Source organism: Natator depressus, chromosome 22 (genome assembly GCF_965152275.1).
Source record: "Natator depressus isolate rNatDep1 chromosome 22, rNatDep2.hap1, whole genome shotgun sequence".
NCBI lineage: Eukaryota > Metazoa > Chordata > Testudines > Cheloniidae > Natator > Natator depressus.
In genome coordinates, this window is record NC_134255.1 from 5,834,482 (window position 1) to 6,122,839 (window position 288,358).

The following is a 288,358-nucleotide window of genomic DNA, read 5'->3' on the forward strand; positions in this document are numbered from 1 at the left end:
CGGCTGGGAAAACTTCAGAACAGCAAAAACAATCAAAGATTGTCTGTGGAGCATGCTCTAAAAATGGCTCTTTGGATTAGCACCAGGTTCATCCCTGGGGCCTTCGTCAGAAGAGCTCAGCTTGGAACGTATGACGGAGAATGATCTAATCTTGCTTCCTATCTGTAACAGGGATTAAATTTTTCCCAACCTTCATGACCTTTCACAGCCCAGTGGCAGAGTCTCCGTTGTTCAGTGCCAAACCAAGTCCCACGGAGCTGTGGGTCCTAAGGGCCAAGTCCTAAGGAGTCTTAGTCTAAGTGAAAGTCAATGAGACTGCGGCTGCTCAACACCTAATAATGGGATTTTCAAAAGCTCTTAACTCCACAGGAGTAATAAATAATAATAGATGCCCAGGTCCATAGGTGTTAGGCGCCTAGTAGCTTTTGACATTCCTACTACAAGTGCCTAATGCCAAGATTTTCTAAGATCTGGGCCTAAGTGACTTTTGAAAATAGAACATAAGCTCCCAAATCCCTTAGGCATTTTTGAAAATGTTTCCCCAGAACAGTAGTCCCACCCCTAAATAGTCAACCCAGAAGTGTCATCAAGCTCTTTTTGGCCGAACAAACTCTGGGAGTTTAATGCAGGGTGGAAATGAAAGTGTTGCTAACTTTCAGAATTTCATCGTGATTTGTGATATTTGGTCTTTTTTTGTAAAGCACCAGCTCCCAGAGTCAGGTGATTATGTGAGACTCTCAGCTTTTGTTGTTGTTTTAAGTATGTGTCTAACCATTATGGTTGCAGAGAAAAGCTTGAAAATGTGACTTGAGTGAGCTCTGATAGCTCAGAAACCAGAAGGGAAAAAAGAAGGACCCAACATTTATTCTTCTTTATAAAATCTTATGTTTAATCCAGTCTTATTATTTTTGAGGGCCTGACTCATGATTTTTGAACACAGGTGTTGGCAATACTAGAATTGGCAGAGCCAGATCAAGACATACACACTAGGGGCCCATGTCTCGGGCACTAGCTCCTAGAGCCTCATGATGATATCAGAATTGCAGCTTTTATTTATAATAAAAGGAAGCTTCTAGTCCTTGTGGTTATGAACAAAAGCTTGAAAATGTGACCTGACCACAACTGGCATGGTGACATCTGCCTGAGTCTACAGATGCCAGCCATCGGCGCTGCTCCATGAATCTCAATGGGGTGTCAACTCCACGATCCACTGGCCCAGCAGAGGACTCTGTGTATAGCAGAAGGAGAAAAGTACAGTGGGTCTGGCCAGCCTACCCACCCACACAGGTACAGCCCAGTGTAGGGGTAAGTACTGCAGAATCCCACCTACTGTCTCTGCCCCTTTGAGGGGGAGAGGGGCATTTGTTTTCCTCTGGTAGGAAGAAGGGGGCCCTCGATGCTACTGCCCCTACCTCTTTGGGAGGAGTGAGACGCCTCTCCCCAATGCTGGCATTCCAAATAGAGGATGAGGCCACAGCATGGGAGGGGCCACAACACAAAGAGGCTATGGGGATGAGGCCATGGGGTTCCCCATGGCATGGTGTATCTTGGGCCCTGATTTGCCTCATTGGACTTTTCTCGAGTTCTCATCCCTGTGTGACACAGAGGCACTTCTCCGGCCCCATCAGCAGCAAGGGGATAATGATTGCCTACTCTCTAGGGGCAGATTGTGAGGCTCACTGAGTTGATCCCAGTCCAGTGCTTTGAGATCCTTGGCTTGAAGCCGCTCTAGAAGGGCGTGGAACCTGGGCTGACATGGTCACTGGGAGCCTCACGACCCCCACAGCCCCTCCCTGGGGACCGTGCTGCACTCAGCCATGTCGTGCAGCAGAGATTAATCCACTGCCCCTTTGCCCTCTCTGAAAGGGGAAAATTCAACCAGCCCTACCTCCTCAGTGGGAGTTTGACAGGACAAAGAAGAGCAGAACGAAAGCCAGGAGGGCGGAAGTGGCAGGCGTGGGGCTGTATCGAATCAGCCTGATCCATGGCAAAGAGGCGATAATTAAAACAAGCTTTGAGCACGTGCCAGGGGAAGGGATGAGCCTGGGGAGAGCCAGCTCCCAGCCTCCCCACCCCACCCCACTTTGAACAGGAGGGATTAATCAGCTGCCCATCTCCCTTGAGCTTGTGTGTTCAACTGCTGGGTCGGGGAACAAAGAGAGAAGCAGAAGGAGAATCAGAGGGGTGGAGGGGGTCTGGAGAGAGAAGAGGCGACATAGGGGTCCCAGGAAGGGGTCAGTGCAGCTTCTACTTATTATTTAGTATTTGTATTGCTGGAGCATCCAGAAGCAGGACCCCACTGTTCTAGGCACTGTACAAACCCAGAACAAGACCCAAAGAGCTCACAATCTAAGTGAGGACCAGATGAGTCCTCACCCGCACAACGTAACATCCCACCAGGACCCCCTGGGAGGAAGTGTGCACTGTCCTTTTAAACCAGCAGCTGGAAGCCGGCCAAGAGGCACCCGGGGAAGGTTCGAGGCAGAATCTCTCCAGTGAGGCAGAGAGAGATGGGTCCTGGTTCCCTGTTCCCCTGCGGAGCAGAGTGGGTGTAAACCACGACCGTTCTGACTCTCTAGCATCATGTCCCCTCTTTGTGTTTGCTTCGGAAGTGGCCAGAGAGGTGCAGGGCAGCAGGCCCGCAGAGACACTTACTGGGGGGCAGTTCCTGGAGTGGGGTGGAACGGGGTTGTGTTGGAAAATGGGGGTTTTGACAACATGAAATTTGGGGGGGGGGGCGGGAGTGTCTGCTTTCTTTGCAGCTTGGGAGTTTTCATCAGAAAAATAAACCCCAGAAACCAAAGAGTTATGGATTTTGGTCGAAAACCCACGTTTTTAGGCTGAAAACCAATAACTTCTGCCCCTCATCCAAAAAATATCTGATTTTTCAATTAAAAGTCGATTTTTTTCCATGGCAGGGTGGGGGGGAGGGCATTTTCCAACTAGCTCTAGTCAGAACAATGGTCCCTTATTCGAACATAGCTCCTTCTTCGGTGTTAGAAGAAAACAAGGCTCTCTGGAATTCGTCCCCTTTGTCACACACAAGAGAAAGAAGGGGTGAGGCGGGGGAGAAATAGAAGGAGAGAGGGAGATGGAGGAAGGAAAGATAACAAGAGCGAGAGCAAGGTGAGGCAGGAGGAAACAGAGGGGCTGGGATTTGACACAGCTGATTAACGACCCCACGTCTCTCACTCCCAGTCACGACTCTCTTGACGAAACAGAAAGCTTGACTTAAACTAGGTTTGGTTTTGATTCTTCCTTGCAGTGATTTCTCTTCCCCCTGGCCTGCCCTGCTCACCCCATGCCCCCAATCTCGGAGACTTTTATCTCCTCACCCGTCTCCCTCATGGGGTTGCAGCGACGTGCGGGAGAATGCACTAGAATCATAGAAGATTAGGGTTGGAAGAGACCTCAGGAGTTCATCTAGTCCAATCCCCTGCTCAAAGCAGGACCAACACCCACTAAATCATCCTAGCCAGGGCTTTGTCAAGCCGGGCCTTAAAAACCTCTGAGGATGGAGATTCCACCACCTCCCTAGGTAACCCATTCCAATGCTTCACCACCCTCCTAGTGAAATAGTGTTTCCTAATATCCAACCTAGACTTCCCCCACTGCAACTTGAGACCATTGCACCTTGTTCTGTCATCTGCCACCACTGAGAACAGCCCGGCTCCATCCTCTTCGGAACCCCCTTCAGGTAGTTGAAGGCTGCTATCAAATCTCCCCTAACTCTTTTCTTCTGCAGACTAGATAACCCCAGTTCCCTCAGCCTCTCCTCATAAGTCTTGTGCCCCAGCCCCCTAATCATTTTCGTTGCCCTCCTCTGAACTCTCTCCAATTTGTCCACATCCCTTCTGTAGTGGGGGGACCAAAACAATACTCCAGGTGTGGCCTCACCAGTGCCGAATCACTTCCCTCAATCTGCTGGCAATGCTCCTACTAATACAGCCCAATATCCCATTGGTCTTCTTGACAACAAAGGCACACTGTTGACTCATATCCAGCTTCTTGTCCACTGTAATCCCCAAGTCCTTTACTGCAGAACTGCTGCTCAACCAGTCAGTCCTCAGCCTGTAGCGGTGCATGGGATTCTTCCTTCCTAAGGAGGAAGTTACAGCTAGGAGTGAGAACTTTGTCCCCCTCCCCTCCTTCACTCTTTCTGCTCCTAAGGTCCTGCTCATTCACTCCTGCAAGCACACAGCCAACATGGCAACCGTTATGTTCACAGCATCCACCCAGAGAAGTTTGATGAAAACATCCAGACGGTGGCTGGAAGGCTGCAATGTAACACTGCTTATTTCGTAGAATTCAGAACAACAACACACAGAGAGAGACAAAGCAGGCTGCACCCTAAGAGAGGGAGGTACAACTCACCCTACTGTACTCTAATTGGTCTCTTTACAGATTGACGCTTGAAGTCCCAGATTGCACACTTCCCTACAGAGCCCCCTTGCCTGCAAGCAGGGCCTTTTCCCCTCGCCTTTTCCCCCCACACATACACTTTTAAAGTTATAGCTTGCAAATCCAACACATTCCTCAATACGCCCTGGGAACCTTCTGGGCCACTGTCCTCCCCAACGGGAGCCAGGAAAGAAATAGCCCCAGAGACAGAGCTTTAAGGGCTGCTCTAACCACAGCCCCTGCTTCCTTGTAAGCAGTTTAAGTACTGTGCACCCTTTGGACTGATCCTCTGAGACCAGGGTGGGGGGACAAACTACCCCTCAGCAAATGCCCTGTCTGCACCCACTTCTTAATAAACCAGAGGAGATCCAGCGGGGTACTGCCTCAGTGCCACATGGAGAGAGAAGGGCAGGTCTCAGAGTCAATGCCCAAGCATTAAGAGTCAATTCCTATACCCCAATTCAGCAACTCACTTCCCCCTTGGGACTGACGAGCCACGAGACATGCTGCAAGGCCCCTCTCTGGCTACGCAGGGAGTGGGTGGGATCCAAAGTGGTCAGCTGAGGGGTCACATAGGTGGTAAGTGTTTTCGGATAGGGACTGTCTTTTTATTCTGTGTTTGTACAGTCCCTAGCACAACGGGGGCCTGGTCCATAACTTGGACTCCTAGGCTCTACCCAATCAAATAATGAATAATAATTATATGGTGAGTCTTTAAGTGTCCAAGTGTCCTTTAGAGATAGGAACAGGCTATATCAGGAGGCGTCCTAGTGTGGTGAAGTCTTTTGTCTGTCAGGGAATGTATTCTTGTGTGTGTGTGTGTTTGAGATCTGTGCAGGTGCCTGGGGCTTACAGAGGGGAAAGGCAGTAACAAACATGTACATTGTTTTTGAGAAGAATGAATAAAGAATGATCGAGGAACAACAATTCCGCTTGGTGTGTTTTCCCAAGGCTGCTCTGCAGGTGTGATGGCTACCGTCTCGGCCAACCGTGGGGATTGAACTAGGACCCTCTAGAACATAAATTTGAATTGCAACAACTTGAGCTAAAAAACCAGCTTCTGTAGGGATGCACTGTAAAAAATTCACATCATTTGTGGCTTGGCCCCAGAAGGGGATGTATAACATGTGGCTCAGTGGGTCCAATTGTGCATGCATGCGTGTGTGCATGAGCATGTATGCTACCTGTACACAAGTATGCATGCTGGCTTGGTGTGTGTGTGGGGGGGGGAGTGCACATTTGTAAGCATATACGTGTGTGTTGTCATTTCCCTCCCCTCTGTGGTTCATCATTTACTGCAGACTAGGTGGGGTCAGTGACTCTGCATAGCTCAAAGGGAGCAGATCCTGCCAGACCCACAATTATCCGGGGCCAGATTCTAATATGTACACAACCACAAAACCGGTCATGCCTGCACCATGGGTATTTGCACATACACAACAGGGAATCAAATGAACAAGGAAGAATTTATACAGCAGAGTTATCTGCAATGGCAGAGGATGGACTCGACCCACAAGGCCCTTTCTAGTCCTATATGCCTATGATTTGTGCTTGCACAATTATGTATTTGCAAGGGTATCATTTGCAGGCAAAAGTTTAATGCCTGAAAATTTGGAAAATTATATCCAGGCTCCCTCTCTCATGTTTTCATTCATGCTTCCTCTCTCTTCTCCCTAGTGCATTTCTTGCTCACACACTCATTCATGCTCGCTCTCATTCTCATTTTCCTGGCTGTATTTTTAGCTCCCTTGCTGTTCTGAGGATGTGAACATTATCCCTGAGTCATGACTTTGTGAGGAAACAGGCAGACAGAGCTCTCATTACAACTAGTAAGGGTTCTTATCAGCTGCAAGGCAGGCCTGCTGGTGGGGTGGGGTGGGGGCAGCTTTATCTCCAAGTTCCTCTTCTCTTCCTTTTTCTCCAGCTGCTGTGTCCACAGAACCTTCGCTGGGGCCATCATTTTTCTGCCTCTCCTTGCAGCACCCGATGAGTTATTTTGAAATCAATGGCAGGGGGTGGAAGCCAAGGCCTGGGGCGTGGGAGAACCATGCTGAGTAGAACCCCAGTATTGGGGTAATTATTGTGAGTCGCTAGCCTGACAGAGAATAAAAAGGGAATTATGTGGTGTTCAACGCTGAATTTTACTGAGGTCATTCACAACCCACACCAAGCAAATGTGATGGAATGGGATCTGGGGGCTTAGTCTCAGACCTTGCTCCAGATTCTGATGGCCCAAAGCCTACAAGCATTTGGATCTGGGATTTCAGTTCAGCACTATGTCTGCTGGGAGAAAGGGCTTATCACCACAGTGGATCTGTTCCTACAAATGGACGAACTGGTGCCTCTAAAATAAGAACCATCCCAAACTGGTAGAGCTGATCTGATTTTTTGTTTTTTTAATTTGGGTTAAATTTTGAACTTTTGGGGGAGGAGGGATCAGCAAAATGTCCGCTTTGATGTCAACCAATTATAAAACTGGTCTCATTTTTTTCAAAATTATTATTAATAATGGGGAGAAATGACATAATTTTTCCCCTTGTTTTTTTCTGACCAGATCTAGCATCAATTTTTGACCTGCTGTCTCCAAATACTTTACAGGATTATATGATCTAGATCTAGTGTTTAAAGCAAAAGGGAGAAAGAAAGGGACCAGCCTGGCCAAGGAGAAAAGATGTTTTGAAAAGACTTGGAGAGTTTCAGGGAAGCTATTCCAGGTGTCAGAAGCTGCAGAGGAGAAGGCTCTCTCGCTAGCAGGGTCAGACTGAGGGGAAGGAACAGAAAGTAGCCAAGTGTTAGATGAACAGAGTCAGCACAGAGGAGGGACAAGAGAGGCAAAGTTTGGGAGATTATGTAATGCCAACAGCATGCTAGGTGACAGCGTGAAGAACTGCAAAATGTCTGTGGAGGGATTTAGATTCAATTTTTGACCTGGCTCCTAAAATGAAAGGACAGCCACTGTGATAACTGCCCAACAGATTGCTTTAGGCCCAGGGCCGGATTTCCAATTAGGCACAGTAGGCATGTGCCTAGGGGCACCAGTGTTCTGGGCCTGGGCACTAAAAGTTAAAAGTGGGTTAAAAGTTTCATTTTTTATGGAAAGCATGAAGGTCAGCTGTAGGCGAGAAAGCGGGGGAGGGGGAGCGACTGAAGATGCTGTGCCTAAGAGGACGTAAGGTGTAAATCTGGTCCTGTTTGGGGCAAGGGTGTCTACTACAAAATGTTTGTGAGCTACTTCCAGTAGGCTCCTGGTAAGTCTAAATGGTACAAGCAAAAGCCCTGACACTACAGCGGATTTTAAAAACGGATCCTGAGAAATAAGTTTGAAATCGGCAACAAATCCATGTTTCAAATATGTTTGAATTTGAGGACAAAACCACTCTCTGGATTGGATGGTCAGTCTAACTAGGCACTTTATATGATCCTCATCACCAAGGTACAGTGTGTGAACATCACTTTCTGCCTTCCTAGTTGCTAATGGGTCCCATATATATTTATTTTGCCCATGTGTCCTGTATTAATGTTGAGGTTCAGATCACAGTAGATTCACCTTTTCATGACATTCAAGCTGCTTTCGGCTCATTTCCTGAGATTTTCCTCTCTAACCTTTATGTTATCTGTTTAATATTCTTTCCCTTTTCCACCCAACTGCTTATTTTAGCTTCTTCCTGCCTCTTTCATGGCTTCTGTATACGTCTCCCCTCCCCCCACCCACCCCATACATCCATCCCCTCTTCTACCCACTAATTACACTCCTCTCTCCTCATCAGTAGGTAATCTTGCAGTCAGCCCTTCAGTGCCCTTTCAGTTCAGATAGCACCTATTCTGCTTAAACCTAAGTATTCTGGCTCCACCACACTTCCTAAAATTCACAGTTTTTGTTTTCTAGCAAGTCCTCTCTTTATTTCCGGCATGGTGGAGATACTGCTGTGCCGTGATTGAAAGACACAAACATTATGCCATCCCAGCATTGAGACAGGGTTATTTATTGTATCCTGCAGAACAAGCAGAAATAGCTGCTCTTACAAACTGCCCTACAAGTCCTGATTTACAACCTGACAGACACACTTTATGCACCTCACTGCAAGCACTAACTTTGTTGGCTTTCATGGGAGGCTAATCTCTCTCCCCCTGGTCCCACTGACCTTGCATTAGAGAGTTGATGTGACTCAAAGGTTCATTTGACAGTCCCTTGGTAACTTCTTCATCTTAATATGGCATTTTCATTTGTTAACGTGAGTCTCTGCTTGTGTTAGTAGGGTTGGGAGGGTGCGGAAGTTGAGAGACACCAGTAACAGTCACTCATCACTGATATGCAGAGAACTGGACAGCTCAGGACATTGGTAACAGGACTCAGGACAGAAACAACATCTGTATGGTGGCACCATTTGAAATGGGTCTGTGGCCATTCTCTTGTGTCTGGCTCATTGTAAACATTATACCCATTGGCACTAATTAGCAAACAGATCCCAGTATGATAGATACCAGAGATACATAACCAGCCAGCTTATTGGCCATCTCAGCAGAGAGACCAAGGACTGAGTAGCTGATCTAGTGTCTTCCCATGGGGAACATCTCCTTAGCCGGGGACAGTGTATGGGGGAAAACTTGCTCTGCTCCTGGTTGATGTGTGCCTATTACATGGGGCAAGAGAGGCCCCTGGTTCCCAAGGCTGCCACGCCAGCTTCTCTCACCAGCATTAGATTTGCTATCAAATAAAATTAGCCTGGTCCATTTGGGGGGAGAAGGGTGGGGGAAACACAGGCTCCTAATTATTGTGTTTGTCCAAGAAATCAGTCAGTTTACAATTCCAGAGTCAAAATACTCGAGGAGTGGAAGCCAGGGTTTCCTGGGCTGAACCCAGTTGCTAAATAAAAGACAAAGGAAAGAGTAATTAGATGTCATTAATTGTTGTTAAGAGCATTTTTGTTGGCTGCCAATGCTTCTCTCCAGGGGATGCAGCACCGGGCATGGCTGCAATAACACTCATGTGTGGATTGTGTTTATTTTAAGCAGAGCCCCCCTCATTCTCACAGCCCAGCTCCTGCCAACCCTCCGGGCTCCTTTGTCTTCCCTGATTGCCTTAGCTCTCCTATTCATGATGAGGCCACTCAGCACTCTAGTTTGCCCTGGTAGAGCAGGGCCAGCATTTAGGGTGGGTGGGGGATGGAATCTCAGCTCACCCTAACTGGCCTGATACCCAAACCTTGTGAGTTCTGTGGGCACTTCTCAAACATTCACAGCTGAATCTTGTATTGTCACCACATGCCATCGGGGTGCCCACGCCAGCGGGCCCAGAAGAGCCCTGCGGCCATCCCTACAGGGTGGCAACTGTTGCGGCTCTGGCTCTGTGAAACTACAGGCAAGAGCAGACCATAAATCGGAATCCGAATTTCTCCTGCTGCTCCCAGCCTGGATGCAGAGTCTTCGCTTTGTAACGCGAGTGAGATCCAGCAGCAGCCTTGAGACATTTCCAAACCAGAAACAAGCACAAGAACAACCTGGGGGGACTGGAAGGTGCAGGTGTGTGGGAATGGGAGGTGAAGCCATTCATCTCTCAGACAGCACTTTGAATCCAGCCCAGCACGGCAGCTATGGGTGGCTGTTTGGTGACCAGTGTGAAATGAGCTGGTGATCTAGATCCAGGCCCCACTGGACAGAAATCTTAAACCCACAACCACACATGACTCTACTGGCCTCTTTGAGTCTCATTGCTGAAGCCAAGGACTGACTAAGACGCTAGATCACCTGGGGCAGTGCCACTGGTGTGCATGTCAAGATTTCGCCCCAGAGTACTTGGACAATGTATACCTTCAAATCAGCGGCACTGCTATGGGTACCCACGTGGCCCCACAGTATGCCAACATTTTTATGGCTGACTTGGAACAACACTTCCTCAGCTCTCGTCCCCTAACGCCCCTACTCTACTTGCGCTATATTGATGACATCTTCATCATCAAGACCCATGGAAAAGAAGCCCTTGAGGAATTCCACCATGATTTCAACAATTTCCATCCCACCATCAACCTCAGCCTGGACCAGTCCACACAAGAGATCCACTTCCTGGACACTACAGTGCTAATAAACAATGGTCACATAAACACCACCCTATACCGGAAACCTACTGACCGCTATTCCTACCTACATGCCTCCAGCTTTCACCCTGACCACACCACACGATCCATTGTCTACAGCCAAGCTCTGCGGTACAACCGCATTTGCTCCAACCCCTCAGACAGAGACAAACACCTACAAGATCTCTATCAAGCATTCCTACAACTACAATACCCACCTGCGGAAGTGAAGAAACAGATTGATAGAGCCAGAAGAGTTCCCAGAAATCACCTACTACAGGACAGGCCTAACAAAGAAAATAACAGTACGCCACTAGCCGTCACCTTCAGCCCCCAACTAAAACCCCTCCAACGCATTATCAAGGATCTACAACCTATCCTGAAGGATGACCCAACACTCTCACAAATCTTGGGAGACAGGCCAGTCCTTGCCTACAGACAGCCCCCCAACCTGAAGCGAATACTCACCAGCAACCACATACCACACAACAGAACCACTAACCCAGGAACCTATCCTTGCAACAAAGCCCTTTGCCAACTGTGCCCACATATCTATTCAGGGGACACCATCACAGGGCCTAATAACATCAGCCACACGATCAGAGGCTCGTTCACCTGCACATCCACCAATGTGATATATGCCATCATGTGCCAGCAATGCCCCTCTGCCATGTACATTGGTCAAACTGGACAGTCTCTACATAAAAGAATAAATGGACACAAATCAGATGTCAAGAATTATAACATTCATAAACCAGTCAGAGAACACTTCAATCTCTCTGGTCACGCAATTACAGACATGAAAGTTGCGATATTACAACAGAAAAACTTCAAATCCAAACTCCAGCGAGAGACTGCTGAATTGGAATTCATTTGCAAATTGGATACAATTAACTTAGGCTTGAATAGAGACTGGGAGTGGCTAAGTCATTATGCAAGGTAACCTATTTCCCCTTGTTTTTTCCTACCCTCCCCCCCCCTCAGAAGTTCTTGTTAAACCCTGGATTTGTGCTGGAAATGGCCCACCTTGATTATCATACACATTGTAAGGAGAGTCATCACTTTAGATAAGCTATTACCAACAGGAGAGTGGGTTTGTGTGTGTGTTTGGGGGGTGGGGGGGGAACCTGGATTTGTGCTGGAATTGGCCCACCTTGATTATCATACACATTGTAAGGAGAGTAATCTCTTTACATAAGCTATTACAAGCAGGAAAGTGGGGTGGGGGGAGAGAAAACCTTTTGTAGTGATAATCACCCATTTTTTCATGGTTTGTGTATATAAAAACGTCTTCTGTACTTTCCACAGTATGCATCCGATGAAGTGAGCTGTAGCTCACGAAAGCTCATGCTCAAATAAATTGGTTAGTCTCTAAGGTGCCACAAGTACTCCTTTTCTTTTTGCAAATACAGACTAACACGGCTGTTACTCTGAAACCTGTCAAAGGTTACCATAGTGATTTCAGGGGGCCTGACCAGAGACTCTTTTAAGAGTATGTCTACACTGCAGTGGGGAGCGACCTCCCAGCCTGGGCAGACAGACTCACCCCAGCTGGCCTTGACCGAGCAGGCTGAAAGTAGCTGTGTAGATGTTGCAGCCGTCCCTTAGCTTCAAAGCCCAAGCCCCAGCCCCAGCCGCGAGGTCTACACCTCTAGTTTTTAGTGCTGTATCAGGAGCCCCACCAGCCTGCCAAGCCAGACTCGTGGGCTGCCGCTCACTGTGTAGACTCACCTTCTACAGTGTCCCAAATTAGGCACCCAAAAATCACAAGCCACATTTGAAAATTCCAGCCCCCATATTTGCTACTCACCCTTTCCAGCACTCGTAAATTAGGCAAAACTTCCATACCCTCTCCATGCAGGATAGGGCCCCAAATGACTATACACGAGACAAAGAGAAATAGATTCTTGAAGGGAAAGAGCAAAGTGTGTAGATGACTGGAAAAATCGGTTCAGACACAACGATCAATGGGATGTCTGTGAAACACATGTGGGTTATTTTGTCTTTTAAAATAACTGAAAGATGCTCTAGCTTCTTCACTCACTGTACCGAGGCTCTGAGTTCCTATTTCCCCATTAGAGGTGAATTGTTATAGCTATTGTTTTATTGTATGGTAATTAATATAGCACTTTCCACCAACTTTGCAGCACACTCTAGAAATTATAACCAATTTAATAACCAGGTGCCAAACACTTGAGTCCTTAATTTCATTTTTACTCAGTCTTTGCTGGCTCAAAACTCCATTAGCTTAAGTCAAGAGTATCGCCAAGGAAGCAGTGAGTTAAAGCAGAGTAAGAGAGCTCAGGATTTATCCCTTATTATTGTGGCTATCAACCAGACTTAGAAATGTTGAACAAGAGAGCTGGGCAACAATTTTCTGCCAAAACTTTGACTTTTTGATTCAAAATTTTCAGTTTTGGTGACCCCAAATGATTTCTTTTTTACTTTTCAACATTGCCAATGAACCAAACAAAAATCCACTGTTCGCCCAGCTCTAACAGTCTTGTGAAGGAAGGAAGTATTATTATACCCATTTTATAGCTGGGGAACGCGGACGCACAAAGGGAAAGTGACTTGACAAGCTCCCGACAGAGGCTGTATCAGATCCAGATTTAGAACTCAGGAATTCCTAGTTCCCAGTCCCTCAGTTCAGTTTACCATGATTCACTCCCTGCAGTGGTCACGGTACCCATTAAGAAAATGCAGCCATCTCTGGAGTAGAATGTAGCAGCAGGGTTTAACAATGCCCAGCCCTACAGTTTGCGAGAGAAAATGAGGAAGACTGCTGTGTCCATTGGAAACTGAAGGAGAGATTTATGTAGGTGGTCAGCTCAAACAGCGCAGAGAAAGTTCCTCTTTTGCGGTTTGTAATGTCATGAGTTCTGGCAGGTGAAGCAAATTCTGGAGCTTTGGCCTGGACTCTGGAGCACATACCTAATCCGAGGCCTCAACCAAAACCAGACCCCCACTGTGCCGAGCCCTGTACAGATGCCTAGTGAGAGACAGTGTCTGTCCAGAAGAGTTTATAATCTAAACAGACAAAACCAACAAATGCCTGATCTACACTTAAACTCTTTACTGGCATAGCAATGGCAGTTAGGAGCGTAGAGAAAGAGTCACACCCCTAACCAACAATGCTGCGCCAGCAAAAGCCCTAGTGTACATACAGTTAAACTAGCACCAAAAAAAAAAAAAAAAAAAAGTCCATTTGCTGGTATAGCTTATTGTGTTCAGGGAATTGACGTACGCTATACCGGCACAAACACTCTTTTGCTGGCATAAGCTGCGTCTCCGTGAGGAGGGTTTGCCGATATAGCGGTATAGCTACTCTGACAAACCTCTGTGGGGTAGATAATGCGGGAAGTAGGGAGGTGAAATAGAGGCCCCCGGAGGGAAACTGGCTTGCCCACAGTCATATAGCAAGACACTGGCAGATCCAACAGTAGAATCCAATTCTACTTGAACTTTTACTGCCTTTTAGTGTGGAAATTCCCCTGCTTAATGTTAAGCGCGAGCTTAAGTACCTTACTGAATCAAGGCCACTGTGCATCAATCCACTTTAGCCTGGCTGCAGATCAGACCTCTGCACTGAGGAAAGAATAGAGCCGTTGGGTAATTCTTTGTTCTGTTTAAGTCAACAGCTATAGTCTGCTCCTGACCTGGGAGTCTAGAAGTTGTTTTTGTGTTTTCAAAAATGCCAAACCTTTGTAGTTCACCTTTAAAGCATTTTTTTTCACACTTGTGGCAAGCAGCGATTTCCCAGAAAGCTCCATCTCCTGCAGCGAAGCCTCTGTGTTTTCAAGAGACGTTTTGCTACAAACAGGAGGGATTTCTTCTCTAGTTTGAATTTCATTGTTAGAGGCTGGCAGTGGTTTCTTTTCACATCTCGTTCCTTCTAGGGACGCTGGCTGCTAATAAAGCTCAACGGTGCCCCCTAAAGGTGGGTTTATGCCACAATGCCCTGTCAGATCAAGTGGCATGGCATGCTGCAGCTGAGGTGAAGGGTTCAATGGCCAGGCTGGGAGCCAGCAGAAGAGGTTTAATCAGCCCGTGCTGTGATAACAAAAACTGCAGCAGGGGCAATGGGCCTTGTCCTCTGTTCACAAGAAGCCCGGGCCATGAATCCAGATCTGGCAGAGAAAAGCTGGCCTGTTTCCCAGATTAGCTTGGGAGGCTTTTCTTTCTGTTACCCCTTTCCAGCGTGGGCTGCTCCAGGAACACTGCAGACCCCGGAGTGTTGGCAATGTGGCTCCAGCTGAGCAATTGCCTATGGACCGGAGTCACGTCAGCCAGTCGGAATCTACTTCCAAGGTGTGTTAAGTGAGGAGCAAGTGGTGACTCAGGGCAGTTGGGGGAATCCCTATTTTCACTGCTGGAAGCAAAAAAAATCACAGTGCTACGGATTAGTGGAAAAGGAAACCACTTGAGCCCTTAAGAACGTGACTGGAGGCTCCCACAGATAGGTTTCAGAGTAACAGCCGTGTTAGTCTGTATTCGTAAAAAGAAAAGGAGTACTTGTGGCACCTTAGAGACTAACCAGTTTATTTGAGCATGAGCTTTCGTGAGCTACAGCTCACTTCATCGGATGCATAGCATATCGTGGAAACTGCAGAAGACATTATATACACACAGAGACCATGAAACAAAACTTCCTCCCACCCCACTGTCCTGCTGCTAACAGCTTATCTAAAGTGATCATCAAGGAATCCTTGATGATCACTTTAGATAAGCTGTTAGCAGCAGGACAGTGGGGTGGGAGGAAGTTTTGTTTCATGGTCTCTGTGTGTATATAATGTCTTCTGCAGTTTCCACGATATGCTATGCATCCGATGAAGTGAGCTGTAGCTCACGAAAGCTCATGCTCAAATAAACTGGTTAGTCTCTAAGGTGCCACAAGTACTCCTTTTCTTCCCACAGATAGGGAAACAGTCACTTAACAATGGGGAAAGAAGGCCCATTTTTCCCTGAAAGTGAAGGGCGGCCATTCTCTAACCCAGCACATTGTTTCATTGGTCAGTGAGTCTACTCTGCAAAAGATCAGATCACTCCTTTCTTGATCCAAACTAGCTCACTCCTCTCCAGCTGTTCAGATAGGCAGGTGCTTGCTGGGAAAGTGCCTCTCAGGATTCTGCCTGTTATTGATGCAAACTGGAATTCTTGTTCTTTATTATTTATAGTGCAGCAGTGCCTAGAGAGCTAGGCCTCACCCTGGCGCAGGTCCTCAAAGGCATTCAGGTGCTCAACTCCCATTGATCCCAATGACAGTTAGGTGCCTAACTACCTTTGGAGGATCTGGGCCTATACAAACATGTAGTAAATGACAGCCCCTGCTGCAAAGAGCTTAAAATCAAAAAGACCAAGGGTAGAGAGATGTTCTAAAAGGAAAGAGGATTTTTACTTTAGCATTGCTATGGAGGAGGGAGGAAAGCCACCCCCCACCTATCTATTTAAGGTATTGGCACAGCCCCCAATCACCGTGGGATCTGAGCACCTCCCAATGTTAAAGTGTTTATCCTCCCAGCACACTTGTGAGGTAAGGAAGTATTAGGATCCCATTTTTTTAAAAAAAAGATGGGAAACTGTGGCCCAGAGAGAGGCTCAGTAACTTGCCTAGACAGCCTCTGGTGGAGCAAGAATTTGAAGCTAGGTCTCCCAGAACCCAGGCTAACACCCTGGCCACTGACCCATGACATCCCCACTGATATAACAGCTGAACACACCTCCAGTATGTCTACGTTAAACCTCAGCCCACTCCTGAGAGACAAGAAATTAGTATTATCCCTATTGCACAGAGAGATTCAGTGACTTGACAAAGATTGCATGGGACATTCATGACAGAGCTGGGAACTCAACCCTGATCTCCTGTGTTCCAGGGGGCAGTGCCCTACCCACAACAGTGATACAGGTTTTCATGGGTTGATCACAAAGCACTTTATAAAGGAGGCAAATTCCATTATTCCCATTTCACAGATGGGGAAACCAAGGTACAGAAAGATGAAGTGACTTGTCCTAGGTCACCCAGCAGGTTAATGGCAGAATTGAGAACAACACCCAGGTCTCCTGAGTCACAGTCATTATCCACTAGGCCACAAGAGCAAACTTCCTCCTCCAACCAGGTTAATACACTTCTAGCATATTCCAGTCAACCAAGAAATGCACTTTTTCCCCCATGTGGATTTTTTTTTATTTACTTTCTTATTTTAACTGAGTTAAAAGTACAATGTCAAATTCAAAGTACTAAATTAAAAATCCTCACCTGTGTTACAAATAATACCTTAGATCAGGGGTGGCCAACCTGAGCCTGAGAAGGAGCCAGAATTTACCAATGTACATTGCCAGAGCCACATTAATACGTCAGCAGCCCCCCATCAGCTCCCACTCCCAGCACCTCCCACCCACCAGCAGCACTACCAGTCAGTGCCTCTCCCTTCCTCCCCGCACCTCCCGATCAGCTGTTTCGTGGCGTGCAGGAGGCTCTGGGGCGGGGGGAGGCAGAGGAGTGAGGGCAGGCTCAGAGGAGGGGGTGGGAAGGGATGGAGTGGGGGCAGGGCTTGTTGCAGAAGCCAGGGGTTGAGCAGTGAGCACCCCCTGGCACATTGGAAAGTTGGCACCTGTAGCTCCAGCCCCAGAGTCGGTGCCTAGACAAGAAGCCGCGTATTAACTTCTGAAGAGCCGCATGTGGCTCCGGAGCCCCAGGTTGGCCACCCCTGCCTTAGATGATTAGAACTGAAAGAATTCTTAAAAGCTAATTTACTTTGTTTATGTTAGATTATTTTTTTTTTTAATTTTCTCTCCGCTTGGTCAATGAAAGAAAATATTCTAATCAGTTTCACTTCCCTTTAGAGTCAGTTTCGAATCCATTTCACTCTCAGGTTCTCATGCATTAGCACAAGGCTGCAGGGTTTGGACTGCAAACATTGTGGGAGAATGTTAGGGGTTTGGGGGGGGGTTTAATATTTCTACTGGAATTAAAAATGAATGCAAATCATAGAAACATGTCTATAGGTGTTAGGTTTCCAGAAGCTTTTTTTTTTTTAACCATATATATATATTCACAAAACTGAAATTTTGAGCCAGATTTGACTAACCAGATTCCTTTTAAGAGCATTTCTAAACCCTCAACTGGACCATTCTATCGGAAGATGCAGCTCAGTACTGGATAAATTTATAAAGCAATGTCTGAGTGGGTTGATAAAAAAACACAGCATTAGCATTTTGCATTGAAGGGCGAGCAGCTGTCACAGCTGAGCACCTGCATGCACTCAGAGTTACTCCCATTGTGTTTCTGTGTCTGTAGCACGAAGCATATATGCACGCACGCACGCACACACACGAAATTTTGCTTTTCTATTAACTGATCTGGTTGATTTACGAGTTTCTTCTGCAAGGAGGCGGTTTGCTTCAATTCCCTGTGCGCTGTGCTGCATCATAGGGAGACCCCTGCTGTCCAGACTCTGCAACTGCAACCCCTTGGCTGTGGGGAAAAGAGCTAAATTAGAGCTCAAGAGAGCTCAGCTAAAGTTGAGCGATTCTCAGCGAAGTGTAGTAAAAATATTCCCTCCTCTTCGTTACAGATCACGAGATCTGACAGGTGCAGACAGACTTCTAGCTGAAGAAAGGGTCTCCTATTATCTTCACCCCTTTCTTTTCAGTATCCTCCCCTTGAGTGATTTGACGGTAGTTTCATTTTAAAGATTCAGAGGGGTCGCCGGGTTAGTCTGGATCTGTAAAAGCGGCAAAGAGTCCTGTGGCACCTTACAGACTAACAGGCGGATTGGAGCATGAGCTTTCGTGGGTGAATCTCCACTTCATAGAAGGTGCCACCGGACTTTTTGCCTCATTTTAAAGAGGGGCTTTCACATTGGAGCAAGTCATGTATATATATGTATTCGCGACAGTGTTTTAGCTACACTGCACTGCCCTGCCCTGCATCTCTTGACATTATTTGATCTAGAAGCCAGACACTTCACTGGCTTTTTTAACAGAGGGTTGACTCGGAGAATTCTTTTCATTGTGAGGTTTTGTCCCCGTCTGAGGGACCTGATTTTCTGGCCTGTTTTCTACAGCCGTCTCCCCAGGACAGGAAAGAGGAGCGGGGAATGCAATGTCTCAAATTCACCGACTTTGGCAAGACGGCTCACGGGGCTAGGAAATCGGCACTGCCCTGTCCTGCATCTAGAATGATCTGGGGGCAGGGGAGGGGAGTTAGACTTGAGCCAGTGAACCTTTCTAGCGAGATGACTGCAGACACCTGGGCACCTGAGGCAGGTGGCTTAGAAGGTGAATAATGAGACGTGGCCCCTTTCACCTCTCGGCCACTGCCTTGAATCTGCCTCCAAGCAAACGACACGACCCTCTGTGGGCCTGGTGAGATGAATGTGGTGAGTTCTCAGTCCGTTTCCTAGCAGGCATCTCATGCTGCACCCCCAGGCCGGCCGCCTTAGCAAAGGTCTGACAGGGCCATAGAGACTGAACTCCCCTCTTACCACAGAGATAATCTCTCCAGTTCAGCAGGGCGAGGGAGCATGCACTTCTGCCTCTGCCACTCAGCCTTCAAGGGGCCCGGAGAGAGGAATGAGGCAGGAAAAGCAGCTAACAGAGAGACATAGGGATGTGTGAGGCAAACCAGGCCACCCCCTTCCTATAACTTACAGGTGTGAAAGTGACACCAGCTTATGGTCCCTTGCCCACCTGTAGGTGGGCCTGTAGGAGTCTAGCTTACACTAGCTCAATCCTGAACTTCGAACCTGTGTGTCAAGCCTGGCTCTTTGACTGGTGAGGCCTTCGTTTACTATATTCCTATAGTCTCCCATTTCTCCTCAGAGGGAGAAAATAACACCCCAGATGGGGGTGGGGCGGCGAGACACAGAGCGCAAGAGAAGTCAAGTCTGACGTGCGTCGGTGCTCATGTCTTAGACACACAAGGCTTTCCTGTCTCCCCCTCCAAAGATTATTTACCTCTGAAGGCAGCAAATCTGAACACTTCTCAAAAAGGGACAGCTAACCTTAACTCTCTAGAGCAACTGTGCCCAAGTTACTGACTGCTCCTTATTTGCTGAGTACCAGCACACAGACAAATTCAAGCCAGCCCTGACAGTGAAGGGAGTTGCACTCGCTTGTGCCAGGGCTGAACTCAGTTCTTAGCGCTCATGCTAAATATTCTGTACGTAGCACCTTTCCTCCCAATGCATCCCAAGGCTCATCACTTTGACAACTGATGCTATATTGGGTATATAGCATAGTCATTTTGTCCGTCACTGAAAGGCAGCCACTTCTGAAATAAACCAGACACCTCGTTCTCCTTTGTCCTTCTGACTCACAATGCCAGCACTGGTATAAATGTTTGCCCCAGGTGAGCCAGGCCCCAGCTGTTCAATGCTGCAGAGGACTTTACACAACAGCTTACTGCAGGAGTGAGTATTATTATATCCCTATTTGAAACCACAGGTGGAGTTTAGAGGCAGAATGTACTTACCCGAGTTGGAATTTGGACACAACATGCAGTTAATACCTGGCAGGCCTCTGCAGAAAACACCATGGAATCTTCAATGACCACAAAAGATCAAGGCCCTGGTTCTCTGTTCATCTAAAAGACAAGCCCTCCAGCAGACCCTAACTCGACAGGTAAGAGCACAACATGCTGGATCACCAGCATTGCTTCCTGCAGTATGCACCAAGTTTCCCCTAGAGATCTCCTGTTGATCCCTTCTTCACGGACCAGTTCTAGCGGAGAATGGGTTCAGCTGGAAATGTCATAGTTCCGGGTACCGAAGAAAACACCCACAAACCAGCATCATTGCAATCTCTCTCAATGCCTGATTCACACCCCAGGGGGACTTTGTTTTAAGATGGGCAAACACAAAATACATGAGATGCATCTCACACATAGTTCAAACCGAGCTGTGGAACCATTCATAGAAATAAAGATTTTAAGGCCGGAAGGAATGGTTTAAATCATCTAGTCTCGCCTCCTGCACATCACAGATCGTAGCATTTCATCCATTTACTCCTGTATTGAGCTCAACAGCCTGTGTTTTACTAAAGTATGTCTTCCAGAAAGGCCAGACTTTTCTGACTGGATCTGAAGCCATCAAGAGATGGAGAATCCACCACACCCCTGGAAATCTGTTCTAATGGTTAATCACTCTCACTGTTAAAATACTGAGCCCTATTTCTAAAATGGAGGATATTGAGAGCCAGGATTACAGGTCAGGACCATTTCTATGTAAAGAAACACTCAGAGTGTCTCTCCAACTAGAGGAAAAACGAAAAAAAAGCTACAGGGAAAGTGTAAACAGCACAACAAGCCAACACATTCCTTATCAACTGCTTGTACTTCCATAAGCAACTCAGGATATTTCACAAGACACTCCCTGTAAGCAGCTTGCCCCAAGATTGTTAGCAGTCACTGGTTGATCCCAACCAGCTCCTTTGCCTCTGACTTTGCTACCAGAGTCAGTTTACTCATCATGCTGGGGAAGATGAGGGGGAATCAAATCAAAGGCATGTCAGGGAGGTGGGGGAATAACAAACCAATGTATTTTGGGTTCTCACCTCTTGTTTCTATTGGCTCTGGAAAGGTGAGAGTCCAAGGCAGGCAGAGGTGGAAAGGACAATGTGAAACTCAAGGAGGGGGATGATCACTTGACAAGAGATAAGAACTTTAGCTTTTGGGACTATGGCTGCACATTGAGCGAACAGAATGTTAGGAACCATTAGGAAAGGGATAAATAATAATAATAAATATCATAATGCCACTACATAAATCCATGCTACTCCCACACCTTGAATACTGCATACAGTTCTGGTCACCCCATCTCAAAAAAGATATTAGAATTGGACAAGGTACAGAAAAGGGCAAAAAAAATGACTAGGGGTATAGAACAGCTCCCATCTGAGGAGAGATGAAAAAGACTGACTTGTGCAGCTTGGAAAAGAGACAACTAAGGGGGGGAATAGAATAGAGATCCATAAAATCATGAATGGTGTAGAGAAAGTGAATAGGAAACTATTATTTACCCCTTCACATTACACAAGAACCAGGGGGTCACCCAATGAAATTAATAGGCAGCGGGCTTCATGCAACATAAGGATGTACTGGTTCACACAACACACAGTCAATCGTGGAACTCATTGCCAGGGGATGTTAGGAAAGGCCAAAAGTATAACTGGGTTCAAAAAAATAATTAGATAAGTTCATGCAGGATAGGTCCATCAAGGGCTATTGCCAAGATGGTCAGGAACACAACCCCATGCTCTGGGTGTCCCTTAGCCTCTGACTACCAAATGCTGGGACTGGACCAAGGGGACAGATAGCTCAATAACTGCCCTGTTCTGTTCATTCCCTCTAAAGTATGTGGCACTGGCCACAGTCAGAAGACAGGGTACTGGGCTAGATGAACCATTGGTTTGCCCCAGTCTGGCTGCTCTTATGTTCTTAAGTCTGCGTCTCTTCTGCTTACTCCAAGGCTCTTTGCTTTCCCAGCGTCTGGCTGAGATAGGGTCCTGGCTGAATGCCAGCTGGCTGACGCTCAACCCAGACAGGACACAGTCAATGTTGGTAGGCAGAAGGAAGCATTTGGAGGAGCTGATGACAAGTCTGACTCCTGAATAGATTGGGGGCATATGCCCACCCATGCCACTAGCCTTGGAGTCGTCCCCGCTCCTGGATTGCCCAGGGACAGCAAAGGCTTTGGGGGGAGGGGGCGGAATGGGGGACAGGAAGAGGTGGGGCCAGGGTGGGGCCTCAGGGAAGGGGCAGAGTGGGGGTGCGGCCTTGGGGCAGAGCAGGGGTGGAGCACCCATCTGGAAAAATAAAAGGCAGCCCCTGTGGCTCACACCACAGTTGAAAGGCAGGAAGTAGTGCCGCCACTTGCGGCAGCCTAGAACCAACCAAACAAGACTCAGCCCAAAAAGCACCTACAAATCCCCGACTGGACACCTTCCCTGTGAGCCTGGAAGCTCTCCTGGGCAGAGAGCTGCAGGTGGTGGGGTGGAGCAGCAGTCCCTGACAGTTGGAGCATAGGGATCTACTTTCAGCTTTCTGACACACCCCCTTTGGGCCACGCTTTCCTCTGAAGATCCCCAGGAGCGAGTAGCTGAGGGTGGAAGAGGAAGCCCTTTTTGGAACCACAGTTCTCAGAGTCCCTTCTCGTCCTACACAGAGATTGGATGTCTTGACAGCATCGTTCTCCTAACACTACAGCAGCGTGTAGAACTGTGTGAAACCAGATGTCCCTTGTAGCCAACTTTTACTGAGTTATTTATATCCATATAATATTTGACATTTTCTATTAAAGGGCTCCAGGTCCCTGACACATTTTAAAAGGATTCAGATACTACAGGATGGGGTCCATATAAGCACCTGGGTAGAGAGGACAGTGCCTGTGTTTTATGCGTCAACTTTGCCTCCTGGGAACATGGATGTCAAAGCATCAGAGTGGGGAAGGGAGTCAGTCTGGTAAATGGATGCACTGAGAAGACAATATTTTGCATTTCTATAGCACTCTTCATGCAAGACTATCAAACTAGTACTGAATACCCAGGGACCCTGGTGAAGGGGTGTGGATTCATCTTTGTGCTTATTTGCACCAACCCTTAACTCTGCACCTTTGGCTTAAGGAACCCAAAGTCCACTAGATCACAATTCACAGTGTTGTGATTGGGTTCAGCAGGCTCCATTTTGGGCATTAATAAAATGGATGGAAGTAGGTCTAAGGCAGGCTAGTTTGCGTTTGTATCTATACTCCCCGCGCAGCACTGCTGGCTATTGGAGATGGAACCCCAGCCAAGCCCTGAATCTGAACACTCCCAAACTTCAGGGATCCAAACTTAAATATGCCTCCGAATTTCTGAGTTGCTCCCTGTTTCTATAAGTGGTTGAACCAAAATCCCAGCTCAGATACCACAGTGATAGGCTACGTAGCAAAACTTTAAGGGGCAAGATGTGATGGAGTGGGAGATTGTTCGAAATCCAGAATGGAACTTTGTAACTAGAGATGGCACACATTTCCCAATGGCGTTTGCAGGACAGACATTAAGAGTTAAGACTGACGACACTTATTATTCAGAACATGGTATCCCCTCTACTTTCCTACAATCTAATGCCCAGAAATGAGAAAATATGCCTGATCGATCTCTGTTTAGCAAAATTTCTTCCACTTTGGAGCATATTGCAAATAATAATTTTAAAAAAGAGAAGTTGACTGGAATTGTCTTAAATTAAACAATGTTATGTTTCTGAACTGCCACAAGGTGGAAGTATTTCAGAACATTACTGTTCCACTTAACCAGCAACTGGTAGATCTAAACTTGGGTGGAGGATCTGCAATGTTTGTGAACCCGTCTTTCTTTTTCCCCCATTCCAGTTAGCTCCAGTCCACCCTGAAACCCTGGAGGTGCCACTGAACACCTCCACCTCACTATAGAGTAGTCTTGTTTACTGGTGTAGTGAGGAGGGGAGAAGGAAGTGTAATTGGAGGCTACAGTTTGTTGAGCTAAGAACACGCAGAGACCGATTTGCTTAGGGTCTACATGAGCCACATTGCAGAATTCGGTTAATCGTGAACCCACTTGTGAACCAAACCCCCTAGAGTTAAACAGCAGATTTTTGACTCCACCTGGAACAGAGAAAGGGATGTGGTTCGGCAAAAAGAGGTGTGGCTAAGGAGCATTGCCAACTCCTACAATTTTATCATGTGTTTCATAGTATCTGGGATTTTTTGTGTGAAGTTCGAGCAGCTGGAGTCAAGCGATTACAAGAGCATCTCAGTTTTTATTTAAAAATAAAGTAAATTTTTAGCCCTCCTGGTTGCAGAGCAAAGTTTGAAAACATGATCCCTAATGGCTTACCAGAGGGCTATTAATTTATTATATATTTTAATTCATTCACAATTTGCTTAAATCCATGAGGTAATTTAATTCAGCATTCATTGTCTATTTTAAAACCTCATGATATTAAGCTACTCTTGTGGTTTTTGGGGGGCCTGTCTCAAGATTTTTGTTTGGGGTTGGGCATGTGGCTTGGTAAGAGGGGCTAGGAGCTGCTGTTTGTGCATGTTCGAGAAGTGCCTGGCCTGCCTCCACTTCTGGCTGCATCCAGAGGTCTAACACCAGAGACAAAGTTTATACACATTCAAAGCCTGGATCGCCTGAAATTGGACCTCGGGACATCAGTGCCACCATGCATTGCAGAGATTGCCCATTGTCTCTGACTGAAGAGGACTGCGGGGGAGGGGGAGGTGCTGGGTTCAATTTCTTATGAGCATCACCTGGCTTAATTGAAACATACCATTTGTAACCGAACCCACTCACCGCAAGGCACCTCCTCATAGCCTGCCATGCATAGCGGCTCCCTCACTGGGCTAGCGCCCCCTGCCGCTGATTGCTCTTCCCATGACTCAGCACGGGGCTGGCCTTAGGGAAAATGGCGCCCTGGGCCGCTGCTGCCTTCCTGCACTCCCCCCTTCACCCTCAGGCCCTGCTGCCTCCCTCTGCCCATTTCCTCAAGCTCCCTTCTGCGGCCTCACAGCCCACGCCCACCCCACTCTTGGCTTCTTGACCTCGTCACCCACCTGTAAGGCCGGCCCTGACTCACCCCTCCAGCCGGGTCACCGTCTTAACTCCACCCCTTCCGGGGTCACAATTATCCAAACTAAAAGTCCCAAAGCCACAAACAAAATCTTTCCTCCTCTGGGGGGCTTCTTCTCAGCCTGTAAACCCCCCTCCTCTCCCAAGGCTTGGTAACCCTTGGTGGGGGGCTTGGGGTCAGTAGGGAAACCCAGTCCCCCCCTATACTCTGGGTTCCGCCCCAGCTAGGTACCTGTGCTACAGTTTTGCCTAGGCCACTTCCTATCCAGCCTCTTAAGCTCTCCTTTGGGTCTCTGTCGCACTGCTGCTTAATCGGGGTCTCCCCCGGCCTCCCTGTCTGAAGAACTTTCCTTACTCTCAGAGCTTTCTGTGTGGCTCTCTCCCTAGCCTTGTCCCCAGCTAGGCTTTATCTTAAGCCTGGCTCTTATTCCCAGTACTGCAGCCTCCTTCTGCTCTTGATGGGGAATGTGCCTGATTCCCCTCAGGTGCGGCTTGTTCTGTTATCAGGGGGCTTAGCCCCAGACTCTCCAACACCCCCGCCACCACCACCCTCGGCAAGCCACCCTGTTACATTAACAGACAGCATGGTTGGATGCTCACACATCCCTGGCTCTGCCATGGACCCGCTGTGTGATTGGGTACACCACGTCCCCTCTTTTTACCTCAGTTTCCCCTGTGGGAAATCAGTGACCTACCTCGCAGAATGGTTGTGAGGATTGACTTTGTTCATGTTTATGGATCCTCGACTGCAAGGTGCTATGATAGGGCTTAATTTGAAGGATCAGAGAAGCAGTTCAGATAAAATGAGAACCTACCTGAATCATCTCTGAAATCCCAAATGGAACCAAATGTGCTGTTTTATTGCCGTCCAAAGAAGCTTGGTTAACGTGTGTCTGTGCACCTCTGGATTGGATCAGACCTAGGAATGGAAATACCACAAGAAAGGTGAGTGGTCAAGCATTTGTGACCCAGCTGAAACAAAAAGGGCTAGAGACCTTCTGAAATGGATTCATTCTTCTCATGACCTTTCCAGTGTGGCTCCCAGCTCAGAGTGCTTCAGAGAAACCTTCAAAGGGCAGTTGTTGACTTTCTTCCAACTAGTTAATTCTCTTCCTCTCCTGAAGGAAGGTACAAGAGTACAATTACCCTATCAGGCTGATATCCATCTGACCCCCTGCTGGCTCTTTGCCTGCCCCACTTAGGAAGAACAAGCCCTTCATAATTCCTCTAAGTGTTGTTACATCCCTGATCTTCAGATAGGGACTAAAAGAGCCCATCCACTCCGCAAGGAGCTGAGTCAGTGGGAGTGCCACCTGGGGCATGGCAATTTGCAACTGCAGCTTAAACACTTGATCATTCCAGATCTCCCCCTTAACCCTTTAAAGGCTTAGCCACAGTAGCAGGTGAGTTCCAAGGTATCTTGTTAACTGAGTCCCAGCTGGGAGCAAGACAGCTTGTGATCAGTGCAGCATGGCTGTTGTAATGCTACCTTGCATTCAGAAGCTTCTTTCTCTCTGTGGATCTCAACTTGCTTACGAACTCTCTATCCCCATTTTATGGATGAGGAAACTGAGGCAGAGAGGGGTCAAATGACATTCCTGCCGGTTCTAGAATAAGACCCAGGAGTCATGACTCTCCACCCCTTTCTGTAATCACTTGACTAGCCTACCTCCCCTGCCGCCATAGAGATGTGATGTTCATCCCTTGATGAGTGGACATGCCTGACTCAAATCTGCAGGGGATTTGCTGAGATAGGTATAGAACCCAAGTTTCCCCATTCTCGTACCGGTGCCTGACCCTCCTCTCTTTGTGACTTAGTGCAGATAAATGGTGAATCCTACTGGGTCAGAGTTAGGTGCACCCATACTAAGACTATGGAGATGTAGTATATTGTGAAATCCTGTGGATAACTAGCTGAGTGATCTGATTATCTGGAGATGTCTGTTGCAATGGAACTTCAATCCAATGGACCGTTCCATTCTCAGTGCTGGAGGTAGGTTTTCAGCTCAGTAACATCATTTCAATAGAATGGCATCTGTTTCCTTCACGGTCCTTCTGGTCTCACCCAAACAGGTTGGATTCGCATATGAAGAAAGATACCGTTTGAACCAGATTGATCTTCATGTTCCTGGAAATATTTCTGACCACAGGTAAGATGGAGTTTGCCAGTTTGGACTGACAGAGGTACGGTCAAGTTGCCATTATAGACTGCATTTACTATCATTTACTCTCTCATACAATAAGAGAGTATAATTTATCCTAGGCTCTCGAGCCCTTTGCAAATATCGAGCCAGATGCTGAGCTCGTGTATATTGGCACACCAGCTGAGGATCAAGTCAATTATTTCCATATTTCTGAATATTATTTTCTACATCACACAGTTTTTCAGTTAGTCTGCTTTTGCACAATGCCCCAGTAAGGTAGGGGATATATTATTCCCACTTGACAAGTGGGGGAAACTGAGGCACAGACTCGCCCATGGTCACACAGTGAGTCAGCAGTGGGCCTGGGAATAAAACTTTGTTGCCCTGTCTCCTAGCCCCTGGTCTAGGCAACATTGCTTCCTCACTAAAAGAAGAGTTGTGAAGATTGTCCTGGGGAGTCTTTCCACTCCTGGCTCACCACCGGCCTTGCAGCTCAGTAGAATGTCTGGGGATCTGACAAAGTGCTGAAGGTTTCTTTTCAAGCAGATTGGTGATGCTCACATATACAGCTGGGGAATAATGGAGTATCCAAACTAAAATCCAAAACTTTTTGGTCAAAAACTGCCAACAATTGGAAGGAAAAAAAATGTTGACAAAAAGCTCCCAGACCCTCAACATATTGGGATTTGGGGACTCTGGGTTTCTGGTGCAATACTGAAAGGTTTTGAGGAAAGCAGGCACTTTGTGTGAAGTTGTCCATTTAGTCAAAACCCCAGTTTTCCATCAAAACTCTTTTTCAGCAGAAAATTTTCAACCAGCGCTACTCCCATCTGTACCTCGCACTAAGATGGAGCAGCACTTTCCATCCGAGGATCTCAAAGTGCTTTGTAATGACAGGCAGGTATTTAACAGAGAGAGAAACTGACTCGCCCAGGGTTGCAAATGAGAGTAGGGTCAAAGCCAAACCTGTGCCACAATCTACTGTCCTATGTATTGGACCACACTGCCGTACTTTGGGGGTTGCCTAGGTTTACCAACATGGGACGAAAGCCAGCGGGTTTGTACTCTGCTGTTAGCTGCCAACAAGCTGCAGGGTGGCATTCGGCACTAGCTGACTAACAGAAAAGACCCTGGAACATATGGATACTGTGGTAAAAGATGCAACTCCACTGCCATGCTGCTAACACAACACAGAAGAGCTTAAAAAACAAACATGCCGTCACCAGATGTGTATAACATCTGGTGAGACCAGTAAAACGAAAACAACCAAAAAAAAAAAAAACTGTTAAAAAAAAGAAAAGAGAGCCTGCAGGTTAAATCTTTTAGCTGAGAGGGAACGTTCCACCAAAGCACGACAACATCTGCATGACCAGTGTGCAACCAACATACCTGCTCCCAGAGGCAAGTTACCTTTAACTTACTAATATACCAGGCTCATGAATTTCAATGGACACCTGATGTCCTTAAGTCTGTAGTGCTATTGTTGCATGGGTATCTACCTGAGGTACTTATATGCGCCCCTATCCACACACACCTCACAATCTTTAACATATTCACCCCTGCGGGGTAGGGAAATACTGTCGTCATCATTGTACAGGCATGGACTTGAGAGAATAAGTGAGTAGCATAAGGTCATACAGCAAGTCTGTGGCGGAGCAGGGAATTAAACCCACATCTCCAGCTAGCACTCTAACCACTGGACCGTCCTGCCTCCAGACATCATTGCTATGTGAACTAAATGTAAGCCAACGCAGTGATGTCTCCTTGAGTCGGCAGACCGCCTGAAACCAAAGCTGAGCGAGAGAGAACAACGCTCCCCTTCAGTGAACTCAGGATTGTGCTCAGTGAAATGGCAGCATAGGGAACTATAGTGAGGCTGCTCAAAGCGTGCAAGGAAGAAGAGGGACCATCAGTATTGCCATCCTTAAGAGATCAGAAACTATGAGTCAGACCCCCAAAACCATGAGATGGGCCCCAAAAATCATGACGTTCTTTTTAAAATAATAATAATGATATTGTAGTTTTGGTGTGTCACTTGATTGTTGACTCCCCCAGCCCATCCCCAGTGCGTGGGTGATGGGCAGGGTTGTCCACTCTCCCAAATGTATTGGGTAAGAGGATTTTGGCTCCAGCTGCAGAAGCTTGTCTCACCCCCACATCTGCCTGTCCCCAGCTCAGCAATATTAATACTGCCTCCACCCCAACCTCCAAATCAATCCTGTCCCTGCATCAGTTCTTCCAACCCCACCTGTGCATCTGCCCAGCCCTCACCCTCCCATCATTACAGCCCCTTCCCCCAGTCTCTCCTCTGCTCCTCCTGGGGTTCTGCACCCCCCTCTCAGACTTGAGGGGCTCACCTCTGCTCTTTCAAGGGATCCTCCCACCCCACTTCCCAGGCCAGGTGCTGCTGGGAGAGAGGAGGAGGAGGAAGGATCTGTCTGGACCCCTTGTTCATGGGAAGGGATGGGGAGTAGAGCTGCCCTGAGGCTCTGGGTCCTTTAGTTTCTTCTTCCCACATCCCCTCTTGCCAGCAGGGCTTAGGGTTGCTGAGAGCGAGAGCACACGCTCTCCTGCAGCAGCTTTGAGCAGCTGCTCAACCCCAGGAGATGGGCTGGTGGGGCAGACAATCCATCAGAAGGGGACTTCCGCCTGGCAGGACTCCAACTCGCAACAGGGCTGAGACAGGCTCCAGCTGTGGCTGAAATTCTGCCCCTGCAAGAACACTGTGAGCATTAGCAACTCCAGGCCATGGGCTTGAGAATGGCATCTCATTCTGTAGTGGGTGGAGTTTGGATTGTGGGTGGAGCTTGGCAGAGAACCCCAGGATGACCTCTTCTCCTGTAAATGGGTGGCCTGGGCCCAGCTAGTCCTAGTTACTAAGCAGCCACAGCTGAGCGGGGATCAGCCGATTCCCATATAAAGGGCAGCAGGAACGTGCAGAGAGGGAGTCCCCAGGCAGGCCAGCAAGGGGATGGAGAGAGATGTCACAAGCTGCAGGCAGTGAGTAGGCTCCAGCACAGGAACCTGGGACTTGAGGAGTGAGACGACAGGCAGGAAAGGCCTGGCAGCCACCTGATAGGAGGTACAAATGGATGGATTTGAGAACTTCATCTTGAATATTTGTTAGTGTACTAAATCAGACCCCAAGAAGGGATCTGAATGGGCATAAGGATTTGTCAGTTCCTGAAGAAGTCCCTTGCAGGGGGAAACTGAGGCAGGGAGGGTGCACGGGAGGCAGCCACCCAATGACATATACACACAAACTTTCACAGAGTTAGTTAAACCAACTTTGTTAAAATGTCCTTCCCCCCTCCCCGTCCCCCCCCCCCGCCAGTGGACATTCCTATTTCACTTGAAGAGCAGCTTCTTTTGGGTTACCTTAGATCTGTTTTGATCGAGGTAAGCTAAAATAAACAAGCCTGGTTTAAAATGAAATACAGGGGTCCACCCTGCCTGTTGCACCAATTTAACACTTCGGGGTAAAATCACACCTTCAGGTAAATAGGCATAACTCCGGGTGTAGACAACCCTTACTTTTTTTCCCAGCCTGCATCAAGCTGACCCCACAAATCACTGACTGGCTAAATGGAAACAAGAGTCCCACGCTTTGCAATGCTCAGGGCTGCACCGGTAACTTGCTGGGAATGTGCCTCTGTGCTTTTCACGTACGTTTGCATAATTGCTTTAAAAAGCCCAGTGCTCCCTTATTTGCTTGTGCTTGGATCGCTCTGGGTGGATGAGTGCCAGTTGTTCAAATCTGCTCATCCTTGTGCTCATGGTGCTGTTACGGGAGAGGGCAGCTGCTGCTGGATGTTGTGATTTGGAAGGCTACGTTTGGCCCTGCTGATGAGCACAGGACAGTGCTCTGAGAGTTTCTGGGTCAGCGTGGCTGTAATAATACCTGGCACTTGCATCCTGCTGAGCAGCTCAAAGAATTTTAGAAAGCTGAGCAAAATTGTATGGAAGGGCAAACTAAGGCAGAGGGAGGTTTTGGGCCTTAGCATCTGTAGTTCAAGAGGAGGTGCCAGAGCTCTGGTCCTCTGAAAAATCAGGTCCTTACTGACCTGTCCAACCCTTGCTTCAAAATAACAACAGAAGTGGGACTAAAACCCAGGTCTCCTGACGCCTGTGCCCCCGCTCAAACCACCAGACCATGCTACCTCCCACCAAGCACATGCTCCCTGCCAGTTTCTCCTGGCCAGAGTGGGAGGCTTGATTGGGAGCCCGGCCAGGGAACATTTTGCCACAAGAGGGCACTTTTGCCTCCCAGACGCCGCTGCGGTAGGTTATTTTTAATTGAAAGGCTGAGGCCAGGATGAATCAATCATCTGGGCAGAGCCGGGGTCTCGTCTGGTGACATGCGCTGGCTTGTGAGCAGGTCTCCCGGTGAGACTGGGAACGGACGGCCCAAATAAAAGCAACCGTTAACGGGGGTGTATGGAGAGGATCAAACATGAGGCGGCTCAGGTGGTGCATTCCAGCAGCCGGGGAGCCAAGAGTATGACGGCCCTTCGGCAGGCCTGCAGGAATGACCTCAGTCGGCAACAGAAAGGCTTTACCAGTGCTGCTTTCCAAGTTAAATAAAGACAGATATTCCACTTGATGCTTTCCACCGCCTCTTCTCGCGCCTGTATAAACTCATTCCTCTTCAGCCATTTAAAGAGGAAGCAGAGCAGAAATGCGAGAGTTTTCTCCCTGCCAGCCACCCTAGCTCACCAGCTCTACCAACCACAACCCAACATGGCATTTAGTACCCTAGGAGCATGGGGGGAAGGTGTGTATAGATAGATAGATAGATAGATAGATATGGAAAAGAAAAGCTGTGAATCCCAGGGAGTGGAAACTGGCAGCATCTTGACTGGTTTCTTCCTATAAAAATGATTTTTGTCTCCTGGTTTCTCTGGGCAGTGCTGTTCTCTTTCCAGCCAGCAAGACTGCTCTGGCATGACAAATTTGTCTCTCTGAGCCCCCGGGTGGTCAAGCCATGTGTGCATCGGACCTGGCACATCCTGCGGAGCCATGTCGCCACTGGGTCAAATGGAAAAACATGATTCACATCTTTCCTTGGCAATTTTGAGACACGTCTGCCAGAGAGTAGCCTGCGGCCTAGGATGCTGGGACAAGCAGGAATCTGACTGCATACAGCGAAACGAGGAGAAAGGCTAAAAAGAGGATTCTTCATAAAAATTAATTAATATCAGGATTTGGTTTTTTAATGAAGACACTTGCCCAGATTTGGATCCCATCCATGTGCTGTTGAGTTCATGGACTTGCCTGGCTGTCTGTGGGTGTGGAGGAAAATGTGAGTAACGTTAAAGTATGACTAACTGATTGTATTTCCAATGGTTGGGCTGAAGACCTTCCAAGAGCTGACAATATCATCAGGACCAATTCCCAAGACTTTGGGGACGACAGCTGATTGCAAAGAAGAGGGAGGGAGAATTTGCAAAGGCTTTTGTGAAATGTTTTGACCCCAATTATATTTGGAAATTCAAAACAATTCAAGGGATTGTAGAGTTGGTCAAAAACAGGGAGAGGTTGGGGTGTTTTTTTTTCAAATTTTGAAATGGAGAACATTTCAGCCATCTCTATTGGACCTCAGTGGAACCATTTGTATTCTGAAGAGGGAGTTCAAGGCACCAAGAAGGAAGATGAGTTGCTATAGGGCTGTGTAATAATAGCCCAGTTGATGCTGTGTGAATCAGCCAATAATGGTACATTTGGGCTAAAATTCGCTCTCTCATTTAATAAGTACTTTTACAACACCCAGCACAACTGGTTGAGTCCTCTAGGTGCTACTTAACATAAATATTGTTAATAATAACAACAATAATTAATAAATTCACTCGGGGTGGGGGACAAATCTTATGCATCATTTAAGTGGTGCATTGGCTTTCTGCTGATACTCTGACAAGGACAAGTCTCACCCTCGATGAGCAGATGTTTTAGACCTGGTGCTCTACAGAGCAGGATCCATGTTTCCCCAGTGTTTGGAAAACTCCCAGCACAAAGCAGGCACTGTTAGTTAAGAAATAGATAAATCATCATCTTTGATTCCATTCAGGGCAACACTGTATCATTTTCACCTGGAGGCACGGCTTTTGAGGGAGAATGAACCCAGGTCCACCCATCAGAGGCAAAGTCATCACTGCATCACTCCCTTTTTTGAGGTTAATCAGCAGTTTTCCATTGGCAAAAATGGTTCAAAATAAGAGTCAAGAAGTTAGTTCCCCTCCACCCCCACAAACCCACATAAAAACAGAGTGGGGGGGAGGAAGGTTGCATTGTTTTAAAATCTGATGGTATGAACTTCATGCTGGTGAATGGAATACTTCATCCCAAGTGACATCATGGTCCTTTCTTTAATTATGGATCAGATATAGCACGGCCAACAACGGTATAAAGTGACTCACATTATTCTAACAGTCTCATGTTAACAGCCAGCCTCACAATAGCTCAATCTCCAGGTGGAGTCAGTCTTTGGCCTGTGAATGCCAGCAAGGGCAACCATTATGCCAAATGGAATGGTATGTTTGGTGATACCTCCACTAGGAACAGGACTATCACTGGTAGCATGGGTGACTGGTCCAAGGTGCTCAAATGGATGAAGGCTCCAGTCCCTCAAGATCTGCTCTACTTCAAACAGGAATTAATTCCGGGAAGTCTTATGGCTTGTGTTATGCAGGAGGTTGGACTAGATAACTGCACTGGTCCCTTCTGGCCTTTATATCTATAAATCTGTGACTAAAACCTGCAAAACCACATCATTTATGGCACCGAAGAGCCATCAACAGCTTCCAGTCCCTGCAGGATGAAAGGATTCATATTGCCAAATCCCTGAAATATCTAGTCCTTGGGCCAAATCCTTGTCCCACTGAAGCCAATAGCAACACTCCTGCTTTCAGTAGGACAGGGAATTGATCCAGTAACAGCCAGAGGTAAGGGAGAAATTTCTCCCATGGACCTAATTCTCCATGATAGAGTTTCTTGAGCCTTCCTCTGAAGTATGAGTGCTGGCCGTGGTCACAGACAGGATGCTGGTCTGGGTGGGGCATTGATGTGGGCAGGTCTGGTAGTTCTCCTGCTCCACCTCTGGCAGTGCTCTTTGTTCCTCTCACACGGCGGGGTACTCCTCTCTCTACCCTGTGCCGGCTTACTAGCCTTCTGCTTCTGTTTATTTGTCTTCTGTTGCGCCTTTTCCTTAAGCAGAGACATGAAAAGCAAGCCCTCTTGTGTTGCTTCACCATCTGGCAGATGGCTAATTATTGCAGTAGCAAACAAAACCCAAACATTGAAAATAGCGCCAATGAAGTTCCTTTCTATGAAAAGGCTTGGGGGGAATGGGGGTGGAAAAACATGCCCAAATCCCTTTTTTCTCTCTAGCTGCTGAAGAACTTTAGTCACCTGATGCCTTTCAGCTGAGGAGCTCAAAGGGCTTTGAAAACAGTGAGGCATCATCAACATGCTTTGCAGGTGGGGAAACTGAGGCATGAGGACACACGGCAAGTTAGTGACAGAGCCAGGAATAGCCCCCAGGTCTCCTGATTCCAAGTTCCTTTGCTCTAACCGCTAGATGCCACCACCAGGTAGTCATATGAAGACTGAAGTTCCTCCAGCTGCTGAACTTATTTCCTTTTTGGTGACCGAAGAAGGATTTTTCTCCTTTTGTTTTCTTCATGGAAAATCTCATTCTGTGCAGATGGAGCTTGAATAGATGGTTGGAAGAGATACGCCTTTCCAGTGCTGGGAGAAATGTTCTGTTGTCTTGAGATTGTCATAATAAAGGCAACTCCAGGAAAAGCAGGTCACTGGAAACAAGAGATTACTGTGTTCCCTCTAATATTTAATTGTATTTAATTGGGTGTATTACAATAACACCCAGAGGGCCCACTCAAGATCAGGACCCACATTGTGCCAGGCACTGTATGGCCACATAGTAAGGAACAGTCCCTCTCCAAAAGTTCTTACAATCCCAATAGAGAAGGCAGACAAAAGAAGGATTAACATCCCCACTTCAAAGAGGGGGCACTCAGGGACAGAAAGTTTAAGTAACTTGCACAGGGTCATATGGGAAGCTCTCAGCGGAGCTAACAACTGACCCTACCTTTTCTGCGTTCTAAGCTAGTCCCTTTGCCATAAGACTGGCTTTTCTTGCTTGTGCCTGGTCTCAGCCCCATGGCCCGTGTTTGCTTGTCAGCCGGAGCTACATGCATTAAAATGATCCGTGACTCTTTCTGTTCTGTTTTTGCTGGGAGTTGGATACAAGGCAGATACAGATACAGCCAGTAAAGGCCACAATGTAATTTAAGTAATTTCCAGGACTATGATCATTACAAGAAGAACCAATAAAGAGGATAATCAGAGGTAAACTCAACAGTCCATAGGAAATCTATTTGCTACAGTGAATAATACACCAGCTGGTTTCGCTGTTTGTGTTCAGCCTTTTTAAAATTAGGCAGCCAAATAGCAACATGTAACTTTATTCCTACATGCAACGTCTTGGATTTCTTGATGGTGGGGAAATATGTGGCACTTGCTTGCCTGCAGTTTATCACCCTGTTTCCCTCTGGTGCACAGACCCTCCAGAGCTCATCTTGCATCTGCGAAAAGGGATGAATAATTGATTTCTTTGGATCAAGGGCTGAACCCAAAAAGCCAAAAAAAAAGTATTTCTTTTCAAACGGAAACAGATTTTTTTGTTTTTTTCACACTGAAATGAAAAACTGGGGGAAAACGGTTCAGGCGGAAGAACACCTGAAATTAAGAAAACAAAACAAACTAATTTTTATTTTCAGTTTTTCCTTCCCAAAATGAAAACTGGGCAAAATTAGTTTTGAATAGAAAAACACCTGCAGCAAAACAAAACAAAATGAAATGTAACTAATTGTTTCAGTTTTTTGGTTTTTGTTCAGTTTGTTTCTGGGTGTTTCTCACCTTTTGGGTTTTTTTTTTAATAAATATAGCTACATTTCAAAACCAAATGGTTTTTCAAAATAAAAAGCCAAATTCTTCTCTTTTGGAACGGTCAAAAACAGTTTCAACTTTTCCAGGGGGAAAAAAATCCATTCTCTCCCCCCCGGCCCGCCCCAGCTGAAATGATTTGCCTAATTCAACCCAAATTCACAAATAGTTTTGATGTCCCCCAAAATGCATTTTTCTGCAAATTTATTATTCACTGGAAACCTGTTGCCGGCACTAATCAAAAGCCAGATTTCAGTGGGCACGCAATGCAGCTCCCTTGCACTTATGCTGCAGACAATGCAAATGTAAAGCAGAGGGAATCAAAATCATTGCATATCACTTATTGAGCAAATCCCCCCTCCCTGCACCAGCAAGGGGAGGAGAGGGAATTTGCACTGGCAGTCAGTATTTCAACTCCCTCAGGGGTTCATCTATGGGCTTGGGGGCAGCTTTCCTTTCCACTTGGTGATCAGTAGGTGAATTTTATGGAAATACACTGGATTAGATCCACTACAGTCTCTTCACCCTCTGTATGAACGAAGGGTGAATTTAACCCATTGTGTCACAAAGCTCTGCCTTCTGGCAAAGCCACACGGACTCCTGTTGATATCCTACATCTTCTTAAAAGGGAATCATGTTTTCCTCTTGGGCCAGAGCAGTCCCAAAATTAGGTTAAATCAGACAGCGACGAGTGACTAGCCAAAGCTTCTGCAAACCCACATACCATAGGTTAACTAGTAGTCTCTGGAGTGAGAAAGAGGAGGCCATGGTAATGATGAGGAAGCTTGATCCTTAATCCTGCACTGATTTTTGCACTAAGATTGGGATACTGACCACCCTCAAAGTCAATGGCCATTTTGCCCTTTACTCCAGTGGGCTCAGCAGAGTGAGAGTTGATCAGAAAGGACCGCAGTGAAAAATGGACCTTGGCTTAAATGAAGTGATCTTATCTTTGGCCTTCTTTCCTCCCCCTGAGGGGAGAGTGAATGAGTGTGGGTGCTTGCTTGGCCTCTATTTCCCTGGGTGGTCACGGGTGGCTGGGTCCTTCAAATCAAAGTGGGGTTGCAAGAGGCAGGAAATGGGGCTGGGGGGGGGGGGCTGAAATCACTCCACCATGGGGGCTGCAGAATAGGGGGCTTTCCAGAGCCTCACCTGGGCAGCTGGATGTGATGCTCCGGCAACTGAACCCTTCCATTTACTGCTCATTTCTCCAAGAGAAAGCTTCCAGAATGAGAAAACAAGGGCCTACACTTTCCCAAGTGACTAGTGTTTTTAGGTGCCTCCATTTTTGGAACTCTAACTAGAGACACCTTAAAGGGGCCTGATTGTTGGCGGGGGGGTGGAGGGGGGGTTGCTCAGCACGTTCAGAACATCACTAATTGCTCTTGACATCATAAGGACTCTTGGGGATTTTACCTAAAGAGTCACCAGCTCCGATTCTCTGCTGCCTTGTCCTTACGTCACCTTTCTGAATCTGTGGCATTGTACAGATGTAAATGATGACAGAAAGGAGGAGAACTAGGCTCTAGGTCTTTATTTGGACTCCAGCTGAGGGAAGCCCTGTGATATTTGTGTTTGGTCCTTAAAGGGGTACAATATTCTTTGTGTATATTCCCCTATTTTATAATAAAGCCCCTTCCACAAAGGGACAGATTTATAAAGTTAGTGAAGCGCCTAAAGAAGGGGAATTGAACCTAGCTCTGGGGAGTGCTTGGTTAGCAGCCCAACCATAAGTCCATCCTTCCTCTAACTTGTCGGCTAGAACCAGAGGTTTTTTTGATGTTGATGTATGAGGCAACACCTCCCAGAACAAGGCACTGCTTGCACATTATGATAAGAGAGGTGTTCCCCATGCTCAAGCTCCTCATACCCACATATATGCATGCTGTTTCTCCTCCCACAGCTCTCCACCCCAATGACTCTTTTCTTCCTGGCTTCTGCCTCTAAATTTCTCCCCATCTGTTATTTTTGATTGATTCACTCTCTAAAAGCACTGCTTGCAGCTTGCATGAAAGATGCTGTACAAAATACGGACATTTCTGTACATTCCCATTAAAGCCAGTTGGAGTTTTGAGGGTATATGGAAAGAAGGATTTGACCCTAAAGTCTGACCACGTTACGTGGTTCCAACCTCCACCAAGGGACATGCTCCAGACATTGCATTTCTGTAATATCAACTTGATTGCACAAACTGGGGACTAGCTCTTTTTCACAAGGGGGTCAATAGCAAAAGTTCTGTTGACTTCAATAGCATCAGGAGGTTAATTGATAAAAATGCACAGTACTTTTCATCCACAGATCTCCAATTGCTTTAGACCACAGTTGCCTCAGGCCCCGGGTTGTTATCAGATCCATGGTAGTCTGTATATCTCCAAAATATCTTGGTTCATTAAAGATCAAAGGAAATTTGCAAGGTCCAGAGAGAAGCATTCTGGGGGTTGTTCTTGTATGTCTTTGCTTTGGGTGTGATCCTACTCCTGTGGAAATCAATGGGAACTTTGCCATTGACTTCAGTGAGAGCAGAATTGTGGCCTTAGAGTTAGACTTTGTCTACATTAAAATTTTTTGCTGCTTTACATGTACCACTATAGTTAAAGTGGCAACAACCTCCCACCCCCTCCTATCCCCAGTGTGGACACAATTATACTGGTATAAAAGGTGTAGATCCTCAAATGCATTTAGGTGCCTAACTCCCAGATCCACCAGGGTAGCTTATTCTTGTTCAGGAAGTGAAATCAGCTTTATACTGGTATAACTGCCTCCACTCTAAGGCTTATGCCAGTATAACTATATCAGTAAAAAAAAAATCACACCCACTGACTGGCATAGCGTACTAGTAAAACTTTTCTAGTGTACACCAGGCCTGAGATCCTGCCTTGACTTACACCTCCTTGACTTCAGTGGGGTGCTATGGACTGTAATTCAGGGCAGAACTTGTCTCCTAATTTCTTAGAAAGATGTTCACACTGGGGTTCAGCTATGAAAACGCCACCTCCTCTTTGAAACTGATCAACCGTGTAGGGACCTAACAGGATAACAGAAGCACATAGTTTACAAGGGCTTGTTGAAGAGGGACCTTCATCAAACTTCCTCCATCAATCTCCATTAATTCTTTTTTTCATATATCCCAGTTTGGTCTCTGAAACAACCTTCTTCCTCTTTTCTCCTCCCCTCTCCAGATCCCCCCCAACACACGTTTCCTTTTCCTTGCGCAAACAATTTCAGATTGAAAAGTGAATTCTCAGGACAGGCTGAAAAAAGACAATGTGCCTCCTACTCCTTATCTCCTGCTATATGCTGCAGCCTGCATTCACAGCAAGCTGCCAGCCTAGATTGGGCTTACAGGAGATTTCAAGTGTTTATGGGTTGCAGGAGAGAGAGAGGATGGGAAATCTGCTAAGCAAGATAAGTCCAGGAAATAGAGCTAGTGACTGGAGCAGAGTCAACAAGTTGAGTTAGCACCCGGACCCCCCCTTGATACCCAAGGATGTGTGACTCAGTGTCACGACTCCAGTTCCCACAACACACAGGAGCACTTAATGGGGATTAATTTGTAATTCTGCAACAAGGTTTTGTGCATGTGGCGGGGAAGGGAGCTTGTCAGTTTACGTATTTCTATCTGTACAATTTAGGGCCAAGATTTTCAAAATTAGGAGCCCCGACTTAGTTGCCTAAATCCATATTTAGGCTCTTAAATGAGCAGCCTGATTTTCAAAAAGTGCTGAGCACTCACTGACTTCAGCGCAGGCTGCCGGGTCTGTCTACCGTCTGCGCTAGCATGTTATATTGCGTTGATTAAGCTTGTAAGCACGTTTGGGCCGGGGCAGTCTTCTACTCTTTCTATGTGCAGCCCCAGGCCTGGTTAGGGCATCTAGGTGGTCCCAGGATGATGATAAAAAAATGTGTTTACTAACACACTAAAAAGCCCACCTTTTATTCTGGTCTAAAGAAAGCCCCTCGTTCTAACTAGTAAGACCAGTACAACCCCGAGGGTGGGTGCAGTTATAACAGTCTAAAGATTTATGCTATAAATATAGCTTTTTCTCCTTCTCACGTGGGAATAGCTATCCCAGCATAAATCATCTTTATACTGATGTAACTGCAGCCACATTAGAGGGATTTGTACCAGTTAAAGCCATTCAGCATTTGTGCATAGAGAAGGCCTGGGTTATAATAACTCTTAGAGGAAAAGCCCTACATCGGACTCTTTTACAATATTGCTCTGAATTTCCTTTTATTTCATGGCTCATTTAATTTGAAAAGAAACCTTTCCCATGGAGATGCAGGATGGGAAAGAAACGTCCATGTCAAACGTCTTGGAGGCAAAGCAGACTCCTGCCTTCTCCAGGTGTTCGGGTTGTTTGTTGTTGTTTTTTAATTCACCTCGTTTCTCATTTTTCATCTATTTATGCTGCTCTTCAGTGGAGCTCGCTTAGTTCTATCCATTTTAGGATTTTATACTGCCACGCATCACTGTAGTACCCTGAGCGCCTGCCATGCAAAATCAATAAACAAAAAGCAATAGCCAGTGTTCCTAGTGGGCTTCATGGAGTCTCTGGCACTTCTCCCATCTCAGAGTAAAAACTCTGCTTGCAGGAGGGGTTTGATTTTTAGATTTTATTAATTGCCTCTTTCTTCATTGGCTGTGGCTGGTTGGTGTTTATTGGGTAGAATGGGTGTCATTCTAATGATAGAAAGGCTTTTTTTTTTTTTTGAAGGTTTTGCAGCATTTCCTGAAGATGCTCACACTCTAGTTTCACCTTACGACTTCTAGAGGTTTGTTCCCCTGGACCGAGGATGCTTTACCCCAGCTCTGACACCCTTTGTCCTCGGCTTAGTGATCTGCCTTGTCCCAGAGGAGGACAGCTGTGATGGGGGTTCATAGATCCAAACTAGATCATTCATGGAGCTGGGGCTCAAACCATGAATTGCTTTGAAAATTAAGACGCAAGCCTTAAACTGGCATTGGAAGCTGACCTAGAGCCTGTGAAGGGATTTGAACACAAACATGATGTGCTCACAGAGGCCCAAACCATAGAGAAGGTGGTTCACTGCATTCTGTGCCAGCTGGAACCTGTGCATCAGCTTCACATTGAACTTCAGACACCAGGAATTACAATAATCTAGCCTGGAGGTGATGAATGCATGGATCACATCCTCGTCCGAAAAGAAGGGATAAGCAAGCTGGAAGTGAAAGAAGGTATTTTTGGATAGTGCTGCTACCTGGGCATCCAATAGAAATATTTATGTGTATTGATCTGTAATAAGTAGTAATTATGTTGGGCTTATTTCATTATTCTTGAGGTCCTATTCGGGTGCACCAGGACAACCACTGTGTATTTGTGAAGATGATCATGAATCCCGAAAGTTTCCTAAATTTATCTACAAGTGATTATGGATCTGAAAAATAAATACCAGAAACTGTATTATCAGCTGTTTCTTAATTTTTCTACTCTAATTTTAAAAGATTCAGCCATTCAATTGTTGGGGCTCATCCAAAAATAATTGTAAGTGTCTTAAGTATTAGGAAGCACTTATGGCTGGGGAACTGGGCAGTGAGCCATAAGATCTGGGTTTTGCTCCTGCTTTTGCTGCTGACCTAGTGTCTGAGCTTGGTTAAGTCTGAGCAGTGTGACTCAGTTTCCCCATCTACAAATCAGGGGTGTTGACATTAACCTTCCATTGTAAAATGTTTCAAGGCCCGTTGATTAAAATCATTATAAATTAGCAAGCTCTGAAAATCAGAGGTAGTGTTGGTCAGCAGACCGGGCAATGGACTGGAAGTCAAGTAACGTGGATTCTGTTCCCATCTCTGCCACTGACCTGCTACGTGACCTTGGGGAAAATCACTTGACCTTACTGTGCTTATGTTTTCCTTTCATCCACTTGTCTATTTAGATGATAAACTATTCAGGGCATTTATATGATGCCTAGCCCTCATCTTGACTGCGACCTCTAGGAGGTATCGTTATATACATAATTAATAATAATACAAAAGAACTAAATAGTATTATTTATTATTTATTTCTAAGTGACAAGTCCCACGCCAGGCTTGATGACTGGCCTTCATGAACAGAAAGACAATATTCTATCACCTGCAAATCATTCCCGCAAACTATTCTGCAAATAATGAAGACAAAGGAAGGAAATCAGGATGGTTTTATGAATGATTCATTAATAGATAAAAGAGACACTAGCTGCACAACAAATATTATTAATGAAGAATAATTTGAGAAGCTCTGCTCTTCAGTTAAATACCTTAAACCCAAGAAACAGGCAAGGATTCCTGTTTGCCTCCTTCTGTCCCCTCTCCTCCCCCCCCAACCCCCAACAGATCCATTCTGCATCTGGAGGATGTATGAAATTCCAACTGCATAACTAATTCTTTTTTCTTAATAATAATATAAAATAAAAATAATGAATACTATGAGAGAAATATTTTTTCAGCCACCTATCTTGGGAGACCAGTTGAAACAAAAAAAACTGAAATTTTCCACAGAATGGAAATTGTGAGTTTTGACCAGTTCTGCTTCTTGTTACTGTCATTGTATTATTTATTGCAGGTAGCACTTAGGAGCCGTAATTATGGACCAAGACTCCATTGTGCTAAGTGCTGTGCAAATCCAGAACAAAAAGACAGTCTTTCCCCCAAAATCTCCCCATTATAGTCTCCAAGAATCTTCTAGAAGTGCACTGAGGAACCAGTCCAACATCTCTTCCCATGAGGTTCATTCTTTCTCCCTTGCTCCCCCTAGGGGAAAATTGTGTGAGAATTTTTTTAATATAGCAGTGATAGTTACATTGTGCCCTGCTTCTAGTAGCAAAAGAAGGTCGTAGGAGTATACTTTGCAGTGGAAGGTGGAATTGTGCTTCGTTCCTGGGGGAGTTCACTTTAGTCTTGGACTGGCCCCCAAGAAAACTCTCTCTCCTGCTCAGACAAACTTTACCCTTGTTTGGTGGACAATTCTATTTTGCCACAAAGGAGTTGGCAATTACCGTCCTCATTCTGGAGCTTTTGGATGATCTTTTAGGTACCCTGACCCTAGGCTGTTCGTTAAGTGCCTTGAAGATTAGGACTCAGACCTTGAAAATAATGAGAACTGGTTTTCTTCTTAGGTGTAGAAAGGATGATGTCCTGTTAAAAGTGACCATGCTTTCCTCTTAGGGAAAAAACCCCGAAGAACTGAAGTGGGAGGGGGTTATTTGGCCAGTACTGAGCTCCTTTTCACTTTCCATATTCCTTTTATTTTTAATTAACATGTTGGGGAATTTTAAAACACAGTAAACGGTGACTTCTAAAATCCAGGACGCAGGGCTTGCTTATTTCAGGTTTGATGTAGCCTTTTATAGCACCAGCTCCATCCTTAAACAGTTAATCTTATAGTGACCTATTAAAATAAAATGAATTGTGTTATAATTCATCCTAAAGCAACCCCAGGGTTGGTGTATCAGGTAACTCCTGCCTTTGCAGCCCTCGTGACGTTTTTAATCAAGTTCAGCTGTAATTGCTGGACTATACACATGCCTCTTTTAATACTCTTCCTACGTTTGGGACTAGCGAGTCTGTTTTCTCTTAACGTAGCTAATAAATAGAAAACATGAAAAGAGCCCATTTTGCAGGACTCTGAGCTTTTCCACCGTTCCGTTCGGTCTAGCAATTGTCTAGCAGGCGTATGAGACTCAAGCATTGGTCTGGAGGTGGTTTTTTGTTTTGTGGGTTTTTTTTAATACACATTGTGTGTGGATTTTTGCTGCTTGTGTTGCTAGTGCCTTGTTTAATCCGTTGGACACAGTCAGCAGCAAGCTCCACAAAGGCGGTCTGTGTGTGTGATAGAGATGGAGATTTCATAGGCATCTTTAAGGGCTCACTGGCTGTGATGAATGTTGAAATGTTGTTTACGTACAAGTCACCAACAGTTGGCGGGTGAGAACTTGAAATGGCATGCCCGTGTTGAGCTATTTGTGTAAACAAAACTTCTGTAACTTTCTCTGCTTAGGGGTGAGTTTTCTTTTTGTTTCTGAGGAGCGGCCGTGTTAGGCTGTATCCGCAAAAAGAACAGGAGGACTTGTGGCACCTTAGACTCCCACAAATTTGTTCGTCTCCAAGGTGCCACAAGTCCTCCTTTTCTTTTTGTTTCTGAGGCTGCAGCTGTTTCCCATTTCCCAGCAATTTTCATCTGGACTAGTAAAGCTCCCAAGACGACTTCAGCTAGCCACATGGGTATCTGGACTCACCGCGGGGTTTGATTACAAGGACGAAAGAACAGCTCTCTGTATTAGGGAATCTCTCCCCAACCAACCCCCCCCCCCAATCCCTTTGCAGCCTGACCCTTTGTTAGCTCTAGCCATTAAAATGATTTCACTGCTCCTTATTGGGTGTATGTTAGACAGGTTCGAGTCTGCATTCGGGTAGGGCTGAGGAGTTGGACACATTTGCTGAAAAGAAAAACATGGGAAAAGAAAATCGAAGCTTCAGCTATATTTAGATAATTTCTTAGCCAAATAATAATAATCATCATCATAGGAAGAGAAATATTAGCCCCGTGGGTTTTCTCTTCAGTGTGTGTGTTTTGTGTCAAACGTGTTGAAAACGCAGGAACAACAGTTGTGTAAAAAAATGGCTTTGAAATGGGGTCTGAGTTAATCACTGCTTTTCTTGTTTCTGTAATTATTTGTGTGTGTGTGTGTGAGAGAGAGAGAGAGAGAGATGTCTGCACACACAATCATCAGGACACTGACTAACATCCTCCCCTTAAATTCTGCTCCTTTGCATGGTTCTATAAATCCGTGTAACATAACTGAAATACCGGTGCCTTTCTTTTTAAACCCGACCGAAAGAGTCGCTTTTCTCCTGAACAGTTTGGGAAGTAGCTTCTGTCACCTCTTTCGTATTCCTCCCAGCACCGTTATCTTTTGAGAGCTTCCTCTTGAAATCCATGGCGTTTACCTTGCATAGGAAACTGGCTCTTAATAACAAATCCAAAGAATTGCTATATTAAAAAGTGACTCTTGGTAGGTGCCTTGGTACAAGTCTGGAGGGTTGTTTTCCTTAGGAATTGTCAGGAATGCTAAACGCCTCGTCTGCCAGAGTAAATTGTACTCGGAGCTACGGGCACAGCTCCTTGGGCTGCCCTTTCACCCCTTTCACTTTATATGTTCCTCTTATTAAGGAGAAAAATGTTTCAATATGTTGGAATTTGGGGTAAAGCTGGGAAAGGGAGAAACGGAGCCGAGTGGGGAAGGAAATTTTCCAAATACTTTTGGTAACCCCTAGAAGGGTTACATTAAAATGCGTGTCTGTCTCACTGAACTTCATATGTGTTCCTACCTCAGATCAGAGCAAATGATCTACTGCTGCAACTCCACGGATTTCAGACCATTCCACCAGCAGATACATTTGGCTCTGTAGAGTTCCTAGAAGATATGTTTTCCCTCCCTCTTTTGTTTTTGTTTTGCTGCTTGATAGACTGTTTGCAGTAAATAGCTAAGAAAATCGTGGAGGTTTTGATTGGCAAAGAGAATCAAAGTGTTCAAATTCTTGATCCTGTGCGTGGAACAGCTCGTTCAATTCCCCTGTGTGTGTGTGTGTGTGTGTGAGTGTGCGTGCGCGTGTGTGTGTGTGAATTTGGTTTGTCGTATTTTCAGATCCGTTTCAGTGGGAAATAGGGGACCTGTTTTGCAAGGTAGGCTCGGTTTGTTTATTTATTTATTTAAAACCAAGGCACGATGATTTAAAAACGGAGATTTGAAACTTCCTTGCTTAAAAAGGGGGCTTAAGGTAGTCCTTGAGCTCCACTCAGCGTTCCTTTCTGGCTTGACTCCTCAGCAATATTTTCCTTTTAAACTCGTGCAATTTTTTTTTTTAAGTTCCTTAAAGTTGCTGGCAGGACAAGGGAGGGTCTTTTGCGGGGGGCCGGAGGGGGGGCTGTGACAGAGGCGAGGATGTCACATTCGGACGATTAACCAGAGACAGAGGCTGAAATATTGATAAGGGGAAAACGGAAATCAAATTTAAAGTCGCGGCGGGGAGGGGGCTGGGATAGGAGAGAAGAAGAAGAAAAGCTCTGGCTGGAGCTGAGCGCATTACAGAAGCCCCCTGAGGATATGCAGACTGTCTGGATGTACTAGGGAAATTTAACTTCAGTGCTGCTTTGGATCCAGCAGGTTTAATCTCTCTTTTGCCACACTGCTGCCGCAGGGTTACAGTACAGAGCTGGTGGGGATTTTATTTTTGGTCTCAACCTGGATCTTTACAAACTGCTCTTCCACTGGTTGAGAGGAAAGGGTTTAAAAGGTGAGTCCTTTGGAAACAATTAAACAAGAGCAGTTAACACAAAAGACCCTTTTAGGCTGTGGATGATGCTGGCAGGGCGAAGCTATTGGGAAATAATCCAGAGTTGCCTTTTAAGGTTGAATCTGAATATGCAGATGTGTTTATTGATTTGAAACATGCCTAATTATGCACGGGGAGCAAATGAGGGGGCTGATTCAGAGGGAGGGATAAAACGGGGGAGGGAAATTGAGTATGATGAATCCCTGACTCCAGCAAATTTAATGCCCAAGGAACATTCCCTTGTCCCCTCACCTCATGAGAGACTTGGAGGTTTTTTCCCCCCTCCTTGTTGCAAGTTCAGAAGCAAAAGAAACTGGAGTGTATTAGGGAGGAAGGAGAGACAAATAAATTGTGCTTATCAGAAACACATTGTCGATTCTGTAATCAGTTGCCCTTCTCTGCCAGCTGGCCACGTAACAAATGCTTTAAAAATCAATAAAAAGGGGGTCACGTGCAGATACAGAACAATTTATTTGCCAGAGTGGGATTTTTTTTTTAATCAACAGATGTTTCCGAGCAGTGCAACCGCGAAGGCTGGGGGGGTTATAGAGGTGTTCTCCTGGCATTGCAAACGCGGACCGGTGAATGAGACGCTGGATGCTGCGTGACTAGCTCATTACCGTGGGGTGCTCACTGGGGGCTGGAGGTGCATGCAGAGGGGCCTTCCTTGGCGGATAGCATTGCAGCTCAGCAGATCGTGGAGCAAAAACCCGGTTACGTGTCAGTTGGGTGGCATCATTTATTGTATGCGTCCTGTGTAAATACACCAGGGATCTCTCCACCGCAGTTGGGCGTTCTATCCGCCGTTGTGCGTGTAAACACACCCACAATGAACGACAGAGTTCTAGCCCGCCAGCCTTTCCTCAACAGCCCCACCAAGGGATTTATTAGCCATTTCTAGCAAAACTACTCCTGCATACGTTGAATGTTGCCGTGTAACCTTGGTCTTGATGGGTTTTTTAATCCAAATTCTGAGCAAAAATCTGCCTCTGATAAATGTTCCCTCAAGAAAACGCGAGCGTCGTAATTAGCAACAGTGCGAGTGGGAAGTAAAGGGGGGCTTTTGCTTCTTTTAACGGTGGATTTATTACAGTTTCGTGGACATTTTATAGCACTGCTTGGAGGGAATAAAGAGTTTCCTCTAATCTAGGGAACGGGTGTTATGGATGTGCAGAGAGAGATTTTAATTTGATTGCAAATTTCATCTGATCACTGAAGTTTGTTGTTGTTGTCCTGAATGGAAACTCGACTTTCTCCAGCCCTCACATTTCACGATCCTTCCATTGTGAGTCTCTGAATTGTGCAGTCCTGACCTTAGAAAACCTGTTCGTGATGCGATCATTATGTCACAAACCTGAGACTTCAGAGAGAGACATATTCTGCTTTGGTGCAAGCTCTGAAGCTCAGCTACATTTGACAATGTTACAGCACCGTCCCAAATGGGAGAATTGCAACTGACAACCCCGTACAATTTTTGTTGCCAAAATATAGTTTATTTTCGTTCTCTATTTTTAAAATTATCATTATTGTTTTGCAATACAACTTCTGGCAAACTATGATTCGTGGGAAAGGTTTCTTTCCATTGGCGCGTTAATGACCCACAGTGGTTCTAATGAGTATAGAAATACAACTGCATTTCATTCATTTAACCAAGAGAAATCCCTAGGTTCAAGTCAATAGGGTTAACTAGTCTCAACATGAAAACATGGATATTTCTGCTAGCTTTTAATTGCTGATTAAGAAATTCACTTAATCAAACGTCAAACTCTCCCTCCCCCCAGTCAAAACTGGAGAGGGTTCTTTTCTGTAAAGCCTGTAGTTAAAAGATAGATATTGAGTCTTGGTTATTAGTTTACACTTCCTTGTTCTGGTAGAAGTTGTCCCATGCCCCTTCTTTTAAAAAAGGAAACATTCAAATGCTTGATCACAACATTTTAAATGTTTATTACTGGTTTTAATTTTCAAAACAAAGGTATTGTTTGTTTGCTGGTCTTCATTTTTACTTTTTTTTTTTCTTATTTTCAGGTCAATTTTAGGACCTTTTAAAATAGCTATTAAACATATAAGGATGTTTCAGACAGTACCAGACACTTCGTCTTACGTCAAGGTAAGACATGACAGCATCTTTAAACAGGTAATGTCAAAAATTACAATCCTCGAAAATTCAAGATAATTTATATCTGTTTAAGAGCCTGGTCCAGCGCTAATTGAAGTTAATGGAGAAACTACCATTGACTTCAGTGGGAGTTGGTTTACTCCTAAATGATCACACTTACACTTAGATTCATCTTTTGAGCTCTGTATATCTATCAGTGACCAATAACATATTATGGTGGTCTCTTCTTTTATATTCTAATCAATATTATCCTGAGGTGTCCTGAATTACAGTGTAGATGCTAGATGTTAACCAATATGATAGTGATGATGTTCGAGCAATATTTTACCATAATGGTTTCTTATATTGATTTCCAATTTTCTGCTTTCCTGGCTACTATCTAATCTTGAACCAAAACTAAATTTCATTTCAAAAAATGCCTTTACCTCTCTGCTGTGCAAACAACTGAACTCAATGTACAAAAAATGATTGTCTAGATATGGAAAGTGCTACATTTCATCAAAATGCGTTTAAAGACAAAGCAAAATGGAATTAACTGAATAATAAGCGTCTCTTTCAATTGTTGAGGTAAATAGATTGCTGGATCAGATAGTGGTGTATAATATTGGAACTTGAGTCACATTGTTCCTGATGGTTTTCCTATACAACCTACCCAGCTTATTTAGCGGGTACATAGATTCACCTGGTAACATCAGACAATGGGTAATACCACATATTGCAAATTCTTGCCCTCCAAATATGTGTCTGATTGTTAAATTGGAGAAAGCAAAGTGTGGGTCTTAGCTTGTATTGCGATGGGTTGTTATTGCCTTTTATTTCTTTTTCTACCAATTCCAAAGCAATTTCCAAGGAAAGGGTGGCAGATTCTTGTCCCTTTATAGTGCCATTGAGCGCTATATTATATTTGACATCATATAGGTTTTTTTTTTTTTCCACAACAGTTCCCAAGAATGTAAATAAACCGAGCCCAGGACATCTGGGTTACACGTTTAAGGCAAACCCTGCATGCCACAGCACTTAAGGAAAATCTAAAACACAAGACTCTTGTCTCCCAGACTCAAGGAATACAAGGTGATGTTAACTAGAGCTGGGTGAATTGTTTGTAATGAAAAATTTTATTTTATTAATTCTGCCTCTTTTTCTCTTTGTTAAGGTCCATGAGCAGGTTGTGATTTTCATGTGCATAAGCCATTATTTTAAACGATTCTCTGAATAATTTCTGCATGTAATCCCTAGCTTGTAGTTTGTTTAGCAAACACTTTGTTGGGAGTATTCAAAATGCCCATTTTGTGATGTGACATGTGGCATTGTTTCTGTTTCCTGGTGGGATGAGTGTAAATCGCAGGGTCAGGTTTTTAAGCAAAAACTTGCACTGGAAATATTCAGAATTCCATGTTCAGTGAATATTCTACAAAGCTCATTTAAAACTCAGTGTTTCCATGAGCACTGCTACCGGTAAATGTTGTTCATTATGTTCTGTGGGGTCTGGATCAGACCCTAGAATGCTAGAAACTTAGTTGGAAGTGACCTTAAAAGAGATGCAAATACCATCAGAGCAAAAACTCAAATGACTACTCCTGGAAATGTGTGTGCCGTCTATACCCAGCAGTAGAGTCAACTAACTTAATCTTTAGAGTGCCAGTAGGCAGGAAATAATCAGGCACATGCTCTGGTATCAGTGAAGAGGTGAACCCACTTTGTTATCCCATAGAAAGGTATCCCAGCAGGTTTGCCTTTCATTGTAAGACGTGATCCTGCTGCCACTGAAATCAGCCTATGGAATAGCTAAAGCCTACTGAATTAGGTTTGAGGCCTAAATTGTTAACATTCGTATGGAAAGGAATTGGTCGACACAGAACTGCATCAAATTAGCTGTGATGGTGGGTATGCTTTACTCAGGCAATGCTCCCATTGACCTCAGAGGGTGCTTTTCCTGGGGGAGAGCTTTCCAACCGGGCCTATGTTCCTAGTTTCAATTGAACAGAGATAAATGATTCGTAGGATGTTGAATTCACGCCGCAACATTTCATCATCATCTGCCATTTATTTTGGGGCAGGGACCCTGTCTCCTGGTATTTGTCTCCAAAGCATCGTGCGCACTGATGTCATTGGGGAAATAACTTGTTTCCATACTCAAAAAATCAACAGGGTTTTGAGTGATGTTTCTTAAGAGCCTGATCCGAAGTCAGTGGGAAGATTTCTGATTGCTTTGGATCAGGCAATTAGACGTCAACGTTGCAATCACGTAAGCAGATGTTTAATTTTATTCACGAGTAGTTGCACTGAGGTCAATGGGGCTGTTCACGTGATTAAAGTTAAGAACATGCTTAAGTGTTTGCAAGCTCAGGGACTTAATCATTAAATGTAAAACAGAGGGTGAAATCCTGGCCCTGCTGAAGTCAATGGCAAAACTCCCATCGACTTCAATGGGGCCAGGATGACACCCATAGAATAGGTGCCTTGTAGAAAACATTCACCTGCAGTGCAGGCAGCATGACCTAGTGGCTAGAGCACTGGCCTGGGCTTTAGGAGACTTGGGCTTTGTTTCTGGCTCACTCACTGATCTCCTGGGTAGGTTTGAGCAAGTCACGTCACCTCTCTTTGCTTTGTTGTTCTTGGCTGTAAAATGGGCATAATGGCATGGGGCACTTTGAGATCTACTGATGAAAAGTGCCATATAAGACCCAGATATTATTATTAGATAGTGATCTATTGTGTCCTGCTCCCTCAAACAGCCTTTTGAGGGTTGGTCTGCGGGTATGAGGAGGTTCTGAGTTTTAATTCCTTCTTCTGGGAAGCCACGGGGCATTTTTTGCCTCTCGTTTCATCTCTCTGGAAAATGGAGATTATATTAATTTGCCTACCTCTCAGAAGAGGTTGGGAGATTTATTTTAAGAAATGGGCCAAACCCCAATTGCCCATTGGTCGCTGGGGCTACTTGCGCGGAGGAGAAACGCAGGACTGGATTTTTTATAAAGCTCCTTGACTAACAGTGTCATATCTATAAGCATTATGTCAAGACTTTATCCCTTAACTCATGAAGATAAATATCCTGACTTTAACTGTCACAGCTGGAGCTCCACTGGTATGAATGAGAAGGGGCTGCTGGCAGGGTATTCTCTGAAAGGGTCCCATGGTGATGGAATTTGCTTTCCCCACCCAAATTAGCCTAAATATGATGAGCTTTCTTCAGGCTACATTGCAAAGCTCATCTTTTCCCTCAAATATTTGAAACGGGGATGGGGGAGTATTGTAAGGGTGGGGAATTGTTGGAGGGGGAAAGGCATCTGAGTTTTTAAATTGCCTGGTTCACCGATGGTGGGTTATATTGAATCATACTGCTGAATTTCGGATATTTCTGTGGTGTATTTTTAAGTTGCACCTAGAGCACATGGATAGGTGCCTTTTTTCTACATTTGCATAAATCTAGTACATAATTATAACAATTTTAGATAGTTATTTATGACTAACTATTTATATCTGAGCTCTGAACAAACCATCCTGATGTGCCTTTATATGATAAAGTGGTAGGCAAACATAATTATTATAAACTAATTATAGGTCCCTATTGTTGTCTTCAACGTAATTATATGAATGTATATATATCCCGTATGCCATTACTGTACTTGCTGATCTACAAGGGCTGAATAATCTGCAGAGTACATCAGTGTGTGCTAATCTCATCTAAACATAAGTACTTGACTTTAGAGAATGAAACGTGTAACGTAAATTGGAAAATTAAATTTAAAAAGAGAGCACTGGAATGAGAACTGAGACTTAACTGTCTGGGTATGGAAAGTATTAAGGCCATAAGCAAAGCAATATGACATCTGAATACTGATTTTTCCCAGTTCTTACCATTGCACTCTGGCTTCGCTGAATCCTAGTAGCATTTACTCCCCTTCTGCACTGTCTGTGCTCGAGGCAGTGCACGAATGGTTTTTGATTGCCATATTCTGTCATACCTCTCCTCCTCCCTCTCAATAAGGATCCAAGCCACAATTTCCCCTCTCTCTAAGGCAAGGCCTAAAGTTGGTCAGGCCATGCAGAATCACACAGGTGGCCAACAGACCGTGCAAAATTGGAGATAAGTGAGGTTGGGAGGAACAGTGACAGGGGCCTTGTTGGAAGTTCCCACTCACAGGTGCTGCCTAGATGGGCCTGATGCAGGAATCACGAGGTGAAGTGCTATGTTAGGAGGTCAGACCAGATGATCACAATGGTCCCTTCTGGGGACCACTAATGTATAAGGCATTATGGGGGGGGGGGCGATAGGTACAGTTTTCCCCTTCTCCTCATCCTTCAAATTCTGATGTTTCAGAATGGCAGAAGAAATGCTGCATCTCCACGCTAGATCTCCTTCCAATATTTTGTAGGGGTTGTGTTCCCACATTTAAATGGTGAGCTCCACATTTTAGGATATTTTCTTGCTCTTTTCGGGACACAGAGGAGAAATCCACATTCCCAGGATTAATAAAAATGCCTATTTCACATCTAGCACTTTTCCTCAGTAGATCTCAAAGCACTTCACAATCTTTTAATGTATTTATCCTCACAGAATCCATGGAAGGAAGGAAGCATTGTTATCCCCATTTTACAGATAGGAAACTGAGGCACAGAGAGAATAAGTGACTTGCCCAAGGTCACATAGGAAGTCTGTGGCAGAGCAGGGCCTGAACCTAGGTCTCCCACAGCCTAAGTCAGTGCTCTAACCACATGCATTTCAAAGGTTGTTGTAAGCAAAACTCTTTGATCTTCTGATATTTGAACTCCTGGACGTGGTAATACTCTTGTGTTTCAGCTGGGCACAGCAAACTCTGCTCTGTTGCCCACCACTAATAGCACCGGATGCAGTCACACAGCACAGTCAAATTTCAGACCAGTCCACATCTGGCTGCCCAAGAAGTAGCTTCCACAATGTATTTGAAGGCTTTTTGTCACAAAACAATCAAGTTCCATTCTCAAGCAATGATAGCTCTGGTGCTTCCTTGGAGAGCACTTTAAACCTTCTCCAGCTTTGGACTGTGCAGCCACACACTGATGAAAGTTGAACAAAGCCACCATGCATATTCCACTGTAGTCATTTGCACACAAAAAGGGTCTCGGATTTTAAGCAAGCCAGAAAAGGGAATTCACTCCAGTCTGAATGAGATGGGGAGGAAAGAACCATAGTGCAGGAGTTTGTGGGTTGTTTTTTTTTTTTTTTTGAATGATTTTCATACAGCCATAATGTTTGTGGTGTTATACAAAGAAGCATATTCATAGAAGCAAAATAGCCTGGGTGGATGGAAACAATATTTGGTTTGTTCTTGGTTTCACCCTGCCTGGAGGGTTTACAAGAAACCCAAAGAGAGAATTTTTGATGGCCAAAACACTGACATTTTAATTGGAGAGGAAAATATTAAGAGTATTGACAAACACTGACATTGACATGTTATCATTTCCTGCTCCACAGTAGAAGCCAAAGACTATTGCTGGAACAGGCTGCGAGACAAATAATCATTTAAAAACTTTTGCGAAAGGAAACTTTCTGGGGAAATCATGCCAAACTAACCTAGTGAGGGGACATATTGTAGTTAGTGAATTCATTGTTAAAAAATAGAAAAGAAAAGAAAGGAAAAGAAAAGAAAAATCTGGGAGGCTTGACTGACAATGGAATGTTTCCTACAGGTGTTCAGTGAGAAGAATGCTGGAACTATAATTGTGTAGAGCAAGGAGAAATTGTAGCATCTTAGGAACTGAGATAGAACCATAGTAGCAGGGAGAGGAGAAATGCAAAGACTTCGGAGACTGAAGTATTTCAATCCATGCAGCACTGTTCCCACTCAGTCCACTTTCTAGTCCTGAATCCATTGCTGCAGCGTTGTTGTTTTTTTTAAACTCCTGGTTTCCAACAGAAGTTGTCAATTTCCCCCAACTACACTCAGGAGGACTGGAGCAGGTATCCTCTAGGAAAGCTGGGAATTGCAAAAGATTTGTAGCCATGAATATGTTTGAACTTTGTTTAAAACATTCCAGTCGGGTGCATGAACATGGGAGCTGGAAAGGAACTCCTATGTCATCCACATACTTACTATTGATTAATACAAGAGCATACCAAATCTTTTTCTTTTTTTTTTCTTATGCTCATATCTTGAGCCAGCAACACGGCTAAGTGTTATACTCCAGCGGGGTCTTGATAAATGTGTTATGACAACTTAGTGCTGCAGGATTTAATTCTTGTTTGCACCTTTTATTTTATTTTAGAACATTTCGACTTTAAAAATAATCACCCCCTACCCCAGTCGTGTGAATCTTGACTTGTTCTTCAACCCTATAAAATGCAAACGATGGGTGAAAAAGATTTTACATTGTTTCTTTCGTGCTTTACCTTAAAGGTATCCTTTGAATTTAAACAGGGGAGGGGAGAAACACTGTTTATCCTGGAAGCGTAGCATACTAAGCCCCTTTTTAAAATAAAACAGGCTTTAGGGCACAGGGGACAAGCTTTTATATTCAAAGACTCCTGCTTTTCCAGACACCAGAATCCAAGTAACCAACCCCCCCGCTGTAAGTCACTACCTCTTCTGACCTTCTAAAGACTATATAAAAAAAACCCCAACCAAAAAACACCCCTCTCTCTTTCTCTGAATATGTATTTGGTATTCTAGCTCCCTCCGCATCCTCCCAACCACTGTGTCCAAAAGAAAAAAAAGTGGATGCTAAAAGGGGGGAAAATGCTTTAAATCTTTTCTTCAAATCTCCAAATATCTGAAGTCGGAGGAACAAATTCAAAGCAGGCACGGACGCCCGAAGAGAAGTTAGAAATATTCTGTTCCATTCAAGCGCATCAAGGGTCTAGCTGAAGTCTTGTTTGGCTAAGGTCAGACGAGACTGGGTTCTCCAATAAAAATAAATCTCAAATTAATTATGGCCTCAAGCGAGGGGCCAGACTCTTGGAGCTGGTGCGCTGCAGTCTGTGTTTTTGGCCTTCAGTATTTTTGTTTTTTTCGTGCTTAACTTTTCAATAATTGTGAGGTGGTTTGGTTGGCGGGGAGAGGAGGCAGGGAATGGGGACTGGATTATTGGGACATGGGGATCTCAAATAAAACCATCCAGGACAGTTTAACCCCCTTTCTGCACAATTGTGTGGTAGCTTCAAAGCTACCCTGTATCTTCTCCACTCAATTGTCAAGACATTAGATTTTATTTAGAGGTTTATTAGCATCACACACCTTTTTTTTTTTAGGACTTGGTTTCCAAAAAATCGTTCGTATTCAGCAAGAGCTATGGGTCCTGGGCCCCGATCCTGCACTCCACTGCTCTGTAAAGTCGGTGGAAATCTGGAGGGATTCCAAAGTAGTCAAGTTTTACCCTCGTAGCTGAGAGCAGAATTTGGCCCCTGGATTCGAATGGGAGTCTTGCCTGGGGATCGGGCCCTAGGCTTGGCTTGCCTTCTTTGCTTTGTAAGAAAGTGGATTTTAAAACCACTTCGCCTTTTAATTCTGCAGCGAAGTTAGTGCCATATCGCAACCCAACCCTGAAACACCCATTGAAGTCGGTGGGACCTTTTTCTCTTGTTAGGACAAGCCCCACTCCCCCTTCTCCCTCCCGCCCCCTTCTGCTAATGCAGATCTATGACTTAATTTTAAGAGGAACTTTTAACACAATTTGTGGGAAATGGCCACTTTCTAGGTATAGAGTCAAAGAGAGTTGGCTGACCAGTTGCTGACCGATCCTTCATTTGCTACAAAATGACGAAGGAGCTCAAAATATTGCATTCCTAACCAGAACACGAGGTGATACTGGCTGATTACGACAGGCAGCAAGATAGATTCATGCAAGCGAATGCACTACACGCTTTTAAACCCGCCGCTCAGGCCCAAATATGCTGCAATCGTTACTTCACCTTTGAAGAAAAAGTAGATGTAAAAGAAATATACAAAGTTTGAAGTTTGCGGCCAAAATATTTCTGCATGAATCAAAGACAAAAACACACGTTTGCGGGTATCTCCCCATGCGAAAGACTGGCATTGGACTACAACGTGCCGTTAGCTCCTTTGATGCTGGATATTTTAGGCTAAATATCATGGGCCAAATTCCAGCCTAGTGTACACCCCATTAATTTCAGTAGGGTTACACCCAGGGATGAGTATCCATCTTCTATGTGTGTGAGGCCGAACTCTGTCTGATTCAATGAAAGAATAAAGAAAAAAATGCCAGGAGATTATAAGCAACATTTAGCTCAATATTTTAGACTAGAATTTCGTTTCCTTCGTAAGTGTATTGAGAGAGAGAGAGAGAGAGAGAGAGAGAGAGAGAGAGAGAGAGAGTCGTTTAACCTACCTGAATGCAAACATTTGAAATCTGTTAAGGTAAAAGCTATGGTAGGTGCCAAGATCAGATAATTTCCAAGTTGTCAGTAACTTAATTAAATAAATCAGAATTGTTTTCTCTATATAATTATGCACCAAAAAGTCGATTAAAAGTTACACACATTGACCAGAATTGTACACAAGCATTTCATTTTAAAATAACGTTTGCCTTTTTCTGGGCATTTAAAATATTAAACGTTAAGGATCTCACATCCTGTATTATGATTTTACTCATTATTTGGGATTTCTTTCCCCTTGCACCGATTCTATCAAACTGTTAAATCTGAGTCGGTGCACATCCATTGGGATGATCCAGAATTTGGCAAACCACATTTATGAATATTCCAGCCTTTTTCAAAAGTTTGAGATAACTTCGGGGGGGGGGGGTTAGAGAAAGTCAGGAAGCAAAACTTCTTTTGTTGCATTATTATGGGAAAATAATAGTGTGTTCAACTTGTCTTGTTTAATGTTTTACAAGTTCACTTATTTTGTCTCTTGGGACTCTTCACCAAACTTTTTTTTAAGACCAAACAGAAGGGTAATGGGTGGGGGGGGGGTGGATGACAAAACACTGTGTATAAATTATAGACCCACTCTATCAGGCAGCCCTAATATGCTTCAATTTGACTCATTTTCTTTAAGTCACTTCTAAGGAAATAGCTGTGGTATCATATTTCAGGGTTTTTGTTTTTTTTTTTGCAGTTAAATGCTGAGGTATTGAGAACCAAAAAACATCTCCTAAGTGTGTGTGTGTGTGTGTGTGTGTGTGAGAGAGAGAGAGAGAGAGAGAGAGAGAGCGATTACTGTCTATATTCTTACATTTGTGGAGAAATTGGGATCCAAAATGATTTTTAAAGTGTGCGTGCGTTTATTTGCTGCATCTTGGCATCTTGGAGATGGCGCTATGACCAGAAATCGGTGTTTATAAATTTCCGATTGTTTTTAATATATTTTGTACATTTCAGATGATTTTTTCACTGCAGTTCTTCAGAATCATCCTCTCTCTCCAGCCTTTAGCCCATCCAAGAGAGGAGTCCGTATTTCAGTTTAAAGACCAAAGCGCCCTTTTCTTGGTCTTTGGGTGACATAGACGCTTTTTATCGCCCTTTAGGGGGCATAAACCCTCTGTATGACCTTACCCGGACCGTTACTGTTCGAAGCTTGGCATTAATGTTGTCCAGAAAGGAAATAATTTGGGCTTTGGGAGGATGCGTTTCATTCTTCTCCTTAACCTCTTGCTTTTCTGAGGCTAGCGGCTCCCATGTGGTGATACTGAAAGGGAAGTGGAGGAAAGAGGTTTTGGTGTTTTATTTGAGGGCCTGTTGGGGGGGGGAGGGCGGGAGAGAAAAGAATGAAATGGGGGATGAGGGAAGCAAAGGGTTAACAGTGATTTCTTTTAATTGAACTCCAGTTCTTGTGGCCCTAGGCACAGGGGGACCTGACCTCGCTAGCTGTATCCAGATGTGCTGCTCTCAAGGGACACCACTGCAGACCCCTGGATTGTAAAGCAGACAGGAGTGGGGGTAGGAGGGGAGAGGGAAGGCGGTCGGTCGGTCCTCTCTCCAACCTCCCCCCCCCCCCTTTCCCCTCCTGGCTGGAGACGGCCACAGTCGCTGGCAAACAGCAAGCCAAAAAGCTCCAGGTCTGAGCACGTTCAGTCCCCCCTGCCTCTGCACTGAAAATTGTAGCTGAATTGATGAGGCTAATTTCGTGGGGGGTTGGAGGGAGGGGCAAGAGGGATCTGCTGTGCTGCCCGCTTTGCTCTTGGAGAAATAAAGGATCAATAAGGAGCCTGGGCTGCAGCTGACTAGAAACACGAGGGTCGTTTTGTTATTTTGGGAGGTGCACATTGATTTGGATAGAGGTGTGACTCCCCCCCCCCCCGGTGGTTGGATTAAAAATCAGGGGGGAAGCAAGACTGGACGCAACGGCACTGGATAAGGTAACCAACTCCATAAAGGGACGATGATGCTGAAAGGACTCACAGAAGTGTCCTATCTTGAAATGGATTTCTCGGCTCCATCTCCCTGGATTACTGTCTGTCTTTTGGCTTCTCCTTGGGCTGCAGCAGCTTGCGTTGCAGAAGCGGGGCATAAAAAGATGCCCATCATGTTGCATGATGTGCCCTGTTGCTAGATAATTTTGTTTGAGGGTTTTTTTTTTTTTTGGTGGGGAGAGAGGGGAGAAAGGAGCGTTTGTCTCTTTTACCTTGATTGTTTTGAGAGCTTTTCAAAAGCTTGTTTTGTTGTGGTGTTGTTTGTTTGGATGGACAATTTAGAAGAGGAAATAAATGGCCTTTTCTTTGGGATCAATGTTCTAGTTGGATGAAATGCTCCCTCTGTTATCATCTACATTTTAGTCCCAGAAGAAGGACTGAGGAGAGTGTCCCCCCGCCCCCCTTTCTATGAGAGTAACACCAAATTTGCCCCAGCCGGGAGGTAGAGGGGGATTTGGGGTAGCTTGGACTTTTATTTGCTATTATTATTTTTGTCACTTTCCAGTTCGTAAACTAGTGATCCGTGGCTTTTTCGCCGGAGATAGCTGGGCAAATTGACTGGGGCCCTGATCCAAAGCCTATGGCAATCAAACGAGCACTCTCCCTTTGACTCCAGGAGGCTTTGGACCAGACCCTGAGGTTCAATAAACATTTCAAATGCTAAATATTGATGGGAAACAATGAAATGGTTTTAAATAGAGACATAGTCGAATAATGCAACCCAGCTTACTGTAATGCACTATTTAAAATCTGTTTCCCCCCCCCCTTTTTTTTTAAAAAGCACAGTATACTTCGACGTAGTGGAAGCTTTCACAGGGCTTTTTCTTTTAAAGGGGTGAGAAAGCAACGCAAAAAAAAAAAGTTTTCTAAAAATAATGTTCCTTTCAAAACTTCTGCGAACTTCTAGTTCCCTTGCTTGGAAAGGCATCAAATATGGTATGTGAGTGAAAAAAGGCACTTGACATGCTTGCACTGAATGGGGTTGCCTGCCCTGAATTATACTCCCAGATATTTTCTGGTAATAGCTAGCGACTCATCTAGCCTTTCTGACTCAGGCCAAAGTCACTGGGATCCTTGCCTGAGTAAGGACTGCAGCAGGGGGGCAGGAGCGTGTTCTGAATAGACCATTTAAATCGGTAATCTTTTCCTGTGTGCTCCAGACTTTTGAATTATATTTACGGTTCCCCCCCCCCTCCCCCGCGCCTTAATTTTGCGTTCGACTGGAAAAAGCATTAATAAAAAAATCTGTGGGAAGAGATGGAAATTCAGACTCAGGCTACTTGGCTTCAGCCAAAAACAAAAAAACAAAAAACAAACAAAAAAAAACCCATGTTAAACTAAACTTTATGAGGACACGCAGTGCGTGGTAAGGCAGCTTGAGCTGCGAAGCGGAGTGCCACTGGGCTCGCAAACAAGAGCTACCCCAAAAGACACCGCTATTGTTCTGCCCCGCTCTTATCTGAAGGGAGCAAATATCCTGGATGTAAACTACAGATCTGGTTTAATCGAGAGGGCAGGGACCAGTGGGGAGACAGAATGTTTCCTCCTCAAGTGACTTCACTTCCCAAAATTAGCAGAAAAAAAATTGTCATCCGGTTAACTGTCTCTTTTTCGCTCCGCTGCACCAACCAAAAGTAAAAAAGAGCGAGCGAGCCGAGGAAAGGAAAGTAAAAAATCATTGGAAGGGGGGGGGGGGAAGAAAAGCCAGCGCGAGAGAAAGGAAGATAAGAACTTCAGGGGGCTTCGGTTCCAGGCTCAACCGGGTCAATGTGTGGAATATTGGTGGGATCGGCTGGAGATTATTCTCGATGGACGGAACTATTAAAGTAAGAGGAATATCTGGGGGTGGGGGGGATCAGAGGGGGCGGTTGTGGGGAGGAGACAGCCCCCACTCCAGGAGGGTGTGGGGGAGGGCTGCGTTTTGGAGCCGTGCGCGTTTAGGGGGAGGGACGGGGGAGTTGGAGCTTGCTCGAGCATTGATCCCGGGAAGAGTGGCCCGTTTCTCCTCCTTCAGCCAGCCTCCCCCTTTCACGCTTTCCTTGTCTTCCCCTTCCTGGGGCTGCGGAAGGTCGCGGTGGGGAGGGTATTGGCCGGCCAGCGCGCAGCGAGTGTCCCCCGGCCACATTGCGCACGGCTGGGGCGCGGCACGGAGGCGGCGGGGTGTGTGTACGTGGGTGGCTGGGGGTGCATCTGACACGCGATCCGTCTATTTCGGGGCGTTTGCCCCAGCTGGGGAACGCGACTCCCCCCCGGGGAGCGGAGGGGGGTGTCAGATGGCTGCAGGGAACAGCCCACGCACGCAGGAAGGGGCTGGGAGTGCGTGGACCCGGTCTAGCTGGCGATGTGGCTGGGCGCTGCGGAGCCAGCCCCGCGCTCTCGGGAGGAGGTCTCAGTCCCAGCTCGGCCTGCCCGCTGGTTGGAGAAGCCAGCCGCCCTTGCGCCGCCAGAAGCAACATGACAGTTTCTCCCCGGCTCCGCTTGCGCACGAATTGAGAAGACGCGCCCGGTCTTTGCGCGCGGTTGGATTCAGAAGCGGGGGCAGAAAAGCGCGTCTTATTTTCAGCGCAAACTAAAAGCGCCGGGGGCTGGCGCAGGGGACCGGCTCCCAGGCTCGCCCCAGATGTTTGCCCGCCCCCCGCCATGGTTAGATCTCAGCAGGCTCCGATTTCCCCACTTTTCGCCCGGTCTGGTTGAAACGCCGCGCCGCGAAGGTGGCCGCCTGTCTATTTCCCCAGCCGGTCTACGCGAGGCTGGGTGGAACAGAAACTGTTCCCTCTCGGGGCAAAAAAGCCCACCCCAAAAATCCTCGTGGGCTTTTCTAAGCCGTGGCCATTGCGGTCTGCCGTGGAAGGTCCCCGGAGCGGGCCCACACAGAGCAGCTACTCTTGCGAGCAGACTTGCATCAGCAGACTTGCATCCCCCTCAGCTCTGTTGCAAAGGGACGTGTGCGCATTTGTGATCCTCTCTCGGAGAGGGTTTTGTTGTTGTTGTTTTTTTTTTAACTTCGCTCCGCAGCGCAGAGGCTGTTGCAGCAGACCCTACTTGAAGCGAGAGACGCTGTGGGTGTGTTTGGGTTGGAGGATTTCGAAAGATGCCTATCGCATGGGTGGGGCGTTGGTCTCTGAGGTCTGAATTTTTTGCTGACCTGGGGGGAAAAGAAGCTGCGAACTGGCAGGAACTGAAACTTCTCCATTAGGGCGCAGATTGGAACAAGTGCAAAGTTTGGAAGAGTCCCCCCCGCGGCCGGGGCTCTCTGTCTTTTTCTTTCTCAGCCCCTCTCTTACCACATGCTATAAAAACTCCACCCCCGGCCTGTGCCAACAACTGTTTCCCTGCATATAGAAGCCAGGGCGGGCCTTAGGGGGTAGCAAGCAGGGCAAGTGCCCCGGCCCCATGCCATAGGGGGCCCCAGAAAGCTAAGTTGCTCAGGCTTCGGCATCAGCCCCTGGGGGCAGGGGGCAGGGCCAGGGCTAATGCCAAAGCCGGAGCAACTAGTCAGTCGCTCTCTCTGGAAGATATATATGTGGTTCCCATCGCCTCACTACCTGAGCATCTCGTGGCATCCCTGTGGGGCGGAGAGGGTTATTTTTATTCCCAGTTTACTGCTGTGGTAGGACACACACTGGCTTGCTCAAGTCACACTGGGAATCTGCATCAGAACAGGCACTTGGACGTAGGTCTCCAAAGTCCTCGGCTCTGTTCTAACCACTGGACTGGCCTCAGGGCCTTCTATTATAACCAATGGCCTATTTCCTTCCAACCTGAAACCAGCCATGCCCTGTTTAAAGAATCCCTATTGTTTGAACTAAGATACCAGGATTGAAGAGTTCTGCCCCCAGTCATTGTCTGGCCTGCCTTCCTGTGCCTCACTTACCCAGTCTGTAAAGTGGGGATAACACTTATCCGCTTCAGTAAAGTGCTGTGAGATTTATGGTTTAAAGTTGCTCCCTTAGCACCCTGGGGATACAGGTGAAGGGCAGTGGGAGAGGATGTGGCTTGCTTAGGCTACTCTAGCATATTGTGCCCACAATGTCATGCACAGAGCAACCCCAGGATCAGCTGAGTGCAAGAAGAGCTTTAAACACCACCTACTGCCCTGCCTTGAGTATTATTGCTGTATCCCAGCATCTGGCCCGATGGCTTTAATAATGTGTGTATGGGGTGGGGGTGGGTCTTTATAAATGTTTGTCTCTTCAAAAACCCAATCCATTATTAGGGGGACAAACCCAAACATATACCACATTCTCCAGGGAATCATATTAGTGTCTAACTCTGGAAAGGATTTTGGAGAGGCTGGTATGAAAGATGATATCCAGAATAACACTATGTCTTGTACTGAGTGGGCAGTCAAACATGCCAGAGGATGAAGCTGAAGTTGTGTAAATCTTTTATCTTAATTGACTTCAGTTGTGTTCGTGTTCTGTAAATGGCAATGGCAAAAGATGGCTGGGAGAAAATGAATCAGGTGTACTCTCTCCAACTTGTTCCAAATAAGTAAACCAGTTTTAAGGCACACCGTTAGTTGTTTCCACACAAATTTACATGCGCACAGTCTTATTTTGGATTAAGAGTGTCCTATTTTGATTTAACTGATGTTGATTTTTTTTATCACCTTACATTAAATGAAAATAGGAACATTTTTCTTCTGAAATGTGTCCCACACAAACTTCCAACAAAATAACTAAAGATGTGAATTAAAACCAAATGAGCTGTTTTACTTCTAGTTAGTGTGCAGACAAGACAAGAGTGTGTTCTTCTGTCGTGCACAAGGGTATACATGCACCTGGCAAAGGCCTGTTGTTACTAAAAAGCACGTTTGGGTGATTGTCTCTCCCCTGCTGCAAAAAACTCAGTTTACCACAATGTAGCAGACATAGGAAAGGCTTAGACCATTTAAAGGGCATACAGTGAAAAGCCCACATCACTCAAATGGGCAACGACAACCATCTGCCTCTTTCTCTCGTGTGTTGGTGCCGCTGCAGCCAAGGGCGTGGTGGGGTTTCTATTGCAATCACTGTTTCTTGCCACTTGTAAACCGGAGGCGTTCATACTCTCTCTGAAACCTGGCCCACAGGGCCTCAGACCAGGAATGTGTTTCTTTTTGAGAAACTTGGTTTAAAAATTTGTCTGGCCATTTTAAAACTCCCTGGCTCTAAGCTTTTCTGGCAAGAAGACTTTTGACTCCAAGTGCAAAAGCGCTAATTCGCAGGTGGAGAAAATAGCTGACACACACACCCACATTCATCACTCAGGGTGTCTTTCTGTGTGATCATTAAAAAACAGCTTGGACTTCAAACACATGACATTTGCAAGACATATGTTCTTAGACCCCTGATCCTGCAGTCCTTATTCAGGTGAAACATCTGCTTGAACTGCATTGTAGACTTTTAATGGATGATCAAAAAAATCCCTGTTAAAAGTTATTACAGAATATTCTTAGTAGCCCCTTCCTACACAGGGATATTTTAACACTGTGACTTATTTTACTGAGTCATTTTCCCAGAGAGACCTGAACCCAGGTGGATGACTTGATCAATGGGATTTCTGCCTGACTAAGGACTGCAGGATCATGCCTCAAACCGGTGCGCTCTCCACTCCAGGTATTTAAACAAAGGGTTCGATTCTGCTTCCATGGAAGCCAAAGGAAATTTTTGTCAATGACTTCAGTGGGTTGGGTGCAAGAGCAGATAATCAGCACCTAAAATATTCAGATTAGAAAAGTTGAGCATGTCCATTAATAAACCCTTGGGAGGGATGGTGAAGGCTACTGCAGTAAGGGTGATATTCCCCTTGGCACGCTGGCCACTCTGCACCCCCTGGGCACCAGGGAGGTGGGTCTCCATGATAACCACACTGCTCTGAAGAGGGGGCAGCGAGGAGGCTGGCAGGGGAAGGGTAGAATCAGGGTTGACAGGAAGCCGGAGACTCAGGCCCCCTGCACTAGCAGCTCTAGAAGTGTGCCCATGGCTGCAGCCTGTAAGCTGGCTTGCCGGGAGCGGGAGGCTGTACTGTGGCACATTTCCCTTCCTCATTCCCAGCTTTTCACCAGTATGCAACCCAACCGCTTAGGCTTTGGGCTGGCGGGGTTTCACCCTGAGGTGCTGCACTGCTGTGGCATTCACGCTAAGAGGAAGTGGCTACTTTGCTTGGTAACTGGCACTTTTTGAGGGTTTCATACTTTTATTTATTTATTTAAAATGTTCTGACACTCTTGCTAGGAAGAGGGAAGAGAGAGACAAGGGCTCCGAACCCTCCTGTGCAACATGCACGTTTAAGGAGCAACCCCAAAGGCGAGTCAGCAAATCAGAGTAGAACTGATTCATTATAATGTTAAGGAGACCAAAAGCAAGAAGAGAAGAGCAAGGGGGAAGACTACTTTTCCTGGAGAGATTTGAAATGGCATGGCAAGCTGATGAGATACTGACCCTTGTGGCAATTAGACAGAAGCCATAATTTAATCCATTATCGTCTCCTCTTGCGATCCTTATGCAGGGCCTCCCCTGGATTTGAATTCACGTCTTCTCTGCAGGATCAGGCCCTGAGTGTGTACAATACAACTTTACGTCATGGAGCATCTTGATACAAATCTTCACTTATAATGTTAGTGGGTAAAGTACTTCTATAGCTCCGCAAGGTTGACTCGCAGTTGTAAAATAAATGTATGTCATTTTGCTCAGGCTTATGTGACCAGTTAATGAAAGACCCTATGTCCCATCTCATGTGTGCGTGAGCTGGAGAGTTAAAGGACTCACAGGAGACTTATCCTTAGATTTCCAGACGTTTGTGGTTTTGTTTGACACCTAACGTTGCAGTAGCATAGTGCTAGTATTTGTGTGTGTGAGCTTGTGAATGTGAGTCTGTGCCTGCCTCTGTGAGATGGGCCTGATTTATAAATTTAGTTCCACAACCTAGATCTGAACCCAAATGTCCCACAAATGTGGAGGGCTGTTGTGATCCATAATTCTGGCTATACCTTGTGTCTGTGTGTGTATGTCTGTATATGGTGGGTAAGGATAGGGATATATAACATTGGCATGAACAAAGACCTAATTCTGGGTGTGCATATTGAGTCATGATGTGCGTGCATGGGTGCTGTCTGAGGGAATTGGGTGGCAGGGGTTTCCTAGTGTGCAAATAGTGACTGACCCAAAACTGCGGGTGCAAATGTACAGGCTGCTTTTTGAAAACGTGGCTTAGAATAGCAACATGCAAATGAACCATTTCCAGAACCAGCAGAAAGTGACATTAGATTGCGGGCATGGTTCTCTGCTACCCTGCACCTTGTGTCATTATTGGCACCGGTGCAATGGGAGTGCAAAGTCCGTGTAAATTTTTACCATTCTGATTGAAGAGTGTTTCACGCTCACTCGTGCACTAGTGTAAAGGACAACACGAGGTAGACGGCAATGCAGAGTCTGGCATGCAATGTTCAAAATATCAGTGCTTTTAAAATGGTGATGCAACGACAGTCTATTTTCTCTCTTCCCCTCTTTACCCGCGGCCACATAATTACTGATGTGCATCTGCCCAGCCAGTAACAGCAGTTGAAAAACCTGCCTTTTGCATGGAAGCAGCAAGGACTTAACCCCAAGAGGATTTTCCTTTAGCTCGGGCACAAGGGCTTAAACAGACAAGATATCCCTGGCGTAGGTTATTGGAGAGGCTTCCTGATTCTCTTCTTGTTCGTTAAGTGGCCACAAGCATTGTAATCAGTGGGGATGTTGATACAGTCATGAGATCAGGCCCATAAAATATCCAGTTAAATGAAACACAGTATTTGAATATACAGAGTTCAACTAGGCCAAAATGTTTAAATGCAAGGGTCTAAAGTTAGGCACCTAAGTGCACTTAAGTAAGCAGCCTGGTTTGCAAAGGTGCTGACTGAATGTCTACAGCTCCCACTGATCTCAGTGAATGCCCAGCTCCTCTGAAAATCAGGACCTTACTTAGGTGCCTGAATATGGTTTTACATGCCTAACTTCAGGCCCCCACATAGGAACAGTTTGGCTGGGATTTGCAAAGCCAGTTAGGAGACTTAGCTGCACAACTCCCAGTGAAATGAATAAGAGTGACATGGCTAAATCCACCTCATCCTCGTTTAAAATCGCAGCCTTGGCCTTTCTCTCAGTAATGGTATCGAAAACACTTCAAATCACATGTCACATGGGAAGAGGGAAGGAGTTTTATTTACAGTGCAGTAAGGAAATAGCGTTTTGCCCCCCCATGGATACCAAGTTTTCTGTCCTTTCCTGCTTCATTCTTCCTAAATTTCAGTTCAGTAATCCAGCAGAACACACCGTTCTGTGGAAAACGTAATGCACAACATTAGGCCGACTGATTTACATACACAGGCCTTGATCATGCACTGAGATCTCCTGTGTGGGGAAGGGGGGCAAATTAGAGGGGGCTAAGAGGGAGGGTGTTCTTTGACCTTTGAGCAAGGTTTTCACACTTGCTCAAAGCTCAGTAGGCCATGGAGCCAGGGAGGAAGCGGGGCATGGCCCAAGCATTTTAAGTAGTAGTCCTGGGCTGCCAGAGCCATGTGGAGTATCACTCTGGCTGTGTGATCACGTTGCCTCTGAAATTTGACTTGGCTGTCCCCCCGTCCAGATGGAGGGGCAGCTGAGCCAAAATGCAGTTGTGACATGGCACACGGGAAGTCTGTTCCTGTACAACAGAGCACAGAGGAGTGCATCAAAAACATGACTCTTGAAGGCACCGCTCATGCACTGAGTGGGTAAGAGAGAGGGGAGACCCCTCCTGGCTGAGGGATACCTGGGGTCCCTGTGGGGGAGGGAGGACACAAGATGAGCAGGGCTGGAACGGGGTCTCTGCCACAGGAGCAGGACTGGAATTAGCCCCCCAAGAAATATCCGACTTGGTGCCAAGGATGTGGAGTCCAACTGACATCATGCTCAGGGCCGTAAAGAAGGGCTAGATCCCCGGTCAAATTTGAAGCTGCATCTCCAGGAATCCGATCTAAATACAACCTGTCAATCGTGCAGTAAGAATAATGGAACAGGCAGGAGATCCTTTCGTTAGTCATTTGCTGATTTCTCATGCAGCAAAAACTGTCCTTCTTCGCCAACGCTGGTTTTGATTTGCAAAGGGAAGGAGGGAAATTAGCAAAAGTACAGTATTCTAAGCTAACTGATGAGCAAAAATAAGATACCCAAGTGGGGTATGTGGGTCTCAGTGTAAGGCGTGGTGAGAAGTGGAAACTGATTTCAGTTGCATTGAAAAGAGGATTGATTCTTATGGAAGCCAGTTTGTAGTGGATTTTTTTATATATGTATAAAAAGAAGCAAAGCAAGGGGTTAACAAAAAGTGAAATGGTCAGCTTTTACAGCAAGAAACACAGTTTGGCTCTCTGGTTTCTTCTGAATAGCTCTTCTTGTTGTTCCAAGCTTGATTGACTTATAACTGCATCTGAACCTACTTCACATCAGTTCCTTTTATCAGCCCAAGTGAGACTTCCTGTGCTCCACAGTCTGGTTTCCTGATGTATTTCCTTTTTCCTTCTAACAGAACAAAGGAAACTATAACTCCTCAGCTGCTCCTGTTCCAAATCTCCTCGGGATTTCACATAACGTTAACACTGAACATTCATCTTTCTCTCTGCCTGCACTCTGAGACATCTTGACCAGTGTGCTAGAGCCCCCTTCATATTTAATAGTGTTTTGCATCACTGACAAGAATCATTTTGCTATTGAAATGCAGCCACCTCTGGGGCGGTGGGCAGCAGCGAGGCAGACAAACCACTATAACATCAGGATGGGGAAGGGATATTTTGGCCAACGACTCCTTATTCTATCAAATAGAGAGATGGGGTCTGTCCAGGAAAACCAGGCAGGCAATCAGTAGTGAAGGTGTCATAAAGAAACACGCACAAAGTAGATGATATGTAACTCAGTTTATCAACCTTGGAAGCATGAAGATATCTGTTGGTATTTTAACCTGTAGCTAGATATTTTAGCCATGGTACCAGTTTCCAGCTGTTGGCAGAAAAGGCCCCTGAATGGCCATACACATGCTGTGTAAAGCAGCATTACTGTGTGCACATGTTCTGACTGGCAACGCCTCTATTCCTAGCAGGAATAAGCTGATGTTAAAAAGTACTTTGCAAACTTAGATTTTCTCCCTTGCCTCTTATTTTGCATTCTCCTAACTTGCTGCTATTTAACTCTGTAATAATATTCCAATCCTGCAAAGCACTTAAGGATACAGTGTGTGTGTGACAGGTGCTATGCAAAGGCAAAGACATTTTGTACTGCATGTGGCCTGCCCCTCTGTCATCTATGGGTAAGAACTACTTTTCCCAAGATGCTGCAACCCCTGACTGCAATACGTATTGTTCTGCTGAGCTACGCTGGATATTTTGTGTTTGTGAACCTCACAAATGGGCTCTGGCATGCGAGTCCTTATAATAATCCTATCGTTCATGGCGATTTGAGCCGAACATGCCATTATAAAGAGACATAACATGAGGCACTGCTCATCTGCAATTCTCACTGAGGTCAATATGATTTTGTGTATGCTCTGAGTCCAGTCGGATCAGGCCCTTTAGCATTCAGACACTTAGAAGAGACGTGAGAGGAAACCGTGCTGGAATGACAGCTTTCTGTTGCAGTATCAGAAAGCTCTGTGTGTGTAAGAAAGAGAAATAGAAGTAGTCAAGCAGAGACAGGCCTTTTCAAAAGCAAGCATAGTTGTGGTCCAGGCTCCATTTATTCCAACCCACTAAAGTTCAGCAGGGCTTAGAAGAAAGGTCCCGCTTTCATCCTATCTCTGTCATAGAGCAAACTAGGGTGGTTTTGCTTTGGGTCTTGCGAAAGCAACCAAGCCTTCAAAAAGGGGTGGTTTAGATCCAGGGGTCATGTTATCCAAACCACCAACATTCAGAGGCCAGGAGAATGTGGAACTGGATAAAAAGGTCCTTGGTCTTGCCTTGTTTGTAATGTGCGGGTTTGTAATGTATGTGGTGCGTGTTTTTACATAGGAGCAATCGTAAAAATAGACTGAAACAGAAGGGAGTACTCTTACCACACCAGCTAAGGAGGAAGGAGCAGTGAGGGATAGGGTGATCAGACATCCCATATTAGGGGCTTTGTCTTATATAGGCAACATCCCCCTCCCAAAAAAAGCAAGTGTCCTGATTTTTCTCACTTGCTATCTGGTGACCCTAGTGAGGGACCATTGCTCCCCCAGTCAGAGAGAGGAGGGGGAGCTGTGCTACTTTAACCCCTGGGGAGGGGTGAATAACGTTACCTCCCCTCACCCTGAACCCCAGATCAAACCTACTCAGCCCCTGCTCATTGCTAGAACCAAATATGAACCAAACCTGTTGCAGGTTCCAGAGTGTTTGGTTGAGTTTTTCTCCCATTATGTGTTATTTCATAGAAAATGATCATTTTCTGTCTTTTTTAAAAAAAAATGTGGACCATCCAAGATCATTTCATAAAGGTAGGTTAGCATTTCTATTACATCCTGCATATTTTTAATATAATCTCTGTAGAGCCGTATTCGCTTCTGTGAAACCCTATTGGTCGCGTTGCAGTTTGGCTTCTTGGATCTGCTTAGAACTGAAACCCAAAGTTATTAGTCTTATTAATTATTTGTATGACTATTATCGCCCCTAGAGGCCTCCACCAAGATCAGGGCCCCATTGTGCTACTCATTGTACACACAGCAAAAAAAGCGTCTTGGAAACTTAACAATTTAAATCGACAAGGAGGACAAAGGGTGGGAGAGAAAACAGTCAGGAGGCGATTTGTCCCAGGTCACTGTCAAAGCTGGGAATAGAACTCAGGTGTCCTGAAACCCACACCAGTACCCAACTCATTAGAATATCACAGTAAGGTATTATCCTGTAGATTTTGAGCCAATCGTCCATTGTAGGATTAATGGTTGAAGGGCCCATGGGGGCTCCCCCAGTCCTGCAGCACCCCGTAGCACAGTTGTGAAAGGATGGCTTACCACTAGCCCACTGAAAAATCATTCGGTCAGAAAGTAGAGTGAAATATGCACAGCACCGGAAAGCACCTTGATTTCTGTCTGTAAATTAGTCCTGAAAGACTGAGACTCCTCGTGAGTAGTAAAACTTTACACGGGTGCATGTGCCTTTGAGGCATGCTAAGAATCTAGCGTGAGCTTTGTGTATCGTTGTGAGTCATGGTGCTACAGATTCAGAGCGCTGCAGTGAGAAGTGCTCAGATAAGTTGGGACGACATTGGGGGCAGGATCTTCTGCTCCCACTGAAGTCACTGTCAAAATTCATGCATGTGACCCTATCCTCACTGGGCTCCCTCAGGCTTAAAGTTAAGCAGGGGTTTAAGTGCTTTGCTGGATCAGGGCCAGAGTGCTCAGCATTTCATAGCAACGTGGCTCAAGTACCACGGGGCAGGATCCACGAAGGTGTTAAGGCACCTAAGTCCTGTTTTTAGGAACCACTCTGAGTCACAAAATTCTCGCCGCTGAACCCTGTAGGGGCCTTAGCTCACTTGGCACATAAGTTTTTTCCTCACTGTATGTGCCCGGGTGCCTGTCTCCTGTCTGAGCCCATGTACTACCGCCTCATGATCAGTGTCTGGGCATCTGTCTCCCACCTAAGCCCCTGAGCGATTCACAAACAGGGAAAGACAGGTGTTTGGCTGCCTAGGTCGTGTACAGGGGCCCGATCCGGTAGGTGACCTCTGAACATGCTTACTAGATTGGGCCCCTCAGGCGAGTTCACACAAAACAGCCAGGGAGAATTTTCGTTATACTATTTAGCCTTGTGGATAGGGTACTCACCCAGCATGTGGGAGACCCTTCTGCTTTAAGTCTCCCCTCTGCCAGAGAGAGTAAAGGGATTAGAACAGGATCTGCAGCTCTGTGAGTGCTCAAACCACTAGGCTATAAAGCAGTGGTTCTCAAACTATGGGTCGGGACCCCAAAGTGGGTCGCAACCCCATTTTAATGGGGTCACCGGGGCTTGCATTAGACTTGCTCCGGCCCAGGGCTGAAGCCAAAGCCTGAGTCCCACTGCCTGAGACTGAAGCCAAAGCCTGAAGGCTTCAACCCTGGGTGGTGGGACTCAGGTTACAGTCCCCCCATTTGAGGACAAAGCCCTCAGACTTTAGTTTCAGCCTTCCACCCCTCATCCACCCCTGCTAGGTTGGCAGGACTTGGACTTGGGCTCAAGCTTTGGTCCCCCTTCTTGGGGTGGTGTAGTAATTTTTGTTGTCAGAAGGGGGTCGCGATGTAATGACATTTGAGAACCCCTGCTACAGAATTCACATTTAAGTATCCCATTTTTTAACAGCAGAGATTAAGGGAGCCCCAGGTTAGAACACCCCATAGCCTAACGGTTTAGCATGCAACGTGGACAGCCCAGCACTCATCTTCCCATCGTTCATGGATCACTAGCAGTGCTAGGCGCCTCCCTGCAGCCTGGATTTAGGCACCTATTTCAGAGGAAGGGACAGGGCTTAGCACACCCCTCTCTGGTCAGCATCTCCCATTGGCTGTCTTAGGTAGTTCCCTGCCTAACATGCTGGCCTTGTGGATCACAGCATAAGATGCATATCTCTCCCCATCCATCATGTCGGGGGCCTTACTCAGGCTTTGTGGATCGAAGTGGTATTCCTGGGATTTTTCTAGGCACCGTGGGTGCCCAGCATTGTAAGGCCTACGTCCCTTTCTGGATCCCAGCCCATATATCTGAGTGCCAGGCACATGACTGAATTTACCCTCATAACACCCCTCTGAGGAGAAGAACCATCATCCCTCTTTTACAGATGGGGAGCTGAGGCACGGAAAAATTTAGTACCTTGTGATATCACACAAGAAATCTGTGTCAGAGCCAGAAATTGAACCCATGTCTCCTGAATCCTAATATAAATCTCCCCACTGTATTTTCCACTGAATGCATCCGATGAAGTGAGCTGTAGCTCATGAAAGCTTATGCTCAAATAAATTTGTTAGTCTCTAAGGTGCCACAAGTCCTCCTGTTCTTTTAACTACCAGACAATCACGTGTGTGAATTTGTTCCCTATGTTTTAGCTCAGTGATTGTTAAACCCTCATGGTACCAAGATCATAGCTGAACTCTGAGACATCTATTGCAAATTACCTGCATTGGTATATGGCCCAAGCTTCAGCTCCCAACAGTCTAGCAGGAGATCAAGTCTGTGTGTTTGTTCTGAATTTCTATATTATATACACTATTTCGCCTGTGCCTTTGTGCTTCCCTGATCATTACATAGAGATAAATGAACATAGGGCAATATGGACAGAAATAAACTGGATGTTCTGAAGATCGGACTGATCTAACGGTTGCATCATAATCAAAACATTTTCCACTGAGTGCAGATTCCTAGAAATGCTACATGGCTAATTACCCACACTTGTTCTTTTCATTCCTTTGATACTTTTTAGTTCTGCTAAACGACATGGTATAATTTAAAAACCAACACTGTAGCACATTGAAATCACAATAGCTCGTGGCTCGTCTTAAGTATCAAATATGGGATGAATGGGAGTCTTTCGGTTGACTTCAGTTGGCTTTGAAACAGGCCATAAATGTGGCAGTTGGAACTGAGGTCTGCATGCAGTGATGCTGCATGTTAGTTTCACAATAAGAACAGAATACCATGGGCTAATTTTATTAAAAACATGTGGCTACATCACAAGGTTTCCTTCAGAAACAATATAATTTCTAGATCATAAAATGGCCAAAATGAAGATGGTATAATAATGAAAATGAAATATTGAAAATGGATTTTTTTTAAACCAGATTTGTGTGTGTGTGTGTGCCTGTGACCTTCACCTGGTTCTGTTTGTGACTCAAAGTTGTGGTTGTCTAAGGTCTAGTTGGTGTCTGTGTTATATTTTATTTATTCTGTATTATTAATTATTATTATTATTTGTGATTATTTATTTATATATTACTGATCAGGGCCTCATTGTGCTAGACACTTAGCAAAGGAGCAATAAAGAATTGGTGATCTTGGTTCCTAGGAGCCAGGTAATCTACCTTATAAACCCACCACCTCAGTTGTTACTAGATGCTGTCTCAGCCAAGGACTGACCATCTGATCTTGCATGACTGAACTCAATGGGAACTTTTCCATTGGGTCCAATGAGCGCAAGGTCTGACTCTGAAAGTGCCATGGGGACTGGACTCTCCTCCCCAGAGATGAACCCCTTAAGACTGTACAGGGTTTCTCTGTTTAGGGTTTCTCTCTCTTGGGATAAAAAACATAACACCAACATAAAAATGGCAGCTCCAGGACTTTACTCCTCTGCTGGGAAGGAGCTAGCGAGTCCTCTGGATTCATTCTCGGGGGACAGGTAGTTTCTCTATGCTGAGCATCAGTATTAAAGATGACGCTGGTCTCAGCCTGCTTTTTCAGAGCTCTGCAGGACACACTCAGTCCAGCCTAGATGTAATGGGAAATCTGTGTGTACATCCCTAGCATTTGTATAGGAATGGGGCAATATCATTAGTCACTGGGTGGAATTCTACCCTCTTATGGATACAGAGTAAATCCAGTGAAGTCCATAAGCCTAGTCTTGCTCCCACTGAAGCCAATGGAGTTGCTCTGGATTTATGCTAGGTTATCTGAGAGAAGAATTTACCTCTCTTTAATGAAGTGATGAGAGGTTACAAAACTGCTCTTCCGAGTGCTTGTGTGTGATCTTTACTTCAGGAAGGAGTTCTTGTGGTCATTTATTATTATTGTTCTGTATTATTTGTGTTACTCTGGTATCTTGAGGCCTCAACCTAAACCAGGGCCTGCCTGTGCTAGGCAATGTACATGCACATAGTAAAAGACAGTCCCTGCCCCAAATTGCTTACAGTCTAAATAGACAAGTTAAGGCACTAGACTGGGACTCAGGAGATCTGGCTCAATTTGTTGCTCTGTCCCATGTGGCAAATCAATTAATTTCTCTGTGCTGCAGTTCCTGTCTGAAAATTAGGATAACACTCCCTTTGTTCATCTTTTGTCTTGCCTATTGCAATTGGATGTTCAGTGGGGCAGGGACTGTCTCTTGTTATGTGTATATACAGCACCTAGCACAATGGGGCCCTGCTCTCTACAAGCGTAGCTAGATTTTTCAGATTCATTGTCTTCAGCACCTTGTGCTGCCCTGCGCGTGAGTCCTGCTGAGTGAGTGTATGTGTCAGCGCCACTGCTCAACAGATGCATGTGCAGAGTGCACCCACAGCTACAATTTCAGCTAAACCTGAATATCAGATGGGTTATTTTACACATTTTTTATACATGTAGTGGCTGCTGTTAGTTTAAAACAGTCTCTTTTCTTCAGTCAGACCCCTGCACCAATCCTCCTCTCTCTCTCCCACTGATTTCTTTACCTCTCCTCTCTTGCTTAGTTGTGAGTTATAGCTCTGTTCTTTCTTTCTTTCTTTCTTTCTTTCTTTCTTTCTTTCTTTCTTTCTTTCTTTCTTTCTTTCTTTCTTTCTTTCGTTTGTTTGTTTAATGAGCTGCTCCAGGGCTGGTAGTTTCAGAACTAGCAGCTGCAGACATACAAAAAAAGTAAAATAAACCCAAACCACAGAAACCCTGTCTTGTGCAACACACTTTGCTCCCCGAGCCCTGCTCTGTGCCAGTCTAAGAGTAACGGGCAGGGGAAAGAGGCTGGCTGACATGCCAAGCAAACATGCCCAGAGATTTGCGACTGAGGCTGGCTGTTTATGGTGGCAAAGCATTGTAACGCGTGTGTCAGAGGGATCACTGCAGGGAGACACAGAGGGAGTGGGAGGAGAGCAGGCGGGAAACCCCTCCACCTCCTACAGGGACAGGGTGGGTCCTGTGGGGAGCAGTTCATTGCACCAGCTGAGCTCTCTCCCAGCACCTCACATGCTGTCCAGACCATTCTCTACGAGCTTACTACCATGTGCTCTATCCAGGAACAGGTTAGATTTATCTTCTGCTTTCAAGCTCTGAGGCTAGCCCCCATCCTGCCTGCAACTCTCCCAGCACCTCATTTGTGATTTCACTCTCCCTTCTCCCTCATTCACGCTCTGTCTCACGGGCTTATATGACTCCCATCCCCACAGCAGCTAAGCACCGCCTAGTCTTTAAAGTATTTGTCCTCACAGCCCCCTGTGAGGCAGGGCAGCGCTATTATCCCCATTTTATAGATCGGCAGCTGAACAGGGAGGCAAAGTGGCTTACTCAGAGGCACGTGAGAAGTCTGCGGCCGAGCAGGAAATTCAGTTTGGGGTTCCCAGGCCCTGTGAGTGCCCTAACCAGGGCTCTTCACTCTAGCTCCCTCCTTCTCCCGTCCATCTTCCCCTTAACACCCTCCTCTATACCGCAGGCCAGAAATTCAGCGGGTGGAAATCAGCACCGCTTCATTCAAGGGCCACACCCTCAGCGACACCACTTTACACCAGCCGAGGCTCTGGCCCTATCAGCTAATCCAAGAGACATGCACTCTGTAATGAAAGACCCACTCATACTCACACCCTGCTCCCCTTTGCCCCCGTGGGTCCCCAGAGTACCACAACCCATTCCAATGCACACCTTGCGCCCCCCCATAAACACACACGTTCCTACTTCTAAACATGGACATTTCCAAACACTGTACCATCCACATCAAAGCACTACAGCACAGCCAGCCGCATGCCCTTCTTCGCCTGTCTAGGAGCCAGTGCAGCACAGATGAACCTAACTGGTTCAGGTACACTCAGGGGTCTCAGGTGGGTTGTTTCCCCCTCACTGCTTCCGCATGCAGATCATCCCTGAACAGCAGGATGACCCAGCAGGGAGAGACAGCTGATTGGACCTATGATGCCCTTTCTGACAATAGATTACTTGTTTGAGGTGTCCCTCATGGAATGACATTGCTGGGAGGGGATACGCCCTGACTTAGTGAAGCACTTAACCACCTGCTTAAGCCCCATTGACTTGTGATGGGATTTATACACATGCATTGACACCTTGCTGAACTGGGATGGACTTAAGCAAGTGGTTACATTTGTGCACCTGCTTAAGTGCTTTGCTGAATCAAGGCCATTCAGAGTACCCAAGGCTGCATGGAGTACTTGAGACAACATACAACATGGGGGGGCAGGGTATATAAAATACCTGAGGATTTATGTTCTAGCATGTGGTTACAGGCAGCATCTGAGTGTTAGGGAGATCTTTGACTGTGTTATGTACCCAAGGTAATACTGGACAAAGTACCTGGGAGTACATACCACACTTATCTATATAAAGATCAATGGATATATAACTTATGAGTAGATACAAAGTGTCTGTGAATGGACAAAGCTACTGGGGATTCCAGGAGCATGGTTCTTCTCTCCTTTATTCCAGTGTAAATCAAGGGTTAAATCAATGGGGTCACACAGATGAAGGTGACAGGTAGATCAGTCCCAAGCGGTATTTGTAGGTAAAATGCCTTGTCTGACTTACACTTTTATTACGCCTCCTCTGTCACTCCATTGACTTCATCAGAGTTACTCCTGAGTCACACGTGTGTCAGAGCAGAATCAGCTCATGGCACGGCTAGACTGACGATTGCTGTTGATTTCTATAGTGCCACAGGTGTGGGTAGTGATTCAAAAGCCATTTTAGAAGCTGGGTCTTTGTTCCAAGTCACTTACGTCCGAGTCCGCCTCCCTTAACAATAGCATTGCTATCCCAATGTGCAATATTCTGTGATTATAGGTACAGCATGTGGCTATGCAGATGATGCGTTTTAGGGTGGTTGCTTGCTGGCCAGCTCACTCCTAGAATAGGGTCACTGTTCCAGAATAGGAATCCTGAGCCAGAGCTGCCATAAAGAAGGTGTCAGGGAGTTAGAGCCAACTGTTGGATCTACTTTGGAGAAGACAACTGGTCTTGTGGTGAAGGCACTAAACTGGTACTTAGGAGATTCATAGAGTTTAAAGCTAGAAGGGACCATTAGATCATCTAGTCTGACCTCCTGTATAACACAGGCCCTTACATTTCACTCGGTTACTCCTGTACTGAGCCCTGTAAGTTGTGTTTGACTAAAGTGTGCCAGTTTAGAAGAAGATTGAGAGATCTGGCTTCGATTCTTGACTCGCTTCCTGCGTGACCTGGGTCAACACCCTTAATCTCTCTGTATCTCCGTTCCCCATCTGTCAAATAGGGGTAATAATTCTTCCTTTGCCTTGTCTATTTAGATTGTAAGCTCTCTGGGAGTAGGGACTGTCTTTTACAGTGTGTTTTTACAGCGCCTAGCACAATGGGGACTCTAGGCATCAGGGTAATATGAAAAGTAAAAGTAATAACTTTAGTAATAACAATGGGAGTTTTGCCTTTGACTTCAAGGGGTCCAGGAATTTGGCCCTGAATTCTGACGTCTTGGCTGCTATTTTTGTGATTTGGCCAATTGTTTGGGGCTATCACAAGTAGAGCTGGTGTGTGTGTGTTTATGTGTGTGTGTGTGTGTGTGTGAGAGAGAGAGAGAGAGAGAGAGAATTTCAGGATTTTAACATGAAACAGGATAAAATGTTCTGCCACATTTTCAGCAGAAAATATTTCCCATGCTTTTGAGCAGCTCAAATCATCAAATGGTATCATATAAATAAAGTGAAGATATAAAAGGGTGGGTAGTTTAGAAGATATCGAACCTGAAATTGATACTGAATCAAGCTCACGTGTCCCTGCGTTTTGATTGGTGGAATTCACAGCCACTGACTGTAGATTTGAAGGGAAGGGAATGTGGGCTAGTGGCCAAAACAGGACCCTGGGAGTTGCATCTACTGGGCTCTATTCCTGGCTCTGTCACTGACTTGCTGTGTGACCTTGGGCAAATCACTTCATCGCTCTAACCTACCACACAGGGAGTGTTGTGAGAACTGACAAATGTTTGCAAATAGCTTGGATAAATATGCTATCCATGTTTAAAGTGTCAATATAGGAAAATCCCTCTGAATCTAAGATCAAACCAGATGGATGTAAGTGGAGGAGAATGTGGAAGGAAGTGTGAAAAGGAAGGAAATGCATTTATTCTAACACCCAAAATTTGCCCGATGCTTTCAAATTACAGAGAACATGTTTCCTGCTGTGAAGAGTACATAATCTAAAATAATAGAACAAACAAAAAATCCCATGAAGCATTGTCTTAAGTTAGTGTCGTTCTTATTTGTTTAGCACCAAAAAATGTGCTCTGTGGCATGTAGCTGGGTACTGTTATGATTTCTAGAGCACTGCTGGAGGGAAGTTGCCATTGTGTGTTCAGTGCTGTAGCCGTATGTTCCAGAAGAGACACACACTGCATGCTCTCTCATGGAGGTTTGACTTTTGTTCTTTCTTTCTTTCTTTCTTTCTTTCTTTCTTTCTTTCTTTCTTTCTTTCTTTCTTTCTTGTTCTCTTAATGCACCATTGAGAAGTCATGCCAGCCAAGGGCTGCTGTATGGAAAAGAATAGCACTGTACAATGGTTTGTAAGGCACAACCAAGCCCCTGCTCTGATGATCTCATTAAAAGAACCTGATGTGTTTTCAATGCAGGATATGTGCAGTGCTTTGGTGGAGAGGTACCAAAGGCACATGCACCCATTCTGCCTGACTCTCACTGCTTGCTAACTGACTTGCCCTCTGAACACCATCATTGTATTATCCCAGTCTGCTGAGACAGGTGCAGATCTGCTCACGGATCACATTTATGTACGTGGCAAGTGAATTTTCATTACAGGCTGGAAAGGCTCTTGTCTCTCAGCCCTCTATAGAACTGGGAGCCTCTTTGGCATGCACCTGACAGGCTCTGTAAGCAGGGGCAGAGAGCCCATTTTGCCAACAACAAGTGGTTTCCGGTGAGGGGGGTTGCATCACCTGTTTGTCTCACTAGACTGTCATTTAGCCAGTGCCGTTTGCTGCAAACTCATTGTTAGTGCACATTTTGACTGGGTTTTCTCCCGCTCTTTGTTTTCTGTTTCCTGAGCAACCCTGGGGCCTTGCCCTGATTCACTGAACTCCAAGCAGGTCGTGTCACTCACTGAAGCATGGACGCTGGAGGACCTGATCCGGCTAGGAAATGCAGGGCCCTGTCACTAGCACTAATGCTTTGCACTTCTACGGTTCCTTTCGCCCAAAGATGTCAGAGCTTTCCTGATGTTAATTCAGACGCACAGCACCCCTGGGAGGTAGGTGGGATGGGTAGATGGAGGCACTGAGAGGGAAAGCCCTGATCTTCAGACAGGTTGAGTACTCACAGCTCTTAACAAAGTCAATGGGGCATGGGTGCTCAGCACTTCTGTAAAACGGGCCTTTAAGTGACTTGGCCAAGGTCACACAGTAAGTTCGTGCTGGAGCTGAGAAATGAACCCAGGAGTCCTGAGTCCCATTTTCCTGCTCTCACCACATGGCAGGAAAGAGAAAGGTTCGAGCAGCGTGGGGGTGATTTGGAATGGGTTTTCAGAAGCGCTAAAAAATCCAAGGATTGCCATAGTGAGAGACTGAAAATAAGAGCTAGAACCTGAGCTGGTGTCATCTAACTTCAGTGCAGCGGGGCCAGTGGACCAACCCGGATTTACCCCAACAAAGGATCTGGCCCAAGGATTCTTCCTTGGGATCTTAGCTGGATAGTTCTTTGTGCAGGCTGGCTGAGCAGCTGAGAGCGATGGCCCAGTGTCAATAAGGAGGTGTTGGAGCCAGCGGAAGTGCATAAAAGGCTGGGACTTGAGGAAGACTGAGCAGCAAACTGGATATTTCCAAGGAAGATAGAAGAGGAGGAAGAGGGAGGCTGAGGGCCCAGAAGGGTTATGTGCACCAAGTACAAGCTTGTGTCTTTTCTATAGGAAAAGGCACAATGGACATGAGTGGGGAAAAACCAAGCAGGTGAAATCTGCAAAAAGTGCTGGCGCAGTTTTGATCTACATCTGCATTTATGCTCTCAGGCCAGAGGGCAGGGCTCATAACAATCCCTCTACGTGGCTCTGATGTGAGGGCACATGGCAGATTACATTCAGTTCCAGATACCACATGGTTCAGAGAAGAGCAGCGAACAGGACGAGGAGGGTTGGATAAATTGACTTCTGTGGAACGATTGAAAGTGGAAGAAGTGCTGAAGTGTTGCAATATTTGGTGTTTTTCTGAACCCCCTGGATTTAATTCTAACCACTAAAGAGTCTCAGGTTTCATTTTTAAAAAAGGAAGTTTCTAGTCCTCATGCTTGCTGAGGGAAGCTGGAAAACGTGCCCCCTAAAGGCTAAAAAGCCAGAAGTTAAATAAAATGAAATTTTAAATTAAAAGCACGTAAAGTACAAAGACTCCGAGATTATTATTATAAAAATCTCATGATTATTAAACCGTTCTCCTGCCATCTGGGGGTCTGATTTGTCATCTTTCAATGCTTTAGGCAGTCAGGACTGAATTAGTGACTACGGGGGCATATAAACATAGAAATATGTTATAAGGGTATAAACACCAAGGATGGAGAGAAAGTGTTTCCAGTGGTAGAACTAGACCTGAGAGGCTAAAAGGAAATGAAGGGTATCCTGACATTTAGGAAGTGCAATAGTCTCCTAAAGGTAGTGGAGGGTGTCCCATCACTTAAAAACTAAACCTGACAAAACCCAAGAAAGATTCTTGTAGAGGACAATCCTGCATTGCTTGGGGAGATGCAGTCAAATTGGTCTTTCTTCTATCTCTAAATTTCTATTCTTACTTCCCCCACACAAATGATAATTAGTGGAGGTTGGACTGCTTTATTAATTCATGCTTCAGAACGACAATAGGACACCTGGACTAGCACCTGTCAGAATATGATGCAAATAAGCCCCGCAAATCTAGGCTTGATCAATGCTACCATAATGAAGCCCTAATAGAACTGCTAAGGATTTGAATGGCATTCATACAAATGGGCCATGCTCGGATATTGACTCAATTGCATTAATTAATGCAGCACACACAAGAAAGAAAGAAAGAAAGAAAGAAAGAAAGAAAGAAAGAAAGAAAGAAAGAAAGAAAGAAAGAAAGAAAGAAAGAAGTTGCTCACATTCACAAAGATTTCCTAATGCTTTGTTGTTGCTGTTTTGTTTTTTAAATGGACAAAAAGGGAACTTATTATATTTGCAAACAAATAAATGATGGGATGCTCTGATTTATAGATAGAAGGGGAATTCAGGACCATTGTTGGAAGCTTAAGTTACAGCAGGATTTCCTTCTGTGTGTTCAGAGAAAAGGTTAAAATTTGTTAATAACAGTCACAAGCTGTAAGCAGCTCCAGCATCATGTGATTGATTTTCTGACTGCTTTTAAATTAGGTTTACAGAAACTGCATAGCGTACATAATGATACGAACTGTTGAACAGCTTTGTAAAGACAAGGCAGAGAGGACTGAAGATAACATAAACTGGTCTGACAATGAAGTAATATCTGCTTCTTTGCTTCCCAAGTCACAATTCTTTTTAAAAAATTATTTTATCTTTACTTCTGTATCACTGGCTGAAATTGAACTTGCCTGTGTAGGTGAGGTTTATCTGCCAGCGAGTTTGGGTTTTTATGCTGCCTGGATATTAACTTGTTATATTATCTACTTCATCTCTCCATGTTGTTTCTGTAATACTTTTATGCCAAGTTGGGAGATGTGCGTGGATGAGCAAAAGTCTATTTCACTTTCCCATTCAACGTAGGGATGGCAAGGATAAGTCAGCAGTAGGCAGGCAGTTTGTATTAAACACCTCACCTTGTTAACGGATTCTGGTCTTGGTGAGAAAGGGTGTAAGTGTATTCTGCTGACTCACCAAAGCAGCTGATTCATTATCTCACCCAGATATAAGAGAGATGAGAGTGGCTCTGTGAGCAGAGAGGATCCAAGATGTGGGCTGAGCAGTCCAGAGGGAGGAACTCTAGAATTTGCTATACCTAGACACATGGCTTGAGTTGAGCTTGATTATCTTACTGATTTCTTTGTTGGCAGTGCCAAAATCTAGGAAGTGGGTGAGTTTTTGACTATGTGCAATGTGTGGATTTTAGAGCAGGCAGGGAATGACATAGAGACCCATTTGATTTTTTTTTTTTGAGTGACCATTTGTAACAGATATGGGGCAGACTCTCCTTTCTCACTCAGTTCCACACCCGTAAATCTGGTGTTACTTCAGACTTACACTGGTAGGGCTGAAGGAAGAAATGGCTCATCACATCTGTCTTTGGAAATCATAAGATAAATCCTTCTAAAAGGGGGAGGGGGAAGATGGACAGGAATGTACAAGCCAGCCGGGAGTACCAGGGATAAAACACATGCAAATCTCCAGCTGACACAAGCTATGTCCTCTCCCATGAAAAAGTTCATAATAATCTGTGCAGAACATCACTTCAGGATAAACACAATAATGCTATAAATACTTGTACCCATTTCCTGTTGTTTGTATTGCAGCTTGCGCAGGGCTTTGAGTCTGGGTGAGGGTGTGACCGTGAGCCACATAATGACACACATACTAACCATCCACTCTACTCCTCTTGCTATTTGCAGCATGGGCTGGAATAATGGCATTTTTAAAAAAAAGTGGATTCTTTGCCATTTGGATTGAGGTTCATTTGAAAAAACAGGAAATAAATCTTTAATGAACGGAGAGGTATTTATTTACTTATTTCTAATGTAACGGGTTTAGGGCAGCAATCCTGCCGGAGCTTACACAGGTGAGTAGTTCCATTGACTTCAGTGGGATGACTCATGTGAGTAAAGTCACTCCTCATAAAAAGAAAAGGAGTACTTGTGGCACCTTAGAGACTAACCAATTTATTTGAGCATAAGCTTTCGTGAGCTAGAGCTCACTTCATCGGATGCATCCGATGAAGTGAGCTCTAGCTCACGAAAGCTTATGCTCAAATAAATTGGTTAGTCTCTAAGGTGCCACAAGTACTCCTTTTCTTTTTGCGAATACAGACTAACACGGCTATTACTCTGAAACCTGTCACTCCTCATAGGTTATTTAGCCTCCAAATTTAGTTTTACTTTGGACTCTAATATATAATGAAGATTGAACAAAACTTAATAGTGGGAGGTTGATTAGTTTGTTTGTTCCATTTTTTAAAAATACTGCTCTGGGAGAAAAAAGGGACCCATTTTCCTGAGCTGTTTGCAACTGAAACTCAATAACATCGGACATTTTTGTTGAGTGGATTTCCTTCCTTTGAGCCAGAAGTGAAAGTGACCAGAAATAATAGTGATATTGAGCAATCTAGTTTTTATCATCCAAGTTCCAGTGGAATGCAAAGAAAACAGATAACTCTATTGCCAGAATCACAAGATCTTAATAATCTCATGATTTTTAACACAGTCAGTTGGGGGTTATGGTTTTTTAAAATTTAGGGTGTACTTAGATCATGTCTTCAAGCTTTTTTTCCACAACCATGAGGTCTGGAAATTTACCTTTATTATTATTTTTAAATGAAATCTACACTCACATTATCACATGATTCCAGGAACTGAGGCTTCATGAGAAACACCAAATACCACAAAATTAATGATAAAATCATGAGAGTTAGCAGCACTCAGGTTAATCTCAAACTCTTTGATGTTAAAGATCTAAGATGTTGTTAGTAACAAAGGTCGCTTTGCAAACATGTAAGATAGCACGGTCACAGTTTGCAATTTAAGACTTGATCCTGCAAAGACTTACACTTTGACTTCAGTGCAGCTACTTGCATGCCTGAAGTTAAACACATGCATTAAGTATCTGCAGGATTGACCAAAAAAAGTGTTTTGTGCTAAACATGAGAAAATTTAAGGCTGGATAATGAATATTTGCCTACTTGAAGAAAGGCAGAGATATGTAGGTCCCAGTTCAGCAAAGCATTGAAGGTTACTTTCAGTTTTAAATGTGGAACCAATCCCGTCTCTATTCAGCAAAACAATTAAGTATATGTTTACATGCTTTGCTGAATCAGGGCCGTGAAAAACAGCTACTTCACTCTATGGGGAAAACTCTTAAATAACAGAACATTGCCAAGATAGCATGAAGCAGCTGTGTTCTGTAATCTAATTCCTATCCTATCAGTAATTATTATTGCTTCCAAATTGTGTGTGAATAGAAACTGTTCCTTCTATGAAATTAACCAACTCCTTTTAGCCGATCCATTCAGTGATATAATCTGACTATGTGTAACAGGAGTGGGTTTGGTATGTTAGTTTTGTGTGAAACTAACAAGGAGGGAGATGAGAATCAAGGAGGGAGATGAGAATAACAGGCACAGACAGAAAAAACCCTGATGGATGAAAAGGAAAAGCTTCAGCTAGGGATCTGTGTTTCTGTTCCTAAGCATTCAATGTTCAATAGCATGCGATATTTATACTAAACAAGTTAATCCAGAGAGGGATTTTCAAAGGCAGTTCAGGCAGGAGTGCCTAATTCCCATTTATGCCTCCTCCAAATGCAATGCATTTGCTACAGTGTGGTCCAGTAGTTAAGACCCAGTTAAGACCCTCAATTGGGATTGGAGAGACATGGGCTCTAACCCCTGCCTTGCTGAATGATATTAGGCAAGCCATGAGAATGCTGTGCACTTTACTTTCCTTATCTGTAAAAACTGGGATAATGAGACTGACCTCCTTTGTAAAGGGCTTTGAAAGCTATGAGTAGAGAGCCTTATATAAATGCTAAGTATTAATATATGAAATCAAGGAAGTGAAGACTTTTACGTACCTAGTCCACAGCAACAGTCACAATTCCTTTAACTGCATCAGAATTGCTTTCTTGGCTATGAATTCTGATGTCCCAGGTAATACATGATGGCAGCTGTGAATGACTCACATGGAATGAGGGGGTGGGTATTGAGGGCAAAGAGTCTGATATCATGAAGATATCATGATATGCAACCATGATGGGAGTGGGTACTGCACAAATGCATAGGGGCTGATCCTGCTTCCATGGAAGCTAATAAGAGATCTGCCCCTTCTGTGGAGAGAGAGAGAGATTTAAAGGTTGCTGGCATGTGGCAGAGGAGCGAAGGGCTTAAAGGATATATTTATGGGCTCATTGCATTAGGACTGTGAGAATCTGTGGATCTTGTAGATTCCGATTTGGGCTTATTACTGTTTGTTTGTGTTGCAGCAGCTCCTAAACACTCCGGTCAAGGACTGGGGGCCCCTTGTGTTAGGTGCTGTACAAACACAGCACAAAAAGAGAGCCCCTGCCCTGAAGAGCTTACAATCTAAGCCCGAGAGTAGAGACAAGAGGTGAATACTACAAACGCATACGAGTGGGGTTGGGCACAAGAAAACAGCGCGACGAGTATCTGAGGAATGCGATGAGCAGTGCACACATATTAAACAGCTCTCGAGTTCTACTCTCTTTATGAGTATTTCATAACATTTATGTAGAGAGAATAATCTAAGGCCCAGCTCATTTGTATAAAGTGTGTTGGGGCAGAGCGGAAGGAGGGAGGGTAAAACAGTAAATAGTGCACAATAACCTGTGACCATCCGATCATGTTACTGCCTTGATTTCAGCTTCAAGGAATGAAAACTTCGCATCTTTACATGAGCAAGAGCCATTGGGCTCTGGGATAATTTTTTATCCTGAATCTTTTATGTTTTGAAAACTCCCAGAGTTATGAGGTATGTAATTTAGCACTTCCTTCCTCCACCCTTTGACTGTCTTGTCTAGGTAGGTTGGGGCAGGGACTGTCTCTTAGGCCATGTCTACACTACAAAATTGTCAACCTAACTTACACCAGCATACACCCACCACAGTAATTACGTCGCTGTGCGTGTCTATACCTTCCTTGTGTCGGTAGTGCGTGTCCTCACCAGGAGCACTTGTATTGATTGTACTGTCAGTTTGGGGCATTATGGGATGGCTTCTGAAAGCCAGGAACAGTCAACATAAGCAACGCAATGTCTACACTGATATTGCATCAACCTAACTACATCGACCTTCACTCTACACTGTTCGTGGAGAAGGTGTTATTAAGTCGGCAGAGCAGGGCAGGTAGGGTCGGTGGGAATGAAATTTAAGTGTAGACACTTCCACAGTTAGGTTGAAGTAAGCTGCCTTGCATCGACCTAACTCTGTAGTGTAGACAGGCCTTACTATGTGTTTGCACAGGGCTTAACACAATGGGGCCCTGAACTCAGTAGAACCTCCAGGTGCTGCAGTAATATAGAATTAGCCTTCCCTGTCTTCTTGGGTGGATCGACAGTAGAGTTCATTTTCCAGTATCTTCTCTGACTCAGGGCTGTATTCTGGGAACTGCAGCGGCTGCTGCTATAACACCTGCTGTGAGTTCTTTGCGTCCTGTGCTGTCTTGAATAATAATAATCCCTAGCTCTTACCGAGCACTTTTCATGCATAGGTCTCAAAGCACTTTACAAAGGAGATCAGTACCATTATCCCCATTTTACAGATGGGGAAACTGAGGCACTGGGTGGTGCACATTGAAAAACATAATCCCAACTATACATATAAAATGATGGGGTCTAAATTAGCTGTTACTGCTCAAGAAAGTGATTTTGGAGTCTTTGTGGAGAGTTCTCTGACAACAGCCGCTCAGTGTGCAGTGGCAGACAAAAAAGCAAACAGAATGTTGGGAACTATTAGGAAAGGCATAGATAATAAGACGGAAAATATTATAATGCCACTGTATGAATCCATGGTACGCCCACACCTTGAGTAATGCATGGAGTTCTGGTTATCCATCTTAAAAAAGATATACTAGAACTGGAAAAGATACAGAGAAGGGCAACAAAAAATAATTAAGTGTATGGAACAGCTTCCGTATAAGAAGAGATTAAAAAGACAGGGACTTTTCAGCTTGGAAAAGAGATGACTAAGAGGGGATATAATAGAGGTCTGTAAAATTGTGACTGGTGGGGAGAAAGTGAATAAGGATGTATTGTTTATTCTTTCTCATAACACAAGAACTCAGGGTCACCCAATGAAATGAATAGGCAGCAGGCTTAAAACAAATAAAAGGAAGTATTTCTTCACACAGCTCATGGTCAACCTGTGGAACTCCTTGCCAGGGGATGTTGTGAAGGCCAAAACTATGACAGGGTTCAAAAAAGAACTAGATAAGTCCATGGAGGATAGGTCCATCAATGGCTATTAGCCAGGATGGGCAGGGGTGCAAAACCATGCTATGGATGTCCCTAGCCTCTCTTTGCCAGAAGCTGGGAATGGCCGACAGGGGATGGATCACTTAATAATTGCCCTGTTCTGTTCATTCCCTCTGAAGACCTGGCACTTGCCACTGTCAGCATACAGGATACTGGGCTAGATGGACCATTGGTGTGACCATTCTTATGTGCTTAGGAAGTGACTGACCCAAGATCACCCAGCAGCAGACTGGGATTAGAACCCAGATCTCCTGAGTCCCAGCCCAGTGGTCTAGCCAGCCTCGATAGTAACAATAATAATTATAATACTCACATTCCTTACTCAGTCTCAGCAGCATTCTTGATGCCTTGCAAACCCACAAGAAACGTTCAGATGCAGACAAAACACTTGAGACACCCGGAGGCTGTTTTGAGCCGGTTCCAAAATACTGTGGGGTTGGCCACGGAAAGGTCCATTTCATGGGGATTTGGAGGACAAGGGTGGAGTGTAGGGGCTGCTGTTATTCAGGTTGGCAGGCACATTGATGCTAGGCTGTATTGGTGGCCAGCTGGCTAGACACTGATCAGCGGAATCATTTTCCTCTAATTCAGGCCAGTCTGTGACTGGTACCCAATGGAGCAGACTGCAGCCAGCTTTCTCCTCCAGGGGGTTCTCTTTGTTCTCTTGTGGGACCTGGGCAAATGCTTTGAGCAGCCCCTGAACTGCTGCTGTGTTTAAGAGCCGGTCTGCTGACTCTTCCCACTAATCAAGCAACCGAGCTCGCTCAGGCAACCTACTACAGACCAGCTGTGATCGCTAGGTTGCCCAGAGACTGGCTCTGCTGTCGGCCTCGATTCCTGACAGTCCGGTCTCTATCTGGGATTATAGCACTCTCCTACTACCCTGCGGTGTTGAAAGCATAAATCCATTAAAGCTGGTGAGGCACTGCAACGTTAGGCAATGGGGGGCCCTATAAATACATAAAACAGGGAGATTATTACTAAGGAACTAATGCAGAGCACATGGCAGCCAAAAGAAAGCATCCCCTTGACTTTGATGGGCCTGGAATCAGCCTTAATTGCAACTAGTGCAAAACCGCAATTGGCCACCATGATAATGTTCACACGCAAAACCAGATATTTTGGCAAAGAATTGGAACATGGGTAAAATGTCACCCTTTCCAGGAGCAACATGCATAGTTATGCAGTGAAATTCCATCTGGTGGGAGAAAAGGGGGGAGGAGTTCAGCCATTTTAAAAAAATGTGTATAATCTGGAAAGGAATCCAAGCATTTCCCCAGAAAAACACTTCCTGGTGGCACAATTCTAGTTTTCTGATGATGACCAAACTGCCTTTCGTTATGCCCCGAAACTCTTGACAAGACGCTGTTGCTAGTTTGCGACCGTGAAAATGGTGACACTGTGTTTCCTAGAGGTGAAAGATGCTCCTAATCTCACTGGCAAATTAGAGCCCAATACTTGTAGTCCTTGCATGGGTGACGCTCCCACTTTTCTTCAAGGTCCAGCTGAAACAAAAGTTCTGAGCTTAATGCAAAAATTATTGGGTGATGTTCTATGCCGGGGGTCAGACTAGATGATCACAATGGTCCCTTCTGGCCTTGGAATCTACGAATGGGAGTTGGGCAGGCGCAAGGAATGCTGGATCAGAGCCATCTTCCTCTCTTATGGCCCGACCCTGCTACTGTTAAAGTCAATAGGTATTGACTGCTTAGGGAGTGGGATTGAGGCTATTTTCAAAGGTGCCTAAGAGAGTTAGGCACCATATCAATGGGATTTAGGCACCTGATTCTTTTCTGCTGCTTTAAAATCCCAGTGAAACCAATACACATTTTCTCCAGCCTCATATGTGACTTAATAGTTACTTACAAGGAATTCCCACTTTAGCAGAGGCATGGTGAATATAGCTGCCTCTCTTTAAGGGTGGCTTGGTTCAGTCAGAATTAGGAGGGGGCCTGTTTTATTGGCCGGTAAAGCTGATTGATTTATTAGAGCAGAAATCTCTTGCTAGCTCCCAACACAGGTTATTCTCCAAGTGCAAACTCTATTTCACTGCACACACACACAACACGGCCACAGTGCCCATGTTATGAATAGGCCCCTTTGTTAGCCTGCGAATCGACAAGACAGACTGTTTAGTTCATGTCTGTGCATTAGTGAAGGAGGACGGGGGTCTGCGAGACAGATGTGCCTTTAATTGCATGGAAATATTAGAAGATCGTTAAGCCATTTTTGACAGGTTTCCCTCTTGCTGAGGGAGCAGAGCGCTGTTCCAGAAGAGGTGTGGGGAGCAGTCCTGTCCTGCCTGCCCCGTAAAAAGGACCCCATACTAGACTATCACCCTGCTATGGAATAAAACAAAGGGTTTAGCTAACAGCCTCCCTTTCCTACCAGAGCTGCAGCGCTGATGCTGCATCTGAGAAAGAAACCTCCTCAAATTGCATCTGAGAAAGGGCTTTTCAACACTGCTTGGGGGACTAGCCATGTCACAGATAAGATGGAGCATAGCAGCTCTGCTGAGAACATGGAGCTGCACCGACTGGCCTGCTTCTTATTTGTATTAGCATGGTCTGAGTCCATGAACCTCCTCAGCAAATACTTGAGGAGAGGAAAACTGAGCTGCAATCACCCTCAGAAAACTTCACAAGCCATTGCTGTCAGAGACAGCCCTCCTTTCTAGAGGCAGAGCAGACATTGGTCTGAGCAGGATTCTTGGGTTCTATTTTCAGTTTTGCTACAGACCTACTGGGTGACCTTTGGGAAGACACTTTGCCAATGTGCCTCAATCCCTTCCCTCTCCCCCACCCGTGAAATAGGGATAACAATGCTTAGCCACATTTGTAAGGTGCTTTGAGATCCTCAGATGAAAGACACTATAAAAGAGCAAAGTATTGCTGACATATTTTCTTTGTTCCTCTGGATCTTAGAGACATCCTCATGAAAACAAGGATCCCGGCTGCTTACACCTTAGCAGTTATCAAGCAACAGTTACCGATCCTCACCACATCCCTGGAGTTAAGTACTACACATGGGATCTTCAGCAGCTCTCAGTGTTGGCCACCTGAGTCAACAGGAGCTTTACTACTGACTTCACTGAGAGCATCTAGGTCAACATTGAGCCCACCATCATCATCCTCATTTCATAGTTTTGTAGAGTTCAAGGGCACAAGGAACCATCTAGTCTGACCTCCTCTATATCACAATCCATTAAACATTACCCAGATACCCCTGTATTGAGCCCAAAGGCTTTAGTTAGACCAAAGCATTTCACTCCTCCTCCTCTTCTTCTCCAGATGCCTATCCTGAGACATGGAGGTTAAGTGCCTTACTGTAGGTCTTGAAGGAGAAAAGAAAAAAAAGGAAATAAAAATAAAAAAAATAAGGAAAAAGAGAGAGATACGCGCTATCTCAGAGTACATTTCACCACATCCTAGCAACCCAAGTATCTACCCAGGATCCCTGGTAGACTTGTCCTCTGGTTGCTTGCCCAAGTACAAGCCTTTACGGCTGGGTTTTCACTACTGTCATTAGCTAGATTCAAGCTAGCACAGGTGTGCCCATCTATCCTACGTTCACACCATCGTCTCACAGTCAAGACATACGTTAAAGCCATAAATATGAGTCAGTATTAGCAGGGGGATTTGAGCCCAAATGCTCCTGGCTCCTTGCCCTTGCCTGTGCTCGACTCTCTCATGCTTTGCCCGGAGTGAAAGGTTTGGAAGTGCTTGCTATGAGCTCATGTAAGATCCCTGATACTCAGGACTGCATCACTGTGGATTGGAGAGCAGGGGCTGGGTTGGAAAAATCTATTGGCTATTGCTTGTGTGGAAAACAAGCCGTGAGAAAGGATTTTTTTTTTTAAATTTTTTTTTGAGATGTGCAATGCAGCAATGAGATGCCATCTATCTGAGCCTCGAATTGGGGCTTTTCTCGGTACAGGGCCGATAAAGCCAACAGGCTCACACATATCACTGTCAACGGTAGCTGATAAGAGGGTTTTTGCAAGTCCGTTGCCCAGCACTCAACCAGAATCAAGTTTGGTTTTATCAAGCAGCCATGCTTTGAGGATAACGCTTTGCATTTCTGTGACTGGTTTCTGCCAAGGATCTCAGAGTTCCTCACAATTGTTAAGGATCAGCACACCCTTGGGAGGAGTGCATAGCACGTACAGGGAAACTGACTCATGGAGACATTAAATGACTTGGCTAGGGTGATGCAGTTCGAAATAGAACCCAGGTCTGCTGATTCCCAACCCCCCTGCTCCAACAATTGGACAGAGGGTGATAGTGGATAGCGGGGAAGAAGCAGACGTGCTATATCTTGATTTTAGTGAGGCATTTAACAGTCCCACAAAACATTCTCATAGTTAAAGTAGGGAAATGTGGTCTAGATGTAATTACTAGCCGGCGGATGCAAAACTGGTTGAAGGATCATATTCAAACAGTAGTTATCAATGGTTTGTTTTCAGACTGGGAGGGCATATCTAGTGGTGTCCCATAGGGGTCAAGCTTTGGTCCAGTGCTATTCAACATTTTCCTTTATGCCTTGGCTAATGGAGTGGAGAGTACACTTAGAAAATTTGCAGATGACGCCAAGCTAGGAGGGGTTACAACCTGTTTGGAGAACAGGATTAGAATTCAAAACTACCTTGACAAATTGGAGAGTTGGTCTGAAATCAAGAAGATGAAAGTCAATAAAGACAAGTGCAAAGTGCTTCACTTAGGAAGGAAAAATCAAATGCACAGCTACAAAATGGGGAATAACTGGCTAGGTGGTTGTACTGCTGAAAAGGACCTGGAGGTTATGGTGGATCACAAACTGAATATGAGTCAACAGTGTGATGCAGCTGAGAAAAATGCTAATATTATTCTGGCGTGTATTAACGGCACTGTGGCATGTAAGACATAACAGGCAATTGTCCTGTTCTACTTGCCCTAGTGAGGCCTCAGCTGGAGTACTGTGTCCAGTTCTGGGTGCCACACTTTAAGGAAGATGTGGACAAATTGGAGAAAGTGCAGAGGAGAGCAAAAAAATGATAAATGGTTTAGCAAATCTGATCTATGAGGAAAGGTTAAAAAACTGGGCAAGTTTAGTCTTGAGAAAATTAGACTGAGGATGGACCTAATAGCAGTCTTTAAATATGTTAAGGGATGTTAGAAAGAAGATGGTCGTCAATTGTTCTCCATGTCCACTGAAGGTAGGACAAGAAGTAAGGGGCTTAATCTGCAGCGAGGAAGATTTAGGTTAGATATAAGGAAAAACTTTCAAACTAGAAGGGTAGTTAAGCTCTGGAATAGGCTTCCAAGGGAGGTTGTGGAATCCCCATCACTGGAGGTTTTTAAGAATAGTCTGAACAGACTTTTGTCAGGGATGGTCTAGGTTGACTTGATCTTGCCTCAGTGCAGGAGTCTGGACTAGATGACTTCTCGTGGTCCCTTCCAGCTCTACATTTCTAGCATATTCTTCAACTGACCTCAGAAGATTTACAGCAGAGGTGGATTTGGCCCTATATTCCCAGTCAGAGAGGTCTTGCCTCTATGACAAATGTTTTGCCAGTATAACCTCCACTAGTCTATAGATAGTGCTTATGCCGACAGAAGGAGTTTTTCTGTCATCCCATTAACATCACCTCCCTGCATGACGCTAAGGGCTAAGGGCTAAGTGTAACTTAAGTCATGCCGGGAGATGGAAAAGCCACGCCCTGAGCAATGTAAGTTACACTGGTCTAAAAGCCAGTGTGGACAGCGCTCTGTCAGTGAGAGATGGTCTCCCGCCAACACAGCTACTGCTGCTGGGGGAGGAAGGAGAGCTCTCTCTCGTCGGCCTAGAGCATCTGCACTAGCCGTACTACAGCTGACATGCCTCTACTCTAGCACAGAGCGGCCCTAGTTCTGGCAACAGGAGCACTCTTCTGTCAGCATAGCTGCAGCTACACGGGAAGTTTTGACGCACAGCTAGAGCGTGTGTGTGTGTTTTCTTTTCACGCCGCTGGCTGACATAGCTTCGTAGTGTAAACCTGGCCACAGTTAAGGGCTCTAACAACACTTATGTATTTAGCAGGTGCTCATAGATAGCGCTGGATGTTAGAAGCTGTTTTATTGACACAGTGTTTGTCAGGATATGAGGTTCTGTCCTTCCTCGAGGTGCCATGGGAATCTCTGGGCACTCACTAGGAAGTAAGTTAGTCACTTCTGTCAATCCCCTTTTGTATTGCAGTGTTGGCTTTGGGTCATAGCCCAAGACCTAGGGTGGGATTTGAACCCCTAACCTTCTGTCCTACAGAAACCATGCAGCACACTGAGCCATGCTAGTACCTGCCTGTTGCTTGCAGATTAGAACAGTAATGGCTCTTTGTAGAGAAATTAGATCCATCAAAAATCCCTGGGAATGTTCAGTGGTTTAAGCCAGGTTTTCCTGTTCAAATCTCTCAGTTGAGATTGACAAAGAAAATATCTTGGTATAATCCTGCCGAGCTGTTTTTCTTGGAATGCCCTGAGCAGGCTTGCTCACAAAATCGCTGCTTTTCCTATAGGCGTATGCGGAGACAAGCTCATCAGTGGAGCCACCAGGACTGGGGCAGGCGTGCAAGGAAAACACAGATGAATGCCATCCCAGTTGGGCAGCCACTTTCAATTGCACTGCCAAGCTGGGGAGACCAGTTGAGAACTAGACAAGGAGCCAGCAGAGGCCGGGCATGCTGCAGAGGGCATCAATGCAAGGCTTTCATAAACTCCCCTGATGGGCAGCGCTGACATCAGCCCTTGCCTTCCCTCCTGGAGGAAGGAACGTCCAGCTTTGGCTGCCACGATCATTGGGTGAGGGCTAGAAAGGGAGAGACTGGTGAAAATGCAGAGGATCCTGAAGTGTGGAAAACAGGCTCATAGGTTTTATTGTTTGTGTCACTGTCGCACCTAGAAAATGTTCAATTATCAACTGCACTGCTGGTGGAAGCGACCATTTTGGATCCTCTGTTGACTTCATGAATGGAGAGCACTGGTTCAAATCAGAAAGGATCATTTGCCGATTGTTAAAGGCCATTAGAATTAGACACAGCAATGGAACCCTACAGCTGCTGAATAAGAGACAGCCCCGGCGCTGTGGAACTCACAGTCTAAACAGACAAGACCAACAAAGGGTGGAGGGGAGGAAGGAAAGATTGTTATCCCCATTTTACAGATGGGCAAGTGTGTCACAAAGAGATTGAGTAACTCACCCAAGGTCATACAGGAAGTCAGTGGCAGTGCTGGGAAGGGAATACAGAGCCCGGCCCAGTGCCATCAGCACAAGACCATTGTTTCTCTGAGTCTATGCAGGAAGCCCACATTCACATTTGCAGATGGGCTATAGGGGGTGTGAAAACTAGTAATGGTGCATCTAAGTGCCCATTGGCACATCCAGTTTTAGTCATCCACCTATTTATCTGAGATACCTTAGGTACTTACCTGACCTCACCATCGTGGTATCTGAGCACTTCACAGTACTTAACAGATTTATCCACACAACACCCCTGCAAAGCAGGGCCGTGCTATTGTCCCATTTTACAGACTGGGAACTGAGGCACAGAGAGGCTAAGTGACATGCTCAAGGTCACACAGGACGTCTGTGGAAGAGCAGGGACTTTTGTCAATTATGGTCCATGTGTAAATATACATAGAGGAGCAAAAATGATAATGAACCAGAGACTACGCATGAAAGAGAAATGAGAGAAAAGAATGAAAGCAAGAATAAGAGCCAAAAAATGAGGGAGAATGAAGAAGAGCAGAGAAAAGGGCAACAAATAAAGAAGGGAGCAAGATCGTAATGAAAGCAGGGAATGCAGAATGATGGAGTGATTGAGGAAGAGCAAGTGGGAGACAGAGAAAGCAGGAGCAAAATGTTACACAATCCAAAAAGCAGTGTTTATCTAGGGGATCAATGTGACAGGCCATGGGGCTCAGGTGATGTTATCTGGGTCATGGATGAGTGAGCTCACCATTCACATGCTAGCATATACATTTGATATGTTGCTTTTGTGAGCCCTTTCCTGGCTGATCCAGTATCTTAGCTCTTTTCTACACACACACTTGCACCTAGTTTAGTTAAACCGGATTAGTTTATCTGGTGCAAACCCCGGTGTGGACATCCCTAAATGGGTTTAGAAATGACTTACAGTGATTTAGCTCAAGTTGGGAAGGAGTTGTCCCACGCAGGTTTGTGTGTGGATAAACCCTTGCACAGGGTGCACGTGTGTGCTAACAGATATGGTGGTTGCTGCTCAGCCCTTCCCAGGCACTTCAGTTCGGCACGTCTCCAGCAGGAATAGGAAAGTAGGGCTGCGGAAGTCAGCAGATTGTGTTGCTAACTGAGCCCGTTGGCTGGCTGGCCCCTTTACCAGCCGAGATACTTTGTCAAGGTTAAGGCTGGAACTTCAAAGTGATCCAAGAGAGTGAGGCACCCAATTCCCATCAAACATGAATGGGCACCTAACTCCCTTAAGCTCTGTTGAAAATCCCAGCCTTCGGTGTTTTCTATCCCATTGAGGAAGGGTTCCTGGACTGGTTAGAAGGCAGGTGAGGTCTGGGCAGCAGACATCATTTGAACACACACTTGCATGCATTAAGACTGCATTTCAGCTTACTGCAGCTAATGAATATATCAAGATGGATAATGTGCAGCATGGAACTAGGGGACAGCACATTCCCACAAGCCCTGAACCATCCCCACTTTCCCCTATTTCCATACTTTGCATTGCGAAGCTTGAGAATAAGCACCAGCTACCATTGTTCCAGCTTCGAGTGGTTCTTCCATTGCAGAGTCTAATGCTAACAACCGTTAACGATGGGCAACTGATCCTTTCTGACTTAAACCACCGCTCTCCATGCGTGGAGTCAACAGATGATCCAAAATGACAGCTGTTACCAGCAATGCAGTAGATAATGGAACACTGGCAGGTGTAGCCTTTGCTGTTTGGTGCCCCTTCACTTCCCATCTCATCCAAAGAGAGACACTGGCTAGGGATGGGTCTGGATTGAAAGGTTGGATCCAAACACATGCTGAACATCACAGGTACTCAAAATCTGAACATTGATCTGCATCCAAATGTCACACATGGGCCATGCCATAACTTTAAAGGCAAAAAGCCCAAACCCTTGGATGTGTGAAATCCCAAACCAGTTCAGGCCTTGGAGCCATCTGTTGAACCTACCTTGACCTGAACAGGTCCTGGGTCTAATAGCTGTCTTCTCTAAGGCACCCTCTGCTTGCCATAAAGGGATAGGATCTGAAAATCTGATTAGTAACCTGTGCTGTATATGGCTGATTGCCATGCCTTTTCTTTCCTTTACATTTCTAAGCACTCCTCACGTAGGTAGAGGTCAGCAGTTCTCAGAGTTGCTGCCACCTGTTTCTGGAGGAGACACACACTGTGCTCTCTCCTGGAGACTTTACTTTGATTCTTTCATGCCGTTGTTTTCCCTTAGTCTGGAATAAGTCATCTGGGGCTGAACGTGCACATTTTGGTTTTTGTGGATGGAAACATAACAGCAGCCGGAGAACATTTCCTGATGGGCTTCCTGCAATTGTGATGGGAACGGTGTCAGAGAACAAAACAGGATACAATCACAGTGTTTGTGAATGTAACTGGGACAATGGTATCACAGCGAAATGATGAATGGATGTGATGGGTCAGAGCTTCAGTTTGGAGAAGCCCCCTCATTTTAATGCTTCTCTGAACTACACAAACTTCTTGGGTCTGAAAATCCACAAGCTTGAAATCTTCTGAGAACAGGCGTATTTGCCAGATCTCTGAAACTTTGGCTCTTAGCAACCAAGGTGAGAGTTGTGATGTTCAGAGCTATCCAATGGCTATGATTTTGGTTTTTAACTATTGTGCCTTTAAACTTCTGCTAAACTGGTCTGCTACAATCAGGTCTTTCGTGTCCTTTTCTGATGCAGCATGTTATAGAGGGGACACACACACACACACACTGCCACTGTGCTCTCTCATGACAACTTTCCTTTCCCTCTGCTACCGTCTAAAAACACCAATTCAAACTGGAAGTATCACAGAAAACAAAATGAAAGCATGCTAGGGAATAATACAGATCGATCGATAGCCTCAGTTTCTAGTCTGGCTGAAAATATCACCAGAGATGCTTTATACTTCCAGTCCAGATAAAAATGTGGAAGCTGCCACAAAAGAATAAAATGATTAACTTGAAAGTTAACTGAATTTATATGAGCCAAAGTTTCAGTTTGCATTGAGAGGGGTAGTTTGAGGTGCTTCTTAGCTTCTCCAGATGAAGTTTTCCTTTCCTAGTCACTGGACAATCAGAAGTCTTAGGACTGGGAATTGATGATTATTCTGTGCTGAACGTTGGTTCATGCTGCAGACCGCTGATCCGAATTTTGGAATGGAAAGCAAGCTCTGCTTCTAAAGAGGGCATACGGGTAGACAGGGGGTGTTTCAGGACAAAGCAGAGGTCACTTCAAGGTTTGTGTGGAGGAACATCTTACTTCAGGAGAGACCTTTAGGTTTTCTAGGAAACCATCTGGCAATCCTCTAAGAGTCTTCAGCAGAACAGCCCATAAAAATGCTAAAATAATATTTACCAAAGTGTGTGTGCGCATATTCATATCCATGAGCCTCTGTTGACTAATACAGATGCTTAAAGGAAATCATACAATTATTTCACAAGGGTAAGGAAAAAATAACCCAAAAGGAAGGTGAATGTACACCTCTAGGGTAGTGTGTGCGTGAGTTCCCAGGGACAGAGGGCCAATTCAGTGGTGATATAAGTAATGTAAATGAAATGTGTGTGTAGGTAGAGTAACTTGCAATAATTTGGCAGCATAGGTGAATCTGTCAGCACATGACAGTTCCATTTGGATTAGCCTTCAAGGGTGAATCCTGGCCCTGTTCCAGTCGATGGCAAAACTACTAATGACTTCAGTGGGGCTAGGGTTTCACCCCAAATATTCAGCATACAGTGTTTATCCCCACAACATTTTGCAGATGAATTTTACACCAGAGCAACCCTGGATCATGGATTTAAACGAGCCCAGGAGTATAGTAACAGCACAGCACAGACATATAGCCCACTAGATGAGGTTTATGTGGGGATAGATGGAGTCTATGTAGCAACTGATAATGGTTATTCAATGGTTAATAGCATATCTCAACAGCTCAGAAGTTTAAGTTCTCTTAGAAGTTAGCACAGCTGTTGCTAAAGAGGCCAGTTTCCAAGTTATCAGTGTGCAGTATGGAGCCCCAATTTGAGAATTCAGAATAGTATTTAAGCATGTGCCTAACTTAAGTCCCCTAAGCATGTGTTTAAATTAAACATGTGCATAAGAGGTGTTCTGAACTGGGAGGAGCTAAGTGCATCTATGAGGGTTTGTTTGAATCAGGACCTTAGTGGATGTGGAGCTATGATGAATCCAGACCTCCCTTCCAACATGTCTCATCTTCGAGCTGGGGCAGGGTGGGGTGTGAAACGGTGAATTTCAAACACTGTCCGATCTAAAAAAGGAACACTTTTTTTTTTCCAAAACTGATTGTGAAAAAATGTCCCCATTATCTTACCAGCTCTAGTGTGAGCCCTAATATCAGGATATTCTTGTTGTTAAGAATCCTCTGGACTTTGTATCAATCTTCTGTCCTCTTTGCTTTTCCTCCTTACACAAGTTACCAGGTTCACCTTTCTTTGAGCTGTAAAGAAATGAGTCTTATTTTGGGATTATCGCAGGGTAAGCACTGTCATTTCAAGAGTACCTCTCATAATGGAAATGAAAACTAAAGGCAGTGTGATCTAGTGGCTTGAGCATGAGCCTGGGTGCTGGGAATTCCTGAGCTGTATTCCTGGCTGTGTCATTGCCTAGCTATGTGACTTTGAGCAAGTCACTGAATCTCCCTGGGCCTGGTTTTCTCCATCTCTATAGTGAAGAATAATGGACCTGATCTTCAGAGGGGCTCAACACCTACAAGTCTCATCTACAAGAAATCAGTGGCAGGTGGGAGCTTCAGGTGTCCTGCGCCTTTGAAAGTTGGGCCAAAAAATATTTGCCTACCTCCCGAGCATTTTAAAAAAATCTTATATTTTGGATGCCGTTTAATTTAAAATGACGATTGAGCTAATCTAATCTCAGTGGGCCAGGAAATCAGTTACTGCTTATATATTGTATAAGCATCTTAAACAGATCCCTCTACAAAGCCAAAGCGAATGAGCCAAGGGAAATGTCCATAAAAATAGAAACATTCAGTTGTAGATCCCAAAGTGTTGTACAAAGGGGAGAAAGCATTATTAGCCCCCATGTGTAGATGGAGAAACTGATGCACAGAGCGCCTGAGACACTTGAGCCAGATTGCAAACTCCTCACTCTACCAGTGAGCAGTTCCTCACTGGAGAAGTGCCAGGCTTCATTGTGACTGCTCTAGTGAGTAACTTCTCCCCAGGGCAAGTATGGGGCTCGCAGTCAGGCATTTGGTAAATAGACAGTGGGCAGCAAGTCAATGGTAGAGCCAAGAATAAACCCTGTGTGCCTGATTCTCCATTGCCCTGCACTTTGTGTAATGTGAGTGCAAAATGGGGCCAGATGGTGGCCTAGATACTATAGGGTAGGGCCTGAGCTCCTGAAGTTATGTAATAATAGCACAATGTCAGCTTTCATTTAAAAACAATGTTCCTAGCTGTCATGCATGCAACGGAAAACTTGGAAGCATTAACCAAGCTGCCTGAGTCTGCAGAGAGCCTGAAACAATAGCTCCAAGAGGTGTGAACTGCCCCATTTGTCTCGCTTCTGAAACCTGCTGCTGTCCCCAAGGAGGCGTGGGGCCAGACAATGCAGGGACAGAGCTTATGGCCTGTGGGGTAGGGACTCAAAAGTATCAAAAGATGTTCTTAGGGCTGTGGATTGCCTTAATTCTGCCCTGGTGTAAAGTGCTACCAAGCCAGACTGGCTTCACACCCACTTTACACGCACGGTGCAAAGCAATGGAGAATCAAACCTCCAACAACTCCCAGCTTGGGGCTCTCATTCCTGCGTCACTATGGCTGCTTTCTTCTAACTGCAGTCAAGCAAAGTCTCAGCTAAATAGGCATGCCTTAAAGGGGGCTCTGAAGGCCAAAAAGTTAGGACTGTGGTTGTACCAATAAAACACCCATGATTGCCATTTTCCAGGAGGGGTTATGTGGGTTCCCTGCATAGCACACTCAGAGGTGGAGTAGTGTTGACAAAAGCTCAAGAAAGCCCAGTTCCAATAAGCTTCCAGCCCTTCAGTGAATCATCCAAACCTCCTGTTTCTGCCAACCTGGGCAGGAAATACTTTGTAACCTTAGGTTTGGTTTTAAAAATAGGTAAGGAGTTTTGGGGGCAGGGGAGGGGGAGGCTGGTATGATTTTGGACCCCACTAAGGCTCAGGTATTTGGGTTTTGGTTTGATGCATTATAAAGATTGGGGCATTTGGGATCTGAAACTAAGCTTTGATCTGAGACACTGCCAATGTTTAGAGGTGTCCAGATCCTAGAGACTGTGATTTGTATTGAAGAGATCCCGTTGTGCTAGGTACATACATACACTGTGAGCGACAGCCTCTGCCCCAAAGATCTCATCATCTGAATAGACCAGACAGACAAACAGTGGGAAGGAAGACAGGGCATGGAGAGGAGGAGTGAGTGGCCAAAGGTCACACAGCAGGTCAATGGCAGAGTTGAGAATAGTATCCAGCTTTCCTGACTCCCAGCTCAGTGTCCTGTCCACCAGACCCCACTTACTCAAGTTTGACTATGGGCTCATCTCTACTGCATTTTAAACTGACCTTGGTCTCCATCCCTCATAAGCCTGATGCTATTTCACTTTCACTCGCATAAGTTATTGGCAGCAGAAATGCTGATTCATAGAACTGCAATTCCAGAAACTGTTGTTTATATTTAAGGAATAGATTTTTTTTATGTTAATTACAAGTCCTGTGCAAGGTCATTTGCTGTGGGCACCTCATTTTTGGCTCCTTTGCATCCCACATTTGGGCCCTGGCAGGTGGAGGGGAATGGATCTGTAATATGCCCTTTGCAAAGAAGTTCAGGAGTGATCCCTAATACCGCAGAGGAAAAGAAAGCAAAACATTTGATTGCAATTTCCCTGCTCTGGAGAGCAAAGAAATCTTTCTGTGCATTGCACGGTGGTTTGTGTTCAGCATTTTTCTCTCTGATGAAGTCAGCCTTTGTGGCAGGAGGATGAACCTTTGATCATTCGCAACGCCTTTTAAATGTGGTTATGGTCAGAAAAGTGACTGTACAGAGCACAGAGTCAATATTCAGTGCAGGTGCATCACTGAGGCCTAGAGAGAGCCCTCATTGTAGACATATACAGGGGGTGAGACCACTGATTACTTTCACATCACAGTCTCTGGTTCTCATGGCAGTTGGAGCTCAGCCAAAGCCAGGAAACCCTGACCATCTTGTGAAATTTCCTTGTCATCGAGCTTTGGGTCACATTGGAAGACAAAGCTTCAGAATTTGGGGGCTTTGTCCAAGCCGAACCTCTTAAGGTTTGAGCTGATTCTGCCAAGAGCCTGTCTCAAGGTGAGCTCTTTCAGTGCAAATGGCTCATTGCAAGCCAGGCACCATCACTGCTTTGGGGGCCTCAAATACAAGGATGTGTAGTTGGATGGGTCGATCTTAGAACTTTCAGATGAGCGCCCAGTTGGGGCCTGTCTTCACTAAGAACTTAACTCACATCCTGCTTTTAGCCCCCCTCTTGTCTACACACACACAACTCTCTCTCTGAATCTGGTTTGCTTCAAACCAGGCTAGCTGGCCTGGCTGAGGGCTGACTTCAGGTGTCTCTTTCTGCTTTCACTCAGGCTGGAACCTGGCCACTTTGCAGTGAAGACACAGGCTAAATCATTCGAGTGCTGATAGCCCTCCAATGCCTTCCCCCAGTTCTCCCCATGTACCCCAAAGAACAGACAAGTTCTCCCACAATTCACTGGGAAAGAATAATACTAATTCTTGTAGCACAAAGAACTATGGGTGGTGCCCACCGAACAAAACATGTCTCCCTTTCAATGGGAGAAGCTCTCCTTTACTTCCTCTCTTACTTAGTGTCATGGGTGCACAATGTCTGCTGTGGTTCACCCCAGAAGCAGCTGCATTTCATCAACTGAAGAATGGTTACTATTCACAACAATGCTCTGTATGAATCAGCCACCCACGACACCAACATACATTTCTTGTCAAGGAGAGGTGGGTTGTCAAGGAGAGGTAAATTCAAGGTGGATAATATAGTATGGGTGAATTTGGGGGTATTTGAAAGAGATGGCTTAAAACAGATTGCTGCTTATTGGAGCCATCCTGTTCTCTCTGTAATCTATAAACCAGACATAGGCATGCAGCCAGATTTTCAAAACTGGCCATTCCAAATTTTGGAAGCCCAACCGGAGACGATTTTCAGAGATGCTGAATACCAGCAGCTCCACGGACTGCAGCTGAAGTTCTGTGTGCGCCGCAATTTGTAAAATCAAGCCCAGCGTGTCTCCCACTGGAGACCCCAAAATGGAAGCATCTATGTTTTTGGAAACCTTGGCCTTCATCCATAATGAACTGTTGGAGCCACAGGATCAAAGTCACAATAGGATCAAATCCTGATATTTTCACTCAGTCTCAAGCAAAACTCTCATATAAAGTCACTAGACGTTTTGTCTGAGAAAGGACTGTGGATTTTGCCTCCTAGGAACACAAGATAATAATCATCTGACATTTCTGCAACTCCATTCATTCTTCAGGATCCAATGGTGTTTTGCCAACTCCACACAGGACCACTTCAGGAGAAGGAGTAGCAATAGACTTTCCTCTGGGGCAGGCAGCTGTATGGCTCATGGGATGCCTTGAGAAGGCAGAGACTGGTTTTTGCAGGGAACTGATGTCTGTGATGTACTCTGAGCTGCTGTAGACGGGACTGGCCGCATGATGCCGGGAATGTGATTTAAAAACTGGAAAAGCTGAAGCCAGCGTATTCTCAGAGGCACTATAATGTAATGTATATGCCCAAGTAATAAACACAAGACCCCTGCCTCGGACTCAGTCTGGCCAGTCAAGGACAAAGCTCAGGAGGCGAGAGCTTGGGGCAGAACTCTAATCCGCTGCGGCTTGATTAGTTAGTTATGTTAGCACCCTTAACACTCAGCAGGGGTTTCCCAATTGCCCAGCTACCCCAGACTCCATGTAACTCTAGATTCCAATAGGATGCAGCATTTACTTGCTGGTGTCCATCTGAGCTGTGGATCTCTTCATTAACCAGAGCTGAAGCCAGACTCTTCTCAATCAGGTTAGGCCCCTAGGAATTGAATGTAGCCACATGTTTATAGCTAGGGAAGTCATTTAGGGACTGATCCAGAGGGAATGAGCTAAGCATCAGCCTTCCTTGACCTTGGACTATAGGTTTAGATCCAGCTGGGCCAGCTGTATTCTTCCAAGGAAGTGGAATTGAGTTACAGGTATTGGGTCTGTCAGATGAGACTTTTAAAAGATGAGTGACTGTAGTCTGTCCATGGAAGTTAAAGATCCCCTGGCACTGGTCACCCCTCTGTATTTATGCTGAGTCTTAGATGCATGGAGATGCCACAGCAAGGCCTGGGGGGAGGAGGGAGACATGCCTCTTAGCTCTCCTCCTACACATCTAGCCATATTTGTTTGGTGTTTGCATGTGTAACCCAGTAGAAAACTTGTGTTACAAGTCCCCAGCTGTGTCTGAGCTACAGAGGATGGGTTTTACAGCTGCATCAAGGGAGGCTTGCATTAGCAGTTTGTGATTTTTGCTTTGGAGGTCCCTGGTTCAGTGCCCAGTCTGGCAGCCAAAATGGCAGCTGTCACATAAACCTTTGTTCTCCTCTGTGCCTTGCAACTGAGAGGAAAGTAGGGTCCTTAGGCTCCATGCATTTAATCAGTAAAGTGTCTAACATCTGGAGGAAGCTACTGTATGCATGCAAGAACATCGTTATGGATATCTGTGGTAATGAACTCTGGTTCATTACCAGCTCCCTGTACAGGAGAGTCATTTCTTCATTCACAGAACGTGCTGCACTTAGGAAATAAATCTCCCCAGCTGGTGTTATCTACGACGGCAGGAAATGTGGACTTGCCCCATTATTTAGTCCTATCCAAACCAACGTATCAGTCCATGCCTGAGCTGAGCTCAGCTGGACCTTTCCTTAGCCTGATAAATAGGCCTGGGCACAAATTTTCCATCAAAATGGTTTTTTCAACAGAAAATTGAGTTTCCGACCAAATGAAAATTTTCATGGGAAGTGTCTGCTTTCCTCGAATTTTCAATTTTTTTTTTGCCAGAAAACTGAACCCCTCCTCCCAAACTGAACATTTTGGGGGTTTTGGCCAAAAAAAGAGCCAGGTGTTTTGATGAAAAATCAAAATTTTCTGCTGAAAATTGCCCAAAAAAATTTCCCCGTTTGTGTCCAAGAGGGGAAAATAATTCATTTTCCAACCAGCTCCATTGCCAAGTGTATTTGCTAACAGGGCACAGAATCCCGCCAACCGAGATCCCCTTGGACTTTAGCAGCTCACATTATGGGGCTAAGCAGCTACAACCAGCTTTACACTGGGCCTTGGCACGCACAACTCTTGCCTGCAACTGAGCACTGGGTGTTCTCTTTAAGGTTCACCTCGGCCCTCCTGCTATAAAGGGAAACCCCCAGAGTTTTGTGTTGAGATGCGCCTAGGAGGCCAATGAAGGCTACTTCCTGCCTTTGTCATTTCAGAATCCCTGTCTGACACACCCTGGCTTCAGCAAAGCAGATACTAGACCAGTAACCACATCCTCGCTGCCGATGAAAAGGCCTACTCTTTGCTTTAAGAAAAAGACACTGACAGTGTCACTGGTTTTATTAAGGCCTTGCAAGGTCTCGAGGGGACGGGAATGGGGATTTCCAGCATACGTAATGGACTAACAATGTCCACAGATGCATCTGCTTGAATCCCTAACACAAACCAGGGTTTGGGGTTGGCCAGGGCTGAATTCCCAAATCTTGCTGGGGAGATTTCTGGCAAAAATCTGACCCGTCCTTGTGAAAGTATTTTCGAGGGGTATCTTCAATCCCCCAAGTGTTCTGAAATTAGTACAATCAATGAGCGAAGGGGCACCGTATGAAGATACAAACCTACCTGGTAAAGGCAGCTAGAAAATTAAGTGTGTATTTAATTTTACACAGGTTCCTTTTAATTTCAGCTCAGAGAAAGCTGTCCAGTGATCATAGGTGTTGGTGCTGGGGGTGCTGCAACACCCCCTGGTTTAAAGTGGTTTCCATCATCTATAGGGTTTACAGTTTGGTTCAATGACTCTCAGCACCCCCACTATACAAATTGTTCCAGCACCCCTGTCAGTGATGGCTGATCATCCTGGCGGTATTATCTCATTGTTTACTTGCACTCCCCCATTTATATATATAACCCTCTGTTGTCTCTTGTCTTATGCTTAGATGGTAAGCCACTTGGGCCGGGGACTGTCTCTTTGTTCTGTGTTTGTACAGTGTCTGGCCTAATGGATTTCTTGTCCAGGCTGGGGCTCTTAGGTGCTACAGAAACACAAATAATAAATAGTAATAATGACAACAGTAGAAGCCACTTGCAAAACTATTAGGGCAAATACTTCTTGATTTCAAGGGGACTTTAAGCACATGCTTAAAGTAAAGCATGTGCTTAAGGGCCAAAAAGGCTTATCCATCTTTGCTAAGTGCTTTGAGATCTGCAGCTGGAAAAGCATCGGCTTTTAGCTTGTGCTGTATAGCAGCTTATGCTTTTAGCTCTGAAGGTCCCCAGTTCAGCTGTCAGCCCAGCAAGCAGCCTTGGCACATGCACGGCTAACTTAGCTACATGAAGAGCATGCAGACTTTGTCAGATGTGCTTTGGGTGAGGCAGGAATTTGCCACAGTCTCTCTTAGCTTTGCAGGCACTATTTATAAGGCAAGTAAATGCAAGGAAATTGATGGTCAGAATCTTTTGGTCAAATTTTTGAATTTCAGCAGGGAAAAAAAGGAAAATAATTTCCTGGTTTTCCAGTGGCTCTAGAAGTGAATAGCTAGGTACATCATGAGTCCTATCTCTCCCACATAACAAACACATCATTCTCTTTGAATGTGAAGTAACTTATGTTTCATCACACCACAATCACCTCCACTCTGACTCTTAATGAAAGCTACTCCTTCACCAGTGACCTCAAAATACAAACACTGCACAAAACTTTTTTAAAAGATACATGAAAATTTATACAGACTTTCAAATGACACATTAGAGATGATCTATATTGTATGTGCTGTTGGTTATTTCGGGAGTGAGAGCAGCTGGAGGCAGGCAGGCAGATAATTGGGGATCTGATTGAAAATGGGGTGATAAAAGGTTCTCAAGGACAGTTTGCAGCAGGCAGTGAAGAGAGTACTGTACCCAGCTCCCTAAGTTAACTGTACCCAATTAACCTCAGCTCCTGCCCTGCTCAGACACAGAGTAACCAGAAAAAGAACCCACTGGTTTTGCATAAGGGTTCATGGACCCCAAAGAATTGGATTCAATCTGCGATGCTGGCAGATGTCATTTTCAGGCAAGGCTTGGCAGCTGTGGGGCACTCGCAGCTGCCAGCCAACTCAAAGGGAGAATGTGATCGGAGTTGCTGGTTTAGTCATGACACCGGGCTCTTGTTTCTTCTCTTCAGGAGGCCCTTTCGGTGGTGAGTGACGACCAGTCCCTCTTCGATTCCACGTACGGTGCTGCCGCTCACCTCCCCAAGGCGGACATGACGGCCTCAGGGAACCCCGACTACGGCCAGCCACACAAAATCAACCCTTTACCTCCCCAGCAGGAGTGGATCAATCAGCCAGTCCGGGTCAATGTCAAGCGGGAATATGATCATATGAACGGATCCAGGTAAGGAAAGGCGTGCGTCTGCCCATCTGGTATGTTCCTATATCAGGGAAACCTTGCTCACAAAAGTGATCTACTGTACATTACCTATATGCCTGTGTACATACAAACCCATCCCTTCACTTAGGGGCAGATCCGGTTCCCACTGGAATCAAGGGGAGTTTTGTCATGGCCTTAAATGGGGACAGGATTGGAACCTTGCAGTTTTGCAACTTGCATCTCCAGAGCTATTGTTAGGGCTGGGATTAGAGGCCTCCAAGGACCGACCCGGTGTTGCAGGCACTGATGTAGACGGCACACTCCAGTGCCCTCCCAGTAGGTCAGTACTGAATCCAGCACTGCTAGGGGATGCTGTACTGCCGGAGAGAGTGTTGGCAATACAGTAGGTGGCGCTCTCCCCTCTGTCTACACTCAATGTCTCAAGGGGCCATGCTGCGGCTGGAGGTGCCTCTTTCAGATAAGATTTAATACTGAGGCTCTGGTCATATGTGACTTTCCCCCAGGTACAGTGATCAAAAGCCATAAATCCACTGTCTTGCGGAATATCACAACATTTAAGTCCCACCAATGAAAAAGAGAGAGCCTGGGCAATAGTTGTGCCCCGTGATGATAATGATCAAGAAGTCGCAGGAATGAAGTGCTGGCCGGGATGGCTATAGAACTGCATGGGCTAGCAACTGTAGGTGCCCCTCCACCCTGCATACACTCCAGCCAGTCCAGTCAGAGGTGGGTGGGAAGTGGTTGTCCCATCCCAGGAGAATTTTAAAGATATTTTGAAAAATTTTCCTGTCCCAAATTGGGATAAAACGTTGAAATCTCGCAAAATGTTTACAAACTGAAAATCAGGGAGAACAATCAAATTGTGTCAATCAAAATGTTTCCTTTTGCTCATTTCGATTTAAAACCTTGGTTTCTAAGAAGAGCCTTACAATGAACTACATTTGAAACAGGAAGCCCTGCTGCCTACCACTTTTAAATCTCTGGGGACAGGCAACTGTAGCTAAAGATCTGGTACTGCAGTATATGTGGGGTTTGCCCTGTAAGTGCAGAGTAGAGATATGTTTGCAGTGTTGTTGTAGCCATGTTGGTCCCAGGATATGAGAGAGACAAGGTAGGTGAAATAATACCTTGTGTTGGACCAACTTCTGTTGGTGGAAAGGACAAGGTTTCAAGATTCAGAGAGTTTTTCTCCAGACCTGAGGAAGAGCTCTGTGAAGCTCAAAAGCTTGTCCCTTCCTGCCGATGGCAGGGTGGGGTGGGGAGAGGGTCGTCGGACCAGTTTTGCACCAATGTTTATGAATACAGAATGGGAGTCCCAAGTGCAGAGTAAAAATAGAATAGCAGGTGTGTTCTGGGGACTCTCATCCTTCCAGAGGAATGGAAGCAATAGAATGGATCCGGCAAATGCAAGCAGGTTAGCATAATCTTACCACTGTAGCCTAAAATATAATTTATAATATACTGTTCCTCCTTTTGACCCAAGTGATTGGCCAAAAAATTTGAGGTCTAGTAGGTTGTTCCAGTTAGGAGGAGGAATTGGTAATAGTCAGGTATTTCTTTGATGCAATTTTGTTTATTTACAAAGAATGTACAAAGTCCTGTTTCTCTGACCGCAGAAGGAATCATATAGCAGGAAAGAGCTTCTTTAACTTACAGCACCAAGAACATTCTTGTCAGCTTGCATACCCAACCCAAACACCTCTCCTCAGGTTTCTTCCAGGGTCAGAAACCATGCTTTCAGCACTCTTTCAGGCTGTCTCTCTCGCTCAGTCTGTCCCAGGTTTTTGTCTGTTCTGCCTTTCCTTACACATACACCCTTGCCCAAACCAATACTCAGCAAAAGCTCCTGGGTGGGTTCACGTGCTTCTTTTGTCTTAGGTAGGGGGTCATCATTACAGTTATGTTAATTGAAGCGTGAGTGTACACCCTCGATCTCAATGAGGTTTTATCTCAACCCGAAACAAGGTTCACATAACCCATAACAAAACAGTGGCAGTATGGAGCATGCAGCTGGCATAAAAACATGTCTTCATGTGGAATGAAGATTTGTGCACTATGCTGGACAGAAGGTTTGACTGTTTTGTCTTATGATTAGTTCACTGATAAGTTCTGAGATGGCTGAGTTGGCTTAGATGGTGACTTGGACTACATGACCCACAGGGGCATAAGGAGGGGTAGAAACCCCTTTATACCTCTCCATGGGGTACCCAAATCTTGGGCAGGGTGTGTTAAGCTGAGAGCTCACAACCACTGAGGAGATTGGAGGCCCAGTCCACTACTAGACAGAAGACCCACCTACCGCCTACTCACGACTGAGAGATTTGCCCTGTCCCCCAGTCTCCATCACAGCTCATTGTCATGGCTTGGGCCATTCCAGTCACCCCGCTGCTCCGCCCATCAGCTGCCTGCCAAAACTGACACACCATCTGAGCAGCGAACGCCAGCCTCAATACAGATGAACTCGAACTGTGGACTGAATAATAAAACCTTCCTCCCACCCCTCTGTCACTGCCTTTTTCTCTCTTGTTTTTCAAGTGCGCCCTCTTACCAGGCTCCAGCTGCCTTGTTAGAGAGAGCAGCCTTTATTCTGCACTTCACCTGTGCTTGACGCAATAGCATTTGCTGCTTGACGGGAGAATGGCTTGTATTCTCTAGGGAGTTATTAAGCTATATGATTCCTGACAGTGGAGGGAGCTGGATGGGGGTAAGTGACCATGTCCAGCTTTCCCTTTTATTTCTTTTCTTAGCAACTAGAGATAGGCCCGACTGGTGCGGTTTAAGGAGATGAGTTGCAGGTGGGATGGGAGCAGGGGTCTCGGAAGATCAGGGATCTATGGGAAGGATCTCTGCATGTCCGTCCTCCCGATCTGTCCTCCCATCAGATAGAATACAACCTCAGCGGTCCTTTTAGCCTGCAAAGACCATTGCAAGGTGAACAAGCTTTTCAGTGCAAGTCATATCTGCCCAGTTCATTCCGAAACAGGGGCTGGAAATGCTTCCCATACATTTGGCATCTATGTAATCGCATATATTGCACTTTCAATCAGTGGCAGCTCAAGACCTATATTCTTGGCGAGACACCGGGCTCAAAATACCACTGCAGGATTTGGGAAATGGATCCTTTGGGAAAGTTTCAAGCTAAATTTTCAAATCTGGGTGCAATTTATGCAGCCACAAAATATGTGCTTGCCGTCACACATAGCTGGCAAGTCTCCGCTGGCATAGTCATATTCTGCAGTGGTTAATATGTCTGAATGTGGAGCAGTTAAAGGCCAATGTGGAAAATGTAACATTCTTCAGCCTCTTAGACCACCTTACACATCAGGGAGGGAGGATGGACTTGTGGTTAAAGCATTGACTTGTCACTCAAGAAATGTGGGTTCCATCTCTAGTTCTTCCACAGATTTAATGCGTAAATCATTTAATTAGAACGGGTCAAAATTTTTTTAGTGAAACTGAAATGTTTCTCAGGTCCAGGACAGAATCTCGTGGCAGCGGAGAGGAAGACAGAGACCCAACCCCAAACAGTCATTAGCTCAGTGTTTAGGGTACTGGCATGGGAGAGCCATTTCAAGTGGCTTCTCTGCCTGCTTCAGAGCTTGGATTTCAATGTGGGTCTCCCACATTACATGCAAGTGCCATAGCCCTGGCTAGTCTGGAAAAAAATGTCTAAAGGTCTCTGTTTCATTCTGCTGCAGAATGAAAACATGTCTGAAACCTTGATATTATTTTGCAAAACAGAATTCTTGTTTTCCAGCCAGCCCTCCATTAAACCGCTCTGTGCATTGTTCTAACATGCCTTGTTCTAGCATCAGTTCCCCCCACCTGTAACTAGGGGAGACAATCTTTCTTTTCTCCTCCTCTTTGTCTCTTTGGTCTGTTTTGATTGTAAGCAAGTTGGGAAAGAGGTGATCTCTTCCTATGTATTTGTACAGCACAAAGGACCCCAATTTCAGCTGGGGCCTGTGGGCACTGCCAGAATACAAATTCAGCTGGTTAATTTTTTCCAAAATTTGGGTGTTTTTTTTTAACAAAACTGTTCATTGAAATGTTGAGTTTCAATGAAGGAAAACCAGGATGAGTGTTTTGCAGAAATTTTGCATGAAACGTGCATCCTGCTTTTCAATCAGCTGCTCCAAATTTCAATGGAAAAGTTTGAAGTTCAGTGAGGGGGAAAAATGGAAGGATTTGGTCACCAAAATCATCACCAAAAAAGCCCAGTTTTTTAAACTAGCTCTAAATACAAATAATAACCCATAACACAAAAATCCCAAACCTCTTGCTGTCTTTAGTGATTTATCATGAATTACATCACTGTAACCGAGAGCAGAGGATGGTCTTTCCGACATGCGAGTTCTGAATTTCATGACAATAGTATCAATTTAATCACATAAATAAAGTGGGGTAAAATGTCCAAGTGTTTGGTATGTGCATGTGTGTGGAGGAATTTAGCTGTGTAATTCCCACTGATGTTAATGAGTTTTGCTTGGCTAACGATCAAATCAATGCTTTGAAAACATTCCCTGAAATATTAAAATATCACTAAAGTTCAGGCAGCTCATTTTATGGCATAATAAATGTTGCCACAAAATTGTCTCTAAGTAAAACAAAAGGACTCCCTGAACTTATTACACTTTTCCTGTTTTCTCTTCGCTGAAGTGTATATGAATAGCAGTTTCCCTTTAACTAGTATGTGAGCCCTCTAGGGGCGCTCACTGTGTTCTGTTTTAGAAGCCTTGCAGAGCAGCTGGGTGTATATGTAACTAGTCCTTGAATGTTGGGTAGGGTCAGTAAACACTGTTATCGGGACCCCGCTGTGCCCATGTGGTTTCTTCATACTACTTTGTTGTTGTTGTGTTAAAGAGCAAAAGACTTTTATATATTTTTATCAGGTCCCTCCCCTTCCTCATCTGCTTTCTAAGTTAAACAATCCCAGTCTTTTCCATCTCTCTTCATATGGGCGCTTTTCCAGGCCCTTGATCATTATGGTCATGCTTTTTTGAACCCCCTTTAGTTCTGCAAATATTGCTTAAGTAGCACACCACAAGGGAACAGTCTTAGGTTCTGAGCCTGCACTACTGAAGTCAATGGGTGTTTTGTCATTGACTTTGATGCACCATTTCTTTTCTATCGCCCATTTTCCATCTATCCTGATGCACCTTTTCCTCTGTCCCTCACACAATGTAGGCCATTTTCCAAAAGTGAGTCTCTTCTTAGGGTGTTTCAGTCCATCATATAAACCAGAGATTGGCCTGAATTCTACCACTAGATCCAAATCACAAGGAACTTTGGATCTGAACTTCATAGGTTTGACCCATCAACCATCTGATCTTGTGATATTGCTGGTATCTGCTCCCACTTCCCTTCTTCAACTATAGGGAAATTCAAATCTAATTCTAGCTGTAAACTTTAGAGCTCAGACCAGCTCTAGTTCAAATGAGGATTTAAACACACAAGCTGCCTGTTTACATAGTGTGTTTAGGGTTCTGGGGCTTTAGAGATTTGGGTTTGGTTCTCACCTGTGCCACAGACTCATTGTGTGACTTTGGCCAAGTCACTTAATCGCGGTGTGACTCAGTTTCTGATCCTAGAATGAGGATAATTCTTCTGTCCTGCACAGGAGTGTTATGAGATCAAATATTCTTGAGGCTCTTGGATTCGGAGATGATATAACGAGATGTGCTCATTTGACTCACTACGTTCAGGATTAGTACAATCTAAGTGAGGGACCTGTGTTTGAGAATTGGTTTGTGCTTTTCCTATCATTCTGTTTCTCTGTAAGAATGGGGGGTTTGTCAACATTCATGCACTTGTGTCTAACATCACTCTTCTTTCATCTCTGCACTCTCCCTCTCTCTCTGGTCCCTTCTTGTTCATCCTTTGCCCTTTTTCTATACACCTTCGTATTCTGATTATTTTATTTGCATTATCGCAGTGGCCAGATACACCAATTATGATCCAGGCTCTGCTGTACAAACATAAAGAGGGTATACAAGTCCAAGAGAGAATGAGAAGGGGGCAAGGAGAGTGTAATGTAGCGGGAAGATCCCCTTCAGAGTCCAGACAGAACTTTTGAATGTTGGGGAAGAGACCATAATCCCAAACATTCCCTCCAGGAGGGGAAGGAGAAGGAAAGATGAGTAACAGGGAGGAGAGGGGAGAAGAGACAAAAGGACATAATGTGGGGAGAGGAATAAAAAAACAGATGAAAGAAGTAGGAACAGGAGAGAAGGGAGAAGAGATAAGAGGGGAGAGGAAAGGGAGAGAAAAAAGTGGAAATCTCCTGCTGAGTGAGTTTCCGAAATCACTGGAATCCCTTATGTTGCTAATTCAAACTCAAGCTCAGGGTGATTCCTAGACAGAGGCCCTGGTACAGTGGTTGCTTTGTTTCCACATATCTGGAGCTCTGGGTGAGGTTGCACAGAGTAGCTCTTTGTCAATGCCAGGGTAGCTGCTTGTCTGCTTTGGCGAGGCCAGCCTAACACTTCCCCAAACACTGAGCTCCCGATGTCCTCTTGGAAGGAGCAGAAATCGAACGTTGCTGTCGGGACAAAGGGTGTTGGGATCCGCATAGCCCCGTGCTCTTTGGGCTCCCTCCTTCCATAGTGAGTGCCCACAAAAGGACTCCTACAAATGGGCCTAGCTCCACTGAACTCAGCAGACCGATGCTGATCTACACCTGCTCAGGGCGTAGCCCAGCCCATTCATTCTGGATTGTATAGCCACTGGAAAGCTTGAACCCCAGACTCCGGGTACAACCAAGGAGCAACCCAATGCCTGAAATAGAATCACATAAACAATTCTGAATTACGAACAAATTGATAAAAAATCTAAGTCTGCTCATGGGTAGTTAATGAACGATGGATGGGGCTGTGATCAGTGAATAAACTATTAACTGGGAATGGCTCTCCCACTTCTCTACTGCATTCCTCTTTGTGTAGCTTCCAGCTACACCACCTTCTGCTGGGATCATGTCAAATTCCCTGTCCTAGAAAAGGCCAGGCTGGGACAATACTTGGAGGGAGACCTTCACGGGAAATCCAGGTGTTGCAAATGCGATTTGGTTGGGGAACACTGGGTTGGTCACTGAGCTAATGTCCAGCATGGTGTTCAGGGGTGCTGTGCAGCGAGTGGTGATTAAAGTAAGGTCCTGCCCACTTATAATCATTAATGAATTCATGGCATTTTTCTCAAAAGATGGGTTGTTTATGTTCTCCTGCCAAATACCAGCTTGGGTAAATGCATAGCTTCTACCAACAATGCCCCCCCAGTGCTGGACTTTTGGCTGGGGAAGAGGTCTGTGCTTGCCAGGTGCAAAATCATAATGAAAATGCTTTGGAGCCATCTTACAACATTGTCATCATTATTAATGATACGCCAGTATACAGCACCATTGCCATGCATGGCATGTTGCAAAGAGAATAAAGAAACCCTCCCTTCTCTATGGAGCTGATAGCATAAGTAGGAGTGTTGGTTTACTCTATTAAAAAGCACCTGGATGTGTTTATATCTAATGCAGATTAGATTCTAAGAGAGATATTCACAGGCGCAAATCTGGGAGAGAGAGAGAGATGAACACACACACGTATATATTATTGCTCTATTATCTGCAAGAGAAAAGCTCAAGTCAGAGCTCTCCTTTGTGGGGAGGGATAGCTCAGTGGTTTGAGCATTGGCCTGCTAAACCCAGGGTTGTGAGTTCAATCCTTGAGGGGGTCATTTAGGGATCTGGGGCAAAAATTGGGGATTGGTCCTGCTTTAAGCAGGGGGTTGGACTAGATGACCTCCTGAGGTCCATTCCAACCCTGATATTCTATGATTTTCTATGAGAGGAGTGTTTTCCAAGGGAAATGCAGTACAGAACAGTGGGGTTTGGGTCAGTCCATTATAGGGATACTGGCCAACCAGACAGCACTGTGACAGAGGCTGTGTAAGAAGTATGGTAGATCCCAGGGGTGAAATCCTGACTCCGCTGAGATCAGCGAGAGCGAGGATTTCACCTGAAATTGAAATTTCCTCAAATCTGGGAGTGTGAGGATCTGGGGGTTTGGATGAGGCCCATCAAATGGGCCATTAAAGTCTGAGCTGAAAGGTCCAGTTGCTGAAAGATGTGGAACCCCCTCAACAACCATTGAAGCCGATGAGAGTGGAGGATGCCAGGCACCTCCTAGAGCCCGTCAGTGCTGTACTGGATTGGGTCCTAAAGCTCAAGCCTGGATGCTCCTCTAGTCTCCTCCAAACAGGACCATTCTTGCTCCCAGTACGTGCAACATTTAACACCCGACACCGAGTATTTCTGCAGCGAGTGGGAAGTGCTCAGACTCTCTGAAAAGCCTGATGTCCCAGCAGTTGCTCAGATCTTGCTCTGGCTGCCATGGGACATTAAACCTTCAGCAGTTTGCCTCTCCGAAGGTGGATTTTGGTTCTCTGCCTGGAAAAACAGTAGGCGAAATAGTAAAACCTTAAACTCAAACATGTGTAAGTTATACATCTTATTTCCATTTTCAAGCCACATTCCCCGAGCAAGACATGAGGAAAAAATTACCATCTGCCTTAGAATCTCTCAGTGGAGTATTTATCTCCCAGTCATGATCACTGAACTTCAGTAATTCCCCCACCCTCCGTTAGATTCAGAAACAAACTCATTTACTGTTCTATATTGGAAAACCCTTCCAACTGGCTCCCTGGACGGGATGAATGCACTGGCATGTTCTTTACCCTGCAGTAAGTAGCTTCCTCCCAAAGCACTTCTTTACGTGTTTCTTTGCACTATTGGTAAAGAGGAAGGATGGTCATGTGGATAAGTCACTGGACGGGGATCCGGGTTCAACCCTTGCTTCAGCCACACACTTAAGCCCTGATTTCTAAAGGTATTTAAGCATTTTTGTGCTCAGCATTTCAAAGCCTGATTTAGGAGCCTCTGTCTTATTTTCAATAGTGATTTTGGCACTTCCAACCCTAAAAGTCATTGATTGTTAATGAGATTTTGGCTCCGAAGTGCCTAAATCCTTTTTGAAAATGAGACTTAGGTTCATAAATCAGTTAGGCACTGCAACCGTGAGAACCACAGGGCCTAAATACCTTTAAAAATCTGGGCCTTAATCTCACTGTGCCTCAGTTCCCATCTGTAAACTGATGGCAACTCCCTCTTCTCTATTTACCTTGTGAATTGTCGGCCAGGGACTGCCTCTGACTGCAGATATGTGGTGGCTGCCATCCCTGACACACCAAGAATTAAACGGGGGAATCTCTACAGCATGAGCTGCTGCAGTGCAGGCTTCTTAGCTAGCGGCTGTAATGGACAGATATCCTCTGCAGATCAGCACAGGAGGGGACCTGCAGCACACATTTGCCAGTGGGTTACATGGACAGCACCTAGCGCGATGAGACCCAAATCTCTAGGCACTGCAATAATATAAATGATCATTAGCACGTTTTTATTATCTTCCTGGGAGCATTCTGTAGCTCCGTGTTTCCAGTGTGGACATTCTGTGGCCTTTAATAACAAAATGGGGAGGGAGTGCTGTATTTCTTATTATTTAGCGCTTACAGGTACTAGTCAAAGATTAAAGCCTTGTGCTAGGTGCTGGAGCGACACACAGTAAAAAAACCAGCCCCCAACAACCAAACCAACAACAGACAGTTCTTGTCTCCCACGAGCTGACCATCAAGGTTATGACACCACACAACTGGTGGGTGAGACAAACCAACTGGGGGCTTCTAACACCAAGTTGTATCTGCTTTACTGCAGACATTAACGTGATATCAAGCAATGCAGGACGTTTCCAGTAAGGGTAACGCAATATGGCATTGGCTGGAGCTCACTGCTTCACGTGAAGGGAGGAGGGGAAGACTTTCATAGGGAGGTAGCATGGCCAGTGGCTAGAGGACTGGGAGACTGGGCTATTGGGATCCCAGCTTTGCCACTGACTTACTATGCGATCTCGAGCAAGGCACTTGGAGCTTGATTTTTCAGATGTGCTAAGCACCTGCAGCTGCCATTGATGCCAGCTGGAATTTGGGGTGCTCAGCACATCTGAATACCAGGATGCTACATGCCTGAGTTTATCCTTCTGTTGAATAGATTAATAATTAACACGCTCCTGCTGTGAGGTTTCTGGTGTGTAGATTACCTGGGATTGTCACGTGACAGGTGATACAGAAGTGCAAGGTACCCTCTAGACGCTCCCCCTGTTTCTGACCTACAACTTGCTCCCCCTCCACTTCCATTTCTGTGGCACCCCCGCACACACCCCCTGTCGTTTTGCTTCAGCAGGGAGGAAGGGTCAGCAATGACAATGTTGACGAGATGTCTGCTTCCTTTCCCATTTCAGGGAGTCGCCGGTAGACTGCAGCATTAACAAATGCAGCAAACTGGTGGGCGCGGGGACGGAGTCCAACCCGATGAGTTACAGCACCTACATGGATGAAAAGAATGGCCCTCCCCCAAACATGACCACCAATGAGAGGAGAGTCATCGTCCCAGCAGGTACCGTCGGCATCACAATATTCGTGTTCTAATCTCTTTCCGCCACTGTCCATCTTTGATTTAACAGGGAGGGTGGGGAAGAGTTATCGGTTCTCTGCTGAGTTCTCTGTATTAATAGCCATATAAAGCTAAGCAAAAACTGGGCTTTCCATCCTGTGGGGAACTCCAGTATTTTGTTTCAGTGTCTTGAACCAATGTGATTCTCATGATGCACCACGCAGCTTGGTCAGAGGGGAAATTGTGGTGCACCATGGGTGATGTAGTCTGGCCAGGATGCCCAGCTCATAGAATTGAATGGGAACCTGAAATACTGATCTACATCTCCCATGAGGCTCAAAGCACCTTAGGCAGATGCACTTTATTGTAGAACTGACTAAAAATGAAATAGTTTGCTTTGATATTTCCAATGAAAAATCAGAAAGTTTCAAAATATTTTCTATCAAAAAACAATTCTGTTGGAAAATTCCCAAGCAGCGGTGTGGCCTTATACAATATCTAACTGTACCTATCCAAATGTAACAGGGCATATGAAATCTATTCAGATGATCAGGGGTTTGGGAATCACTGCTGTGGGGAACCTGCAGAATTTATGCTTGGAAGGGGAGGGCGTCTTTCCCCTGCATAGTTTGGAAACTCTCTGTGTATAAGCACTTTAGCATAGGAACTTCCCTATGAAGGAAACTGTATGAGTGAAGTTCTCACCCCATTAACGTCACTGGAAAAACTTCCATTGATTTCAGTGGGACCAGGATTCCCCCTGTGTTCTGAAGGATGCAGCTAATGAACTGTTCATAGATTCATAGATTCCAAGGCCAAAAAGGACCATTGTGATCGTCTAGTCTGACCTCCTGTGTAACACAGGCCATAGGACTTTTCTGAGTTATTTCCTGTTTGAACCAGAGAAAATCCAATCTTAATTTTAAAATGGCCCGTGATGGAGAATCCACCACAATCTTTAGTCAATTGTTCCAAAGGTTAATTGTCCTCAGTGTTAAAAAAATTGCATCTTGTTTCTAATCTGAATGGGTCTCGCTTCAATTTCCAGCCTCTGGATTTGTTAGACCTTTTTCTGCCAGTCTGTTCCCCATGCACGTACTGATAAACTATGATCAAGTCACCCCTTAACCTTCTCTTTGTTAAGCTAAACAGATTGAGCTACTGGAGTCTATCATTGTAAGGCATGTTCCCCAATCCTTTAAGCATTCTCGTGGCTCTTCTCTGAATTCTTTCCAATTTATCGGCAGAAAGAGGTGTATTTGTCAAATTTAGCTCTGGTTTCGGTTCATGAACTGACTGTGAACAGATGACAATTCCAGTGCATTTGTTTACCATTTGGAATAAGGACAAGATGCTTGAACTGAATGCAGTAAGAGAGGGAAAGCCAATAAAAGATTGACCCCTGTGCTCAAAGTCCCATTTAAGCCCAGTTAAGCCTCTGCATGGGGTGAATTTTACCCTCAGAAAGGCAAATGACCGAAGCAGAATGACGGGAAAGGACATGTTTTCAGCATCAACAAAGACAAACGACCCAAAGGAACTCTCTAGAATCTTCTCCCGACATTGTTAATGAACATGCCTGAGATTTAGAAAAATGTTTCCGGAATTCTGTCAGGTCACCCTGGGCACTAAATTTAGGGATCTTACAAAACTAACTAAATAAACATTTTCCTTCAATATTTACAACCGAAAGGCCAACTTTCTCCAGAACTTGAAAGTGAAATGGCAAGAAAGTGGATGGCAACAGAAGTGCAGCTGATCAGGGTATTTTCATTGCCTAAACTCAGAGGAAATGCAGAAAGTAAATTAACAGTGAAGGATAGTAACTTACATGGTTAATATTCAGTTTTACAGAGCTCAGGTGCTATTAAGAAGTAGGTAAGTAAATCTTACTATTTATTTTTAGTATTTTCTGGAGTGATTTTCCATTGCCATTTCACTCTGGTACGAAGCAGCCCTGAAACCCAGCAGATGCAGCCGCTAGATGATGCCCTCTGTATAAGGGGATGCTTTGGTGGCATGGGATGCCAGCCAATCCCATCCCCCAAACTGTGCTAAACACCCAGCCATGATTTGTGCCCCACATCTCTGGATATTCTAGGGCTGGAGGGACCAGAAATTGAAGTGGCAGGAAACTGATGCTGGATACTTCCAGTCTCATCAAAAGCAGGAATTGCCAGGCGAGGCGTGGTCATGCAATCAAGTTCTAGTCCGTAGCCAAACTCCGCCGAAGTTCTTGAGCGTTTGAATAGAGTCCCTCATAGAGAGAGGTGCCAGATGTAAAGGACAGGCCCAGATCCAAAATTCCAGGGTGATAGGACCCAGAGTCTGGGCACAGACCACTCCCTAAATTCAAGTAATTTTGCAAGAGAACCTAATTTGTGGCTCAAATTTCCAGATGAGGGAACATGAGAAAAATAGTACAGGAAGAATCTGACAGTGGAGATAGTCTCTGAAAATGATTCTGTATAAACGGTATCAAGGCTCGGCATGTTTAATTCTCTCTGGGACTTTTTGATCCAACCCATCATCTTAAAACTCAAAGGATGATTTCCTTTTGTAACTGCTGGTGCAGCGAACTCTCAACATGGGTGCTGACACCTCCAGCTGAATTCCATCCACCTCTTCCATCTTTGCCACTAATAACAATTCCGCAACTGGACCTTAATTGACAATTGACAGCGATGCATGAGACAGTATAGAATCCAGCTCACCCTCCAATAGATATGTTGGTTTTGCAAGGCTAATGGGGTTGAAAGCTTGTGTTTGTCAGCTGAGTCAGCAAACGTGACTCAGATACATGGTTAACAGAGCTGTTTAGGCAAGAATTTTTCAGCCTCCCTTTGCTGACCATAATAACCACCCTTCTCAAAGTTTAAAAGGCCATCTGTTAGGAATTTGTAATGCACTCAGGACAGGCTGAGTGACTTCCATATCCCATCTATAGCTGTGCAGCTTAAAAGGACCTGATGGTGTGACAAGTGCATCTCTTCAAAGGGATGAGCTTTTTATTCAAAGAGGTGAGTCATAAATCAGCTACTACAAAGATGGCCCAGGAGATAGTGCATCTGAGTGCAAACCTAGTGAGTTGGATGCTACTCCTGGCTCCGCTATTAATTCATTATCTCACTAGGGATGAGTCCCTTGCTGCTCTGTGCCTCAGTTTCCCCATGTGTAAACCAGAGTTAATTATACTTTCCCACCTTTGAGATGTGTAGATGAAATCTGCTCTACTGCTAACATTATTAATGGGCTAACTGACTGATAGCATGACACTCCTATGACAGGCTGTCCCTTTGGGCATGATATTTACCAGCTGTCTCTTCTTCTGCCAGATCCCACCTTGTGGACCCAGGAACACGTGCGCCAGTGGCTGGAGTGGGCTATAAAGGAGTATGGATTAATGGAGATTGACACATCCCTCTTCCAGAACATGGACGGCAAGGAACTGTGCAAAATGAACAAAGACGGTTTCCTCCGAGCCACCTCCCTTTACAACACAGAAGTTCTGTTGTCTCACCTCAGTTACCTCAGGGAAAGTAAGTTACCCTCTGATTCTGGTGCAATGTTTTCTTGCGGGATGGGGGGAGGAGGGAAACAGGCGGTGGTGAGTTTTGAACATCTCACGATGCACTTGGATGATAAATGGAGGGGAAGAGGAAGAGAGAGGAAAAAGGGAAAGAGTGGAGAAAAGAGAGAGAGAGGAAGAGGAGGAACAAAAGGGAGTGAAAGATAAATCAAAACTAAACTCATTAAATATTGTTTTACACCAACCAAAATTAGCCAGTGGAACCCTCTGCCTCAAGATATCACTTAGGGGAAGAACTTAGCAGCAGTCAACAAAGATCTGTGTATTTATATAGATAATAGGAACATCCATGGCTATATGATTAAAAAGAAATACAGACTCTCTTCAGTAACTAAGCCAACTACTAGGTGATGGGGTTATGGGGAGATTATTCCATAATTTTCCATTTTAGAGTACTTGCACCTTCCTCCAAAGAACTGGTGTGCACCACCATCAGAGACAGGATATTGACCTGGCTGTGAGCCAGGCTGGCAAGTCCTGTGTTCTTCTGGATCCGGCTGGGAATTTTGTTGAAGGAGGAGAAAGTACGAAAGAGACATTCACTGACTATGGCTGCTCAAAAGCTGGCATGGTGTGAATAACCCTGTGTTCAAAGGTAGCAGGATTTTGTTAAACCTCTTTGGTCCTGTCCCCCGCAGCACGGCCCTACCCCAGCAGGACCTGGGAGGGCCTGCTCTTCTTTTAATAGCCCATTTTGCTTTAGTAAGGTCCTGCAGTGGGCTACCAAACAGGGATGGGCTACTCTTTTAAAAGAGCTATAGCATTACCCAGAGAGGAAGGGTGATCCAGTGGTTAGCCCAGTAGTCTGGGACTTGGGAGACCTTGGTTCAAGTCCTTCCTCTGCCACAGATTTCCTATAGGACCCTAGGCAAATCCCTTAGCACTCTCTGCTTATAAAACAGGGATATTAACACCTCCGTATGTAAGGCTGATAGACCCCAGTTGTTGGCAGGCAGGGTCAAACCTGGGACCTCTGAAGCTAAATGCATGAGCTAAAAGCCATGTGGCTGTTAGCTAAGGCTATAGAGCAGACTCATTAATCTCTTTCTAAGTGGCTTTAGGGCCACTTGATGGGACAGAGCACCACACCCAGGAGATGTGTGGGTTACACACATCCTGGAAGTGTTCTGAGGATAAATACATTATGAGGAGCTCAGATGTGATGATGAGAGGCCGTATAAGTAGATAGATCCTACATGACCCCAGCTCATCAATTTTCTTTTCTATCCACTGCATTTGCATTCCTTTCTTCCTCCCCTGATTTCAACCTTCCAGAGCTCAGAGGGTTATGACTTTGATTGGAACAGGTTTCATGGGGATGTAAAAGCTGAGAAATGAAAGGTAGAAAACTGATCAGGAACAATGTGCTGCACAGCAAGGTGTGGGAGACCGACAAATGTGTATTTTCTTACAAACTGACAGTGCATAACTCTTATAATCTCCAGAGAGCTGGAGATGTCTCCTGTCTGGCCAGTGCAGCAACACAGTTAGGCAATGCAGTCAGATATTTAGGATGGAATTTTCAAAAGCATTCAGCATTAGTATAACTCTGCTCCCACTGAAAACAATGGGAATTTTACCACTGACGGGAGAGGGAGCACAGTTAGATCAGTGCAAACCCCACCCATATTTTGTAAGATGAGCTAAGACGAGCTGAATGAACTGATGGATTTGAACTCCCACCACCACCCCCACCACCACCTCCCCATAGCTGGATGATCACAAAATAATCAGATTTATCCAAAGTAATTTGCAATTTTCTTCAGCAAATGGTTGTTGGTCCACATAACATTCCAAGGGTGAATGTCACAAATGAATATACAAATCACTCTGACACTTACATAAAAAATGTGCACCTATTTAACTAAAGGAAGTGATTTTTCCATATGCTCCCCCATCTGTCTGTATCCATCTGTTGTTTCATGTTTTATACTTAGATTGTAATCTCCTGGGGGCAGGGACTGTCTTTTTGTTCTGTGTTTGTACAGCACCTAGCACAATGGTCCATGGTTAGGCCACTAGGAAAATAGAAAAATGATTATTTAAAACCAATTTACTGAAATTGGCACCATTTCTGTGTATAGACAAGGTCTGACTCAAGGGAGCAGTGTGAATTTTGCAAGCAGATAAATTATTTTCAATTCTGGTAGGGTGAATATTTGCATGAAACATTCACTTTTCTTGAGCATTGGGAAAGGTTGAGCATTCACAGAAAGTGACTGTGAAAAGACTGTGAAAGAGTCATGCATGCTTCTAAATCACCATTTGTTGCTGAGTTTGAGCAGATAAATAGCAAAATTTATTTCCTTTATTGCCCCAGCTCCAATCAGGAACCTTCTCCTACCTCTATCCATAGGTAAAGAGCACACATAGTAGATGGGCGAATGGAAAGCTGTAGGAATCTTTTCCATGCTCTTTTCCTGTTTACAGGCTATGCTGGGCCAAGTTAAGCCCTGTGTAAATAGGTGCAACTCTCAATTATTTTAGCAGGAGTTGCAGTCTTTTTACACCCAAGCTATATTGTAAAACAATAGTTGTGTGTATAGGGGTGCAGTACCATAAGTGTGTGCATCTAACCGCAATCCAGGTAGACTTTGCTTAGTCTGGGGTTTAAACCCGAAATTTGGGCCAGATTCTAAGAGGTTTCCAAGCTTTCTGAAGAGACTGGCTGAATCAGGGCTTGTGGGTTGAAAGCAGATGTCTCATGACTGCCACCTGCTCTGTGGATAAATAGAAGGTTCCATTCCCCAGAGATAGCAGCCTGGCACCTTGCAAGGGCATGAAATTAACTTTATAATAAATATAGTTGTCCCATCCTTGGTACATAGCGGGTCTTTGGGTCTAAGAAGATTGCAGGTGATAGATAGATTAGATTAGATAGAAGGTGTGCGTGCCCTATAATATATATATGTATGTATATGCAGTCTCCTCAGACACAAAGAGTCACTATGCAGAAAGGATGGGACAGGTATTAGACTGCAGAACAGTGTCTTTGACATTCTGTCAAAGTGTCTTGCTGTCTCATTACAACCCAAAGAGAAAACACTTTTATCAAGAAGAGAAGATGCTTCAATCAGTACTAAGAAGCAGCTGCCTTTAATGATTTTGAAAATAAAATAAAAATAATAGGGTATTCTAACTATTCTGTTATGACATGACAGCAGTAGTGATTATAGAACCATAGAATATCAGGGTTGGAAGAGACCTCAGGAGGTATCTAGTCCAACCCCCTGCTCAAAGCAGGACCAATCCCCAATGAAATCATCCCAGCCAGGGCTTTGTCAAGCTGGGACTTAAAAACCTCTAAAAATGGAGATTCCACCACCTCCCTAGGTAACCCATTCCAGGGCTTCACCACCCTCCTAGTGAAATAGTGTTTCCTAATATCCAACCTAGACCTCCCCCACTGCAACTTGAGACCATTGCTCCTTGTTCTGTCATCTGCCACCACTGAGAACAGCCGAGCTCCATCCTCTTTGGAACCCCCCTTCAGGTAGTTGAAGGCTGCTATCAAATCCCCCCTCACTCTTCTCTTCTGTGATGTGTATTACAAAACCCCCAGATATCTAACCCCAGACCCGAACACCCCAAACTAGGGAAGAGTTGGATCCATCTCTAAGCTGCACAATTAGCACCCATTTCTGTAATGGACTGAGCCATGTGATGCCCTCCTATTACAGGCATGCTATGCAAGAGTGTGAAAATAATATAAAAGTGAAAAAAAACACCCACATAAACTAAAATTCCAGACAACATTTCGGAATTCTAAACCAAACATTTTCTGAGACTGACATTTTTAGGAAATCCTGCTTCAAAGGCCATTTAAAAAATATTTGTTTTCATTCCAGTTCGGGACAAAATCAAATGTTCAATTCATACCTCTACCACTAAATTTCCCATTTAGCACTGGGCAAATCAATTCATCGCTCTCGGCCTCAGTTTCCCCAACTGTAAAATGAAGATAAGATCTTTCTGCCTCCTTTGGTCTGTCTTGTCTATTTCAATTGCAGTCACTTTGGGCTGACTGTCTCTCATTAGGTGTTTTTACAGTGCCTACCACAATGGGGCTATGACCTCAGCTGCAGCCTTTAAGGTGCTAACATAGTACAAATGGATAACAATCATAAAAGATAATGTCCCAGCAGAAGAATAGACTAGATGAGCTCATCCCAATTAAGCCAGTGCAAACCTGAGTGACTCTGTTGGATTCAGAGTAGTCAGTAACTCCAGATTTATACTGGTGTAACTGAGAGCAGACTCTAGCCCCAAGACTCCAGTCCATCTCTGGCTTTTGCACTCATACATTTTACCCAGTTCAGACCCATTGGCTTCTTTAGCCTTAGTTGGGCAGCTCTGCCAAAGCCATGCAAGCATTGACCTTAAAGCAAGCTCCTGTGTGAGCATAGGTCAGGCAGCCTTCTGAAGAGAATTCCTTTCCATGCAGCTGTTCCCATGTCCGCCTAATGACAGTCTGGTTTCTGGATTGCTGGGTAACTCCCTGGTGGAATAACGCCTTCGAAGGGAGTTTATTGTTTTTCCAGACTGATTTCCAGCGGATGTTTAGTGCCGAGCCTCTGAGCTCAGTGCCATGGGGAGATGGTCTTTTATTTTCCTTTTGTGGCCTTGTTTGTTTCGGAGACATCCGGTTGCATTACTGCGGGGGAGGGGTGGAGGACACATGGTGGCAACAAAGTACAGAAGGAGTTGGAAGGAGGAGGAGTTGGAAGTCTATAGGCTAAAATATATCCCCCATTTATGGGTGAAGGGGGTTATCTATCTATCACATTTATGTGGCTCCCATCACCATAGTATCTGACCCCTCACAATCTTTACTGTATTTATCCTCAAAACACGTTTGTGAGGCAGAGCAGTTCTATTATCCCCATTTTACAGATAGGACACTGAGGCATAGAGAAACTAAGTGACTTGCCCAAGGTCACACAGGAAGTCTGTGGTGAAGCAGGAAATTGAACCCAGGCCTAGGTTGTGCCCTAACCACTGGACCATCCTGCCTCTCTACAGTGTTTCAGAGTTTCTCCCCACCCCACAGTGACCCCGGCAGAAACGAGCCACTGCTAAGCCAAGTCCAATGGGCAAGTTCTGTCCAATCTGTCTCATCTATGGTGTCCCTCCTCGGAGGGTCCTGAAGTTGGTTTGTAGTGATGGGGGACTCCAATGTTTAGGTGTTCTGTTCAGAGAGGCAGTCAAAGCTAATCCGAAATCTTTAAACCTCTTTGGCAGAAATGGGCTGAGAGCCCTTTCTCATAAGCTTCCTGGCAAGGTTTCCTTTGGTTCCTGTTCCCCTCTGGCTTGATGTGTAATGAGAGCAGCCCATGAAGCGTGGTATGTTGGCACTGCTGCTCCTAGTCCTGGACCAAACCAGAAAGCACCAAGGGGAGCAAAAAATGGAAGGAAAAATCAATTGGTAACATTCATCAGACTTCAATGAAGGCTCCATTTGGGCCAAGCATGAAGATTCAAATCAACTCTTAAGACAAGCTGGTCTGAACTAACCCAGATCCCAACACCTGCAAAGTAGGGGAGAGTTTGGATCCTAAAATGGATGGAATCAAACCCTTGGATCTGAACACCCCCAGATCTCTAGGAACTAACAGACCCAGATCCCAGCTTTGCAGCGTAGGCCCATCTCCAGTTATTATAGTGGAACTGGCTCATCTATCCCTGTTTGTCTGAGCCTACCCAAACCTTCACTGCTTTTCCCAGTACATACGCCATTCGTTCCCCTGTAGAAATACTCTTTCCTTAAGCTTGTCTTGCAGCCTCTTGACTGGAAAGATAAAGATTAGGCCAAACCTATCACCATCCCCAACCCTTTTCCACTCCCCATTCTCCCCCCTTCAGTCTCCAGCCTGGACTGACCACTGTGCTGGTATCTTTCTCAAACACAGTCTGCCTGGTGAAGCCTCGGTACTCAGCCAGCCAGCTGTGGGAAGCAAGATTTGGATGTCTTTGTGCTATGTTTGGGATGAACTTCAAATGAACGGTCGCCTCCCATCCTTTCCTTCTGCAGTCACTGGGGGCAGGTTGTGTGGTGTGTGCAAAAGAAAAGAGGCTGGAAAAAACAACAACAATCAGACTGTATTTAGGGGTAGTAGCAGAGGAGAAGTTTGTGGTTTTGACCCCATATTGAAGCCAAACAAAACTCCGGCTCCAAAGACAGTAGAACCTTGATCCTCCCAAGTGATCTGGAGACACCCAGAACCTTTGTAAAATCAGGGGGTTGCATCGTTGGGGAAATGGGTACAACCCCTCTTGAATGGAGGGATGCAAAGGCATTTCAGGTTCAATTGTGTCTGAGCCAGGCTCAAGGGATGGATTTGTGGATAAAAATCTCTCTGTGTCACATTCTCTCCATCTCCCCTTATTAAAAGAATACAGCTGTAAACCCACCCCTCCCACACACACCAAACACTATGCAGTTCCTCCTGCATGATGGAGCATTTGAGGACAACCACTGTAATATCCTATGCCTTCATTGCTAAGGCTCTGTCTTGGGGGCAAACCCTGATGTCTTTACCCAGTAGCGATTCTGCCCAAACTCCCGTTGACTTGGGTAGGTGTTGACAAGGGCGAAAACGGAGCTCTCGGTCACAGTGTGAGTTTTGCTCCAGGATGAATGAACCCAGGTCTGCGGGGGCTGGCCCTTTCTCTTGCCATCTGCCTCTCTCTGTCCAGATTTCTGTGTCGCTGGCTCTCTCTCTCTTTCTTCCTCCTTTATTTAAACCCCTAATAGGAACCACATTTCCTTTTCTGTGGCGTTCCCACCAGAAACCTCAGACCGTTGGGCAAAGGTGAGAACTTTCAGCAATTAAACTGAGGGAGGCTCCTTCCCTTCCAGCAGTTCAGCCTGCATTTTTGAGCATCAAGTAACTGTAGGTTGCTCTTACAAGCTCACTCAGTTCTATTCCCTCCCCGCCCACCTCCTTTGCTCCGCCAGTCTGCTCGACCAGGCATTTGCAGCCTGTTTAGTCATAGGAAGCTGTGTTTCTGAATCAGCCAACACTTCCCTGTCTGGCTGAGGCAAGCTGTGTGGTGCTTTGCAGTCAGGATCCAGTTCAAATAAGCCTGCAAATGAAAGGGGTGGAGATGTCAGGCCAGTCCCTCCTGAGCGTTATGAAACAAATACTTGGACCACAAACCCACTCATATGAATATGAACAAAGTGGCCAAAGCAATTGCATGCCTTCAACAGCAGCAAGAGGACATCGGTCTAATTTCTCTTGGTATATATACTACTCCCTTCATTATGGCATCTGGGCACACATCGGAGGCATATTGGCATTGTTCCAAGTTGTTTCCTTCCCCTTTCCCCCACTCGTCCCAACTTGCCAAATTGTCCATCCACCGCTCTTTAAAAGTTCCACTGTACTATGCTTCATCCGGCAGCACCAAGCATCAGCTCAGGATGGAGGGGACTACGTTTTACAGCTACCCCAAGGCTGCCTTTCAACACCTCCAAACTGTTTTCAGATGCTGGCTTGCACGAGGCTATAGTTTGGTTTGTGTCTGAGGTGCTGGGAATGCAGTGCTCATCTGGGCCAGCATCGCTAGTGCTGCTGGTGTTTGGAGCCTACATCCTACCTAGCAGGAAGGCAAGACTCACGACAAATGCCAGAGGAGTAACGCTGGCAAGGGTCTGGCCGGTGTGGGTAGGAGGGAGGTAGACGCTGCTTGTGCAGAGCTTAGTATTTAGACCCTGCTCAGTCAGTGCGAGAGAGGTGCACACCAATCCCAGACCCCTGCCAGAGCGTTTGCCACACTCCAGGTACAGTCACGTTCTAAATACATAGGACCAGGTCTCCAGAGTAAGGGGGTTCAAATCATTCATGAGCAGTGGAGAGCTGGTCCACCCACAGCAGGGCAGGATTGCTCCCTGCACTAGGTCACATCATCAGCCCTCAGTGAGAGAGGTCCCACTCCCATTAAAAATGTCGCCCACACACAGACATGCATACCCTCCTGAGCAGAGGCTCCTTCAGAGAGTTGGATTGAAAAGTGACCCCAGAAGCACATGCAGGGTAAATATAATGAGATGACCGTGAAATGCACATTACACGCCTGCCTCAAACACTCCCACTGCGTCCATAGGAGTTCATGGGGGATGGGATCAGTGCTTAATTTGTGCCAGGACTAGCCAGGGCTGAGCCCTGGCACCTTTGGGCTTGGCAGTTCACAGCCCTGCCACCCCCGGGCTTGCCGCATCACTTATGAAAGTAAAAAAATTCCTTGAGCCTCGGCACCTCTTTCATTACAAATTAAGTACTGGATGGGAAAGAGGGACGTTCCCTCTGGAGAGCCCACACATGTAGCCAACTTGAAGCATAAATCCTTCCCTCTGTGACTTGTTCTTTACCGTGGTACTTAATGCACTTCTGTCTCAAATACATTTGCTTAGAGAAGGGACTGAGCAAAAGACCTGGGATCTGCACCAAAAACCCAGCCGCCTTGGAACACTGGGACTCAGACCTGATGGTTGTAACTGCCAATCCAAAAACCGGGATGTGAATCCTGGAAACGTTCAGATCCCACCTTCACAGTTCATGCCCATCTCCAATCTCTATGTGTGAAACCGGAAATGTTTCACAGCCAGAGACGGGGACAATCTGGTTTGGATAAAATAAGAGCTCCCTCCTTCTCCTTTATGACTATTCGTGTTACAGTAGCTTCTAGAAGCGCTGTTGGCCTAGGTGCTGTACAACCACATCTATAATAATATCTAACTCTTAGATGGCACTTTTTAATCGGTGGATGGGGAAACGGAGGCATAGAGCAATGAAGCGAAGTGATTTAGCCAAGCTCATCCTGCATGCCCCTGGCAGAGCTGGGGCTAGAACCCCAGTATTTTGAGTCCCAGTTCAGTGTTCTAGCTACTAAGCAACACCACGTCTCGCACTGTAAGCCAATGTGACATTTGCAGGGGCATCAGTTTCAGGGCTGTGTTTCTCCTGGAGGGAAGTGGGAGTCAAGAGCAGGGCATGGAACAGGCATTCAGGACACCACTTGACACTGACTTGCTTTGTGACCTTGAGCAGATCACTTAGACTCTCCATGCCTTCGTTTTGCCATCCACAGAATGCCTAGAATACCGTTGCCGTGCACAGCAGCACTGAGAGGGTTAACTGACTGATGCATGCAAAATACTTAGCCATCCCAGTACCGCAGGTGCTGTACAGGTGCTGTAGGAAGTGAGAAGCAGGGATGGGTGGAACAGTCTGGAGAAAATAAAGAAGTGGCTGAACCCTCAGCTGAGACTGAGGGGACTGAAATCCTGACCCATTAGTGAGGTTACCAAACTGGCCATTCACTTTTCCACCCGTTACTCTTGCCTACCAGCTCCAGCCAGGTCCGGTAACAGCAACACCAGAGAGATGCTGCTACTGAGCCATCCCTAGACACTATCTCTAGTTTACAGAGTGGGGCGACTTACCCCAGGTCACACATTAAGGCCTGGTCTACACTTCAGGTTAGGTTGACATAGCCACGTTGGTCAGGACTGTAAAAAAAAACCACCTCCAGGAGAGCCAGAGCTACGTGGAGGGAAGAATGCGTCTGCCTGCGTAGCTCCCGTCGCTCGGGGAGGTGGGATTCTTACACCCATGGAACCTACCCCCTCTGTCTACACGAAGGGGTCATGCCAACACTACTACAGCAAAGTCCAAGGTGGAGACATACCCTGAGTCAGTAGCACTGGCAGGAAGCCCGGCCTAGCAGCCTACCATTCCACCCACTAGATACAAGTCCCAAACCAGAGCTGATAAGGGACCAGACTGTTCACTGTGGACGGTGATTCAGGCTCTTTCTTAGGAATAGATTTTGTACAAGCATTCAGGGCCAGATTTTCAAGGCTCAGTGCCCGCAGCCCGGGCCAGATTTCCCAGAGAACTCACCTCCCATTGAGACACCTCACTCACGGGTCAGATCCTCAGCCTAGCTCAGCATGCAGCAGCCCCTACTGGGATGTTTATGGCCAGGTGTTCAAGAGAGCTCAATGCCCCACGTGCAACCAACATACTGAGCTCTTTGAAAATGGCCCCTAGTTCCGGGGGATGACATCTTCCCATCCCTCCCACCCCCTGGCTCTCCTCTGCGCTCCCTAAAATACACTGAATTCACATCACTGTAACCCCCTTTGTTTGCCTTCCAGGTAGCTCATTGCTGGTCTACAACACTCCAACCCACACAGAACCCTCCTCACGACTTGCGGCCAAAGAAGGTCAGTCTGCTTTTTTCTCTCCCACCCCCTTTCTTTTCTCTCTCTCCCACACTCTCCCCCTTCCTCTTTCTCCATCTCACCATCTCTTCCCTCCTCTCCCTCTTTTAAATCCAAAAGGGGATTCAGCTCAGAGCAGAGAGAATCTAAACAAACTGGTTGCTTATGTGCATTTCCCTGCATGGGGACTGAAATGCTCCGGGAATTGATTCCCCTAAGAATCCTTCCAGGGCACCGAGGTTTCCCTCCTTGCAGTTAGACAGTTCAGGCTTTCAGCCTTCATGACTCACAGATGTCCCAAGATGCACCCTCAGGAGATATATTGCCACACAGTCTCCCACAGTGGCTGCATGTTAACCCTGTATGGAGGCATGCAGCCACCCGGGGGATATTGCTGCTGGTTGAATAACTGTCTAGACCTATGGGAAGCCTGGAGCAGAGGGCAGCTGCGTTTGCAGTTCTGATCCCAGATCCTGTGTTGGGTTCGCTATAGCTGGAGGGGAAACTTACCAGCTGCTTTTCCCACAGCATGGCTTAGTGGGACTTTGCGTTATTCTACTCTCTATACTGCAGTGGTTCAGTGTAAGATTCACATTCTGCTGTAAATCCACTCCACAGAGGTGTGACACCCTCCCCACAACTCACAATCCCACATACAGATACCCCATCCTACATTACGCCATTCTATTTCCCCTAGAAAACACTCAATCTAAATCCCAGCTTCACCCAGCGTTTACAGGCCTAACCTCCTCCACCTACGCAAAAACAAGCACAACGTGTTTCAGAACCCTGGAGCGTACACCAAGAACGGCGAGTTTGGCTTCAGAAGAATCCCGTGGTTTGAGCTAATAAATAATCTGTCTTCCTCTGTTCCTGGAATATTTCTGATTGTGTTAAAAACAGAGTCTACTTTTTTATGCCCCTTGCATGAAAAGATGAGTTTCCATGCACACAGATTACTGGCAACACCTCCATTTGCAGACACACCCATGCTGAAATGCAAACCACCGTTTCGCCAGCCAGCCCCATTGCATAAAACTGTGCGATGGTTATTTTCACGTGTGTTTGTTAGTGAGTCAGTGAATTGATTACACTGTTGCTGTTCTTTACATGAGCAGGTTTTAAACCTTACTTTTTGCATGTTGCAGGCACTAGGTCAGTAGCTCTCACTCCGCCCACTGGTGAGCTGAACTCTGGTCCCAGTGTGATGCCCAAGGTCCTGTGTTGCAATAAGCCCTAGAACCAGGATCCTAACCACCTATGATCACAGTGTTTTTCACATGAACCCTGATCAAACGTCAATTCTGGGGTCATAAGAAACTTGTTTGCACCTTTCTCTGAAGCAGCCGATCTTGGCTACTAGCAGGATACTGGGCTAGATAGGCCTCGAGTCTGATACATGAATTCCCTATGCAGTATTTCAGTTACATACTGTAGCTGGGACTTAGCCAGCCTAGTATCACACCCATCCTTTGCCTCAGTTTCTCCTTCTTGGGTTCCCTATTAACTTCACATAGGTTTTCACATGTCAAGTGATGCCTTCTTGGGGCCTGGTTTATTAACCTAAATTTCGATAGAATACACAAAATCTTCCACACAGCCTTTCTAGCTGGCTCACAACCCCAGGTGCCGTGTTCTAAGTCCTGTCCCAGCTCAGGCTTTTGTCCAGCAACCTTGCTCCCCACACAGCCTTCCTGACTGCCCATTTGCACTTCTCTGCCTGAAGCTAAAGAGAATGTCTTACCAACTGATCTCAGATTGCTCTTATATTCCCCAGTCAGCCTGGGTCTCAGTCACATGCTCCCATCATATGACTCCTGGACTCCTTCTCTTCACATGAAGAAACAGGAAAGTTTGAAATCCAACCCTCTTTGGGCTCTCATTTAAATGCCTAAATGGGAGTTGAGCTTTTCTGAAAATCTGGCCCCAACTGTGGGTGCTGAGACCTTCTGAAAATTCAGGTCTGACTGTATATCTTCCATGCAAGTGACCAGGTATTAGTTAAATCTTGGTATTTAACCAAAGGATTGGAATCTGCTTATCATTTCTTTCCGTAACAGTCTTATTTCTCTGCATTGTATGTAGGGCCCTCTTTGAAACATGCAAGTAATGTTTGTCCCTTAAAGATTTCGGCCTGTTCTCACACACACAGGTGCACAGTTTTCAGCAAAGCCAAAGGAATATTTTGTTTAACAGTGTTGTACCTCCCATCCTATCAGAAGTCATTTGTATTTGTAGACATGAGCCTGGCATGCAGGTTAGCCAATGAACCAGAAAGGGGTGCTCACAGCATGGGACTCTGTTACTTACAAGCCCTCTTCTGTGGATGCATTGATGCAGAAAAGAAAAAGAGGGGGGAAAAATCCACCTCACTAGTTAGAAACTGGAGAATCCAGGTGATTAGAGTTCGGAGAGGATTTACATTTCAGGCCCGGAAATGTCCACATTGCATCTCGAGAAGTAACATTTTCAAAGACTGAAAAATGTTTGCAGTGTGTAAATAGACATGTTTGGATAAAAGAGCATCTGGGGGAGACTGGAGGACTCAGGGTAGTAGCGTTATTAATTATTTGTGCTATGGTAGCTCATAGAGGCCCCAGCCAGGTTTGGGGCCTCGTTGTGCTAGGTGCTGTACAGACATATCGTCCCTGCCTCAAGGAGCTTACAATTAAAATAGACAGGAGAAAGGGGGAAAGTCCAAGCTCACACAGCAGGGACAGGATTAGAATCCAGGGCAACTAAGTGTCCTTCTATGTAAGGTACTTATCTGTCCCCTATTACTGGGGTATCCACACACCTCTCTGTCTTCAATGTATTTATAGCCTCATGCCCCTGTGAGCTAGGGCAGGAAGTGAAGCTCAGGCTAATTGATTTGCTCCTGAGCATAGTAGGAGACAGGACCAAGCACAGAACTGAACCAGGGTTTCCTCTCTCCCAATCAAATGGCCTGATTACTGGTCCATCCTACTTCTCTAGCTAGTACCCCAGCTGCTAGACCATGCTGCAGACTATTGTTGTATTGCCAAGCCTAAGCATGCAAAAATCTTGAGATGGGGCTTAAAAACCATGAGAGTTAACAAATAATATATTTGGCGGTCTTTTTATTTGCCGTCTGGTTTTTGAGCCTTTAGGATACAACCCAATCATGTTTTCAAGCTGTTCTCTGGAACTCTAAGGGCTAGAAATGTAGGGTTTTTTAAAAAATGAAAGCAGAGTCTCATTGTGTCACTTGACTCCAAGAGCTGGGGCTTGAATAAAAATAAACAAATATTGGACAACTCAAAAAAGTTGACAACACTGGTATTGGCAATCCATATTTAATGATGTATATTACCCGTATCCACATGGGGGAACTGAGGCACAGAGAGGTCAAGTGACTTTCTCAAGGTCTCACAATGAGCTACTGTCTGAACTGGAAGCAGAACCCAGGAATCCTAGCTCCCTGTCCCATACTTGGTAACCATGTGACACTTCTTCCCAGGGCCCAAAAATAGAACCCAGGAGTCCTGTCTCCTTTCCTCCTACTGTAAGCGTTAGTAAGGGTGTCCTGTCTCCCAGTTCTCTGCCCTGACCACTAGGGATGTGCTGCTGCCCTGGCTGCATGGCTATTTACAGTTGCACGAACTCGCTGAGAGCTAGCACATGTGTACGCAAGCAGGGGAATCACACCCCTAGCTCGTCAGGCAGACGTAGCCCGAGATCACAAATTTAAAGAGCGGCAGCATGCGATGTCTGAAGATGCTCCATTTGACTGGATACGCTCTCTGAGCCAGCACTTTAGCACAGGCCTCTTTCCATGTGCACCACCATGCTGGTTTAACCTCAAACATCTGCCCTGGTCCTTAGTTTTAGAGAGAGATGGATTAATGTTGCTGGTTACAGGTGCTGCTTTTGTCCCATATATAGCCGTCCACTTGAGCTGCCTATTCCCTGGTGCCCCCTCCTCTTTGCTGTCTCTGTATGAGCCAGTCATCAGTTAATAAAACATGGCACATTACAGAGACAAAGCCAACCAGGCCTTTCTCCCACTCTCTTTCTACTCTAAGAGTCATCTATTTAAAAATAATAAAAGCTTGGCTAGGTCCTGTTTGAATAAGAAAACACATAAGCACCCACTTGCCCACTATCCCCCCATAAACACAAACAGACACACACACATCCAGGGTGGTGCTCTTTCTGTCTGAGGCCAGGTGGTGTTGCTAAAAATAAAAGTAAGAGAGCTTGGATTTGGTCATGTTTGTTAAAGGGAGACCCTCCATGCAAAAATCACACTTCTTTCTGACTTCTTTTTTTGCCTACTATCACTGCAAGTCACACTTAAGATCACAGAAAAGGAAGGAGATTAGAGGGGAAAATGAAGGGTGGGGTTTTCCATTTCCTCCCACCCCCAATTTGAGTGCATTTGATGGAGCTTCTAGTATTGTCAGTTTCACTATAGTCAGTTTCCCCTGTTATTTGTGTGGCTCTTTCAGGGAGTACCAAGGACGATAAAAACATTCTTGTTTAGTAGGAAAACGTGGCAGCAAAGCCATAGATATTAGCAGTGTTAGTACCTGACACTACTTTTATTATTGCATTACAGCTGCACCAAGAGGCCTCAGCTGAGCTTTGGGCCCCATTGCACTGGTGCGGTGCTATCTCATAATATGAAACAGTCCCAGTCCAAACAGTGCAATCTAAACAGAGAAGTCAAGACTCTGGGAATTATTATATCTGCATTTTACAGATGGGGACCTGAGGCACCAAGAGGTTAAGTAATTGGCCCAAGGTTACACAAGAAATCTGTAGCAGAAATAAGAATTGAACCCAGTTGCCTATGCCTCAGGCTGGTTCTCAAATAAGAGACCTTTCTTGCTTCCTTTTAGCATTTCAAGTTGACACTTCCTTTGACTCGGAAATGCTCAGGTTAAAAATCAGCCATTTTTTTCATGAAAATGTATTTTTCCTTCTCTTTTTAACATCTCAAATGATTAAACATGAAAGGGTTTTTTTAAAAATCTAATTTATGCTCTACCATTTAAGCCGTTCATTTATTTTCTGTCTTTCTCTTCTCTTTGAAAATGCAACAGACTTAGTCAGTTTCTTCTAGTCACTTTCACTTTGCAGCACAAGGTCACAATGAGTTGGATAGAAACCTTGCAGGGGTTTGATTATTTGGCTTTGTTCCTACTGAATTTAAGTAATAAATAATCATCATCACAGAAGAATTTTGATTGGCCTTAGTTCTTTGTAAAACTTGTTTTTACAAAATCTGAACCGGGGGCCAGTTGTGGGCTTTAATGTTGTTTCTTTGTGATTATTAAATTAAGAATGTATTTATTTGTTCAAAAGCTAGGCTGGAATGATAAATCCTGAAGGCTGTGTTGGTTTTCATTGGGTAACATCCTCATGTTGTCAAATGCGCAATCAGTGGACACATCTGCCTCCACTTTGTCTGTCTGTCCTTACTTCCTTTCTTTCAATCATTATTATAGCTGTTTGTATTCCAGTAGCGCCTAGAGACCCACACCTAATATCAGGGCCCCATTGTGCTAGGTGCAGTACAGACACATAATAAGAGACCCCAACAGACAAGACAGACAAAGGGTGGTAGCTAGAAGGGGAAACAGAAGTACAGAGAGAGATGAAGCAACACACACACAACAGGATGGTGCAGAGAACTTGGTACGGAACCAAGATTACCTGTATCCCAGCCCATTACTCGCTTCACTGGACCACTCTGCTTCTGTGTCTGTCATAGCATCATAGAAGAGTCAGAGACAGAAAAGACCCTGTTAGCTTCTCGGGTCAACCCTACTGTATTTTCCTTGTGTGCTTTCTAGGAACCCACATGGATAATGCAAAGGATCTATTTATTCAAGTTCAAATGCAAAACACGTATCTGATGCATATTCTTACACAACATTATACAAAGCATATTCAATCCTTGTATCATGTGTCTGTGACCATTGCCCTGTTGACAGTCTGGGCATCCCTTTTAAGGGCTACCTATGGCTAAAGCAACCCCTTTGAAGAAGAGCTTTAGCCATTAACTAGCAAACAAGAATAGTCAGTTTTCCATCAGGCTAAATGGACTGGTTGCAGGTGTCCTCTGCCTTAGATCCCTCTCCTAGAAACCACTAAAGTGTCTGTTTAAGCACAGGCTTAAAGTTAAGTGCCTTTCAGAATCAGAGTTTCACATAGCTCAACTTTATACTGTACTGTACTCTAAACTTGGAAGGCAGGTGCTCATGGCATATTCATTTTCTCCTCTGATTATTTTGGCTGTGCTTGCACGCAGCTGCAGGTAGACAGACACTGCTAGCTCTGCTCAGGCTAGCATGCTAAAAATAACAGTGTGGCCACAGTGGCATGGGCAGCGACCTGGGCTAGCCACCTGGGTACAAACCTGCCTAACCCCCTGGGTACACACTTGTGTGGCTAGCCTGAGCCTCGGCTATTTATAGCTCACTAGCTCAAGCAGAGCTAACACGTATCTGTCTGCCCAGCTGCTGCGTAGACATACCCTTAGGGTCTAAAGGACTCTGAACATTGAGTTTCTTTGCTCCTGAACCTCGTAAACTCTCAAATGTGCAGTATTTAGCATCATCGGTACAAATTGTCTTCAGCTGCCTTTGAGAAAGAAATTGCTTTAATGAGACTCATCAGGCGTTTTTGGCTGCAGAGCAGTTTTCTGGTAAAGGAAATGAGGTTACTGTCCTTGCTAAATAGAAAGGTTTGGGCCCACCGAGTGCTTTTCAATGGAGGGAAAGTCTGTTTCTTTTTCCATGACTTGACTGTCTGGAGTGCTGGGTAGGAGGATAGTGTAGATATCTGAGACACAAGAGAAGAATCTGGGAGCGCATTAAGTGTAAACATCCATGGAGACTCTAAATGACTTGGTAGCTCAGTAACTCACTCCTTACAATACTGTACCATTCAAATAGGGTTCTGCAGGGAAATGCAAAGTTCATGCGTATATAAGTATGATTTAATCCCTAACGGCTCAGCCCTACAAAGTGCCCAGCACTCTGGCCCCAATCCAGCAAAGCACTTTAAATGGGTGCTTAATTTTAAGCATATACATATTCCCCCTGAGACCAATGGGACTGTGCTTAAATATATGTGTGAGCCTAAGAGCTGTGCTGCACTGGGACAGAGTGCTCAGCCCCTGGCAGGACTGAGCCCTTTGTTACCACACGTGCAGAAGCACTTTGTATGGACGTGCGAGATTCCGTGTGTGTGCGCGTGAGTAGTGTTGTCTTGTGCGCGCTGGCACACATGTGTGTTAAGGTTTGCTTGTAGGAAGTAGGGTGGGTGTTTGTTGAGTACAGAGGTGATGCATGGGGGGACGTGGGGGCACGTGGCCCCCAGATTTCTGCCAGGGTTTATATGTCCTACCCTGAACCCCACTGCATATCACCAGAACCTTTAAATTGTGCCCCCTTCTCCATCAACAGTTACGCATTGGTTTGCTTGTAGAGAGCTGTGGATGTGAAGGTTTGGGTGGGAGGGGCCTGTTTGTGTGTTTGCAGGGTGTGGCAGATTGTGAAACGTACTGTGTGTGTGTTTTAAAAATCTGGAGGTCTTTCCCCTTCTCCGTCACTGTCTGTCCCATGCCAGCTTCATTCTCCCTTCCTTCCACACTTATCCCCAATGTACAGCAAATCTGGGTGCCTAAAGTAAGGCTCCTAAATCCATCCATCCAAGTAACCATTACCCTTCATTTCCTCCGAGCAAAAAGAGCTATTATTTTTTGCACAGTGTGCAATCTTATCATCCAGCTGCCACTGGAGAAGGTTAGAGGGAAAGCAGATAAGACATGAACTGAAATTTCAAAGGAGCCCTAAATAGCTTCTAGTTAGGTGCCTGAATATGGATTTAGGAACCGGCACCCAGCCTAGAAAATTAGGGCTAATGTGTCTGCTTGAGTTATGTACATCTTTGTGTTTCTATGCAGAGTAGGGTTGTGCATTCGTGTGAGCATGTGTTTGCTTGCACGGCGTGCATGGTTGCATGGATGGGGTTATGAATAGGTGAGGCAGGCATGGCTGCACATGTGCAGCAAAAGGCCATTTCACTCCATCAGGTAAGAGCTAGGGCTGGACGGAAATCGGGAGACTGAAAATCCCCCAAATGTAGACATTTTGAAAACATTTTCATTTTTCAATTTTCTAAAAGAACTTGATTTCGAAAAATGTAGGGACTTCATTAACTGAGGATGTTTGGTGTCAAATTTTTCAAAATTTCAGGGTTTTTTCAGTTTTGCAGCTAGAAAGTGGGGTGGAGAGGAATAAAAGAAAAAAACGGGACACTGGAAAAATAGCTTTTTTATTTTCAGTTTTCATCAAAAATTTTTTAAAAAGAAACTGAAAATTCTCTGCTGAATTTTTGTGTTCATAAACAAAGCCATTTTTGACGAAGAAAAGCTTTTCATGTGAAAAATATTAGCCAGCTCAAGCGACCAGAGGTTCTTTATTTTTTTTTATTATTATTTATTTTTTGTATGTTGGTAACACTCCTTCTTTGTGTGGAAGGTTTTTGGATCACTTTGACTTTTATCCATGTCAGAGAATGTACAGTGGTAGCTCTGTGCCCTTTTAATTGTCTCTGAGTGTGATGATTTTTGTTGATGCTGTTTGTTCTCCTGCTGATGAAATACTCCTACTCCATTTTTAGTTCCATTGCACAGGAAAAGAGCAGGGGTAGTGGTTGGGTTTTGTTTTGGGGTTGTTGTTGTTTGCTTTTGTTGTTGTTAGAGAGCGAGAGAGCGAGAGAGAGAGAGTGTGTGTGTGTGCGCATGCTTATTATGATGATTCTGTGGCCAAATGGGGATTTAGGATTCCAGGAGAGACGGTAGCTAGCGCTCTTGGTTTCTTTTCTTTTTTAAAAAATTGTTTTCCTTTGAAATTCCAGAGTTAGTGTTTTGTCTCCTTTCTCCCTGACCCTCTTCGGAGGCAGCCGTGTGTTTTTTCACCAAAAATACTTGAAACAAAGAATCGTTGTCTGTAAACCGTAGCAGGCAGGAAACCCAACTCACAGGGGATCGCTCTGAGCCAGCGCTGTCCCAGAGCTAGACTCCAGTTCTCTGAATTCAACCTGACAGCTTGTCTGGAGCACTTTCTAAGTAACCATTATCCTTCCTTTTCTCCCAGCAAAAAGAGCTATTATTTTTTTTTTGCCTTGGGTGCGCTGTGTGCAATGTTATCGCACATATGTGTGTGGGTTACACATTTGCTGGGATGCGGTCACTCCCTCCAAAAGTGCTTGGAATCACTCAGGCTGTTTCCCAAGACAAGAGTAAATTTGTTTCTTGATAATGAGGCGAATGGGCAAATGCTGTAAAAGCAGCAGCAGCAGCAGCGTGTGTGTGTGTGTGTGTGTGTGTGTGTGTGTGTGTGTGTGTGTCCCCGCCTTCCTTTTCTCTTCTGTGAGTGTCTGTCTGCTTTCTCTGTGGAGGTGTTTTTGCGTGTCTTTGCAGAATAAATATTTGTGGGTGTCTCTATTTCTGTGTGTGTTTCTTTGCATTTTTGACTGTGTATGTTTGGGGCAGTGTGTCTGTGTCTGTGCATACACCTGTACGAGTATGTGCATGTGAGTGCTGGTCTGTGTGTCTGTGCTAGATGTGTATATGGGGGTGTTTGTGTGCACACACACATCTATATGTCTTGTGTGTACATACAAACTTACAAAGGCAGTTTTTCTTACAAACCTGAGTTTGGGAGAGATTGTGTTGATAGATATTTTTGCTTCCACTCTGCTCTGTGCACTGGGGGTTCTTTGGCTGATGTCCAAGCAACAAGCAAAACATTTCTCTGTGCTTGCTCCTTTTCTTTGTAATGTGTCACCCTACGCTGTGTGTAGGGTGGCGGCGAATCCAGACAGGAATCAAGAAGTTCCACTGCTCTAAGGCTCTGGGATGTTTTTCTAGGCAAGCTCTCACAACGGGGGGCTGTCGCCAATGGCCCCCAAAAAACCCAGAGCAATTCTGATTCCCGCAGGCAGGGCCATTGCTCTGAGGAAGGGAGCGAAACCCAGGCTCTAGGTTTCCTAGCTCAGAGAGGTTTTAGTTACACGTCACCCCCAGTGGAATCAGCTCCTGCAAGGGAAGAGATCAGAGATGAATACAAAGGAGCGACCCACTTCAGAAGAAATCAGAACTGCCCCCAAGCATTTGCCCATTGCTAGAACCTAAACAGAACTTTGCTGAAGGTGTTGAACTGTGTTTTCATTCCAGGCACCTCCTGCTTCCTGGTTCTGGTTGGTTCCAGAAACTGGAAATGGGCTTCAGCTACAATGTTCGAATCCAGAACTAGATCTGGATTAGGATCCAGACTGTGAACACCCAAAGTTTTGGTCTGGGTCACCACCGACACAATGCTGGCTCTTACCTACAGATCCATATGTACCTCTCTGCTAGCCTCATCCACTCATAGAATCATAGAAGATTAGAATTGGAAGAGAGCTCAGGAGGTCATCTAGTCCAACCCCCTGCTCAAAGCAGGACCAACACCAACTAAATCATCCCAGCCAGGGCTTTGTCAAGCTGGGCCTTAAAAACCTCTAAGGATGGAGATTCCACCACCGCTCTAGGTAACCCATTCTAGTGCTTCACTACCCTCTTGGTGAAATAGTTTTCCCTACTATCCAACCTAGACCTCCCCCACTGCAACTTGAGATCATTGCTTCTTGTTCTGTCATCTGCCACCACTGAGAACAGCCCAGCTCCATCCTCTTTGGAACCCCCTTTCAAGTAGTTGAAGGCTGCTATCAAATCCCCCTTCACTCTTCTCTTCTTCAGATTAAATAAGTCCAGTTCCCTCAGCCTCTCCTCATAAGTCATATGCCCCAGCCCCCTAATCATTTTCGTTGCCCTCCGCTGGACTCTCTCCAATTTGTCCAAATCCCTTCTGTAGTGGGAGGCCCAAAACTAGACACAATACTCCAGATGTGGCCTCACCAGTGCCGAATAGAGGGGAATAATCACTTCCCTCGATCTGCTGGCAATGCTCCTACTAATGCAGCCCAATATGCCGTTATCCTTCTTGACAACAAGGGCACACTGTTGACTCATATCCAACTTCTCGTCCACTGTAATCCCCAGGTCCTTTTCTGCAGAACTGCTGCTTAGCCAGTCGGTCCCCAGCCTGTAGCAGTGCATGGGATTCTTCTGTCCTAAGTGCAGGACTCTGCACTTGTCCGTGTTGAACCCCCTCAGATTTCTTTTGGCCCAATCCTCCAATTTGTCTAGGTCACTCCAGACCCTATCCCTACTCTCCAGCATATCTACCTCTCCCCTCAGCTTTGTGTCATCTGTGAACTTGCTGAGGGTGCAATGCATCCCATCATCCAGATCATTAATGAAGATGTTGAACAAAACCAGCCCTAGGACCAATCCCTTGGGCACTCCACGTGATATTGGCTGCCAACTAGACATTAAGCCATTGATCACTACCCATTGAGCCCAATGATCTACCCAGCTTTCTATCCACCTTCTAGTCCATTCATCCAATCCATACTTCTTTAACCTGCTGGCAAGAATACTGTGGGAGACCATATCAAAAGCTTTGCTAAAGTCAAGGTATATCATGTCCATTGCTTTCCTCACATCCACAGAGCCAGTTATCTCATCATAGAAGGCAATCAGATTGATCAGGCATGACTTGCCCTTGATGAATCCATGTTGACTATTCCTGATCACCTTCCTCTCTTCCAAGTGCTTCAAAATGAATTCCTTGAGGACCTGCTCCATGATTTTTCCACGGACTGAGGGGAGGCTGGAGGGTCTGTAGTTCCCCGGATTTTCCTTCTTCCCTTTTTAAAAGAAGGGCTCTATATTTGCCTTTTTCCAGTCATCTGGGATCTCCCCCGATTGCTATGAGTTTTCAAAGATAATGGCCAATGGCTCTGCAAGCACATCAGCCAACTCTCTCGGCACCCTTGGAGGCATTAGATCCGGACCCAGGGACTTGTGCATGTCCAGCTTTTCTAAATAGTCCTTAACCTGTTCTTTCACCACTGTGGGCTTCTAACCTCCTCCCCATACAGTGCAGTAGTCTGGGAGCTGACCTTGTCTGTAAAGACTGAGGCAAAAAAAGCATTGAATACTTCAGCTTTTTCCACATCGTCTGTCACTAGGTTGGCTCCCCCATTCAGTAAGGGTCCCACACTTTCCCTGACCACCTTCTTGTTGCTAACATACCTGTAGAAACCCTTCTTGTTACCTTTCACATCCCTTGCTAGATGCAACTCCAAATTGTGCTTTGGCCTTGCTGATTACACCTCTGCATGCTTGAGCAATATCTTTATACTCCTCCCTAGTCATGTATTCAAGTTTCCACTTCTTGTAAGCTTCCTTTTTGTGTTTAAGCTCACTGAAGATTTCTCTGTTAAGCCAAGCTGGTCGTCTTTCATATTTGCTATTCTTTCTGCACATCAGGATGGTTTATTCCTGTGCCCTCAATAAAACTTCTTTAAAATACAGCCAGCTCTCCTGGACTCCTTTCCCCCTCATATTAGCCTTCCAGGGGATCCTGCCCATTAGTTCCCTGAGGGAGCCAAAGTCTGCTTTTCTGAAGTCCAGGGTCAGTATTCTGCAGCTCTCCTTTCTTCCTTTTGTCAGGATCCTGAACTCGACCATCACATGGTCACTGCTGCCCAGGTTGCCACCCACTTCTACTTCCCCTACCAATTCTTCCCTGTTTGTGAGCAGCGGGTCAAGAGGAGCACAGCCCCAAGTTGGTTGCTCCAGCACTTGCACCAAGAAGTTGTCACCAACACTCTCCAAAATCTTCCTGGATTGTCTGGGCACTGCTGTATTGCTCTCCCAGCAGGATGTTTGAAGTCCCCCATGAGAACCACGGCCTGTGATCTGGAAACTTCTGTTAGTTGTCCGAAGAAAGCCTCATCCACCGCATCCTCCTGGTCTGGTGGTCTATAGAAAACGTCCACCACGACACCACCCTTGTTGCTCTCACCGCTAAACTTAATCCAAAGACTTTCAACAGGCTTTTCTCCAGTTTCATGCCGGAGCTCTGAGCAATCATACCTCTCTCTTACATACAGTGCAACTCCTCCACCTTTTCTGCCCCACCTCTCCTTCCTAAACAGTTTATACCCATCCATGACAGTGCTCCAGTCATGTGAGTTACCCCACCAAGTCTCTGTTATCGCAATCACATCATAGTTCCTTGACTGTGTCAGGACTTCCAGTTCTCCCTGCTTGTTTCCCAGGCATCTTCTGTTCGTGTACAGGCACCTAAGATAACTAGCCGACTGTCCTACCTTCTCAGTATGAATCAGGAGGCCCCCACCCCGTTGCACCCTCCTCCTTGTGTTTCCTCCTGGGATCCCACTTCCCCACTTACCACTGGGCTTAGGTCACCATCCCCCGGCGAACCTAATTGAAAGCCCTCCTCACTAGGTTAGCAAGCCTGCCTGCGAAGATGCTCTTTCCTCTCTTCATTAGGTGCATCCCACCTCTTCCTAGCAATCCTTCTTCCTGGAACAACATCCCATGGTCGAAGAATCCAAAGCCCTCCCTCCAACACCACTTGCACAACCACGCATTTACCTCCACAATTCGATGGTCCCTGTCTGGGCCTTTTCCTTCAACAGGGAGGATGGACGAGAACATGACTTGCGCCTCAAACTCCTTTATCCTTCTTTCCGAAGCCACATAGTCTGCAGTGACCCGCTCAAGGTCATTCTTGGCAGTATCATCAGCGCCCATGTGGAGAAGTAGGAAGGGGTAGCAGTCCGAAAGCTTGATCAGTCTCCCCTAGTTGTACTGAGATGCTAAGCAGAGAGGCAGAATGGCCCAGTGGTTAGGGTGGTAGCCTTGGACTCAGTAGATTGGCATCCTGTGTGTTCTTGGGCAATCTGCTCTGTGCCTCAGTTCCTCATCTATACAATGGGGATACTAGCACTTATGGTGTTCTCTGAGGATAAATATGTTAAAAGATAGTCAGTGGCTCAGAAACTATTATAACAGGGCCACACAAGTACCTAAAATAGACAGGTTATAGAATTATTTTTAGTGAACTAGCTGCTGCCCCTACTGGATAGAATCAGAATTACTCAACTGTGTGCCTGAGCCCTTACTCAACTGTGTGCCTGAGCTCAGTGATTCTCCTTTAGAACAAGTGGTAAGGGGCTGTGCTTTTGAAGGAGGGAGCTCTGCGTTCTGTCCCTGTTGCCACAGTGAAGAGTTCTGAGTGGCCTGGGTGGGATAGTGACAGAGGATGTAGGTTGGATACAGCATAAGAGCTAGGTATTTATTATTACTGTTGTTGATGATGATGATAATAATGCCATTATAAGGTACTGTTAATTTAAATGTAAAGCATGCAGGTGTTTAGGGACAGGAATTACTATAAACAAAATGTTTAACAGAAAGTCATAGTGCAATGATTAGTTATTGAAAATATAACACCATTAAATAATACATAATAATACAGCTAGAAAATTATAAGGGTTACAGACATTAAGTGCCAGATTTCTAAAGTTTTAGCACCCATGATTGGGACGCCCCTGTGGCTCCCATCTAGGCACCTAAATAAAGGCCAGATTTGCAAATGAGTCCAGCAGTCAATGTGCGCTCGACATGCTGAACTCTTTTGAATACAGAGCTCTCTTTAATTCAGCTGCAGAGTAGCAAAGGAGAGAAATAAAGGGGAGTAGGTGGGGCCCAATGGCATGTTTTCAGCAGAGATTGCAAATGAGCTGGAGCGACACGAGGAGGGTGTTCAAGATACTGGGCACTGCGGAGGAGAAGGCTCTTGCACCAGTACTGGGGTGGTAAGGAAGTGAGGAGGCAGAAATGCCTAACTCTCTGCTAAGGGATGGATTGCTCCCAAGTATTGGTAGAGTGGATCAAAGAGAACGTTGGGATTCCATGGGGAAAACCTCACCTGTAGACTAGAAGCTCTCCACGCCCTCCCCTACAAGCATGATCTAAGCATGTGAGTCGAAGGGGAGCTCAGCATGGTGCTACTTTAACCCCTGGAGTTGGCAGCATAGGTTTTGTGTGGCATGGGTTGAGAGCCTGTGGCACACAGCCTTAGGGACATGCAGTGCTTGGGCAGAGTCCACAACCAGTTACATTTACTGCCATCATTTAACATGGTGCATCTAACATTTCAGGGTGGGGGTTGAGGTGCTTTTGGTTTCCCCTGCCGCTCCAGAAACCTACTGTCTACGATTCCTCATGCAAAAGGGTTGCAAAAATACACACACATGCCCCGGGCGTAAACACCAGGGTATTACATGCCACAGAGTGTCAGGGCTGGGAACTCCAGGGCTTGGCCTGCAGTTCCCTGCAACTCTAGATTTTCCTTGCTCCCATGTGCATCCCCTGCTCCAAGGTACCAGAATCATGCCAGCTCCAGCCACCCCTCTCTCATTAGGAGGGAAGCAGTGAGGTCTTGTGCTCTCTGCTCTCTCTTTCAGCTTCTTTTCAGTGGTCATTCAGATGAATCACAAGCCTGCATCCTGCAAAGGATGCCTGGCCCAGCTTTTCCATTTAGAGCCAATAATCTAAATTCCAGCTACCCAGCCAGGATCTGTCTTCCTACTGAGGCCAAAGGACCCACTGCAAAAACCAGTGTGTGTTCCACACGAAGAATCCCACAGGCTGTTTCAAGTTCTCAGCCCTCTTCTCCTTCCGTTGATTTGCATCAGAGAGGTTTGTAAGGCTGGATACGGGCCAGGCTTGGGTTCTCCAGGACCCAATTGGAAGTCAGATGTACAAGGTCCACCCCATTGTGGCCTGCTCTGAGGGCAGGTTGGGTGAGAGTGTAGGGGGAATGCTGGATTCCTAGTGCCTTAGATGCCTCAGTTTCCCCATCTGTAAAATGGAGATAATTTCACTGACCTGCTTTGTAAAGCTCCACAGATAAAAAGTTCTGTGTAAGAGTGAGGTGTTGTTATGCTATAGCTGTATAAATAGGATAGACTAAGCCAAAGGCCACCAATAGGCAGGGCTGGTAATGGAGGCAGTGTCGTCTAGTGGCTAGGACAATGGGCTAGGATTCAGGAGACATGCGCTCTAGCCCTGGCTCTGACCCTGCCCAAGTGGCTTTACCTCTGTTTCTGCTTCTAGCCTTTGTCTGGCTGGTTTGTTTAAATTGTGAGTTCTTTGGGGCCGGGATTGTCTGTTACTGGGTGTTTGTACAGAACCTGGTACATAGGGGCCCTTCAGTGCTACTGTAATTACATGCTGAGCGGGTGTTCCTTGGGAACATGCTGAGTGGGAAGGAGCCCTGTCTCAGAAGCTAGCTGCTGCCAGTGATAAATGGGGTGTGGTTCTGCTGTTTAACTGGGCTCATGCATGTGCCATGACTCCAGGGACTCAGCCTGGCGGTGCTAACCCACCAAGAAGCAGATGGCAAGGTTGTGCAAAGTGGCTTGATCCTGCAAGGCGCTGCGTACCTCCTGGGAGGTTCTGAGCACCCTCAACACTCACGGAAAGGCCCACAACTGCAGGATGGTGGGCGACGTTCTGGTGCCTCCTGGGACTGTTCCTCTAATCTCCTCCAAATCCTCCGTGCACAACAAGGGAAGGTTAGCAAAAGAGGCATGTTGGGAATGGGATTAGCTGTTTGGACACCGCAGCATTAAACAATACTTTGAAATCCCAGGACTCCGAACCACTTGGGCACCCAGGGCAGAGCCCCACTGACCCGTACATTAATCCAGTCCTGATACTGCCAACTCATTTGGCATCAGAGGGCCATGGTTCAGACCCATCATTTCACAATCGAGGCTTCTTGCCTAGCACCCCCAATCCAGAATGTAGAGCGGTTGGGCTGTGCTTGGCTGGGAGACCTCCGGCCCTGCCGCAGGTGGGGTCATGGACTGGTAGGTGGCACTTTCCTCTGCTGAGTCAGTACTGCCCCAGAAGACACACACACAGAGATTTTCTGGAGTGTCTTGGCACCTCTCTCCTGTGGATTTCACTGGGAGTTAGGCACCTAGGTGCCCTGTAAACAAAACCCTGGCACCTATCTGCATCTTTAGGCACCTAAATCCCTTTAAAAACCTGACCTCAAGCCCCCTGGGATCCAGCTGGAGGGAAGGTGCCCTAGAAAGATGAGATCGTTATCACAAGCCACTGCAAATGTGACCCAGCCAGCGCCTTGTCCAGCGAAATCAAGAGGCCTTGCCGAAAGAGGCCCACTGCCCGTGCTTCCCCCAGAGTGTTTGTGAGGGCGACGCTGACTAACAAGTCTGCTCCCCTGACTCTGGTTTGATGGAGTAAGCTTCTAAGGAGGCAGCGGGATACAGGAGCTGTCAGCACTCACTGAGCGGCTGGGGAAGCCAAGGGACTGTGAGCTCCATTGTTCAGTGGGAACGCCGGCCCCCAACGGCACCCTCAGCCTTTCAGATTCGAAAAACATCGCTTTTTCCTTTTTAAAGCTTTCTTTTTTTTTTTCTTGGGGATTTATTATCCAATCTTTAATATCCTGAACAGGGCCTTCCTGATACCATGTTCTCTCAGCTGGCGTGCAGACTTCAGAGGCTGGTGGGAGTACAGGAAGGGATCCCGAGCTGTGCACATTTGATCAGGGATTTTTTTTCCTCAGGGGAGGGAAAGGAGCATCTGTGAACCCCACCCCTGTGCCAGAAGCCCTGCACAGGATAACTCTGCTGAGCACTAAGGGCATGACCTTGCACCAGTGAAGCCGGTTGGAAGTTTGTTGTTGACTTCGGCGTGTGCAGGATCTGAAGCTCTGAGATCTGGGTGGGGAGAAGGGTCAGAGGAGGTGGGCACAAGGTGCTGCTTCAACTGTGCTCTCATCCTAGAAACCACTACCAGAGCTCACCTCCCTGGCACAGCAGGGCAGTAGACTTAGGGCCTCCTTGACTTCAACGAGAGGATGAGCCAGGCCTTCCCACTGCTTATTGCAAGCCTTAAGGGCTTGATTCGCCACCGCGTTATTTCAGTTTTACATCAGTGTAGCTCCATGGAAATCGTTGGTCTTCAACCTGAAGTAACCCAGCAGGGAATCAGGAATTCCATCAGGGGCCCTATCCTACCAAGTCCTGCGTGCTATTGGCTTCCACTACAGTCAGGAGGAGGTCCATGGGGAGGGATTTAGGGTGAAAGGTTGTAGCAGAGGGCTCAGAACCACTTTCAGCATTCTGATTCTACCACTATGTGACTTTGGATAAGTCAGGTCACCCCGTGCCTCAGTTTACCCCACCCATATAATAGCTCCTGGAGAGGTGCATTTATAAATGTGAATAAATAAAATGACACTAATGATTCCTCACCTCCTTCCAAAGCATGTCGCAAGCATGAACGTTTGCAAAGCTGTTAGATCCTTAGTTGAAAGGTACTATGAAAGTGCAAAGTGTTATTAATATCCCATACCTTGCCTCTAATAGAGTCTGCATTCATTCTGGGGAATTTCTGGATATAAACCAGACAGCTGCAGAATGACATTTCTTGAAAACATCTATGATTTATTTTCTGCTCTTTAATTCCATTTTGTATTGAATACACGTTTGTCACAGGGCCGCTGTTCAAATGGGCCTTTTAAGTCTAAAACAGACCTAGGGCAGGCGTAATTTACTTCAGCTGGCGTAAACTGGCCTTGCTTAGTTGAAGTCAATTGCTGATTTACACCAGAAGGGGACCTGGCCTCATATTTTTAAATTGAAACTCTGTAACTTGGAGTGTTTGAGTGTGAAAATTGAGCCACTTTACGACAGATAACGACTCTCTGCATAACTAACCGTCTGGCCATAGTTCTGTAGAATCTCTTTGAGCCACTGGGCGTCAGATCCTGGGAACAATATTGTTTTTGCAGAAACCCGAGTCTCTGGATGGATTCCCTGGCTCTGCCTTTTCCATTTTGTTTTGAACACGTTCAGCTTTAGAGTCTGGGACTAGAAGCTGGCCGGGCTGCTGTGGTTCGTTCACGTTGCACAGCTTTTTGTGAAGAAAAAAAAAAACAACAAAAAAAAAACGTTGGCAGATTTGATTGTTTTGTTTTTTGAGAGAGGTGGAAACTTGCACTGCTTGAGAGAGAGCACGAGTGAGCTGTTTTCCACAGCAAAACGTGCATGACTGGCTGCTGTTCTTAATCCCTCTCACCCGTTGTGCCATACAATGGAGGAACTATTTATTAACCTTATTCAGCCCCCTTCCCAAAAGTACTGAAGGGGCTTATGAGGTATTAATCCTCACAATCCAACTCAAGAGGTAGAGAAGTATCTTATACCCATCTTGTAGATGGGGAACTGAGACAAAGGGAAACTAAGTAACTTACCCAAAGTCACACAGGAGGAGAGGGGGGGAATTGAACTGGGTTTTCTGACTGCTACTGTAAACATAATACTGCCCTTGCACTCCCAAGTCAGCTGCCTGGAAAGAAGGGTGCAAAGAAACCAGCGCAGGGAGCTTTAAAATGATTAATGACTTTAACGTCATTTTGGGCAATCTCCACCCAAGAGCAGATTCTCAGCAGGTGTAAATCAGCCGCATTCGGTTGAAGTCAATGCAGCTATGCCGATTTACACCTGCTGAGAATCTGGCCCTCTGTGTCTTGATCCAGTATTTTTGATCACAAGAGTGAGCACTGATTTGCAGTTAAAGCACCGGAATGGCAAGCAGGAGATGTGGGCTACACTCTGGCTCTACATGACCATGGGTAAGTCACATTGCTGCTCCATGCCTCAGTTTCCCCATCGGTAAAATGTAGCTAATTATCCAGACCACTGCTATGGAATGCCTGGGATCTTTAGATGCAAAATGTTCTACTGTTATCTTTTCTTTTTTGTTGTGTTGATTCACTGTGGGTCAGCCAGTCATGTCATGTGCATTGGCAAGGTTCTGCTTTCGGCCCCAACCCAATCTAGAAATGATGCCGTCGCTCATGGGATCTGAAGGTGGCAAGTTGTGAGTTGAATCAGAAAAGTTGAAAGAAACTTAAAACTTCTCTGGTCACATCTCAGAAACAACCCCCTTCCTTCTTTAACCGGAGCTGGGTCCACCCACTGCAGTGCCACTCTGCCGTCTTCCTGTCGCAGTTTCAATGGGGCTCCCGGGCCTTAGCTTGTTGGCAAATGATGCCAAAAGCTTAGAATTAATATGCAGTTTTATGTACCTGCCAAGGATTATCAAAGGGGAGGAATAAAAGTGACTGGCTGGCTGCCAAGGATGGGGAAGAAGAAGCCATTTGGTTACAAGGGGAATGGGCTACAATTTAAGCCTTGTCTATTGTGCTCTGATTTCAACCACTACCATAATGACACTGGTGCAAGCCCCAAGTGTAGACAGCACAAGGCGCAATTTCCACCAGTGGTTTCAAGCAGGGGAAAACTCCACTGGTGCATATATAGCAGCTTTGCTTGTTTACACCAACGGCTCTTAGCTGGGCAGAAAGGTTCACTTAGCAAAACGAGTCCCCAGCCCTGCCACTGGACGAGCAAGAAACCCAGACTGGCCTCTGCCATTGAGAGATGGCTTGTCGGATTTTTAATGCACAGTGGGTTGTTTTTAAGTCTGACCTATTTGCAGCAGGGATTGTGGTTTCTATTACAAACAACAGTAAAATAAAAATAAAAACGGACAAGTTAAATGAGCTCCTTTCCCCCCTTTTCTCTCTCTTCCCTTCCTCTCCCCCCCCCCCCACGCTCCCTCTTTCTTTTTTTCGTTTCATGCCAATAACTAATTTAAAAAACTGAAGAGGCTTTTGCAGAGCCAGATGGACTGGGCGAGTGCACATGGATTTTTCCACAAGGAGATTCGCTCTAGTCTCCTTGCTCGTCTCCAGCCCCAAACCATGAGAATGGACAAGGGCATCAGCAGCGCCATCTCCTGGCTCTTATTTACTCCAGGGGTCATGGAAGGAGTTTGGGGGCAGCAGTTCGTTTGCTGAGGTGCTTTCTGATGAGGGTGGTTGTTATTTTGAATGTTGGGTGTTAGCCTGGTTTTTATGGTTTCTTTGCGATCCACGAGGAGACTTTGGAATCCTTTTTGGTTTAAAGCCCTGGCTTGGTTCATGTTAAATAACCTACTGGCTCATCCCTTCACTACCTCTCAGTCTGGTCCTTGAGTGGTTTTTCTGTCCAGCCTCTCCAGGATGAGAGTGAGAAGACAGGCTGGGGAAAACGTGGATTGTGAACTGTTCAGCAATCAACAATAAAAAAACTAGGGATTTAAAATGCAGGATTCTGATGACACATCTTTGCCCCAAGCCAATCCTCACTCACCAGTGTTGCTTGCTGGGAAATCAGAGCCCATTGTTTCCCCCACTTTCTCTAACACAGTGCTTTTCTGCATCCCTCCAGGGCCCCTTCAATGTCCTTGGAAGGTTTCCTGCAGCTTCCAAATCAATCATGGGCCAGCTCCTCACTTGATGTCAATCGGCATGGAGCTTCGCTGATTGACACCTGCTGGGGATCTGGACCCATAACTCAGGGCTACCCATGATCCGCAGAGGTCAGAGACAGAAAAGACTTGCTGTGGTCACCAGTCAGTGTTTAGCAAGGTTCTTTCTTCTAAGTGTGAGGAAATAAGTGTGGCATCGCAGATACTCTATGCAGTAATAAGTGCTGGGAAATGTTGACTCTTTAATGGCAGCGACTCTACCAAGTCATTTAGTACATCTCCCTGCAGAGACCTAGATTTTCCGAAGCTTTACCCAGGCCAGCTGTTAAAGTGCATGGGCTTCCACGCTTCCCCTTAGGAGCCCAGTACATCTCCCCATCAGGATGTTTTTCATGATCTCCTTTGTGAACTTTCCTTTCTAGCCAACCTCTCCTAGATCATGAACAGTTCCTCTGTTTCCTGGATATTTACCAGCTCTTAAGGCAGGCTCCTTGGGATCCATACCCCACAATCACAGGGGGGCCAGAAGAAGCAGCGAGACAGAGGAGCAGGTGGTTGTGCAAGGCACACCTGATTGCTGCCTCGCGATGGGCCAGGAGGATGAGCAAGGGCTCTGAAGTGGAAAGAAGGCACAGATATTTGGGAGGGTGGGGGGCAGCTGAGAGGCAGATTTTGACTAGACGGGAACTCAAATTTTGTTGGGTTCAGTTTACATTTAGCCTCAGTCCACCCCATCTATTCCCATGGGACCAGATGGTGCCTGACAGTAGATGGGTATACAAAACAGGGTGGAGGGCACTAAGCGTTCTTGTTTTCCTCCCTGACTTCCAGCACCAACTTGTGCCCCACGCAGGAGTCAAGCACAGGCCCAGTCTATGCTACCACCACCTGTGCAGGGAGGAGATGGAGTCCCAAGCCTTACCCCTGCTCCCACCCTCTGCCTGCCACTCCCTGAACAAAGTCTCCCAAAGCTCCACTTGTCCCATGCCATGTCTTATTATTTAACATTCGTATTTTGGCGGTGCCTACAGGTCAGACAGGTCAGAGTCCCATTGTGCCAGGCACTGTACAGACAGATCAAAAAATGACAGCCCTGCCCCAAGGCCCTTGCACTATAATGTACAATACATAACCGATGGCTGAAACGCATATATAACCCAGGGCATGGAGACAAAGTAACTATAGCGTGTGTGAAATTTCTTAAGCAATAATCACAACTAGCCACCTCTCTAGCCTTCCTTGGACAGTCTGGACTCACCTCCTCCTTCCCTCTTGTCGTTTGTCATTAGATCCCTCCTACGACGCGGTCAGGAGAGCCGGATGGGGCAATAACATGAACTCCAGCCTCACCAAAAGTAAGTAGCCATGTTGGGGGTGGCAAATTCTGAGGCAGAGGATCGAAACATGGTCATGAGTTGGGCTAGGTTTGGTTTGCTTGTTGTACAGGCATCAGAATGACTGAGGATCCAGGCCTTATTAACTTCCAGTCTCTTGTGAGACTTAATTCATTAGAGCCATCCTTACCTTGGGCCAGATTCTGATACCATTAATCACGATGAATAACGCCGTACTCCAATCCCTTACTACTGTTCAAAGGAGAAAGGTGCCACTCAGCATGAGAAAGAGTAGCAGATTCTGGCCCTTAATATTTGTAAAGCACATTGAAGTCATCATATTGAAAATCCTATAGATATGCAAATTATTCTAGTTGTTAATTATTTTCATAATGCAGATAATTTTGCAATACTACGGGGTGGGGCCAGATTTCCTGCTGCCCCCAAATGGTAGGTTTATGCCCTGAAGGAGGAGGATTGCTAGCCCGTGGAATTTTTATCTCAGCTAGTATAACTGGCTGTCACTGGGGCATATTCTGTTCTTCTTTCACTGGTGTCACATGTCCTGGGGCCACAAGTTGTCCGTGAGCAAGATACGACTCAGCTGGGGTAAGGCTGGCAGAATTTGGCCCTAAATCAGTACTTTCTGTTTAGGAGCTTTATGGAAAATGCTCAGTCAGAATGGGAAGGCCATCCTTTGGTTTATAGCATTCTCTCTGTTATTAGTGATAATCTGAATGGATGGAGCAGATGCTAGGGCTAAGGTTGAACGGATTTGTAGTGCTGGCCGGGAATTTTTTGACCAAAACCTTTTTTTTTAATCAGAAAATGTTGATTTGCCAAAAGCAAAATTGTTGATGGGAAAGACTCATCTGGCAAATTTCCCGCTTCAAAAAACATTCCAGAAAAAAGTTGAGAAATTGTTGACATCCCGTTTTGCCCTTTTCTAAACAAAAAATTCCATTTTTCAATTTGAAGCAAATGTTTGTTTCGAAATTTAGGTTCACTGAGAGTAAAAAAGAATTTCAAAAAGTCAAAATGATCAAAATGAAGCATTTAGTTTGACCTGATTCAAAATTCTTTAAAATTTTTCCATTGATGAAAATTGTGATTTTGACTTTTCATCCCTGTCCAGGGTAATAAATATGTATGAAAACTCAGTAATTCCCATATGACCACAAAACTGTTTCCTGCCCATCTCCACTGGCTTGGCCACATTCATGTATACACTGTATCCATCTTGTTCCCTAATTGTTCCCTCTCGTCTGCTTGCAGTACATCTATGATCTCACTTTTCCTGTTATTACAGGTCCCCCGGTTGCAGGGACTCAAACTGTGAATAAGAATACAGAACAGCAACGGCCGCAACCAGGTAAATGTGTCCAGTGTGTGCTCGGCTGCATCCCATAAATAACTTCATTTCCCAACCTGTTATTGTAACGTTTCAGGCTGGGACAGTCTTAGGCTCAAGTTAAGTGGGCTCAAACACTTATAATACTTGGTCAGCTCTGTTCATCCAACAAGGCTTATCCAAAACTACTTTCTTCTGGCTGCTTATGGATCCTCCTACCCCCATTTAAAAGAGATGTCCCTGTATCAGCTTTGTCATGTGCAGGGTCCAAAATCCTTAGTGTCAGCTGCTTTGGTGTCTCCTTTGACATCCCACAGCAGGCAGTGTAAAGGATTCTGAAGCAGCTAGTCAACGGAGCTGCTTCTGCCACAATGGTGAAGGGTCTATGGGCTGGATTCTAACCTCCCTTACACCCAGTGGTGAGCTGGAGCCGGTTCGCACTGGTTCGCGCAAACCAGTTGTTAAATTTTGAAGCCAGTTTAGAACTGGTTTTTAAAGCGGTCGGCAAACTGTGGCCCACGGGACTGTCCTTTCCATCCCACCTGAGCTCTGAGCTGGGGAAGCTCCCCTGAGAATTTTTACTCACCCAGCGGCACTCCGGGCCTTCGGCGGCACTTCGGCAGCAGGTCCTTCAGTGCCACCGAAGACCCGGGAGCGACTGAAGGACGTGCCGCCGAAGTGCTGCCGGAGACCCGGAGCGACTGAAGGAACCGGTTCTTCAGCTTCTGGCAGCTCATCGCTGCTTACACCAGTATAAAATGGGAGCATCTCCAACAAAGTCGACAGAGGTACACCACTATCAAAGCACCATAAATAAGAGAATCAAGTCCTGTCAGGCTCCAAGCAGTGATACTTCTTGCTTGGGTTTCCCAGTGGGTTGGGTTTCTTCTCAGTGTTCTGCACAAATGCTTTGTAGCTTTCTTTGTTAAGGTATAAATTCAGCCATGAGCCAACACCAAAATCCAAGGGACAATGAAAGGAAGTAGAGAGATTACAACAGTGTGGCCCCTGGAAAAGGGAGGAGATTCATTTCTAATAAATGCATGATGGAATTTCTAAAAAGCATTCAGCATGAATCTCATTCTGCTTCCGTTAGCATCAGCAGTAAAACACCCATTGACTTTAGTCAGAGCTGAGTTGGACCAATCTTCCATTGACTTCATTGGGAGCAGATCTGAGCCAACAGGGAGCGTTTTTGAAAAATCCCACCTGCACACAAGAGGAAATAATCAGCCCGACTAGAAAATGAGGCACACTTAAGCAAGTGGCCCAACTGCTCACATTAAAGCAAATGTATTTGCTCAGATCCCATCGTGTTGTGCTGGCCTGACGTTATGTTTTCATGCAGCCAACTGCTGTGGCTGGTGCTGTGGCATGTGTCCAGTGGGGATTTTGATCTTAAAAAGTGGGACACTCTATGAAAAGAGTGCAGCAGCCGCTACGTTATTTAATCCTCCCTAAATAATGTGCGTCTGTTCATTAAATAACATAAGAGGCCAATGGGACTGATTTGTAGGAGGGGAGTGGCAATGTAAAAAAGGAAGGAAAATGGACATCTGGATCATTCTGGTTAAGAAAAATAGAGAAGTACTTTGTTTCTTTTTGTGCAGTAGAGTAAAAAAAAGATTTCTTGTCTCTTTGTTTAGATCCCTATCAAATTCTGGGACCCACCAGCAGCCGCCTAGCCAACCCAGGTGAGTTCAGTTGGGGACACCAGACCACGATCTTAAAGGCAAATTCCAGCTCCTGTTTAAAGGGCCAACTCTCTCATGAGCCACTGCGCCAGACTGGGCTGGAATCGTAGCTTTTGTCCCTCTGCTGCTTGTGTAGAGTATATGGGCCACTGGACTGAATAGGAGTGGATCCCACATCTGCCCTTACCACTTCCCTCTGTGCTGGTCATGGCAGCTGGTGTGGAGAATTTCTTCATGATCCTCCACATGGCTGTTCTAGCTTCCATGTGCAGCCCCCATCATGGGCCTTAAATAGTAAGAAGGCTCTTGAGCTGACTGTCTTCCCCAGGAGGGACGTTTCACTATTATAAGGCAAGGGTGGGCAAATGATATAGTACAAGGACAATGCAAGAGTAAAACTAGGTGGATAGCTCCGAATAGTCTTTGTTTGAATACAACCAATGAAGTCACTTCTTCGGTATTGGTCACCGCATGAAGTTGCTCACCACAAGCATTTTACCCCTCCCCCTCAAAGCAGCTAACCAGATTTGAACCCATGAACTTTACTACTACGCCACAGAGTAGAAGACCTAAATCGCTTTAAGCTCTTAGCTAGCCTCTGGTGACACCCTTTGCAGGCTTGCTATGTTTACACAATGACCCCCTGATCAAGTCATCTACAGACCTCTGGTAATAAGAGCAAGAGCATGAGCATCTCTTGCTTGAGCTAACGGACAAGGTCGATTAGCATCGAGGCTGTTGCAATCTTGTAAACCTCTTTACACGGTCCAGCCACAAGAGGGGGACAAAGACCCACCTTGGCATTAATGTGGGTTACATTTGCACAAGCACGTGTTCTGTTCGCAGAGGGATAAGGTGTTGAATGCTCATGCAAAAATGGATTCTCATGAGCCTCCTTACAGGAAGAGTTAGTACGGCCATCTTGAAAGAGTCTAGGAGTTCTCCAGTCTGAGAGAAGAAATCATATTGTGATTTAGGTGATCAGCCACAAGGCTGCACATGGCAAATTATGAACTGCAGGTGTTTTCAGCAATAGTTATGAAAATAGTTAGTGAGCAAAGCGAGGTTGAAATACGTTTATGTCAGCCATTCAATGAATAATTCTGAATAATGACCATGTTCATAAAAAGCCCATTTATGAATGCTTTGTAGATTTGTCGATTTTAATGCCAGAGGGGACCACTCTGATCAGCTATTCTGACCTCAAACGGAAGAAGAGGCTGAGTGACTTGCTTTCTGGGAATAGGTGGGCCAGCCCTCCACAAGAGTTTGTAAGGCTTGAAGGAAACTTTCCCATCAAAGATTGAGATAGTCCCTCTGTTTCCTGGCTTTGTCTTTTCATTTAAGCAGGAAATGGAATGTCATTTCCTTTTCTCTTTGGCTCACTTCATGCAGGGAGCGGGCAGATCCAGCTGTGGCAGTTCCTCCTTGAGTTGCTCTCGGACAGTTCCAATGCCAACTGCATCACGTGGGAGGGGACCAATGGGGAGTTCAAGATGACAGACCCCGACGAGGTGGCCAGGCGCTGGGGAGAGCGCAAGAGCAAGCCCAACATGAATTATGACAAGCTGAGCCGAGCCCTCCGATACTACTACGATAAGAACATTATGACCAAAGTGCATGGCAAAAGGTATGCCTACAAATTTGACTTTCATGGCATTGCCCAGGCTCTCCAGCCTCATCCAACTGAGTCTTCAATGTACAAGTATCCATCAGATCTTTCCTATATGCCTTCTTACCATGCCCACCAACAGAAGGTGAACTTTGTGCCCCCCCATGCTTCCTCCATGCCTGTCACATCATCCAGTTTCTTCGGAGCAGCAGCATCCTATTGGACCTCCCCTACGGGCAGCATCTACCCAAACCCCAATGTCCCACGTCATCCCAACACTCATGTACCATCGCACTTGGGCAGCTACTACTAGATGTTTTGTACCTTCAGTGGCCTTTATCAATCTGGTTGGATGCTCTCTTTACTTCTGGGATTTTCTGGACCATTTTTGGGTATTTTGTGGCCATTGTTGGGTGGGGGGAATTAAAAACTGGATATTAGTTATTCTTGGATCAAACTTTCTCTTTTTTTTTTTTTTTTGTAATTTTGCCTCTTCTGTCTTGAACTGAGAGATGGATACCTCTGCAGGCCAGTACTCTATGTTTTTATTTTGGTTCTAAGTCTTATGTCCTCTGTAGAAATTGTCCGTGAAGATTGCTCACCACAACCTGGAATGATTATCAGCATTTGAATTTTTACAAGACAAGAGAAAAAAATTTTTAGCAGTCCGAAGGCTCTTAACAAGACATAGATCCAGCCGTGGGTCTTAGAAGAATGCTATGTTTGTTTAACGGGGACTTAGGATGACATGTGTGTTTTTGGTGGGAGGGTTTCCGGTTTCGGGGAGGGGATGGAAGAGTCAGATATTATGTTGTGAGGATCTGGGGCTGCAGAGGATGGCAACTGGAATTTTAGCTTTAATTAAGGCCAATGAGGTTTTTCACCCAACTGGAAATTTTATATATATAAAGAAGTAAAGGGCATTGAAGGAACCTTTCTAGAGTGTGCAACTTGTGTTGGACTGTATATTAACTCCAGAAACATCTGAGACCAGAACAAAAGAAAGTAACCTAACATCAAGCACAGACATTCCTTGAGAGCAAAGATGAAATAAACGACAGCAGATCCTGGAGAGCTCTGCCAAAGCTTTCGGGATCGCTAAGCGCTACCGATTCACGAACGCTGTGCGTTTGTCAGACCGTCATTCTAAGGGTCAGCTAATCAGAAGGCTACTTACTGTATAAGTTATGCAGAGTTATTTTTTCCCTATATCTCACAATATTAAAAGAAAGATGAAATAAAACGAGTTGACCTCAGTCACAAATGCAGGTTATTTTTACTATCAGATCAGTTGTTCGTGGGTTTTTATGTTGTTGTTTGTCTTGTTTTTTTGTTTGTTTTTTTTTAAATGTAATTTGTACATCTTTTCAATCTGTACATTTGGGCTGTAGCTTTGTACTTTTTGCTAAAAAAATTAAAATGAAAAAAAGATACATGTAACGTATCTGGTGGGAATAGAGCCCTGATCCCACAACTGGATCCAGGCAGATTTCCTTCCTATACTAGTGTGGAACACATCGGAGCTCACTGGGAGTGTCTAAAGCACAGGGTTTGTGCTCCTGTTTTAGCTTGAGTTCGTTGATTGCTAATTAACTCAAAGTCAGCCAACATGTTTGTATTCAAGCTAGTTGAAAAAATGCATCAACGTTTTCCAAATTTTTCACAATTTTCCATCAAAATGGAGTTTTTCAAACATTTTGATAATTCTATCAAGCTGGATGAAAATCAGCAAACATTCCTCCCCCACACAAAAAAAATGTGTGAAAAGCTTTTGCAGAACATTTTCATCACCATTTCAAACATTTCAAAATTTTCATCTACCTCTAATTTGCGAAGCTAGACTTGATGATCCAGGAATGTTCATTTAAGGACAGAAACATGAAGGTCTTGGAACAAATGTTTTTAGAGGTCTTAGATTGGTATTTGCAAGCTTATTAGCTAATTTGGAATTAACTGGCAATCATTTAACAGGAGCAAAAATATCTAGTGTAGACATAACCTCTGAATGTCTGTGTCAGTGCAAGGTTTAGTCCACGTGTATTTGCTTGCAGAATTGGGACCTTAAAACAGAACATTATAGTTTGGTCATAACTTTAAACAGAAGCACTGATGCCATTATTTAACGAAAGGGGAAAAAGAGATCGAGCTAACCAGTTTAGGTATTAGTGCTTTTGGAATGTTATAGGTAACATTACTGCAATAATCACAAAAAAATTAAAAAATTATTAAAAAAATTTCCCCATGGAAATGGGCTTTTGCTACTATATATATGCAATGTATTTTGGATATTAAAATATATATAATTTTGCAAGTAATCTTTGTGGGTTTTTTAAAAAATTTGTATTAAATGTTATGCTGACAACTGTTGTATGAGGATTATGATGTAAAAAAATTTGAGAAAATAAATGGGTGTTTTCTTCTCTAAGACATCATATTGTTACACTTTTTTCCCCAAGCTCACAGCAAAACCATAAACTTTCAGTCTAAACTATATTTATTTTCAATTCAGAGAAAGAAACTAAGAGCAAACTAAATAATACTTACACTTTGTATACCACTATTCATCAATGGATTTCAAAGTGCTTGACAAAAGAGGCAAGTATCATTCATTATCACCATCTTACAAATAGGGAGACTGAGGTACAGGGAAGTGCAGTGACTTGCCCAATGTTACCCAGCAGGCCAGCAGAAGAACTCAGGTGTCCTGAGTTCTAGTCCAGTGCTTCCATCACTAGAACACACTTCTCTAATGGCTTCCCTATTTGCTTAGTCTATGCTGGTTCCCTGCGTTACAGTCGTAATTGAGGGTACAGACTTACCTCTGATTATCCAACCTTTGGGGGGTTTTAACAAATTATTAATGGAGAATCTCAATGTATTTCCCCCCTCCACACACAACCCGTCACAAGCAAGTCTCCAGTCCAATAATCTTAACGTGCTTGATTAATGAAGCTTCACTCTGAACAGTGACTCTAAAAATGGCACCTTCTTACCCAACAGATCTGTTCCCTGGGTGTATTCCACTGGACCTGCTGATTTTAGTTACAAACGTAAGTGTTTCCTTGTTTAACTGTTTGTTAAACACAGCTATGGTAGAGCGAGCTGTGGTCTATTCTGGCTGTGCCCCACCAATGAATTGCTAAGTTGTTTCCAGAGGCATTCGTGTGCTTTCACAGGTGTCAGTGTTGGCAAAATGTGACGACCACGAGTTTGCACACATGTCATTTGGGGCAGAATCACAGAGCAGTAAGGGTATACAGGTGCCACCGAGAGCAAAATTTGCCCTGCAGAATCCTTGGCCAAGATGTTCAAAAGTGAGTCGTGACTTGGAGAACATCAGTTTTCATCTTAAACCTTCTGAAATGGAGGTGTCTCAAGTTGGCCGCTGCAAAATGGAACCACTTCAGATCATTGGTCTGGTTCCAAAATCTTGGAATTGATAACTAGAGGTGCCGTTCAAGTCACTAGCGGCTCACCTTGACTCCCAGGCTGAGTTTGCAGGATTGAAGTTCTGAGGGAAACCCATTTTTTTAATGGGTAAACAGAGCGCATTTGCACTAGGAGGGATTGAGAGAATATAAACATGGAATCTAATGGCACTAATTCTACACAGTTGCTTTTCTGAGGAGAAAAGAGCAGATGGGAGCTGAGGTACAGCAGGCTTATGTCAGAAAGTTTTATAAAAAGGATGGTTTACAACTCATGAATGAGAGTTTTTTGTGTGGACAGGGCAGCAGGTAAATGATTTGCTCTGAATTAATGTTCAGAATTCAGAGCTAATTGGTGAAATCCCGTCTACACTGAGGCCCATGGGAGTTTTGCCATTGACTGCAACAGAGCCAGGATTTTTACCCACTGGGTCTATACCAAAAATAGCTAGGCTCAAGTAGTGTTAAGAGTCTGACTTCAGTGGACATATGAAGCCCTGTGCCCTGAAGCCACAGGGAAAAAAGTGCTCACTAGTGACACTTGTTGGTGACTACAGAAAAGAGCAGCCCTGAGCTGCTTGAGAATGCCAGAGGGGCAGAGGGTCCCTTGGGGATGGAGCTCTCTGCTGACAGCTGTTGGTGAGCAAGGGATTGAGTGGGCCAGGCCTCATTTGCATTTCACTTATGTGACAACTTGGGACCTTTTGGCATGTAGACTTTGGAGGCAATAAAATACTCTTGTCCCAGTTGGGAAATGAAGGAGAAAAGATCTGCACCATATAGGCCGGGGGCGAAGGGTCACCTAGTAATGAGGCACAGTTGGGTAAGGAAGCTTAGGCAGCCCTGGGGAGAGATGGATGACCTTCCAGTTTTTGTGAGGAGTGTATTTCTGCTGGGAAGGACTTTGTCCAGGGTCCCATATCTTGCTGATGACTCATTAAACGGCTGCATTACGACAGTTTCAAGGCAGTGGGCTGAAGCAATTTTGTGGCAGGCTGAGGTGGGTGGGACGGAACACCCAGAGAGCTCCCTTTACCTCAGGGTCTCCGCTGGGGGCCTCCCTACTCAGCAATCAGAGCCCAAATCACTTCAGCTGGGTCAGAAGGCGGAGTCCCTGGAACAGCCCGGAGCACCAAACTGCCAGGGTCCTTGGACCGCAGCAACCCCGGACAGCAGACAGTGAGTGGGGAGGTGGGGCCGAAGGCAGTGGCCGGAGCGCGGTAGCCACTCACAATGGCAAGAGGAGGGCTAGGCTGGGATTATCGCTAAGACACCCTAGAGGAGAGGGAGTTTTACCTCATAGAAAGTGTCGATTGATTAATTGCTGGCTTTCCCAAGTGCATTCTGTCATCCCTTCTAATAAGTTCTCTTTGTTGTAAACCCCAGGAGTCAGTGCTTACGAGCGGGGAAGTATTGCCTATCAAGGGTGCCCAGGGTGGTATACCTAGTGACCCAGGTTTCTGGGCCGGGGATCGAGCTGCTATTGTTTACATTTTCTGAAGGAACCCCTTGAAAATTGAACCTGGCCTCTTTTGCTGCTGACAGCCCCTGGCAGAAGGGTTACATACAAGACCTGGAAAGTGACTTTTTACCTCCCCCTTTTTGCCTAGGTATTAAGACATGTAAGACAGTGGCTCACAACCAGGGGTACGTTGCAGGGGTCTTCCAGGGGGTACATCAACGTTTCTAGATATTTGCCTAGTCTTACAGCAGGCTACATAAAAAGCACTAGTGAAGTCAGTACAAACTAAAATTTCCTACAGACAATGACTTGTTTATATGCTCTATATACTATACCCTGAAATGTAAGTACAATATTTATATTCCAATTGATTTATTTTATAATTATGTGGTAAAAATGAGAAAGGAAGCAATTTGTCAGTAATAGTGTGCTGGGACACTTTTGTATTTTTATGTCTGATTTTGTAAGCAAGTAGATTTTAAGTGAGGTGAAACGTGGGGGTACGCAAGACAAATCAGACTCCTGAAAGGGGTACAGTAGTCTGGAAAGGTTGAAAACCATTGATATAAGAGATGCAGGATCAGCCATTATTACATGGGGCTGGGGTCATTACGAGGGCTGCCTTAATTTTCATTTGAGATGTGCCTGAGTATTTTGGAGCCAAATCTTGAGGTGAAAGACACCACATTTCAGGTGTCTAGGTGTACACCTATCTCTGATCCTCATGCTTCAAAACATAAACAGATTAGCAGATGTGGAAAGGAAGAAACCTGCTTTGGTAGCGTGTTCTCTGTGTAGGTCTGTGAATGGCACACAATCCTCTGGAGTCTACAACATTGACCACCACTGGAGATTGGATGCTAGACCTAGTGTCAAATCTTTATGGGCTTAAGAGATCCATTTCAGCCATGACATTGAATTTTCTGACAGCTGTGACAGACTTTTAATCTTATTTAAATGCAGAGGAATTTTCCTGTCTTAACACCTTTTTGTTTTTACATTAGTAAGGACTAGAAGGGAAAGGAAATAATAAATGTCTATCATACCCTTGACTAGCAAAGGGCTCTGAGACTCCTTCAGGCTTGATGCCATCTCAATGGAACACTGACTACTGGAAATATGCAATTCTGAGTTCCTTTTTTGCAAACTTTTACCCTGAAGCTGGACCATTATCTGATTAAACTTCCCATAAATTTTTATATTCAAGTGGGGCTGTTGCTGTGGCCATATCATGGTTTGCACCAAAACCACGGATGCAGCCTTCTGCTGTTGACCAGAAGAGGAGAGTCGTCAGTCTAGGAAGATCACCTAAAGGAGCTGGGGTATTATTTGTGGCATTATTATCATAGGGTTGCTTGTGAGCCGTGGACTGTGCGTGCCGATTTGTTGCAATGAAATAGCATTTTTAATAGTGCTGGTTGGGAATTTTTCAACCAAACATTTTTCTGTTTGAAAATGTTTCGTCGAAGCAGAAACTTTTTGTGAAAACAAATCTGCTTTGAATACACAGGATGCACTTTCCAGTCAAAAGTGGAGTAAGACCTGGCCTAGTGGTTTGGACCATTCATCTGGTAAGTGCCCTGGCCACTGGCCTCTTTCTCTGCTTTTTCACAATTTTTTTGGAAAGGTCTCTGTTTTGAAACCTTGTCATAATTTTTCCCAAAATGGAATTCTGGTTTCTAGCCAGCCCTAATTGTGAATGGCCTACATGGAATGAATTTGGTAGGCCTCAACCCAGTTCCTAGCACAGAGGTGGGCAAACTACAGCCCGTGGGCCACATCCAGCCCACAGGACCGTCCTGCCTGGCCCGTGAGCTCCCGGCCGGGGAGGCTGTCCCCAGCCCCTCCCCTGCTGTCCCCCTCTCCCCCGTAGCCTCAGCGCTCTGGCCCGCTGCTCCTGTGGGGCAGCACGGGCAGCATGGCTGGCTCTGGCATGGTAAGGGGGCGGGGAGTGGAGGGTTCCGAGGGGCAGACGGGGAGCAGGGGGCAGTTGGATGGGGCGGAGGTATGGGGGGAGCCGTCAGGGAAGGGGGAACGGGGGTGGGGGGTTGGATAGGCGTGGGAGTCCCGTGGGGCCTGTCAGGGATCAGGGGTGTGGATAGGGGTTGGGGCAGTCAGGGGATAGGGAGAAGGGGAGGTTGGATGGGGGGGTGGGGTCCTGGGGGGGCAGTAAGGGGCAGGAACTGGGAGGGGTCAGATGCGGGGGCAGGGTGTTTGGGGAGGCACAGCCTTCCCTACCCGGCCCTCCATACAGTTTTGCAACCCCAATGTGGCCCTTGGGCCAAAAAGTTTGCCCACCCCTGTCCTAACAGGTGAGCTCCTACATCACATGAGGCATTACCGCATTTGACATTAATTGGAACCATAGCGGCTGTTCGGATAAATCCAGGGCTGTCAAGCTGGCACCTTTAACTAGCACTAAACCCACTAGAGAAAAATCAAATAGAAATGACCTTCTCTTCACTGATTTCCCCTTGTTACTTCACCTCCCACTCTCTGTTCATGCTGTGCCCTTCCATGCCTTCCTACCCGCTGTTTGTCTCCGCCTCAAGCCTAGTGACCTGACTGCATTTAAACATCCTTGACAAGGCGCTACATGGCTGGCCTGCAGAACAGTAGATTATAGGTGGTGTTGATGCCGACCAGGTGTGTTTGAGACAGGGCGTCCGCTTGAAAGCAATGTAAATATTTGCCAGCACAAAGGAGGAGCCGAGTCTCTTATTGGATGGGGTTGGTGGGAGTGAAGGGAGGTTTCTAAGCCCTGCTTTGTGCCTCTGCACATTATCTGCATGGGAAGAAGACAGGAGGTTAGGAGACAGGCATAACAGAGACCGCTAAGCTGATGGGGAGGCAGAGCACAATGGATGGAGCCCTGTGTTTCTTAAATTAAAATGCAGATGCTGGGAGAGGAGGAACATGCTCAGGCAGTTGAGGTGCAAAGCCATATTGCCCCAGGGGGCTGCGGCTGCTGACCCAGGAGCTGCTGCAGATTTGTTATTTTCTTTGGCTTTTTCATTAACTTTCTACCCCTACCACTCCCCCCAGAACTGCAGAATCCCGTGCTGGCCCCCCTTTCAGTCTTCCTGCTGCTGCAGAGAACTGCATGCAGGACAGCAGAGCCTCTTCTGCTGCAGTAAGTGTCTAGCCCTTCTGGTTGTGGAGCAAAAATTAGAAAAGGCAAACCCTAAATGCTCAAACCCCAGCAGGCAAATAGACAGACGCATCCTCTCACCCCTACCCCACACACATTTGTTATTTGGTAGAATATCATGATTTTGGAGGGGGCTGAACGTGATGTTTAAATGCTTGAGGTTGGCAATACTAGAGCTGGCTGTGTGCACGGGGCCACATTCTGATCTGAGCAGTGTTGGTGTAAAGCTGGAGTAATGCTCTCAAAGCCAGCAGTGCAACACCGGAGGAAATGGCACCGCCCTTGGCCCTAAGAGTCTGCCCTGCATCGACAATGGGTTACAGCTACCTGTCGACTTATTTGGTCCCCATCACTCTGGTATCTAAAGTGGCTACAGCAGAGATCGTCATAACAACCTCTGGTGAGCTTTAAATGTCATATCTAGATTAACCATCCTCTACTGGGGTAGGGCGTCATACTTCACAGGGCCGGGGGGGGGGGGGGTCAGCAGCCTCTCCCCAGCTAGCATGCCAGGTAAATGCAGGACTTAGTTTCCTGGTGCCCTATGTACGAGCCCAGCCGTGCTTCCAGTTGCCTGGCACCTCAAGTGACACGCGTGTGTTCAGTCACTCCCTGGTACCCATGCCCACTTCTCGCCTGGGCTGCAGGGCCGAGCCTGGAGCTGCTCCTCTCTCCTCTCAGCCATGGGGGGATGATGCAGTACCTTTTGTGCCAGACACCAGGTAGCTTGTCCGCTATGCTGGATCCTGGCTGGGGAAGAGCAGGGGCAACAGCAGCGCTGGGAACAAAAACAAGAGAGGCCCAATGTGAGCCTCACACCCCCCCCCCACTGGCTGGACATCCCCACCCACAGAAATACCCCAGCTGGCAGCTCCTGGCCAGACACCCCCAGCTGCTTCCCACCCTCAGCTCCCCCTTACACAGCCCCCCAGTGAGCTACCTCCCAATGAGCACCCTGTAGCACCCACCCACCCCTCATATCCCAGCACCCTCTAGCACCCACCCCAGACATCCCAGCACCCTCCCATCTCCCCTGGATACCCCAGCACCCTCTAGCATCCACCCATCTACCCCAGATATCCCAGATACCCTAGCACTCTCTAGCACTCACTTACTCACTTCTGTGCTGACCATAAGCTGAAGTATATGGTTACATGCAAATTCTCTGCAAACAAGCTCCTTAACTAATGCACATAGCATGTCACACTTGGCACTGCACTTCTGGGCAGCTGCAATGCAGAGCAGCACGGGGTCAGTTTGCGATGCCGGGTTATCTACTATATTCTCTTTCTTCTGTAGAAATGTGGGGAACCTGTGGGTCTGAGTCTGCTCTCACTTGCACTGGTGTAATTCAGGAGTAAACCCAGGGAGGGGGATGAGATTATAATGGCTCACAAATGTTGTGTATTTTTGTGTCAGCTTCCGCAGCTACTCAGCACACCAGATACAGGCTGGACTGTGCATCAAATCCATGCTAGCACTATGGGGGCCTCAATTTGTCTGAAGCGTCTGGGCACTACTGCAATATCAATACATGGCAATAATAACACCTAGCTGTTGTTTGGCGCTTTTCTTCAATCTATCTCTGAGTGCTTTACAAAGGCAGTCAGTATCAGCTGGGGAACCTGAGGTACCGAGCGGCATATAGTGTTTTTCATCCATAGATATCAATGCTCTTTACAAGGTGAGTAAGCAGCTTTATTGCTCTTCTACAGCTGGGGAAACTGAGGCATGGATGGTATCATCTAGTATCAGCTGGGGAAACTGAGGCACAGGGTTGGGACTTGCCCAAGGCCACAAAACAATTCAGCAGAGGAGCTGGGAACAGATCAGAGGCTTCCCCACACCCAGTGCAGTGCTCTAGGCACTAAACTGCCCTGCCTGTTTGAAACTCCCTGAAGGCTGCTTAGAGGCAGTTGCAGATATGTGGTTAGCAGCACCCCACTTACACGGCACCTCTGCATTCATCTCAATGATTTAAGCCGCAATGCCTCTGTGAAGGAGCGAAATATATCCAGCCTGCCTGGCTTGTGCCAGAAAAGAGTCACTAAATGCATTCAACTTTATGTAATAAAATAAGGAGCAGTCCCAATAAATTCTTGCTTGACGCTTTACGCACAGCTGTGTCCATGCTGCTAGGTTTTTCTGAGTTTAGGGCTACTATCCACTTAGGAACTGGCTTTGTTATGTGGAGGTGACGGGTGCCACCTCCTGGCCACTGGGAATACAACACAATTGAACAGATCCCTTCATTCCACTAGCATCGCTATGCGGCCTCACAGGCCCCCTGCCTGTCTCATGCAGTAGGATGTAATAACAGAATAATGCAGTCGATTTGCCTGTGAAATGCAGAGCATGTGTGGGATGCATGGACCCAGAAAAGCAGGAGCTTGAGTGGGCTGTTGAACTTTGTGAGGGGAGGTTTGAGACAGAAAGTCAAGATGTTTCATTTCCAGCCTCTCCTGATTTGCCCTGCTTGGCTCCACTGAAAGGGGAGGGTTCTCTGCTCTCTCCCGTGCTGCAGAGAACTTATTCCAAACGTAAACTTCCCTGGGGAAGATGCCTCCACCTCAGCAGTGATAGCTTGGCCCCTAAGAGTCTTGCTACAACATTCTCACTCTTGGCACAGCATTGTCCAGTGAAATCTCTGCATTGTTAGGAGCAACTCAGTGCCAGCAGCTGTCCTGGCATTGAGGGTCCCTAGAGTGAAGTAGCAGGGGGCATAAGGTGGAGACTTGTCACCTCAGGACTGAGGAGGAACATTTGCAGAGGAGGCGAGGGGTGTATAGAAGAGGGAAACCATCAGGGCACCTGGTCAGAAGTAGCCAGCCAAGGCCTGCTAGGGCGGGGAGGAGGAGGAAGGAGGAGATGGCAAGTGGTCAGAGACCATCACAGCCAAACAGTGGACCTAAAGCACTGCTAGCAACGGCAAGAAAATGTTGGCAAAGTAGTAAGTCCAATAGCCTCACTGTGCTTCAGTTTTCTCCTCTGTGGAATGGGGATAATGCTTTTTCCCTGTCTCACTGGTGGGGAGAAGGGGTGTTGTGAAGATCCCTTTATGTCTGTAAAGGGCTTTGGAGGAGCGTATGGACCACAGCAACGAAAGCACTGACTGAAAAGAGACAGAGCTTTGTTTTCCAGCACTGGGTCAGGGGGCTCCATCTGGCTCTGCGAGATTACATTTATTTTTGTCCTCCTAACTGAACTTTCTTTTAATGGCAATGGAGTGACAGGCCCTGAAATAGATTTCCTATGGACTCCCTCCCGAGTGGCATTGTACCCAGCGTGTCTCCCGATAACCTTTCTTCCCTGCCCTGGGACTTTATCTGCCGCGTGACAAACACCCTCACTGGACAGAAAGAGGAAATTCCACTCATTGTTCTACCGCTACTGGGGTCTGACTAACACACTCTATCTTCTGCCTGCTGCACCACTGTCAGGCCAGGATTGGCAGGCATTTCCTGCGGTGACAGTCAGCAGGGGCTTTGTGGAAGGAATATGTTTCATTCCAAGACTCCCAGTTAGGCCCCAGCATGAGCCAACTTAAAGGAACAGGTTTGCCGTTCCATTTTGGCCATGTTGTCGTTGACCCAAGGATTATCCCCCTCCGATTCTCTTCTCTGTTGTCCCAGCTCATGGGCTCTAGGGTTCATGTGGTGGGGAGGTATGGTTCAAGAGACCCTTTCCCATGTTGTCAAGTGGGAGAGGAATCCTCACTAGATGAGCAGGGCTCCTGGTGATGGAAAAGGTTGAGAACTATTGTCCTAGCTATTTAATGTATACTAGCATTATTACTTCCCATGGTATAGCAGGGCCATCTTGGAGCCATATAGGTAAGAGCTAATGAGCTAATAAAAATAATCTTATGGACACCCATACCACCCAGATAGTGAGGTGTAGGGAATCAGGCATCAGACTGGCAGTCAGAAGACCTGGGTGCTGTTCTTGGCTCTGCCCATGACCCTGGCCAAGTGGCTTTGCCCCAGTTTCCCCATCTGTAAAATGGTGGTTGAGCCTCCTTTCATGAAGTACTTTGAGATCTGCAGCTGCAAGGTGCTGGGTAGCATTTCTTCCGTCCGAGGCTCTCGAAGCACTCTGCAAATTGGCCAGCCTCATGTGCCGTATGAGTTAGGGCATGTGAGCCCCATTGTTCAGAGGAGAAAAGTGAGGCACAGGAAGGTGAAGTGTCTCGCCCTATGTCAAGGCCAGGAACGAGCCCAGATCTCTTGCCTGCCAATCCAGAGCTCTAACCACTGCAGAAGGCTTCCTCTCATGCATCTCTAAGCAGGTTAAGGATGGTTAAGTAGGAAAGTGGTAAAAAGAAAAGGTAAAATGCCTCACAATGGGCTAAATTCTGGTTTATCCTTGGTGAGCGCTCTGGCGGATTGGGAGGGGCAGGGACATGTTCCCACATCCAGCGCATCTGCGCAGAACTTAGGAAGAGCTCCGTGAACCCAAGAGGAGGTGGCTAGCGGGCCTTTAACATGTCTTCTCTTGTCCACTTCATTCCCTTTTTCTGTCGGTTTCTTTTCTCTCTACTCCATTGGGTTTTTTTTCAAGCCAACTTTTATTTCCTTCCTTTGGCTGACCAACAACTATAGGGAATCATCAAAACCACCCACAGATAGCTGAAGGGTGCCAAGGCCAAGGATGGTCCTTTCTCCTGGTACAGAACGGGTCGGGGCTCCACTGGCAGTGCAGGGAGGAAACTAGTAGAAAAGAAAATATAGCCTAAAAACCAAGGGGGAAACCATCCTGACACTGAGATCCGCTCCCTTTTTACAATTACGATGATTCAGAGGAGCCCCAGTCATGGCCAGGACCCCATTGTGCAAGGCGCTGTACAAACACAGAGCAAAAAGACAGCCCCTGCCCCCAAAGAGCTTGTGGGATTCCTTGTGCCTTGTGGGATAGACTTCTAAGGGCAGTGAAGGGAGCTCCCTCCCGCTGAGATCTTTCAAAGGGATCTGAAGAACATGCAGTAGGGAGCCAGCCAGCCTTGGTATTGGAGAGGAACTAGATGGAACCTACTGGACTGTTTCCAGTCCTAAGGCCCCAAACCAGCAATGGGATTCTTTCCATTTACTTTATTGGGAGTTGACTCAGGCTCTGGAGTTTCAGTGGCTCTGTCAGCCTTTGTAGAATTCTTCCCTTTGTTCAAGGGGAAACAGAATCTTCTTAGTTTTAATTCTGAAGGCAGCCTGGTGTTTGTTGGGACAGCGCGGCATAGCTCCTCCCTCCTTGGGCCTGGGCTGTATTCCTCTCAGGGGATGCAAGTGGTAGCAGTATGGGAAGCTTGTAAATGCTAGACTAGGCTACATCTAGGGAAAGGACATGAGTGACAAGATGGTCCAGTGTTTAGGGGTTGAGAGACCTGGGTTCAAGTTCTTGCTCTGCCAAAGATTTCCTGTGTGATCTTGAGCATATCACTTAGCCTCTCTGGGCCTCAGCTGCTCATGTGTAAAATGGGGATAATAACACTTTCCTACCTCCCAGAGGTGTGGAGAGGATGAAGATTGTGAGGTACTCAGATACATGTTGGTGGCTGTCATATAAGTACCTTAGACAGACTGAGGAAGTTTTACCATCACAACACTGACATGAAGCAAGACCATTTTAACAGTGACATTTATGAGGTTGCAAAACTGAACCAACACCAAGGTATTGGGCAATTAGTACCATGCAGGTGCTAAAGGAGGTTGACTCAGGAAGCAGGCTAGACAGAGACCCAGACAGTGGACAAACTCAGCATGCTGTCTTCTATGACATTTATTTTAATAACTTACAGTGTGCTCATCACTGTTGCATCTGGACCCACAACATTAAAACAAACATCTCTTTGTATCCACCTGCACTGAGTAGCAATGCTAACCCTTCTGCCCACAAGAAAAGAAGTAGTGGATGGGTGGGTGAAGGAGTGGAGACAATATACAATGAAGGGTTGGTCACTCTTCATACTTCGGGCTGACTAATCTTCAAATGCTTTACAGGCATTAACTAATTGTTCCTCACAACACCCCTGGGAGGTAGGTGAGTACTGTCATCCCATATTATAGGTGGAGACCCCAAAGTATGTGTTAAAGTGATTTGCCCAAAGCCAAAGAAAGAGTTGCTATGAGAAATGAGACTGGGACATGAGAGTTCCTGGCTCCCTGTCCTATGCCCAGATCTCTACACTACACTCCATCCTACTCATTCTCAAAATAACTCTCAGTATGATTCTTGTAATTTTGCCTGCTTAATTCTCCTTTTCCGTTCAAACTGTTCAGCTCTGTCAGCATTTAGAAGGGGATGAAGTAATATCTTTCATTGGACCAACTAGGGACCGAATGGCTAGGCAGCAGTTCTGCGGAAAAGGACCTAGGGGTGACAGTGGACGAGAAGCTGGATATGAGTCAACAGTGTGCCCTTGTTGCCAAGAAGGCCAATGGCATTTTGGGATGTATAAGTAGGGGCATAGCGAGCAGATCGAGGGACGTGATCGTTCCCCTCTATTCGACACTGGTGAGGCCTCATCTGGAGTACTGTGTCCAGTTTTGGGCCCCACACTACAAGAAGGATGTGGATAAATTGGAGAGAGTCCAGCGAAGGGCAACAAAAATGATTAGGGGTCTAGAGCACATGACTTATGAGGAGAGGCTGAGGGAGCTGGGATTGTTTAGTCTGCAGAAGAGAAGAATGAGGGGGGATTTGATAGCTGCTTTCAACTACCTGAAAGGGGGTTCCAAAGAGGATGGCTCTAGACTGTTCTCAATGGTAGCAGATGACAGAACGAGGAGTAATGGTCTCAAGTTGCAATGGGGGAGGTTTAGATTGGATATTAGGAAAAACTTTTTCACTAAGAGGGTGGTGAAACACTGGAATGCGTTACCTAGGGAGGTGGTAGAATCTCCTTCCTTAGAGGTTTTTAAGGTCAGGCTTGACAAAGCCCTGGCTGGGATGATTTAACTGGGAATTGGTCCTGCTTCGAGCAGGGGGTTGGACTAGATGACCTTCTGGGGTCCCTTCCAACCCTGATATTCTATGATTCTATGATTCTAACTTCTGTTGGTGAAAGAGAGAAGAAGTTGGTACAGTAAAAAATATTACCTCACCCACCTTGTCTCTCTAATATCTTGGGACCAATGCGGCTACATCGACACTGCAAACAGCATTTAGCATGTCATTTGCATCATAACCATGTTCAACATGGACTTGTGTTGATTAAACTGATGGGGAAAAGCCCCAGGATCACCCACGCCTCTTTGGTCCATCATTTGGACACTCAACAGTAGAACTCAGTTGAAAAAACAAGGAGGGCATGGTGAAAAATTCACAAAATGTTGGCTGAAACTTCTCATTGGTGTTTCAAACTTCACTGAAAAATCAAAATTAGAAAAATGTTGACCAGCTATGCTCAATATACTTTGCATACCTGATTGTTACTGATTGAAAGCTCAGTGTCTCATGCCTGTGAATGTTTTGCTTGCATAAATGGGATGTATGATTTATGGCTTAATCCAAAGCTCACTGAGGTCAATGGGAATCTTTCAGTTGACTTATTTATTTATTATTCAGTTGGTTTCAGCCTTTAGAAAATTCAATTTTGAGTGTTTCTGCATCCTCATTGCTAGTGTTGTAGGCAAAGTCCTATCATGCTTCAGAGAATAATATATTTTATTTTTGTTTTGCATATAAAGTATCTTTTTTCTTAAAAGGATACATCTAAAGCTGATCAAAAAAATGTACAATGGAACAGTTTTTCATCAGAAAAAGCAGATGCCAAGGAATCAACACGTTCTCCATGAATATTTCAATTCCATCAAACCATTTTTACTGCCAGCCCTGTCTTTCCCCAGCTCCCAGATTGCCTGGACAGCTGCCTCATGGGGCCACCTGACCTGCCACACAGTCAGCTTTCTGGGAAGTCCTATGAGAGTGAGTCAGTCAGCTGGGAGCAAGGCAAACAATTCTGGTTTGGTTCTCCCAATACGGAATTTTTCAGACTTTTTCCTCCTGCAAAAAAATTTAAATTTTTGACATTTTGTTCTGATTTGGGACAAAAAATATTCTTCCACAAAATCAGAATATTTCATGGGAAGGAAATTCAATTTTCTCGCCAGCTCTAAATACATCATCATGACCCAAACTTTTCCTTTGCTTCTAGCTTTCCAAGAAACTAGAACCTACTAAGGCTTCACTACAATAGATTAACAAGAGTCAAAGAAAGAAAGAAGAGATCCTGGGGTCAAATTTTCTAAGGAACCTATGTCCCATTTTCAAAAGTGACTTAGGCTACTAGGAGAAAATCAGTGGGACAAGCTCTATGGCCCAGTTCCTCAAAAGTATTTAGGCACCTAACTCTCATTGATTTCAATTATGAAAATGGGGTTTAGGCTCCTATGCCACTTAGGATATGTCTACACAGTGGCTGGGAGGTGTAATTACCAGCTTGGGTAGATGTACGTGCAGTAGTTCTGCTCAAATAATCCCAACTGCCCTAGTATGTAACTAGGGAGCCACGTGGGATTGTTGATGTACCTTTAGGCACTTTTGACGATTTTTTACCTGTCTCTTCTTTTCACATTTCATCCCAAGAACCGCTCCTCTTCAGCACATCTGAAGCCCTCCCTGTGTCTCTTCTTTTAAGGCATGTTGTCAGACTTGCTTATGGCTCAAATGCATTTGGGAACTTAATTGAGTGAGTCGGACATTCCAATTTAGCAGCTTAAATGAACATCCCATAGGTATAAAAAATATATATTCTATGAAAATATATTTATATATATATGTAATGCAGTTAAATAGCCTCTCGGAGATCACTGGTGTGGTGGTCTGCTTTGATTTAATTCATCTGAGAAATCAGGAGCTATTTTCATGTCAAAACAGCCCTGTTCATTTTTCTTCTGTGCTACTAGGTTATTGGGCACCTCCGTATTGAGTTTGTGTTACGATAAAAAATGCCCCAGTCCCATGTGCATACAGAGCTACATTTTTGTGTCGCTGGTTTCATTGACTTCTGATAGAATGAAGCCAGGGTTGTCGTAACCTCTCTTTGCCTTCGCTTTAGCATCCTTCTCATTGTAGAGGCAAAAGGCACAGTGAGGAGTCTCTACTTCCACGGTCTTGCTGAAGTTGTGGAAGTCTACTCTATACTTCCCTTCCTTGGTCTTGGACACAATGGGAGCAAAACGGTAGCCCCAGAGTACCTCCTCTGGGATATAGGATGTCCTGACCTGACAGGTAGCACTAGTGGCTTCCACTGTACCATCTAAAAATACCACTAGCTCAAAATCCTGCTGGAGGATGGTTTCCACTGACATGTGGAAGAACGGGCTGGTCTTATCAATGATGTGGTAAATAGTCAAGGGGGAGATGAAGAAGAGGTTCTCATTGCCAGCATCCACCACAAAGTCTATGTTGACCTGGTCCAAGATGATAGTCTCTCCTTCTGGAGTGATGGTGGTCTTCAGAAGCTTCCCATAGATGTGGCTCCCAATCAGTAGACTCTTCCTAAGGTTGGCCACCCGGATAAGGAGGCACAGCTTGCCGCCTCGTTTGCTAATGACCGCATTCTTGCTGAAGGTGATGGTCTTGGCCCGTTTCTTGGACCTAGAAATCTTAGCCAAGATAGCGCCACACATGAAAGAGTTGATGATGACCCCAAGGATAGACTGGAAGATCAGCAGGAAAATGGCAGTGGCACACTGCTCTGTGACATACCTGAAGCCATAGCCAATGGTAACCTGGGTTTCCAGGGAGAACAGGAAAGCAGAGGTCAAGCCGTTTATGTTCTCCACACATGGGGTGTGGTTTATGGAAGGACTGAATTCAGGAAGATCTTTATGTATATATGCCACAACGTACCAAAGGAGACCAAATAGGAACCAACTGCCTAAGAATGCTGAGATGAAGATGGTCATCTTGTATCTCCATCTTAGGTCCAGGATGGTGGTCCATATATCAATCAAGAAGACAAACCGTGACTGTTCTTCCACATTCCCAAACTCTATGTTACACCTTCCATCTTTAGATACCAGCCTTGCTCTTCGGCGACAGCGTTCCGTCAGATGGCTGGCAAAGCGCTTCCGGAAGTATTTGAACATTCCCTCTAACGACAAAGTAGTCTGGACAAAGAACAACATTTTATAAACATTATGGCAGGTGATAGTTTTATTTACAGTTGGAGAGAAAGGAATGAATCCTGTACAAGACTTAAGATGTTGACTTGCTTATGAAAAGTTATGACATTAGCACATTGGCCTTTGGCCATTTGGGAAGGATTCCAATTCAAATATAAGGAACCAAATGTGTTCTTACCCCAAGGAGCATTCCAGTGAAAAACAATAATAGCAGTTTGCTCAATAAGCTTTGCAAATGTGAATGAATTAAATCTCACAACCCCCTGTGAAGCAGCTAAGTATTGGTATTCCCACTCTCATATGAAAAAACTTGAGGCACAGAAAAGTTAGATGATTTTTCCAAGGTCATACAATGGCCATAATTTTCAAAAGTGACTAGTGAGTTTAGGTGCACAATTCAAGACACCTTAAAGGGGCCTGGTTTTCAGAAACTGCAAAGTTTGGATATGGGGATTTTCAGTCAGCTGCTGAAAAGATAGAGGGGCCAGTCTTAGCAATTTTGTATCTTTATGTATCAGCATTAGAAGAGGAGGGAATGTGAAATGGATAATGAACCTTGGGAGGGTAGGGGGAAAATGGAGAAGGACCTATACTAGCAATGTGAGATGTGAATGTCCGTATAGTTATTGTTAATATGCCTATTGCTCTACCTGAGTGCAAATCTCAGATCCAGCTTCAGGTTTCAAACTCTCCCACAGTCCAAAATTGGCTGGAATTTGTGTTTTGGTTCAGGTCCATCATTAATAAGAAATGACAAAACTGGAAGGGAAGGGGAGTTTTCTGCCTTCCCAAGAGATACTGCTAAAACTAAAAAGCCAGATTCTGGCCTCCTTCCTCTGTCTCCTTGCTCATTTGGTCCCCTGTGACGGGCAAACACTAATAAGAGGGACACGAAATATGAGAGTCACTGATGGGAAAATAGTAGAGATGGGTTCAAACGGCAAAATTTGGGTCTGGGTTTGGAACCCCTCCAGAACTAGATGTGGAGTTTTGATTCAGCCCATTATAGAGCTAGGGACTAGCTGCAAAATCCATATGCAGATCTGGGTTCAGATTTTGAATTGCCCCAAAATTCAAGGATGTTCTGATTCACGGGCTTGATTTGGCTTGTTACAAAAAGACTTATTTGATCCAGTAGCCAGTCCTCCTGCAAATGTAAGATATAGTTCCCCAGAGAGGACATATTAGACTAACAGGCACACTAACCCATCATAGGAGTGTACAGTATCTACATGTACTCAGCCTTTGTTGGACCACATTCTTCTCACACAGCCAAGTTTCATTTCATGCTCTAATCATATTTCCTGGGGCCAAAGAGTTTCAGCTTAAAAACAACTGAAATAAATTAAAATAAAAAGTGAGGCCCTGTGGGAAATGCTCTCACTGGTGATTCACTGGCTGTTCTGAGCTTAACATTACTGCGTCTTTTGAGGACATTGGGTCCCCAACTGCGCAGAGATGTGTGTATTTCAGAGGGCTGGAGCCTGCATGACTGACCATCTGTTTTAGAGATACCCAGCCCTGGAATAGTAGGAATGGTGCAGATCAGACTCCGGACTGAGGGGCATTTGGCAGATCCCAGGGCTGGAACCTCTGCATGGTGAAGCAAGCCAGGATGGGTGTGCTTAGGTAGAGCTTTGTGTTCCACATTGTTCTAGATCCCTCACCATCACTGGCATCAAATCAGACACCCAACAGAAAATGACATTAAACTTTCCCCCGAAAAAACTACAGGAGTCTGAGATGTTGTGATGGGGGGAGATCCCCACACTAGCCCTGCAAGAGCCGAATTGGGCCAGGTGGGCCCAATCAGCCAATTAGGCTGCAAATGGGAGCTTTTGTCTGGAGGCAGCTAATTAGAGAACAGGCTCACCTGTGCCTGTAAAGTGGGCTACAGACTAGACTGCTGCTGCTGAGAGAGGACAGTTCCTTCCTGGGAAGAGGGAGAAGTGTTTGGGGCTGCTAGGGAAGGCAGGAAGAAGTCAGTCCCTGGAAAAAGGGTTCTTGGAGCAGGGACACCCAGAGAGAGAAGGGGAGCCGGGTGTGGTAGGCAGCAGTCCGGGGAAGGAGCAGTGAGGGCTGGGAGAGGAAAGCCCAGAACTGCTGAGTTGAGTGTCCCTGGACTGGAACCTGGAGCAGAGGGCAGGCCCAGGTTCCCCTACCAGCCACTGAGGGCAGTGAATGGACCCACTGCCTAGAACTGCTGATGGACTGAACCCTGGAAAGGGGAATGCTGGAGGGCTGTGTCTCAAAGGAGACACAGAAGGTCCTGGAGTGAGAGTAGCTGCAGACCCGAGTTGGAGTGATGGCGTCCAAATTGCGGACAGGGACGTTGACCTCAAGAACTAATCCCCAGAGTGACCAGGAGGAGGCACCAGACTGGAGGTGAGTGGATCACTCCGTGACAGATGTCTGCACCTCTGATCTCTGTTGGGGGACAAAACAGCTAAGGTCGTGTTTCAGCTCCTTAGCACTCAGTCTTGTTCTCTCTGAACTCAGAGAGAATTTCATCATTGGCTTCAAGAGGAGCAGGAGCAGCTCTTTAATGAAGGCGGTTGACTGATGGTTAAGGAGGGAGAGGCTCCTCAGGCTATTGTATTAGGTCTTTCACCTCTCGTGTGCTGTCGTTTGGAAAGGAGATGAACTGGGTCTCTGAATGATCCTTAGGGTATAACATTATTTTAGTGCCTAATCTGTGGCTCTCTTTCCCTGGCCCAAATTTTGGCTGGTGGTACAGAATCCCATCATGACAGGTTTCAGAGCAGCAGCCGTGTTAGTCTGTATTCGCAAAAAGAAAAGGAGGACTTGTGGTACCTTAGAGACTAACAAATTTATTTGAGCATAAGCTTTCAATGAAGTGAGCTGTAGCTCACGAAAGCTTATGCTCAAATAAATTTGTTAGTCTCTAAGGTGCCACAAGTCCTCCTGTTCTTTTTGAGAATCCCATCAGCAATTCTAGCCTCTTGCCTACTGACATGGCCACCACAGAGGCTCTCTGCTGTACGAGCCACGCCGGGGATTAGAGAGCGTAGCACAGAGGACGGATTGTGGTCTGCAAGTCTGGCTCTGTAATGTCACCTACGTGTACACGCACCTACATGCACGTTATTTATGCTCCTAGTAGGAGTAATCAGGGTGGGGTCACGCAGGCCCACCAACAGGGGAGGCAATTGCTCAGGGGCCTGGGCAATTTAAACAGGCCTGGGGCTGCCGCCACCGGCAGTGCAGAGGGGCTAAGGCAGGCTTCCTGCCCACCCTTGTTCCACACCACTCCCAGAAGAGGCCAGCCAGTCCCTGTGGATCCTGGGGAGGGGGTTTCCATGCACTGCCCCTGCCCCGAGTGCCAACTCCGCAGCTCCTATTGGCCGATGGGAGCTGCAGGGGTGGTGCCCGGGCCTCCCGCCGAGCAGCCACTGCCAGAGGGGTATGCCGGTCACTTTCGAGAGCTTCCCGAGGTAAGCGCCGACCCCCCGACTCCCTCCTGCACCCCTGCCCCAGCCTAGAGTCTGCATCCCGCACCCAAACTCCCTCCCAGAGCCCACACCCCGCACCCCAAACTCCCTGACCTCTCACCTCCTCCCACACCCCAACCCTCTGCCCCAGCCTAGAGCCCGCACACCCTCCCACACCCAAACTCACTCCCAGAGCCTGCACCCCCTCCTGCACTCAAACTCACTCCCAGAGCCTGCACGCCGCACTCCCGCCTGCACACCAACCCCTGCTGCAGCCTGGTGAAAGTGAGTGAGGGTGGAGGAGAGCGAGCAATGGAGTGAGCAGGGGGCAGGGCCCCGGAAAGAGGCATGACAGAGGCGTGGTCTCAGGGAAGGGGCAGGGCAAGGGTGGGGCAAGGGTCTTTGAGTTTGCACGAGTAGACAGTTGGCAACCCTACCGGCATGTGGAAGCCCTGGCAGTGCCACAAGAGCGCACCCAGCAGCGCAGCCGGCAGCTTGCTGGGCACCAGCCAGCACAGGTGCAGCACTGCCCAAATGTCAGGCGGACCACGTCCGTTCGGGCGTGGCTTGTGCGTGCGTGGGGGCCCATTGACTATCCTGCCCTGGGGCCCAGAATTGCTGTGGGGCAGACCTGGGGTCATGAATGGCTTTTCCTGGGTCTTCTGCCAGCAAGAATATGGGTGCACTTAACACTGCTTTGGCAGCATATTTTGGGGCTGTTTCCTCCAGGAGCCATAATTTGGCCCTTGTATATATATCTGGGTTTGCAAACTCCCATAGAATGGGCTACATGTTAATACATTGTCTGATAGACACTGCCCCTCCCATTCCACATCATCACTCAACAACCCTGTGACAACTAAAGCAATTGATTCTGTAGGAAAGAAAGTTGTTAATGTATTTTTAGTTTATTTTAATGAGAGCGGGCAGCTGGAAACACCATAAATTATGGCTCTTGGAGGAAATACCCCCCAAATATGCTGCCAAAGCTGATGAATTAGTATTCTGTGACCTATCACTGGCTGCCTCTACCAATGTATAGTGATAAAGAGAGGCTGCAGAAAGAAGAAGGTGGCCCAGTGGTTAGGGAACTAGCCTGGAACCAAGCAGACCCAGGATCAATTCACTGTTCTGCCATAGACTTCCTATGTGGCCTTAGGCAAGTCACTTAGTGTTTGTCTACAGTGCAATCACAGAGTGTGATGAGAGCTAAGGGAGATGTATCCAAACTAGCTTTAATCTAGCTAGCTCAAGAACTGGAGCACTGTGCCCATCAGCATGGGTTAGACAAGCCCACATGGAATCCTGGGTAATTACTCAAATTAAAGCTAGTTGGGGCATGTCTACTTGAGATGCAATAACCGGCCCTTCCCACCCCCTGATTGCAAGGTAGCAAAACCCTTAGTCGCTTTGTGCCTCAGTTCCCCATCTGTGAAATTGGTATGCTAGCACTTTCCTACCTCACAGAAGTGTGAGGGAGGTTAAATACCTCAGCATGTGAGGTGCTCAGATAATACAGTGAGGAGGGCAATGGAAGTGCCTTAGACTAAACAACAATAAATGGAAAAACACCTGAAAGAAAATCAAAGATGAAAGAATACAAATCAATTCCATCTTGCAAAGCTGGCAGCAAAAGGCACCCTCTGCAGCCCTAGTTCATAGCGCCAGCCCCTGATGGGATGGACGTGCCACTGTGTCTCACATGCCTGCATTCTTACTCTGGATGTCCCCCTATTCCTGTTAAAACAGGAACAGAACTAAAGTAGCTTTTTACTGTTTGAAACTTCTGCTGCTGAATTAATTGGCTAGGGAAGGTACCAAAGCAGGTTAAATTTTAAACAGACTTCAACTGGGGAAGAGGGAACAAGGTCACTTTCCAAGCTCTCCTCCAGTTTTATTTCCCTTGGATGCTTTTAATGCGTTCCTGTTAAAATACAGCTTGGACAAAAAGAAAAGGTTCCTATGCAACAGACCATTCCTTGTAGTTTCCCAATAAATATGTCTTTTTTCCTGCTCTTCTTCTGCCCAGAAACATGTGCCTTGAAATCTCATTACTATCCCCCAACTCTGGCTCTTGTTTGTGACAACACTGTGCTGTGGCATTGTGATTGCAGGTGTCCACTAGTCAGCACTTACTGGGTTTGCAAAATGGCCTGATATTACTCATTGTTCAAGGTCTGTTTTACACACACCACACTTTATATAGCGGATCCATAGCAGATACCCACCTGCTACCACTCCTAGCTAAAGGATGTAGTCCTTTAACTCAGGTGGTAGAAGTCTGTAATGAAGGTCCTGGTTTGAGATCCTACAGTCAGCCGACACCGCGGGATGTTACATAAATAGCCACCAAAGAACACATAGAGGGCAGGATCCTGCTTCTATTGAAATCAGTGGGAATTTAACGAGCAAACAGGATTGGGCCCTCAATTCAACAGAATGAGCACGTAGGAAGTAATGAGTAACCGCATCAGACTATATTCCATGTTTTAGACTCAAAGCCTGGAAAATAAATCCCAAAATTCCTTTGCCTGGTTCCGTTATGGGAATGTGTAAGACTTTAGAACTGTTTTACGAGTCTAGCTCAAGCAATCCCAAGTAGATCAAACTGCCTGAAGAATTACACCCTTGTCTAGGAAAGGTGACAAAGGAATTCAGCCTTCAACAAACTTTTTTACTCCCACACACCACTTGCGTGCACTGATTTGCTTCAGCAAGAGCTAATGTTCCCTTCTCTGTAAGTACACTGCAAGTATACGTCATAGTTCATCTAGAGAAGCTTATGTAAAGCATGTTGTATAATATACAGGGTTCTCAAGGTCCCTTTGGTTTAAATCAGCAAATAGTAACCCAAGTCTGTCTTAGCTAATATTTAGCATGGCATATTTACTGCTTGGGCAGATCATGTGGAAATATTGCTGTCTTTCTATTCATTGCATATGAAGTCCTTGTTGCTCTAATCAGTGACGTTTCTGTCTGTTCCCAGAACATAAAATGCCTATAGAAGGTGCACTGCAACACCCGGACTCTTAAACAATGGGGCATTTAAAAAATACAAACCCCATCACCCTAGGTAGACACCCCTGGTAGTTCGCTCCCAAGAAACCAGAAAGCTCCATGGCTGTGCTCCAGTTTCATGTTTCACTTGATCAGTGTAATAAGCAGAAACCTTTATATTTCTATGAATTAAGGTTCCTGATCTCTGGATTAATTGCCAACCTCTCCCCCATCCTCGCTCCCTCCCTCCCTCCATCTAGGATCTCTGACAAATGCCCAGAATGGTATGGCTTTCTTCCAACCCTCTGTTGCTATTACAAATACTTCCCCCACCTCCCTTCTTTTCCCTGAAGTCCTGCCCACTCACAAGCAGGTAACAATGGTCTAATATCTACATACCAGCTGGAGTTCTTCAATGCACCCAGAAATGTAACTGAATGTTCCTCCCCTTGTTTGTTTGTTTGTTAATTGTTGTTGTTGATTTGGGTGTTTTCTGGGTAAATCCTTTGTACAGCATTGTGTGCAGAGCATGCTAATCCAAGGAAACAGCTTTAATCTGACCCACGTGCAGCAATTTAGAAGAATCATGACTGAAGACAAGGGAAAAGATTTGGGGGTTGGTAAGTTTGGTTCAGATCTTAGCAGGAAAACATGTAGCCCTTTAAAGCCCTTTGGATGGGTCCTACCACCCAGTCTTGCATTGGATAGTACCTTACCCCATGGTTTCAACTTCATCCAGAGAAACGTACTATTCCATGTGAGAGAGGGTGGCAAAATCTAGCCACTGGGGGGAGAGATCAACAAAACTCACTGAACCTGAGGTTCCTGGCAAAACACAGGGTTGTGAGGGGCTCCAATGAAGTTCTAGGACGCTTAGGGAGAATAAGGGGAATACAGAGTTAAGGGATTATTCTTTACAGCCTTGGTCTTATCTTTCCAAAAACATTTCTTTTTTTTCCACCCCCTTCTGTCTATTATTTTCCTTTGCTGAACATGCTCTGGAGAAACTATGCCAAATACCCGTGTCCTAATTCCTTCCAAAATCCTTTTTATTAAAAAATGCTCGTGAAATTCAGAAGCAGAGCAGGCTGCGCATTGTCCACCAGTTGCTGTTGCCAGGGAGTAAATGCTAGGCGGCTGTGAGACCCTCGGAAGGTACGGCACGTTTTCTCTTGGCTTGCTGTCCAGGGAAGCCTAGGAATTTGCCTGTTGCAGCAGCTTAACTGTTACATCTTCCTCACTCCACCTGCTGCTTAGATCACAAGTTCTACAAGCATGTCAGGGCTGCCAGAGTGAGGTGGCCCTGTGCTGAAACAAACACAAGTACAGTAAGAATATAAATCATGACTAAAATAGCCTGTTCGGCTACATCCATAGTGGTAACTTCAAACAAAAACCTGCGACCTGGACATGCTACGCCCTCAACCTCAAACTTTGTAGGGGTGTAATACCACCCCAGCTCTGGATATGAATTCTCCAACTGACCCTTAGCTCTGTGCTGGACTTAAATCCCAGATTCAAAGTCCTCTGCTGTACTTTTGGGTGCATCTGAATTTCAGATCAGGATTTGAGTTTTCAGGCTTGGGAACCTAGTTAGCACTAGTGTTGCAGTTTAGTCAAGGGTTGAAATGGAGCAGGAAGTGGGGAGATAATAGCTTAAAATACAGTATTATAGAGGGGCTTCTCTTGCTAAATCTTTCCTGTCTGACTTGTGTGCCCCGTGGTTGGCTGAGGTGCACCAATCAGGTCCCAGAGGTCCCATGGATAGCTGATGTCTGACCCCAGGAGGCCTCAAATAGACCTTGGGATGGTTTATGTGTGTGGCCTTGTGGATGGTATGTGTCCACCCAGAGGCACTTGAGTGACCCTCTGGATGGATGGTGTATGTGCAGAGGTACCCAAGAGGCCCCATGGATGAATGGTCTGGTCTGGAGGACCAGATGGCCTCCAGAAGGATAGTGCATGCCCACAGCACTGGGGCCCAACAGAGCCTGTGAAAGGAAGCTGAACACTCATGGCAGGGAGCTCATGTGGCACTCAGGAATTGGGGTGTGAGGAGCTCCCTGTCCATATGAGACCCAGTTGAGCCCTACATGGATAGATGGAGCATGTCTTGAAAACTTGCAAATTTTGGAAAAGCTGCTGTCTCCTGTTCTAGCCACGCTCCCTGCCAGGCCCGAGGGACCCAGCAGAAAGCTTGCTGGAGTGCCAGCTCAGCACCAGCATCACCATTAAGCATTTGTTCATGACCGTGACTCCCAACATCATTGGTGCAGCGGCATTACCTCCTTAGTGTTGAGAGACATGCGAGTTCTGCCTGGGCAATGTGATCCATCAGTTCGGCTCAGCCTGCTAATCCAGGAGTCCTGGCCCAATTCCCCTTTGGGTGATTACATTCTGCCAGCCTAAATTCCCCTGTAGTTTCAGATGGACACAGCAATGCTCTTTATTCCCTGCCTTGCCCTCGCTCTGTCATGTAGTGTTGCTGTGAGCTGCTGAAGAGCTGCTCCTTTTCATTCCACTGATGCTGCACTTCAGTGGTGGGTGAAGTGATTCCTATACGTAGCTTTTATATTGGTTTGTAAAGCGTCCTCCTGGATGAAACATCCACTAAAAATATAAACCATTATCTTTATAGGAGCCATCTTCCATTTCTAACAGAAACCCATGATCCCATCATCTGTGGGAGCTCAATGGTAAGAACAGAGGACTGGAAGCCAGGACACCTGGTTTCTAGGCTCGGTTCTGCCACTGACTTACTGCGTGCCCTGAGGGAAGCCACTTAAACTATCTGTGCCTCAGTTTCTCCTTCTGTAAAACAGGGATTAAAATACTTTCGCAACACCCCATGTGACATAGGAGGCTGGACTGACTTATATTTATAAAGTACTTTGAGATCCTGTGATGAAAGTCTATATTAAAGTACAATGTCTTCATCCTCATTCAAGCGGACATTACTATAAATTCATGCATGTACCTTTTTGTGAAAGGGTTTTTAAAAAGCACAGTTTTTGAGGTTCCAAGGTTTCTTCTTACATTATTTTTATTACTACACTGACACCTAGATGCCTCATTGTACTTGGCCCTGAACATACATCTGGTAAGAGACAGTCAGTGCCCCATGGATCTCACAATCTAAATAGGTGAGACAACGGATGGGAGAAATATATTATCTTTATTTTACGGATAGGGAACTGAAGCTCACAGAGGTTAAATGATTTGTCCAAGGTCATACAGGGAGTGTGTTGCAAAGCTTGGAATGCAGGTGTCCTGCGTCCTAGCCTAGTACTTACTAGACCTCCATTCCTTGCTATTTACATACATAACTTTAAAAACATCATGCTGGTTTGCTTCCCTGATTTCTCTCCTGCTGAGCAACATGAGGATATGAGCAATGTGAGGTATGAGCTGAGCAATATGAGGATTTGCAATTCATAATATGCCCAGTGTGTATTGGTTGAGGAGGCAGGCTTTGGCAGGGGAAATTTGCAGCCTAAGTAAAGGAACAATTCATTCACAAGAAAGCTGCCAAATGGATACATGCAAAAAAATGCCATAGTAATGGAGATCCCAGCAAATAATGCTCTCTGAAAGGCTAAGAATGCTTACACAGAGCCTCAGATTAAAATGCATAGATGCAGATGTATGTATAAATGGTCTACAGCAGTAAGACTATTACAGTTACTAGGAATGAATATTCTCACTGTGAATAGGCAACACAAAGGGAATGCAATAACTGCATTCATTAGAAGTGGCAGCTTAATGCCTGGAACCAAATGGTCAGAATTTGACACTTCTCATGGCTGCAGACAACTCCCGAGCTGGAGGCAGTTTATAGATGGTGGCATTCCTTTCTCCTCTGCGTCCCACGGGGGGAAGAAAGATCTGTGTGGGCTCCTAGAGATGGCTGGTCCTTTATCATCTCCCTATGGCTCTGTCTAGACAGAATCATTTGCTAGTATTCTTCGGTAAGGATGGTGTCATTGCCGATAAAGGGGTTCCATTGTTTGTTATTACTCATGAGACTAAATTAATTCCCTGGCCACACTGGAGTCCATATGAGTTGCTGTGTCCTTTATCAGTTTAGAAGCATAAAGGAACCAGCAAAAGAGGATACACTGAAACAAATGTTCTCAAAGTGTGAGATAAAATGAACAGAGTGCTTCAGTTTAATTAAGTGACTAGATTTTTTTTCCTAGCAGTGCTGCAGCCTGAGGTGATCAATTATGCACTCACCTACTGTACTGAAGGGACTGGCTGAAAATTTTCCATCTAAACCTTTTTAACAGAAATTTTTGTAACTGAACACTTTTTTTCACGAAGTGCCTGCTTTCCATGGGAAATTTTAAATCTTCATTAAAAAACCAAATGCCTGAAAACAAAATATTTTAGCCAAAAAAATATTTTGATTCCACTATCCTACCATGACGCCTCCCTGGAGTTGTAGTTTGATTTCTTCCTGTCCCCATTCTCCTCTATGATCTGGGCTTACCAGCCAGATTACACCTTCCATGATGCACCTGGCCAGAAACTCCCAGGGTGGGACATTGTGGTGCACCATGCGAGATGTAGTCCCCTAGGGAGCCTGGCTTATAGAGAATGGGAATACGAGGCACCTGAATGACAACTCCCAGGAGGCACCATGGCAGCATTTCCAAATCAAAATATTTCAGTTTTTGATTTTTTGCTGAAAAGTCACTTTTTTCATGGAAAACATCAATTTTTTTTTCCTTTTCATAGACCTGTTCTGGGTCTAACCATCTCTGGTCTCCTCATCTTTTCTAACCATCTCTGGTCTCCTCATCTTCATGTTGCCAGGAAAAGGCACCACAGCCAAGATGCAGAGGTGGGGGAAAGACGCTGAAATTGGAGGACTCTCTCTTGTGTGAGTGAGAACAGAAGTTACAAATAACCCAAGAACTCAGTGAGAATTGGGGACAGAGGGGGATGGGCCAGCACAACTCACATAAAATGTTAATGATTCAAGTCAGGAGGGAAATGCACAAAGTGCAGGTCACAGGAGTCTGGTGCTTCTCCCTTTTTATTTATTTATTTTATTTTTACTTCTCTGAAGTATTAAGAGTGAATCATTAATCTGAAATTTGGTACTGCAGAACTGACCAAAGTCACGTCTCAGTGTCTGGCTCAGTGCACTGAGGGTATATCCACACAGCAATTAAACACCCTGGCTGGCCCATGTCAGCTGACTTGGGCTGGCGGGACTTGGGCTACAGGGCTGTAAAATTGTAGGGTAGACATTCGAGACCCCACGAGGCAGCAGGCTTCCAGAGCCCAGGCTCCAGCCCAAACTTCTACAGTGCAATTTTACAGCCCTACAGTCTAAGCCCGCCAAGTCTGAGTCAGCTGACGTGGACCAGCCATGGATGTTTAATTTCTGCATACACATACCCTGAGAGAGCTTCCTACAGAAACTGTTTCCAACAGAAACAGGGCTGAGAGGCAGTTGGCCTCACACAGCTAGAAGACAGCCACTGCCTGAGGCCATTGCTTCTTTGAGTACAGTGACACAGTTGAGGTTGCTTCAGCATCAAATCTCAAGGTACCCCAATGTTCAGGGCTACCATGCGAGAAGAGCTTAGAGTCGCATAGAACCTCTCATCCCAAAGTGTGTTATGAACCTAAGCTGGTACAGTTATTCCATCCAATGCCGAAAAGCACCCAGCTCTGGGGTGGGGGTACAAAGCATTGGTTTAAAAGCTTGGTTCTGTTACCACTGCTCCGTAGGGGTGTGCAAGACAGTGCAGGAAGTCCCTAGCATACCATATACTCAAGGCAACCATAACATTGCTCTCTGCACTTCCAGGTTGCAAAGAGGATGGTAGTGGAGAGGCTACTGCTGCCACAGATAGGCAGAATTCTCCAGGAACCACCAGGACAGCTCTTGGAGTAGCCCGTTCTACACCCAATCTAGAGGTATAAGAAGTGTTGCTGCTCAGCACTCGCTTGCTAGTGCCTCATATAAGCACCATGCCTCCCTTCTCACCACTTTGGAACTGCAGGTATCTTCCCCCTCCCTCCCTGGCCACACAGCCATACACCGCATGCTGCAGCAAATCACACAGGCATGATTTGGCCCCCAGTACTCTTTAAATCCCTGAGCTCTGTCATATTGCATCTGTCTGAGACTGAGGAAGCAGAAGAGCAGAGAGAGCCCAGCTTGCATTATGCTGCATTGGAAATAGCTCTTCTGAAAGCTGCTGCAATGTTCTTGCTCTGCAGGCCTGTGCTTGGGCTATATTGATACGGCTACTGCATATTTACAACAGAAGCTCTTTCTGACATGAATTAGCCACAGTGCTACCCTCCCCCTGTTGGGGATCCTCTCCATGCTCACAAGCTGAGGAGTAGCCCTGGGTTGGAAACTCAACAGATGACATTCTCCAGTCGGAATCAGTATTAAGGAAGTACCCTCATGTCATTTTAAGGGCCATATCCTGCTGCAGTCACCCTCTTTTTGTTAAGTTGTAAATCCAACGTCCTGATCTTCTGTGGTTAGCAGAGTTTATGTGGCACTGTCCTCGAGTGTACAGGAATTAGCACTGCTGTCCTAGCTAGTGTTATGAAGGGGAAATTGTTCTGTGGATAGCGCTCTAGCCTAGGGCTTGAATGATAGGGGGTCTGTTCTCTGCTGTGCTATTGACTTCCTCTGTGACCTTGAGCAGGAGTCTCTGTGCCTCAGTTCCCCACCTGCAAAATGGGTGATACCAGCACTGCCCTACCTCACAGGGGTGTTGTGAGGAAAAGCACATTAAAGATGATGACTAGGTGCTCAGACACTGGCATATAAGTACCTTAGAGGTTGTATTCAGCCTCCTTGAATTTACCCTGCAGTTTCAACTGGATATATCTTTCTTCTTCACTTCCTGTCCTAAACTGCTACCAGAAGCAATGGCCTGGGAGCCAGTAACTCTTGCATTATAATCCTGACCCTACCATTCACTTGCTGTGTGGCTTTGGGATAATCCCGTCACCTTTCTGTCTCAAGTTCCCCCTCCCTTGAATGGGAATAATAATAATTTAGCTATCTCACAGTGGTGCTGCCAGGAGTATTGATGTCTGTATAGTGCTTCTGATGCAACATATTGTTTTATTGCTAAGTGGTATGTGTACTGATGTTCAGTGTTAACCAGTTGCCATGTTTCACCTCCGTGGCAGGTGGCATGAGCTCTGTACCCAGCTATTTAGAGTGGGTTGGGATCCTTCAGAGTAAAGATGCTCTATAAACATAAGCAATTCTTATTTTTCCATACACAAAGGGCAGCCATTTATACCTTTATTTTGTATTAAGAGAGCAAAAAATGTCTGACCTCGAGAGCATTATGTGAGTGTGTGTCTCCAGAGCCAGTCTGCCACTGAGCTAGGCATAAAATGGCTGCCTGTCCTGACTCTTTGGGTCAGGGTCTGTCTTTTTGTTCTGGGTTCGTACAACACCTTGCACAAGGGAGTCCTGGTCCATGACTGCGATTCCTCGGCATGATGTTAATACAATTATAATAGTCCTTAGAGTTTTAAAGGCACAGTACACAGAAAACAGCATTAATTACATAGCTAAATACTGCACAATTTCTGATCTTTAGCTGTAATATTTCAATTGTTTCTGAGTCCCCATTGTGCTGATTTCTGATATCCTCATCAGAGTTCCCACAAAATGAATCTGCAGAGTTCTTTTCTTAGTTGCTCTTCCTATTAGCTACTTCACTTTTTGTTTCTTTTTTTCCTCTGTTTCATCCACTGACTCTATACTGATGCTTTTGAACATAAAACGGGTTGCCATCAAGTTCTTCCTTTGGTTCTTGAAACTGCTTTAGCCCAGGAACATGGCTTCCCATGGGGCAGAAACCTCCGCTGCAGGGCTGGATTTATACTTTATGCACCCTTAGACACAGCATCTTCAGTGCCCCTCCCCCCGTCTACAGCTGACCTTTGTGTTTGCACACAGTTTTAGAGAGGTAAGGTGCCCTAGAACGCCGGCACCCCTAGGCACATACCTACTCTGCCTAATTGGAAATCCAGCCCTGTTCACAGACTATCCCTCTCATGATCTCCCTCTGAAGAACTTGGCCTTTCCCAGTTGATGTACATTTAGAATTTTGCTGGCCAATTTCCAGCATGTCTCCATTGCTGACATTTCCATTCAATTCCACTCTCAAACAGAGAGCTCTGATTTTTTTTTTAAATTGACCTTCCCCATCCCTTCCCCTCCTCCCCACCCCCAAAAATATCCCACAACCACTAAAGTTGTTTTCATTCTTAACTTAATTCTATTCTTTCCAATTCCTTGGTCACATGATTTGTAAGTCAATGGCCATGACCAAGTCAGAGTAGGTTAAAGCTGGTACCCAAATGAGTGTGAGTGTCTGAGAAAAGAGTTTATGGCCTCTAGTTATTTCTTGCTGTAAGTCTAAAGGTGACGAGGTCAATGGTTCAAGCATCAACTGCTCTTGTAAATAACTGTAACTTAATCCACCTCATTCTTGAAAGATGGTTATACAAAGACATACAGATGCTCATATATACACACACGCACACTTTTAATTTGCAGATACTCTAGTTTCTTTCTCTTCTATACAAATTCTTCCTCCTTAGGTCTCACTTTAGCATGTGTCTGGGGCTTGAGAGATTATGTACTATCTCATACCCCATGTGGAATGTTCCCTGGTTTTGCTAAGGTCCCAAAGACAGTCCCTTTTGGCAATGGAAGCTCAGGTTGTAACAGTGCAAAGCTTATTTCACCTTTACATTCAGTAATTTTCCATCCCTCAAACATGCACATTTGTAAGCCCACAATATGCCATGCAAAACTAAAGCCTGTCAGCTGTCTGTCAACAAATCTCTGTGCTTTTTTCCTCTGCTAAATTGGCCAGCAACCTTGCCTCTACATGACCTGCAGCTTAGGCTTCTATTTGTACAATTCCACTTTGACCACTTAGTCGATTGAGATGCAACAGTAAGAGCATCGCGGGCCAGAAGGTTGGAAGATTTCTTTTCATGCTCCAGCACCCCAACTGCAAGTGTATGTGGGGAGTCTCGGAGCAACCCACTCAACTGCTGGCATTGCAATCCACAGCAGAGCAGTCTTTAGCCTTGTCCTGCTTCCAGGACCCCTGATTTCTGTCATACTTGGGTATTGCCTGTACTCTCTCTACTTGTCTTCCCTTATTCTTTGTCTTCTGAACTCTGTTTCACAACCAGTTGTGGGAATCACTGTTTTTAATCCACATAATGACAAGGAGAATAGTGGCTGGCGGTGCTGCAGTACCTTTCATAAGGGGCAGGTAGCATGGTTAGCAGTCCTTACCAGGACTGCTAAGTCCAGGCCAGGACACGCAGAGACCCTGTGTTGTGACAGTAGAACCTGATTTCCAAAGTGTAGACTTCTGACTTCTACTGGGGTGATAAGTACTTGGCACTTCTGCAAACCCCATCATCCCCTTCTGCAGCCCAAGCTGGTATAGTCAGTCTGTGAGCCAAAGGATCCATCTATGTCCTGCAGCCTCATTAAAAAGAAAAGGAGTACTTGTGGCACCTTAGAGACTAACCAATTTATTTGAGCATAAGCTTTCGTGAGCTACAGCTCACTTCATCGGATGCATACTGTGGAAAGTTTCCACAGTATGCATCCGATGAAGTGAGCTGTAGCTCACGAAAGCTTATGCTCAAATAAATTGGTTAGTCTCTAAGGTGCCACAAGTACTCCTTTTACTAACACGGCTATTACTCTGAAGCTTCATTAAAGAATCTCCTTGCTATTTATTACAACCAAATCCTGTTTCTTCTCTACCATATAGGACAGGATGGGGTACTAAACTATTAATGAATTAAGCCTCACAATAGACCTGTGTCTGTCTAATCTGTCATCCTGGCCTTTATAATTTCATCCTTCCTCCAGGAAGCAAATGTCTTTATTACAGGAAATCAATATTATTCACTGGAATTCACCCCTCTTGGAATCCAGGGTGTTCATGCTTATGTCTGGTGTTTGTTTGTTTGTTAAGGGCTTTCAGGTATACCTGCCCAACTCCCTTTGAAGATCTGTGGAGTGCTATGTGCAGATCTAAATGCAGAACTTGTCCCTACTGTTCTTGAAATGTGTGTTAAATTTTCACCAGCAGAGCCACTTCCATTCTAGTCCTTCAGATACCTTTTGTATTCCTAATTATTTATCTAAGTGTAATTGACTTGCAAGACATTCCTGGCTTTCAATTTGCATTGAGTGAATTATTGACCCGTCACCTGGGTCATCGATGTGAAGAGGCGTATGAACAAGCTGAATGCAAAAAAGCTACTTTGCATTCCCCATAGCAGATATAACTATTAATAACGTTGCTGAACAATGCACTAAGTGCCTGCTCAATTTTAATTTAAAATATATGGCCAAATTCATCCTTGGTGTAATCTTGCTGAAGTCCACAGAGTTTTGCCAGGCATGGATTTGCCCTCGTAGGCTGCTTTAAAATCTCTCCCATGCTAAGACCTGATATGCTCATTTCCAGAATTTTTACAGCTGACTTCTAATCAAACCCATTAGAAAATCAAACCCAAATAACTGGACCTATTTTCAAGGTGAGCAAGCAATATCCAGCTCAGCTTTTTTCTTTGCTATTCCATAACAAACAAACAAACTTACTGAGCATGCTCTGTCTCAGCCCATAAACAGAAACAACTTCCTCTAGCAAGAAGGCATCTCCCTGTAGGCCTCGGGAAACACAGTCTAACAATAAAGCATTGCCTTGGGAGTCACGTGATCTGCCACAGACTTTGTGTGTGACCTTGAGCAAGTCACTTCTCTTTTCTGTGCCTCAGTCTTCCCATTGGTAATATGGCAATAATTACATTAGGGGAGTTAGGAGGATATGTTCATTACTGCTTATAAAAGGCTCAGAGATCCTCACATGGAAGGTTGCTGTGGAGAGGCAAAATAGTATTTGTCTGGGAACTGCCATAGTTCTAGTGGCACTCAGATACTTTGAAAATACCTAGACAGAAAGACCCCTGTCTACCATCTCAAAGCAAACTTGTAAGTCCCCAGAGAGAAGAAAATCTGCTGTGTCCCTAACTCATATCTCAACTCCCAGCAAAACAAATACAGAAGAAAATACACAATGGTTTGGGGAAAACCTAAAACTAAGCACCTTCTGCAAGCTGCTGAGCTCCTTCCACTCCTATTGCTGAAGCTGCACACAGCATCCTGTAGGGGGCACTCAACCGCTTGCAGAATCAGGTGCATGGTGCTGTACAGTTAGGGAGTTCTTTCACGACCTCAAAAGGTGATCAGCTTTCAGACAGATCCATAGGCCCCATCACACTTAGTCTTATGGGCTGCCCTGTTGCCCCAGAATATCAGGACTTACCAGCGTATTTGTGGGAGTGACTACCTGGTTCACATAGAGGGCAGCTCCATCAGGCGTCTTGGCTGTCAATAAATATGAACATGAACTCCCAGGGCTATGGTAAGTTGCATCTCGCCCCAAACGGTCAAGGACAAACAACAGATCTGGATGGAGCTGGAAACTGGTAAGTAACTTAATCAGGTGAAATGAAGCATGAGAGCCTCTTTCCTCCCGCCTACCTCATTCTCCCTCCTCAGCAGGGTCCGAAGGCCAGGGATAGTCATCTGGTTAGTCCAGGCAAGTCAAAGCTCACTAAGCACCTTGGAAGTTTCTGAAAACAAGGTTAGCCTGTTGCTGGTAGGAATGTGGGATTTGCACTTAAATACTAGAGACTGGACTAAGTGAACTGATGCCAAGATAAATACTGCTGAGGTGTAAAACACCAGGGAGTGAAGGGGAGGAGGCAGTGGTCCAGATAAATTGTAGTATCTAGGGATGATTTCCATGGTAGTTATATGATAAGTGTCTTAGGGCAGGGCTGTCTGTAAAGCTCTGTGCACTATCAATAATAATTCTAATGGGGCAGCAGCTGCATCTTTCTGCAAGTGCAGAAGGCCCCATTAGTAGTGTAAGAAGCATGGAAAAGGGCAGGATCTGGGAGCTCATGAACAAGGTCTGCGTCTGTGCAGAGATTTCAGACTCCTTGCATCCCTGCAGCAGCTGCATGTGCACCACAGTGAGAGGATGCTTTGGGAGGTAGGAGCAGAACACCTGGTCAACCTCCTGCTTGGAGACGCTATCTGAGGAGTCCATCTCTCTCACCATCACAGAACTCCTCTGCTTCTTGATGAATTTGTTGGGCGTGCTGTGCATGAAGTGGCTGCAGACTTGATCACAATGGTAAAAACTCATAGATATTCACCTGAACTAGAACCCCCGCATCTGAGCCAGCTTGAACATTTGTAATTCAGGTCTTGTCTAGGCTGGAAGACTCTATAGTGAATGAAGAACCAGTGAAATGATAACATTTAAAAAAAAATCCAAGAGAGTGAGCCATTGAGAAGGGAAGTGATCTTTAGGCACGCACTGGGGCTGATTCACAACTGTAACCCCAATTTTAAGCAGTATAACCCTTGAAACCAGCAGAGTGAGCCCTGAATTAAACTGGGATAATGATGCAGTGAACCAGCTCTTTGCTGACACTTCATTAACTTTAATGGCTAATTCATATTTTTGGAGAAAGGAAGCCTTTGTTGAACTCAGGCTCCAACCCATTCAATTAAGGTGTGGGAGCTCACAATAAACTTCCCTGATACCTCCAGAGAGACCAATCTTGATGTGCCTGATAATTCTAAGGTACAAACCAACCAGAAAAAAGAAACATTTAGGTAAATAAAAACATCTTTGGCTAGAAAAGGGCACACATTCAAAGTTTAAAAAAAAATATCTCTTTGTAGCTCACCGTACAAGCTGTCATGTAATCAGTCAGACCTATCCCTGACCCAATACATGTTAGTTACCTTGTCTGTTTCTTTTCTATGGATGTTTACATGCAGGATAACAATATTTGATAAACAGCCAGGTACTACAAGGATATTAATAAATCAAAGCTTGTGGATACTATCAACCACAAAACAGAAAAGCTTTGCTCTTGGGTGCCTATTTTTATTGTTTACATTTCATAAGCACATGGGATGCTTCTGTCAATGAGGAATTCTCCCCTCCCATCTGGACCCCTGCCACTCTTACCTCTATATCAGTGATAGTCTCTAAGGTGCCACGAGTACTCAGTCCTCAGTGGTTCAGGAGCCAAATTAGTGATCAACATTACCCAAAAGAGCCACCGTAGTGTGAATTCATTGTTTCATTTACTATTTTATATATATGTATAGCTTTGTTCTTCCCTCTTTAAAGCCAACGTCATTATCTAGATCCTGCAGAAGGAAGGCTTCTATCTCATCTGTGTTAGGGGATTCTATAGGAATCATTATCAACGTATTAAAAGAAAGGAGGTAAATTAGAGCTGCACAGAGAGGCCCATCATGGACTTAATTGAGTTTCCAGCCTCCCTGGCTGCAAGAGAGTCTTCTCTGAGCAATTTACTATGTTTCATATCTAAGACCCTTCAGCTGCAGTGGACATGCTTCATTTTAGGTTCATCTAAATCAGTGGTTCTCAACCTTTTCCATAGTGGGAGCCTCTTTCCCATACCTAGATCCCCTTCCCATCTAGCCAGGATCTAGTTCCTCCCAAAATAAATACAATCAAAGCAGGGTGGTCATATCCTTGATGCCTGTTCATTTTCATGACACCTCTAGAGGTCATGACTCCTAGGCTGAAAGCCCCTGATGTGATCTCCTCCAATAGCACATTCAAAACCCCCTTAACTGCAATGCTTTGTCGTCTTCTCCATTCCCTTTTCTTGGGTTTTGTTCACGGCATAGCCTAGGAGGAGAAATGCAGCCATCTTGATGGGTCATAGGTGGAGATGTGGTTACTGATGTAGCTAGGTCCTAACCCCTTGGCGGCTCAGAAGATCAGGATGAAGGCCTTGAATCGGCAAAGGAAGTAGGGTAGAATCCATTAGAGGATGCAAGGCACAGGTACAATAAGCTACAGCAATACAGTCTGGAAGTGGCAAATATATGGTTTGCTGTAGCTAGATCTTTGTCCAGGAACAAGGGGCAAAAACCTCACAGGCAGCTGCATGCTTTGCTCACTATTGTCACGCCCTGATCATCCAGGGTTAGTTATGGCTCTGGAAGGATCCTGACACTCTACCCTTGTTTGCCTAAAGTCTTGGCTAGTCCTTCAAAGCATTGCCAGAGCGAGGAATCAAACCTAGATCTTCTGCATTTCAATCCAACGCTTCATCACAAGGTTTGACTGCTCCATTTATCTTCTTTGCCCAGCCCCATCTCTGGGAATTCTTTCACATTTCTCCTTATGCTTGGAACAGACACTCATCAAACGTGCTCTGTCTCTTAGGGAAAAATATTCCTGAAGACTTACCTGTTCTCCAAAGAACATGAGCTCCAAAGACTACGCTGCACTCTGGGGCGGATCCTGTCAGCTGTTCTGTAATAATGTTGTTACAGGTGCAACAAACAAACTTCAGCCATTTAGATTTGCTGGGGACTCAGCTTACGGTTGTTGCCCCCTGCTGTGGAGGTGGATAATTGATCCAATGGGATATGGAAGGTTCTCGCACAGCCTAGCAGCAAAATTCTTGGCTGTCCAGAGAAGGAAGAGAATCTTGGAAGTAGGCTGGAATCCAACACAAGTAAATCCTTGAAATGGGATTGTTGCCTGCTGGCATCTTACCTCAGTCTACACTAGTGTGGAAATATTTTATACTGTGAAGCTCTCTGTCCAGTACCTGGGACAGAAACTGGAAAAATGGGATCATCCGACCAGCAACAGGACAGATGGTGTCTCTTTCTGGGAATTCAGGAGGGATGTTGCAGGGGCCAGATTTTCAGCTGATGTAAATCAGCATAATTCTAATGTCTACACACACATACACCGGCTGGGCACCTGGATGTAGATCTTTACAAATCACTCAGCCATTCCAAAGCTGTGATCTGTCTGATCTTGCACAAGAGCAGGAAAAACACTTTGTTAAGTACAAGAGAGAGACATGCACGCCCAGTCCAAAGCAAACCCCTTCTGGCAGTTCCGAGCTTATCAGGAATAAAAGACACCCACATGAGCAACGATTATGAAATCCATTCAAAGAGTATCCACTAGCCCCCATCCTCTCCCTTTTCTCATTCAAATTCTGAGCCAGGCTTAGGTTAAAAATGTATATTTGTTTTTACAAGGCAAAGTTCCAGGGACTTTCAAGATTCTTTTAAAGCATTTCAAAACAATATTTTTATCTGGCTACTATTGCTTTCTGGCTTCTTTTAATCAAAATTGGTTTTAGATACAATATTATCAGACGCAAAAGTAATAATTGGCTCTTGTACAGAGCATTTCATTCATCTGCCTCAATACAATGTACAAAGCAAAATCAGTGTCATCAGCCCCTTTTTAAAGTTGGGGAAACCAAGGCATGGAGCAGCAAAATGACTTACTTAGAGCCACATAGCAGGTCAGTGTCAGAGAAAGGAATGATATCCCAGTCCAATACTCTGTGAAGGCATCATTCTAATTTAAAACAAGGTTCCTTTGCATCACTCTAGACTAAATATAATTTACCTTCCCATCAAGAACCCCTTTACGTTGCAGAGTGGTGTAAAGGGACCTTTGTGGAAATGAGAATCAGGCCCTAAGTGTGTGTTTGTTTTTTTTAAATAATAAACTGAACATTGTGTCTCTCTCTTTTATGGTTTTGTGATATTTAGGCACAACCAAACACTGTGTGTGATGACCACAAACTATATGTCACTTAGATTTCACAGGTCATTTTGCATTTGTTCAGGATAGAAATTAAAAAGAAAACAGTTGTGTTCATTAGCCAGTAAGTGCTTTGAGAGAAGGTTTGGTCACTGGGAATAGAAGAGGTGTTATAAGAGAGATGTGGTACAAAGGATAAAGCAACATGGTATTAGCAAACACAAGCTTTCTGAAATGTTTTTCTGCAAGTCTGTATAAAAATACTCTGCAGGATCTTTAACAGGACTAGAAATTGGTAGCTTGACAATTTATGTCTCTTGGGATTCTGGTGATATTGCAAATTAGGAGTCCGGAGTTTCTAAGGACGCCTATTACCTTTGCTGAGAGTTCAAGTTGTCACTTGGTTATTTTCTAATTTAGAACTTTTAATAGAAGGGAAATTTTATTCTTTCTCTGATGGAATGTCACCATGCAAAGAAAGATTCTTTGGTTTCTTTCCATCTTTAGTTAAGAACTCTTTGCCCTTTTGTGTTGCCGTTCATCAAAGGACCTCAAGGAATGTTACAAATATTTCATTAAAGGGTCACCTTAAACTGGAATTTTTAAAAAATTAATAATTTTTTAAAATTACCAGCTTCTGACAAAGCACTCTTCAAACAGGATGTCCTGCTTTCTAAATTCACTTTTTACATGCATACATATTTTTCTGCCTCCCTGCTGATATTTATAAGGCTCTTTGCAGCTGTGGAAAAGTAACTGACTCTATCCAGGGATCAAAGAAACTGACTATGCACAACAAGGTGCTGTCATAGGCACAAAATGGAACAAGTAGAGAATTAAAGGGTTTTCTGCAATTTCTTTCAGTTTTAGTAATTCATCTATATTACATACCCCATCACTCTAGTATCTGAGCACCTCAGTCTCTAATGTATTTATCCTCACAGCACCCTGTGAGGTAATGCAGTGTTATTATCCCCATTGTACAGATGGAGAACTGAGGCATGGAGAGCCTAAGTGACTTGCCCAAAATCACACTGGAAGTCTGTGGCAGAGCAGGAAATTGAAGCCAGGTCTCCCAAATCTCAGGCTAGTGCCCTGACGAGTTGATCATCATGTCTCTCTAATCTTAGTAATTCTAGATGTTTACATGTAACTAAAATAGGTGCAAAATGTTTGTGTTGATAGCATCTTGTTAAGCCCTGCAGCACCTCTGTGTTTTATACCTATTTCACAGATGTGTAAACTGAGGCAGAGGGAGCTTTAGTGACTTGCCAAAGTCCCAGAGCAAGTCAATGAGCAAACCAAGACTAGAACCCAGATGTCCTGACTCCAGGTCTCCTGTTTCAATCATTAGGCTGCACTTTGACCGTAAGGAGGTGAGAGGACATAAGGCACAAAGGATGCAGTCCACAAGTTGCACTTAGGGTGCATCTGGATGGTACAGTATGGCTAATTGTACCCATACATGAGCCTAGAAATGGCTGGGCAAGCCCCTCTGGACCTGAGGTGGGTAAAGATTCATCTCCATCAGCTTTCAAGAAGACAACCTAAAATTTCACTCCTTACCTTGTTTGCTAAGCAGTAAGAATGGCCACAGAAGAGAGAAAAGGCTGCCCTGCTTCTTGCACAATGAGTAACTCGCAGTATCCCTGGAGCTGTAGGTTTCTTCCGTGCTTTGGTCCTGCAGGTCCTGTACCAGATGGAAGAGAGCTCAAGGTCTCCTTTGGTATTTACGTCACCGTGTTAGCTCAGACTGGTTGACAGCTCATCTATATGCAATGGCACATTAAGGCTGTGCTTTACTTTATAAACTCTGCTAGAAAGGCACAGCAGTGGCGGCTAAATGGGTTAGATATAGCAGAGGTGTCGAGCTGGCAAAGCTAACTAAGGGAACCTGTGCAGAAGGACCTCTGAGGGCCGAACGAAGCTGCAAGCCACCCCCTGCAAGCCTCCCTCCCCTGCGCCCTCAGGGTAGTCACAGTGGAAATTGCTCAGCACTTGTTAGAATCAAGTGACCTATGTTACTTATGGGCTCAGCAGGTTAAGGAATAGCCAGGGATCTCCTGACACCTGCCTCTTTTCCGGGCAGGGCTGCTCACACTCTGCATGGTTCATATAATCTGATCTATGGAGTTATGGGGACATCTCTGCCCTCCCCTCCTGATCCCTGACTAGGACTTGGGGACAAACAAAGGAGACACCATCCCCAGCACATCCTTACATTGAGCCCAGTGCATCCTGGGAGAGGACTCTGGGAGTTTGATTATTACTGGGCGGTTGCTGTCATTGCCATGCGGTGCAGACACAGTCACAGAAGCTCATAGTAATGTACATCTTCAGTGTTTCTCATTGCTTTGGTTTAAGGCGCTCCCAATCCCCTTGGTCCTAACATGGATTAAAGGAACTGAAACACTCTTGGGGGTTGGCAGCTGACCAAGCCTTGCAGACTCCGTTGGAATTTCTGGTTAGACAGCAATCTGATCTCCAAGAAGAAGATCCCCATCTGAACACTCAGGTTACCCATCATTCGTGGGCCAATGGAACTCGGAGCTTCAAGCAAACAGAGACATAGTCAAGCCTTGCCTCCTGCAAGGTCTGGACAGTCATGCTGGAGAAGATCTTTCCCCTCCTGTTATGACTCTTTGATGGAGTGGTGGTGCGGCATCCATGCTTGGTGGCTATTTCCCAACAGCAGATGTACAGCAACATAATGGAACTGCAGATTTAAAGGGCCAGATCCTACTCCTGTTGAAGCCAATGGGAGTTTTGCCACTTGCTTTAGTGAAAGAAGCATCTGCCCCAAACTGTTCTGAAGAGGGGAAAAACACCAATATAAAGGCTTAACCATTCTTATTGGTTATTCCCTTGTCTTACTGGCTCAGTCATTAATAATCTATCTAATAACACTTTTATGCAGCATTTTTCAACTTCAAAGCATGCTAATCCATTAGCTACTCCTCCCAACACCCCTCTGAGGCAGGTAAATAAATTCTCTGGCAGGGCTCCAAATAGCCCCCATTTCTCTCCTCCCCAGTTTCTTTCAATAGGTGGGTCTCCTTGAGTGCTCGTGCTCCAGAAAGGTGCTCCAGATGCCCTGGAGAGAGGCATCTGCCCTGTGATGACTGAAGGGGATGGATTTCTCGAAGAAAGCCCAGTCTGCCCAATGCAAAAGGAAAGCCAAATACTCTGGGGATATTATTCAGAGTGGTCTTTTCAGCAACCCTATCAACTACCAGCTGTCTCATGGTCCCATCTAGCTCACATGTATTTTCTCATGGGCCCATAAGCTTAATAGCCTAAGTCGATAGCCTGTTCTGTTGTCCCAGTTGTTTCTTCTGCCCCTTTGACTGGCATTCCAGCACCAGCAAGCAAGGTGGTGGAGTCATCTGCAGTTGTCCTGTGCTTTTTCACAGGCTAGACAGTCAATACGAGCACATGATACATTTCAAGCCATGTGCTTTCACTGCTGGGGCCACCTAATTAATTCTTAAAGGAAGGAAATTGCAAGTGAAGTGTAATACCTACAAAAGGTGCTCGATTGGCAGCCCCTGAAACCAGAACCCTCTGTTTCTCCATAGAACAGCATGGAAAGCCTCAGCTCCAAACTTGCTTCCTTTTAGCAAAAAATCTGAGGACTGACCATGTCTGGCCACTAAACTCTTCTCTCATCCCAAAATGCCTCGGTGCCTGACTCATCCCAATATCACTCTCCAAGTTGGCGGTTGAGGCATATTGGGATAATAGGACAGTGCAGCAGCCGTATCTGGTCAGTCCTTGGCCTCTCTTCAGATGAGGAGCCAATTAATGCCAGTTATGGTGGTGGTAACTTTTCAGTGTGGACCCCTGTCAACTGGGAACTAGATCGAGATCCACCAGCAGATTTCACATGTGCCACCAACTCAACCATAAGTAGCAGAGGCTGGAAGAAGAATTGATAGGGTGTTGGTGGCTCATCAATCGGGGACAATCCCATGAAGGGGAATTTGGAAGTCCCCAAAATGGGACTTCTCTAGTGTCTAGGTGTCTTTAGGATATGCATTCATGCAGTGCTCTGCAAATTCTTCCTGATACCTCTCAGGGCCGATACTTGCAGACAAGAAGAACATTGCTGTGTGGGGGAAGGTTTCCTGTAACCGGATAGCCCAATACTTCCCCCATGGCAAGCCCTCAGGGTAAGACACCTGCAGTGAAAATACCACATTGAGAAGAAGTTGTCTGTTGTGTGACTTGGACGGCAGGGGAAACAAAGCCAAATTCTCACTGGAAGGTGTAAAGCTCATTACTTTCGTCGAGTTTAGCAGCTTTGGCCAGATCAGTGACCAAGGATTGTTACAAAATGAGAGGGGCAGGGAAGGTGACTGCCAGAGTATTGCTTGGTTCACCAGAAAATGTAGGGCACTGATGGTCCGTGCCAAGAGCAGTTCCTCCTTCCACTCACTGTAAGCTGGGTGGATTAATGAATAACACGTGGCTCCAGGTGATCCAGCCCTGACAGGGTGATGGAGCAATAAGTCTGAATCAGAGCAGTGAGCAGCACAGCTGATTGCAACCTGTGGCAGGACCTGGGAGCAGAGGGGATTGGCAAAGAGTCCAGGGCAGAACAGGGAAATGAAACCCAGGAGTCCTGAATCCCCTTCCCCTATTCTAATTATCAGACAACACAGCCTTCAGTCTGTGGGCTAAGACAAGCATACAGTAGGAGGCAAGACGAAGGGGAAAGTATGATGCTTCTTCTGTAGCCTTTCATTGGCAGCGACTGGGATTTCCTTATATTGATAGCTGTGGACACATCAGCCGCACGGCCCTGCTACTTCCCCAGTTCAGTCCTAAGCAAAGCGATACAGACTCTGGGCCGCAGCTGTCCCATGTGTCCAAGGCTGCCATGCCTAGGGCTGATCTTACAAACCCACAGAGTTTAGATCTGACTCCAGCCTTTTCCAACATAGGTGTTTGGAGCCGTGATTTTTGGTTTGATAGCTGAAGAAATGAGCCAACCATGATATTTGGGGGTGTTTAGACTGTACAGTCCAGATCTCCCACTAGTGTAACTCGACACAGCTCCACTTTACACCAGCTGAAGTTCTGAGGTTAGGTTTTGATATGGGTTCATCTCTGGGCAGGGCCGGCTCCGGGCCCCAGTGTTCCAAGCAGGTGCGTGGGGCAGCAGTGAGAAAGGGACGGCAGTTCGTCCGGCCGCGGCAGCAATTTGGCCGCAGCTTCTCCCCTTTGTCGGCTGCGGCAGCAAATCGGTGGCAGCTTCTTCCTTTTGCCGACCGTGGCAGTAGTTTTTTTTCACTGCTTGGGGCGGCAAAAACTGTAGAGCCGGCCCTGCCTCTGGTCAAGTCAGGCTTCTGTGAGAGACACAGGAGTTCACATCCTTCATTTCTTTTTGAAGGGCTTAAAGTCAGCAATGAGTTACAGCCCAGTGACCAGGCATCTTAATTTGATACAAGTACAAAGCATCTGTTCCTTACAGTACATACCATCCCGTAACAAACCTCCTCAGCTGAGACAGATTAAAGTGACACCAAGCCCCAAAAGAAGGGCGTGTTTCATCTCAGACGCTGTGTTTTTCTCCCTCCCCTCCCCTCCCCTCCCCTGCCTTCTCATCTACCCACACACAGACAAAGAGGAATAGATTTAGATAACTAGCAGAAGTTTAAGTCATAGTAGATGGTATAAGAAGCATCTAATCTAAACTCAGTAGTATTCAGCAGTAAGAGTCAGTAAGTCCTATGGCCTGTGTTATGCAGGAGGTCAGACCGGATGATCACAATGGTCCCCATCTGGCTTTATAACTCTGAGGATGAATCTATTCCTGGCTGTGTCACTGAGCTTGATCAAGTCACGTTACTGCTCTGTGCCTCAGTTTCCCCATCTGTAAACTTGAGATCATAACCCACTTTTTCAAAGTGCTTGCAGAGCTGGGAATAAAAAGCTCTACCTAAGTTCAGTGCAAAGCATTATTTGTCTCGCTGCAGCCACCTGTCACTTTACAATTCTTTCAGAGCAGCTGACAATAGGCTGGATTGTCATGGTTGCTCATCTGGAAGTTCTGAATGGATCAAATTCAGGGTGGGGCCTTTTGAATCAGGGGTTCACCTCCCTGCGGATGCCCCCAGGTGTGTCTGTTTTTGTCTTGAAAGCCTCTATTTTCAGCTCAGCCCACTGTTGACCATTTTGACCTTCCTTTTTCACCAGCTCTTACTTTGGGGAGTCATTCCATTCTCTGCCTGTTGTCCAGCTAGCTTTTGTAGAGTGGCTGCATCTTCTGTGCTGTTAGACCCAGAGTTTGGGGAGGTGGGGCGTTATTAGCAGTATTATTATTATTTTTACTTTGGACAACATCCCAGTTGCCTAGAAACAGCATTAATAGAACAGAATCCGTCCCCAGGGTGCATTGCTACATTATGCTTCTCACAGGGCCTTTCTTTTGAGGATCTCAAAGCACTTTCTCAGCATTAATAAATGAAATTTATTATTTATTTGGCCACAGAAGGCCAAAGAAAGATGAAAGGCTTGGGTTGAAATCCCTGCTCCACGAAGCCAATCCCACCCCTGCTCTCCCATGCAATTTGTGGGGGAGCCGAAAAGCATGTTATCAGTGTCTTGCCCAGTACCACTTGGGGCCCTATCCAACTCCTACTGAAGCCAATGGAAAGCCCTCCGCCCCCTTGGCTTGTCATGGGCTGGATTGAGCCCACGGTGAGCAGCAGGTTGAGCACAGAAGAGAGCAGCAGCCCTCAAGTTGTGCAAAGTGCCATCTAATTATTTCTTGGTGGTGGGAATGTGGTACCAGAGTAGGGTGACCAGGAAGCCAGTGTGAAAAATCAGGACGGGGGTGGGGGATAATAGGCGCCTATATAAGACACCGCTCCCGAATATCAGGACTGTCCCTATAAAATTGGGACATCTGGTCACCCTATACCAGAGGTAGCATGGCCAGCCTACAAATAGGCTAGGAATGGCTACTGCTACTGAATGGCTAGGAATTCCATATCTCCTATTCTGTTACCTTCTCTACCTTGCCCTCAGCCCGCCTGTGCGTGCCCACCCAGCTCTTCCGCTTTGCCTTTCAGATTGCAAGCTCTCTTGGGAAGCGGCTGTCATTGATTATACATTGGTATAGCACACAGAACCATGGGGCCCGACCTGCTTGTGACATTTAGGCAGTACTTTAATATAAATGTTAAATCATAATAGTACTATTAACAAGTAATTCATGGAATAATAGACTTTAAGTGGTAGCTTTGCCATAAATTCCAAGGGCAGCAGGACTCACTGAAAATTAGTCTTGTTAATTAATAAGTGTAATTAGTTACACTTTAAAAAGACATCATATTTTTGTGTGATATTACTGGTATCAAATAAAGCCTTGATTTGAAATAACCCACTATTTTCCAAGCTGAAAGTTGCAGATATTTCTGATACATGCTGCATAGTAACTTGTGTGTTTAACAGAGGGTTCTGCAAAAATCATGGGAAGTGGCCAGTTTGGTATCTTTTGTATCGGCCTTATTTCTGAAGGTCACAGACATTAGAAATGACCACTCAAAGAATGATTGTGTTACAGCTGAGTGAGCGTGTGAAAAAGCTCCGGTAGGGAAGGCAGTAAGAACAGGTTGGATGGCAGGTATGACCACATCTGGTAATAAACAATCAGGCAAAGAGAAATACCAGCTGTTCTGCAACAACCTTTCATCAGCACTGGAGAAAAGATGGAAGACTTGATGTGACTTCATGGACATTAGACTCTGTAAATGTGTTATAAAAAGAGAGTGGTTAATGAATAGAACTAGCTGGAAAAGGGAAATCCCTTTCGACCAAAACAAATCATGTTTTTGAGGAAAAAAAATTATTCCCAAAACAGGATGAAAAGTCACAAGTGTGAACTTTTAGCAGGAAGGGGTTTCAAGGAAAACTCCATCTTGGGAGAACTGAAATGGAATTTTTCAGCTTCCCAGCTGCCTGCAGGTAGAAAGTGAACTTGACAAGAGCCTTCAAGCCCATTTGCCAGAGAGGCACTCAACCTCCTTGCCTCACCTCCAGCTCCAGAAACCAGAGAGGCAGAGCGGCTCCCTGCCTGGGAGGTGGATAAGCAGAAAGGTTCTCAGCCTCTCTTGCCCCGGAGCTGGGGGAAGGTAGAGAGGCTGGGCACATGGGATCTCTGTCTGTTTGGCACTGGAGCTGTAGGGGAGGCTGAGAGCCAGGGAGGGCAGAGGATCTGGGCGCTTAGCCTGGGCAGAGGATCCGGGCACTTAGCCTTGGCAGCCCTCCTGGAGGTTTTTGTCAATTTCCCTTTCTGCCTGAAGGACAAGTGCTTTCCAGCGGAGTAGTCAGGAAGCCATCATTTCAATTTGCCTGATGGAAAGTCAACATTTTAAAACAAAATTTAAAATTTTCCCACAGCAAATTTTGATTTTTGTGAAAGGGCATTTTCCATTGGAAAATTATTCTGGCAGAAAATTCCTGACCATCTCTATTGTTGGAGTCAGTGTGGCCCAGGAGATAGGGCACCATCCTGGCAGTCAGAAAATCTGAGTCCTTTTACTCACCTGCTGGGTGACCTGGAATAAGTCTGTATGCCTCTGTCACCCCTCTCACCCCTTGTCTACTTAGACCATAATCTTTGGGACAGCAGCTGTCCCTTACTATACGTTTGTGCTGTGCCTAATACAAAAGGGGCCCAACTTCACTGGGACTTCAGCATGCATAAGTACCATGCTGAATTGGGGCCTGAGTGCTGACTGCCATGAGACAGATGGTCATTCTTATCTCTTGTGGCAGGGAGTTCCACAGTCTGCATCAGACTCCTGTGAAAGTTCTGTTTCACACACTCACAGGTGTCTTTCCATGGCACCAGCGGAATGGAGCTGCCACCATGAGGAAGGAGTGATCATCCTCAAAAAGGGATTGTCTCTACCTACCTGAGTGCCCATCTTGTGGACAATATATGCCAGAATATATTTACTTAGTGCAGCAGTCCATGCTGCTGTAGAATGAGGTAAATGCACAGCATCAGATCCTGCATCGGATTTGTTTCTACATACATCCAAAGTCTGCTCCATGCACACAACTATGTAAAATATCCATATGTGGTACATGGGTAAATATCCTTTTTCAATAAGGCTTCTAGCTAGTGCTTCACCCTTTTTTTTAAAGCCCCCCCTCTACAACACTGGAATAAGATGTGTGTGTTTGTTTTCAGGAGGTGTTCAGGATAGCATGAAATCAGCATGGCACGCAAGCCCCCTCTGCTGGTTAAAGCAGGGACCACTAGAGGTGATTGTTTGCCAGCACTATACTGGTGGGGGGAAGTTCAAAACAAAAAGTTGAAATCCTCAGCCTCAGAGGTTTGCATTTTCGCAAATTGTCCAGTCTGATGACAAAAAACACACCCAAACTTCATGGCTTTGGTTTGAAATTTGGAAGAGTTTCTCAAGTCAAAAATGTGATATTCAAAATTTCCTTTTGTGCCCAAATCCTTTACCCCTGCCAACATGCAGAGTTGGATAGGCTGAGTGCTTTTAATGGGAAAATGACCATTTTGCAGAAATGTTGGGGGAGAGGAAGGGAGGGAAAACATTTTGGGGTCATTAAATGGCCCAAAACAAAGAAATGCCAGAAAAAAAAGTGTCCGTTTTGCAATAGACTTTTGCATTCATGCATAAGGTGGGAGGTGTTGAGAAGATAGTAAGACATTGCCAAAAGCTGAAGCACACATAATGAAAGCTTGTGTGACACTCATCATCTTTGGCTGACATGCTGGGGATTGAACCAGGGCTCTCCCCATCTGAAAGTGTGAACTGCAACAGCTTGACCTAAAGAGTCAGTTTCTATAGCTCTGTCAGACTTATTGGCTCTGGTTTGGGATCCAGGTGGAACTTGTCCCACACACTTACCAGTGAGTTACATTTGCTTCTTTGGCTCTGATTTAAAGCTTTAAGACTGGGAGGAGGATGCAGTTCAAGCACTGATCTCTGTTATGCCAGTGTAAATCGGGGTAACTCCCACTGAGTTCAGGAGAGTAATCCCTGATTGAAAACAGTTTTAATGAGATGGGAATCTGGCCCAAGTATACAAAGGAATTTTCTTGGCACAGATGGGTGAGTCACTGATATATAATCATACAACAAATTCATAGCCATTCTGGTAGTACAGCAATTCAGTTTCAATAGCTGTCTTGGCATGACAAGGTATATGAGAGTTGCCAGAGTGAATGCATCAGTTTCCTGTGTGTAGGCCTACATTCATTCTACAAGGTTTCAGTGGTATTTTTAGTGTGGAAAGATCGTACCCTGGGGCAATTTAAGTACTGAGATGATGACACAGCTCAACAATCCCTCGAGATCTTGTGACATACAGAATCTTGGGGGCTAGGGGCGACACATCAGCGAGGCCACGTTGTCTCGGCCAACTTTTTGTCCATTCTGCTTCTGTTAAACTTCCATGTTCAGAACAGGTTGAGAGTTATGCTAGCCCCCAAAAGGATAGAGGTGGGCTAAGCCAAGAGCAGAACATCCTTGAACTAAGCAAGTGCTGGACAAGCTTCCCCAGTGACTCCTTGCCTACAACACCATGTAGGGGATTTATTGCTCCACGCTCCGTGCTCCTTTGACGCTGCTGCACATCCAAATAAGTGCTTATTGGCACCATTGCATGGCACATCGCATATGCAAAGCTGGATTTCTGAACATAGCATGTGCCTGCCCAAATTGTGCAGTGATCACTTAGGTGCTGGCCTATTTAAAAAATGTTCCCCAAAAGCAAATCTTTCTCCTGGTACTTCCCCACAACTGATTCCTCCTCAGCCCTTTTGAAAGCTTCAGGATTCCCTGGGGATGCTTGTACACTACCCAGCTGGTATACTAATAGGATTAAGCATCTTCCTGGTTATTGGCTCCTCCCTGCTCCCTTCAGCCAGCAGCCCACAATCCAAATGACCTCTGTTCAAACAGTTATGTTAAAGGAATTGTCTGGTCTGAGTTTCTGAGGCTGCAGAGTTCTCTACTGCACAGGGATGTTATGAAGTTAGATAAATTAAAGATTGTGCAGTGCTCTGATACTACAGTGATGGAGGCTGTATACAGAGCTGGATGCATTTGGGGGGGGCAAATAGAAATGTAGCTGAAAATGTATTTTTGGGAGTTCCAAAACTTTTCATGAATTTGGGTCAAATGTGACAAATAGTTTTAAACAGAAAAACCTGAACAATCAAGACGTCTCAATGTTTCATTTTGGCTTTTCATTTCAAAACAGCATTTTGTTTTCAAATATGGCCAATTTAAACACGCTCACGCCCCCGCAAAAGGGGGTGAAAAACACCTGAAAATTTTTCAAATGAAAATGAAATACTAGGGGGAAAAAAAACCATAATGACTTGACTGAAACATTTTGGTTCACTAGAAACATATAGAAAACCCCCAAAATTTTTGTTTTGAGTTGACCTGAAACATTTCAGTTGATTCAAAGACCTTTTTTTTTTTTTGATTCAATGAAAAATTTAGAAAAAAAATTGTTTGGGTTTGAATCAAAATGGATTTTTTTTCCAGATTGTTTGATTCAGCTGCCAAATTCAAAATCAGTTATTCACTCAGCTCTAGACAGATAAATCACTTAGATACACTGAATGAACTTGAGATCTTTGATCCCAAAGCACAGAACTCTACCATTTGAGCAAAAAGGAGTTATTCCCTTAGCAGGCAGTAACAGTAGGAGGCTGTCATCCTATGTGTACCAATAGAGGCAGATGCAAAGCACGACTTTACAAACATATTACGCAAGCAATCCACTATTGGCAGCTCAGCCCCATAGCAAATGCATGACTAATTCCATCCTGTGCAGATAGGCAATGAAAATAAGTGATGGGGAAAGCCCCTTTGCTCCCAGAGTATTGGGAATGTGGAAGAGGTAGAAATGGGAAGGCTGGAACCCACAGGACGTTTTGTCCTTATTGCCTGAGCCAGACAATGACTGTAATTTTACACTTATAAATTCATATTGGGGGATTGCTGGATAGGTCTGTAATTGCCTTCAGGATTACTCTGTACGAGGGATAGGGAGAACATTCCCAGAGTTATTGGATGTCATCTCACTGCAGACTGAACAGAGGGAAAGCATTCCAAGCGCAGCTATGACATATCTATGTGTGGGAGGAGAGGCTTTCAAGCTGCAGTCTTCCTCCGCCGAGACTGTTACAAGGTCAGCTGGCGCTGCAGATGCAAATATGCCGAGAACAAGATGTACAGATGTGCTGGGAGGCAGGGACCCAGGCATGCTGGCATCATCAACAGACCTGGATCCTGGCCAAGGTAGATGGCAATGAAGATGCAGCGAGGTTCATAAAAATGTGCTTTGCTGCACAGATCTATCAGAATTCACCTTCTCACTGCATTGCATCATTTGACATTTTGGAGTCCTGGCTTCAGCAGACTCTCTGAATTTTATTTGGAGGGAGAGAAGACTCTTCTTATTAACGTGCTACATATTCCCACAGCAGTGATCAGAGGCTATTGTAGGCCTAGCAAATCGACTATTGGCCTATGCATCAGAAAACCTAAATTGTATTCCTGACTTTGCCACTGATCTGCTGTGTGACCTTGGGCAAATCATTTCATGTCTCTGTGCCTGTTTGCCACACACCCCCTTTGTCTGCCTAGAGCAATATGAATATGCTACTATTGATAAATAATACATCTTACAATGCTTATTTCCATCTATATGCCAGCATGAATGGGAGTGTTATATATAGTTAGATTAAGTTTAGAATTGGTTTTACTATTGTGCATTAGAAATACTTCTATAGAATATCATAGTATTTTTCTCCTTTTAATAAAGGCTAAATTCTGTTGGAGACATGAAAAGTCCTAATATTTCATTGCCTCTATTTCCCTCCATCACACCTATATCAGCCCACTTAGCCTTCCAACAGATGAGTTTTGGATACAGTTCTTTGCATATAGAAGGTGTCTGTATTAAATTTCTTTGGAATGAAATACCATCTCCAAGGTTTAGATCAAGGTATAGGCACTAGGGACCTGTGATTAGGGGCCCAGCTCTTGGAGTCATGTGATGAGAGCAGGATCTCAGAAGTGAGTTTCACCCATGTGGGTGCAAGAAAAAGCTTGAAAGTATAGTCCAAATCTGGGATATTTGCCAGAGTGTGAAGACCGCCTGAAACAGTAGCTCTTAGAGGTGTGCACTACCCCATGCAGCTCAGTGGGGTGTTAACTCCAAGTCTCACTGCTCTTGCGGGGCCCTAGCAATCACCATCCCAGCAATGGACTCTGTGGGGCAAGAGAAGAGCATACAAGGCCTGGCCTATGCTTCCAAGCAGATACATTCCAGCTGCTGAGGTTAACCCTGGGATTTTCTATGCTGCAACACCTGTCTCTCCAGCAGGGAGAAGAGACCCCTGCAGCTGGTCCTAGGGAGGAAAAAGAGATTCCCACACTTCTGTGGAAGGGGAGTGGGGATCCGTGCCAATCCAGATGGGGGGACAGGGACACAGCACGGGGTGGAGTCATGGAGGATCCAAGCTGCGTTGTACCTGGGCTGTCAGATTGCCTTAACCCGAACCGGCTGTCTCCATCTGAGGTCAGAGGCAGAAAGCACAGACACTTCCCCTCCTCAGCCCCTTTAAGCTTATGCAGATCCTAATATCCATCAAAAGAAAACTGAGTCAGCACAGAGAGCTGAATGACCCAGGCCTCAGGGATCAAGCAAAGTCAGATACCTCCTCCACTGAGTTCATCTCCCACTGGGCTTCTCAGCCTCGAGCCGCTTCTTCCTGGCCAGCATGGCAGGGGCTGTCCTGAGCTTGTGTCAGCTGAACATTTCTGGCCAGGCTAGCTCATCTGAACCCCACTCTAATGTCTCAGGGCGACACAATCAAATGAAACCTCTGCCTAGACTGGACTCAACATGGAGAGCTAGAATATAAAGGAAGTGGCCCCAATTCTGGGTTCCCATCTGTTTACTTGACACTGCAGTGGCTGTAGAAAAGACGGCTTAGCTGCCCACCTGAGAACGTGGCTGCAGCCATATAAAATTCCAGAGCAGCTACACCTGCTTTCTTCAGGGTGACACTGGGTCTGGAACAGGGTGGCTTGCCCCATGGACGGGAAAGCCTGGGGCTAAGCCAACCCTGATTCCAGAATGAGCCCCACCTGAGATGAATCAGGAGATTCCAATATAAAAAGAAAGCATGCCCCCCCCCCAGGAGATGGGGGGTGGAGAGGAGATACGATACGATACGATACGATACTTCAGTAATGTTGGTAGGTGCTGCAGGGAACAAGAAAGTGTTGGAATCAGCTGAAGGGAAGTGCCAGAAGCAGGAGAGAGTGAGGAATACTCTCCCGGCAGGGAAACCAGGGGAGAGAACCTATCCAAATAAAGAGAGACTGGAAAGACCTGTGAAGAGAACAAACTCTGGTGAAGGAAATGCTAGGAAGGAGAGAAACAGTCCCTCAGGGAGGTGGGGCTGTGCCAAGAAGAAACTGGGTTGACAGCTGTGTGAGTTTGTATTCTATGTTTGAAAGATTTTGTGTTATTTTGGATTACTGGGAGAGAGACTAAACTAGGGTTGGAGTCTGGAGGGCCAGTATGTACCTGAGATGTAAATAAACGGGTCCCCTTGTGGGGGTGGTTTGAGTGACCTTTGAAGTGTGAGCTCTTAAAGGAGCCCTGAAAAGGGGGGAAATGAGGGAGGGTGCTGTAGAGTGACCTCTGGCCATGAGGGGGTGCTCAGGGGCTGGCTGCCCATGGTACAGGGTCCTATGGTCTAGGGTTCGGCTCCTCCACAGAACGCTCTGCTCTTCTGATAGAGATGGGCAGTCTCCCTGGTGTAGCGTGTTCACTGCTGAGCACTCAAGAGGTTGACCTAGGTCTTCACCAGGGATGGGAACACTGATTTCAGGGGTAGAGGAGTAACTCCCTCCAATTCCTTGAATGCCTGCTCATTTCTGGAGCTGAGCTTTTTCTATGTTTCTATACCATTTGCTTTCCTTTCATTGTTACTTACACTTTCAGCAGCATCTGCCTCCAGCCAGGACCAGAAATGACTGTGCTGGAAAAGCCTATTCTCAAGTTGTCATAAATATAAAGGGAAGGGTAAACACCTTTAAAATCCTTCCTGGCCAGAGGAAAAACCCTTTTACCTGTAAAGGGTTAAGAAGCTAGGATAACCTCACTGGCACCTGACCAAAATGACCAATGAGGAGACAAGATACTTTCAAAGCTGGAGGGGGGGAGAAACAAAGGCTCTCTCTGTCTGTGTGATGCTTTTGCAGGGAACAGAAAAGGAATGGAGTCTTAGAACTTAGTAAGCAATCTAGTTAGATATGCGTTAGATTCTGTTTTGTTTAAATGGCTGATAAAATAAGATGTGCTGAATGGAATGTATATTCCTGTTTTTGTGTCTTTTTGTAACCTAAGGTTTTGCCTAGAGGGATTCTCTATGTTTTGAATCTGATTACCCTGTAAGGTATTTACCATCCTGATTTTACAGAGGTGATTCTTTTATTTTTTCTTCAATTAAAATTCTTCTTTTAAGAACCTGATTGCTTTTTCATTGTTCTTAAGATCCAAGGGTTTCGGTCTGTGTTCACCTATGCAAATTGAGGATTTTTATCAAGCCTTCCCCAGGAAAGGGGGTGTAGGGTTTGGGAGGATTTTGGGGGGAAAGACGTTTCCAAGCAGGCTCTTTCCCTGTTATATATTTGTTAGACACTTGGTGGTGGCTGCAATAAAGTCCAAGGGCAAAAGGTAAAATAGTTTGTACCTTGGGGAAGTTTTAACCTAAGCTGGTAAAAATAAGCTTAGGGGGTTTTTCATGCAGGTCCCCACATCTGTACCCTGGAGTTCAGAGGGGGAAAGAACCTTGACATAGATGACAGGAACACGGTCTAAAACAGAGCTTGTAGGTGCAGAGAACAGGACCCTTCAGCTGGGTCCATTCTGGGGGCAGTGAGCCAGACAACCACGTCTGCACTTCACTCCACGTCCCCAGCCAGCCTTATGACATAAGTCATTGCTGACCCACCCGCAAGCAGTAACACAACCAAAATCTCAGACTAGAATCTGCTAACCTGGGAGGTTTGGAGAGAATAGAGTTGTGCTCCTTTTGAGGATGCTCTGGTACTCGATTATATTGAGGTGAGACTGCCCAGTGATGGGTACCTTTGAAATTCTTCCAGCCATCCTAACCTTTTGGGAACTGAGCAAACCCTAACTCAAACCTCTTGAGGTTCTCGGATCAGTAGTTCCAGCTGCCTGTCCTTTGGAGTCCCATGCTCTCTTCAGTCTACCATCCTGCAGTCAGGACAGTCAGTTCCCAGATCATTTTGTGGGGTCTGAGAAGGAACCCCAACTCCACAAAGTCTTACCCTTTAGGAGATGGGAGCCCCTGTTAGAAATCAGCTAGTGCTTCTAATTTCATAAATGAATGTGCTTAAGGTTCTCCCTAGTCCTCCCCATGCAGCTGATCTGATCTTTCAGATCCTTTGTCACTGTAGGATGTCTGTAGGGATGTGGTGTGGTTTGCGGGGGCGGATCTGAACTACACTGCTGCTGGTTAATAGCAGGAGACTGAACCATGGTTGCAAAATGAAACCTGTCTTCTAGCTCTTGACAGCTAGCATTAGCCTACCCAGTGATGAAGAATCCAAGCTAACATTTGAATGCTCTGCTGTCTTTATCTCCAGGGATGTATTAGGAGATGGATAAGTTCCACTTGCAAGCAATAGTTTCTGTGTCATAGCAGAGGCCATCATGTGCCAAAGGCCAGGCACATGGTAGTATTAATGTCTGTTGCATCTAGTAACCTCCCATCTATAAAGAACTGGCTTAGGGACAAATCTTTTCCTGAGGTGCATCCACAGCTCCTGTCAACTTGGGGATGGGGAGAGAGACAGACACACATGCTAAGGGCAGAAATCATCCCTGACTCTTCAGAAACCTCAAGTGCCCTAGGGGATCACCAGTTCCTGTAGTAAAAGACAGAACTTCACTATGGGAATACATTGCATTTTGTTCCCTGGTAGCATTCCTCTTTTTTCCAGTTGTACTAGTGGCCGTCACTGAGGCAGAAATTTGTCCTATACCAGTACAAGGTGTATGCACCACATAAATCCCATGTAAGCCCTAAGAAAAGTGGATTGGTGCATAGGCTTGTGCTTGGGGTGGAAGTCACACAGACTGATTTAGCCCAGACAGTGTTCAAAATGGTGTCCTCTACCTCTTCGACTCACACTCTGTCTCTGGGACTCCAGAGAGCGACACGACATAGCATTCAATACACAGACCTATCAGCCAGCACTTCCAAGTCCCAATCCCAACCCTGCAATGGTCTTTCCTCTTTAGCCCTGGCCACATCACTTAGCCTGTCTGACTCTATTTCCCCATCTGCAGAAAGGGAAGGCTAAATGTAGAGCACCTAGCATAAATACTACCGTATTAATCAAAATTGTGTGGGTGTGGATTGTAGTTACACCACTACTCCAGAAGTGTTGTAAGAATTAATGCTTGTACGCTGGTAAGTATTGCTATTCTTCGAGGGTGAAATTCACGCATGTGCAGAGGACCATCACAAGGTCTATATGCCACTTGAACCCTCATGTTAGGGAACTGGTGCCTTTCTGGAAAATATGCTTTAGTCAAACATATGCTGTAGGGCTATTAGAAATAACTGGATGAAATTCGCTGGCCTGTATTGCACAGAAGGTCACACTAGATGATCTATTGGTGCCTTCTGGCCTTAAAACCAGTGACTTCAGGAGTGCTTAATCTTTGTGCTGGGTGAATTTCACCTCTAATCAACGTATATTCAGTTGGCACTACTGCCTCATTGGTGAGGGAAACATGTTCCCTTCCCCCCCACTCTCCCCCCCGCCCCCCGGGCATATAATTTCCTTTTGACAGTTATTTATTTGAACTATGTATGAATGAGTTAGCTGGAAACATTCATCAGTCTATGGTAGTTTTGAAATATTCATGTATTTTTACTGTGTATTTTATGTCCTCTTTAGTCATTTATGTGCTGCTGCTGGGGCAGGGGATTCTTTCGTGCATTTATAAATGTTAGATTTTGCTGCACGGCCTGGAAATAAATTCTTGAAACGGTTCCCTTAAGTCCCAAGTTGCTTGAAGAACTGCTGGGAATGTTCCCAATGGTTGCTGAGGCTGTGGAAGGCCACAAGCTTGCATGCCACCTGGTGTAATAGGAGTGTAGCTGTTTAATGGAGGTAGACTTTTTAGGAACAGGAATGTGTCAGTTAAACAATTGTCCTGGTTCTTTCAGGCTCCCAGGAACACATTGTGCTGGGACACTCAGCTGAGAAATTGCACTGAAATTCAGCTACATGCAAGGGAAGCTGGAATCTGGCCACAACTGCCCAGCTGAGAATTCTCTGGGCAGAGCTAGCTGCTGTCCCAAGATAAAAGAGAGAAGATAGGGAAGAAGTGCTCTACTGCTGCAATTCACAGCAGGCGTATGGTGCACTGCCCCTAGACTGATCTAACTGATGCTGGGGTGGGAGGACATAAGTGGCTCCCTGATGACCCACCCCCGCAAACTCTTCCTATACCAAATGGTGCTGGCACGAGAGACAAACTGGCCTTTCTTAACAAGGAGATGGATGTCTTGGGAAGTGGCAATGGGAAATGGAGCCTGCCCTCTCCAACAGATCTCTAGTTCAAATCAAGCCCAGGTTAGCTGTAAGTGACCCTTTCCATCTCTGGTCAATGTCCCATGACCTCAGTACAGATCTCAAAGGGCCAGGCTCCATGTTCCAAAAACCACCACCGCAGACTGGAACTAATGGCAATAGAGAAGCCAAGGATTTATTGGTCAGGCACTATAAGCTCGTCCATCTACGTATGTACGCCACGCCCACCACCGTAGTGTCTGGGCTCCTTACCGCTCTCTCCTGGCTCTAGACCTGGTCCTGTCCAGTCTCCTGGACAAGGTTGGGACTTACTGCCAGTGCAGTGTGGAGGAAGCTCTGTCTCTGCTGGAGCTGTTTTTCTGAGGCCTTCAGCTCCACGGCTGCCAGTCTGGAGCAGAGGGCTTACTACGGCACATCTTGAGTCCCCCAGAATTGCTGAAAGTAGATTGCAGACAGCACTGGGGGTGGGGGTGTGGAATTAAATGGACTAGCTGTGCCATGTTTAGGTCTGAAAAGCATTGCGTCTAGAGTCTGTCCTCTGGAAATCATCTCTGTGCCAGCTATCAGGGTGCCAATTAAACAGCTGCTAAATCTGTTGGTCACTTTTGTTTTATTTCCCCCCAAATCTGTGGAGTGCAAGGCTAATGAGCCATTTCATCAGTAATGTAAAATCCAGTTCTGCCTGGGAGCATGCATTGCTGTCCTTTCCTCTCAATTGGAGGCATGCAGATGCCTGTGATGGGGGTGTACAAATCCCATGCTTGTAGCCAAGGGGCTAATGGGAGCCTGAGAGCTCAATTAACCCACTCTGTTACCCCTGGAAGGGTGTTAGACTCAATATCATATCAGACCCAGTGGGGGAAAAACCTGGCCAGCTACTACTCTGAAGGAAGAGTGGGGTTGAAGTAGAGCTTGGGGGGGCGGGGGCAGAGGGCATAGAACAGATGCCTCATATTGTGTTGGATGCTACTTGTTTGGGACACTGATACCACTTAAGAGGCAAGGCTGTTTATGACCTGATGGCAGGGCCGAGTCACTAAAAGAACCAGACCCACTGCAGGGTCTGAATTACTATAGAGAGACATCTGAGGGGGAAGGCCCTGCCATGCCATGCCATGCCCAGCCATGGGGTGGTATGCTGACTGGTGAGTCACTCTTCTCCAGTGCCCAAGAGCAGAAATTTGCAAGTGACCAAGCTATGTAAGGCTAAGTCTGCTAGGGTAGAATGTAGAGCTGGAGTCAACTCCATGTCCTGCTGGGTTTAGTGGTAGTAAAGTGAAAGAGCTATTGAACATGAGAACGGCCATACTGGGTCAGACCAAAGGTCCATCTAGCCCAGTATCCTGTCTTCTGACAGTGGCCAATGCCAGGTGCCCGAGAGGGAATGAACAGGTAATCATCAAGTGATCCATCCCATTGTCCATTCCCAGCTTCTGTCAAACAGAAGCTTCATCCCTGCCCATCTTGGCTAGTAGCCATTGATGGACCTATCCTCCATGAACTTATCTAGTTCTTTTTTGAACCCTGTTATAGTCTTGGCCTTCTCAACATCCTCTGGCAAAGAATTCCATAGGTTGACTGTGCGTTGTGTGAAGAAACACTTCCTTTTGTTTGTTTTAAAACTGATGCCTATTAATTTCATTGGGTGACCCCTAGCTCTTGTGTTATGAGAAGGAGTAAATAACACTTCCTTCTTTACTTTCTCCACACGTCATGATTTTATAAAGTCTATCATATAGACCTATATTGACTCATCCTTCTGTCTGTTATGGGAGAAGGATGTCTGAGAAATGCCAACAGGGAAGAAGCAAGGTCCAGTCCTATCCCACCCCAGCCTTAACGAAACCCAAAATCCTGGATCCAAATATCCCTACACAGCAGGGGTGGCAAATCCAACCACGGCTCCAAATTTAGTATCTCTCTGATGCATCGGACAACAACCTCAGAGCCCAAGAACCCTGGGGTGAAAACCCAGCTCCATTGAAATTAATGGGAGCTTTGCCTTTGACTAAGTCACTCATGCCAAGATTGCACCCCTGCTTTCTGGGGTGTGCATATTCCCTTATCTGGATCAGGATGTTGTGTCATTTGAGCCTGTTTCTCCTGGAAAACAGTGCTGCAGGATAATCCTACTTAGGGAAGGGGTAGGAAGACAATCGTTCTGTGATGAAAATCCTGCTATTCTTGAGAGGATGTAGCAAGGGGGGGGGGGGTGAATAAAATGCAAAAACCAAAGCCTGTAGAGGGGCCTCAGTGCTGGAGGACATGCAGCTGCCTCCTACTCCATTTTCCCTTGGTCCTGATTTATGCCTCGAGAGCAGACATTTTCCACCTGCGTCTTGTTAGTAGTGGCTTACTTCCCCAGAGGTGTAGCTGAGCTGATAAACCTTTAACAGTGTAAAACGGGGCTTAAAAATTTAACCAATGTACATTGTATGTAGCACCTGATGGCCTAAGGAAAAGAGGAAGGATGGTCCCATGGCTGGGGCACTAACTGAGCTTTGGGACAGCGGGGTTCAATTCCCCGCTCTACTACAAACTCTGTGATCTTGGGTAGGCCCAGATCTTCAAAAGGATTTAGGTCCCCGACTCCCTGTGAAAGCATCTACATCCCTTTGATCTGGGCCTTCGCCTGTCTGTGCCAGAATTTTCCATCTGTAAAATGGCAGTAATAGCACTGCCTGTCTCACGAGGGCGTTGTGAGGATAACTACGTTACAGACTGGGAGGCACTCTGTGCTACAAGAATTAGATCCATATAAATACCTTCATATAGACAAGACACAGGGGTGGGACCCATCTTACAGCAAGTGGCTAAAGAGCTGGAATTGGTTGGATCTGAGGAGCCGGTCAAGGAGGAGAACCCAGGGTGAGTTGGAAGGTGAAAGTTTATGTAAATAAAGTACCCAGATGAAAGAACCAACAAATTTTGTCAGCGATTGCTTTGAATCCTGGCAACCTAGGGAGGAAATTCAATCTATTTTCACAAAATTGTTCACATTATTGCACTGCTGCTAATGCGTTTTTGTCTTTGTGCTCATAAACGTTGACAGCTAGACAGCTCTGGAGACCGAAGTCATGGCTTATCCAGAGAACGAGTTCTACACGAATAGTGCAAGCTTACACACCCACACAATGTGCTTCAGCCCTGGGCCATAGGGACACTACTATGGCAGTGAGGGGCACTCACTCTCCAATCGCTTCTAGGCATCTCTGCTGAGTCAGCAAAACAAGGGTCCAATTGGTGTTAAGCATGAGGGGGGATGAGTTAAGAGTTGGACTGAAACTAACACCCGTGAGTGACCAAACCATTAAAAAATATCAAGTAAGTTTAGATCACTGTTGTTTGGCCTGGATTCATACCAGACAACGGTCCTCTATATCTTTAAGAAGACTGTCTATTTCCCGAGGTAAACATTAGGTTCTCATTACCATATCAAAGGCAGTGCAGGCAGACTCCTCCACTTGTTCCTTAGCAGAGGTGGGTGGAACACTGGGAGTTCTGATTCACAGGGATTGCTACAGAAACTTTTTTCTTTATTTTGTCTGCTCATGTTCCCGCCTTCCAAGTTTCACTTGGAGTTTGAGGATGGAAGGAGTCCCAAAGCACGGAGCAAACTTGAGCCAAAGAAGTTGACTGTCACTTAGTTTTCAGTCACTTAGCTGAGGTTCCTCTGAGCTTCACTTGAAACCTCACTCTCATTCAAGTGCATTGGGGGAGATGGGAGTTGGAAATGATGATCTAAGAGTCCAGTGCTGATTCTTCTGATTCTCTTTTTTTTTTTTTTTTTGTTCAATATGATGCCAGGTTAATGGCTGACAAATGGGAAGTGACATGCATAGTTCCTGGAGACCAAATGGCATAATAAATTAAAATACCCCCTGAAGGCACCGGTACTCTCCTATCCCTGTGCTAGATGTGAAGCCCCAGACAGGTGCAGCTGACTCAGAGCAAACTATAGATCCTGTCATTGGTGCCCATGAAAGAGACAGATTTGAACACTATCCCTTATGGGTAATAAGAGTGTCTATCCTCATCAAGGGGGATGGCTGGTGTATGTGTGATCAAGCCTTGTGGGAGGGAGTGTACTGCCCGTCTCCATGAAGGCTCATAAAAATGTGACCACACCATTTGAATTCTACAGGAACCAGAATAAACCAAAACTGGGGTTTGTGATTGATTTTTGGAGACTTTTCTTTTTTATTTTTATTTCCTCAGAGCCATTTACTTTTACCAAAATGATGCTAAGGCTTGTTCTGTAATACTATTTTCACCTTCCAGAAACTAAAAGTTCCATGATCTCCCACAATTTCAGCCCCATAAATGGCTCCCTGAGGTGTTTATAAAATGAAACACACACATATTGGCATTGGGCTGCCCACCTAATCAGGGCTGCCCAGGGGGGCAAGTGGGGCAATTTTCCCCAGGCCCCGGGCCCCACAGGGGCCCCCACGAGAGTTTTCAGGGGCCCCCATGAGAGTTTTCAGCAGCACTTCAGCAGTGGGTCCTTCAGTGCCGCTGAACACACCCAGAATGAAGGACTCTCCGCAGAAGACCCCAGGCCCCCTGAATCCTCTGGGCAGCCCTGCGCCTAATAAAGATGAGAGATGAGATCAATCCAATATTTGGCACAACCCCATTGCTATCACTTATTTAATAGCATGTAGCCTCAGGCAGCCAAAATACCCAGCGAAAGGGTCAGATTCTGGTCTCTTGCTGGTGTAAATTGGGAGTGACTCCATTGAAATCAGTGGAAATCCCCCCCCCCCGAGTTTACACCAATGTAAGCAGGCAGAAAATCAAGCCTAAAGAGTCCAAACTTTGTGACTATGCTCCCACATCCAGTGGTTAAAGTAGAGAAATGGACTCTGAAAGGCCATTAATGTGGATTGAAACAGGACACTTAGCTCTGACTGTACAAGGCAATGGGGTGGGTGGAACTGTGGGGCAATGTGACTTTCCCAAGCCAGGGATAAGAGCCGGAGCTGTGCTAGTCCATGCTCCCATTCATTTTAACTCCTATCTCTCCCCACCCCACCCCCGACGTCACTGTTTGGGGGCAAAGATGAGTGTCAACACCACATAGCACCAGCAGATGGCACTGCCTGTTAATCACTAGAGCTTCAGTCTCTGGATAGGGAAAAGGTGGGAACCTGCTCGAAAGATGGAAGGTTTTTATTTTAACTGTCTGAAAAGCAGTCACATGTCGCTCATGCAAAACAGTGTGAATTAGGCTGGTCAGTCGGAGTCCAGTTGTAGGTGGGAAGGGGCCCACGTCCCAGAAAGAGCTCTATCATTGGTCCGCTTGTCAGCATTTTCCGCAGAGAGCCCGAGGACTGAATGGGCCATACAGCCTGCAGCCCACTCTCACCCTTAAAGGGGGTCCCTTCCATTCAGAGTTGGGTGTGTTGGTGGGGGATGCCATGGAGCAAGCATGTCTTCGTGCTGCACATGCCCTGTTGGCTCTGTGGACATAAAGGACCCCGCGCTCCACGGCAGTCAGTCTGACAGCTTTCCCCAGCACAAAAAGTCATTTCACATTTTATTGAAAGGTTTTAGAAAGAAGCAGAGCTGATGCCTGGGTGAAGGTGACACCATCCTCAGTGCTGTGCTGGAAACAGCATCCGGAGCCATGTCCTGGTCCCAAAAGAGACGGAGCCAACAGTCCATCCCCACTAGGAACTTGCTCTCTGAGAACATAAACAACTGCCACCGAACAAAAGGGGAGGCGCTGCAAAGGTAAGTGATTTTATTTTACATAAATCTCATAGGATTAGGAATGTGGGGTCAGCTGGATACATACATATCCTGTCTGTGAGATTTCTGGTGTGAGATCTTGCTTCATCTGTATCAAGACTTCAGGAGGCTCCCGCTCCTTTGATATGCTGTCTGTGACATTCCGCCTACCTGCAGAGGAGCTGCCTCTTTCTGCAGCATATCTAGCCAGGGTGGGCTGGCCTCTATCATCAAAAGTCAAGGATCACACATGCATAATGCAAACTATTCAGTGTTAATACAAGGAATGTACAAAGTCTGTCTTTAATGAGCATTGATCCCTGCATCCTGCATATACAACACTTGCATTCTTACTGGTGTGGGGGCGGGGGGGGGTTGCTCTACTCAGGGCCTTATGGTGGGAAAGCTCTATCTTCTGCACCCATGGCTTTCTTACTCCCAGGGCTGATGGTTCCAAGGCAATGTAGCTGCCATGGGGCCGGGGGGAGGTGATGATCATGTAGGGCAATGCTCAGGTACTGGAACTTGAACCAGTCTGATGGAGGGATTTTGAAGGTAAAGGTTGATACCCAAACCAAGGTTTGGGGCCTAAATTCAGGTTGAATTCAGCCATGTATTGAATGGTAAGTCAGTGCAGAGAGTGGAGCGCTGGGCGGATGGGCTCTCCATGGCCTATGTTGCTGCGTGGATGGGTTACTGCGTTCTGCACTAATTATAATAAAAGTGGGCAGCGTCTACAGAGCATTTCGGCTACAAGCCATGGCAATTTGCACACTTGCCACCTCCAGGCAGCAGTCTAAATAAGACCGGAGGGGGCAGTGTCCTCTTGCTAGCTGGAGATGAGAAAAAGACATTTCACAGCTGCGGCACTTTATATATCCAGAAGCTGTGGACCATGTAAAGGAAGCCGATGTTTATACATGAGAATGCCCAAAAGTATCCGCTCCAGCCTAACTCATCCAATTCCCATTTGCTTTAAACCAAAGCCTCTCCTAAACTGAACTGTGTAGTTAGGTCTCCCCAGGAATCATTTTCCAGTTGCTTCTCAAATACCCAGACCTACTTCTTTTTATCCAGTTTTTGATGCCCCCTCAAATTAATAGGGCTGTAGGTATCATTAATCGGCATTTTTTCCTATAGGCTGGTTGACTCTAAATGCGGTAATCAGATAATTTAGGCCCCAAACCAAGGCTTCTGTAACCTACTAACCTAATACTTCATGCATCCCATTTCTGATGGCATCATCAGGAAAGACATGGACCTAGATGGTAAAATGAGGTCTTGATGTGAAGAACATGCCCAGCAGATGTTACATCTCAGAAGGGACAGCCGATCTCTTGTTTTCTAACAGGTGGAAGTTCTAACTTCTAACCTAATAATAACCAGAGGTTTTTCATTAACAGTGCTTTTAAAACCTCTCTGGAAACGGCTTTGCTCTTGGTGGTGCATGGATTTAAAGAGTCCTCTGCAGTGTTTGCATCCCAGACATCATAGCGCTGGCCTAGTGCATGAAAACCAAGAGGTGCAACTGACTAGTCTCATTGTCTAAGCTGTGTGAAATGCAAAAAAGTAACATTCTTTCATTTTTATTGGTCCTAAAACATTGGTAACGAGACTGGTAAGGAAGTGAGTTTAAGTACATGATTTTGAAACCCAAGTGATCCTCTGATCCATGTTTACTGAGCTTTATTTAAAGCTGCAAGTATTTCCTATTAATTAGTGTGGCCAACACTTTTTGAAGTTTAAAAACTGATACTATTCCAGGCTGTCTGTGGGGTGAATAAGAGGGGGGTTATACACTGCACACGAGAGCGGGATTTTCCATTTTGCAAGAAATTCCAAAACTTCCCCCCAAAAATGGGTCTGAAACAGATCACAAACGAATACTGAAATTTCCCACAAACTGAAATTCGGGGGCGAGGGGGTGTGTGAAATCATTTTGGATCAATCAAATTGTTCCATTTTGGTAAAATGTTAAACAATTGAAACAAAAGGTTGTTTCAAAACAGAAAATGGGAACATTCCATTCTGGGTTTTTTTCCTGAATGAAATGTTGTCAAAATCAACACACTTCTGAAAAATGTTCTGCTTTCAGTGAATTGGCATTTTCCAAAGGAAAAACGTTTGTTGGAGAATTTCCGAACAGGGCCAAAATCAGGGTTGATTTATAGATAAAGACACCCCCGCTTCCACTGTTTGTTTCTCTTAGACCACTTACCAGCTGCTACCAATGTGTAAGGGAGTTTCAACTGGTATAACTTACATACAAGATATAAGAAGGTGTAAATGACAGTAGGGTGGAGGTTCTTACCTTGCACCATCTTATGCATTCCCTGGGCCTTTAGCACATGCCTCATGCCAGCGTAGACTCCTACACAACTCCCTTAGACTCACACCCACTTGCTAATGTGTAGCTTACAACTCAGCACATGTCTGAACTTGGCCTACTGAGTCTGAGTGTCAGGGAAAGTCTATCTAGTTCCATCCTGAGATCCCTGTAGACTGACTTGTACTCACATGTGAATTTGGCCCTTAGTCCCTGCAGGTCTCACCTGCTAGAAGACAAGAGATCAGGATTTCCTTCCAGAGGTAATATCTCCTGGGCATGTTCTTCACATCAAGACCGTCTAGGTCCACATCTTTCCTTATGATGCCATGGAACCTGGGATAATTTCTTGTGACATTTACACTTTGGATGAGGGAGAGCTTTTTCCTGGTGCCCGCTGATGTCTGACAGCAACAAAGAGGAGTTAAACAGCACCAGGGAAATGTGTCCACATGGACTGGGAGACTGAGAGCCAGTTGCCCGGCAGCTAAGCTCTGGCAAGCAGAGCAGTAGCACATGCCCACACAAAATTCTCACTGCTGGCAAAACCAACAAACAATGGCCAAGGTTTGGGAGGTTTGCCAACAGAGCAAAATGCTTTTCCATCCTGCCTCAACAATTTTTCAGGGAAAAAACGGGACGCTGGGGGTGGGGCAGAAGTGGGTGGCACAACTTTTATTCATTGCGACAAACATGGTGACAGGATCTGACTTTCCACTGGAGAAAATTCCTGGTTTTGCTCAGGGGAATTTGCAAGTTCGGTGTGAAAGCAGCAGGAGGGATGCTGCAGAGCACGGCGGAGGTGTGTCTGCAGGACTATGTGGGGATAGAATGACTGGAATAACAGTGAGTGCAAAAGCTCAGGTGGGACATGCGTTGAGACAGAAGCATGTGAGCCCAGACCTAAAAAATGAAGTGGGGCTCTGGGGCCAGGATTGAGGAGCACAATGGGGAAGCTTGTGCTGGCGTGACTTGTTCTGTGGCTTCCCTTCAGTCTCCTGCAATTGGCCTGACATTTGCTTGCCAAAAGGTAAAATCTCCTATTAAACCTAGTGGGACTGCTCCTGTTATTCTCAAATGAAGGCTATACAAATCAAAGCCAAGAAAGCAAGCAGGCCAGGGGGAGCATGGCGAACGTGCCTCTTGATCCAGCTGGATCAGAGGGAACCCCCGCTGCAGGGCGAGTCCTTGTGCAACAATCTGATAGTTGACATGCAAAAGACAAGCTCCAGAGAAATCACTCTCTCCCTCTGCCTCCTCCCCCTTTCCACTCCTGATCCATCCCAGAAGAGAAACCCGCTATGCTTTTCATAGCGCTGATGAACACACATGAGTTCTCTGATAGCCGTGCAGCGCTCCAGCTACTGCATTTCCCCTGCCCTTCACTTTTAAGAGCTGCCTTTGTTTGCATGATTTTGAAAAAAATACCAATACAACAGAAGCAGGCACAGGGAGCGGGGGAACTCAGAACCTTGCAGACAGAGAGGGGTGATGCATATGCATTGGGTCGCAGACACTCACAGAATTAGCAGGGAGAGCAAAGACCATGCAGTTGATAGAGGAGCACAATATCCTTTGCATTTTGCCAAGGAAATGAAGGAGCCTCCTATTTCCCCCAATGCCTCCCCAGACTGGCCTATTCTGTCCAAAGACGTGGCCCAAACCCCTCCTTCCCCCGGCTGCTTTCACTCTCAACCACCTTTCCCTTTCCTGTTCATTCAGAACAGATGATGCTCCTGATCACATGTGCACAGCTCTTCTCCCTCCTCCCTTCCACGGCCCTTTAAGTAGCTTTATTACGCAGAGAATTCATTTGTACTACACACAGCCAGAGAGAGGGAGCAGGCAAAGGGAGGGAGATTTAACAGGCAAAAGTAGCACCGTGGTGCTGGAGGGCAGGGGGTCTGGGGAACCATGGCATCTCTGTCAGAGCCAGCAAAGGCCTGGGATGGCTAGGGGCAGAGGACGTGTGCACTTAAATCCACAGCACAATATAAATGTTCTGTAATACCAGGCAGGAGGCGGTAGGGAGGGGAGAGCCTGGGATAAGAAGACCTCAATGCTCTGGTGATGGCATGGACCGGACGCCCTTTCAGCGACTGTTTTTACCTTCCTCCCAGCTCTGTCTCCTCCGGGTTCCCCCAAAACATGAGGGAGCAAGACTGATGCAGAGCCATTGTTAGCAAGTAAGTTACCCTATTGTTTGTTTGCTTCCCATCTCTCTCTCTCTCTCTCTCTCTCTCTTTCTCTCTCTTCTCTGGCTGCTGCCCAGAAGACAGGAGGACTTTAGTGGACTGGTTCCTAGGGCAGCCAAGCACAAGGATGCACTACCCAGCCACGTGAGGGAAACAATGGGTAAATAGGTGCTGTCTAACTGCCAGGGAACTACTGGAGAAGACAGGAGCCAGATTCTGATTTTGGACACGCCATTGTCAGCTCTGACAAGGGTGTTGTGAGGGTAAATTGTGAGGCACCCCCATACTACGGCAATGGGCATTGTATAAGGACCAGAGAGAGAGGAGCTACCTAGCCCTGGAGCCAATGGAGTGACTCTAGGTTTGCACCTGAGGTTAAAGGTTAAACAGTAAGTTTAGGGCATTTACTGTTTCATTTGGGGTTCAAAGAGCAGCTGGAGTTTAGCCTCTTCTTTGTTGTTATTGTTAAAGCGAACCTTTGAAGTGCATGGGGCTGCTTAGTGCCTGGGGAATCCCAGTTGGTTCTGTGGGCGTATGTGGCCATGCCACATATCAGGGTGGCCCGTTTGTGGGCTGTCTGAGGTGATTGCCCAGGGCACTCTGACCCCCCTGGCTTGGCTGTTTTCCAGCATGCTGGACTGACCTAACGCCCTAACTTTTATTTAATCTATTTTTCACTCCTTGGTGAACTGAGTGTCATGAACCGCGTGGGAATCACGTCTTAGGGCTAATCATAGGACTGACTGATCAGCATTCGGAGCCAGCTTGATTTGTTAGGGGTTGGCCCTGAGTGGGACATCAGGGGCCAGGGTCTGAGCTGGCCTTTACTGGATTGGTTAATTAGTATTATTATTCAATATTTGTATTACTAGAGCTCCTAGGGGCCCTGGTCATAAACCAGGACCCCATTGTGCTAGGTGCTGTACATACACAGAATAAAAAGGTGGTCCTTCCCCTAAAGCGCTGACAATCTGGCTTCCCAGCTCTGAAATCCTGCTAGCAAACAGAGCCTGTGCCCTAGATAAGGAAATAATTTTGTGCTAGGAATGTAGTGGACCAAGCTTGAGGGTGGGGAGAAGTGAAACTGGACCTTCCCACTAGCTGTCCGCCATGAGTTGGCGAGTCCAGACAGCTAGGGAGGATCTAAGTAAGTTTCGTGTCAGTCAGATAAGCATGTCTAGAAGCAGGCTGTCTAACTTCTGGGGCTCAATTCTCCTCCCCCTTGCCCTGAATTCCATCAGTCATCCCACTCTCAGAAGTCTTCCAGCCCAGTTGCGCAGCCCCAGGAGCTTTGAAGAGTCCAGAGAAGCAGGCAGGATTCTAAGTGCTGATCCAAGCCGAATCTCTGAACATTTTAACATTAGAGACAGCCCCTTCTTGTTGGTCTAAAGAGCCACCTGGACGTTTGCAGTGAAACCTGGGTTCCAATCTGCACCTTGACACTTAACCAGCTGTGTAACCTTGGGTAGGTCACGTCACCTGTCTGTGCCTCAGTTTCCCCCTCTGTGAAATGGGGATAACAGTACCGTCCTATCTCATGGGGACAGGGGGGATTGGGGGGGTTGCTTAGCCAGTTCATCTTTGAAATCCTCGGAAGGAAGGTGCTGTAGAAGTGCTAAGCAGTGGTCATATTATCGTCCATTTTCCAAGCAGGTGCAGGATTATATAGTGACTCTCGATTGCTATTGGGGATGGGAGAATTGAATAATATATGTGCTCAACCTCAGGAGTATTTTTGCCATTTGGTCTGGGTTTCCCCATAGTCTGGGTAGGGGAACTCCTTAACCCAGTTCTCTCTAGGGGCATCCAGAGAACATGAACTGCCAGTAACAGGATGATGATCAATAACTCGTGATCAGCTGGGAGATGGGGCAATGGCACTGCCAAAGCAGCCCCCCAAAAATATCAGAAGGGCAACAGGCATCTCCAGAAATAGACAGTGGGACAGGTGTATGGGAAGCAGCGCTGCTTCATAGAGAGCCCAGCCCTGGGGAGAGCCACTTCCTTGGAAAAGGGCTGGATCAAATAGGCTTATTTTCAGGTTTGGTTCGTTGGGGAACCAACTATCAACTGAATATTAGAGACTCAGTTAGGGATCTCTGAACATCAGCTTATGCATGCATCCCTCATCGTACTGTGTTTTATCCACACTTCCACTTACAGCTGCCCAGTTATTTTATATTAATTACATTTCCCCATCCACCCCTTGCAATATTTACACTCCCACTGAGCCAGTCATTATACCAGGCAATATACACTCCCTGGTCTCTATATTATGGTAACTACATGCTCTCCAGTCATTATTTTATATAAAATAATACTTGCTCTGTTAATTCCCAGGCTGCTTGTGGGGTCATTAGAACAGCTCATAAAGCATTTCCCAGTCTCTATCTTTTGTGAAAAACACAATTGTTTTGTTTTTCATTAAAATGTTAGCTCCTCCACTGTATTTTTATTAGACTAACCTCAGTATATTTGTAATACACCCACAAGTTTGTATTTTACATATGATTTTTCATGCTTTAATTCCTGTTGGAAAAATGCATTCACAGCCCCCTCCTGCTCTCCGCAAAACTGGCATAAATAGAAATAAAATAACAAATTTTATTTTTTTAGCTTATTCCACTTTTCAAAAAGCTAGCAGTAAAAACAGAATTTTTAACCCCTAGCAATCAAAATAAGATGTCAATTCGTTCTGTCTCATAGAAGGACAAAGGTCAGATTCTCTGCTGGTGTGAATGGGCTCCATTAAAGCTGATGGAGCTGCAACTGTTTACACCAGCTGTGGATTTGGCCCCTGGTCTAATTAGGCAGAGGCCATTATTGGTTTAAAATTTTCTGAAGCAGGTCTGGTGAAAAAGCCCTATCTAATTTAGTGGGTATGAGATGCTGTAGAAAACTCTATAGAAATTACTCTTAAAAATCTACAGGATTTCATAGAGAATGATTACAAGTTTCATTGAGCAACTGAAGTTGTCTATAGTAGGAATATAACTCCATTAAATTCTATATAGGATAGTTCAGAAAACCTCTCTGCCACTGAATCACCATTTGGTCTTGGGCCAGGCATTCTGTGCCTCCGTTTTAGCCATCTGGGACGTTGTGTTCAGTACTGACTTAAGAGTAAGTGTCACCTATTCAACAATCAACACCACTTCCCATGGCAACTTCCACGACCACGTGCACTTGGAATTCCCTTGCTCTCCCTTACCAGTCAGTCCTGACCCTGCTTGCAGGTGAGAGCTAAGGGGCTCTTTGCAGAAGATGGTGTGAATACAGATCATTAGCTAGAGCAGTATTTTACAACACTGAAATCCACTGGGCATTCTGTATGAAGATAATATATGGTCAGCTGAAGATATCTGATCAATTGTTCTTCATGTTCACTGGAGGTAGGACAAGGAGTAATGGGCTCAATCTGCAACAAAGGGGACTTGGGTTAGATATTAGGGGAAATGTTCTAACTCTCAGGGTAGTTAAGCTCTGGAACAGGCTTCAAAGGGAGGTTGTGGAATCCCCATCGTTGGAGGTTTTTAAGAACAGGTTGGACAAACACCTGTCAGGGCTGGTCTAGGTTTATGTGGTCCCGACTTAGCGCAGGAGGGAGGTCCCTTCTCCATGGGGTACAGGAGATGTTACCTTGATTTTTCAAAACAATTTTCAGCCATACAAGAAACCATGGGTCTTTTATTCAGTGGAAGGAAAGGAGAGAGGGCCAGTGTTCAAGGCACTACCCTCACATTTGGGAGTCCTGGGTTCAAGTCCTTGCTCTGACACAGGCCTCCTGTGTGACCTTGGGCAAATCATTTAGCCTCTCTGTGCCTCAGGGTTCCCCCTCTGTCAAATGAGATTTATAGCATTTCCTAGGCTCACAGGGGTATTGGGGGGATAAATGCACTGAAATGGTGATGTGGTCACTATGGCAACCGGGGACCATATTGGAACCTGACTGAGGACAAAAGAGCTCTGGAATATTTGAATGCTGATCATCCAGTTTTGGGCAGAGGACTAGACAGACAGGAAGCATACCGACAAAGAAGTGTAACTATCCATAAGCCTTGTCTCTCCCCATATTCTGCCAACTTTCTGCCCAGAGAAATTTTCTTACCACCCATTTTCTGAAAGACTGAACAGCTGGTGTTACAATATTTCTAAGCATAACAAACTCTGAGCAGACAAGCAGTCATCAACCTGGCTCTGTAACAAGCAGCAAAGCCATCTCACTTCCTTTGGTAGCTGCCTAACTAATCATCAATCAGCCCCCTTTTTGTTTCTGTGGGTAGGTATCTCCTGCAGCCCCAGAGGAATTTCATTGTAAGTCAGCACTCAGTTTTGTCAATGTGTGAGAAAAGTGATCCTGCCAAGCTAATGAAAACTCAGAGGAAATTAAAGGAATCTTGATACTTTGGTGCTGAGTGAGTTTACACTTTGAAAAGGAATTATTTGGGCGGGAGGGGAGAGAGAGACAAGGTAATTCAGCTTCTATGATTTGAACCGCACGTTTATCACTAAAGTGCTGTCAGTTTCCCTCCTATACACTTTTTCTTTAATGTTTTGCCTTGTCTATTAATAGCAGCAGAGTAGCTCTTACACAGTACTTTTCATCCATAGATCTCAAAGCACTTGACAAAGGAAGCAGGTCTCATTAGCTCCATCTTAGAGATGGGGAAACGGAAGCATAGGGAAAAGGATTGATTTGCCCAAGCTCGGTCGGATCGGTCTGTTTCTCCCATGTACTTTCACTTAGGTGCCACAGACAGATTAACCCTTATGAAGTACAGGCAATAAATGAAATAGGTGAATGGAAAGCTACCTTCTTTCAGGGAAATAAAGATTCATTTGGCAATAATCATCTCTCTAGCATGCATCCACTACCCAATAGATTTGCAAGGGCCAGCCCTCCCTAATGGTGTCCCTCCATTCCACTCTGACTTCTGCTCAGTTTGCCTTCTTTGAACTTTCTGTTTCAATCCATTTGCCTGCAAATCTGTCTGTTATCTGCCCCTGGTGATAAGGATCTACCTCTATGGGCATCCTTCAGTCAGGGACTTTAATTCGATTGCTGTGCTGTAACAAGTAGGGACTCTGCCTCTCAGTGGAGTCTGTGGATTGAGGGTTGGGGCTGCATTTGATGTGGCACGGGCAGAGGGGATGCAAAAGAACCGCTCTTTCAGTAATAATCATTCTATCAGACTGTTTATCCAGCAGTCTATTAGTGTACCTGACTGACTGCTTGTCCCTCTGCCCTGGCCTCTCTCTCAGACCCCATTCCTGCATTGTTGTTGGGCAGCCTGGCTTCTACAGCTTTGAAGTGATAGAATTTAGAGAGAGGCATAGTGCAAACAGGTGCAGCATCCACACAGCTCTGCTGGTGCACCACAATCCTGACCTGCAGCACCCCTTGATATTCCAGTCCTGGGCCCCACACTGCTCTGCTAATGCACGTAAATCCAAACTTGCAGAACCAGTCCTCGACTCCCGTGCAACTACCCGTGCATCTCAGCCCTGATCTGCATCGCAGCTCCCCTGGCCCACTATTCCAAGCCCCTCTGGAACAGAGATTGGCAGTTCTGCTCTCTTAGGGGTGGTAGTTTTATAAATATAAATGTCTTATCGTTAATAGACAGGCGGTTCACATGGCTGTGGAAAGTTTTGAACCATGTGTTTCTGTTAAGGAAAAAACTATTTGACCAACCATTGTAATAAGGTGAGAAAAGGGATTTGTTTAGATTTTCCATCTGTTTTCATGATTCTCTGGATTCTCACACAATACATTGCCAGATTATTATTATTATATTATACAAATAATTCCCACAGTGCCTAGAGGCATCAGCCATGATTAAGATCCCACCGTGCTAGGCGCTGTACAAACACCTGGTAAGAAACAGTCCCAAAGGGTTATGATTCCAACTGCCAAGACAGAAGAAAGGGTGGAAGAAAGGAAGAGGTATAATCCTCACTTTATAAAAAGGGAACTGAGGCACAAAGGGATTAAGTGATTTAATCAAGGTCATGTAGGAAGTCTCTGGCAGAGGTAAACATTGAACCTAGCTCTCCTGAGTCCTGTGTCTTTTTGCCTTAACCACAGGGCCATCCTTCCCCTCCAAGAAAAAGTCAAAACCTGTCCCTATTGAAGTTAATGGTTAAATCCCTATTGCCATCAGTGAAATCTGGATTTGACATAAATTCTTCACAAGAAAAAAAAAAGTAACCCTGCTAAGAAAACAGAAGTCTGCTCTGACTTTTTGGGGGTGTTTGTTTGGGGAGGTGCAAGAGGTACGTCAACCCTGTATGGAAGCAGCCATGGAAAAATGATGCCTTCTGAAGTTCAGCTAAAATCCATCTCTTTCTATTTCAGCATTTCTAAGTTCCTTTCGCTTAGTGCTCCCTCCTCTCCTCAAGTTTGGCATCTGGGCAAAAGCTGAGCGATACCGAGAAGCCTGATAAAAGGCCTCTTTGCAGAACTGATAATGCACCAACTCTCATCTCCTTTTGCAGCAGCTCCAGCAGCCTGTCTAAAAGGAGCATGAGGCTTTGTACAAAAGTGACATTTTTATTATCCTGGTCTTGTTTAACCAAGGACGGTAAATGTGGTACCTTTGACTGACCATCACAGCCAGTTCCAGTCTCTGAGTCCTAGAGAGAGAGCAGTGCTTCACAAACTGAAGGCTAATTCTCCCTTGCATGCTTGCACACAATTACCATTAACCAGGGGGGATGTGCGTGCATGGTGAGGGTGGTTATGGATGTGGAATAAAGGAGGAATTCAAACTTATCTCTGCACTGTTCTCCCTTTTTGCTGTACGTTATGTTGACAAATGGGTGATTTCAAACCTCTAAGGTCAGGGGAGGTTCCCTACAAGACTTACAATTATATTTGCCTAGTTTTATAACTAGAAGTAGCGTTAATCCCCCATTTTACAGATGGGGAACTGAGGCTCTGAGAGGGGAAGCAATTTGCTCAAGGTTACAAGTCGGTCATTGGCAGAGCCAGGAATAGAACCCAGGTTGGTCTCTTGACTCCTAACCCTGTGCTCTAACTGCTAGATCATGCTTCCTCCTTTACGAAGAAGAATTAACCTCCTACATGAAGAGGACTGTGATCAATTACTTGTATCACTCAGCTGGAAGAGACTTAAACTGCAACAGGGGAAATGATTAAATATTAGGACAAATTCTAATTACAGTGAAATGGACAGTACAGTTCACCTGCAACACGCAATACTTCTGCTTTGAGGGATCTCTTTTAAGGATCCCCAAGATTTGCCAAACAGTTTCACTTGACCTGTAGTTAAAGACCAGCTGTCCTAGCAACCAATTTTTGCCAGTCCCCTGTGTGCTTTTGCTTATGGCAGGTTTCAGTGTCCTTTCATTAACAGCTAGTCTCTCCAGGCTGTTTTTCATGAGTCAGGGTTGCAGGACACTTTTTTTTTTTCTTTCCACACTCCTGGAGCAACCAGAACCTGTGAATTTCAGTAATTAGGTTTTTAGATTAATAAAAAAAGGGCAAGCAAAGAAAGAATAAAGGGAAAATTTCTATCCAGTGTGTTTCTTCTGCACTTATCTCCACTGCACTGAACCTCTGTTTCTGTGCAGATTCTCCACTGACTTGCACCTGGCACTGGCATTTACAAAGGGAGGGTAAATGGGCCCTGCCATTCTGACACCCACACTGGGCACAGATGTCAGCGGACACGCATTATGCGAGGTGGCAGAGAATCAGGCCTGACATTCCAAGAGAGTTAAAGGGGGCAGTACACAGAAGACATTAGGCTAATAGCTACACAGCTCACTCTGCCACCTGCCACCAGCCATCACTACCCAGTCCCCCTCCCTCCAGAACAGAAAGCCAAAAAAATATTTCTCCCTCGTCCCTATCAGCTGCCAATCCCCTACTTCTCCCATCTTGCTCACACCACACTGCTCCCCACCAAAGGTCATAGCAACCTCCCCTGCACTCTGGGGCTGTCACCAGGCAGGCTCTGAATTGCTGGGTATTCTGATGCTTCAGTGCCGGGAGGGCAGGAGAGTTTGGTAAACGATGGCAGAGGAGAAGTTGGGTCCAGCTGCCCATAGCTGCAGTAACAGTATTTATCTTCTCCCCCTTTACCAAGGGGGACATCTGGTGGCAGTAACATCTCTCTTTCATGTGCCTCCTTCTCCTGTATAGGAAGAACTCTGCTGAGGGAGCCAACTTGCCAGCACTGGGACTAGAACCCAGATCTAGACTCTCACTCTCTTCCTCTAACTACAAAGGCAGGTTGCCATCTTGACTCAGGTGACTGGTCAATCACCGGCACCCATGCTATAGTGAAGCAGTAGATGTGGCTCCATCAATAAACTCTGGATGCTTTTTTTGAAATACTGATTTTGGTTGATTTATGTAGCTTTGATACAAGGGATAAGAGAAATTCCCTGCTGGGAATTGCAGAACTGGCTGCCATACAGTGGAAGCAGAAATCCGCTGCCTCATTTATTTGTCTTTCTTCTTCCTTCCCACCCACCCTTAATACTTTTTTATATTGAAAAACTGAAACCACTTTGCTCAGCCTTAAGCTTTGTCTTTCCCAGGACACTCTTAATTGTATCTCTGTACCTCTTTCCATTTGCAGATGCATAAGATTAAAGATAGAACTGTAGTAGATTTGGTTAGGTTTTAATAAGATTTGCTAAGGATACTGCAGAGAGCGCATATCATGGAGAATGTTGCTACTGTTTCTCTTTCATATACTGAAGGCAGCTCTCCACAGGAAACTCTTTCTCTTCCCTGAGTTTGAAGATGGAATTTTTGGTTTTCAATAGAAGAAATAGTTTCCATTAACGAAAGCAATATCTACTTTATAATCTTAATGTTCGGTGAAGATGATGTTACATTGTAACCTGACAGGAGTGACTGGCGCTCATATCATCATCTGTTTATAATTAGTCAAGAAAAGATTTGGACAAAGACCATGAGCCTTTTAGAAGCGATCTAAGAAACTAGATTTTCAAAAGTGATGAGTGGGTTTGGGTTGCCTTCAAGGGCATCTGATTTGCCGTGGGTTGGTGTTTGGCATTTTCTGTAAACCAGCCACTTCAAGGTCTCTTCAGTTGAGCCCCCAAAAATTGAGGCACCAGAAATCACTAGTCCCTTTTGAAAATGTCCAAATTGTCTTCACTTCTCATCCCTCTCTGCCTTGTATAAAAGGAGCCTAAAGAGCTTTTATTTAAAAAAAAAAAAAAAGTAATGACCCAAATCAGTAACAAGGTATGTGCAAACTTACTACCAAGGGAAAGGGGCCATTCAAAGCAAGTAGTTCACCACTCCTGCTTCACTCGGTTAGCATTCTCTACAAATGAGGTAATGATAAAGGTGTTAAATAATTACTTCTCATTATTTAACCTTAAAAGAGGCATCAAAAAATACTACCAGAAGAAGGGAATGGCCCTACCAAAAAGCTTCTCTAATGCAGGATGCACTTGTGCCCAGCATTCTATGACTAGAAGACAAAGCTTTTCAATATGGTGTCAATGTTGCATAGTGTGCTATCACTCCTTTGTGTAATCTGAAAGCAGCACTGGTTTGGCAAAGCTATTTTCCCCATGTCTTAAATGTTGTTTCCTTTTACCCTGCCCTAGCCCAACCATGGCTGGAGATTCTAGGATCTTCATGAACCAGGACATGGAAATTGGAGTCACACCTATGGATCCCAAGAAGATTCCCAGACAGCCGCGGGACTATGTCCCGATCGCCACTGACCGAACCCGTCTCCTGGCAGCAGAAATGAAGAAGCCACGCCAGCGTTACATGGAGAAGAGTGGCAAGTGCAATGTGCACCATGGAAATGTCCATGAAACCTACCGGTACCTTAGCGACCTCTTCACTACTCTGGTGGACCTCAAGTGGCGCTTTAACCTCCTTGTCTTTACCATGGTTTATACTGTCACATGGTTGTTTTTTGGGTTCATTTGGTGGCTTATTGCCTACATCCGTGGAGATCTGGACCATCTTGAAGATGAGAACTGGATCCCCTGTGTTGAAAATCTCAGTGGATTTGTCTCCGCATTTCTGTTTTCCATCGAGACCGAGACCACAATTGGGTACGGCTACAGGGTTATCACTGAAAAGTGCCCCGAGGGCATCATACTGCTCCTGGTTCAGGCTATTCTAGGCTCCATTGTCAATGCGTTCATGGTAGGGTGCATGTTTGTCAAAATCAGCCAACCAAAGAAGAGGGCCGAGACCCTCATGTTTTCCAACAATGCAGTGATTTCTATCAGGGATGAGAAGCTCTGTCTAATGTTCCGGGTCGGGGACCTCCGGAATTCCCACATTGTTGAGGCTTCCATTAGAGCCAAGCTGATCAAGTCCAAACAGACCAAAGAAGGGGAGTTTATCCCCTTGAACCAAACGGACATCAATGTGGGCTTTGATACAGGGGATGACAGGCTATTCCTGGTGTCACCACTCATCATCTCACATGAAATCAACGAGAAGAGCCCCTTCTGGGAGATGTCCCGTGCCCAGCTTGCGAAGGAGGAGTTTGAAATCGTGGTCATTTTGGAAGGAATGGTCGAAGCAACAGGTAAGGCTCTGCCAAAAATAACCAGCACAGAGCAAAAAGACAATGCAGCTGGCATTAAAATGTCAACATTTGCCAATGACACCTAAGCTAAGAATATGGGTCTTTGTCCTCCAAGGGGCTGGTCCATATAAATGAGATGAGTCTTATAGAGCTTCTAAATACAAGAGGGGGTTCTGTGTGACATCACACTAAGCATGGGAAGGGGACCCAGTTTGGGGAGAAGTAAGAATGCCCATGTACTTTGTCCACAACTCAAAGCAAACCTGGACTTTCAATGTTCTGAAGTGTTTGGCTAAAGGGCCATCTCTGTTTCCCACCCAGAGGCAGCTGAAGGAGAGCTTCTGGGGCCCTCTACCCAACACTCCCTTCTTAACTGTGTGGTTGGCACCATGGCCTGGTGGTTAGGGTGATGGACTGGGTTTTAAGAGACCTGGGTTTGATTCCTGGCATTCTTCTGCTGAAGGCCATTATCCAGAAGCTGGGAATCAGTGATAGGGGATGGAATACTTGATGATTACCTCTTCTGTTCATTCCCTCTGGGGCACCTGGCCTTGGTCAGTGTTGGAAGAAAGGACAGTGCGCTGGATGGACCTTTGGTCTAACCAGTATGGCTGTTCTTATGTTTTAGCTCAAGTAATTGTGGCTGAGGCATTTAGTTCTGTAAGTCCTGGGTTCAGCCCCAACTGCTGTCATAGTTCTGTCCTGTATTTAAAATAGGCTATGCTTGGGCTGTTTTAGATATCTGTTGTTACTACTGTTCAGTGATGATCCCTGTACCTCCGGTCACCACTCTGATGGAGGATGAGAAGGGTAGGTATTTGTTACACTTTACATTTTCACCAGCTGGGCTAAACTAAATGTGTCAGAAACATAGCAGCTTTCTTGTTTGTGTCAAGCATAATCATTAGGTGAGTTGGAACAATAGGTGCAGAGCTGGAGTTAAATGGGGATTATTATGTTCTAGTCTGCAATAGCCTCCCAAGAGAACTGATGGGAGCTTTGTTGCCTAGGTCATTTTAAACCAGACTGAGCAAAGCACAGGGGGATATGCTGTAGGAAACAATCAACTCTGCACTAGCCAGAAGTGACCTAATTAGAGAGGGGGTCCAACAGCCACAAAGTCCTGATTTTGAACACTCCCATGTTCAGCCTGTTTTGGATCTGGGGGTTTGGTTGGGGACCTCATTTTTCAACTTTATGGGGTTTTTTCCATCTCTTGTGTCTTTTAAACTATTTAAAACCAAGAATTCTGGTAGAATCTCTGGTTGCGATATGGGACAGAACTGGCCAAAAACTGGATTGAGGGTCAGTAGTCTAAAATGGCACTCATAATGAATATGAATTTGTATTTACTTTATTTGCATGTATGTAGTATATTTCATGATACATTAGAGGTACATGATAAAAGATACTTGATTTCTTCACAAACCTCTTTACAATTATGCGGAAAATACGTCTCACTGAGGATCAGAGAGAGAGAGAATATGTACAGATCATTTCCCCCCTACTGCAGTACAACCACCTCTAGGTGGAATGTAGCAGCCATTAAACAGCACAGAACAGCACTATGTAACAGATAGGGTGGGAGAGATATGGCTGGCTGAGCTTTCTTTCCACGCCAAAGCCTCATTGCACACGGATGTGTGGTGCCAAATCTGCAGCTAAAAGCAGTGCTGACTTTCTCAAGGGGAGTTTGAAAAGGGTGCAGGAAGACAGAGAACAGACAAGTGTTATGCAGTGTCATCGGGTGTCACCCGGTTTCAATCAATTGAATCCCAGTGTCCGCCCATGGATAGGTGTTCCTGGCCAGTTCTTCCTAAAACTGGAATGCAAAAGTATTTGTAGCACAACATGAAATTATTCTGTTTCTTTCAATCCCTGTCTCACTTTCCAGCAAGTATGAGAAGGCAGATGCATAGGGGAGTCCTTTTAGATCAGAGGAGCTGGAAGCAGTCTGAACTCCCTGGAACACAGGAAGTGACTATTTATTGGCTACTGTAACATCTGTTCCTGATGATTCCCTTTGCAACACTAAATATGCATGCACCCATTTTCTAGGGCACATTGTTTGTGTAGTGCTCTGTGTAAGGTGGAAAGCGTGTCTCTCTCACCAGCAGAAGTGGGTCCAACAAAAGACGTCACCTCACCCACCTTGTCTCTCTAACATCCTGGCACCGACATAGCTACAATACTGCAGATAAGTTGTCTCCATGTCATTTTCTTCCTACCTCACCTTAACAGCTGGCATCACGCTAAGCATGGAAGGGGGACCCGGTTTGGGGAGAAGAACTCCCGCGAGCTTTGTCAAAGCAAACTTAGACTTTCAACATTCTGAAGTGTTTGGTTAAAGGCCCATCTTCGTCTCCCACCCAGAAGGAGCTGGAGGAGAGCATCGGGGGCCCTCTACCCAATGCTCCCTTCTGAACTGTGTGGTTGGCACCATGGCCTAGTAGTTTGGGTGGTGAATTGGGTTTTACAAGACCTGGGTTTGATTCTCGGCATTCTTTTGCTAGAGGCCTCCAGGCCCAGGTCTCAATTTCTGGCTGTTCTGCTGACTCTCGGTGTAACCTTTGGTCCATAAAATAACCTCTCTGGGACCCAGTATCAGATGGGGGAAATGCCTGCCTACCCCACCCCAGGGGTGCTCTGAGTATTAAAGTGCTGGATGAGTACTTGTGAAGGGCAGGGCAGTTCTTTCAATGCTCCCTGGAATAGGGTAGGGGTACCTGCAACCGTGTCTCTCCTCAGTGTAGCCTGTTAAGGGGGGGCACTACCCAGCCAGCAGCACGGGGCATTAAGAATTAAGTCCCAGCTGGGGAATTCAGAGTTGGCTCAGTGAGGCTGGGAAGCAAAGATGCACCTGAGCCCCTTAGAGTGTGGTTGGGCTAATATCAGGAGAGAGGAAGACACTGTTATCTAGAAGCCAGGACCAAGCATTCTGGAGGCAGAAGAGCCCCCGCTAGTATTGTGCGTTCATAGGAAGATCAGCCATTTTAAGTTTAAGGGGTTAAGCCGCAGGAGAGGACTGAGGCTGGTGACTGGGATGAGTTGGGGGGAGGGGTTAGCCCTGTACAGCTGGACTCTGAAATGCCAAAGAGGGCTTTTTAACTTAAGCTGAGCCCCCCTGCAAAGTTTCTCCCCCTGCCCCAATGTTACTATCATGTCTTACTGGTGGTGGTTGAATGGGATGCAGTTATTCAGGACTCTTAAACCAACCTTCAAGGGGACTAGGGGTGGAAAACCTAACTTCTATGAAATTCGCCCCCTCCCCCGGTGGCATTCAAGAGCCACTTCTCCTTCCCCCAGAGATGCCTGTTACCATAATTGTGTCAGGAATACTCAAATGGACAAATAAGCAGGTTTTTAACCAATAAAACGCTAATTAAATATGACTGCATTGTGCCTTAGAATCATAGACTATCAGGGTTGGAAGGGACCTCAGGAGGTCATCTAGTCCAACCCCCTGCTCAAAGCAGGGCCAATCTCCAATTTTTGCCCCAGATCCCTAAATGGCCCCCTCAAGGATTGAACTCACAAGCCTGGGTTTAGCAGGCCAATGCTCAAACCACTGAGCAAATCCCTCCTCCCCATGACACTGCCTTGACCCTGCCAAATCTCTGAGCACAGACAGTCCCAAAGATGGGAGAGCCCTGGCTGCCTATTTCAGAGTGTGCTTTAGCACAGACGCAAGCAACCCGTTGGTAAAAATTGGCAGAGCTACGTTCCAACCCTCCCACTCAATCCGCTGCAAATGAGTTTGATTACTTTCCGTTTATGGTGATCATGCCGTTCACCACCAGGGGGCTCCATAATTCTCTAGAACAGGGGTTCTCAACCCATGGGTCGGGACCCAAAATTCGGTCACCAGAATGTTTCAAAGGGGCGTGTAGCAGCTTCTGTCCCACGGGGCTGGCTGGGCTCGCCTCCCTGCTCTAGGACCTGCAACCTCTTGGGTCCCAGGACCACTCAAGTTTGGCCCAGCCGTCATAATAATGGGAGCCTGGGTAGGCCAAATTTGAGTGAGTGGCTCTGCAACATCATCAGCCAGGTCACAGCTCCACTCACACAAATTTGGTCCAATCAGGGTGCCAGGGACCTGAGCAGCGGTGCAGCCCCAGAGATTGCACTGCCTGGATTGGAGAGCCAAGCCCAGTCAGCCCCACAGCACAGGAGCTGCAGGAGCCACCATTGTGGGGTGAGTGGCAGGCAGGATGCAAGCCCCCGCTTTCCCCACACACACACACAGGTGACAGGACCTGACCAAAATCACACCAGGGCTTCCAACTCCAGACTATTTGCTAGGTCACGACAGGCCATAAACATTTACAAATAGGTTCTGAGCCCCCAAAAGGTTGAGAATCCCTGCCCTAGAAGGTTTTACTCCAAGAACTCACAGCAAGAGTTACCTACCAGGGCAGACTTTGCTGCAACAGGGCCTAGAGGAAGGTGATCCCTCAAACCGCTGGGTCCCAGACCATCCCCAGCTTTCAAAATTATCAGCCACACCTCAGAAGCAAACAGGATGCCAGGACAAAGACAAGCACCGGTGGTGCCCCCAGCTTCTTTCCTTGGTCTTCGGGTGGGTGGCGGCCCTCAGCAATCGCTGCAGCTTTCAAGCAGAGTTTGAGGGTAGTCCTGAACAGATTACATGGCCGCAGTGTAACCTATTTGCAATGCATGTAAGGGCTAATATAGCATTACTAGGGAGTATTCTTTTACCAGAGGTCTATTGTCGAGATGGGTCAATATGCAGATCTGGATGCGAACATTACCAAAGCTCATGAGAATTGGAATGACAGATTCTGTTTAGGGACCATATCTAGTGTATTGGGCTGCTGTGTAGTGTGTTGGTTGTGTGTCTTGTTGGTATAAGAGTGCTGTAGAATAACACTATGTTATAGCTACTAGCAATCCATGCCCAATTTTCCATTCATTTACAGCAGTGTAAATCAGGAGTCACTCTACTGATGTCAATACAGTTACAGGAGTGTAAAACAAAAGGCAAATCAGGGCCTCGCCTAGGCTCTTAATACACACTTGGGCATTATAAAAAATAACAGCATTTCAGGGAGTTATACAGGAGAGAGATTGATAGTGGAATTTTATTTGGTAGCCCTGGGTTGGCTGATATCAAAGAGAGCCCTGCACTGAGGTTGGAGGTTAATACCTAGAAGTACCTTTGTGGCCCAAGGCCCATTTCACCATCACAAACTAGCACCATCAAGTCCTGGTTGAACAGATACTCTGTGGCTTTAGACTGTACTTCCTCTGACCAAGAGGCTCAGCCACTGCTAATGATGTGAAAAAGGAAGTCATTACCAGCAACAACCTCAAAATTAAAAGCATGGCAGAGGAATTGGATTGCTTTACAAATGGACTCCTCTCCCAGTGGAATTGCCCAGACCTGAGTGTAATGACATTAAGGAGCCTGGATCTATGGAAATTAATTACTCCAGTCTCAGGAGACAGTGTTGTATCTGCTGTTAAACCCAAAAGATGTAACTGGAAGAGCTCTTCCCATTGGCTCTAGGGCTGGGTGGACGTCAGACTGTACCAAGGTTTGACTAAAACATTCAGAATCCAGGTGGCTTCTGGCTCATGTGTAGAGTGGTGGGGAGACATCTCACCAGAACAGGGTGTCCTGCAATGCAGCATGTATCTCTAGTTTGGGGCCTTTACTAAGACTTCCCAGGAATGGTCATCCTTGTGATTTTTGTGAGACGAACTCCTGTTGTTAGGAACTGAATGAAGGTCCTCAATTTAGAATATTGCATAGACAAATGAACAATACTTTGGTCCCTGTTAATGAAGCTGGATCCTTTTTTTTTTTTTTTTTGCTGGATATGTGAATTATTTCCTGACTCGCTGCTGACTGCTAGGTCCAATATTTATACAGGTGGCCTGATATTCGGAGATGAGGCTAGAACTTGTCAGTGGTAGATAGGATGATGTTGGAGAGACCAGACCTAATGAAATGAACACTGCAGACAGGCATATTAATAATCATTTTACTTTTGGTTTACACGAAAGCTTATTCAGTACAAAATTGCTCCAGTTAGACTACATGGAAAGAGCTGCTAGTCCTCATTTCTACAGTCACATTTCAGAGAACTATAAAAATGGCACCATGGGGCTCGATGGTTATCGTTAGTCAATCACTGGAGAGCAATTCACTCTGTTTCCAAGGAGCAAAAAATGTTGGTTGGGATTTTTTAAAAAACTAAGGAATTTAGAGACACGGCTCCTACTGAAAGTCCATGGGAGCAGAGGACCAAATTTTAAAGGTATTTAGGTGCCTGAAGAAGCAGTTAAAGACCCAGTAGGATTTTCAAAAGCACATAGGCACCTAACTCCTATTGATTTCAGTGGGCAATAGGTGCCCAGTGGGATTTTCAAAAGTGCCTATCTGCATCTTAAGCACCCAAATACTTCTGAGGATCTGGGCCTGAGCATGTACCACCCTGAGCCTGCTTTTAAAATCCCACCCCAGTATTTCTAACTGCCAGTGCTACCAACTCAATCTGGGATCCGAGAGCAATGCTGGGTTCTTTCCTTCTCACACATGGCTGTCAGCACGAGAATTGCAGCAGGCCAAATTGTGCCCTCGTTATCACCTGTGTTATTCTATTAGCCTGCAGGAGGGGGGGCACAGATGTAGCTAATTGGAACTAAACCGTTCTGTTGATGATGCAAAAGAAGGAATAGACTGCAGCTCACTCTCCCAGAGCTGGGTTGGCTCTGCATTGGTTGTCATGGGTACAAATTAGTAGAAACTCACTTTAGTCCCTGCAAGACAGACATAGGGGGTGAGGTAATATATTTTATTGGACCAATGTCTCTTGGTGAAAGAGACAAGCTTTCTGGCTGCACCAAGCTCTTCTTCAGGTCACTGCAGTCACCAACATATCTGAATATACACCTACCTGGTGAGGAAGAAGGTAATATTAGTTCCAGTCATTTTTTCAAAGCATTTCAGGACAGATTTTCAAAGATATTTAGGTGCCTAAAGATGCCCATGGGCACCTAGTGGGGTTTTCAACCACCCCGAAGCAGGTTAGGTGCCTCCCTGCCATTGAAAGTCAATGAGACTTAGGTGCCTATCTTTGTGAGATGATTTTGAAAATCCCAGTAGGTGCCTAGCTGAATTTTTAAGATCCTAAATACCTTTGACAATCAGGCCCTTCAAGCCTGACCACTGTACCATATAAATGGCTAGAGGTATAAGCACATAACTAGAACTGGGCAAAAAATAGTGAATATTTTTTCATTAACATTTTTGGGGGAAATTTTTTATTGCAATTTCCAAAAGTTTCAACCAGCTGTAGGGGAAAAAATTAACCAGTAATTCCTGCTCACCCTCCAGTTTTCATCCCTGCCTGCCCCATTTCCATCAGACACACTCCCTTGTTGTAGCATTAGTCCTACCTAAAGCAGCATCCTGTAGAAGCTATAGATCAGTATGTGTGCCTTGGCACTATTGGCTCCACAGCTTTGAAAACACCAGAGAAAGGCTCAGTTCCGGGCAGACCTGTGTTGATTATTCCCTGAGTGAAATGACTACAGCAGGGGCTAAATCAATACAGGTGACAAACATTCCAGCAGCCAGTGCTGCTTTTATGGGCATCTTGAAAACCACTGAATGACTTACAGTGCCAGCTTAATGAATTGGGCACAGCAATGACTTTAGGGAATTAATTCTCCCTTGCCTTATCTTCAAGGGACACTCTTCAAGATTGGTTGCTCCAAATTTGACTTGCAAGAGAAGAAAATGGGAAGGAATCTGTTTGTAAAGTCCATACAATTTTGCTTTCAATGCTCTTTCTTTCTTTCTCTCTTCCCCACCCCAGGGCAACAAAAATCCAAAGCCGGTAGCCCCAGTCCACTGACAGAATTAGGCTGGCCTGTTGTGCACAATAAACATGGATGTGCCACTAACCTCTTCATTGCTTAATAGACGAGAGAGAGAGTATGAAGCAATGCTGCCAGAGACTAAAGAGCAGTCGAAAGCCAATCCCCCACGTGCACTCAGATTCATCGGGGTTGGGAGATGAACGACTTGGCTGATTCAATTAGCGAACATTAGAGAGCCTAGCTTTTTCCCCTGAAGCCATCATTCCCTATGATGAAGGAGTCTGCATATCTTATAAGTCTCTCTGGATGAGTCTTGCTTCCCTCACATCTTTTATCCTCCTCTCCGCCTTCGCTGACAATTAACCAAAGATTGATTTATCAATATAGCTACATGCAAACCTCATTCTGTGCTTACCAGTCTTCTTCTTCTTAGCATATGTGCAATGTGCCTCAGATGGTTTGTGACGAGGATTCATCTCCAAATTTGGTCCGCTGGTTGGATCATTAGCTTCCACAGTCCAGGTATTGATGGGGAATGCAACATGAACGCTGATCCATGCCCCTTTGCCTACCAGTACTGTTGCCTTAATGGGATGCTAGGTGATCACTGGGCATTCAGGAGGCATCAAGTCATCTTATTTCACCACTGATGTTCACTGGTGTTCTTTGGCTCCCGCATCCCCCCCACTTATATTAAATAGACAGTTAGAGATAATAGAGCTGACTTGTTAATCCAGTGACCCAGTACAGTATTAGCACACAGTTTCAAAAGGACAGAACTATACTTAGACATCGTTGGAAGGAAGATGGTCTAATAGTTAGAGCAACTGGCTGTGAGTCAGGACTCCTGGGTTCTATTCTTCATGTTGTCACTGTGTGACCTTGAGCAAATCACACCCTTTCTACACCCCAGTTCATCCATTTTTTAAAAGGATAGAATAATATTCCCCTCCTGCCAAGGTAGAAAGGCGTGAAATAATCACAATGAAGCTTGAAATTTGAGGGATTTGTATTTCAGTCTGATGTCCTGAAATTAATCAAACTTTGCATGCAAAACACAGTAAAATTAGCGCTAGCTTGTTGGTTGGTTGGTTTTGCTTATCCATAGGCTCATTTTCATTCTTAAAAATGTGCATCAGTAAAAAGGGCATTATACTATGTTCCTCTCACAAAGGGGGTATTGTGATGTAAACTGATTCATATTTGTAAATGTCTTTGATATCCCTGGCTTCAAGGTGTGGGAATGAAGTAGTGAACCAGATTACCACTGACTTGCCCTGAAAAGAGTGGTCTTGCTGAACTATTTAAGGTGCTTGTTAAGGGCTTTCCCTACACCCTTCCCCTGGTCCTTGTAACACAGACAGAAAGCAGAAGACTGGAAGTCCTAAGTGCAGGCAATGCGATGTTTATTCAAGTTAGTTTCAAGCAAGCATATCCATAGCGCCCCAGAGCCTTTTTTCCCAGTGTTCCAGTTCCCACCTCCTTAGCAGGCATAATTATACCTGTCGTGCCCACCCTGGGTCCCACCCCTTACAATTTATTGTCATGTTCCGTTTTGGAAGGTCGTGAGTCAGGGGGCTTTGGTACCACCTCTTTTGTATCCCATGGGAGGGGTAAGGAGTGAGGTTGTGCTTAAGTCAGGGACAGGCCTTTCTTTGGCTTTTAGTGTTTCTTATACCTTCCCCCCGCATCCCCTCGCCCCTCCTGACCTTGGCTCAAGATAGGAGTCAAGGCAGTCATATATTAAACTCCCACCAAAACCAGCAACACTTGAGTTCTCTCTCTTATCTTTTCTCATACTAACAAACCCATCTGGCTGGGCAGAAGCAACACACAGTGTCTTTGTTCTTTGTTCACACCTATTAATAAGAATATAAAAATATTAAAAGTTAAATGGGCAAACAAGACCCAAAATTCTTTCTCAGGCAAATATACAGGCCTGACTACTACATCATCATCATCACTAACATGCCTAACAGTGCTTATAGGCCTCCCTTTACCATAGTATCTGAGCATCTCCCCATCTTTAAAATACATCCAATACCACTAGGAGGTAGGATAGTATCATGAACCCCCTTTTACAGATGGGGAACTGAGAGCCTAAGGCCCAGATCCGCAAAGGTATTTAGGCACCTAACTTCCATTGATTTCAATGGGAGTAAGGTACCTAAATAAATGTTGACAATCTGGGCCTATGTGATTTACAGGGTCATGGAAGTGACATCTGTGACAGAGCAGAGGATTAAACCCAGGTCTCTCACCTAACCCCTGGCCCATCCTCGCTCTCTCACAGAGCAACACATGTCAGTGCCATTGAATTTTCAGTTCATTTGTTCCTCTGACAAATCCAAGGGTCTGATCTTAGAGGAGATATGTCAACCTTGTGCAACCGCTTCCTGAAACATAACAAGGGAAGAAATTATAGATTAAATGACATAGTAGAGCAATTAAATAAAGTGGAGTCATAATATAAAGAAGTGAATGTGGTCTCTCTCTCTCTCTCTCTCTCTTTATAACCTGTTTAGTTTGCCAAGTTTGCTATCTCTTTAAACTTTTTTGCATATTCCATTTCATTGCCTACATTAGACCCTTACCTCTTTTGACTTTCCAACACCCAGGAGCATTCCCACGCCTGGAGAACATTCAGAAAAATTAAAATTTCAGTCTTCCCCTTTGGCATGAAAATCAAAGCGAATCAAGTATGGACGTGTCCTCCTCCTCTGAAGATGCGCAGAAATAATTGGGGGACCATGCTCCCACCTTCTAATATTCCTTTTGAAGTCAGAGGAACAATATTGGTTTTGTCATAGGCCAGGGTGTTCCTTGGACTAATTAGTGTAAATGGCCCAGCACTTTCCACAACCATTTGAGCGATACTTCAGTATCTTTGATGCTAATTTAAGGACGTGTATTGCTTAATTAGAATAATAGGATTTTAAATATTGATAACTATTCCCTGCCACCCTAGCTAGTCATCAGTGTCCATTTCAACACCATCTTCTTTCTCCATGCTTTGTAGGTGAAATTCACCTCTGAGGACTTAAGTGGCACATTGGCCTTGCGCTAGCCCTCTGATCAGGGGTGAGTTTCACTCTGCAAATGTGGAAAAAGACTTTGTCATTAATTCGCTGTTCAGGAAAAAGAGAGGAATGGACATAGCTGGGAAATTCATTCAGTATGTGTGCGTGGGGGGGAGCAGGAATTAGCAGTAATGCCTGGGTCTTCATTGTAAAAAGAGCCCATCTAGTATCGCAAGCGTAGAATTAGCATCCATGTGACAGCAGATAACATCTTAGAGCTCAGTGTGATGCTCTGTACCTCGGGGGAATACCCAGCACCCCCAATTTCATCCTTGTAAAATGATTGTGTGGTATCCAATGCAAAATTTTTCATGTCGGGTGTCTTTGGAAGGCTCGTGATGCACTGAGCATTGTTGTTACAGTAATGTTATCGTGAGTTATAGGTTATAATTTCATGTATGTAGTTATGAGGCTGAAAATGTGTCCTCATGGCTTAAAATAAGCCCAGGCAAAAACTCTCCAAGAGCTGAGACGCAATTCACACCTCATCAGGACATGTATGGGACAAACCCAGCCCAGCCTCACGGAAACAAAGGACGCTGGCCTAGGCAGCAACAAAAGAATCTGCTGGACTATTGAGGGAGTCACCCCCACTTCCTTTGGTCAGTTTGGAACTGCAATGAGGTAATGCTCAGTTGACTCTGAAGGGGGGGGGCAAAGCCAAGAGGGAAGAAAGACCATGATAAAAGAAAGAGATGTTTGCCTTGCTCTTCCTCTCTCTTCCACCTACATCTAGAGACACCACAGCAAGCGACTGAAGCGCTGATCAAAGGGGAGAGCCTGGCTGAAGAGCAACCAGCCAGCCTGTGGTGAGAAGAATCTAAGTTTGTAAGGGCATTGAAAGTGTTAAGATCATCTTAGAATGTGTTTTGCTTTTATTTCATTTGACCAAACCTGACTTGTTATGCTTTGACTTATAACCACTTAAAATCTATCTTTATAATTAATAAACTTGTTTGTTTATTCTATCTGAAGCAATATGTTTGGTTTGAAGTGTGTCAGAGGCTCCCCTTGGCATAACAAGCTTGGTACATATCAATTTCTTTGTTAAATTGACGAATTTATATAAGCTTGCAGCTTCCAACAGGCATAACTGGACACTGCAAGACGGAGGTTCCTAGGGTTGTGTCTGGGACCGGAGATATTAGCTAGTGTCATTCAGTTGCACAATCCAAGGAGCAGCCTACATGCCAGAGGCTGTGCGTGAACAGCCCAGGAGTGGGGGTTCTCACGACACAGCAGGGTAAGGCTGGCTCCCAGAGTCAAGGAATGGAGTGACCTAGCAGATCACCGGTCCAGATAACACCAGAGGGGAACGTCACACTCAGCTCTATGGCATTTAAATAAAAAAAGTTAATTTTATGCTGGTGAAAAATGTTGGTTTGACAGCCCTAGAGGCTGGATGTTTATATCCACTGAACAGGTCTAGCCAGGTGGCAGTAGTGAAAGTTTTCCCTACCATCATCCTGCTGATGTGCTTCAAATTAAACTTCTTAATCTAGGGTACTGCTGGTTAATTCTCCATGATCCATTCAATATTTGTCCTCTGTAATGAAATTGCCAACAAGGTTGCTAGCTGTGATGATATGTTTGATACAGGCATCTGTGTCCTCCAACAGCTAGACTAAGACCATCAACTAATCCGTAGCCAACCTAATGCCCATGAGATAGTAGCAACATAGGCTGTTGCTGAATGGGGCTAGATTTGAACTGTGACCTAATAATTATATAAAAGCCTGTCACTCATGCGCAATCTCCTGAAGAATTTTTCTTTTCTTAGCAATGTAACAGAGCCAGAGGCTTCTATTTTAGCTGCATAATCAGTGGCATTGCAATCAGTGAAAGGTTCTGAAGTCTGCAGCTCCCATTGAGTACCTAGTAGGAAAAAACAGACTTCTTTCTGAGGGGGACATCAAGATTCCCTTTCTTCTCTGCATATTAACATTCTCCCATCTTTGAAATAGTGTGATCAGCTTGATTCTGACTGATTTTGATGTCAAGAAAGTGTCTTCTTGGTACAGTTCCCTGACACCTATTTTACACACCAATTGCTTCTCTGTGACTTTCCCTGCTTTTGAACGTAATGAAAGAAACCTGTCTTCATTCATTTATTGGAAACCAGAAATCCAGCAGTTTATAAAACAAAGCATGTATGGCTGCCCCAAGTAGGAACATTCTCGACCCCTGGCATTAATACTCTGAAGTCAGACTCCAGCCCAATAGACTAAAACTTCACCTCTGAGGATTGAATTGCAGTACAGTGCACTTAAAAATTTAAACCTCTGTGAAAGTTTTATTACAAAACTTGAAACTGAGGAATACTCTTCTGGCTTCTAGCTTTGCTACAAGCCTGAGGCAGAGCACAGCCTCTTTGTAAAGGTGATGCATCTGGGCCCAGTTTTATGCAAAATTTATTCAGGTTTCAACTTAGTTTCAATTTTATTTGCACTGAAACTCAAGCTGGTGACTGCAGAGAGGCAAAAGATCCAAAGCTTACATGTGAAAAATCTGAAAGTTGAGGTTTTTCCATTTCATTTCAAATTTTCTAAAATCGACTGACTTTCCAGTTAAAAATTAAGCATACTTTTCTTTCATTTTAAAATAGGACCATTTGTGAACCATTTCCATGGAAACTATGGTCATATGTTCCAGAAAAATAAATAAAATTAGAAAGTATTTTTTTCTGAAACTTATTCCAGATGAAAATGGATTTTCCCGCATTTTGAATCTTTCATGCATTTGATCAAAGCTTTTTTTTTTCATTAAAGTTTTCTCATTGAAATGAAATTTCTGGGTCACAAAATGCTCAAAATAAAAATAAAAAAGGGCAAAAAAATTACTTTCTCAAAGCTTTACAAGAAACTTCTTAAATCCAAAAGTTCATAATTACCCTCCATTTTGAGAAAAGGGCTAAGAAACTATGTCAGCACCAATGGCCTTCTGGGATTTTCCCCCGAGGAATTCTGGAAGTTTGACACCTCCCACAATTCCTCTGCATGCTCAAAAGGCCTTTTGAAATCTCCCAAGAGCAAGTGCTTCAAGCAACGGTACTGCGGGCTATGGCGTATCTACTTAGAAAGCAGTGACACTTTAGAGGTGATGTACAACAATGGCAAAACGGCTGTGGTCCTTGTCTTAGGTGAACACAGTGCATTGTGGGTAATCATGCCAGTGAAGGTTTAGGTCTTTTATTACAGATAAAGCCTGCTGATTTCTACTATTAACCACTGCAGAATTGGAAAGAGACTGGTCCAGCGAGCTACGCTGCCTATTGCAGAGTGCTGAACATTCAGAATCCTATTGCGGATTCTGAATGTTCGGCACGCACAGGGACGAGGACACATTGTGTGAGAGCGGAAAGCAGCTGCACCCCGTTCTGTTAATGAAAATAAGGCTTATTGTTTTCAGCACCTCCACTGTCATCTTCTTTCAGCTGGAGGCAATAATTAGCTAGGGCCATTAATTAGCCGGGCTGGAGAGCAGCACTTAAGGGAACTTGCAGTCGGGACAATGCTGTTGTTTGCTGTGCAGTGTAGAGGTTGCCAGGCAGTCGGTCCCCATGCAATTAAATTCCGATGCACATGTGCAAATAAAAAAAAAAGAATATCTGAATGAGATTATGGAGTGATTGCAAGTTGTTTTATTGTGCTGGCTCTGTGCACCCCGGGGGTTACAAAAAGCAGCTACTGCAGGAAGCCGGCCGTATGCAGTCCTTGGACAATGACAGGTTTTCATTGTTCCTGTCTTAACTGAATACTTACAGCAGGACATAAATGTGATTGTTTCTGTGGAGCTCAGGCTCAGGGTAAGGTATTCCCCCAAGTAAAGGAGCTATTCCAAGACCTTGATTGCAAGGCAGGAGTTCCTTTTATATGTCTGAGGCTGACTCTCTCTGGTGGTAAGAGGGGAACTCCCTTCTGATCTGATCATAAGCAAACTAGGGAAATGTAGTCTAGATGAAAGGTGGGTGCACAACTGGTTAAAAGATCATACTCAAAGAGTAGTTATCAATGGTCAAACTAGGAAGACGTATCAAGGGGTGTCTCACAGAGGTCAGTCCTGGGTCTAGTACTATTCAATATTTTCATTAATGTCTTGGATAATGAAATGGAGAGTATGCTTATAAAATCTGTAGATGACACCAAGCTGGGAGGGGTTACAAGCACTTTGGAGGACAGGATTAGAATTTAAAACAATCTTGACAAATTGGAGTATTAGTCTGAATTCAACAAGATAAAATTCAGTAAAGACAAGTGCACAGTACTTCACTTAGGAAGGAAAATTCAAATGCACAACTACAAAATGGGGAATAACTGGCTAGGTGGTTGTACTGCTGAAAAGGATCTGGGGGTTATGGTGGGTCACAAATTGAATAAGAGTCAACAATGTGATGCAGTTGCAAAAAAGGCTAATATTCTGGGATTAACATAGCGTTGTATGTAAGACATGGGAGGTAATTGTCCCGCTTTCCTCGGCATTGGTGAGGCCTCAGCTGGGACACTGCGTCCAATTCTGGGCACCATGCTTCAGGAAAGATGTGGACAAATTGGAGAGAGTCCGTGGGAGAGCAACAAAAATGATCAAAGGTTTATAAAACCTGACTTATGAGGAAAGGTTAAAAAAACTGAGCATGATTTGCCTTGAGAGAAGAACGTTGTGGGGGACCTGAGAACAGTCTTTAAATACAGTGAGGGCTGCTATGGAGAAGAAGTTGAGCGTTGTCCTCCCTATGTCCATTGAAGGTAGGACAAGAAGCAATGGGCTTCATCTGCAGCACACGTGATTTAAGTTAGATATTAGCAAAATCCTTCTAACTATAAGGGTAGCTAAGGTCTGGAATAGGCTTCCAAGGAAGGCTATGGCATCCCCATCATTGGAAGATTTTAAGAACAGGTTGGACAAACACCTACCAGGGACGGTCTAGGCTTACTTTGTCCGAGCTCAGCACAGGGGGCTGGACTAGATGACCTCTTGAGGTCCTTTAAGCCCTACATTTCTATGATTCAAAGAGCTCTGAGATTTTATTATAGAATACTTGGCATCTACTCAGCAGTGGGAAAGCCAGGCTGGGAGATGGCTTATCCACTGATAGGGCCTAATTCTGCGAGGGGAAAAAAATGCCCCTTTCTCCCACTACCATTTCTGGGCATTTGGAGCACTAAGCAGCTCAGCAGCAGTATTTAGGTACCTTAGCGGATTCTAGTTATGTCCAAGGAGGAGCATTGCTCATTTTAGATCAAATTTCAGCCCTCTAAGGCCCAGATTGTCAAGGGTATTGAGGTACCTAACTCCCACTGAAATCAAAATCCAGCATGAGATGCTAGATATGTAAAAGGCATCTTTGAGCCAGTCCTGCATCCCAAATATGTCCCACCAGGTTTTAAAATGGCTTGCAACAAAACCTCTCACTAAGGGATAAGGAGGGTAGGTAGAAGCTAGTGTTATCTGGTGGTGGGTGGGGACGGCGGAGTGACCCACATCTCTTGGAGAAAAGCAGGTGGGTACTCAGCAGCATGACAGGACCTGAGAGCTACATAAGTCTTCTGCTCTTGTATGCCAACCTGGCATAAGGGAATGAATGTCAAGCACTGTCTATCCTGATGGTGCAGTGCCGTAGCATCTATGTCTGGGCACTCGTTGGCCTGCTCATAAGAAGCTTGTTACTAGAGATCTGCAGACTGTTTTGTATCCCCGTTCCTGAATGGTTGCCCAGATCTCAAACAGACCCTCTCCTCAAAGCTCAGAACAGTTGGGATAACTTTCCTCCTTCCTTATTTTATTTTTCACAGCAGCCTCTGCACTTCCTGGTTCCTGGCAGTTCAGGAATTAGAAGTGCCAGAACACTGTGACTAACACTGTACTTGTTGTTCCTGCCTGGAAGCAAGTAATTCTGGAAATCTCCTTGAAAAGAACTGTGTGAGAAATTTCCAGCCCTGTTTTGCAGCCTAAAGTGTTACATTTCTTCCCCCAAGCACAAAGAGCAGCCATATACCCACTGGCCTGAATGCCTTTTGTTTTAGGTTAAGGAAAGCAACAAGAAAGAACAAAAGTAAAGTCTCCAGGCAAGAGCTGTGTGTGTGACTCTCCAGGAGAGAGGGTGGAGGTGTGTGCATGCTCTCTAAAAGGTTACAGCAGCTGTGAGAACAAAATGCGCAGGCAGGCACCGTTACTACAAAGGACAGCTATTCCAGTGGCTAGTACTAGCTCAGGAGACCCAGGTTCAGTTCTTGGCTCCACCACAGATTTCCTCTGTGGCCTCGGGCAAGTCAGTTAGCCTCTCTGTGCCGCAGTTTCCCACTTATATGATAGTAACACTGCACCTCCTTCCCTCCAAGGAGGGCTGTGAAGATAAATACATTAGAGACTGTGAGGTGCTCAGATAATATGGTAATTAGGACCACATAAGTTCCTATGATACATTTCAAATGTAAAGGTGCAGTGTGCAGAAAATGAAGGCATCATTGTCATAACTGTATCCACTGTGCAGATCAGGGTGCACCTCTGAAACCAGCCTCTGCACTGATCCGCTAAGGTTTTCCCGCTGCTGGGTGTTGCCAGCCACAGAGACAGTTTAAGATCGCTCTCTCTCTTTTTTTTTTTTTTTTTTAAACTGGCCAAATTTGTCCCTGATGTAACTAAGCTTTAACCTGACTGAATTCAGTGGAATTACACCAGCAATGAATTGGACCCTAAGAGTTTATACAGAAAAGGCAGGCCCTGTTGCAGTCAGAATTTCAGTTGTATAGGCCCATGACTGACCCCGTGGTTGCCATATGGTCTTTGAAGTATAGATCTGGAAACCAGGGAACGTAGTTTCATTTCCTGGCTCTGCCATTGACTTGCTTGTGGCAAATTCACTTCACTTCTCCATGCCTCAGTTTCCACAGATCATAATGCTACTTGGGAGGGAAAGGGAATAGCTAATGTTTGCACAGCCCTTGAGAGGCCCAAATGGAAGTTACCAAGCTTTACGGCTACTGTGGGGGGTGGGGGAGAGGTTGTCCCATTATAAAGGCCTAAGCCTGCATGGTATGAGGTACCCACATCACTACTGCCATGGTGGTGCTTCGTCCACTGTGGTAGACTAGGGTATGGGGCATCCCCTGAGAAGGCCCCCTGGAAATGCCCGTGTTAGTGGAGCAAGTTGAGTCTCCCTGTGCCTATATTATCTGCCTGGAGCTACAAATCTTTCTCCCTCACTGCTAACCCCTGTGGTTGTGGGTACCTCTCTAGCTCCCTCATTTGCAGTCAATTCCATCCTTCAGCACAGGGACTTAGTGTATATTCTACCCAGTGACCGTGCTCCTCTCTGTCTGCATTCCAGCCCAGGGGCTGAAACCAATCCATGGATGAAGGAAAAGAAAACCAGCGGGGAATACCCACAAATATAACAGAACGGAGGGGGTCCTGATGGACAGGCACAGCTCAGTCATGTTAATGTGAATTCCACAGGCGCCTCCAAAGGAGAAGGACCCTTGAGGCTGTGAGAGGAGAGAAGGATAGGAATGATAGGCTGTTCTCAGCTGTGGGAGAAGAGGTACCTTATGTCTTCCCACACCTGAGCTCGACAGGATGGGGACATTTCCTAACCCAACTTGTTTGTCTCCTGTTGTGCCCAGGTGTTAGAGGACATATGGTATATTTCTCCCTGAACCATAAATGCCCCTGCACTAACATTTCCCCCCACCACAGCCTTCGTCTTATGGTAATGTCGTTTGGGTTGTGAGAATGAGATCGGGGAGCGTCGGCTTGGAATTGAATTGAATAGATGTTTTGATCTCATTCCAGGCAGGCCTCTCTCTCACGCACCAATGAGAGTGTCGGGAGGTCGAACTTTCCACATCTCCCTGGAATGAATTCCAGAAGTGTGACCCATGTAAACCAAACAAAAGGCAAATATTTGGGACAGAATTCAGGCTTGCAATAGGCAGGTGATTTCACTTATTCCAAAACTGAATTTTTGCCCTTGAAAGGGTTTTCCTCAAACTTCCCCAAAATATATGAATATGTAAAATAAGCACTCGGCCTTGGGCTGAGAACAAGCTGGACAAATTTCAGTCTCATTCAGTGGAGATCCTCCCATTGCCTTAAGTGGGCTTCGGTTCAGGCTCCTATAGTTAGCTCCGGGCCCTCAGTGCCTAGCACATGCAGGTGCCATAGTGGAATGGCAGAGCAGCTTTTGCTGCAGGTGAGCTGAGTTAGATCAGGGAGAACTGGAATTGCAGGGGGCTGTGTAGGTCTGACCTGGGGGGCTTCAACAAAACAGTCGGGGGAACCGAAGTTAGATTAACAAGGTGCTATATAAGCCAGGTCTGATGTGTTTTGGCAGAGCCGGGGGGAGTTCAGGGCTGGAATAGGGGGGACACGGCAAGTCAGGGATGAGGTATATTGGCAGAGATGGTGTGATCCCAGCACTGGACTAGCCAGAAGGTCAAGACTGACCTGCATCAGCAGAGCAGTGAGGGGAGATGGGAATCTAGTATGGGGCCATGCCAGAACCACTCTGGCCTACTAATTAGTGCCATCAAACCTCATCCCCCCCATAAGTCCCAGGGTCATGACTGCAAACATTCCACCTGTCTGCAGAAGCTGCAGTGGGGCCGTTCAGTTCCCTGTGTTTGAATACTCGGCTTTTTGTGCTACAGCCTCTTCTGAGGCTCGTTACGAGAAGACCTTTTCCATGTCCCAGAGCCAGCAGGTATGGAAATCCACCAAAGCACTTGTAAATAGTAGCAGGATAGCATGGGCACGCAACAGAGCTTTGCATTTAATATGTCTTTGTCTCCTCTCCTGACGCAGGGATGACTTGCCAGGCCCGGAGCTCCTACATGGACACGGAGGTGCTATGGGGACACCGCTTCACGCCCGTCCTCACCCTCGAGAAAGACTTTTACGAAGTCGACTACAACAGCTTTCACAGCACCTACGAAACCAACACCCCCACCTGCTGTGCCAAGGAGCTGGCCGAATCTTTCCAAGAGGGCCGGCTCCTCCGCCACCTCTCCAGCGCCACCCTCCTGAGCAGTGGCAGGGAAGCAGAGACAGCAAAAGAGGAACAGGAAGTGGAAGATGAAGGAAGGGAGGTGGCTGGGGTGAATGGAGCCAATGGAACAGCAGGAGAGGTGAAGGCAGATATATCTGTATAACACGTGGATCTGTACTGGACAATAGACAATACATGTGCCCCTACTGGGGAAACAGTGGGATCCAGTGGTTAGGGTACTAGCCTGGCAGTCAAGAGATATGGGTTCTATTCCCAGCTCTGCTACCCACCTTTGGGTGACCTTGGACAAGTCACTCCATAGCCCTGTGCCTCAGTTTCTCCCATCTGTAAAACTAGGGTAATGGTACTTTATCCACATTTTCAAAGCATTTTGAGGTCTATGGATAAGACATGCTAGATAAGAGATGTTATTACTGTTGACGTTCCCCCACAGATTGCTCTAGAAGAGACTCCTTGGTTGGTCAAAATTATTTCCCTTTCAGGGGATATTTAAAAAGAGAAAACATAAAACAAGCTAACAATCTCCCATCTCAGTAACAAGAATGTAGTTTCGTACCTTCACTTAATTTACAAGTCAATGCACTGTAGACATTATTACTGCTAAATTAAAAGAGAGGAAAGAAAAATCCTCTCCTGTATCCAGCTTCCTAGTGATTGCACATGGTGTTTTAGAGTTTTCCTCCTGAACTGTGTCCACCATGATTCATTTCCGACAGGCTGAAACATCTAACAGTGGGATGACGGGTCTCTCTTCTGAGATAAATCAGGCATTTCTCAGCCTGGCTTTGTGTTGTGGCCTCTTTATCACGTGCATCCTACTGGTCAGGCTTTCTTTCCAAACTGGTACAGTGCCATCTCTGGTGTAATTGTTTTGTACAGCCATGCTGCTCAGTGTATGGCTTGTCATCATGGGCTGTTTAGATCTTGCCCATGATAACGGTTTTTGGACCTGTGTGTCCCAGGTTCAATCCCCACTTTTGATCCATGGCAATGAGTTCCAGGTCCCTCTCTAAAGTCTGGTCCATTTAGAGGATAAAAGCATACTACTGCTACCGGTTAAGATGTATTCCTTTTGCTTATCAATTTCAGTGGAGATATTCCAGATTTACACAATGGTAACAGAATAGAATCTGGCCACATGTTGCTTCTGTGAGCAATTGGGGTGGGGAGGAGGAGACTCGGGGCTATCTACACAGCTCCATGGTTTAGATTCCAAAGGGGGTGTGAATTGTAGCATACACTCTCATGCTTTGCTGTAACTCCCCTATGTAGGTGCTGTGGGCACAGACTAACGGGTACCTCGTTTCCATTAACTTAGTCCTGTTTAAAGATGGCGACATTAAGGCAAACTAGGTCCCTTTTAGTTCGCACCCGCAGTGTCCACACAGGGGAGTTACAACATGCTAGTGCATGCTGCAATTCACACCCCCGTAGTCTGAACTGCTGGGCCATGTAGACATAACCTTAATCTGTATTTCTGTGCCCACCTGGCATTGATTCTGGGTTTATATGTAATCACTAGGTGAAATTCAGCTCTTGCAGAAGCAGCTTCAATGTAACTGAAATCATTGGGATTGCATCCACTTACAACAGCTCTGAATTTGGTTCACGAGCAATGTTCCCTCTAATTTTTGGCAGGCCGTGTGAGCAAAAAATTTCTTCTGTGCAAATTTTTGACAGGCCGTGTGTGCAAAAAATTTCTTCTGTGCAAATTTTTGTGTGCGCGGTGTTTTGCCGTGTGCGCAGGGTTTAGGATCTGTGTTCGCGCATACACGCGCACGACTTAGAGGGAACCAGTGTTCACGAGGCTTTAGAAATTAAACACATACAAAAATCTGTTTTACATAATCTCTGGGGTGATAACCAGAAAGCTGAACATCAAGTGTTTCCAGTTAGGGGTGGAGAGGTGCCAAAGGTGACCTTGTTACTCTGCTTCACTGTATGCAAAATTCTCTGCTTTTCTTTAAAACAAATGTTTCAGTGCTGTTTTTCCTTACGGTTTCTTTAGACAATGGAAATTTGCTTTCACATAAGTACAGCATGTAGTTAAGCCAGTGTAAACACATGGGTCCTGATTCTCAAAGGCTTACAATGGAAATTGGGAGCCTAAACACCTTTGAGGATCTGGGTCATGAGTTGAAATCCTGGCTCCACCAAAGTCAATGGCAAAACCCCTGTTGATGTCAGGGGGGTCAGGATGTCACCCTTAATGTAGACACACTGCACTGGTTCAGAATGGGGCTCACATGAGTGTGATTTACCCCAGTAAGCTGAATTGTTTATCACAGGTTCAATGTGTCCACATTAGGTGGCTTCATGAGTTTAACTACATCCAGGTATTTCCACTGATATAAAGAGGTATTTCCCTCATATAAAGAGCCCTAACAGGACTATCAGGGCCAGTGTCCTGGCACTCTCAAGCCATACCATCCCAGGGTGTTCATGAAGGACTCTTCAGTAACATCTTGGTGGGCTCACCATTGACCTACCAGTTACATCTCCCAGTATACTGGGAATGCTTTGTCTTGGAGATCAGCTGTCCCCTAGCTAAAGGGCTCCTGAAGCCCCTGGGAGTTCTTGGACGTGACTACTATGGGAGCAGGGTTGGGCTCTAATTCCACAAAGCAGGACAGAAAAACGACTAAACCCAGGAGGGGACAGGGGAAAGCTGCCTACATCTAAGAAATAATTATCTGTGAAAATTATTTTCCAGGAGCCTTCAGTCCATGGCTCAAGTACACTCCTGATGTCAGGGAGAATAAGTGGAAAGTGAAACCAGAGCTGATCTTTGCAAGGCAGAGGTAATTTCAGACCTTCCAGAGGAGCAGTTAAGCTCTGCATAATGAACTGACCTGTCCAGTTTATTCAGCATTCAAGTCCTGGGAAGCTGGAGCTTCCTGTGTGATTATAGGGATGGGGAGCTGCAAAGATTGCACTGGGGTTTGATCCTTAGGCCTCTGCTCAAGATGATTGCTGTTCTATACCCTCCTGAGATAAACTGGCCAATTCATAAAGGGCCCTTCCAGGCAACGTGGAGTTTATTCTTCTACACTGGGATTAGGACCAACACCAAGTCCCCTGTGCCATAGGAGCGGGCACACTCCATGCGGTCCTACCAGACCTTGTGTTTCTCTAGGGCCCTGGGTTGGTTCTCCCTGGACAAACTCATGAGCTCAGTGAGCTTTTCCCAGATAGTACAATGGTCCACCACTGATTGTCCAGCAGGAGGGGTCTTCACCTCCCATTTCTCCCTCATCAAGTCCAGGGGTCCCCTCATTCTCCTCCCATACAGCAGCTCGAAAGGGGAGAACCCTGTGGATTCCTGGGGCTCAGTGCCCTGGGAAACTGCTTTTGAAAATAGTGTCAAACCTGCAAATCGTGCACCGTATGCTGTTAGGATTCTTCCTAAAATAAAGCACTCCACACCGTCGACCACTAAGGCCTGGTCTGCGCTTAAAATGTAGATTAACAAAGGTATGACTGTGCAAGCCTAACCCCTGGTATAGAATAAGCTAGGGCAACAGAAGAATATTTCCATCAGCCTAGCTACTGTTACCTGGAGAGGTGGATTCCTACAGCGATGGGAAAATCCCTTTTGGCATTGTAGGAAGTGTCTACACTACGGCTCTACAGCAGCATACCTGTGGCATCATGGCCTTGCCCCATGGCATCAGTAGTGCAGACAAGCCCTGAAGCTGGTTAAATGTAGCATTGTGCCCAATGATAGCATAACTCTACCTCAGAATGCATTGGCCTTTCGGCATGTGTGATGACACAAGCACCTTAATTTCCCCGCTATTCAGCAAGGTCCTTAGATGATTAATTTGCGTGGGCCTACTCATGGGTTTCAAATTAAGCACTTGCTGAATTGGTCCCCCAAGCCTCATCAGTGTGATTTCTGCTATTAGAGAGCTTCATTTTTTCCTATACTGGAAAAAAATACCATTCTGTGGTTTTCCATGGACTTTTAATATGTTCCGTTATAGCTGATGAGATATATAAGAACTGAGACAACGGATTTATAATAGACCTATCTAAAGCAGGCCAAACTTTCACACTTCAACACAATGGAAATAACTACATCTATCTATCTAACCCCATACACCCCATCTATCTATCTGTCTAGGAACTAAAGTAGCCCTTGTCAATGTAGTATCTGAGAACCACTCCCTTATGTCAGTGTAATTCCATTGACTTGAAAGGAGTTATTCCAGAATTGCAGCCTTTGCAGAGAGAGCAGAATATGATCTATTGACATCACTGAGACTTTACACTGAACTCTTTGGGGTGGAAACTGTCTCTCACTATGTGTTTGTACAGCACCTAGCACAACAGGGTCCTGGTCTCATTTGAGACCTCTAGGTGCTGCCGTAATTCAAACAAGGAATGCTGATAATAAAACTAATTTGAGCAAGAATTGTAAGATCAGGCCCTAACTGCAGTAGAAGAAATATTATCAACACCCTCTTGTTGGCCTCAAACCAGCTTTGTGTATATTTTGGCATGTTCAATAAGGTGTGCAAATGAAACCATCCTCTTCCGAATGCTATCCCATCCTTTGATATTTAAGGGTCAAGTTGTGCTCTGTTACACCAGTACGAATCTGGAGTGACTCACTATGCTTCATTGGAGCCACTCCAGATTTAGCTGGGCCTGGCATAACCTAGAGCAGAACTCAGCCTTGAATTTATATAACAAAATACCAGTGGCCAATTCTCCTGTACCTTACATCAGTCTCAGTGTACTGGAGTTACTCCTGATTTTGTCATCATGCATGAGATCAGACTCAGAGTCCTCTGTATTTGTCTTCCTTTCACTGGCCTTGAAATGGGAACTAGTTTCTCTGTAACTTAATTAAGTATCCTCTCCATCATCTGCCAAACTGCTGCTTAATACATTCTGGCAACAATCCTCCCTCCCATGAATTGTAGCAGATATGGCTGGCAATGCAGGAGGCTTATCATGGGATATTAATTACTTGAGCATAAATAACATTCTCCCTTATCTCAGCTTCATGATTCAGTGTTTCTGATGGAAATAAATTCATAACAATAAATGAGAGATAACAGCAAGGGGATAGATCTGGGTCTAAAAATGAATGACAGCTCTTCCAATGGCTGGAAGCTGCAGCTAGACAAATTCAAATTAGAAATTACAAGAGTTACAAAGGGATCTCACAAAACTGGGTGACTGGGCAACAAAATGGCAGATGAAATTCAATGTTGATAAATGCAAAGTAATGCACATTAGAAAACATAATCCCAGCTATACATATGATGGGGTCTAAATTAGCTGTTACCACTCAAGAAAGTGATCTTGGAGTCATTGTGGATAGTTCTCTGAAAACATGCTCCGTGTGCAGCAGCAGTCAAAAAAGCTAACAGAATGTTGCAAATCATTAGGAAAGGGATAGATAATAAGGCAGAAAACATCATATTGCCTCTATATAAATCCATGGTACGCCCACATCTTGAATGCAGACTTGGTCTCCCCATCTCAAAAAAGATATATTGGAATTGGAAAAGGTACTACAAAAATGATTAGAGGTATGGAATGGCTTCCATATGAGAAGAGATTATTAAGATTGAGACTTTTCAGCTTGGAAAAGAGATTACTATAGATGTCTATAAAATCATGACTGGCTTGGAGAACATAAATAAGGAAGTGTTATTTATTCCTTCTCATAACTCAAGAAGTAGGAGTCACCAAATTAAATTAACAGCAGGGTGTTGTGAAGGCCAAGCCTATAACAGGGTTCAATAAAGATTTAGATAAGTTCATGGAGGATAGGTCCATCAATGGCTATTAGCTAGGATGGGCAGGGATGTAATGCCATGTTCTGAAGTATCCCTAACCTCTGTTTGCCAGAAGCTGGGAATGGGCAACAGGGGATGGATCACTTGATGATTTCCTGGTCTGTTTATTCCCTCTGAAGCGCATGGCATTGGCCACTGTTGGAAGACAAGATACTGGGCTAGATGGACCTTTGGTCTGACCCAATATGGCCATTCTTATGTTAAATAAGGTGTAAATTTTAACAGTGCGATTAACCACTGGACCAAACTACCAAAGGAAGTGATGGATTCTCCAACTCTTGAAGTCTTCAAATCAAGACTGGATGCCCTTCGAGGTGATATGCTTTAGTCAAACACAAGTAACTAGGCTCAATACCGGGGTAACTGGATGAAGTTTTCTGGCCTGTGTTATATAGGAGGACAGACTAGATGAGCTACTATCTCTTCTGGCAATGCAATCTATGAGTCTATGAAAGGGGAACAGATGTGGGAGGGGAGCAACAGCCAGGTCTACTTCTTTCTAAGTATATTTTAGCAGCAGAGGCATTAGACAAAAATAGAAGGGTTTAAAAAAATCCTGCACTGGGGAAAAACAATGGACACAGGATTTTAAAGTGACTTTGCTTGAGAAAAACAAGAGAAACCCCCTCCACAAACCAAACCAAGCTGAACAAGGAAGACTTCACAATAAGCAATTCTCTCTTTGTATCTCCTCTTGCAGCTCATTAATTCCCCAGCATTAGCAAGGTGTTTCCTGAATAGCCTGCCACAATGAAAAAAATGCAGGCGGATTAAAAAACAAAGCAAAGGCACACAGTAAAAATGCCTTTGTTTGACCCAAAACTATTGTAATGATCACATAGTGGAAACAAACCACTGAAATTAAATTTGTTTAGAATGGTGGGCCTGTGCTGGTGCATGCTGTGTGTGTGGGGGGCTTGGGCTGTTTGCGTGAATTGCTATTGAGTAAGTCTTTGTTTGTGGAGATTTGTGTATTGGGATGGGAATTGATATGTACCATATGGGGTATTTAGGTGCATAGGTTTCCATGTTGGTATGGATGTGGTTGTGGATGTCTTGTGTTTGTGTGTGTAGCTACTGATGTGTGTTGGTGTGTGCATAGGGCTCATGTAAATAGTATATGTGGCTAGTTTTGAGCAAGGAGTGTAAATGCAGCATGTTTGTGGGGGATATTCAGGATATGTGTGTGTTAGGTTGAGTGCATTCAGTTATGTAATTTTGTTTGTGTGTTGGTATGTTTCCAGGGTAGCAATAATCGCAGTGTTTGTTGTATATATTTTTGTGTGTGTTTGCAGTGTGCGTAGGGTGTACGTAATTAGGAGTGCATATGGGAGTGATGTGTTTGTGTTTGTTGTAGTGTGTTTTGAGTGTGTGGGGGGGAGATTGGTGTGTGGTACGTGATGTGTGTGTATAGATGGATCTGAGTTTGCAAGACAGAAGTAGATCCATATTTAAAAGCTCATTACAATAAAGCTTGGGTCCATTATTCTTTGTTTCCATAATTTATTAACAAGTCTAATTTATTTGTTTATTTATTTATTCATTTTGAAGAACCAGGGAAATTGGTGGCATGTGCAGAAATCATGCTTCTGGGGAGGAGGTCCTCACTTATCTTCATAATCTTTTAAAATGTGCAATAAACCAAGTCTCTCCCTGGGGTGAACTACAGGGAAAGAAAAGAACAGAAGTAGCCAATGTCAGGGGCCCCTTTAAAGCCCTTTGGAATGGGATGTTTTACCCGATGTTACAAAAGAATTTAGTGCATGCCTCTGTCTTCACTAGGTGAAATCAATCATCCAAAGTTTGGATCATACTCTGCAACCTTTCCTTCTGTGATCCCTGGGAGTAGATCCAAGCACATCTCCAGAGCAAGGGCTGTGTGATCAGTCCCTGTAGTTATACTTGGTAATCGATTGTCAGTTATCGCACGGACGACTGTACACAGGAAGGGAAGGTCATGAAGGGGCTTGTCTTGCCCTCATGGCTGAGACTCACAGGAGCCTGTCGTTGCAGAAGTGGTACGGCTCTATCACTGCGCACCAGTGGTGGGAACACAGGGTAGAATTTGGGGCTTCCTGCCTAGAACTGGGGGCAAAGGATGTCAGCTGCAGGGTCTTTGCACCTGTGGAGGAAGGGTAGTGGGCTCTCAGAGGCTAATCCAGCCTCTAAGATAGAGTAGTTTTCACAGAACATCATGGGGGACTTGTCCCTAAATAACTTAATTCCTGCATTTTAAATAACACTGAAGATAATACATTAAATTTTCACCTCTGGGAACCTGGATGCCAAAGTGGACTAAAGGCGTAAACAAAATCAGCTCCACAACCGCACCCCACAAAACCCAAACCCATTTGGCATCATTATTAGCTCCATGCCGACAATTCTTCTTTGGGGATGGGCAGGATTGGAACAGCAAGAGGATGCTAAAGAGTAGGGGCTGAGTGGCAGAGCTGTGTGGGGAGAGCCCAGGACTGGAATAGCAGAGTCCTGCAGATCAAAACAGAGGTGTCTGGGCACAAGAGTGGAGCAGGAGGAGATGCTGCAGAGGTGGGGAAGGGACCGCGCACAGAGCTCTGTGAGTATGAGTGTTATGAGGGTAGAAGACAAGAGGGACAGGAAGCTTGAGGGAGATTAATATTAAATATCTTAGATCAAATTTTAATATAAACCTATATTGAAAACAGGGACATGCACCTTAGATACTGCCCCAAAAGACCACAGGTGCCCAAGAAATGTTTGCACACCCCAAAGCTCTGCATTGGCGTTTGCCAAGCAGCTAATTATTCATGGGCATACCAAGCTACCCGCATTGTAGGTGCAACTACCCAGGTTTTGCACACCAGTTACTCAAAGTACAAAGTGTATTTATGTATGCCAGGGTGGTTTAGCTCTGTTGGTCCCAGAAGAACTCTGTGTAAGCCTGAAAGCTTGTCTCTCTCACCAACAAAAATTGGTCGTCTCGCTGAACTTTATTTAGATATTTCTGTTGTGCTCAAGTGTAAAAGTTTGGCCTGCTTTAGATAGGTCTATTATAAATCTGTTGTCTCAGTCGTTCTTATATACCTCATCAGTTTAATGGAATATATTAAAAGTACACAGAACGGTATTTTTTTACCATTTGATAGATTAGATAGAAATAGATGGTGTGTATGGGGATAGATTAGATTAGATAATGGTGGGAATCAGGGTGAATAAGGTTACTCCAAATAAATATATACTGGTGTAAATGAGTGCAGAATTTGGCACAATGGGACGACTCACATGAGTAAAAACTATGGACCAAATCCTGAGCTCCTTTACACCATATAAACCAGTAAGAATGAGGCCTTATTCATGTGAAGAGAAAGGATTGTTCAATTATGCTGTTCTATTCACATGCTATTTGAATGTCAGCCCACCTTCGGGCACTGGCAAAAGGGAATGTCAGGGACATCTCTGTACATAAAGGTACATATGAGATGGTCACTTGCTAATGCCCAGGTTACTCGTCAGTCTAACCCCCTGAAATGACACAACTAGCTCAGCAGACACAGCAGATGGATAGCCACGTTAGCGCTTCTGACAGTGATTAGGGTGCAGGTGCAGAGCTCAGCAGAAAGCTGAGCCTTTAAATTAGCGCTATGCAAACACGCAGAGATATAGCAGGGAAGAAACAGCCTCGCCTGAGCCACTGGTAAAGTAGCACAGACCTAAATAAACAAGTTTCCATTTGCCAAGAGAGATGACAAGTGTTCAGAGGCTCCTAAATGAGGCTGTATAGAGTGCATTCAAAGCAATGGCCGTAGGAGCAAGGATGGGGTCATGAGCAAGAGGCGGCACAACTGCAATTGGTTGATTGAGTATCTATTGAATTTAATTGAATCTCATTTAACATTGAAAAGGAAGAATTGTAACAGAGGGCTAATTCAAGCCTCAGCTGCTCCCTTCTTTGGCTCCCAACTCTTCAGCTGAAATACACATAAAGCTCCTACCAGCTGTGAAACCCACCCTGGAATATTAAATGGCCGGATTATTTTTTTTCAGTCACCTTGGTCCCAGTGCAATTCCACTGATTTCAGTGACAGTAGTCCTGATCCCCCCTTGGTGTGAAGTGGTGCAGAATCAGATCCTCTGGGAGAAATCCTGGCCCCATTGAGTTCAAGGGGAGTTTTGCCATTGACATCAATTGCGGCCAAGATTGCATCCTATATTGGCCAAGGAGCACCTTCCTCTGTTAAAAACATATCATTGTTCCTTTCAGATGTTTGTAGGATTTGTTTTTATGTCGTTTGTCAGGCTACCCAGCTCTGTCGATTCACCTCAATCCTGAGCTGCAACACTCTCTGTTCTTCCAGTCTTGGCTCCAAACACAGCTCTACCAGTGCTCCTCAATCCTGACCTACTGCACCCACTGCCATGCTGGTCCTGCTCCCCTTCCACCTGTAATAACTCTGCCAATGCTCCTCATGACTGACTTGCCGCAGCTTCTGATATTCCAGTCTTGGGGTCCCCAGACAGCTCTGCCAATGCACCTTGCTCTGACCTGTAGCTCCTCCAGCAGTTTCTCCTCGGGAGAATATTAACCAGCTCAAATGATGTGGTGTGTTAGTAACATGCGTAAATAGGCCCAAATCCTCAAAGCTATTCAGACTCCTAACTTCCAGTGATTTCAATGAGACAAGGCAGGGTGAGGTAATATCTTTCATTGGACCAACTTCTGTGGGTGAGCGAGACAAGCTTTCGAGCTTACACAGAGCTCTTCAGAAATTAGGAGCCTAAACACCTCTGAGGATCTGGGCCATAGCCATTAGGCTAAGAAACCACCGAACTCATTGTATTTGTGGCGTAAGGCATTTTACGGTTCTGGTCACAAATGAGAGGCACAAATAACTTATTCAAAAATTTGCTCACATGGTATATTGTCTTAGTCCACAAATTGCCACATTGATTTAGATTTTGCATACTTAAACTGTTACAGAACCCCAGGCTAATGAAACATTCCACAAATTTATGTTTTCACTCCAGTGGAGACCGTTGGAAACCAAATACTTTAACCATGCTGCTTTTGCAACCCAAACATTGCATTATGGAGGTAATACATGAGAACCTAAGCGTGGAAATGACTGGGGAGCAAAACTGATTGGTCGTTTTCGTTGCCCCAAGCCAAGAGAAATGCACCATGGGAAAGCAGTTCACTGGAACTGCTCGTTGAGTAAGGTACTATTTAGCATGTGTCAAGATGGCAAAATGAGACTCTAAATATTGAGGTAATAGTGGCAGTTGAATGACAATGAAAATCACAAGAATAGAAACAAATATGACAAATATTAAAGGGAGAAATATTAAATAACAATAGCCCCTCCCTGTGCTCATCTCTCACTGTTCATTATTTGTCCATCATTTTTATGCCAAACAAGTGAGCAATGCAATCACTACTGAATTCACGCCCCATCTGCCTCCCTCACATACAGCATCTGAGCTCAGCTGTTTCTGTTCCTCCCAAAATAGAAAGAGGAGAGACAGATGCCAGGCACAGACAGGGAGATTCTTTTCCTGATGGAAGGAAGCAAACAGAAGCTCATTTGGGTTCTGTTCTCCCCAGAATGTGACATCTTTTCATCACCAGACAGGCCACATAGTTCAAGCAGTGATTAGCACAGGAAGGAAGTGGGAACTCAGAGATCATGATTCAGGCAGGAGCAGCTCCCCAAATGCTGTATGAAACAGTAGCAGAGAGAAGTGCATTTGATTGTATTGTGGCATATTTAATTTCACAATATATAATTTTATTGATTCATAATTGTCTCTTTGTTACCATGTGCTCTTCCTGTCTGTCTGCTTTACCGACCTGTGGTCTGCCATCTTACAGTTAGGTTTTAAGCTCTTTGGAGCATGGACTGTCTCTTTGTTATGCCTTTGTACAGCACTCAGCATGGTGGGGCTCAGGTGTCCAGGTGCTACCACAATATAAATAATAAACATTTAGACTAATGATGAATTTGATGTGGTGGTATGACTGAATAGCTAGCTTAGCACAGGGTGCTACAGCTGATTACATGTAGTAGCAAGGGTTGCTGTGTGGCTCAGTGGCTAGGCCAGCAGCCGGAGGGCTGGGTTCTGTTCCTGGCTCTGCCACTGACTTATTGTGTGAACTTGGGCAAGTCACTTTCTCTCTGTGTGCCTCTATTTCTCTTCCTTTCTGTTCACTATCATTTCTACTTAGGCTCTGAGTCAGGAGAATACATGAGCATATGTTTAGCTTTAAGCTTTCCTGAATTAGGGCCATTGACTGTAAGCTCTTTGAGGCAGGATCTGTCCCTTATTCGGTGTTTGTACAGCACCTAGAAAAATGGGACAGCGTCCCAGGCCATAAACTAGCCCTTTAAGGACATCTAGGCTGAGCCTCACCTGTGACTAGTTTACATCTCCAAGCAGGAGTGTCCTGTGATAAGGGAGCATGTGGTTAAGAACCAGGCCTGCTGGGAGATAGAAGGGCAGCCTGAAGGCAGTCAGGAGAGAGATGCAAAGGAGAACAGGCCTGGGTGTGAGTGTTTTGGTAGAGAGCAGGCACTCAGCCAGAAAAGGGCCAGGAAGAGACCCCTGGAAGGAAAGGTTATGAGGTGCACAGCATGACTGTTTAGAGTTGCAAGGCTGGTGACCTGTAGTGCAGGGTAGATGTAGATTCCCCTATGCTAGCACTGTAGGGGTAGGGGAGCCATGGCTGTGAACAAGGAAAGAAGGGGTTAAGTCAGTGCTAGTAAAACACTGAAGCTCCTTCATAAGAGCACGACAGCAGCCCACAAATGACTGCTGAGAGGAGAAACTGAAGCTGGGAACAGGCCTGAGGCCAGACTGGGTAAGTCTCTGCTACAGGCACCAATTTCAAGTACGGCTTCTAGAAGTGACGAGAGTGCAGATCCTTAATAGGGGAGTTGCAAAGCCACATGGGTACAGTGTTAGTGCAGGGCACAGAAAACATTCTGCTGGCACCACAGCTGTGTGCACCATGCACACCTTGTATATTGCTGTACTCGACAGCTTCAGCACTTCAGACGCAGGCTAACCGAAGAGCTGTCGGCAGACTAGTGAAGTGAGACAATAACAACAGTCCGCCTGCTCTGATGCGACTGCCCACAAATACCTGAAAAGGAGAAACAAAAAATTGAGACCAGAGATGTGTGCGCAGCACTAGGTGCATAAAAATGGTGGGCAAACAATGGTGCAGAACTAGGGACGAAAACAGGCAGGGGCAGTTACTCATTAACATTTATCAGTTTCATATTGCTGTAATATTTCTTCTAACTTACAGTGCTAATGGAAGCACGGAAAACTACTTCAGAAATCTCCATATAGGGAAAGATGCACTTGAGGTTAAGACCCTGGACTGGGACTTGGGGAAAACTTGGGTTCAATTTCCAGTTCTGCCACAATTCTGTGTGACATTGGGCAAGTCATTTAACCTCTGGGCCTCAGCTCTCCTCTAAACAAGAGTACAGGCTTGTTACACAATGCATTACTCTGCACCAATGGGGGTGTAAGTTTTAGTCTGCACTAAACAGTCCATGTGGACCCTGCTGGCATGCACTGAAAGTTCCCTATTGTGTATTACACTAATTACAGTATTACATTAATATGCACACAAGCAGGGTCCACATGGCCCAGTTAGCGGGAACCACACTGGTGCAGACTTAAACTTAAACCCTGTCAGTGTGGACTAGTGCACTGTGCAGAGAAGCCCAACTATTTCAAGTCTCCCCCACTTTCTTTGTCATGTCTGTTTGATTGTAAATTCTTTGGGGCAGGGACTGTATCTTACAATGTGTTTGTCAAGGGCCTAATGCAATGGGCCTGTGATCTCAGCTGTAGCTGCTACATGCTACAGTAATTCTAAAAATATTCAGATTACTTGAGAACCAAGCAAGTGCTTCTAGCTAAATATCTTGGAGATGAACCAAAACATTATTTTATTGGGGAAATCCAGATCTAGATCAGAACTTTGTGGTGTAAGCCCCTCTCTCTTTAATTAGGCTTCCTCTGCCCTTGTCCCTCAGTTCACTTTCTCCAGAGACAATTCTTACTAGCATGACTCAGCAGCAATTCTGCATCTTCATGCAGGGTTCAAGCCCATAACAAGCTGACTCAGAAGAACCTTATATGGGATCCTAGAGTTTGCCAGTATTGCTTTTATTGTTGATGTACATGAACTTCAGTAATGTGGGTGATCATAACCCTCCTCCCTCTATTTAACTTTTGAAAGGGCAAGTGTGGGTCAAGGTGGAAGTGGGTTACCTTACCCTCCTGATCTTATGTAACATGCTGCCAAGAAGATGCTAATATATGGGAACAATGGAAAACCAGCAAAGGGAGGGGGGAATGGTTCCCATTTCAATTCTCTGCTCCATTCTGGAGGTAGGAGCTACCCATGTGAACCATAAACAGAGCTCCATCAGAAAATATCCTATCATCCCTTAGCCTCACTGAGCCCCAAAATACAGACACAGAGCAAACAATGACTACTTAAATCATCGGCTAGGGACTATCACGAGTGTCTGAACGGTTCAGCTCCTCTTTGGTTTGTTGTTATGCTAACGAAATGAACACACCTAAAAAGGCTAATTGTGTCATGGAACAAAATGTCTCTAGGCTATTTGTGGTCACTGAAGGGACTGTTATTGCATCCATGGTAACTTTGGCAACATTAGCATAATTTGAATTCCCTATTAAATCAAAATAGAGAAGATTCCATCATTTCCAGGAAAGCCTTGTAAAAAGGAATTCAAGACAGTGCCTTCTTTATATCCTTGGGACCCTTGGGTTGATATATGATCATGTCTGCCTGTTCTGACCAGTGAAGCTTGTTCAACATGCCTGTAGATAAATGTGGTGGACAGCTAAGCCAGTTGCAAAGACCAAAGTGTAGTGTCTTGGCTAAGGTCACATATCAAGTCAATTGAACTGAAACGCAGAGTCCTGACTCAGTCCAACATGACTTCCACAGACACACCGCAGCCATGATGCTGCCCTGTATTTATATCAGCCTAAATCAACCCTTTCTTTCAATTTTTGCACCTTCATAGGATTCAGATGAGCTGAGACATGCCTCAACTCAAGATTCTGAAGTAGGCTGGGGCACCAACTTCTGGTCAGGGCAAGATTTATCTGTTTTAGATCTTTCAGCACCACGGACAGTAATTTTCACAGCTCAAGCCATCCTTCTGCCCCCTTATTTTACAGCAGGGGTATCAAACCTTTCCAACCGGAGAGATGAGCATCTTATTTCAAAAAGGTCAAGGAGCCACAAACAGAACTAGTAATCCAACTGGGGAGCACAAAGAAGGTAGAAATCACCTGCAAGTGATTCCCTCAGGGTAAGAACATCCCCAGTAGATATGTAACTGGCTCCTGCCCCTTATGCTCTGTAGTGTTAGCTCCTTCCATAAGGATTGCAGTCTGTTCCCACCTACATGGTGGATGATCTCTGGTCCTATGGCCATTTTCCTCATCAGCAACAGGATAGCCCAGAGGATGTTCCTCTTCCTCCTACCATCTGTCTCCCTTGACAGAGAGGAGGAAATTATATCTCCTCTCACTTACAACAGTTCCACAGCAACACAACTCCATTAAGTTCAACAGAGTCACTCCTGGCTTACACCACTACATGTGAGAGAAGTATTGAGTTTTTGCTGTGTAATTAATGCTGCCATCTGTCACTGACTAACGTGCCAAGAGACTTCAGTGAGAGTCCCATTTGCTTAAGCGAGGCTGAATTTGGCACTAAATCAGCTCAAAGCAATCTTTATCCTCAAAGGTGTGTGTAAACCAAGGTTATATGAAGCAACTCACACTCTTGGGTGCTTAGTGTAAGACCCCTTACAGCAGGGCCTGGGTTTTCAAAGGCTAGTTGCTAAGCTCTTTATGAAAATCAAGCCCTTTCCAGATGTCTCGAGGTGGGTACCCAAAAATGGAAGCACATGAAGTCACTAGTCACTCTTGGAAATCTCAGCTGTAGAAAGCTAATCAATGGTGTGCATCCTAATAAGGAATCCTCAGAGGTGATGAGCAATTTAATTCCCACTGACTTCATTGGGAGTAATTAGCCATACCACAGAAGCACCCAAAATGTGCTAAGTGCACTACAGACATATAAAAAGGCATGGTCCCTGCCCGGAAGAGCTTATGGTCTAAAAAAAGGGAACTTCACATTGCTCTGGATTTGGCTGTTTAATATAGGTCAAGAACCTCTGCTAGTGTAAACTGGCATATAATGGAGCTACACTGATTTAATCAACTGAGGATCTAGTCATCAATTATATCTTCCTTTTCCAAATACCCGCAGTTAAAATTTCTCTGTCACCAGTAAGTGGGTGAATATTTGAAACAATGGAATTTTGCAAGGACAGAAATTTCAATTTTCTACCCAATCCAGTTACTGCTACTTTACATTGAATGGAACATCAGGCCTGCTCCACATTTGAGAGAATTAAAAGGTGTTTAAGAAACACTACTGTACAAATGATTATTTTGGTCTAACAGCTACTTTTGGCCATGCAAAATTAAAAGCACTCACTACACATTTTTCATAACTTAAAAAAAAAACCACAGTCAAGCTGCACTTTTATAAAGTGGTTTTGAAATGGAAAGGTTTAGGTGTCATCTGTGATGTATTTTTGCCCTTATTTTTGTTGGGGCAAAGTGGGTAGACAGTAGTTCTGCATATATTTAATTTGGAAGTGTGAGACTGGGTTAGAGAGAGAGTATTTATGGATTCTTATCTGTTCATGATATCTTCATTGTGTTTGTGGCTTTCTAAGACAGACACCACATTAATTCTTTGAGGCAGCTGCTACAGTATATTTGTGTAATATAATATCTCATGCATATAGTAAAGCAAACTGTTCCCTTTTTCAAATGAGAAGAGCCCCAATCTTAATAAATATTTTATTATAAAAAGCCTGTGTAGGGAATGAGTTAATTGTCTTTCCCTTTCACCAGCTGCAAACTGCCACATGCAATGTGTGGGACAAACGCTCCAGGAAAGAGGAACAAAATGAAAATGTTTCCCCTGTGGGTTTCCCTTTTTAGACTTGACGGGACTATGAAATTCACAGGACACAGCTCATTAAAACCAAGCTGCTAATCTCTGACCTCTCGACTAGGAAGATAAGATCAATGCAAAAACCCAGCAGTTTTGATTGTTAGATAATTCAACTGCAGATCAGAAGAATTTGCAGATCCAGCTGTTAACCCAATAGATACCCAGACATATTTCTCTCTATAAAATGGATCTTGAGGAAAAAAGAAAGCAAACTGCCCATGCAAGTATCTAGTGCTACTGCCTCTTGGCTGGGACTCAGCCAATGGTTAATAAAAGATACATAGCAAAAGTCAAAGACCCACGCCTCCTGTTATACTGGAGACCCAGTATTGCTGAGCGGGTGGGAGAATGGGAGAAATTGGCCCTCAGCTCTGAATCTTGCAATACACCTGCGTGGAATGGATACTTAACAGAGATGAAATTCACCCACAAGTCCAGCGCAAGCCTGGACATCACTTGAATTCCACAGCAATTCTGAAACTAGGACTTTAGAGGGACTGAAGCGGAGCACAGGTCTTGTGCAAGCTGCTCTATTCAGGGGTAAATGGCACCCTACAATTACCTACCTTGGGCCAGATCCTCAACTGGCGTAAATCAGTGTAGCTCTGCTGACTTTGATGTAAATCAGCAAAGCTCCACCAGCCATGGGTCTGGTTTCTACAGAAAACAATGCTATATCAATACTGAATATAGACATACTTTCCAAATCTCATAGCCCATATTTGTCCTTGATGTACCTCCATGGAAATCACTGCAGGCTTCACCAAGGATGAGTTTGGCCTTTGGATTTTAATATAAGAATATTTAGCATCTGTTTCAATAGAAAATTGGGTTTGGGCAAAATGAATAATTTTTTTTTTTTTTTGCAGAGTTTGGCTCCTGGAAAAAAAATGGACCTTTTTGTTGTTAAAGCTGAACAACCAAAATGCTTTCAGGTTTCAGCTGAAACCCCCCCAAAAATCATTCATAAATGCTGCCAAAATGCCTCCTGGAAGTTGTAGTTCAGATGTCTTACGCTCCACCCTCTTTTTATGGGCCAGGTTCTTGAGTCAGACTACATCTCCCATGGTGTGTTACAGTCAGGGACTCCCCAGATCCCTCACAGTGGCTCACCCAGGGAGATCACATGAGGCATCATGGGAGATGTAGTCCACCCAAGGAACCCAGCTGATTGAGAAGAGCAGGGGCATGAGGCACCTGGACTGCAAGTCCCAGGAGGCATCCTGAGAGCACGTCAGAATCCAAATATTTCCTTTTGACTTTTTCCACCAAAATAAAAATTTTCCATGGAGGGGGGAAAAAAATTTCCAAGCAGCTCTAATCTTTTGTTTACTGAGTTCAGTGAGGGTCTCATTCAGTCAGACTGAAATCCACCTCTGTACAGTGCCATCAGAAAAGCTGTTTCTTCAGATTTATAAATTATATTTGAGGCTTTAAGTGGTGCCATGGACCATCTAACAATGGCTGAATTTCACCCTTGATGCACAAAAGACAGAAGGTTTCATTCCCATTCTCAGCTCTCCCATTGTTCTTACTTTGGATATGCACTTTGTAACCATTCCCTCTCCTGCAAGGAAAGACGAGCTTTAAGGGAGACTGCAATCTGGAATTCCATCCCTCTGCTGACCGTGACCATTGAGAGCTCCCTGCTTTGAAGGAGTGAATTAAGCCTTGCTCATGGAAAATTAGATACAGAGCGAAATTTCTCAGCTGGTGTAAATCAGCCATAGTGCTCTTGAAGTCAATTGCCAGCTAAGAATCAAGTCCACAATGTGAGAAACATCAGAATCTGTGCTTGCATCCATCAAATATGCAAAACTCATGTTGACTTAAGTGGGAGTTATGTACTGTTTGCAGATTCAGTCTCTGATGTGTAGAAGCCAGAGCTGGTGTAGCCCAGTTCTGTGTTGAATAAAGTAGAAGACCAGCTGAATAGCATTAGCTTCTCTGCAATATTTGCCTTCTCCAGATGATTTTCCAGGGACTCTCTCCAGGCTGTAATGAGTGTCCTCCATTCCCATACTACCAGAACCCAGAGAGGAAAAAGTGTGGCAAAGATTTATGTTACTGATTGAAACAGAAGCTTTCTTGGTAAATATGTTCAGTCCCTAATGTGATCCTCCAATCCCAATCTCGGATGTTCTTTTGAAATTAACAAACCTGCATCTTAATTCTAAACCTGCCAAAGATTAAATTATTCAGTGTCAGTTCTTTAAGATGGATGTCCTGAATAAAATACAATGAAAATTGTAGCAAAGTTGGAAATGTGCAACAAAATAATCTCTTTGATTGAGTGTTCTGTAGCTCCACCCAGTTCCACATTTGTGACATTAGTTAAAAAAAAGAAAAGGAAAAATTGCCATCGTGCTTAGACCAATGTCATTTTGCATGAGGCAGAACAGAATCCAAATACAAAATAAAGAGCAAGAAATAAGCACCATACTGCTAGCCTATCAATGCATTGGCTTTAATGTGAGCAGCACTGTGCACAAACCAAATATAGCGAGATACTGGAGACAGAACCCAGGGGTCATGATTTTCAGAAACGACGAGTGATTTTGTGTGCCTCCATTTTTGGGTGCCCAATATGAAACAGCTTAGAGGCCTGAGTTTCAGAGAGTGCAGAGACAGCTGCTGAAATCCAGGGTCCTTTAACATATCCCAAGCTGGGCTTTGAAAATCACAGCCCAAGTCTCTCAGCTCCCAGGTCTAGGAACAGGCTACACCTGACACACTAGACTAGAGGTTTGCAAACTCATCTACTGAAATTTCCACATCAGCGGTGGCAGTAGTTGCCATATAGACATTCTGAGATTGTGAATAGGAGGGCAGGTGCCCATGTGGAAAAGTGACACTTGTCACACACACAGGAAACAGGCACAGAGGTGCTGGAACAATTTGTATAGGGTGGGGGGTGCTTAGAGCCATTGAACCAAACTGTAAACCCTGTATATGACGGAAATCACTTCAAGGTGTTCCCCCGTTTTAGTTCCAGCACCTAAGAACAGACAGAGGATGTTCAAAAATCAAATGACAGACCAAAAAATACAACATAATCTTTAAAAATCTCAGGATTTGGGGGCCAATCTTGTGATGAGGGTGTCTAACTCATGGTTTTTGCTTTTAGCTTCTCGGGTTGGCAACACTGTCCAGAAAATATTTGTCACTACTCTAATAAGCTTGGACAGCTGCAAACCAAAAGGAGGAGTCAGTGCCATGTGTCCAGCCCTCGTCCATGGGCCACCAGCGAGCACCCAGTAGTGAATGGTCAGTTTGGAAACCACTACATTTGCCTGCCCACCCATCTCTTTACATATCTCATCCCCTATGGCCTATTCTACACTTAGAAGTTTTGCTATCATAGTTTCAGGACTATGTCAGTTAGGAGACTGGAAAAAAATCACACCCCTAATAGACATAGCTGTGTTATCAAAAGCCCTGGTATAGACATAGTTATCCTTTTGTCAGCACACCTTATATTCTTGGGGTGGGGCATCTGGTATAAGCTGTACCAGCAAAGGCACTCTTTTGCTTGTACAAGCTGCATCTCCACTCTAGGCTTGTTTGCTGGTATAGCTACTCCAGCAAATCTTTTCTAGTGTAGACAAGGCCTGTCTGTAAAATGGGAGCAATGATGTCTGAAAATATAAGGGATTCAAGCTGTCTGCAGCACAGGTTGGAAGGTCAGTATTTTTCCCAGTTTGTAGGTTTGGTAACTGAGGCAGAGAGAAATTGAACAGTTTACATGAAGAGATTTGTGTTCTGGAGCTAGGTCTAATCTGTACAACCAGAATGAGAATCTGACACTGATTTTCCATATGAGTTTGGGCAAGTCATGTTGTCTGTGCCTCAGTCTCCCCATCTGTAGAATGGAGACATTGATACTAACTCATGTGTGTAACATTCTCAAGAATCATACAGGCAGGGGGCACTCTGAGGACAGAACAGAGTAATTCCTGGTTTCCCAGCTCCGTACTCCTCTGTGCCATGTGGTTTTTGAGGGAAATGAGTTGTGATTTCCATGTTTCACAGGCTTTTCAAAATTCACAAGTATGAATCTTCAGGCCAAAAAAGTGACATTGATTTTCCTTTCTTCCCATCCCTGCTCCCCACACTTCACTGTGAATAACATTCGGTTCCCTGGAGTTTCACAAAAATTTGCCATTTGAAAACTGAGATTTCAGGGCCATAAAAACCATATGAAACAAATTGTCAAAAAAGTTGCATTCACTTTGCAGGGGGGGAGGCGGGGGCAATTAAACTGGTGATTTCTTTTGTTTATTGAAAACATTGGTCTGAATTCACCCCTTGTCTATACCTTATTGATTTTAGGGGGTGATTTTCCCTGATCCAAACCCACTGAATTCAGTACAGTGACTGCCCCCCCCACCCCGCCCGATGTAATCCTACAGACTTCAGTTGTTACACCAACGATTCATTTCTGTTCTCCTTATGCTGTCTGGCCCCTGTTTATCCAGAATAGTGGGGTGTTTGAGGTTGGGAAGGGGCTTTTTTGGGGGACACAGGTTCTGATTACAACAGGAGTAGTGAATCAAGGGCTTTCACTAAATCATTGTCACCTCACATCAATTCATTTAATATCTGCTAATCTATGTGAAATAGTTTTATACATTTTTTTAGTCTTTTTATCAGTAATTTGGGTAAGTGAACTTCACTCTATCATAAGTAATGCTATCTGACAGGAGGCTTCCAGTCTCACTCTGCCTCTGAGGAAAGAACTTTTTTCACTATGAGGTCCAAATGAAGTGAAAAATTCCAGAAGATGGAGAAAGTGAAGGCTGGGAAAGGAGACATTTATTCTCAGGAAGTGCTAAATCCCAATCCCAAATGGCCCCAGCAAAGCATTTGTACGTGTTGTTCCAAAATGCAAGCATCCAAATTCCTTTCAAGATCACAATATCTAGGATGTAAGTTGGCCAACTTCTTCTTGGCATGTTTCATCGCAGGAACAGTGTCTGGGGTTTATTTTCCATGTGGGACTATTAATAACCAGTGTGACACGGGAGAGGAAAGCTAACTGTTGACGTTCATTGTAACTGTCCGTAAACACTAGGATCTGGGTAAAGTCAGCACCTAGGTTTCCACGTCAAATGTCTCCATCACAGGTGGAGGCTTCCAAGTCGGCTGGAGATGTGGCCCACCTCCTGCCAACATGGGCTCTGGTGTAAATGCTGGTGGTTCCAAGGATGACCTGGGCCCAATCCAAAGCCTATTGAAACCATAAGATCAGCCATGAAAGAGAGCACTTTGCAGGAAACAAGCAGCACGCGCTAAATCGAAAGAACTGGGCCTTGTGCTTACATGGTTCTCTTCTCAACTGGCTTTACCCCCACATGTTTGGGGCTGGGAAGAGACAAAGCAGAAACCCAAACAGCAATTGCGAAGAATTGGGGAACTGGACTGTATTCCTCTGCCTGTAAATGGCAGAATGGATGGGGGCCATCTGGTTTCCCCTGTGTAAGCCCAAGTGCTGACAGCATCCCTGTTTTCCCCTCTTCCTATCAGAGCATGTGGTTGTCTAAATTAGGAACTCTTTCACACCTATCTTAGAAGCCATTGAGAGGTGTTAAGAGTAAATTACGTGTGAACAATATATGAAGTGGGCACACAAACCAGGCCCGAAGTGTTAATCACTTGCTTAGTAAAAATAGAAGGCACCCGGAGGCGATTGCAGGGCTGGCAGGGAGAGGTGCCCTCGGTCACAAGCCTGTTATTGGTGTCTGACATGGGTTGGGTTTGCTTTACGTTAATCAGCCTTATTTCACACCTCAGATAGCAGGCACCGTGAGGTTCAGTGACATGACCAAGGTCACACAATCAGTGGCAGAGCCAGGTATAAAATGTGAAAGTCCCTACTGCAGTCCTAATGTCTCTACAACACCCTTCCCCAGCTGGGAATTAACCCTAGAACCCCAACTCTCAATCCTCTGCTGTAGCTACTAGACAGTTGTGACACAGCACTGAGTCTTGGAGCAGGTATGTGTGGCCCAAAGCTCTTGTTACAGCCCTTGGGCCCCTTAAAACTGGGAGCAAGCCGGTGACTAACAAGAAGCCAGAAATAAGGGTTCCTGCCTGGTAGGCCAGAGAGATAGAGGGTCAAGGAGGGGGCTCTCCAGAGTAGCTAGAAATTATCCTCCCCCTCCCAGTTTATGGAGAATGGGAGACTCTCTGCTGATGATTTGAGTGCTTGGGCTTCATTTGAACTGTCCTGGCAGCTGACTCTGCCCCCTTGGCTTACGTAATACTCCCTTCAGGACCCAAGAGTCCTGATCCCAGTGACCGGCTGGTGAAAGCCCTAGAAGAGAATCTTCCCTCAGAGTTGTCTGAGAAGTTTCATATCTTAATGCAGACTAGGATCAAGAGCCTCTGTTCTTCAATGGAGGGATACACCTACTCCGCAGAGCTGAGCCTGAGATCTGAATTTCCCCAGAGGCTGGGGTGTTTGGCTTTGCTCTTCTTATTTGGATCCATTATGCTGTCTAGAACAGTGCAGTACTAACATTGCGCAAATGAAGCTGGCTGTCACGCAACACCAGTGACACGCACAGTCGATGCACAGCAATGGAGACTCCTCCCCACAGCTATGGCAAATATGGCATGATGACTCCCTTCTGTTCCATCCTCTATTGAACTTAAGACTACCTGTGGTTTGGAGGGGGATCTAGACTTCCCCAAAGATTGGGAGTGGTTGAATTCATGTTTTGTTTCAGGTGCATCTTTGGTTTAGAAGGGGAAATCCTAAGGCATTTCCCCTCCAAACATTCCTATGAGGCAAGGTAGTGCTGTCATCCCAGTTTTACAGGTGGGGGATGGAGGTACAAAGAGATCAAACCATTTACCCTTGAGCACAAGGGATACCTGTGATTTAGTGGCAGAGCAATGAATTGCCTCTATCATAAGAAAAGGAGTACTTGTGGCACCTTAGAGACTAACCAATTTATTTGAGCATGAGCTTCGATGAAGTGAGCTGTAGCTCACGAAAGCGCATGCTCAAATAAATTGGTTAGTCTCTAAGGTGCCACAAGTACTCCTTTTCTTTTTGCGAATACAGACTAACACGGCTGTTACTCTGAAACTCTATCATAAGGCCATTCAGCCTTCCACCGGGTGCTGTGAGGCTTCATTAATGTTTACGAAAAGCTTTGAGATCTTCATCTGGATCCGTGAAGTGTTGTAATGCTATAAAGTGAAGCTGGCACATTTGGATTTCCAGACAAATCAGGGAAATTGCCATATTTCGTTGGCACGGCTTAACGGGGATGAGTAACAAAAACTGACTTCAAACTGGATGTGTTTCGTGTAGTGCTCCTGGTGGGCTCTGAGAGGACAGGCCGCCTCCTGCATCTGTTTCCAGCCTCAGAGCGCGTACAGACTGAGAACAATGGACCCAAATAGCCTCTGCTGCTTATAGAAAGGGTTTGCAGGAGCAGGGGCACTGGGATTGTGTTTTAATACAATGCTATCACAAAATTAATATCTCTTGGTTCTATACAAGTCAACAAAGAGAGTGCTACCCCAAGTCTGTCACCTCCTGTGCTTAATGGAATTGGAATGGCCTGTCAGAGGGCATGAGAAATCCCCAATTGCTGCTTATCCCATAAACATGTTAGTAGCACGATACAGCTCCACTCCTCTTGCCCTTGATGTGAGGTAGATTTTATTAGGGCCCAAGTGACTGACAGGAGCAACAGTGAGCTGTTGAGACCCTAGCAACAATACAAGGCATTATCCATCCTCCCTTGGCAACGCCAGGATTGTATTGTGAGCATTTGTGTTCCACGTGGTTGAAAAGTGGAAGGGATTTTGCAGGTGGATTATTTACAATTCAAGCATTTCGTTGGGTAAGAAATAAACTGCGGCATGGGTTTAGTCTGAGCATTCTTAATACATAACCATAATGCACTGTGTGTTTTGTAGCACCTTCAGTCCAAAGATCTCAAAGCATTCACAATCAATGGTGATCGGCACAGCACGAATAGGGAATGGCTTACGAGGCATGTTGCAGTTCTTTGCTGGGTCGCTGCATGGTGTCTCACTGAGCTGGATGGCAGTTCAGATGTGGGCGCTCTCGTTGGAGAGCATAGTAGAGATGTCTGCGCTGCACTGGCTGGATTGCAACAGAAGAGTGTTAGAACTACCAAGCCAGATACTCAACTGATGTATATCAGTGTAGCTACATCGAGTTCAATCTATATACACCAGCTGAGGATCTGGCCCACGGTCTCAGTCAATCTCAATCAGATATTGTGCAAGCCCTAACCTTTCCTCTTTGCACCTGCAGAGGGTCATGAGGAAAGTGAATTGCCAGCATCAACAGATCAAATGCACACAGCATATCTCATTTATGCGTATGTAACAGTCTACTGAATGGGCAACAGAAGGGGAAGTTAACACAGCTGCTACTCTGAAACTTGAAAAAGACAGTGAGTCAAACACGGTTCCCATTGCAATTCAGTGGGAGTTTTGCCATTGACTTCAATGGGATCCGGATTTGGCCCACTGAGAACAAACACAGAGAGTGAAACATCGCCCTGTGGCTATAGATGCACTTACATTTTTAAGAAGTATTACAAGTGCTTCTAAATTTAGAATGCTACACTTCTGTTTCATTAAAAATTTGACTTTTATTCCAGTTAGGCTCCACAGAATCTGTCCCCGCAAAATGAACCATGCTCTGCTCTGTGGGCTGCACAAGGCAGCCAAATCTCTCTCTTTTTTTAAATTTGACCTTATCTAACCTGGAGGTGCTCAAGACAATGTCTCTGGCATCTGTTATCATGCATAGATACCTGAACCTCCAAAGACTCCGAGATGCAAACAGACATGCTTTAGTTCAAACAGGAATTAATTCAGGGAAGTTTTATATGGCCTGTGTTATACAGGAAATCAGATTGGATGCTCACAGAGGTCACTTCTGGCCTTATAATGTATGAATTATTATCTTGTATGTTTTACAATTGGGGAACTGAGGCACAAAAGTGGAATAACTAGATCGAGGTCACACAGCAAATCCTTAGCAGAGCTAGGAATGAAAACCAGGAGTCCTGATTTTTGGTGGCCCTCACCCCTTTCTCTAACCACGAAACAGTGTTGCCTCCATGACACCAAACTCTCTGGAGCCTCTTTCTAATGGATCATATGCTGAATGAGACCCAGCAGAGCTTCCTGGCTTTTTATTATACTTGCCATTCAGCTGTTATGGGAGCATGCTTTAAAAAATGACTCCATCTAGAAATGTTAAAGTAGATTAAGTTTCAAGTAGTATAGTTTAAGCAAGCTGTACAACCACATTTGACATAGTCATCTTTTAAAGGCTCTGAGTGTATCCTTCCTGTTGCTTATTGTGCTTAGAAGGGGCTGAATAGTGTTAGATGATGGGCACATTTGTAGATTTCCAGGACCGTGGGCAGTAACTCTTACAGATGAGTGCAATATGATGGACCATGCATGCACACGTACAGACACAGCAGTCTTTAGTGGGAATCAATGACCTTCAGCACCAAAAAAACAAGCCTCTTGACCTTCAGCTGAAGGAGTAACTCCTTTAGTGGTAAGTAGCCGGCTGCATTAGTAAGGGGGCCAGCCACTAGGGGGAAATTTGATCCAACATTTTATGCCACTAATTATTATATGCAGGGCTATGATTTTGTCCTGGAGAAACTGTGAATTTGAATAGAGTCTGTGAAATCTTGGAAGTGGTTGTAAAAATGCATTTGGTTAGGCCCCCATACTGAGTGGGGTGCTACCTGGTGCATAGAGTTGCAGAACCATTCAGGTTTAGCTGTCTATCCCCAAAGATGGAGGGGCAGACATACCAAACCTGAGTGGTGCTGCAACCCCGTGTGCCAGGTTGTAATGCCCGGAGCAGGGAGACAGGCTCAGGACAGTAGGACACCCAACCACCACCACCCACTCATCTTTCAGCATCCCCACTTTACTCCTGTGTATGTTGCTATAGTGATAACTGTATTATTTGGTGACTTTCCTTGACTTATCTTTTTTTTCCACACCTCTATGGTGAAATTCACTAAAAATGTTCATGCCAAAATGGTAGTCTTAATTATTCTCCCCAGTGTGAGAGCCTAGAGATGGGCTGAGATGCTCTGAAAAACCGGAATAACAATTGCCTTCTCTCTAATATACAGCAGCAGCATTCCACCGGTCCGTTAGCAGAGCACTCCTGGGTTAGCCAGTCCCATTCTCTCAAGGACTCTCTCAAGTGCTTCAAACTCGTTGCATTGGACTTCACAGAGCTTTCTTCCTATCTTAAGTATCATAGGGGTCGCCGTGTTAGTCTGGATCTGTAAAAGTGGCAAAGAGTCTTGTGGCACCTTACAGACTAACAGACGGATTGGAGCATGAGCTTTCATGGGTGAATCCCCACTCACTCACTCATGCTCCAATACATCTGTTAGTCTATAGGGTGCCACAGGACTCTTTGTCCCTTCCTATCTTAGCCGCTCTGGCTCTTTACTTCAGTGGTAACTGCAGCGGCTGGAGAGATGTCTGGAATGTATCTGCAGTAGGGAGATCTGTCTAATGCTGAGAGCCTAGAAATCATGATTCCTGGGAGCTGCTCAGAGTGATCTTGAGCAAGTCACTTTGGCTGAGACTTTCAAATGTGCCCGCTCGTTTCGAGTGCTCAACATGAGACATCTCAGGACTCAGCAGAGATAATTAGCACCTGCAGATGCTCCCACTGAGTGGACACTTCGATGTTGTCCTTCACTTCTTTGTGTCTCAGCTGAGCCATCTGTACAACAGGGACAAGGATACTTCCCTCCCAGGATGTGGCTTCATTAACGCTTATGAACTGCCCTGAGCCCCTCTGCAGAGACAGCAGTGGAATGCTCTTACTAGTTAAATCTTTCCCTATACAGAGAGAAATCTCCCTGCCAACGCATGACTCTTTCCCTTGACATTTTTTTCACCGCCAGTCATGTCCCCCTCAGCTCAGCCGCTTTTCCCAAGCGGACTGGCCTTGCCTGCTGTTTTCTTTAATACTAATTCTCAAAGATTAATAGCGCTGACCAAAACCAGACAGGGCCTTCCACCCCACTCCACCGTGCCCATGTGCAGTAATGAACCTGCAACCCCTCTTTGCTCTTTGGAGCTTAGTGAGCACACAACTCTCCAAATGCACTGCAGCCCTTAGTTACTGTATCTTAGAGTCTCCACTCCATCATAGCCAACACACTTCAGAGTCCACGCCAGTACCTTGGAGAGTTTGTCCCCTGGGCTGAGTTATGCAGAGGTTTATGGGGCTTCATGGGAATCCTAAATGTATTCACTTGTTATGCCCGTGATGCTGAAAGCTAATCTCTGTACCCCAGGCTGCTCCGCACATGGCATAATGTCCCTAGGGTCTGAAGTGCAGTCTACAGAGTCCTAGCCAGTCTGAGGAGTTGAGAATCAGACTGGTCATGGATCCAGAAGTGAGAAGGTCCTATCTAGCTTGTTCCCCTTTGACTGTGAGGGAACCACTCCCTATTGTACATTGCACCATCACTGGGTAAATCAAGAGAGCTCCTAGCAGCTTGTGCGTGGGCCACAGGTAGATAGAGGTCTGAGCTGCAGGACACACCTTTCATGTGGGACAGACAGCTGAGAGATATAGTAATGGGCCTCTAGGCTAGAGGACCTTAAACACTAGAGAGGGAGATCAGCACTTCCCAAACTGACAGAGCAGCACATTGCAAGGACAATTGTACTGTCAGCATCCAGCTGACAAAACAAAAGGCTCCAGGAAAGTGCTTATATGCTAGGAGATGCAGCTTTTAAGGAATTTCTAAACATGCAAGTTTGTTTTTAAACAAGACATACAGTAGCTCAGTGGCGAACCAGGAATTTCCATTGTGTTACACCAGCTAAATAAATGCAGGGAAATCTTGAGCAGATTGCTGACTGTGACACACCAGTATCTGCAATTGCCCCAGGAATGGGGTTCCTAGGAGTTTTTGGTCATTAGCAATTATGTTGTTGGTATCCAGAAATGAGCACAGCCAGCACAGCAGAGTTAAACCTCCAGCGATCATTCAGAATATGGGCACGTTCACACTATTCAGAGTAGGAAGGGCCTAAACTGGAAATCTGATACCAAAGGGCTTTGGATCTGGATCCACATCTGAGGTTTGCAACTTGGGCCTTTTTCCATTACTGCATAAACTAGAACACCAGGTCCAAATTCCCACCAACTT

At 45.4% G+C, this 288,358-nt stretch overlaps 3 protein-coding genes and 1 long non-coding RNA gene across 6 annotated transcripts; 2 read left to right on the forward strand and 2 right to left on the reverse strand.

Annotated features, from left to right (window-relative positions):
- Nucleotides 1–46,104: 46,104 nt before the first annotated feature.
- On the forward strand, nucleotides 46,105–161,917 carry FLI1 (Fli-1 proto-oncogene, ETS transcription factor). Of its 3 annotated transcripts, none has more exons than XM_074936894.1 (10): nucleotides 46,105–46,460; nucleotides 48,525–48,633; nucleotides 107,698–107,909; nucleotides 118,241–118,395; nucleotides 121,728–121,931; nucleotides 132,147–132,215; nucleotides 154,821–154,886; nucleotides 156,175–156,237; nucleotides 157,863–157,910; nucleotides 159,306–161,917. In XM_074936894.1, exons 2-10 carry the CDS (start codon nucleotides 48,568–48,570, stop codon nucleotides 159,833–159,835), a joined length of 1,413 nt encoding a protein of 470 aa, XP_074792995.1. In that variant the 5' UTR covers nucleotides 46,105–46,460; nucleotides 48,525–48,567; the 3' UTR covers nucleotides 159,836–161,917. The 3 variants fall into 3 exon arrangements, with proteins under 3 accessions (XP_074792995.1, XP_074792996.1, XP_074792997.1); XM_074936895.1 differs by having other exon boundaries at nucleotides 48,525–48,606; XM_074936896.1 differs by lacking the exons at nucleotides 46,105–46,460; nucleotides 48,525–48,633 and adding an exon at nucleotides 60,676–60,791.
- Nucleotides 140,460–195,668, reverse strand: LOC141976097 (uncharacterized). The gene is made up of 4 exons (XR_012636075.1): nucleotides 195,506–195,668; nucleotides 154,790–154,915; nucleotides 145,765–146,131; nucleotides 140,460–142,290 (listed from the first exon to the last, which is right to left on the reverse strand). It is a non-coding gene; the product is annotated as an uncharacterized LOC141976097 (long non-coding RNA).
- On the reverse strand, nucleotides 174,283–201,717 carry KCNJ1 (potassium inwardly rectifying channel subfamily J member 1). The gene is made up of 2 exons (XM_074936897.1): nucleotides 201,392–201,717; nucleotides 174,283–177,669 (listed from the first exon to the last, which is right to left on the reverse strand). The coding sequence occupies exon 2, from the start codon at nucleotides 177,646–177,648 to the stop codon at nucleotides 176,530–176,532; it is 1,119 nt and encodes a 372-aa protein (XP_074792998.1). The 5' UTR covers nucleotides 177,649–177,669; nucleotides 201,392–201,717; the 3' UTR covers nucleotides 174,283–176,529.
- A 26,693-nt stretch (nucleotides 201,718–228,410) lies between these two features.
- On the forward strand, nucleotides 228,411–260,048 carry KCNJ5 (potassium inwardly rectifying channel subfamily J member 5). The gene is made up of 3 exons (XM_074936546.1): nucleotides 228,411–228,741; nucleotides 238,369–239,315; nucleotides 259,046–260,048. The coding sequence occupies exons 2-3, from the start codon at nucleotides 238,376–238,378 to the stop codon at nucleotides 259,390–259,392; spliced, it is 1,287 nt and encodes a 428-aa protein (XP_074792647.1). The 5' UTR covers nucleotides 228,411–228,741; nucleotides 238,369–238,375; the 3' UTR covers nucleotides 259,393–260,048.
- The last annotated feature ends 28,310 nt before the right edge of the window (nucleotides 260,049–288,358 follow it).

Coding starts and splice junctions, on each gene's coding strand:
- FLI1 (XM_074936894.1), top strand. CDS start 48,568: ATGTTTCAGACAGTACCAGACACTTCGTCTTACGTCAAGGTAAGACAT. Junction 107,910..118,240: donor GATCATATGAACGGATCCAG/GTAAGGAAAGGC, acceptor TTCCCATTTCAG/GGAGTCGCCGGTAGACTGCA. Junction 121,932..132,146: donor CCTCAGTTACCTCAGGGAAA/GTAAGTTACCCT, acceptor TTTGCCTTCCAG/GTAGCTCATTGCTGGTCTAC.
- KCNJ1 (XM_074936897.1), bottom strand. CDS start 177,648: ATGTTCAAATACTTCCGGAAGCGCTTTGCCAGCCATCTGACGGAACGC.
- KCNJ5 (XM_074936546.1), top strand. CDS start 238,376: ATGGCTGGAGATTCTAGGATCTTCATGAACCAGGACATGGAAATTGGA. Junction 239,316..259,045: donor AGGAATGGTCGAAGCAACAG/GTAAGGCTCTGC, acceptor CTCCTGACGCAG/GGATGACTTGCCAGGCCCGG.